At 45.8% G+C, this 288358-nt stretch overlaps 1 protein-coding gene and 1 long non-coding RNA gene across 3 annotated transcripts; one reads left to right on the forward strand and one right to left on the reverse strand.

The window, feature by feature from the left end:
• Positions 1–54327: 54327 nt before the first annotated feature.
• Positions 54328–194940, forward strand: LOC141056776 (putative methyltransferase DDB_G0268948). 2 transcript variants are annotated; one of them, XM_073553239.1, is made up of 8 exons: positions 54328–54567; positions 93882–93942; positions 103059–103215; positions 184728–184891; positions 184986–185199; positions 187686–187786; positions 190388–190525; positions 194567–194940. In XM_073553239.1, exons 3-8 carry the CDS (start codon positions 103105–103107, stop codon positions 194652–194654), a joined length of 816 nt encoding a protein of 271 aa, XP_073409340.1. In that variant the 5' UTR covers positions 54328–54567; positions 93882–93942; positions 103059–103104; the 3' UTR covers positions 194655–194940. The 2 variants fall into 2 exon arrangements, with proteins under 2 accessions (XP_073409340.1, XP_073409339.1); XM_073553238.1 differs by lacking the exon at positions 93882–93942 and having other exon boundaries at positions 54329–54567.
• A 50097-nt stretch (positions 194941–245037) lies between these two features.
• LOC141056743 (uncharacterized) lies at positions 245038–261720 on the reverse strand. Its single transcript, XR_012221920.1, has 3 exons — positions 261632–261720; positions 248574–248723; positions 245038–246364 (listed from the first exon to the last, which is right to left on the reverse strand). It is a non-coding gene; the product is annotated as an uncharacterized lncRNA (long non-coding RNA).
• Between the last annotated feature and the right edge of the window lie 26638 nt (positions 261721–288358).

The following is a 288358-nucleotide window of genomic DNA, read 5'->3' on the forward strand; positions in this document are numbered from 1 at the left end:
TATAGTGGTTTATTTGGATTCTTCCATCAAAGAAAGGTTATTACAGAAAAACAGGTGAATAAAAATAAGTGAAAGAGAGATTGTCCATTGTTCATAGCAAAGCAGCATGTATTCTTCTTCTCTCCGAGATCCTGAATAGCAAATGGCTGCTGTCTCTCAGTTCGGCTTCTCACATCGCCGTCAAGTAATATACCAGCTGTTATGTCATGTCATGTCATGGCCCAACACAGGCGACATCTTCATGTCTGTCTTTCATGATGGTGAGGGAAGAAGACAGCGACCTCTACAGTTAGCCATGAATTATATACGTCTCTTGAAGCACGTGATCTCGGTATATATGGAGTTTGACATTTACCTCAAGGCTAAACTTAAATATGTAGTGAGCTGACATTTACCACTTGCTAAAATAGCACATGCAATGGAAGGCAATGTCCCGTACAGAACATATAAGAATACAACTCCATATATATAAATCCATAACTAATAATATTTAACAGACCTCATTTTCCACAAAATCTCCTCCAAGAAGGAGTGGAGCCTCAAACAGTTAGGAAAGATAAAGCTGAACAAGTTCTTTCCCACATACTGTTTTTTCCCAATAGTGTGTTGCCATGAGGGGCCAATTCGCAGAGGTCCCTCCATCAGTGTAGCATTACCTGGACTGTGCATAATATTTCCTCCAATAGCAAGAGAAGAGAACTGTGCTACAGCCACCCTGAGAGGCCCAAAATTTGCTTATTTCTTAAAGAGAAGACACCTTCTTCATATGCACAATATGCAGTGTAACTGTCACGATTCATTTTTAGATCTGTGGCAGATCTTTCTCAGATTAAAACTTTTTTCCTTTTAGACCATCAGGGGTTAACGTCAGTTTTTCCCCCACTGGCCTGCTGGTGTAATTGCATTGCTGCTGGGTCTGCTGATGTGGGTGGTGACTAGAGTTGAGCGATACCAGCCGATACTTGAAAATATCGGATCGGAATGGATCGGCCGATCTTAAAAAAAAGTATCGGTATCGCCGATTCCGATACCGGGAACCAATGCAAGTCAATGGGGCCAAAATATCGGAATTAAAAAAAAACCTTTCTTTCCTTGTAGGTTAATTCTACATGAAGAAAAACAACTAAGAATAATGTAGAATGTATTGTGGGAGGTGGAGGAGACATTAAAGCCATAGAGGTTTAGCCCAATCAAATGGAATAGCAGGAATTAAACTTTTTTTTTTAAAGATGTTAGGAGTTACAAAGATATTGACTATGTTAGCCTCATTTATATTTTGCCAGACATGTATGTCTTCTTCTTCTACTTCCTTTTTTTACATTCTTCTTCTTCTTCTTCTACTTCCTTTTTTTACATTCTTCTTCTTCTTCTTCTACTTCCTTTTTTTACATTCTTCTTCTTATTCCTTTTTTTACATTCTTCTTCTTCTTCTTCTACTTCCTTTTTTTACATTCTTCTTCTTCTTCTTCTTCTTCTTCTTCTTCTTCTTCTTCTTCTTCTTCTTCTTCTTCTTCCTTTTCTTACATTCTTCATATTCTTCTTATTCAACAATTATTATTCTACATATTCAGCTTCTTCATCTTCTTCCTATTCTTCTTCATCATATTCTTGTTTGTGTCAGGCATTCCTGTAGTTGTTATCTAGAAAAGTTAGAAGTTTACACCTTCCGTTCTGCCTGTCACAAAAGATTTACAACAGGATTTGTCCGCGTTCAGTTTGGCCTGCAGAAGCAGGCCTTTTCCAGGGGCACCACGAGGAGGAACGGACTCACCCCCATACACTGCTTAGTCTTCTTCTGCTTATAAATAAGATAATATCATTTGCTCAGAGTATTAGTCTTATGCTTAATGTTCTTCTGCTTTGTTTTTTTTATGCTTCTTTGTCTTCTCTCTCTTGTTGTTCTGCATCTTGGTGGTTGTCTTCCTGTTCTTTGTCCTCTTGAACCAGCTGACGGTACTGGCACCCGGAGGGGCAGCAGAAGGAACAAGAGCCAATGGCACTACCGAGGACCAGCTGACGGTGCTGGAACCCGGTTACTAAGCAGGAGGTACCTGTGCTACAAAGCACTACCAAGGACCAGCAGACGTTGCCGGAACTCGGATACCGAGATGGAGGCACCTAGGCCAAACGCTCTGACGAGAACCAGCTGACGGTGCTGGAACCCGGAGGGGTAGCATAAGCTGCAAGAGCAAATGGAAATAGCGAGGACCAGCTGACAGTGCTGGCACCCGGAGGGGCAGCAGAAGGAATAAGAGCCAATGGCACAACCGAGGACCAGCTGACGGTGCTGGAACCCGGTTACTAAGCAGGAGGTACCTGTGCTACAAAGCACTACCAAGGACCAGCAGACGTTGCCGGAACTCGGATACCGAGATGGAGGCACCTAGGCCAAAGGCTCTGACGAGAACCAGCTGACGGTGCTGGAACCCGGAGGGGTAGCATAAGCTGCAAGAGCAAATGGAAATAGCGAGGACCAGCTGACAGTGCTGGCACCCGGAGGGGCAGCAGAAGGAATAAGAGCCAATGGCACAACCGAGGACCAGCTGACGGTGCTGGAACCCGGTTACTAAGCAGGAGGTACCTGTGCTACAAAGCACTACCAAGGACCAGCAGACGTTGCTGGAACTCGGATACCGAGATGGAGGCACCTAGGCCAAAGGCTCTGATGAGAACCAGCTGACGGTGCTGGAACCCGGAGGGGTATCAGAAGTTACCCCTGAAAAGCAAAGTTGGCATGCCGCAAGCTGGCCGCAGTTACCGAATCACACAGTCCTACAGGGGGTGCTTGTCCTACTGGCACTATGGAACAAACCTTTCTTACCAGAACCCGCAGTCCACATAGGAAGCACCTAAACTGCTGGCACCCTAGCCTCGGCTAACCCAACCGCAACACGACATGGCAACTTGGGGTGGCAAACTGACATTGACACTTCCCGGAAACAGCAGGCAGGGCTGGAACCAAGCTGGGCAGGAGGGAGTACCCGTGCCAAAGTCAGTTATGAGCAGCAACTGGCGATGTTGGAGCCCAGGACAAGCACTTAGCAGGCTGAGGCCTGATGTGCTGTCAATTGGGAGGCAGCAGGACAGATTGCCATCAAAACAGCAGGGGAACAGCTGACGTTACTGAACCCCACAAACACAGGAGCTAGTGTTTTACTCTGTGAAGACGGCACTTCCGAGCAACAACTGGCTGTGTTGAAGCCCAGGGACAAGCACGGAGCAGGCTTAGGCTGCATTGAAGAAATTTTAAGATCGGTTGTAGACTACTAATTTGAACCAAGCTCCACTTAGGCCTGTGGATTCACTGATTTTCGTATTTCCCCTGTCCTCCAACCCCGCCAGTTACAGCTCCGAAGTGGCGTCTGCACAATCCACACTTGTTCCTGTGTTACAGGTGTTCAGTCCGGTCAGTTAATCCCCTGATGTGTGTCCGGCAATGTCGCCTGCTCTGTCCACATTCCGATAATGGGAATGTGGACAGAGCAGGCGACATTGCCGGACACACATCAGGGGATTAACTGATCGGACTGAACACCTGTAACACAGGAACAAGTGTGGATTGTGCAGACGCCACTTCGGAGCTGTAACTGGCAGGGTTGGAGGACAGGGGAAATACGAGAGACAGTGGAGCCACAGGCCTAATTGGAGCACGGTTAAAAATCAGTAGTGGTACGACTGTGTAGGCAGCAGGAGACTTTGCCATCCACACAGCAGGGGATCAGCTGACATTACTGAACCCCACTGAGACACGGGAGCAAGTATCTCTTTCCGTGTGGACGGCACATCCGAACTACAACTGGCTGTGTTGAAGCCCAGGAAATAGGAGGGTGTAGGCAGAGGCCTACTGTATTTTGAATGAGTTTACAGCAGGAGAGACTGCCATCCACAAAGCAGGGGATCAGCTGACGTTACTGAACCCCACTGAGACACGGGAGCAAGTATCTCTTTCCGTGTGGACGGCACTTCCGAACTACAACTGGCTGTGTTGAAGCCCAGGAAATAGGAGGGTGTAGGCAGAGGCCTACTGTATTTTGAATGAGTTTACAGCAGGAGAGACTGCCATCCACACAGCAGGGGATCAGCTGACGTTACTGAACCCCACTGAGACACGGTAGCAAGTATCTCTTTCCGTGTGGACGGCACTTCCGAACTACAACTGGCTGTGTTGAAGCCCAGGAAATAGGAGGGTGTAGGCAGAGGCCTACTGTCTTTGTAATGCGGAGACAGCAGGAGAGACTGCCATCTCCACAGCAGGGGAACAGCTGGCAGTGCTGAACCCCACTAACACTTGAACGAATGTGTTTGGCTCTGTGGAGACGACACTTCTGAACACCAACTGACGCTGTTGGAGCCCAGGATTAGGCGAGGAGCAGGCTGGGGCCTACTGGATTTTGGCAGGTGAAGGCAGCAGGAGACTTGCCATCTCCACAGCAGGGGAACAGCTGGCAGTGCTGAACCCCACTAACACTTGAACGAATGTGTTTGGTTCTGTGGAGACGACACTTCTGAACACCAACTGACGCTGTTGGAGCCCAGGATTAGGCGAGGAGCAGGCTGGGGCCTACTGGATTTTGGCAGGTGAATGCAGCAGGAGACTTGCCATCTCCACAGCAGGGGAACAGCTGGCAGTGCTGAACCCCACTAACACTTGAACGAACGTGTTTGGCTCTGTGGAGACGACACTTCTGAACACCAACTGACGCTGTTGGAGCCCAGGATTAGGCGAGGAGCAGGCTGGGGCCTACTGGATTTTGGCAGGTGAAGGCAGCAGGAGACTTGCCATCTCCACAGCAGGGGAACAGCTGGCAGTGCTGAACCCCACTAACACTTGAACGAATGTGTTTGGCTCTGTGGAGACGACACTTCTGAACACCAACTGACGCTGTTGGAGCCCAGGATTAGGCGAGGAGCAGGCTGGGGCCTACTGGATTTTGGCAGGTGAAGGCAGCAGGAGACTTGCCATCTCCACAGCAGGGGAACAGCTGGCAGTGCTGAACCCCACTAACACTTGAACGAACGTGTTTGTCTCTGTGGAGACGACACTTCTGAACACCAACTGACGCTGTTGGAGCCCAGGATTAGGCGAGGAGCAGGCTGGGGCCTACTGGATTTTGGCAGGTGAAGGCAGCAGGAGACTTGCCATCTCCACAGCAGGGGAACAGCTGGCAGTGCTGAACCCCACTAACACTTGAACGAATGTGTTTGGCTCTGTGGAGACGACACTTCTGAACACCAACTGACGCTGTTGGAGCCCAGGATTAGGCGAGGAGCAGGCTGGGGCCTACTGGATTTTGGCAGGTGAAGGCAGCAGGAGACTTGCCATCTCCACAGCAGGGGAACAGCTGGCAGTGCTGAACCCCACTAACACTTGAACGAATGTGTTTGGTTCTGTGGAGACGACACTTCTGAACACCAACTGACGCTGTTGGAGCCCAGGATTAGGCGAGGAGCAGGCTGGGGCCTACTGGATTTTGGCAGGTGAAGGCAGCAGGAGACTTGCCATCTCCACAGCAGGGGAACAGCTGGCAGTGCTGAACCCCACTAACACTTGAACGAATGTGTTTGGCTCTGTGGAGACGACACTTCTGAACACCAACTGACGCTGTTGGAGCCCAGGATTAGGCGAGGAGCAGGCTGGGGCCTACTGGATTTTGGCAGGTGAATGCAGCAGGAGACTTGCCATCTCCACAGCAGGGGAACAGCTGGCAGTGCTGAACCCCACTAACACTTGAACGAATGTGTTTGGCTCTGTGGAGACGACACTTCTGAACACCAACTGACGCTGTTGGAGCCCAGGATTAGGCGAGGAGCAGGCTGGGGCCTACTGGATTTGGGCAGGTGAAGGCAGCAGGAGACTTGCCATCTCCACAGCAGGGGAACAGCTGGCAGTGCTGAACCCCACTAACACTTGAACGAATGTGTTTGGCTCTGTGGAGACGACACTTCTGAACACCAACTGACGCTGTTGGTGCCCAGGATTACGCATGCCGCATGCAGAGGCCAATGGGCAGCGGTTTTTATGGAGGTTGTGGACTACTACTGATTCTAACCATGCTCCACTTAGGCCTCTGGCTCCACTGTCTCTACTATTTACCCTGGCCTCCAACCCCGCCAGCTACATCTCTGAAGTGGCGTCAGCACAATCTACACTTGTTCCTGTGTTACTGGTGCTCAGTCCCATCAGTTGATCCCCTGATGTTTGTCCGGCAAGTTCGCCAGCTCTGTCCTCATTCCCACTACTGGTTATGGGAATGTGGACAGAGCAGGAGACCTTGCCGGACACACATCAGGGGATAAACTGATGGGACTGAGCCACAGGAACACAGGAACAAGTGTAGATTGTGCTGACGCCACTTCAGAGATGTAGATGGCGGGGTTGGAGGTCAGGGGAAATAGTAGAGACAGTGGAGCCAGAGACCTAAGTTGGGCACGGTTAAAAATCAGTAGTGGTTTGAATGTTGATGGAGCTGGTGACTCTGCCGTCCACACAGCAGGGGATCAGCTGGCATTACTGAACCCCAGTAACACAGGAGCTAGTGTGTTTCTCTGTGCAGACGACACATCTGAGCGACAACTGGCTGTGTTGAAGCACAGGGATTATAGTTCAGGTGGTAGAAAAATGAACACACCAGCAGACCTGGATACAGTTGCCAACCACTAATTTAGTCTGTAAGAGGAATGGCAAAGTCTTTGGAGATCCAGGCCTTGTTCATTTTCAGAAAAGTCAGCCGGTCAACATTATCGGAAGATAGTCGCGTGCGACGGTCTGTTAGTACACCACCTGCGGCACTAAAGACACGTTCCGATAATACACTGGCAGCAGGGCAAGCCAGCACCTCCAATGCATACTGGCTAAGCTCTGGCCATGTATCCAGCTTAGAGACCCAAAACTTGAAGGGGGAAGAGCCATCTGGGAGTACAGCGACAGGGCAAGACATGTAGTCTGACACCATCTGACGGAAGCGTTGCCTCCTGCTGACTCGAGGCGTCGCTGATGGTGTAGACAATTGTGGTGGACACACAAAACTTTGCCACATTTGGGCCATAGTGGTCTTGCCTTGTGCTGCGGCACTGCCTCTGCTCCCTCTTTGTGCAGAGTTTCCTCCACTGCCTCGACGCACAGAGCTGCTTTGTAAAGCACTTGCAACAATGCTGTCGGGTGGAATGGAAAACATTATGGACTGCACCAGTGACTCTTCGTACTCCCGCATTTTACGCTCCCGGTTCAACGTTGGTATGAGCCTTTGTACGCTGTCCCGGTAGCGAGGATCTAGGAGGGTGTACACCCAATAATCAGCCGAGACGAGAATGTGGGCGATGCGGCGGTCGTTTCTCAGGCACTGCAGCATGAAATCAACCATGTGCTGCAGACTCCCAACTGCCAAAGAACCGCTGTCCCCTGTTTGAGGCGTGACCTCGACCTGCTCTGCATCACCCCACCCTCGCTGTACATACTGAGTAGAGGTTTGTGTACCTCCCTCCTCTGGAGAGATGTCTTCCTCCTCCATCGACTCCTCCTCATCCTCCTCACAAAGTGTCCCCTGCCTAGGCCTTTGTGAGGAAACACGTAGCGCAGACTGTCCAGAAGCAGATGGCATTTGGGACTCCTCATCCTCCACCTCTTCTGAAACCTCATCCCTTAGTGCTTGCAGTGTTTGTTGAAGCAGGCAGATAAGGGGGACAGTCATGCTGACTAGTGCATCATCTGCACTCGCCATCCGCGTGGATTCATCGAAGGCACGCAAAACGAGGCAGATGTCCTTCATAGAGGCCCACTCAATGGTGCTGAAGTGTGAACGGCGCACAGTGCGACTTGTTTGCGCCTGATGCAGCTGGTACTCCATGACTGCTGCCTGCTGCTCACACAACCGCTCCAACATATGTAACGTTGAATTCCACCGGGTGGGTAGGTCACATATGATGCGATGTTCTGGAAGGCCAAATCGTCGCTGCAGAGCAGCGAGGCGCGATCTTGCCGTGCTGGAACGTCGCAAGTGAGCGCACTCTATGCGGACCTTGTGCAACAGTGCATCAAGATCCGGATAGTCCCTCAGAAAGCTCTGCACGACCAAGTTAAGAACATGTGCCAGACATGGGATGTGTGTGAGGTTGCCTAGGCCAAGAGCTGCCACCAGATTTCGGCCATTGTCACACACTACCAAGCCCGGCTGGAGATTCGCTGGCCCAAACCACACATCGCTCTCCAGCTTGATAGCATTCCAGAGCTCCTGCGCTGTGTGGCTTCGATTCCCCAAAGAAATTAATTTGAGTACAGCCTGTTGACGTTTGGCCACGGCTGTGCTCATATCGGTCGTAACAGGCTCCTGCTCTGCTGTTTCTGAGGAACTTGAGTAGGAGGAGGAGTCTATGTGTACAGACTGGAGTCCTGCAATCCGTGGCGTTGGAAGAACACGTACAGCGCCACTCTCCAGATCCGTACCCGGCTCCACAACATTGACCCAGTGGGCAGTGAGGGAAAGGTATCGTCCCTGTCCATGGTTACTGGTCCACGCATCGGTGGTCAGGTGGACCTTGCTACTAACGGCGTTTAGTAGCGCATGTTTTATTTTGCCCTCAACATGTTTCTGCAGGGCAGGGACGGCTCGCCTGCTGAAATAAAAGCGGCTGGGCACGTTGTATTGGGGGACTGCCAATGCCATTAAGTCCCGGAAGGTGTCAGTGTCCACCAGCCTGAATGACAGCATTTCAACTGCCAGAAGTTTGGCAATGCCAGCATTCAGAGACTGTGCTCGGGGATGGTTTGCCGAGTAAGGGCGCCTTTTATCCCATGCCTGTGCTACCGATGGCTGTGATGGATGGGAACGTGCTGTTATGGGTGGAATCTGACAGGGTCTCCGGACAACAGTGGCAGAGGTTCTTCCTTGGCGATCCTGTGAGGAAGCCGAACCAGCAGTGTGTGAGCTGGAGGAAGAGGGCCCAACACGAACTGAAGAGGTGGTAGGTGGTGCTGTACGTTGGCCTACGTCTTGAGGGTGTCTATGCAACTCCAACTCGTGCTTGGTGCGCACATGTTTCCACATATTTGTGGTATTGAGGTTGCTGACATTTCTCCCTCTTTTGACTCTCTGATGACACAGCTTGCATTTGACAAAGCAAATGTCATCTGCAACTGTGTCAAAAAAGGACCACGCACTGCAACTCTTGTGAGCGCCCGGTTTGCCTTTGGAAGGAGGAATGCTCCTAACGGGTGCCGAAGTGGAGGGTACAGGCAACCAAGTCTTCCCCCTCCCTCTGCCTCCTGTTTTGGCCGGTAGGGGAATCTCTTCCTCCGAGCTGCTCCCACCACCTTCCTGTTGCTCACGCCATGATGGGTCAAGGACCTCATCATCTTCCCTCCCCTCTTCAAACAGCTGCTTCTCCGGGGTTGTCTCGCCAGCACCGTACGCACCAGAAAGTGGCAACTGAGTCTCGTCATCATCTGATGCGTACTGAGGTGTGCTGACCATAGGCACTGGCCCACTCGCCTCTTCAGATTCAGAGGGACAAAGAAGTTGCGCATCACTGCATACTCCCTCTTCTTCACATTCAGGAATGCTGCTTGGCTGGCCCCCTCTTTCCAAGCCAACAGATTCCGAGAACAGAAGTAGAGATTGTGATGGCTCCTGTCCATGTCTCTCTGACTGCCTGGGCACTTTGGCAGGTGGTGAAGAGACAGATGGTTGCTCTTCGGTGCTCTGACCCTGAGAGGATGCGGAAGTAATTGAAGTCGATGCGTTAGCTGCCATCCATCCGACAACGGCTTCAATTTGTTCCTCCCGCAGCAGTGGGGTACGTTGAGGTCCTACAAAGCTGCGCATAAAGGACTGTTGCCTGCTAAAACTGGGGGATGCTGATCCACTGGTGCCCGCAGCAGGCCCAGAATCCCCACGTCCTCTACCTGTAGAATCCCCACGTCCTCTCCCTGCAGAATCCCCACGTCCTCTCCCTGCTGAAACTCCACGCCCACGCCCACGCCCCCGCGCCTTACTCCCTGCCTTCTTCATCTTGCAAGACTGCTTAAGATAGGCAAAAAAGGACAAAGGGGGGCCTTAGTGTGCTTATTCCTGGACAGCTGGTTACAGGTACAAGAAACACTAATTTTATGAAGTGTGTGTGTGTGGACTAGACTTTAATAGGAGCTGATGTGGCCTACACAAGTTCAAAATGTAGTGTTTGGTGAACTTTTTATGTGGTTTCTTTGTTTGAAACAAACTCAAAGTATGAGAACAAAGAATTGAAACTGATAGTATCACCAACTTTTTGGAGCTATTACAATGCAGGCAGGTAACCTACAATGCAAAAGATGAGGCTCCAAAAAAATTGGGTAATACTAATCTGGCTGCGCCGGCAGGGCACAAGCCAGAAAAAAAGGCTCCTCTATCTACTCCTATATAGTGTTTGCAACCAACCAATGTTGATGGATACGGATGGATGCACACTAATAGGAGAAGAAAAAATGAGCTGCACTCAGAGACAAATATGTGTGAGGCAGTGACGCACGTTGAGCGTCCTACAACCAGACGTAGCTGCAGGACACTCTACTCAGCGTGAGCTGCACTCACACACAGTCAGAGACCTCTCAGACAGCCGTCAACAGTGCAGCTAAGTGGGCACTGGCACTGACAGGCTGCAGAAAGGCTCCGCTGTGTACTCCTATATAGTGTTTGCAACCACCGTAGATGGAGACGGATGGATGCACACTAATAGAAGAAAAAATGAGCTGCACTCAAATAAAAATATGTGTGAGGCAGTGACGCACGCTGAGCGTCCTACAGCCAGACGTAGCTGCAGGACACACTACTCAGCATGAGCTGCACTCACACACAGTCAGAGACCTCTCAGACAGCCGTGAACAGTGCAGCAAAGTGGACACTAGCACTGAAAGGCTGCAGAAAGGCTCCGCTGTCTACTACTAGTGTTTGCAACCAACGTATATGGATACGGATGGAAGCACACTAGATTGAAATTATTTAAAAAATGCAGCTCAAAAAATAAAAGATGTATGAGGCAGCAGTGATCACACTGGGTGGCCTACAGCCTGACGTGGCTGCAGGACCCACTCCACAGCGTGAGCTGCACTCACACAGCCCTTGCAGACAGCTGTGAAAACAGCGCTGCTAGGGAAAAGCAAGCTACAGTGGTGGTTTATGTAGCCTGGATAAAGCACAATATTGTTTTTAGAATCGCTATTTCTAACTGTCCCTCACAGTCTTCTACAGCAGCCTGTCCCTAACTGAATTCACAGCAGAGTGACCAGAAATGGCGGCTGCGGTGGCTTTTATAGTGCATCATGACATCATTTCGGCAGCCAATCACAGCCATGCCAATAGTTAACATGCCTACATGCCTAACAGGATGTGCCCACACTTCGGAGGATTCCCATTGGCTTAATCAAAGCAAGCAGGCTCATAGCATGATGGGAACTTCCTATTCCGATTCCGATCCCGGAATCCGATATGAAAAAAGTATCGGAATTAAGTATCGGAATTCCGATACCGCTGATATCGGCCGATACCCGATACTTGCGGTATCGGAATGCTCAACACTAGTGGTGACCACTCCCACCATCCTTCAAGAGGTCACCTGATGCATCAGCTGACTGTCAGTGTTAGGATTCTACAGTGACCAAACTGGAGGAAGGAGCTCGCTGGGTGTAGTTGTGCTTTGCTGAGTTCGCTGATCTGGTGTGTTTATCCTGCTGTGTGGTGCTTTGCAGCAAAAAGCTAAGTGTTGCATTTTTTGTTACATTGTCCCTTTTTGTGTCTGTCTTTCCATTCCTTTTATTGTGTTGGTACCACTGTTCTCTCCTGCCAGTTTCCTACTTAGGGATAAGAGCACTGCAAGTGAGGGATTAGGTATCCTGCTCGGCGATGGGGTGAAAGAACCCCTATACAGATGATAGTGAGATAAGGGAAAATCCTCAGGTGAGTGCAGGAGGTGTCCATTTCCCTGTTCCCTATCGGCAGGGCCCACCATTGTTATAGTTTCCTGGTGTTCCCTGGTGTGTTGTGCCATCTGTTGACTGACTATTCGTGCGGTCATGTCACACTGGGTCAGTCACTCCTGACATTAACACCGACCGCACATTTTTTTCTGATGAGCCATGGCTCAGATGCAGGTCTTTGCCCATCTGCTCCAGACTCTCACCGATGAGCTCAAGGTGTTGCGTGGTGAGGTGGTGCAGCAGCTGCAGCAGTTGATGGGGTACTGGGCCTCGGCTCAGAGGCAGGCTCAATCAGAACCCAAGATATCTCTCCCTGATAGGTTTTCGGAGGGAGAGATGCATTTTTTGTTTTTCAGGAAGCCTGCAAGTTATACTTCAGGCTCCGCCCTTGTTCATCAGGGAGTGGGTTATAACAGGTTGGAATGATTGTATCCCTTCTTAAGGGTGATCTCCAATCCTGGGCCTTCTCTCCACTGACCGATTCACCATCTCTATGGTTGGTGGACGAGTTTTTCACGGCTCTGGCGCTGGTGTAAGGAGATCCTGATGGTGTCTCCCTGGTGGAATCCTGACTCCATAAAATCAAGCAGGAGGGCTAGCCGGCTGAGGAGTACTGCTCAGAGTTCAGGAGATGGGCCACTGACACACAGTGGAATGACCTTGCCCTTAGGAGCCATTTTATTCAGGGTCTGTCCCCAAGGTTGCAGGATTCTCTTGTGCAGAACTTTGTCCCCAGGTCATTGGAGGTCACCATGTCCCTTAATATCAGGGTGGATAGACGCCTGAGGGGGCGCATATACCAAATGTGCCCAATGCAGTCCTTGCTATGTAGGAGGACACACCTGAGCGGGCGGACGAACCCATGCAGGTGGGAGGAGTAGGTTCGCAAATGGAATTGCCTGCGGTTCACCGTGGTGTGGGGGCATGTTTTTTCTGTGGGCAGACTGGTCAACTTGTCGGCGTCTGCCCAGCTCATGCCAGAGTAGTACCATCTAAGAAGTCACGTCTCCCTGATCGTGTGGAGAGAGGCGACCAGGGAGTGTACATTTCCTCCATTTTTTTCCCCTCAGTGTACCTTTTCTGCTGGAGTGGTGGTTGGCGGGGTAACTGAGAGTATTCCGATGCTTGTGAACAGTGGAGCAGGTGTCAATCTTGTGGATGATCACTTTGTCCAGACCCATGGCCTGAGGTGTAGGATGGCTAAGCATCCAGACAACTGACTCGGTTCCACTCAGCCAGAGGAGGGTGACCCAAGTCATTGATGACATATACCTGCATATAGGAACACATGATGAATAGTCCCTGTTGTGCTATGTCTTGGGGGAATGCCAACACCCATCGTTTTAGGCCTCCCTTGGTGGAAAAGACAAAACCCGGTCATAGATTGATAGTTAAGGGAAGTAGTCAGCTGGGATCAGTCGAGTGAGGGCTGCTGCCTGGAGGCTACTGTCTCTGCCGTCTTTCTACAACCATCCTCTTCTTCTCCGGTGGGGGTGTAATAACGTGCAGGGGGAATATATGTCACCATGGAGCAGGCAGACCAACAGTAAGAGGGGAGGTTTATTTACAGGGAGTAGAGATGAGCGACTTTGCCTTTTTTCAGGTCGAGTCGGTTTTCATGAAACCCGACTTTCTCAAAAGTCGAGTCAAACGAAATCGGCCGATTATCGTGAAAAGTCGAAGGCCGACTGAAACACGAAACCCAATGCAAGTCAATGGGGAACCAAGGTCGGCAGGGAGTGGCGGACAGGAAACACACCTACAGTGCCCATTTTAATGCCAAAAACATCAATTCTTATTACTTAAGCTTGTCAACCTTAATTTACTTTATAATAATAGTTAGGCATTGAAAATTGGGGGTTATTTGGCTAAAGTTGTGGGGGGTAGGACTGGCTCCAGATTTTTGTGGGCCCTGGGCCAAAGAGTGTCACTGGGCTCTTTTAACACATGCCACAATTCATGATCCTCTGATACGGCAGAGAAATAGCGGTATAGTACAATGAAAAATACTTCACTTCTTACATCTCATGACTTATATCCATTTTAAATTCTCCAATAGCTACAAAACCGGACAATATATTACTCCATACAGTATTATGGCCACCGCATAGTGCGCTATACAGAGTAATGAGTTCCATATATTTCTCCATACAAAATCATTGGTCCCATATAATGTTTGAAACAGTATATGATGAGCTCCACATAATGCTACAGTTTATGTTGGTCCCCATGGATGAAGCTCCACTGTGTTATGGGCCCAAATAATGCTCCATATATAATGGGCCCCATTTCTAATGCTCCAGTGCATAATGGGCCCTGTAAATGCTGCTCCAGTGACTGATGTCACCTTTGGAATGCTCCAGTGTATGGTGGGCCTCATATATCATTCTCCAGAGTATAGTGCTCCCCAAAAATAGCTGTCCCAACATTGAAAACAATTAAATAAGTCTCCTCGCTAGGGAATCCCTGTACTAGTCTGGACTCCTCATCGTCCCCATCTTCCATCTCACTGCACTTGGACTGTTTAGGCAGAGGGCAAACAGACATGATGTCATCGCGCTCTCTGACCAGAATGTCACTGCCAGGAAACGCAGAAGACGTCACGGCGGTGGAGCAGGGAGAGGTAAGTATTTCAACTTTGCAAGTGCTGTGATCCTGAGCAAGCAGGGGGGGCCCACTCATTGGCGACGGCACTGGCACAGGGCCCCTCATAGTACGGCGGTGTGTCTGACGGCGGGTGGGCCCTCCCACCTGCAGAGACACTTTTGCGTACTATGGGGGCCCTGTGCCAGTGCCGTCGCCCATGAGTATGCCCCCCACCTGCTCAAGGAACCTGCACTTTCATCTGCACCTTCCTCTTTGTCACCGTGTAAGGTGGTATAGTATGCGGGAAGGGGAACCTGAGTTTCATCAGGGTCAGATTCTGGCTGCGTAGAGTGCGAGGGGAATGTAGTGGTCTGGGTCAATGTACCAGCAGAATCATCTAGCAGTGGCTGGGTAACAGTGCACTTGTGGCGCCCCCAGGAGTACGGTCGCCACAGTGGCATTACCTTCCTCCTAGGGAGTGTGATGTCATGCTTGGGAGCAATGAATAATCTCTCTAGCAGTTAAACCAACACAACACAGTTCCCACTCCAGGCCAGCAGGGAGACCTCTGAACCTGACTGCTGAGGAGCTGCTCTCTGTGGTCGGGAGGAGGTAAGTTAGGGCAGTCTGTGAAGGGAAGGGGAAGTGTGTGGATGTGAGAAGGGGAGCTGGAGGATGAGCAGAGTTAAGGCTCACTCCTAGCTGGAGCGCATGGTCAGGATTCCGTCTCCGAGTTTGTAGGGACACTGACTGTCCTGCAGCAGAAACCGGAGGAAGTAGCAGCTGTAAATGCTCTGTTCCCAACTAAGGCTCGGAGGCCCCAGCAGCGACGTGTGTGAGCCAGAAGGAAAAGGCTATGGCTGCCTCCCATATGAGAAAGTTCCAAAAGAGAGTCAACAGGGGGAACTTCAGTGAACTCAGAACTGCGAGTACCTCAGATAAGCGCTAGAACGGAGGCCACACTACCTATCTGCAGAGAGAGAATTCCAAATTTGCTTCCAGGCTGACCAACTCCTTCTCCATCTGTACTCTGGGTCCTGGGCGGCACTTACCAAGTACAGGTAAAGGAACTGCACGACTGTGTCTGTCATCTTTCTCCTGCGCCTGGCACACGGCTCTGCTACATCCTGCACTGCACACCATCTACCAACTCTTTCATCTGCCCTGCGACTACGGCCCTAACTGTGCAGGGCTTCTACATCTTAGCTTCACCACAATGTCTGTCCCAGAGAAGCGACACTGCAGCGCGGGTCAATCTGATCAGAAACCACAGGTGGCGTCACGTATCATTCACTTATAAACGTTATTCACCCTTTTGCATGGACGCCCAGGGCCACGGAACGGGTCATCACCACCAGCGTGACACATCCTTCTGAGACACCGGCCCGGTACCAATTAACCCCACTGCCCTGGCTGGCCACCCACACTCCATGTCAGATTCATCTTGGACTGGGGAATTCACGATTTGACTTGATAACCCAGGCATGGTATGTGAAAAGAGCTCCATGGAGTAATCGGTAGTGTGGCCTGCCACATACTTCACTTTTGGTAGGGGTGAAGGACACAAGGAAAGGTGTTGTTCCTGACCAGAAGCCTCCACTGACGACTCAGTGCATTTATTTTTTGAAACTTCAGAAGAGGAGGCGAGAGAGCTGGAGGCTGTGTCAGCAATGAAAGCCAAAACTTGTTCCTGAAGCTCCGGCTTTAAAAGTGGTTTACCTACTCCCAGAAAAGAGAGCCTTCGAGGCCTTGTGGAGCCAGACGATGACGCAGGCTCAACACCTCCTGCCTTAGGTGCTATTGTGCTTTTGCCACTACCAACAGATGCAACACCACCACCATCGGGACCAGCTGGCAACCTCCGCCCACTTCCATGGCGTCTTCCACCATACTTCCTCATTTTTGTGAAAATGTACCCAAAATAACACCAACTATATGGTACTGTAAAACAAGGTAGAAGGTGTATCTACTATTGGTGAGAATTTGAATCTCACTATAGATTTGAGGACGCAGAACTATTGTCTCAGGCCCAGTAGAGATTACACCTCAATGTAACAGCCTGAAATTGGATGGTGTATGACAAGGTGGAGGGTGTCTATAGGATTGGTGAGAATTTGAATCTCACTATAGATTTGAGGACGCTGAACTATTGTCTCAGGCCCAGTAGAGATTACACCTCATTGTAACAGGCTGAAATTGGATGGTGTATGACAAGGTGGAGGGTGTCTACAGGATTGGTGAGAATTTGAATCTCACTATAGATTTGAGGATACTGAACTATTGTCTCAGGCCCAGGAGAGATTACACCTCAATGTAACAGCCTGAAATTGGATGGTGTATGACAAGGTGGAGGGTGTCTATAGGATTGGTGAGAATTTGAATCTCACTATAGATTTGAGGACGCTGAACTATTGTCTCAGGCCCAGTAGAGATTACACCTCATTGTAACAGGCTGAAATTGGATGGTGTATGACAAGGTGGAGGGTGTCTACAGGATTGGTGAGAATTTGAATCTCACTATAGATTTGAGGATACTGAACTATTGTCTCAGGCCCAGGAGAGATTACACCTCAATGTAACAGGCTGAAATTGGATGGTGTATGACAATGTGGAGGGTGTCTATAGGATTGGTGAGATTTTGAATCTCGCTATAGATTTGAGGACGCAGAACTATTGTCTCAGGCCCAGGAGAGATTACACCTCATTGTAACAGACTGAAATTGGATGGTGTATGACAAGGTGGAGGGTGTCTACAGGATTGGTGAGAATTTGAATCTCACTGTAGATTTGAGGACGCAGAACTATTGTCTCAGGCCCAGGAGAGATTACACCTCAATGTAACAGGCTGAAATTGGATAGTGTATGACAAGGTGGAGGGTGTCTATAGGATTCGTGAGAATTTGGATCTCACTAGAGATTTGAGGATGCTGAACTATTGTCTCAGGCCCAGTAGAGATTACACCTCAATGTAACAGGCTGAAATTAGATGGTGTATGACAAGGTGGAGGGCGTCTATAGGATTGGTGAGAATTTGGATCTCACTAGAGATTTGAGGATGCTGACAATGATGCTCTCAGTCCAAGTATGGACGCAGGCAGCCTAATAAGCAGGACTGCTGCACACACAAAAGGGTGGAAAAATGAACGCTTGGTAACTGTGCAGAAAAGAGGAAGAACAGTATTTTTGCTTTTAAAAACGCAGTTTGCACAGCAGTGTGCAAACAGCAATGCAGCTATCAGGGAGTCTTATAAGGCAGCCTAATAACCAACAGAGCTGATGCACAAAAATAGAGCCTCCCCTGTCACTGCACACAGTGTTGTGTTGTACAGTGGAAATCGCTAACAGCAGGAGCAGTTTTTTGGTTCTTCTTCCCTGCCTAATGCTCTCCCTTATTCTGAATCAGCAGCAGCAACCTCTCCCTAATGCTAATATCGGCAGAAGTAAGATGGCGGTCGGTGTTCACACCCTTTTGTAGCCCCTGTGATGCCACACAAAGCCAGCCAATCACTTGCATGCCCTTCTCAAAGATGGTGGTGACCGATGCCTATGTCATCGCGTTTCCCACAGTGTGCGCCCTCCATCATTGGCTGAAAAAGGGCGCTGGAAGCATCATTTGAAATGCGACTTTGGCGCTCTGGTTGCCGACCTCGTGGCCGACCTCACGCTATGGTCAGGTTTCGTTTCATGAAACCCAACTTCAGCGAAAGTCGCCGACTTTTGAATATGACCGACCCGTTTCGCTCAACTCTAACAGGGAGTAATACTGGTAAACATACATAAGAGAGAAAAGGCTGTAAAAGGTTATATCAGAAACTGGAGAAATAACAGAGGTGCAAAACAACAGAAAGTTATTCTCTTATGGGAAAGAAGCTTATCAGTTCCTGGAGGTCTTCATTGCAGAGATCACTCTTTTCCCACGTAGGCACCGAGGCACAAGCGGTGCTTGATGTCCTCTGTCTCTGGGGTCTTAGGTATAATCCAACTGGCATATGAGGGTTAACGTGGGAGCCCAAGGGGTATGCGGATGGCGGTATCCCCTGTACTCAAGGTCCTTCCCTCTGCTGTGGCAGCGGCATTCTCTCACCAGGGGACGGTACATCCCTTGGTCACAGGGACGCATCTCAGGGTAAGGCAGGGTCTCACTGCAGGGGAGCATCTTGTCAAGGCACGCGGTCTGTCGGTGTGACAAAGTCTCTACCAGGAGGGGAGCAACCAGCCCTCCAAGCGGTGCAATGACAGGCTTGTCGTACTCAGTCTCGTGCTCAGTGCTCACCGCCTGTGTCTGCGGTCCCTCAGTGTTCAGTCGCTGCACCTGTCTCCTCTCCTCTCCTGTGTCAGTGTCCTCTCTGTTCCCGTCCCTGAGCTGCTCTGCTGAAAGTGCACGCAATTCTCCAGCTCTCAGTCCTGCCCTCTTCCTTTTCCAGGTTCTAGTACAGTTCCCTAAAGCATCCCCCGGGGAATCTAATGCCCTGCTCGATGGTTCCAGGCACGGAGCTCGGAAGGCAACCCCCCCAGCTCCTTTGGTGCCTCACACCCTTACATTCCCACCCTCTGTGAGCTCGCCATTCCACGGGCGAGAGTTTCTGGAGTTTTTGCTGACAGTCGTCCAGACCTCGTACGATTTGCTGCCAGATGAATTCGTCCTGATTGTAGCATCTGGGAGGCACACCTGCCGTTGATCGTTCAGAACGTCTCAAATCAGTGGAGGTTGTGGAATCAGCCACCGAAAAAGTGGAAGTTGGAGCCTCTTCAGTTACTTCTGTCGTTTCAGGCACCAGCCCAGTTTCCGGGTCTCCCTGAAGGAGTAGAGAGTCTCCGTCTTCTTCGTCCTCAGGAACGAACACGGGATCAGCCACTGGGGGTGCCGGGACAGATGCCACCACTGGAGGATCTTGAGACAAACAGGGATGCAGCATATTACGATGTAATGTACGAGTGGGGAGTTCTTCACCTGTTTCAGGCTGAACTTCGTAGACAGGTCCCCACCTACCAAGCCGTCGCTTCACCCTATATGGGCTCTTCTCCCACCGACACTCCAATTTGCTGTTAGGGCGCTTCTCTCTGACTAAGACTCGATCCCCTGGTCGTAGGGCTGTCCCTTTCTGGGGAGGGACCTGTGGGTGTTCCATCCCTCGGAGCTGGTTCTGTACCAACCTTTGAATGGTCCGTAGCCGGCGACGATGTTCTTGAACCCAGGAGTACACCCCCCGTCCACGGGTAGTCCTCCTCAGGCTCTAATGCCAATTCAGTCAGTCCCTTCCCAGGTCAGCCGAAGAACAGTGAATAGGGCGTGAACCCTGTGGTACTGTGTTGATGGTTATTGCATGCCCACACAATTTCGGGGATGGACTCAGTCCAGCGTCCTTTCTGATCTTCAAGTGTCCTCAGCATCTGGATCAGGGTGCGGTTGAATCTCTCACAAGCTCCGTTCCCCTGTGGATGGTAAGGGGTGGTACTTCTGGGGTTTCACCTTCAAACCAAATTTTTGTAGCCGACTCAGAACTTGCTCCAGTCTCCGGAGATGTTCTTCAACGGTGGGAGCAAAGATGATTATATCGTCTGTTATGATGAGTCACCGAAGGAGGAAAAAACAAAATACTAGCTAAGTCCAGAAAAACCAGAGAGGTTGGCAGCTATCGGATTGCAGACACCTGAACCTATCCACAACCACTAGCAGTAGCCGTGGGGGGTTCCTACGGTGCCCTAGACCCCTCGATCACAGCTGGAGAACTACATAGCCTAAAGACAGAAAGGGGAAAAACTAAACTGCCCCAGAGCAGACCCCAAAGCAATAGGCAGCCCCCAACATATAATGACGGTGAAGCAAGATGAAAACACTAACACAGATAGAAAGATAGGTTGAGCAAATGATGGGGCCCAAGCTAACTAAAATAGGACAGGATAGGAAAGCTGCTGTCTGCCATCCGCAAAAACCCTATCCAAAATGTGCCAACCGACTGGTAGGAAAAACAGGCCCTGAAGTCGCTAGGCTTCAAAAGACTAAATCAGCACTCAGGTATATTCTGAAGACAGAGCAAAAGATCAACAGATCAGAGACATAAATGGAATTCAGCTCACCCCTGGCCAGGGATGGCAGAACTCCCAAAAAACAAGGCAAAACAAAAACAAAACTGAAGTGTACAAAGCAGAGCAGAAAAACTTAGCTTTGAGATGCAGGAATGAGACTGGTCTCCAAGAATCCAGCAGGATCACCAGCAAGGCAGAAGGGCGTCAGCTGCCTTATGTCCAGTCCTCAATTCCAGCCACCCAGTCATCATCTAGCTGCCCAGGTGTTTGGTAATCAGCCTCACTACCTTCCTTCACCAGAGGAGGGAGTTCAGCAGACCTCATCGGTGAAGGGAAAAATGAACTCACAACAATTGTCCAGGTAAATCAGGGTGGCTTCGAAGTTCAGGTCCCCCAGACACCACTCCATGAGACGCTGAAATGTTCCCGGGGCGTTGGCCAGCCCGAAGGGCATGCGGTCGAACGCAAATAGTCCCATCGGTAGAATGAAGGCCGGCTTGGCTCAGTCTTGTTCAGACATGGGTACTTGCCAGTACCCGCTGGCCAGGTCCAGTGTGGAAAAATATTGGGCATTTCCCAGTGCTGACAGGGACTCCTCTATCCGTGGTAGTGGATATGAATCTCGCACTGTGCAAGTGTTGAGTTGGTGGTAATCCACACAGAAACGTAGAGTTCCATCTTTTTTCCTGCATCAAGATGATAGGGGCAGCCCACGGGCTCTGGCGCTCAAGTATCACTCCCTTCTTCAGCATCTGTGACAGCATTCCCTTAACCTAGTGTTGAGCGATACCTTCCGATATCGGGAAATATCTGATCGGATTGGATCGGACCGATACCCCAAAAATATCGGGTATCGCCGATTCCGATACCGGAAACCCATGCAAGTCAATGGGGCACAGATATCGGAATGAAAATAAACCCTTTCTTTCCTTGCACATCCAGTTCGGGAGGGGGGAAGAGTGTGGGTGGTACGTGGGCGGAGACGCTGCGTGTGTGTGTGTGCGGGCGGGGTCTGTACGGGCCTCTCGGGGGTCTGTGCGGGCTGCCGGGGGTCTGTGCGGGCCTGCCGGTGGTCTGTGCGGGCCTGCCGGGGGTCTGTGCGGGCTGCCGGGGGGTCTGTGCGGGCCTGCCGGGGGTCTGTGCGGGCCTGCCGGGGGTTGTGTGTGTGTGCAGTCATCGTCCGATGGGACTACAAGTCCCATCGGGCTATGCCTGCTACAATGACAGTGATTGACACATTAGCCAATGATGGGACAGTAGTAGTCCCATCATCCGGCTAATGTGTTGAATGTAAAAAAAACAAAAATAAAACATACATACTACATACATAGTACATATATACAACATTCATACAACATACATACATACTACATACATACTTCATATATACTACATTCATACATCATACATACATACATACTACATATATACTACATTCATACAACATACATACACACATACTACATATATTCTACATTCATACAACATACATACATACTACATAATACATACATACTACATATATACTACATTCATACAACATACATACATACAAACATACTACATACATACTACATATATATTACATTCATACAACATACATGCTACATACTACATACATACTTCATATATACTACATTCATACAACATACATACATACTACATACTGTACATACTACATATATACTACATTCATACAACATGCATACATAGTACATACTACATACATACAACGTACATAAAACATGCTACAGACAAACAACACACATACTACATTCATACTACATACATACTACATACAATATATTCATATATTCATACAATACATACATATAGACATACAGTACATATAACATAGAGTACATACTCACCATCACTTGTCACTTTGATCTCCGAAGCCAGTGTCATCTGTAAAAAATATTAAAATAACAAACAACCAATATACTCCCTGATCCGCAGAAATCCACGAGTGTCCCACGACGATCTCCCATGGAGAACAGCAGCATCAGCTGATGCGAGTGCTCTCTAGGGGCCCCAGGAATACAATGACGGGAGGTAGGTATCCTTCCGCACTGTATTCCTCTGCCACTGTAAAAAAATAGTCCCTAGTCTCACTTTTGGCATTGCTGTGTGAGAAAGTTCTCACGCAGCTTTTGCAATAAAGTGAGACCAGTGAACTATAGTAACCTCTCAGTGATGCAGTGCAGGAGATCGTCGTGGGACACTCGTGGATTTCTGCGGATCAGGGAGTTTATTGGTTGTTTGTTATTTTAATATTTTTTACAGTGAGATGACACTGGCTTCAGGGATCAAAGTGACAAGTGATGTTGAGTATGTACTGTTATATGTACTGTATGTCTATATGTATGTATTGTATGAATGTATTGTATGTAGTATGTATGTAGTATGTATGCTGTATGTATGTAGCATGTTGAATGTATGTTGTATGTGTGTAGTAAGTATGTAGTATGTATGTATGTATGTATGTTGTATGAATGTAGTATATATGTAGTATGTACAGTATGTAGTATGTATGTATGTTGTATGAATGTAGTATATATGTAGTACTTATGTAGTATGTATGTAGGTTGTATGAATGTAGTATATATGTATTATGTATGTATTATGTAGTATGTATGTATGTTGTATGTATGTAGTGTGTAGTATGTATGTTGTATGAATGAAGCATATATGTAGTATGTATGTATTATGTAGTATGTATGTATGTTGAATGAATGTTTTATATATGTAGTATGTATGTAGTATGTAGTATGTATGTTGTATGAATGTAGTATACAGTATATGTAGTATGTATGTAGTATGCATGTATGTATGTTGTATGAATGTAGTGTATATGTAGTATGTATGTATTATGTAGTATGTATGTATGCTGTATGAATGTAGTATATATGTAGTATGTATGTAGTATGTATGTATGTTGTATGAATGTCGTATATATGAAGTATGTATGTAGTATGTATGAATGTTGTATATATGTAGTATGTATGTAGTTTGTATGTAGTATGTATGTTTTTTTTTTTTTTTACATTCAACACATTAGCCGGATGATGGGACTACAACTGTCCCATCATTGGCTAATGTGTCAGTCACTGTCATTGTAGCAGGCATAGCCCGATGGGACTTATAGTCCCATCGGACGATGCCTGCACACACACACAACCCCCGGCAGGCCCGCACAGACCCCCGGCAGCCCGCACAGACCCCCGGCAGACCCGCACAGACCGCGCATCATGATGACATCATTTCAGCAGCCAATCACAGCCATGCCATTAATTAACATGGCTAACACAACTGGCTCATTGCATTATGGGAACTTCCGATTCCGGTATTCGATATTATAAAAATATCGGAACTCGGTATCGGAACTCCGATATAGCGAATATCGGCCGATACCCGATATTTGCACTATCGGAATGCTCAACACTACTCCTGATACATTTGTGGGGGTATCTGGCAATATCTCTCCCGTATCGGTGCCGTGTCCCCAGTGGGTATCTCATGGGTAATGGCTGTCGTGCGCCCAAAATCATCGTCATCCTTTGCGAACACCTCCTGGTACTTCCCCAGCAAGGCCTACACCTGGGGAACCTGATGAGAGGGCATTTCTGAGAGTTCTGCCTGCATTTGCTCTAGTATTCGTTGGCCTTCTTGTAACACCCGGTGATCTGGGGCGATTTGCGCTTTCACCATCACCAACCAGGGGTCTTCCGATTTGGCAGTCAACTGCACTGTTTCGGAGGGCACCAGCTCATCTGGTACGCCTAGAATGTGGGCCAATTCTGCTCTGGGAGCCAGTGTCACATCAGTCTCTCCCAAGTTCACACAGCGCTCGAGGACGGTGCCGTTTCGCACAGTGGCGAGGGTCCATGCGACTAGTATCCCTGATGGCAATTGGTCGGCTGGGCTAGGTTCCACCTGCACCTCCGCTACTTCTAGTGGGACTCCTGCTTGCACCGGCAGGGGAAGTACGGTCTGTCCAGGGGGTAGCACTCGGTTCACAGAAGCAGGGATGATGACTTTGCCTAGTTCTTTTCCGCCATTGCAGATTTCCCGGACCCGTGCTGCCCAGATCAGATGTTGAAAGACCTTCTTCTGTGGGGTCTGGTCATTCCACTGTCATAAGAATTGACCTGGGGTCTCGTTGAGTAGTAGGCTTCCGAGGTCTTTAAGCACGTTCATGTCGAGGGTTACAGTATGATCCCGAGAGGCTTCTCTATCTACCAATACTACTCCTTTTCTCCCCACATCTTTTCTACATACTTCTATGTTAACAATTCCGAAAAGAGGGAAGAATAGGAAGCATTTAAGGAAACCAGGATGGATGAACACAGAACTTAAGCACATGCTAAAAAGGAAGAAAAAAATGTTTATAAAATGGAAAGAGGGAGACATATCTAAAGAAGAATATAATGCTGTCTGCAGAACCTGCAGGGCACAAATCAGATTATCTAAAGCTGAAAATGAACTGAGGCTTGCAAGAGATGTCAAAAGCAATAATAAAGGATTTTGGGGATATGTCAAAAGTAAAAGAAAAGTCAAAGATGCTATAGGATTTTTACAGGATGAAAATGATGAAATGGTAAGACAGGATGTTGAGAAGGCTGAACTTTTAAATTCCTATTTTGCATCTGTTTTCTCTCAGAAAGGAAATGCAACATCAACTGTTATTCACTGTCCTATTAAGGGAATAGAAGAATCCAGGATATCTATAAACAGAAAGATAGTGAGGAAACACTTAGCTAACCTAAATGAATTCAAGTCTCCAGGTCCAGATGAATTACACCCCAGAGTACTGAAGGAGATAGCAGAAGAAATTTTTGAACCCCTCTCCATAATCTTTGAAAATTCTTGGAGAACAGGAGAAGTGCCAGAAGACTGGAGAAGAGCAAATGTTGTTCCTATCTTCAAAAAGGGGAAGAAGGTGGACCCAGGCAACTATAGGCCGGTGAGTCTGACTTCTATACCAGGAAAGATCTTTGAACAAATTATTAAACAACATGTATGTCAATACCTGGATAAGAATGAAGTGATTAAACAGAGTCAGCATGGGTTTCTAACTAATAAGTCATGTCAGACTAACTTAATTTCCTTCTATGACGGTATCACTGATTGGGTGGATCAAGGAAATGCTGTAGATATAGTATATCTTGACTTCAGCAAAGCATTTGACAAAGTCTCTCATACAATCCTTATTGAAAAAATGACTAAGTATGGAATGGACAAGGTAACTGTTAGGTGGATTCATAACTGGCTTAGTGATCGGACCCAAAGAGTGGTCGTAAATGGCTGCACATCCAGTTGGAAGAATGTCTCAAGTGGGGTACCACAGGGCTCTGTCCTGGGCCCTGTATTGTTCAACATCTTTATCAACGATTTAGATGAAGGAATTGAGGGTAAACTGATTAAATTTGCTGATGACACAAAGCTAGGAGGGATAGCTAATACTAGAGAAGAGAGAGAGAGGATTCAAAAAGATTTAAATAAACTGGAGAAGTGGGCAGCAACTAACAGAATGGTTTTTAACAGGGAGAAATGCAAAGTACTACATCTGGGCAATAAAAATGAAAAAAGCATATATAGAATGGGAGGAATAGGGCTAAGTGACAGCACATGTGAAAAAGACTTGGGTATACTAATAGATCACAGACTGAATATGAGTCAACAGTGTGATGCAGCAGCAAAAAAGGCAAATGCAATTCTAGGATGTATTAACAGAAGCATACAGTCTAGATCACGTGAAGTCATTATTTCCCTCTACTCCTCTTTGGTCAGACCTCATCTGGAATATTGTGTCCAGTTTTGGGCACCACATTTTAAAAAAGACATCAACAAACTGGAGCAAGTTCAGAAAAGAGCGACCAGAATGGTGACCGGTCTGCAAACCCTGTCTTATGAGGAAAGGTTGCAGGATTTGGGAATGTTTAGTTTGCAAAAGAGAAGACTGAGAGGAGACTTAATAGCTGTCTACAAATATCTAAAGGGCTGTCACATTGTAGAAGGATCAACTTTATTCTCATTTGCACAAGGAAAGACTAGAAGCAATGGGATGAAACTGAATGGGAAGAGACACAGATTAGATATTAGAAAAAACTTTTTGACAGTTAGAGTGATCAATGAGTGGAACAGGCTGCCACGAGAAGTGGTGAGTTCTCCTTCAATGGAAGTCTTCAAACAGAGGCTGGACAGACATCTGACTGGGATGATTTAGCGAATCCTGCTTTGAGCAGGGGGTTGGACCAGATGGCCCAGGAGGTCCCTTCCAACTCTACGATTCTATGATTCTATGTTCAGCCACACCACGCCTGCGACCGGGATGGGTAGGTGATTGGCTGCCATAAGTTTAATGACTGGGCCCCACTCAGGCCGCAGCGCCTCTGTGAAGTGTCTACAAAAAAATTTTTTGGGCATGGTGGTAACTTGTGAACCAGTGTCTACCAGGCATCACACAGCTCTCCCGTTGATTTCGGCCCAGACCAAGGGGCACATGGAATCAAGGCTGATGGGACTATTTTCACTCCTCCTCTGTTCTTCTCGCTCCGGGCGGTGTCCCTCGCGCTCGGAGCCCCCTAGTTTAACGCGAGCCACGGAGATGGTCGGCTCCGCTGGGGACACCACCGGGCAATAAGACCAGGCCCTCCACGAGTATAGCATGTGAGAGGGCGTCTTCTCGGGGTAGCTGTAGCTTCTCTTCAGGGAACAGCTCCTCTTCCCTGCATCCGTGGTTCGGGCCCCTCTGCCTGGGTTCTCCTGGAAGTTGCCATTTCTTCTCGGAACTTACTGATCTCCATCCTCAGGTCTTCCACCCATCGGGGGACTTTGTCTTCAGTGCTAGTTGCCTCCCCGTTCCGCACCTTTCCCACCGAGCCTGTCACATCCTGCTCTTGCTCGCGCGTGCGAGCCTCACTACCTACTTCAGAAAAGGTCATGCCTGGCTTCACCCGCAGGCGCTCTCGCATAGCCTGCTTCATCATTCCATCACATAACCCCGTCACCATCTGGTCTCTGAGCACCACGTCTACTGACCCTACACCTACCCTGTCCTTTCTTTTGATAGCAGTGTGAAGCTCTTGTAGGGCATTCATAAACTCGGTCACGGTCTCCCCCTCTCTTTGCACCCGATGGAACAGTTGCATCCGTAGTTCCCCTACGTCAATGGGGTCCCCATGTGTCTCCTCTAGGATACGTAACACTTTCTGCAAAGTATTTCTTTCTGGGGGGGGGTCTATGCATGACAGAGTCCCGTGCCTCCCCCTCTAGGGCCATCAAGGCTATTTCTGCCTTTATTGCTGGTGCCAAGGGGGGCATCCGCAGTAACCCCTGAATTCTTTCTATCCAGTTCCATAACATCACATTGTTCCCCGTAAACCTCGGCAGATTATTCAACAAGGCTCCCAAGGAGATGCTAGTCTTGGGGCCTTCCCTGACTGCTTGGCCCGCTCTGTCCGTGTCTTCGTGTGACTACGCCAAGTGTAATAACGTGCAGGAGGAATATATGTCACCATGGAGCAGGCAGACCAACAGTAAAAGGGGAGGTTTTTTTTACAGGGAGTAATACTGGTAAACATACAATATAACAGAGAAATGGCTGTAAAAGGTTATATCAGAAACTGGAGAAATAACAGAGGTGCAAAACAGCAGAAAGTTATTCTCTTATGGGGAAGAAGCTTATCAGTTCCTGGAGGTCTTGATTGCAGAGATCACTCTTCTCCCACGTAGGCACCGAGGCAGAAGCGGTGCTTGATTTCCTCTGTCTCTGGGGTCCTAGGTATAGTCCAACTGGCGTATGGAGGGGTCAACATGGAAGCCCAAGGGGTATGCAGATGGCGGTATCCCCATGTACTCAAGGTCCTTCCCTCTGCTGCGGCAGCGGCGTTCTCTCACCAGGGTCAGGGGCTCTGCCTGGGACAGTCTCTCTTTGCAGGTCAGTGTCATGTTACGGTACATCCCTTGGTCACAAGGAAGCGTCTCAGGGTAAGGCAGGGTCTCACTGCAGGGGAGTGTTTTGTCAAGGCACGCGGTCTGTTGGTGTGACAAAGTCTCTACTAGAGTTGAGCGAAACGGGTCGAAAAAATTCAAAAGTCGCCGACTTTTGGCAAAGTCGGGTTTCATGAAACGAAACCCGACCCTAGGATGAGGTCGGCCACGAGGTCGGCGACTTACGCGCCAAAGTCGCGTTTCAAAAGTTTGTTTTGCGCTCTTTTTCAGCCAATCAGGATCCACGGACACTGTGGGCAACGTGATGACATAGGCACGGGTCACCACCATCTTTCAGAAGGGCATGCAAGTGATTGGCTTGCTTTGGGGGGCGTCACAGGGGGTATAAAAGGGCATGCACGCCGACCGCCATGTTACTCATGCTGATCTCAGAATAGGGAGAGCTGCTGCTGCTGCTGATTTTGTAGGGAGAGCGTTAGGCAGGGAAGAAGACACCAAAAACTGCTTCTGCTGCTAGCGATTTTGCCTGTACAACACACCAGTCACTGTGCAGTGCAAGGGGAGGCTATATAGTGGTGTATCAGTGGTGTTGGTTGTTGGGCTGCCTTCTAAGGCTTCCTGACATTCCTGCATTGCTGTTTACCCACTGCTCCGCAAACTGCTTTTTTAAAAGCAATCCCAATTTTTTTTTTTTGTCCTGCTGAGAAGAAAAAAAAACTGCTTCTGCTGCTAGCGATTTGGCCTGCACAACACACCAGTCACTGTGCAGGGCAAGGGGAGGCTATATTGTGGTGTATCATTGGTGTTGGTTGTTGGGCTGCCTTTTAAGGCTTCCTGACAGGCTGGCATTGCTGTTTACCCACTGCTCTGCAAACTGCTTTTTTAAAAGCAATCCAATCTCCCTTATCCTCTAGTCACTTTTGTCACAGCTGTGCCATCGAGCCTGTGACATAGCGCTCAGATATCATTGGGCCTCACACAATCCAAAAGTGTCCAGTGTCCACAAGTGTCTGCAGAAATTCAAAATCTCCCTTATCCTCTAGTCACTTTGGTCACAGCTGTGCCATCAAGCCTGTCACATAGCGCTCAGATATCATTGGGCCTCACACAATCCAAAAGTGTCCAGTGTCCACAAGTGTCTGCAGAAATTCAAAATCTTCCTTATCCTCTCGTCACTTTGGTCACAGCTGTGCCATCGAGCCTGTCACATAGCGCTCAGATATTCATTGGGCCTCACACAATCCAAAAGTGTCCAGTGTCCACAAGTGTGTGCAGAAATTCAAAATCTCCTTTATCCTCTAGTCACTTTGGTCACAGCTGTGCCATCGAGCCTGTCACATAGCGCTCAGATATTCATTGGGCCTCACACAATCCAAAAGTGTCCAGTGTCCAGTGTCCACAAGTGTCTGCAGAAATTCAAAATCTCCCTTATCCTCTAGTCACTTTGGTCACAGCTGTGCCATCGAGCCTGTCACATAGCGCTCAGATATCATTGGGCCTCACACAATCCAAAAGTGTCCAGTGTCCACAAGTGTCTGCAGAAATTCAAAATCTCCCTTATCCTCTCGTCACTTTGGTCACAGCTGTGCCATCGAGCCTGTCACATAGCGCTCAGATATTCATTGGGCCTCACACAATCCAAAAGTGTCCAGTGTCCACAAGTGTGTGCAGAAATTCAAAATCTCCTTTATCCTCTAGTCACTTTGGTCACAGCTGTGCCATCGAGCCTGTCACATAGCGCTCAGATATTCATTGGGCCTCACGCAATCCAAAAGTGTCCAGTGTCCACAAGTGTCTGCAGAAATTCAAAATCTCCCTTATCCTCTAGTCACTTTGGTCACAGCTGTGACATCGAGCCTGTCACATAGCGCTCAGATATCAGTGGGCCTCACACAATCCAAAAGTGTCCAGTGTCCACAAGTGTCTGCAGAAATTCAAAATCTCCCTTATCCTCTCGTCACTTTGGTCACAGCTGTGCCATCGAGCATGTCACATAGCGCTCAGATATTCATTGAGCCTCACACAATCCAAAAGTGTCCAGTGTCCACAAGTGTGTGCAGAAATTCAAAATCTCCTTTATCCTCTAGTCACTTTGGTCACAGCTGTGCCATCGAGCCTGTCACATAGCACTCAGATATCAGTGGGCCTCACACAATCCAAAAGTGTCCAGTGTCCACAAGTGTCTGCAGAAATTCAAAATCTCCCTTATCCTCTAGTCACTTTGGTCACAGCTGTGCCATCGAGCCTGTCACATAGCGCTCAGATATCATTGGGCCTCACACAATCCAAAAGTGTCCAGTGTCCACAAGTGTGTGCAGAAATTCAAAATCTCCTTTATCCTCTAGTCACTTTGGTCACAGCTGTGCCATCGAGCCTGTCACATAGCGCTCAGATATTCATTGGGCCTCACACAATCCAAAAGTGTCCAGTGTCCACAAGTGTCTGCAGAAATTCAAAATCTCCCTTATCCTCTAGTCACTTTGGTCACAGCTGTGCCATCGAGCCTGTCACATAGCGCTCAGATATTCATTGGGCCTCACACAATCCAAAAGTGTCCAGTGTCCACAAGTGTGTGCAGAAATTAAAAATCTCCCCTGTCCTATAGACACCTTGTACCTTGTTTTACATTACTATATAGTTTGTTGGATTTTGTCTACATTTCTACCAAAAATGAGGAAGGCTGGTGGAAGAGGCCGTGGAATTGGGCAGGGGTTGGCAGCTGGTAATGATGGTGTTGGTGGTGGATCTGATGGTAGTGGCAAGAGCAAAATAGGACCGAATGCAGGAGGTGTTGAACCTGCGTCATCGTCTGGCTCCATAAGGCTTCGAAAGCTTAGTTTTCTAGGAGTTGGCAAACCGCTTTTAAAGCCAGAGCATCAGGAAAAAGTTTTGTCTTACATTGCTGACTCAGCCTCCAGCTCTATCGCCTCCTCTTCTGAAGTTGTAAAAAGTAAAAGCACCGAGTCGTCATTGGAGGCTCATGTTCATGAACCACACCTTTCCTTGTGTCCTTCACCCCAACCAAGATTGAAGGATGACGCAGGCCATACTACTGATTACTCCATGGAGCTGTTTTCACATACCATGCCTGGATTATCAAGTGAAATGGTGAATTACCCAGGCCAAGATGAATCTGACCTGGAGTGCACTGATGCACAGCCGCTGATGGATGATTCTGCTGGTACATTCACTCAGAGCACTACATTGTCCTCGCAGTGTACAGAGCCAGATTCTGACCCTGATGAGACTCAGGTGCCCCTTCCCGCACACTATACCACCATACACGGTGACACAGAGGAAGGTGCACATGACATAGAAGAGGAGGTGATGGATGACCCAGTTGTTGACCCAGATTGGCATCCATTGGGGGAAGAGGGTGCTGCTTCCAATAGCTCAGATGAGGAGCATCCACAGCAGACATCGACATCGTAACAGCTGTTATCTGGCAGGCCCGGAGCACTCCAAAGACAGGTTCCAAACATCAAAATAGTTGCTGGACAGCTTGTCCAGAGGGTCAAAACATCACAGCGTGCTAGGCCGCAAAATGTCTGCCAAAGTAGGAAGAGTGCAGTGTGGCACTTTTTTGAACAAAATCCTCATGATCAGGCCAAGGTTATCTGTAAGAAGTGCGCAAAGACCTTTAGCCGAGGGAAAAATCTGAAAAATTTGAATACCAGTTGCATGCTTAGACATTTAACCAGCATGCACTTGCAAGCGTGGACACAACACCAAACCTCAGGTGACACATGTGCAACTGATCACAACGAAAGTAGTCAGCAACGCTACATTGTTTCCCCCACTGTAAGCCCACCGGTTAGCACAGCAGCAAATGTTGAGGTGTCGTTGCAAGGCCACAGCAGTCAGGGAATCCCACTGTTATATCAATGAAAGACTGATTCTAGGCCATCAGAAAGAACAACAACTCCATCACCATCATCAACCCTCTCTCAGTCCGCCCTGTCCACCACTACTTCCACCATATGCAGCTCTCAAGTCCAGGTCACCCTCCCAGATACTATGAGTAGGTCAAGAAAGTACTCAGTCTCTCATCCGCGTACACTGGGTTTGAACGCCCACATTGCCAAACTAATCTCGTTTGAGATGATGCCCTTTCGGTTGGTGGAAAGCACAGCTTTCCGCGAACTCATGGCCTATGCAGTACCACGCTATGACCTACCCAGTCGCCACTTCTTCTCTCGCAAAGCCATCCCAGCCCTCCACCATCATGTGAAAGACCGCATTGTCCATGCACTCAAGCAGTCAGTGAGCGGAAAGGTGCACCTCACAACTGATGCATGGTCCAGTCGGCATGGCCAGGGCCGTTACGTGTCCATCACTGCGCACTGGGTTAATGTGGTGGATGCAGGGTCCACAGGGGACAGCGGTGGTGGGACAGTGCTGCCTAGCTCACGGTATAGGAAACAGTTGCCTGTAGGCGGTCGACCCTCCTCCTCCTCCTCCAGAAGCGAAAGCTCGTCCACAGAGCGCAGTCGTACGAGCACTCCATCTGCAGCTGCCACTGTTGCACACGATGTGTCCCCCTATCGAGCAGCTAGTGGAAAGCGTCAGCAGGCTGTGTTGCAGATGATGTGTTTGGGCAACAGACACACCGCCGAGGTGCTGGCCGAGTACTTGAAGCGACAAACTGAGTCATGGCTGGGCAGTGTACATCTTGAGGCAGGCAAGGTAGTTAGTGATAACGGCCGTAATTTTGTGGCAGCCATAGCCCTTTCAAAACTCAGCCACATAACTTGCTTGGCTCACACCTTGAACCTGGTGGTGCAGTGCTTCCTCAAAAATTATCCGGAGTTAACAGCCCTGCTCCAGAAGGTGCGAAGACTGTGCGCGCACATCCGCCGGTCGCCTGTACACTCCGTTCGTATGCAGAAGCTGCAGCGATTGCTCCACCTTCCCAACCACCGCCTCATTATCGACATTGCAACAAGGTGGAACTCCACCCTGCACATGGTGGAGCGGCTGTGCGAGCAGAGGCAGGCCATAATGCATTTGTGGGAGGATACACGGCCAGGCACTTTGAGAGCAGACATGGAGTTGACAGGTGTGCAGTGGTCGAAGCTGAAAGACCTCTGTAAAGTCCTTCAGTGTTTTGAGGAATGCACACGGCTGGTAAGCGCAGACGACGCCATCCTAAGCATGAGCATCCCACTTATGCGTCTGCTCATGCAAACTTTGACGCACCTTAAGGAGCAGGCGTCTGCAGACAATGTTGATGAGGAGGAAGAGGAGGAGGGAATCCTTGATGACATTCAGCCATTGTCTGCTCAGGGACCTCTCCTGGACGAGGTGGAGGAAGAAGAGGAGGAGGAGGATGATGATGGGGATGATTACTTAGGGGAGGAGGATGCATCTCGTGGGGCAAGTGAAAATGTTGGCGTGGCAAGGTCTGGTACAGGGTTTGTGCGTGACTGGAGGGATGTGGATTTGCCAGAAAGTGCTCCTCCACCCAGCACTCGCAGTGCATCATTGACACCGGGAACATTGGCCCACATGTCAGATTATGCCTTGCAGATCCTAAAAAGGGATCCCCGCATTGCCAAAATGATGAACGATGACGACTACTGGTTGGCCAGCATCCTGGATTCACGCTATAAAGGCAAATTACAAAACATCATGCCACAGGAGAACCTTGACCTAATATTGGCTAATAAACAAGCAACTCTGGTAAATCGGTTGCTTGAGGCATTCCCAGCACACAGCAGCGGTGATGGTTCTCACACGAGCCGTACGGGCCGGGGGCAGCTTGGCAGAGGTGTTCGTGGTGCACACAGCAGAAGTGGCGTTGGAGACAGGGGTTTCATGACAATGTTGTGGACTGATTTTTCAAATACCGCTCACACAACTGGTAATACTGCATCGATGGAAAGTGACAGGAGACAGCAGTTGTCAACTATGGTAACAAACTACTTTTCCTCCCATATCGATGTTCTCCCACACAGGTCATTCCCCTTTGACTATTGGGCCGCTAAACTGGACACCTGGCCTGAATTGGCCCAATATGCCTTACAGGAGCTCGCTTGCCCAGCTGCAAGTGTGCTATCGGAAAGAGTCTTCAGTGCAGCTGGATCAATCCTGACAGAAAAAAGGACCCGTCTGTCAGCCCAAAATGTGGATGATCTAACCTTCATTAAAATGAACCATGCATGGGTTTCCAAGGATTTTGTCCCACCTTCCCCTGATGACACATAGGATGACAGAAAAATGGCCTGCTTTGGTCCACCTCTTCCTGGGACTTCACCTATTTCGCCTTTTGCATCAGCTGAATGTCCAACATCAACATATGCCACTTTCTAAAACTCCCTAACTGTGCTGCCTCCCCCCCCATGGCCGGGGTCACCACCTAGCGCACGACACCGTGCGAGTGCCGTTGCCCTGGACAGGTGGTTAGGCCGACTCTTGGGCGCGGGCACTGGCACAGGGTCCCTCATAGTGCAATCAAGTGTCTCTGACGGTGGTGGTGCACACCCGCCGTCAGACACACCGCTGTACTATGAGGGGCCCAGTGCCAGTACCGACGCCCACGAGTGGGCCCCCCTTGCTTGGGCAGGGCCCCAGCATTTGCAATCTTTACCTCTCCCTGCTCATCCGCTGTGTAATCTGGGCCGTCAAATCCATACTGTGCCTGACACCGTCTGAGTCTGCCTCCTGATGTATAGACATATATTTTGAATGTGTATGCTATCCATACATGTTATCCGGGGATACAGTACCCTTTCTAACCTTTGTGCAATCACGTGCAATCCATACTGGGCCTAACACCGTCTGAGCCTGCCTCCTGCTGTATAGACATATATTTTGAATGTGTACGCTATCCATACATGTTATCCGGGGATACGGTACCCTTTCTAACCTTTGTGCAATCACGTGCAATCCATACTGGGCCTAACACCGTCTGAGCCTGCCTCCTGCTGTATAGACATATATTTTGAATGTGTACGCTATCCATACATGTTATCCGGGGATACGGTACCCTTTCTAACCTTTGTGCAATCACGTGCAATCCATACTGGGCCTAACACCGTCTGAGCCTGCCTCCTGCTGTATAGACATATATTTTGAATGTGTACGCTATCCATACATGTTATCCGGGGATACGGTACCCTTTCTAACCTTTGTGCAATCACGTGCAATCCATACTGGGCCTAACACCGTCTGAGCCTGCCTCCTGATGTATAGACATATATTTTGAATGTGTACGCTATCCATACATGTTATCCGGGGATACGGTACCCTTTCTAACCTTTGTGCAATCACGTGCAATCCATACTGGGCCTAACACCATCTGAGCCTGCCTCCTGCTGTATAGACATATATTTTGAATGTGTACGCTATCCATACATGTTATCCGGGGATACGGTACCCTTTCTAACCTTTGTGCAATCACATGCAATCCATACTGGGCCTAACACCGTCTGAGCCTGCCTCCTGCTGTATAGACATATATTTTGAATGTGTACCTGGACAGGTGGGTAGGCCGACTCTTGGGCGTGGGCACTGGCACAGGGTCCCTCATAGTGCAATCAAGTGTCTCTGACGGTGGTGGTGCACACCTGCCGTCAGACACACCGCTGTACTATGAGGGGCCCAGTGCCAGTACCGACGCCCACGAGTGGGCCCCCCTTGCTTGGGCAGGGCCCCAGCATTTGCAATCTTTACCTCTCCCTGCTCCTCCGCTGTGTAATCTGGGCCGTCAAATCCATACTGTGCCTGACACCGTCTGAGCCTGCCTCCTGATGTGTAGACATATATTTTGAATGTGTACGCTATCCATACATGTTATCCGGGTATACGGTACCCTTTCTAACCTTTGTGCAATCACATGCAATCCATACTGGGCCTAACACCGTCTGAGCCTGCCTCCTGCTGTATAGACACATATTTTGAATGTGTACGCTATCCATACATGTTATCTGGGGATACGGTACCCTTTCTCACCTTTGTGCAATCACGTGTAATCCATACTGGGCGTGAGAACGGCTGGCGAGCTGTTAAGCAAGCTACAGCACCTGTGGTTTGCACACGTAAGTTTTTTATTTTTTCAGGAATGACGGTTAGGCCTAATTCCGGAACTGCGGTTGACCTGCACTTACTGGGAAATCATCGTTCGCGGGTAATAATTGTAATCACAGATCCCCATCACTAACGTTGTTCAGCAGGTTATCTGCACCTGTAAGCGACAAACGCTGGCCTTTTCAGTGTAGCGCACATGCAGCCACGGACATGTAAGGGCATGACACACCAGTTATTGGCCAATCTCATGTGCCAGAGCCTCACGTGTCCCTCTAGTAAGCCGGACTCGGACCGCGGGGCATGACGGAGTCTTGTTCGTTAATGGAATTAAGCTTGCAATGTGTGCATCTGTTCTGTAGCTGGCATGGTTGAGGTTGCCCGTGTTGAGTCAAATTACGCAGTAGGCTCCACTCCTGGTGGTGCCCTTCTGGACATTCCTTTAAGGTTCAGCTTTGCAACCATACTGCCCACGTAAAACAAACACTTTGCCTTCATGAACGCTGTTTGGAGGGTCATGACTTGTGGGAATAACGCCGCCCAATCAGTTAACCTGCTAGAGAGATCCTTCGTTGCTCCCAAGCATGACATCACACTCCCTAGGAGGAAGGTAATGCCACTGTGGCGACCGTACTCCTGGGGGCGACACAAGTGCACTGATGCCCAGCCACTGCTCGATGAATCTGCTGGTACATTGACCCAGACCACTACATTCCCCTCGCACGCTACCCGGCCTGAATCTGACCCTGATGAAACTCAGGTTACCCTTCCCATATACAGTTCCATCTTACACGGTGACAAAGAGGAAGCTGCAGATGAAAGTGCAGGTTCGGCCCACCCGCCATCAGACACACCACCGTACTATCAGGGGCCCTGTGCCAGTGCCGTCGCCAACGAGTGGGCCCCCCCTGCTTGCTCAGGATCACAGCACTTGCAAGGTTGAAATACTGTGCAGTGAGATGGAAGATGGGGACGACGAGGAGTCCAGACTAGTACAGGGATTCCCTAGCGAGGAGACTTATTTGATTGTTTTCAATGTTGGGACAGCAATTTTTGGGGAGCACTATACTCTGGAGAATGATAGATGGGGCCCACCATACACTGGAACATTCCAAAGGTGGACATCAGACACTGGAGCAGCATTTACAGGGCCCATTATACACTAGAGCATTAGAATTGGGGCCCATTATGTTTGGAGCATTATTTGGGCCCATAAGACAGTGGAGCTTCATCCATGGGGACCAACATATACTGTAGCATTATGTGGAGCTCATCATATACTGTTTCAAACATTATATGGGACCAATGATTCTGTATGGAGAAATAGATGGGCCTTGTCATGAGATGTAAAAAGTGAAGTATTTTTCATTGTACTATACCGCTATTTCTCTGCCGTATCGGAGCATGATGAGTTGTGGTATGTGTTAAAGGGGCGCTCTTTCGCCCAGGGCACATGAAAACCTGGAGCCAGCCCTACCCCCCACAACTTTAGCCAAATAACCCCCATTTTTCAGTGCGTAACTTGTATTATGAAGTTAATTAAGGTTGACAAGCTTAAGTAAGAAGAATTGATGCTTTTGGCATTCAAATGGGCACTGTAGGTGTGTTTCCTGTCCTCCTCTCACTGCCGACTTTTACTCCCCATTGACTTACATTGGGTTTCGTGTTTTGGGACGACCCCGACTTTTCCCTATAATCGGACAATCTTGCTCGACCCGACTTTTGGAAAAGTCGGGTTTCACGAAACGAAACTCGACCCTAAAAAACCAAAAGTCGCTCAACTCTAGTCTCTACCAGGAGGGGATTGACCAGCCCTCCAAGCGGTGCAGTGATGGGCTTCTCGTACTAAGTCTCATGCTCAGTGCTCACCTCCTGTGTCTGCGGTCCCTCAGTGTTCAGTCGCTGCACCAGTCTCCTCTCCTCTCCTGTGTCAGCGTCCTCTCTGTTCCCGTCCCTGTGCTGCTCTGCTGAAAGCGTGCGCAATTCTTCCGCTCTCAGTCCTGCCCTCTTCCTGTTCCTGGTTCTAGTACAGTTTCCTAAAGCATCCCCCGGGGAACCTAATGCCCTGCTTGATGGTTCCGGGCATGGAGCTAGGAAGGCAACTCCCCCTCGGCTCCTTCGGTGCTTCACCCCCTTACAGGGGCAACAGAGGAGCTTCTAGGAAGTGGGGGCAAATCTCAACCCTCACCACAAGCTAACCCTGAGTTTTGAAGTCCTCTTAGGAGCGGTCAGGGGATGGTGGTGGTTCCCTCTGAGCTTTGTGGGGGTGTGAGTGTGGTCACCCAGGGTGATGCCTCTGTTGTCGGTTCCTCGAAGAGTTCACCATCTTATGGCAGACGAAAGCATGACAATAAAATTCAGGTCCGGACCTGTGTGTGGATGAGTATGTGTAGGAGTCCAACAAAAACATCCGGTGGAAGTGTGCTACTGGGGCCTGGAGTTCTCGAGTGATCGGGCCGTATCGGATGTCGGCCATTCTCGGCCCAGGGACTTTCCAGCTGGAGTTACCCCCAGTAATGCAAGTTCACAACTCATTCCCCAGGTCAGCGCTCTGGAGATTTGTGGCACCTCCGGAGTCTACGTTGTTGTCACTTCCATCAGTCTTGCTATAAACTTAAGAGTCAGGTGACTGCCAAGGTGAATTCTGGTGGATCGAGGCATCCTCACCGTAGGTTGTTTTCTGGTGAGGTTCGGTGTTGAGGGTCGAGAGGCCCCTCATTGAAAGGGGGGTACTGCCACAATCCATTTTTGGATCTGTGGCAGATCTGGCTTCTCAGATTTAAACTTTTTTCCTTTTAGGCCATCAGGGGTTAATGTCAGCTTTTTTCCGCCGCTGGCCTACTGGTGTATTTGCATTGCTGCTGGGTCTGCTGATGTGGGTGGTGACCACTCCCACCATCCTTCAAGAGGTCACCTGATGCATCAGCTGAATGTCGGTGTTAGAGGATTCTACAGTGACCAAACTGGAGGAAGGAGCTCGCTGGGTGCAGTTGTGCTTTGCTGAGTTCGTTGATCTGGTGTCTTTATCCTGCTGTGTGGTGCTTTGCAGCAGAAAGGTAAGCGTTGAATTTTTCGTTATGTTGTCCCTTTAGGTGTCTGTCTCTCCATTCCTTTTATTGTATTAGTGGAGTGGTGGTACCAGTGCTCTTACCTGCCAGTTCCCTACTTAGGGATAAAAGCAGGGAAAGTGAGGGATTAGGTATACCGCTCGGCGATGAGGTGAAAGAACCCATATAGGGCTGATAGTGAGATCAGGGCACATCCTCAGGTGAGTGCAGGAGGTGTCCATTTCCCCGTTCCCTATCGTCAGGGCCCACCATTGTTTTAGTTTCCCTTGTGTTCCCTGGTGTGTTGTGCTGTCCGTTGACCGACTATTCATGGGGTCGTGCCTAGAGTTGAGTGAAACGGGTCAGTCAATTTAATAAGTCGCCGACTTTCGCTGAAGTCGGGTTTCATGAAATGAAACCCCAACAATAGCGTGAGGTCGGCCATGAGGTCGGCGACCAGAGCGCCAAAGTCGCGTTTCAAATGATGCTTCCAGCGCCCTTTTTCAGCCAATGATGGAGGACGCACACTGTGGGCAACGCGATGACATGAGCAGCGGTAACCACCATCTTTGAGAAGGGCATGCAAGTGATTGGCTTGCTTTGTGTGGCGTCACATGGGCTATAAAAGGGCGTGCATGCCAACCGCCATCTTACTTCTGCCGATATTAGCATTAGGGAGAGGTTGCAGCTGCTGATTCTGAATAAGGGAGAGCGTTAGGCAGGGAAGAAGAACAAAAAAACTGCTGCTGTTAGCGATTTCCACTGTATAGCACAACAGTTTGTGTGCAGTGACAGGGGAGGCTATATTTTTTGTGCATCAGCTCTGTCGGTTATTAGGCTGCCTTATAAGGCTCCCTGATAGCTGCATTGCTGTTTGCACACTGCTGTGCAAACTGCTTTTTTAAAAGCAAAAATACTTTTCTTCCTCTTTTCTGCAGTGACCAAACGTTCATTTTTCAACACTTTGTGTGCAGCAGTCCAGCTTATTAGGCTTCCTGCTGCTATACTTGGACTGAGAGCATCATTGTCAGCCTCCTAAAATCTCTAGGGAGCTTCCAATTCTCCCCAATACTATATACACACCTTGTGCATGGTCATACACCTGCCTATTTTAGCCTGTTAAATTGAGGTGTAATCTATAGTGGGCCTAATATAATAGTTCAGCCTCCTAAAATCTCTAGGGAGCTTCCAATTCTCCCCAATACTATATACACACCTTGTGCATGGTCATACACCAGCCAATTTCAGCCTGTCAACTTGAGGTGTAATCTATAGTGGGCCTGAGATAATAGTTCAGCCTCCTAAAATCGCTAGGGAGCTTCCAATTCTCCCCAATACCATATACACACCTTGTACTTTGTCATAAACCAGCCAATTTCAGCCTGTTAAATTGAGGTGTAATCTATAGTGGGCCTGAGATAATAGTTCAGCCTCCTAAAATCTCTAGGGAGCTTCCAATTCTCCCCAATACTATACACACACCTTGTGCATGTGTGGTGCCCCTGAGGCTCAGTCGCCACAGAGGTACTGCACCTCCTCCTGAGGTGTGGTACCCCACCATCCAGGTAAGTTGGAGGCTCCTGACCACGCTCCAACACCTGCATCCCACACAACACAGTAGTTCAGCAAAGCCACATTGCGGCTCCCTGCTTGGAGTGTAGCAGAGCACCTTTGGTGGCTCCCTGCTTGGAACACGAAACGTGCTGGGAGGTGGGTGGAGTTAGAATACATAAAAGAGCGGGAAAGTTTAGGATTGAGGTCAGTCAGTCAGTCAGTCAGTCAGTAGGAGAGTCACTCAGAGAGGAGTGAGGAAAAAAGATCCCTGAGAGAGGGATGGAGGAGGGAGGTGCTGCAGCATACCTCAGTGACCTGGGTCTGCTGGCACGGGAAAGGAAAGAAGGAGAAAGACATTGAACCGAAACCTGATCTTCCATAAGAAGGAGAGACTAGTACGGAACGAAGGAGTAAAAGGGAACAGAGGACATGGGTTAGGAGAGAACCCTGCCTAGAAGTTCTAAGTGCAAGGCCGGGGCCCGGTCCCCGAGGTTTTATAGATACTAATGGTCCTACAGTAGACACCGGTGGAGTAGTGGGCTGTAAATGCACTACTCCCATCTAAGACTTGGGGGCACAACAGAAACATTGATAGTGAGCTGGGACTCAGGAGTAAGGAGTCCCCGAAGCAGGCTACAGGTGTCTGACGTACAAGTAGAGTTCTTGGGAACATCTGTCGGGAGGCACTCCAGTGTAACTCAGTACTAGGAGTACTTCACACTTGAAGGTGCTACAAGAGGAGACGTTCAGAAAGGAACATGTTGGAGGAGTGTTGGAAGGGAGCATTCAATCTGACCTGGAGGTTGACTGAGTACCCGACCTGGAGGACACGGCACGGAGGCAGGCACCTGTATGTGTACTACAGACTGTGAGTAAAGCTTTGGAACTACAAGCTCTGGTGTCCTCCATTCATTCTTGAACCAATGTACCCAGCACCACTACATCTGTGTACCAGCTTCTACACCGCTTGTGCCTCTCCTCTCCCCCTACATCTACACTGCCCCTGGGCTACAGCTCCACCTGTGGGGAGCTTCACCATCTTGGCTGCAACACACCACCAGCCCCAGAGGATCTGCATGCAGTGTCGGCTCAACATCTCTCTTGCCAGACACCACAGGTGGCTGTTATGAATGGGTCACCGAGGAGGAACAGCAAAATGCTAAGTCCCAGAAAACCAGAGAGGTTGGTCACTATGCAGATTGCAGATCCCTGATCTTAACCACACAACTAACAGTAGCAGTGGAGCGTTCCTACGTTGTTCCTAGACGCCTCATCACCGCCGGAGGACTACATAAACCTAAAGCAAGAAAAGGGAAAACTAACTGCCCCAGAGCAGACCTCAAAGGAAAAGACAGCCCCCACACATGTATTGATGGTGAAGCAAGATGAAAACACATACACAGGCAGGAAATTATGCTGAGCAAACTATGGGGCCCGACTAACTAGAAAGGACAGGAAAGGAAAGCCATTGTCTGCAATCTGACAAAAAACCCTACCAAAAATAATGTCCAACACATCTGATAGCAAAATTAACCCTGAAGTCACTAGACTTCTCCCACTATATCAGCACTCTGAAATATTTTGAAACAGAGCCAAAAGAGGCCAATCTAATAAGGGACAAAAAGTCAAATTGGCAAATACAGATAAATAGGAGTGGAAGTTCAGCATAGCCCCAGCAGGGGCAAGCTGACCACACAAGAAACTGAATTGACCAACTAGCACAAGTGTGAACATTAGCAAAAAACAAACTTAACTTAAGAAGACTGGAAGAGAGCTGAAGTCCAAGACCTGAGAAGCAGACTGAAACTCCAGCAGCAGGATAGGGCGTCGGCTGTCTTATATCCAATCTGATACTTCAGAGATCCAATCGTTATCCTTCTCATCAGGTGACAGATCACTACCACTTAAACCAACCTCACTACCTCCTGTCACCACCAGAGGGAGAACGGAAGGAGAACTCTTAACTGAAGGAGCAGAAAATGAGCTCATAACAGGTGGCGTCACGAACTATTCCATTAACTACATTCCACTATTCAATCTCCCCTAATACTTGGGTGCCCAGGGCCACGGACCGGGTCACTGCTGCTGTGACACATCCCGCTGACACCGGCCCGGTACAGAGTGCCCCACGGCCCTGGGAGGGCGACCCAAATGGTCATACACCTGCCTATTTCAGCCTGTTAAATTGAGGTGTAATCTATAGTGGACCTGAGATAATAGTTCAGCCTCCTAAAATCTCTAGGGAGCTTCCAATTCTCCCTAATACTGTATACACATCTTGTGCATGGTCATACACCTGCCAATTTCAGCCTGTGAAATTGAGGTGTAATCTATAGTGGGCCTGAGATAATTGTTCAGCCTCCTAAAAGCTCCAGGGAGATTCAAATTCTCCACAATACTATATACACCTTGTACCTTGTTTTACAGTACTATATAGCTGGTGGTATTTTGGGTACATTTTTCAAAAAATTAGGAAGTATGGTGGAAGAAGCCGTGGAAGTGGGCGGGGGTTGCCAGCTGGTACTGATGGTGGTGGGGGTGGGGGTGCATCTGTTGGTAGTGGCAAAAGCACAATAGCACCTAAGGCAGGAGGTGTTGAGCCTGCGTCATCGTCTTGCTCCACAAGGCCTTGAAGGCTCCCTTTTCTGGGAGTAGGTAAACCACTTTTAAAGCTGGAGCTTCAGGAACAAGTTTTGGCTTACATTGCTGACACCGCATCCAGCTATCTCGCCTCCTCTTCTGAAGTTTCAAAAAATAAAAGCACTGAGTCGTCAGTGGAGGCTCCTGGTCAGGAACAACACCTTTCCTTGTGTCCTTCACCCCTACCAAAAGTGAAGGATGCGGCAGTCCACACTACAGATTACTCCATGGAGCTCTTTTCACATACCATGCCTGGGTTATCAAGTCAAATCGTGAATTCCCCAGTCCAAGATGAATCTGACATGGAGTGCACTGATGCACAGCCACTGCTAGATTTATCTGCTGGTACATTCACTCAGAGCACTACATTATCCTTGCAGTGTACTGAGCCAGAATCTGACCATGATGAAACTCAGGTGCCCCTTCCCGCATACTATACCACCTTACACGGTGACACAGAGGAAGGTGCACATGAAATTGAAGAGGAGGTGATGGATGACCAAGTTGTTGACCCAGATTGGCATCCATTGGGGGGAAGAGGGTGCCGCTGCCAATAGCTCAGAAGAGGAGGAGGAGGATCCGCAGCAGGCATTGACATCGCAACAGCTGTTATCTGGCAGGCCGTAGCAGTCCAAAAACGGTTTACAAAAACCCAAAGAGTTGCAGGACAGCTTGGCCAGATGGTCAAATTAGCACAGCGTGCAAGGTCTCAAAATATCTTCCATAGTAGGAAGAGTGCAGTGTGGCACTTTTTTGAACAAAATCCTAATGATCAGGTAAAGGTTATCTGTAAGAAGTGCGCAAAGACCTTTAGCCGAGGGAAAAATCTGAGAAATTTGAATACCAGTTGCATGCTTAGACATTTAACCACCATGCACTTGCAAGCGTTGAGGGACTACCAAACCTCACGTACTACATGTGCACCTGCTCCGAATGAAGGTAGTCAGCAACGCTACATCGCTTCCCCCACTGTAAGCCCACTGATTAGCTCACCACCAGCAGCAAATGTTGAGGTGTCGTCGCAAGGCCAAAGCAGTCAGGGAATCACAATGTTATTGCTACAAAAGACTGAATCTAGGCCACCAGCAAGACCACCAACACCATCACCAACCCTCTCTCAGTCCGCCATGTCCACCGCAAGTTCCACCATATGCAGCTCTCAAGTCCAGCTCACCCTACCAGAGACTCTCAGTAGGACAAGAAAGTACTCATCCTCTCATCCGCGTACACAGTGTTTGAATGACCACATTGCCAAACTAATCTCGTTAGAGTTGATGCCCTAACGGTTGGTTGAAAGCGAAGCTTTCTGCGAGCTCATGGCCTACGCAGTACCACACTATGACCTACCCAGTCAGCACTTCTTTTCTTGAAAAGCCATCCCAGCCATCCACCTGCATGTGAAAGACCGCATTGTCCATGCACTCAAGCAATCAGTGAGTGGAAAGGTGCACCTCACAACAGATGCATGGTCCAGTAGGTATGGCCAGGGCCGTTACGTGTCCATCACTGCGCACTGGGTTAATGTGGTGGATGCAGGGTCCACAGGGGATAGCAGCAGGGGGACAGTGCTGCCTAGCCGACGATATAGGAAACAGTTGGCTGTAGGCGTTCGACCCTCCTCCTCCTCCAGAAGTGAAAGCTCGTCCACAGAGCGCAGTCGCACGAGCACTCCATCCGCAGCTGCTAGTGTTGCACACGAGGTGTCCCACTATCGAACAGCTAGTGGTAAGTGTCAGCAGGCTGTGTTGAAGATGATGTGTTTGGGGGACAACAGACACACCGCGGAGGTACTGGCTGACAAACTGAGTCATGGCTGGGCAGTCTACATCTTGAGGCAGGCAAGGTAGTTAGTGATAATGGCCGGAATTTTGTGGCAGCCATAGCCCTTTCAAAACTCAGACACATACCCTGCCTGGCTCACACCTTGAACCTGGTGGTGCAGTGCTTCCTCAATAATTATCCGGAGTTAACAGCCTTGCTCCATAAGGTGCGAAGACTGTGCTCGCACATCCGCCGGTCGCCCGTACACTCCAGTCGTATGCAGAAGCTGCAGCGATTGCTCCACCTTCCCAAGCACCGCCTAATTATCGACGTTGCAACAAGGTGGAACTTCACCCTGCACATGGTTGAGAGGCTGTGCGAACAGAGGCAGGCTGTAATGCATTTGTGGGAGGATACACAGGCAGGCAGTTTGAGGGCAGACATGGAGTTGTCTGGTGTGCAGTGGTCGAAGCTGAAAGACCTCTGTAAAGTCTTTCAGTGTTTTGAGGAATGCACATGGCTGGTAAGCACAGACGACGCCATCATAAGCATGAGCATCCCACTTATGCGTCTGCTCATGCAAACTTTGACGCACATTAAGGAGCAGTCGTCTGCAGCCGAGGAGGAAGAGGAAGAGGGAAGCCTTGATGACAGTCAGCCTTTGTCTGCTCAGGGAACTCTCCTGGACGAGCTGGAGGAAGAAGAGGAAGAGGAGGAGGAGGAGGATGATGGGGATGATTATTTAGGGGAGGAGGATGCTTCTCAGGGGGCAAGAGAAAATGTTTGCGTGGCAAGGTCAGGTACAGGGTTTGTGCGTGACTGGAGGGATGTGGATTTGCCAGAAAGTGCTCCTCCACCCAGCACTGGCAGTGCATCATTGACACCTGGAACCACATGTGTGATTATGCCTTGCAGATCCTAAAAAGAGACCCCCGCATTGCCAAAATGATGAACGATGACAACTACTGGTTGGCCAGCATCCTGGATCCACGCTATAAAGGCAAATTCCAAAACATCATGCCACAGGAGAACCTAGAGCTAATATTTGCTAACAAACAAGCAACTCTGGTAAACCGTTTGTTTGAGGCATTCCCAGCACACAGCGGCGGTGATGGTTCTCCCACGAGCCGAAGGGGGCAACATGGAAGAGGTGTTCGTGGTGCACACAGCCGAAGTGGCATTGGACACAGGTGTTTCATGACCATGTTGTGGACTGATTTTTCAAGTACCGCTCACACGACTGGTAATACTGCATCGATTGAAAGTGACAGGAGACAGCAGTTGTGAACTATGGTTACAAACTACTTCTCCCATATCGATGTTCTCCCTCACAGGTCATTCCCCTTTGACTATTGGTCCTGTAAACTGGACACCTGGCCTGAATTGGCACAATATGCCTTACAGGAGCTCGCTTGCCCTGCTGCTAGTGTGCTATCCGAAAGAGTCTTCAGTGCTGCTGGATCAATCCTGACAGAAAAAATGACCCGTCTGTCGACCCAATATGTTGATGATCTAACCTTCATTAAAATGAACCATGCATGGGTTTCAAAGGATTTTGTCCCACCTTCCCCTGCTGACATGTAGGTTGCCAGTAAAATGGCTCGCTTTTATCCTACTCTTCCTCGGACTTCTCCAATTCCTCCATTTGCAGCTGCTGAATGTCAAACATCAACATATGCCATTTTTTCAACCTCCCTAACTGGGCTGCCTCCCCCCCCCCAGGGCCGGGGTCACCACTTGACGCACGCACCCATGCGAGTGCCGTTGCCCTGGACAGGTGGGTGGGCCCACTCTTTGGGCGACGGCACTGGCACAGGGTCCCTCATAGTACAATCAAGTGTCTCTGGCGGCAGGGGTGCACACCCGCTGTCAGACACACTGGCATACTATTAGGGGCCCTGTGCCAGTACCGCCGCCCACGAGTGAGCCCCCCCTGCTTGCTCAGGGCCCCAGCACTTGCAATACTTACCTCTCCCTGCTCCTCCGCTGTGTGGTCTGGCCTGTTAAATCCTTCACTGGGACTGCCACTACAAATTTTGTAAACTGATAGATGATGGTTAAGACGTAGCTATGCCCTGTCCTGCTGGGCTCTATCTTCAGATGATCAATGGCTTCCATTTGTTATGGACGTTGACTCACAATGAGATGCAGTGGTGGTTTATCATCAGCTTTCACGGTTTTCCTACTCACAGATGTGTGACATTCCTGCCCACATTTTTAAATGTGTCCTCTCATGCCAGTCCAATAGAATCGCCTACGGCCTGTGGCTTCTGTCTTTTGCACTCCAAAGTTACCTGACAGATCATGATAGGCAGTGAGGACAATGACTACATCTCTCCCTGTGATCACAATTTGATGGAGATGAGTAACGGTGATGGGATCAATGGTACTGCGATACAGCAAACCTTTCTTCACAAAGAACTGTTTTCGCTGTCTCCACAGACAAAATAATTGAGGGTCAGCATCGCCTCTAAGAATTCTCCCGGGAGTTTTTCCCGTGATTAGTAATTCCAAAACTTCTGCAATCACTCGACTTTCCGTCTGTACTTGTATCCATCTCGTTTCCTCTTGCGGAGAGTCTGGACTGTCTTACTGAAAGTGAAATATATATGAAGATTGAAAAATACCCCAACAGTGTATACTGGTATACGCTTCGAATACATTACCCTTTTTCTACTTTTTAGATTCTTGTCTAATCCATACTGAGGCTGTGAGTGTCTTTGTCAGACTCCGGAAATATACATGGAGATTTTTAATGTTTAAACTATGCTATATATACACCTAGTATCCAGTGGTACTGTACCCTTTCTCAACTTTCTACTATCTTGTCGAATCCATACTAGGCCTGAGACCGTCTGAGTCTGCCTCGTGTTATAGAGACATAGATTTTTAATGTGTAAACTATGCTACATATATACCTGTTATCCGTTGATACTGTACCCTTTCTCAATTTTCTACAATCTTGTCGAATCTATACTGGGCCTGAGACCGTCTGAGTCTGCCTCCTGATATATAGACATAGATTTTTAATGTGTAAACTATGCTACATATATACCTGTTATCCGGTGATACTATACCCTTTCTCAACTTTCTACAATCTTGTCAAATCCATACTGGGCCTGAGACCATCTGAGTCTGCCTCCTGTTTGGAGATGAGCGGTGTTTGAGTCGACCTGTTCAAATTAGAGCTGTTTTGGGCGGTGTTCAAGCCATTCGTCGAACTCGAACACTTTGCTTACAATTCGGCTGTTCGAGATTCCGTTCGAGAACGGTTCATTCACCAAAAGCGTAACTTTATTTTCACATTAATAATGGTTTTAAATGTTAATAGACAGTTTCATGGCATCGTAGCGGTGTCTGATAGCCAGCGGTGTAGTGCACATGTCATGAGCTACACCATGTGTGTTTCTAACAATGTTGTCCAGAAAATCCTTTTGGGCCTTGTAGCACTCTCTGCTACTCAGCAGAGGAGCCCACCCGTGAACCTAGCTATGCCGCCTGTTTATGAAAGAACCAGTTTTTGACTGCATTTAGCCCAGTTAATAAATTGGGCCTAGTAACTGTGTCTGCTACTCAGCAGAGGACCCCACCTGTGAACCAACCTGTGCCGCCTGTTTATGTAAGAACCATTTTTTAACTCCATTTAGCCCAGTCAATACTTTGGGCCTAGTACCTGTGTCTACTGCTCAGCAGAGGAGCCCACCCGTGAACCTAGCTATGCCGCCTGTTTATGTAAGCACTGTCTGCTACTCAGCAGAGTTGCCCACCCGTGAACCAAGCTATGCCGCCTGTTTATGTAAGAACTGCGTGCTACTCAGCAGAGGAGCCCAGCTGTTAAGCAAGCTACAGCACCTGTGGTTTGGACAATTAATTTTTTCACATTCTTTCTGGAATGGCGGTTAGGCCTAATTCCGGAATTCCGGTTGACCTGCACTTACTGGGAAATCCTCGTTCGCGGGGAAGAATTGGAATCCCAGATCACCAACACTAACAGGGTTCAGTGGGTTATCCGCACCTGTAAGCGACACACGCTGGTCCTTTCAGTGTAGCACTCATGCAGCCCCGGACATGTAAGGGCATGACAGACCTGTTATTGCTCGATCTCGCATGCCAGAGCCTCGCGTGTCCCTCTAGTAAGCTGGACGCAGACCGCGGGGTCATGCCGGAGTCTTGTTCGTTAACGGTATTAAGCTGACAAATCGCTAGCACAGGTAAAAACGGCCATGCACCACCACCCACAGAATTGACAAAGCTTGCAATCTGTCCATCTTTTCCGTAACTGGCATGGTTGAGGTTGCCCATATGGAGTCCATTTAAGCCGCAGCCTCCACTCCTGGTAGTGCCCTTCTGGACATTCCTTTAAGGTTCAGCTTTGCAACCATACTGCCCCCAGAAACCAAACACTTTGCCTTCATGGACACTGTTCGGAGGGTCATGGGAATAACGCCGCCCGATCGGCAGTTGGCATAATTTATGGTGGGAAGTCCAACAGTATATGATCGTCTTCGATTTTAGAATTTTAGATTTTTTTTTTATTTTAGATTTTTAGTCCAGCCTTTCTTGACTTTATAAGGGCACGACATGCCTATATCTGTGTCTCCTCCTCCTCCTTTTACTCCTCCACCTCTTTTCTATATGTAGTTGCCCTTTTCCATATGTTATTTTTGTCTTCTGAGCATTGTGTCTGCTTTGGTACACCTTTTAAGGTGTTTTGTAGTTGTTTTCTATGTGTTTGTGTTTGCCTGCCATTGTTTTCAATGGGGCTCGACGGTGTTCGTCGAACGTTCGATGAACTTTCGACGAACTTGCCTCCTGTTTGACGAACCGAACTCTAGCGGGGTGGCTCAACACTACTCCTGATATATAGACGTACATTTGTAATGTTTAAACTATGCTATATATACCTGGTATCTGGTGATACTGTACTCTTTCAGCCAGGAAGTCCTCCTCCACCCACCACTCTAAGTGTATCATTGCCACCTGGAACATTGGCCCACATGTGTGATTATTTTTTGCGGATCTTCTTGTTATATTGTGGTGTGATCCATCCTGAGCGTGTGAGAGTCTGTGGGTTACTCCTGCAATTTATATGTAGATTTAAAAATTACCCCAACACTGTATACAGCTCTACGCTTGTGATACAGTACCCATTTACTGCTTTTTATATTCTGGTCTAATCCAAACTGACCAAGTGAGAGTCTGTTTCTGACTGTGGAAATAAATACTGAGATTGACAATGACCCCTACACTGTGTACAGCTGAACGCTTCAGATCCATTACCGTTTTACGGCTTTTTATATTGTGTTGTACTCCATACTGAGCCTGAGAGAGTCAGTGTCTGCCTCCTGAAATATATTCGGAGATTTAGAATGTTTAAACTATACCATATATAACTGTTATCTGATGATACTGTACCCCTTCTCTACTTTTTATATTCTTGTCTAATCCATACTGAGCCTGTGAGGGTCTGTGTGACTCATGAAATATATAGGGAGATTGACAATTATCCTTTAACTGTATAGGGCTGTACGCTTCTGATACAGTACCATATATATGATGTTATTTTGGGTACATTTTCTCCAAAATTTGGAAGTATGGTGGAAGAGGCTGCGGGCGTGGGCGTGGGGGGGCCAGCTGGTACTGATGGTGGTGGTGCATCTGCTGGTAGTGGCAAAAGCACAATAGCAGCTAAGGCAGGAGGTGTTGAGCCTGCGTCATGGTCTTGCTCCGGAACGCCTGGGAGGCTACCTTTTCTGGGTGTAGGTTAACCGCTTTTAAAGCCGGAGCATCAGGAACTGGTTTTGGCTTACATTGCCGAAACAGACTCCAGCAAATATGCCCTCCTCTTCTGAAGTTTCAAAAAATGCAAGCAATGAGTCGTCAAGTGCTGGCTCCTGGTCAGGAAGAGCCCCTTTCATTGTGTCCTTCACCCCCACCAAAAGTGAATGATGCAGCAGGCCACACTTCACATTAGTCCATGTAGCTCTTTCTATCATTCCATGCCTGGGTTATCAAGTCAAATCGTGAATTCCCCAGTCCAAGATGAATCTGACATCGAGTGTGGGTGGCCAGCCAGGGCAGTGGGGTTAATCGGTACCAAGCCGGTGTCTCAGAGGGATGTGTCACGGTGGTGGTGACCCAGTCCATGGGCATGGGCGTCCATGCAAAGGGGTGAATAACGTTTAAAGGTGAATGATACGTGATGCCACCTGTGGTTTCTGATCAGATTGACCAGCGCTGCAGTGTCGCTTCTCTGGGACAGATGTTGTGGTGCAGCTAAGATGTAGAAGCCCTGCACAGGTAGGGCCGTAGTCACAGGGCAGATGAAAGAGTTGGTAGATGGTGTGCAGTGCAGGATGTAGCAGAGCCATGCACCAGGCGCAGGAGAAAGATGACAGACACAGTTGTGCAGTTCCTTTACCTGTACTTGGTAAGTGCCGTACAGGACCCAGAGTACAGATGGAGAAGGAGTTGGTCAGCCTGGAAGCAAATTAGGAATTCTGTCTCTGCAGATAGGTAGTGTGGCCTCCGTTCTAGCGCTTATCTGAGGTACTCGCAGTACTGAGTTCACTGAAGTTCCCCCTGTTGACTCTCATTTGAAACTTTCTCATATGGCAGGCAGCCGTAGCCTTTTCCTTCTGGCTCACACAAGTCGCTGCTGGGGCCTCCGAGCCTTAGTTAGGAACAGAGCATTTACAGCTGCTACTTCTTCCGGTTTCTGCTGCAGGACCGTCAGTGTCCCTACAAACTCGGAGACCGGAATCCGGACCATGCGCTCCAGTTAGGAGTGAGCCTTAACTCTGCTCATCCTCCAGCTCCCCTTCTCACATCCACACACTTCCCCTTCCCTTCACAGACTGCCCTAACTTCCCTCCTCCCGACCACAGAGAGCAGCTCCTCAACAGTCAGGTTCAGAGGTCTCCCTGCTGGCCTGGGGTGGGAACTGTGTTGTGTGTTGGTTTAACTGCTAGAGATATCCTTCGTTGCTCCCAATCATAACATCACACTCCCTAGGAGGAAGGTAATGCCACTGTGGCCACCGTACTCCTGGGGGCGCCACAAGTGCACTGATGCCCAGCCACTGCTAGATGATTCTGCTGGTACATTGACCCAGACCACTACATTCCCCTCGCACTCTACACAGGCAGAATCTGACCCTGATGAAACTCAGGTTCCCCTTCCCGCATACTATACCACCTTACACGGTGACAAAGAGGAAGATGCAGATGAAAGTGCAGATTGCTTGAGCAGGTGGGGGGGCATACTCATGGGCGACGGCACTGGCACAGGGCCCCTCATAGTACGCAAAAGTGTCTCTGCCGGTGGGAGGGCCCACCCGCCGTTAGACACACCGCCGTACTTTGAGGGGCCCTGTGCCAGTGCCGTCGCCAACGAGTGGGCCCCCCTGCTTGCTCAGGATCACAGCACTTGCAAAGTTGAAATACTTACCTCTCCCTGCTCCACCGCCGTCACGTCTTCCGCCTTTCTTGACAGTGACATTCTGATCAGAGAGCGCGATGACATCACGTCTGTACGCCCTCTGCCTAAACAGTCCAAGTGCAGAGAGATGGAAGATGGGGACGACGAGGAGTCCAGACAAGTACAGGGATTCCCAGGCGAGGAGATATATTTAATTGTTTTAAAGGTTGGGAGCAATTTTTGGGGAGCACTATACTCTGGAGAATGATATATTTGGCCCACCATACACTGGAGCATTCCAAAGGTGGACATCAGACACTGGAGCAGCATTTACAGGGCCCATTTTACACTGGAGCATTAGAAATGGGGCCCATTATATATGGAGCATTATTTTGGCCCATAAGACAGTGGAGCTTCATCCATGGGGACCAACATATGCTGTAGCATTATGTGGAGCTCATCATTGACTGTATGGAACCAATGATTCTGTATGGAGAAATATATGGGCCTCATTACTCTGTATAGCGCAATATGCGGTGGCCATAATACTGTATGGAGTAATATACTGTCCATTTTTGGAGGTATTGGAGAATTTAAAATGGATATCAGTCATGTGATGTAAGAAGTGAAGTATTTTTCATTGTACTATACCGCTATTTCTCTGCCGTATCAGAGAATCATGAATTGTGGCATGTGTTAAAGGAGACCATTGACGCTCTTTGGCCCTGGGGCCACGAAAATCTGGAGCCAGCCCTACCCCCCCCACAACTTTAGCCAAATAATCCCCGGTTTTCAATGCCTAACTATTATTATAAAGTAAATTAAGGTTGACAAGCTTAAGTAATAAGAATTGATGTTTTTGGCATTGAAATGGGCACTGTAGGTGTGTTTCCTGTCCTCCACTCACTGCCGACTTTTCTTCCCCATTGACTTGCATTGGGTTTCGTGTTTCAGTCGGCCTTCGACTTTTCACGATAATCGGCCGATTTCGTTCGACCCGACTTTTGCGAAAGTTGGGTTTCATGAAACCCGACTCGACCAGAAAAAAGGCAAAGTCGCTCATCTCTAGTCGTGCCACAATAGGTCAGCCACTCAGTGGCAGCAACTTTTACTGTAAATTATTATCACTTTGACCTTAAGTAAGAGAGATTGTACATAGTGATCTCCATCAGTAAGTTGTTGCATTTACAAGTTCACACGTGTGTCTAGCTGCTTGAGATTGCACAAACTTCATGGGCACTCCAACATCTGCACACAGACATCACATCTACAAAAGAGCATCGAGGGAGGGTCTTATACCATCTCCTTAAGTACCATCTTCTGCTATTGACAATTTTTGAGCACACGAGAGAAGTGTTTAGGGGTTCAGCAGCCCACTTCAGCTACCGTGACATTAAAATCAGCTGCCTGTGGAACTACATGTCCTTGCTGGCCCTTTTGCAACATCTAGTGCCTCACCCTTGGCACACCACAATCTGTCTTTCACACCTTGTTATCTGAGCTCAGACTCCCATTGAATCAAGTACTGAATTTTGTGACAGAAGCTGTAAGAGATTATTTTTATCTAATCCTGCTTGCAAAAAGAAGTAACAGCCAGTCTTCTCCAAGGTGAGTACAACTGAGGTTCTATGGCATCAGTGTATGCTACTATGGTTTATATCTGAGGACTGCAAGCTTTAGACAAAAAAGACAATATATCTATCAGAAAGATCATTTACATTGCTTTGTTCTTTGTGTTAGTGAGGTTGCAATTGCAGCTATTAAGCAGAACAATCTACAGAAAAGTTCACATAATACTATTAATATGGCTGCAAAATCTAATGGAAGACAAAATGAAAAGTAAGCCAGCTCACCAGCCACCTGCGCAGATGCTCGGAACCGCGTGCAGACAAACGTGGAAACGAACAAGGCAAGGAAAAATTGATTCCAGCTGCGTATAAAATCCTTTTCTTCTTTATTGAATGTATTAAAATGCACAAATAGCTTGTGCGCTCTCCACAGGTGTCATAACAGAGAGAGGCTATGCGTTTCGACCTTGTCGGTCTTTAACCAAGCCATACTAGTACATATACAGCTTATCTCTATATAGAAAACTGTAACCAATCACAACACAATAGTATATCACATGACAGATAAGCAGGTCCTATACAAAATTTAAAAGCATTAACCATGATATTTAAGGTACAAAACAAACTGAAAAATGAATGAATAAAAAAATAGGAAAATAAACAAAAAAAAATATAAAAAAATTAAATTAAAAAGTGATGAATGAATGAATAAGAAAAAAACCCAAAAAACCATGGTAAATTAACAATAATGTAGCATTAAATCATTTCTTTTGTTGAGACCACCAAGGATTCTAGTGTTTAAGCGGTAGATCCAATAAGCTTCTCTGGTAAAGAGACGCCGTCTGGCATCCCCTCCCCGAAAAGGTATGGTGACACGTTCTATTCCCTGTACCCGAAAATGCGCTGTATTGCGAGCATGCTGTGATATAAAATGGTAAGAGGCTGCCGATACCTTACGATCTGTAATGTTGGTATTATTAATATCACTAAGATGTTCTCTAATTCATGTTTTTAGTGTCCTAGAAGTACAACCTATATATGATAAATTGAAAGCTTTGCAGTCTATTTTGTATACAACATTGGTCGAATTGCAATTAATATAATTTTTTATTTAAAAATTGACCGTGTTGTCCGTATTTGAGAAATATCCCACCCATGTGACTCATTGTATCAGGAATTGGTTCTACAAACGAACATTCATTGCTTCAACCTTTAGTTCAAAGAACTCCAGGGTATATTAGAAATTCCAAACAGATCCTAGAAAAATATTCAGGATTGAGAGTCCTCAGTAGTTGATACCTTTTAATGGCTAACTGAAAAGATGGTAACACATTGCAAGCTTTCGAGACTACTCAGGTCTCTTCATCAGGCTAGACTAATACAAAATCTGAAGTCACATATTTATGCACAATACAGCCTAGAAAAAATGCAATAGATAAGACAAGTGACGTGAAGCAGAACTATCAATATGGGAGAGGGAGAAACATAAATATAAACATTGGACCAGTTCATAGTTATATGAACATAGTTCATACAGTACATAGTACATAGTTCATATGTTCCAACCCCATGGATAGAGACAAACACCTTGGTCGCCTCAAAAAGACCTTTTTGAATCAGGGTTACCATCCAAGAACAATTGAAAACCAAATTACAAGAGCCACCAGATTGTCAAGGAATCACCTGCTACATTACAAAGCTAAAGAAGAAAATAACCGAGTGCCTCTAGTAGTCACCTACAACCCAAATCTGGAGGTGCTAAGGGGAGCTGCACGGAAATTACAACCTTTACTACAAAAAGATGCCCGATTAAAATCCATTTTTCCAGACCCCCCACTGCTGTGTTTTAGGCAGCCCCCAAATTTAAGAAGCATCATTGTCAGAAGCTCCCTGTCCTCTCCAACAGCTGCAGGAACCTTTCCTTGCAACCAGAAAAAAAGTAAAACCTGTCCATTTATAATGACCACGGACAAGATAAAGATCCCCAACTCACATCAGGACTACAAGATCCCAGGTACTTTCACCTGCATTACATCTAATGTGGTGTACTTAATTATTTGTACTAAATGTCCAACTGGGGGTCTGTATGTGGGGGAGACAGGGCAAAAGCTTAGAACAAGGATGAATGCTCATCGTCACACAATAAGAGAAAAAAGAATGGATCTACCTGTGGCAAAACATTTCTGTATCCCTGATCACAGCAGCGTGGATATGAAATTACTGGTATTGAAAGGTAACTTCAATTCTCAGAGAGAAAGACGAGTTTGGGAGTACAAATTTATGACGAACTTTGACACTCTCAGTGCTGGAATGAATGTGTCGCATGGATTTATGTCTTTTTACATCAATTAAGGAATTTCCTTTTAAAACCGTGTGGGGACATCACAACACATTAGGAGACCCCAATCAGAGGACCATAAAACATCCAGACTCCTTATCTATGAACTGGTCCAATGTTTATATTTATGTTTCTCCCTCTCCCATATTGATAGTTCTGCTTCACGTCACTTGTCTTATCTATTGCATTTTTTCTAGGCTTTATTGTGCATAAATATGTGACTTCAGATTTTGTATTAGTCTAGCCTGATGAAGAGACCTGAGTAGTCTCGAAAGCTTGCAATGTGTTACCATCTTTTCAGTTAGCCATTAAAAGGTATCAACTACTGAGGACTCTCAATCCTGAATATTTTTCTATCTACTGGCTAACACGGTACAAAGATATACATCTTTCCCAAACAAATCCTAGAAATTTTTTCTGAAAAAACTTGGTCGTCATCCTACACCTGGCTGTGCTGTGATGTAATATCTTTATACACATGCATTTCCCATGATTTGGCGATACAAGCGCTGCATTTTCACCTTCACAAATTTAGTAACTATTCTGGTGACCTGAAAAACTATATTTTAACCCCTCGAGCCCCAAGGGTGGTTTGCACGTTCATGACCGGGCCAATTTTTACAATTCTGACCACTGTCCCTTTATGAGGTTATAACTCTGAAACGCTTCCATGGATCCCGGTGATTCTGACATTGTTTTCTCGTGACATATTGTACTTCATGATAGTGGTAAAATTTCATTCATACATCTTGCGTTTATTTGTGAAAAAAATGGAAATTTGGCGAAAATTTTGAAAATTTCTCAATTTTCCAAATTTGAATTTTTATGCCCTTAAATTACAGAGATACGGCACACAAAAAACTTAATAAATAACATTTCCCACATGTTTACTTTACATCAGCATAATTTTGGAACCAAAATTTTTTTTTGTTAGGAAGTTATAAGGGTTAAAAATTGACCAGCGATTTCTCATTTTTGCAACACCATTTTATTTTTACGGACCACATCACATTTGAAGCCACTTTGAGGGGTCTATATGATAGAAAATACCCAAAAGTGACACCATTCTAAAAACTGCACCCCTTAAGGTGCTCAAAACCACATTCAAGAAGTTTATTAACCCTTTAGGTGCGTCACAGGAATTTTTTGAACATTTAAAAAAAATGAACATTTAATTTTTTTCACAAAAAAAATAATTCAGGCTCAATTTTTTTTATTTTACCAAGGGTAACAGGAGAAATTGGACTGCAAAAGTTATTGTGCAATTTGTCCTGAGTACGCTGATACCTGATATGTGGGGGGGAACCACTGTTTCAGCGCATGGCAGAGCTCAGAAGGGAAGGAGCGCCGTTGGACTTTTTCAATGCAAAATTGGCTGGAATTCAGATCGGACGCCATGTCGTGTTTGAAGAGCCCCTGATGTACCTAAACAGTGGAAACCCCCCACAAGTGACCCCATTTTGGAAACTAGACCCCCCCAAGGAACTTATCTAGATATGTGGTGAGAATTTTGAACCCACAAGGGCTTCACAGAAGTTTATAACGTACAGCGGTACAATTAACAAATCATATTTTTTCCACAAAAATGATCTTTTCACCCTCAATTCTTATTTTTCCAAGGGTAACAGGGCGCTAAAAGATATTGTGCAATTTGTCCTGAGTGCGCTGATACCCCACATGTGGGGGTAAACCACTATTTGGGCGCATGGCAGAGCTCAGAAGGGAAGCAGCGCCATTTGACGTTTTTGGCTGGAATTGAGATCGGACACCATGTCGCGTTTGGAAAGCCCTTGATGTACCAAAACAGTAGAAACCACCCACAAATGACACCACTTTGGAAACTAGACCCCCCCAAGGAACTTATCTAGATGTGTGGTGAACACTTTGAACCCCCCAGTGCTTCACAGAAGTTTATAACGCCCGGGCGTGAAAATAAAAAAATCGTATTTTTTCCACAAACATGATTTTTACGCACCAATTTTTTTATGTTCCCAATGGTACAAGGAGAAATTGGACCCCAAAAGTTGCTGTCCAATTTGTCCTGAGTACGCTGATACCTTATGTGTGGGAGAAAACTACTGTATGGGCACATGTCGGGGCTCGGAAGGGAAGTAGTGACGTTTTGGACTGCAGACTTTGATGGAATGGTCTGCGGGTGTCATGTTGCTTTTCGAGAGCCCCTGATGTACCTAAACAGTGGAAACCCCCCACAAGTGACCACATTTTGGAAACTAGACCCCTTAAGGAACTTATCTAGATGTGTGGTGAGCACTTTGAACCCCCAGTGCTTCACATAAGTTTATAACGACCGGGCGTGAAAATAAAAATATCGTATTTTTTCAACAAACATCATCTTTTAGTCCCAATTTTTTTTTTTATTTTCCCAAGGGTAGCAGGAGAAATTGGACCCCAAAAGTTGTTGTCCAATTTGTCCTGAGTACGCTGATACCTTATATGTGGGATAAAACTACTGTATGGGCACACGTCGGGGCTCGGAAGGGAAGTAGTGACGTTTTGGAATGCAGACTTTGATGGAATGGTCTGCAGGTGTCATGTTGCCTTTGGAGAGCCCCTAATGTACCAAACCAGAGGAAATCCCCCACAAATGACCCCATTTTGGAAACTAGACCCCCCCCACAGAACTTACCTAGATGTGTGGTGAGCACTTTGAACCCCCAAGGGCTTCACAGAAGTTTATAATGCCCAGGCATGAAAATAAAAAAATCGTATTTTTTCCACGAACATGATCAATTAGTCTCCATTTTTTTATTCTCCCAAGGGTAACAGGAGAAATTGGACCCCAAAAGTTGTTGTCCAATTTGTCCTGAGTACCCTGATACCTCATATGTGGGAGAAAACTACTGTATGGGCACACGTCGGGGCTCGGAAGGGAAGTAGTGACGTTTTGGAATGCAGGCTTTGATGGATTCGTCTGTGGGTGTCATGTGCGTTTGGAGAGCCCCTGATGTACCTAAACTATTGAAACTCCCAACAAGTGACCCCATTTTGGAAAATAGACCCCCCACGGAACTTATCTAGATGTGTGGTGAGCACTTTGAACCCCCAAGTGCTTCACAGAAGTTTATAACGCCTGGGCGTGAAAATAAAAAAATCATTTTTTTCCACAAAAATGATATTTTTGCCCCCATTTCTTTATTTTCCTAAGGGTAACAGGAGAAATTGGACCCCAAAAGTTGTTTTGCAATTTGTCCTGGGTATGCTGATATCCTATATGTGGGGGTAAAACACTGTTTGGGCGCATGGCAGAGCTTGGAAGGGAAGGAGCACCATTTGACTTTTTCAACGCAGAATTGGCTGGAATTGAGATCAGACGCCATGTTGCATTTGGAGAGCCCCTGATGTGTCCAAACAGTGGAAACCCCCCAATTATAACTCCAACCCTAACCCCAACACACCCCTAACCCTAATCTCAGCTCTAACCCTAGCCCTAACCCTAGCCCTAATGGGAAAATGGAAATAAATACATTTTTTTATTTTATTATTTTTCCCTATCTAAGGGGGTGATAACAGGGAGTTTGATTTACTATTTATGGCAGTTTTTATGTTTGACGGCTGTCACACGCTAAAAGACGCTTTTTATTGTAAAAATAGTTTTTGCATCACCACATATTGAGAGCTATAATTTTTCCATATTTTGACCCACCGAGTCAAGTGAGGTCTTATTTTTTGCAGGACGAGTTGACATTTTTATTGGTACCATTTTCGGGCACGTGACATTTTTTGATCGCTTTTTATTCCGATTTTTGGGACGCAGAATGAACAAAAACCAGCGTTTCATGAATTTCTTTTGGGGGGTGCGTTTACACCGTTTCGCGTGCGGTAAAATTGATAAAGCCGTTTTATTCTTCGGGTCAGTACGGTTACAGCAATACTCATTTAGGTCGTTTTTTTATGTTTTGTCGGTTTTATGCAATGAAAACTATTTTATATAAAAAATAATTATTTTTGCATCGCTTTATTCTGCGAGCTATAACTTTTTTATTTTTTTGCGGATGACACTATATGGCAGCTCGTTTTTTGCGGGACAAGCTGACGTTTTCAGCAGTACCATGGATATTTATATGCGTCTTTTTGATCGCGCGTTATTCCACTTTTTGTTCGGTGGTATGATAAAAAATCATTATTTTTTGCTTAGTTTTTTATTTTTATTTTTTACGGGGTTCGCTAAAGGGGTTAACTAATGGGACAGTTTTATAAGGCGGGTCGTTACGGAAGCGGCGATACCAAATATGTGTACTTTTATTGTTTTTTTTTATTTTCAAAAAATTAATTTATTGGGGAATATTTTTTTTTTTTACTAATTTATTTAGCGATTTTTTTTTAAATTATTTTTACACTTTTTTTAACTTTATTACATTGTCCCAGGTGAGACAACACTGTCCTGTGACAGATCGCTGATCTGTCACATTACAGATCACTGTGACAGATCAGCGATCTGTCACAGGCACGGCTGCAGACTTCCTCATGCCTGCGCTTTGCAGGCAGTGAGGAAGTCAGCTCCCTACAGGCCCCCCGAAGGTCCCCGTCGCCATCTTGGATCCGGGGGCCTGTAGGGAAAGAGGCGCCGCTGATCGCTATGATGTGCTATCCCGTCCCTGGGAATTAGGTCCCAGTTCACATGGATGGGATAGTGCGTCATAAGGGATTAAGGGGTTAAATGTGGTGCGTTTTTTGTTGACACACAATTTTTTTGCATTCAATGGTGAATTTTTTTGCAGAGAACGGGTGTGGCAATGGGGGCCAAATATTCACCTTCCCTTGCCAACCTAGTGATGTCCTTTTGGGAATCAGAATATATATTTTCTTCTAATAATCCTTTCTGCCATCAGATGAACTGGTATGGCAGATATATTGATGATACTCTTATAGTGTGGGATGGAGATATATCTGCCATACCAGGTTTCATTAACTATTTAAATTCCAACAATTACAATATTAAATTCACGCATAAATATGATTCTGAGAAAATTTCATTTCTTGATCTGGAATTAACTGGCACAAATAATCAAAATATATTTTCAAAAACCTTTCATAAACCACTGAGTGGTAATACTTTATTGCATGCCACCAGTAGTCACAGCAGACACAAAATTAAATCTATTCCGGTGGGAGAACTCACCAGAGTGAAACGTAATTGTAATATGGATGGGGATCTAAAGAAGGAATTTGATTTTGTTACAGAAAAATTAAAAAATCGCAAATATCCATGCTGGGCAATAAAAAGAGCACAAAGGATTGTGCAACAAAAAAATCGCACTGATCTAATCAAATCATCAACCAAAAAACAAGATGAAACTTTTAGAAACAAACCATATATCTGTTTTCAATATAGTCCTCAGTTCACACAGATCAGAAAAATTGTAGATAAATATCTCCCAATTCTATTTGAAGATGACAAATTAGCCTGTATTTTAACCCCTGGTATTAATGTGGTATCAAGAAGGGCTCCTACATTGGGGAACAACTTATCTCCAAGTTTATTTTTTCTGGATAAAAAATCCCCAAAAAATTGGTTGAACTGCACTGGATTTTTTAAATGCGGGTCTAATAATTGTAAGACGTGCAAATACGCATTTATTTCAAAAAAATTCTCAAATACGGACAACACGGTCGACTCTCCACTCTACTCTCAAGATCACATCTCACTACCTGTGCACTTGACCCAATCCCATCCCACTTCATCCCAAACCTCACCGCAGTCTTCATCCCAACCCTAACCCATCTCTTTAACCTATCACTAACAACTGGTGTTTTCCTCTTAAGCTTTAAACATGCCTCAATCACACCTATCCTCAAAAAGCCCTCTCTTGACCTATCCTCTGTATCTAGCTATTGCCCTATATCACTTCTCCCCTATGCCTCAAAACTACTGGAACAACACGTCCATCTTGAACTATCCTCTCACCTCTCTTCTTGCTCCCTCCTTGACCACTTGCAATCCGGCTTCTGGCCACTCCACTCCACTGAAACTGCCCTAAGGTCACCAATGACCTACTTGCCGCCAAGGCCAAGCGACACTACTCTGTCCTCCTCCTCCTGGACCTGTCCTCTGCCTTTGACACAGTGGACCATTCCATATTACTACAGACCCTCTCATCTCTTGGTATCACAGACTTGGCCCTATCTTGGATTGCGTCATACCTAGCAGACCGGACATTCAGTGTCTCCCATTCGCACACCACCTCCTCACCACGCCACCTATCTGTCAGAGTCCCGCAAGGTTCAGTCCTAGGGCCCCTGCTCTTCTCTGTTTACACCTTTGGCCTCGGACAGCTCATAGAATCTCATGGCTTTCAGTATCATCTTTATGCTGATGACACACAGATCTACATCTCTGGACCAGATATCACCTCCCTACTAAACAGAATCCCTCATTGTCTGTCTGCTATTTCATCCTTCTTCTCTGCTAGATTTCTAAAACTTAATATGAACAAAACAGAATTAATCATCTTTTGCCCAACTCACGTGACCCCCGCAGTGGACCTATCCATTAAAGTAAACGGCTGCCCACTCTCTCCAGTCCCACAAGCTCGCTGCCTCGGGGTTATCCTTGACACTGACCTCTCTTTCAAATCACATATCCAAGCCCTTTCCGCTTCCTGCTGACTTCAACTCAAAAATATTTCACGGATCCGTACATTCCTCAACCAAGAATCTGCAAAAACCCTAGTCCATGCCCTCATCATCTCCCGCCTTGACTACTGCAACCTCCTGCTCTGTGGCCTCCCCTCTAACACTCTCGCACCCCTCCAATCTATTCTTAACTCTTCTGCCCGACTAATCCACCTGTCTCCCCACGATTCCCCGGCCTCTCCCCTCTGTCAATCCCTGCACTGGCTCCCTATTACCCAAGACTCCAGTTCAAAACCCTAACCATGACATACAAAGCCATCCACAACCTGAGTCCTCCGTACATCTGTGACCTAGTCTCCCGGTACTTACCTGCACGAAACCTCCGATCCTCACAAGATCTCCTTCTGTACTCCCCTCTTATCTCCTCTTCCCACAATCGCATACAAGATTTCTCCCGCGCATCCCCTCTACTCTGGAACTCTACCACAACATATCAGACTCTCGCCTACCACGGAAACCTTCAAAAAGAACTTGAAGACGTACCTCTTCCAACAAGCCTACAACTTGCAGTAACCACCGATCCACCAAACCGCTGCACGACCAGCTCTACCCTCGCCTACTGTATCCTCACCCATCCCGTTGTAGATTGTGAGCCCTCGCGGGCAGGGTCCTCTCTCATCCTGTACCAGTCGTGACTTGCATTGTTTAAGATTACTGTACTTGTATGTATTATGTATACCCCTCCTCACATGTAAAGCGCCATGGAATAAATGGCGCTATAATAATAAATAATAATAATAATTTTAAAATAAAAAATTATATTAATTGCAATTCGACCAATGTTGTATACAAAATAGACTGCAAAGCTTGCAATTTATCATATATAGGTTGCACTTCTAGGACACTAAAATCACGAATTAGAGAACATCTTAGTGATATTAATAATACCAACAATACAGATCGTAAGGTATCAGCAGCTTCTAACCATTTCATATCACAGCATGCTCACAATACAGCGCATTTTCGGGTACAGGGAATAGAACGTGTCACTATACCTTTTCGGGGAGGGGATGCCAGATGGCGTCTCCTTACAAGAGAAGCTTATTGGATCTACCGCTTAAACACTAGAATCCCTGGTGGTCTCAACAAAAGAAATGATTTAATGCTACATTATTGTTAATTTACCATGGTTTTTTTTCTCTTTCATTCATTTTTTAATTTAATTATTTTATATTTTTTTTGTTTTGTTTATTTTACTATTTTTTTATTCATTCATTTTTCAGTTTGTTTTGTACCCTAAATATCATGGTTAATGCTTTTAAATTTTGTATAGGACCTGCTTATCTGTCATGTGATATACTATTGTGTTGTGATTGGTTACAATTTTCTATATAGACATAAGCTGTATATGTACTAGTATGGCTTGGTTAAAGACCGACAAGGACGAAACGCATAGCCTCTCTCTGTTATGGCACCTGTGGAGAGCGCACAAGCTATTTGTTCATTTTAATCCGTTTTTTCAATAAAGAAGAAAAGGATTTTATACGCAGCTGGAACCAATTTTTCCTTGCCTTGCAAAATCTAATGTCCACGCCAAATTTGCGATACAAGCGCCAGTGGCTGCTTAGCTTCCATGACCTAATTTATGATGAGCTTACAGTGTTGGTGACCAGCAGAAACACAGTGCTCCTCCTGTTCCTCCTTGCACAAAGGCTGAGGTAGTGGTCGTGCTGCAGAGCTGTTGCCCTCCTACGGCCCCCTCCATGTCTCCTGGTGTACTGGCCTGTCTCCTGGTAGCGCCTCCAGCTTCTGGACATTATGCTGACAGACATAGCAAACCTTCTTGCCACAGCTCGCATTGATGTGCCATCCTGGATGAGCTGCACTACCTGAGCCACTTGTGTGGGTTGTAGAGTCCGTCTCATGCTACCACGAGTGTGAAAGCACAACCAACATTCAAAAGTGAGTAAAACATCAGCCATAAAGCATTGGTACTGAAATGTGGTCTGTGATCCCCACATGCAGAAACACTCCTTTATTGAGGGTGTCTTGATAATTGCCAATAATTTCCATCTGTTGTCTATTCCATTTGCACAACAGCATGTGAATGTCATTCAGTGTTGCTTCCTAAGTGAACAGTTTGATTTCACAGAAGTTTGATTTACTTGGAGTTATATTCTGTTGTTTAAGTGTTCCCTCTATTTTTTTGAACAGTGTATGTATATATATATATATATATATATATACATATATCTATATATACAGTATATATATTTATATTGCAGAGAGAAATAGATAGAAGAATAGCCAGTAATTCATTTGCCGGCTTCTGTAAAATCACTGCAGGAGCCAACAGAACGGGAGAGATTGATTACATACAGTAAATCCATATAGAATGGGTAAATATATAGATTTCAGTGACAAATACAATTAGTATAGTGTGTGTGCAAAATACTGGACATGTATTTAATTAATAAAAGATTATCTTATGGAAAAAAATGGCGTGGGGTCCCCCTATAATTAATAGCCAGCAATTGCTATGCAGACAGCTGAGGGCTAATGTTAATAGCCTAGAAAAGTGCCATGGATACTGCCCCCCTTGGGTAAAAATATCAGCTCTCAGCCTCCCCAGAAAAGGTGCATCTCTAAGATATGCCAATTCTGGCACTTAGCCTTGTTCTTCCCACTGCCCTGTAGGGGTGGCATAAGGGGTAATAGTTGGGGGTCAATGTCACTTTTCAGGTGAAATCAAGCCCCGGGGTTAGTAATGGAGAAGCGTCAATAAGACGCCCCTATTACTAACCCCATAGTCAAATTGTAAAGAAAACACAGACACCCAGTAAAAAATCCTTTAGTTGAAATAAAGACACAGACTCCTTTATTATTCTTAATTAAACCATACTTACAACTGTCACGGTCACGTGTGTTTGGACGCAGCGAGTACCGCAAGGCGAACCCATATGACACACGTGACCCTGGATACAGCGCCTCCAGTGGGGCGAATTTAAATAATAAGACATGCAGCTGGATACACCGCCTCCAACTGGTGAATTTAGGGATTACATGTAAATCTGGAAACCCCGCCTCCAGTAAGGCGAATTTAAATAATAAAGGGGAAACCTGGGTAACATTAACAATGGAGGGCCCTGCGATAGGGAAACGGGGAAGTGGAGACCTCCTGCACTCCCGTGAGTCAGAGTCTCTACACTCCTAACGTTCCCTATGCCGGTTCCGCACTGGGCCACGCACAGGAACCTTAAAACCCTGACTCACCCTGCACCTAAACCCTCACTAGGGAATTGGTCGGTGCGGAAACTAATCCCACCACTGCACTAAACACACATAAGGGAAAATGACAATACAGGGGGACACCACTTAGCTTTTTGTTCTGTTGCTTGTGCTCCCCGCAACAGAGCCCCACCACCTGCGTGCATCTTCTCCTCCAACAGGATCCATCACCATAACTGGATCCATCACCATAGTGCAGCCTTGGAGCAGAGTCCACCACCAGTTGCAGCTGCCCAGTAAACAGAGTCCCAAAGATGAGTCCAGCTTCTGCCAAAAAGTCCAGCATGCTTGAGTCCAACTTTTCTGCCAATAAGTCAAGCATGCTTGAGTCCAGCTTTCAGCAACCAAGTCCAGCATGCTGAGTACAACTCTCACCATAGTCGCCACTCCACCAAGCCATGCAAGCACTTCCTGCTGACACCATAAACTGCGACTCCACCATGCCATGCCAGCCCTTCTTGCAGACCCCATCGTTGGACTCCACCAATCCATGCCAGCACTCCTTGCAGACTCCATAGCTGCCACTCGTCCCCTCTGGCTGGGCTGCTCAGGACTCTTGTTCAGCTCCATCTTTCACCCAGGCTTACTTGTGAATGACTAACTGAAGACCTATCACCAACAGTGATCAAACACACCTGACACCCTTTTATAGAGCATAACACCTGCATAAATCATGTGCACTTCAACTAAAGAAACTAAAGTGCGATACCGCTCACCACCACTGGGGCAACTTAGACCAAATGACACCACAGTGCAATAATTCTAATGGCCACCGGGGGCAATCAACTCACTTTGGCACACAGCCAAAGGAAACAAAAGTTCACTTTGTCCATTTACTCTGTCAGATCCACCCTGGATCGTGACAACAACCACACCTAATCCATGCGAAGCTTTCGCTCTCCTGTAATAAAAATAAAATTAAAAAGTAACAATATACCATAACTATCCATCGTTGTGTCCCACGCCATAATCCATATCTGGGGGATATACATTTTTTAACCTGGACGTTGCTAAGATGCGACTGTCCCGGCTGAAAAACCACTGCTGAATGAGGAGATGCTGCCAGCGCAGCCTCAGTGAATAGCGGTGACATCACTGAGTCTGCGCTTCCTCACAGTCTGAACTGCGATGACCTCTGGACCGTAGGAAAATGCCAGTAAAGAGGGCATTGCAGATCATGCTCAGTGTATTCACAGCTGATGACCGTCAGCATATATATATATATATATATATATATATGTGTGTATGTGTGTTTTCAAGAATATTTTGTTTTAAAATGATGTGTAAAGGATAGAGAACTGCTGTATGTAAAAGCTCATGTTAAAATCGCATTGCATACGGAATACATATGCATGTCATACGGATGTTCCATTTAAAAATCGCACAAAAATCGCATGACACTTACATGGCACTTGCATGGCACTCGCCTGTTTTTTTTCTCGCATATGGGTATGAGCCCTAAAAAGGACTGTTGATTAAGCTGGATGTGTGTATTCTATTATGGCATACCTGTCCCACATTAACTTATAAACACCCAAATCCAAGCTCGGACCGGCCCATAGAGTAACAGGGGAATCCCCCAGTGGGCCCCTGTGCAGATCTGGGCTCCCAACCTCACTATATGGGCAGCATGTATCATAATTCAATTAATTCAATCTGTGCAGAAAAAATCTGCATCTCATCATTCTTTAACCAAACTACCAATTTTATTGTTATATAGAGATATAGGTAAATTTGTGAATGAGGGTAGTGTAATATTTGTATGCAGGTGAAAAGTGGGCCCCAAGTCACTGCTACTGGTGGGCCCTTAGCACCCCAGCCCACCACTGCCCAAATCTGACCCTATCTCGGCAGCAACTCTCCCTACACTGCCTGAGAGATGACTGCGGAGATGACTGACGAGCAGGGCGGTGGCAGGTCTCATATGTACCTGATGATGCTGTGCGGCCAGCCAATCACTGTAATACCACAACCAAGGTGACTGCAGCATTAAAGTGTGTGGCAGACAATCCCTGCATATGATGTTTTCATTGCGTCTTATTGCAATATTGCGGTTGCCAAAAAACACCCGTAATTCTGGCATTTTTTTCATTTTTTTCTCATTACGCGTTTTCTGATGTTAATAGCCTGGAATGATCCAAGGGTATTAACCCCTTCCCAGGCTATAAACATCGGCCCCCAGTCACCGGCTTTCCATGTTCTAATTTTGAAAATTGCGCGGGCGCCCACGCAATTTTTTTCCCCTTTTTTAAAAATTAAACAGATATTGCGTTTAATGCAGATTTTGTGTGTGTGTCTCTTTATTTAACTCTTTATGTACCATTTTATTATGTTTATTAATAAACATCAGCCTTGGTATTATATATCTATCTATCTATAGATATATCTATCTATATCTTCAAAGATGAAAGCAGCACACCATAGTAAAGTAAATTCAAGTGCAGTTTAATTGCCCATCTGGTGACGTTTCGGTCCCAAGGATATGGACCTTTTTCAAGCCATATCTTTGGGACTGAAATGTCGCCAGATGGGCAATTAAACTGCACTTGAATTTACTTTACTATGGTATGCTGCTTTCATCTTTGAAGATATATTTGTAAGATTTGGTACATACCTGGAAAGCCTGCACCCACTGATTGTTTTCTGTGCTGCTTTTTCACGTTTTTCTCTTTTTCTATAGATATACTGTATCTGTAGATAGATAGATGGATAGATAGATATATCTATGGATAGATTTATCTATCTGTCTATCTATAGATATATCTATAAATAGATAAAGTGGGGAAACATATTTAGTCAGCCACCAATTGTGCAAGTTCTCCCACTTAAAAAGATGAGAGAGGCCTGTAATTGACATCATAGGTAGACCACAACTATAAGAGTCAAAATGAGAAAACAAATCCAGAAAATCACCTCCTCTGATGGGGCAAGATTTATTTTGAAAATTATGGTGGAAAATAAGTATTTGGTCACATAAAAACATGCAAGATTTCCAGCTCTCACAGACCTGTAACTTCTTCTTTAAGAGGCTCCTCTGTCCTCCGCTCATTACCTGTAGTAATGGCACCTGTTTGAACTTGTTAAGAGTATAAAAGACACCTGTCCTCAACCTCAAACAGTCACACTCCAAACTCCACTATGATGAAGACCAAAGAGCTGTTGAAGGACACCAGGAACAAAAGATGAGAGAGGCCTGTAATTGACATCATGGGTAGACCACAACTATGAGAGTCAAAATGAGAAAACAAATCCAGAAAATCACCTTGTCTGATTTAGCAAGATTTAATTGGCAAATTATGGTGGAAATTAAGTACCGTATATACTCGAATATAAGCTGAGATTTTCAGCCCATTTTTTTGGGCTGAAAGTCCACCTCTCGGCTTATATTCAAGTCATATACACCAGGGGGTCGGAGGGGAGGGGGAGTGGGGGTGTCAGGTCATAGTTACCCCTCCTGGTGCGGTCTCTGCAGTCTCCCTGCTTGTCTCCCTTCCTTCCTTCAGCGGTCACATGGTACCGTTCATTAAACTCATAAATATGCGCATATTTATGAGTTTAATGAGCGGTACCACGTGACCGCTGAAGGCAGGAAGGGAGACAGTGGGAGAACGGAGCTGCAGAGACTGCGCCAGGACGGGTAAAGTATAGGCTATATACACCTGTCCCTGCTCCATCGCTGCTTGCTGCTGTTTGATGTGTCCTCTATCAGTGACATTCAGACAGCAGAGGGTGTGGTGATGTGGTTAGTGCACTCCGTGCCCTCTGCTGCCTGAACGTCACTGACAGATGACATGGCAGATAGCGGTGAGCAGCGATGGACGCAGGACAGGTGAATGTCTCAGGTACCGGGTTCTGAGCCAGCAGCGACACCGGCACCTGGCCCTCAGCGACGGAGAGGTCCAGGTGCCGGGTTCTGAGCAGGAGAGGTGAGTATGGCATTTTTTTTTTGCAGCAGCAGCATATGGGGGCATAATATGTGGGGCAGCATATGGGGCATATTCTATGGAGCAGCATATGGGGGCATAATCTATGGAGCAGCTTATGGAGGCATAATCTATGGAGCAGCATAAAGGGGGCATAATCTATGGAGCAGCATATGGGGGCATAATATATGGGGGCAATATATGGGGCATGATATATGGAGCATCTTATGGGGGCATAATATATGGGGGCAGCATATGGGGGCATTATATATGAAGCATCTTATGGGGGCAGCATATGGGGGCATAATATATGGAGCAGCATATGGGGGCATAATCCATGGAGCAGCATATGGGAGCAGCATACGGGGCATAATCTATGGAGCAGCATATGGGGGCATAATCCATGGAGCAACATATGGGGGCATAATCAATGGATCATCTTATGGGGGCAGCATATGGGGGCATAATCTATGGAGCATCTTATGGGGCCATTATTAACCTTTGTGCAGCATTATATGGGGTGTATTTTGTATGGAGCATCTTATGGTGCCCATCATGAACTGTATGGAGCATTATATGGGGCTCCTGATTCAATATGGCTATTCAAAAACATTTATCCTACTGATGTCTACATTAATTTTACTTTTCTTGGTATCTATTTTTATTTTTGAAATTTACCAGTAGTTCCTGCATTTTCCACCCTAGGCTTATACTCGAGTCAATAAGTTTTCCCAGTTTTTTGTGGCAAAATTAGGGGGGGGATCGGCTTATACTCGGGTCGGCTTATACTCGAGTATATACGGTATTTGGTCATTAACAAAAGTTCATCTCAATATTTTGTTATATATCCTTTATTGGCAATGACAGAGGTCAAACGTTTTCTGTAAGTCTTCACAAAGTTTGCACACACTGTTGGTGGTATGTTGACCCATTCCTCCATGTAGATCTCCCCTAGAGCAGTGATGTTCTGGGCCTGTCACCAGGCAACACAGACTTTCAAATCCTAAAGTTTTCTATGGGTGGAGATCTGAAGACTGGCTAGGCCACTCAAGGACCTTCATATGCTTCTTACGAAGCCACACTGTTACAACCGGTCCCAATTGTGGCCCTGCACCCGGGTCTGGTCCCTCACCTGCACCTGCTCTCCACGCTGCCCCTGTACCTTGGTGAGGTCATTGTCTGGATCCTTGTGCTCTGTCTGTCCCTCAGCGTCCTGCTGTTGCTTCTCTCTCGCCCACTTCCTGGCACGCTGCCAGCAAGTCTTCAGTGAGAATGCTTAGGATGCGTGCTTCCCTCTGGTCTCTTAAAGGGACAGCGCGCATTTTTTAAAATAGCAATTGACCAATAGCAGCGCACTGATTACTATTTCTGGCCTCTCCTCCATAGGGAGAGTGCCGGAGCAACGAGTATCTACTCTTGCTACATCCGGCTCAGTCCCTGTTCAGTCTGTGCTGTGTTAGCAATCCATTTGCACTTGCTCATACTGTTAGTTCCGTAGAGCATCTGTGACCAGTGTTCAACTATCTCAGATGACATCAGTATCCATAGATTCAAGTGCCATCCTGTTCCGCCACTCGCCATCCAAACCTGAGGACTACGTCAAGGTTACTTCCTATAATCTACCCAGAACCTGACCTTCCTCACCAGTGCCAGCTTCACCTCTCATACCCAGTGTCTGCTGGTCAGCTCCATCAGATCTGTTATATCAGTTATGCGTTTGTCCTGCTGGCACAGCTGCCATGTGTCCAGGGTCTAACTGGAGGTAGCACCTGTGTCCTCCAGGTATTCCACTCTGGTCCTGTTTGAGGGATCTTACTTTGGATACCTAGGGCTCACTAGTCATGCACCCTTCGGAGCCCCCCGGACCGTGGTCCCGAGGTTCCACTCTAAAAATAAAAACGAACGTGAACTTCACCATCTGTGCCTCCGCTTCCATTTGTTACACACTCCTTCATTGCCCTGGAGGTGTGCTTGTGATCATTATCATGCTGAAAGACCCATCCACGTTTCACGTTTGCACTCAAAATCTCATGATCCATGGCGCCATTCATTCTTTCATGTACACAGATCAGTCGTCCTAGTCCCTTTCCAGAGAAACAGCCCCAAAGCATGATATTGCCGCCCCAATGCTTCACAGTAGGTATGGTTTTCTTTGGATGCAACTCAGCATTCTGTCTCCTCCATACACGACGAGTTTTGTTTCTACCAAACAGCTATGCACAGCTAATTTAATTTTGCTTAATGCACATATAGCGTGGTTTGCACAAATCATCTTGTGCACTCTGCAGAATCATTTGAGTTGCTTTTTTAGTACATTTACTATAAGGGCGTCTGCACACATGATTCAATTACGTGTAACTATGCAGCATAGGAACATTTCATTCATGTTCCTTTTCAATTAGGTATGGCAATACATTTATATTATTTCTATGCTATCGGTTATGATTTTTCATACAGTGCACTTTGCATAAGATTATTGCAGTAATAATTTCATAATCGTTACATTTGTGTATCATAAATTACTATTGCCTTCTGTCATATATAATCTAAAAAATTTCAAAAAAATTTTTTTTGCATATATGTAATGCATTATTTTTATGTGTGCATTTTTCATCTACATTCATGATACTTACGGTATCTAGTACTGGATTTTTGAATGCTCCTTTTTTGTGTTCCATTGCTTGGAGAATTACTATTTTTTATATATGTTCCTAATAAAGGTGTTTTACTTAAAAAATTATTTTTGGCAACATTTCGGCTCTTTCCTTGGTCACAATCTGAGGTTGTGTGTTTCAATATCTAAGTTTGGTGTTTTTTGCTGTACTCCGTTCTATGAGATTGTGGTAATTAATGTACTGGCTTAAGCAGAGGGACACGTCTGGCACTGCAGGATATGAGTCCCTGGCAGCATAGTATGTTACCTCTGGTAATCTTTGGTATGGCAGTCCCAGCACTATGAAGATGATTCACTAGGTCCCACCCGTTTGATTCTGGGATTTTTGCTCACCGTTCTTGTGATCATTTTGACCCCACGGGATGAGATCTTGCATGGAGTCCCAGATTGAGGGAGATTATCAGTGGTCTTGTATGGCTACCATTTTCTTATTATTACTCACACAGTTGATTTCATCACACCAAGCTGCTTGCCTATTGCAGATTCAGTCTTCCCAGCCTGGTGCAGGGTTATAATTATGTTTCTGGTGTCTTTCGAAAGCTCTTTGGTCTTCACCGTCGTGGAGTTTGGAGTGTGACTGTTTGAGGTTGAGGACAGGTGTCTTTTATACTGATAACAAGTTCAAACAAGTGCCATTACTACAGGTAATGAGTGGAGGACAGAGAAGCCTCTTAAAGAAGAAGTTACAGGTCTGTGAGAGCCAGAAATCTTCCATGTTTTTAAGTGACCAAATACTTATTTTCCACCATAATTTGCAAAATAAATCTTGCCACATCAGACAAGTTGATTTTCTGGATTTTCGTTCTCATTTTGACTCTCATAGTTGTGGTCTACCTATGATGTCCATTACAGGCCTCTATCATCTTTTTAACCCCTTTCTGACATCAGACGTACTATCCTGTCCATGGGACCCGGGCCCCTATGCCCATGGGCGGGATAGTACGTCTACCGCGATCAGCGGCGCCCACGTGGTGAGCGCCGCTAATCGCGGCCGGGTGTCAGCTGATTATCACAACTGACACCCAGCACAATGTGTCAGGGGCGGTCACGGACCGCCCCCGACACGTTAACCCCTTGCACACCGCGATCAAACACGATCGCGGTGTACCGGGGGGTTAAAGGGAAGCGCTGCTGCGGGGGGCTCCTTTCCTGCAGGCCCCCGAATCCAAGATGGCGATGGGGGCCTTCGGGGGCCTGCAGGAAGCTGGCTTCCTCAGTGCCTGCAAAGCGCAGGCATGAGGAAGCCTTCAGCACTGCCTGTGACAGATCGCTGATCTGTCACAGTGACCTGTGATGTGACAGATCAGCGATCTGTCACAGGACAGTGATGTCCCACCTGGGACTATTTAATAAAGTTAAAAAAATATAAAAAAAAGTGTTAAAATAATTAAAAAAAAAAATCGCCAAATAAATTAGAAAAAAAAAAATATTCCCTCAAATAAATCCATTTTTTGGAAATAAAAAAAAAAAAACACAATAAAAGTACACATATTGGGTATCGCCGCGTCCGTAACGACCCGCCCTATAAAACTGTCCCATTAGTTAACCCCTTTAGTGAACCCCTTAAAAAATAAAAAACGAAGCAAAAAATAATGATTTATTATCATACCGCCAAACAAAAAGTGTAATAACGCGCGATCAAAAAGACACATATAAATATCCATGGTACCGCTGAAAACGTCATCTTGTCCCGCAAAAAACGAGCCATCAAACAGCATCATCAGCGAAAAAATAAAAAAGTTATAGCTCGCTGAATAAAGCGATGCAAAAATAATTATTTTTTATATAAAATAGTTTTCATTGCAGAAAACCGACAACACATAAAAAAGACCTAAATGAGGTATCGCTGTAACCATACTGACCCGAAGAATAAAACCGATTTATCAATTTTACCGCACGCGGAACGGTGTAAACGCACTCCCCCAAAAGAAATTCATGAAACGCTGGTTTTTGTTCATTCTGCGTCCCAAAAATCGGAATAAAAAGCGATCAAAAAATGTCACGTGCCAGAAAAAGGTACCAATAAAAACGTCAACTCGTCCCGCAAAAAATAAGACCTCACGTGACTCGGTGGGTCAAAATACCGAAAAATTATAGCTCTCAATATGTGGTGATGCAAAAACTATTTTTACAATAAAAAGCGTCTTTTAGCGTGCGACAGCTGCCAAACATAAAAACCGCCATAAATAGTAAATCAAACCCCCCGTTATCACCCCCTTAGTTAGGGAAAAATAATACAATAAAAAAAAAGTGTATTTATTTCCGCTAGGGCTAGGGCTGAGATTAGGGTTAGGGGTGTGTTGGGGTTCGGGTTGGAGTTAGAATTGGGGGTTTCCACTGTTTGGGCACATCAGGGGCTCTCCAAATGCAACATTGCGTCTGATCTCAATTCCAGCCAATTCTGAGATGAAAAAGTCAAATGGTGCTCCTTCCCTTCCAAGCTCTGCCATGCGCCCAAACAGTGTTTTACCCCCACATGTAGGGTATCAGCCTACTCAGGACAAATTGCAAAACAATTTTTGGGGTCCAATTTCTCCTGTTACCCTGAGGAAAATAAAAAATTGGGGGCAAAAATATCATTTTTGTGGAAAAAAATGATTTTTTTATTTTCACGTCCGAGCGTTATAAACTTCTGTGAAGCACTTGGGGGTTCAAAGTGCTCACCACACATCTAGATAAGTTCCGTGGGGGGTCTAGTGTCCAAAATGGGGTCACTTGTGGGGAGTTTCAATAGTTTAGGTACATTAGGAGCTCTCGAAAGGCAACATGACACCCGCAGACCATTCCATCAATGTCTGCATTCCAAAACGTCACTACTTCCCTTCCGAGCCCTGACGTGTGTCCATACAGTAGTTTTCTCCCACATATGGGGTGTCAGCGTACTCAGGACAAATTGGACAACAACTTTTGGGGTTCAATTTCTCCTGTTACCCTTGGGAAAATAAAAAAATTGGGGACTAATTGATCATGTTAGTGGAAAAAATACGATTTTATTTTTTTGCCCTGGCATTATAAACTTCTGTGAAGCCCTTGGGGGTTCAAAGTGCTCACCTCACATCTAGATAAGTTCCTTAGGGGGTCTAGTTTTCAAAATGGGGTCATTTGTGGGGGGTTTCCACTGTTTAGGTACATCAGGGGTTTTCCAGTCGCGACATGGTGTCCGATCTCAATTCCAGCCAAAAACGTCAAATGGCGCTGCTTCCCTTCCGACCACTGCCATGCGCCCAAATAGTGGTTTACCCCCACATGTGGGGTATCAGCGCACTCAGGACAAATTGCACTATAACTTTTAGGGTCCTGTTACCCTTGGGAAAATAAAAATTGGGGTGAAAAGATCATTTTTGTGGAAAAAAAGCCGGATTACTTACCGGTAATGCTCTTTTAATGAGTCCACGACAGCACCCACTTGGAGAGAGGGATCCGCCCATAGGAACAGGAAACCTACAGAGATAAAAGAGTTAGAATTATTAGGCCATTATACTATCCAATATTCTAGTTTTATTAACTTTACAACTAAGAAGGTGTATATACATAATGTTAACATCTAGGGAGGGTTAGTGAACGAGTGCTGTCGTGGACTCATTAAAAGAGCATTACCGGTAAGTAATCCGGCTTTTTACTCTTCGCCACGACAGCACCCACTTGGAGAGACTTTCAGAGACCTTCACCTGGGAGGGACCACCGTGCCGAGGACCGCTCTACCAAAGGCTAGGTCGGATGAGCATGATAAATCAAGCCTATAGTGATTATAAAAGGTAGAGGGTGTAGACCAGGTTGCCGCCTTACATATAGACTCGATTGCGACGTCTCCCCTTTCTGCCCAGGAGGAAGCCATGGCCCTGGCGGAATGTGCTCTGATACCATCCGGAGGATCTTCATTGCTCTCGGAGTATGCCAGCCCAATTGCGTCTCTGATCCACCGAGACAAAGTACCCCTTGTGACTTCATGTCCCTTCTTTTGGCCCTGGAAGGAAATAAACAGAGCCCTACTCTTCCTCCAGCTACTAGACCTTTCGATGTATTGTAATACCGCTCTTTTAACGTCTAGTGTATGGAACTTTTGTTCCTCTGGAGTAGAAGGGTTACTAAAAAATGAAGGGAGGTGGATCTCTTGTGATCTATGAAACTTCCCTGCTACCTTTGGTAAGTATGAGGGGTCTGGTTTTAATATTAACTGATCCTGAAATGTCAACAGAAAGGGGGGTTCTATTGAAAGGGCTTGTATGTCGCTAACTCTTCTGGCTGAGGTTAGTGCAACTAGTAGTACTGTTTTGAAGGATAGGTGTTTAAGGGATGTTGAATCTAAAGGTTCAAAGGGAGGACGTGTTAGAGCCTCCAGAACTAAATTTAAGTCTCACGGAGGAACTCTAGGTATGTGCACCGGCTCACTCCGTTCACAGGCCGAGATGAATCTGCTTACCCACCTATTGCCTGCTAAGTTATAACTATAGAGGGCCCCTAGCGCCGACACCTGTACTTTTAGTGTGTTAACAGCTAAACCTAATTCCTTCCCTTTCTGTAGGAATTCTAATACAGGGAAGATGTATATCTTTGTACCGTGTTAGCCAGTAGATAGAAAAATATTCAGGATTGAGAGTCCTCAGTAGTTGATACCTTTTAATGGCTAACTGAAAAGATGGTAACACATTGCAAGCTTTCGAGACTACTCAGGTCTCTTCATCAGGCTAGACTAATACAAAATCTGAAGAGTCACATATTTATGCACAATACAGCCTAGAAAAAATGCAATAGATAAGACAAGTGACGTGAAGCAGAACTATCAATATGGGAGAGGGAGAAACATAAATATAAACATTGGACCAGTTCATAGATAAGGAGTCCGGATGTTTTATGGTCCTCTGATTGGGGTCTAGTTCTGTGTTGTGATGCCCCCACACGGTTTTAAAAGGAAATTCCTTTTCCTTTACAAATTTATGACGAACTTTGACACTCTCAGTGCTGGAATGAATGTGTCGCATGGATTTATGTCTTTTTACATCAATTAAGGAATTTCCTTTTAAAACCGTGTGGGGGCATCACAACACAGAACTAGACCCCAATCAGAGGACCATAAAACATCCGGACTCCTTATCTATGAACTGGTCCAATGTTTATATTTATGTTTCTCCCTCTCCCATATTGATAGTTCTGCTTCACGTCACTTGTCTTATCTATTGCATTTTTTCTAGGCTGTATTGTGCATAAATATGTGACTCTTCAGATTTTGTATTAGTCTAGCCTGATGAAGAGACCTGAGTAGTCTCGAAAGCTTGCAATGTGTTACCATCTTTTCAGTTAGCCATTAAAAGGTATCAACTACTGAGGACTCTCAATCCTGTAGGAATTCTAGGATTTCTGTAATCGGAATTTCTCTGAAATCCGGCTCTGCGTGGAACTCTAGGAATTTTCTCCATACTCTGGTGTAAATTTTTGTCGTTGTCACTTTCCGACTTTGTAGGAGTGTATTGACTAATCCTTCCGAGAAACCTCTTGATCTCAACATTTCCCTTTCAAGTTCCAAGCCGTCAAGTGGAGATTGTCCACTTGAGGATGGAAGAATGGCCCCTGTGAGAGGAGCCTGGGGGTTGAGGGAAGCACCCACGGGTCTGTCACTGACATTGCTTGCAGGCAAGAAAACCAAGGCCTCCTGGGCCAGAATGGTGCTACTAAGATTATTCGTGCTTCCTCTGCTCTGATTTTTCTGATCACCTGCGGTAGAAGTATGATTGGGGGAAACGCATATGCCAGTTTGAATTGCCACGGGGCCTGGAGGGCATCCAGGATTTCTGGATTGTCTGTCATATTTAGAGAGGCGAATCTTCGCACCTGTCTGTTCTCTCTGGTGGCGAAGAGATCTATCTGGGGACGACCCCATAGTGTCACGATGCATGTGAATATCTCCCGGCTTAGACACCACTCTCCTTGTCGCAGTGTATGGCGACTTAGAAAATCTGCCTCCCAATTGTCTCTTCCCCTTATATGGAGGGCTGAGAGAGACAAAAATTGTTTTTCTGCTAGGGATAAAATCCTTCTTGCGGAAGACATTAAGGTGACTGACCGAGTTCCGCCTTGTCTGTTCAGATATGCGACTACTGTGGTGTTGTCCGAAAGGATTCTCACGTTTTCCCCTTGTAGCTGCGGAAGAAAATGACAAAAAGCATGATAGACTGCTTTTAGTTCCTTTAAATTTGACGAATCCTGATCTTCGCCTATATTCCATAGGCCTTGGGCAAAACTATTTCCCATATGGGCTCCCCATCCTGTGGGGCTAGCGTCCGTGATAATTATGCGGGAGGGTGTTATAACCCAAGGTACTCCTCCCGCCAAGTTATCATCCCTTAGCCACCATGTAAGGGAGGTTAGGACCTCCTGGGATAGCGTAATTTTCTTTGTCAGATTACCCCGATCCCGGGATTCCTCTAAGAGAATTTGGTGTTGTAGTTCCCTCGTGTGGAACTGGGCCCAGCGAACTGCGGGGATGCAGGCAGTAAGGGATCCCAGGAGGGACATTGCTTCCCTTAAAGATATGTGTGGCCGATCTATTGCTATCCTCACTTTCTTTTTAATTGCTGAAATTTTTACCTGAGACAGAAGACATTTTTGGTGTATGGAGTCTAGCTCGAGACCTAGGAAGGACTGAACAGATTGCGGCTCGATTCTGGACTTCTTGAAGTTTATTATCCACCCTAGGGCCTGTAGGGACAAGATTGTATCAGTAACCCGTTCATTACACTGCCGAGTTGAATTCCCTACTATCAAAAAATCATCCAGATAGGGTATTATTAGTGTGTCCTTCTGGCGTAAAAAGGCCATCACTTCCAGCATCACCTTTGTAAATACTCGTGGTGCGATGGAAATGCCGAATGGCATGGCTGTGAACTGGAAATGCTGTATGGTGCCATCGAGGAGGACCGCCACTCTGAGGTATCTCTGATATCTGCAATGAATGGGAATGTGATAATAAGCATCCTTTAGATCCAAGCCTGCCATCATACAATTAGGGAAGAGGAGCTTAATCGTGGATCTTATGGATTCCATCTTAAATTTATGATTTATTATAAAGGAATTTAATTTCTTCAAGTTGATTATCGTTCGGAATGACCCGTCTGGTTTAGGTATCAGAAAGAGAGGGGAGTAAAATCCTCTCCCTTCTTGCCTTTTAGGTACATGGACCAAAACTTTTTTGTCCAGAAGGCTCCGAATCTCGGCCTCCAGGGCCTGCTGTTGAATTGGCGAGCTGAAGGATGTTATGATTAACGAATTATGGGGTATTTGACGAAATTCTATATTTAACCCTTCTTTAATAATGCCCAGGACCCAAGGGCTAAGTGTAATTTTCTCCCATTCTCGAGAAAAATTTTTTAGCCTTCCTCCTACTGGAGGGACAGGCTCCTCAGTTCCTGTCTCTGCGGAAGGAGGATCCCCTAAACATGGCACCTTTGCCCTTTCCTTCCTTTGTGGGCCAGCGGTTTTGATTTTCTGCTGGTCTTCCTCGGCCAAACGGTCTTCTCCTAAACGCCCTCCTATAATATGGGAGAGGAGGGTTAGGGAATCCTTTTTTCCTTTCTTTTGCCTTCATAAGGATTTCATCTAAGGCTTTCCCAAATAAGAACTCACCCTCGCAAGGAATGGAACAAAGCTTTGCTTTGGACTGGGTATCCCCTCTCCAGCTTTTTAGCCATAGGCTACGTCTAGCGTTATTAGCCAACCCTGCTGTTCTGGCTGCCAAACGTAAGGAATCAGCCGAAGCATCAGCTATATATGCCGCTGCACCGTGGATTAGAGGTATGGCGGCCCGTAGCTTGTCTCTGGAGATCTTCTGGTCTATTTGCTGGTCTAGTTGGTCGATCCAGACCAGCATAGAACGAGCTGTGCAAGTACTAGCTATTGCCGGTTTGAACGTGCCGGTAGCTGCCTCCCATGTCCTCTTTAATGAGGCGTCCGCTTTACGGTCCAGGGGGTCCTTTAGCACGCCCGAGTCCTCCACTGGTAAGATTGTTTGCTTTGAGGCGGAGGCCACTGCCGCGTCTACCCTCGGGACTTTAACCCATGTCGACAAGTCTTCGTCGTTAAAGGGGTACCTTCTATTTGAGGTTGAGGGGAGATACCCTCTCTGGTCCTGTCTCTCCCACTCCTTCTTGACCAGAGCTTTTATTGCTGGAATAACCGGAAAAACTTTCCTCTTTCTGTCTGTTAGACCTGCAAACATAATTTCCTGAGCCGTTTGCGGCTCTTTTGTATCTGTGCAACCCATTGTATTCCTCACAGATTTAACTAAATTATCCATATGATCTAATGGGAAACAGCAACGGCCCTCCGCCTCTGAGGAGGATGCCGATGTAGATGCAATAGAATTATCCGAGGCTATTTCGCCCTCATCGGTGTCTACGGCGTCTGCTGGCCTAGATGTTTCGATATTAGTAGGCCTGCTAGACTGATTTAGGGCCTGTAGTTCTTCTCTAATTATAGCCCTTATGTCTACTGCTGATGTTGACGCCTGCTTTGCCGTTTCGTTTATGCATCCTTTGCACAGTCTTTTTGTGTACGAGTCCGGTAGCGGACGTGTACACAGGGCACATTCTTTATTTTTTGATTTTTCCTTCCTCTTAGTCTGAGATAGAGACATCATGACGGAGGAGAGGGGGAGAGAGAGAGAGACATTTTATCAGCTTGATAGGCAGAGCGTCGTCCACTCACCCAGAGAAGCTGTAGGTACCGACTCAGGAGGCTGAGAAGGAGGCTTGTTGGCATGGCTTCTGTGGCTACGATCCGAGGACCCTCGCCTTGCGTGGTCCTTGGCTGCTGCTGCGTCGCCCGCCTGGGGATGCGTGTCCTGCCTTGGTGAAGACATGATTTCACGCCATATTTCCATCCCCCAGGCCTTTTATAAGCCCCTTCATCCTGGTACCTCCCCCTCCAGGTGCGCCCATCTGCGGCTCCTCGCTACAGCGCCGAGACTAGCCATCCGCGCTGTAGATTGAATTACTCCCTCTTTTTTTTTTTTTTTTTTTCACTCTGGAGGGGGCGGGGAGCGCCTCTGCTTGCAGCGCCTCCCAGCCGCGCATGCGCTCTGAGCCGAGGAACCTCCGGTAACCCGGAAGTTCCTCCTTACCACTTCCTGCCGCGCTGCCTGTGCGTCCTCCTGGACGCTGAAGCCGTTTAGGAACGCCGGAGGCCCGTTTTCTCCAGTTCCTGCGCCCCCACATGGACCGGAATGGATCCTCCCTCCCGGTGTCATGTTGTCCACAGAAGAACCGCGGTCAGCGCCACCCGGTACCGGGGTTTCTGCCCATCATCCATACCAGCCGAGGAGGGAGCCGGATTCCAGCACTCCCCCGTCGCTGCTTCTGGACCGGAACCCCTGCCATTCTCACAGACACTGCACAGGCGGTTCCTTGGCCCAGGTAAGACTGTAGCGTATCCTGCGGTTCCCCATCGGAACAGGAAACCAACTGAGGGGGAGAGGTGGACCGCCCTCTTTTATCTCTGTAGGTTTCCTGTTCCTATGGGCGGATCCCTCTCTCCAAGTGGGTGCTGTCGTGGCGAAGAGTAAAATATGATTTTTTAATTGTACCGCTGTACGTTATAAACTTCTGTAAAGCCCTTGTGGGTTCAAAGTTCTCACCACATATCTAGATAAGTTTCTTGGGGGGTCTAGTTTCCAAAATGGTGTCACTTGTAGGGGGTTTCCACTATTTAGGTACATCAGGGACTCTCCAAACGTGACATGGCGTCCGATCTGAATTCCAGTCAATTCTGCATTGAAAAAGTCAAACGGCGCTCCTTCCATTCTGAGCTCTGCCATGCGCCGAAACAGTCGTTCCCCCCCACATATCAGGTATCAGCGTACTGAGGACAAATTGCACAATAACTTTTGCAATCCAATTTCTCCTGTTACCCTTGGTAAAATAAAAAAAATTGAACCTGAAGTATTTTTTTTGTGAAAAAAATCTAGATGTTCATTTTTTTTTAAATATTCAAAAAAATTCCTGTGACGCGCCTAAAGGGTTAATAAACTTCTTGAATGTGGTTTTGAGCACCTTAAGGGGTGCAGTTTTTAGAATGGTGTCACTTTTGGGTATTTTCTATCATATAGACCCCTCAAAGTGGCTTCAAATGTGATGCGGTCCTAAAAATAAAATGGTGTTGTAAAAATGAGAAATCGCTGGTCAACTTTTAACCCTTATAACTTCCTAACAAAAAAAAATTTTGGTTCCAAAATTGTGCTGATGTTAAGTAAACATGTGGGAAATGTTAGTTATCAAGTTTTTTGTGTGCCATATCTCTGTGATTTAAGGGCATAAAAATTCAAAGTTGGAAAATTGCTAAATTTTCAAAATTTTTGCCAAATTTCCATTTTTTTCACAAATAAACGCAAGTTATTTGAATGAAATTTTACCACTAACATGAAGTACAATATGTCACAAGAAAACAATGTCAGAATCACCAGGATCCATGGAAGCATTCCAGAGTTATGACCTCATAAAGGTACAGTGGTCAGAATTGTAAAAATTGGCCCGGTCATGAACGTGCAAACCACCCTTGGGGGTGAAGGGGTTAAGTAGGAGACCTTGCACAAGTGGTGGCTGACTAAATACTTTTTTTCCCACTGAATATCTATAAATAGATATATCTATAGATAGATATAGTCCTCAAGATGAAAGCAGCACACCAAGAAAATTCCAGGCAAAGTGCTATTTATTAGCCCATCTGGCTAGTTGCCCATACAGTGACGTTTCGGTCCTGGGAGTTGTGGACCTTTCTCAAGCAGTGTAATAGTGCAAATTGAATGCTATTTAAAGCTCACCAATCATACAGGTATTTCCAAACAATTAGATAATATACATTGTGCAATACATAGTTTTACAGAACATGAATGACCATTACAAAGTGCAATTACAGTGCAATGTGCAAAAGTGCCTTAATTGTTAGAAAGATATTGATCTCCACTTAAAATCCATTAATATCCAATAATTTCAGATCAGCGGCAGCTGTGTTATTATATAAATGCAAAACAGAAGCCGCGGAGACACCATCACGTGTTTCTCAACGCAAGCAATGACCAGCCAGGTCTTTGTCCGGGAAGGAACAACCACGGGAAGGGCAGTCTCCAATGAAGGAAACCACCTATGCCAAAACATGGTATCCATCCACATACAGCTGTTTCGGGGTATTGCCCCTCATCAGTGTGGAGTAGAAAACTGGCTGGTAGGAGCAATGCCTAGTAAAAAGACTATGAAGAGGAGGATGAATGAACTCATGGAGATCAACATCCGACACTGCGGAGACACCATCACGTGTTTCTCAACGCAGTGATTCTAGAGCACTGCCCCCATCCCTTATGGGAAATATGCAAAACATGCAAAACAGAAGCCGCGGAGACACCATCACGTGTTTCTCAATGCAAGCAATGACCAGCCAGGTCTTTGTCCGGGAAGGAACAACCACGGGAAGGGCAGTCTCCAATGAAGGAAACCACCTATGCCAAAACATGGTATCCATCCACATACAGCTGTTTCGGGGTATTGCCCCTCATCAGTGTGGAGTAGGAAACTGGCTGGTAGGAGCAATGCCTAGTAAAAAGACTATGAAGAGGAGGATGAATGAACTCATGGAGATCAACATCCGACACTGCGGAGACACCATCACGTGTTTCTCAACGCAGTGATTCTAGAGCACTGCCCCCATCCCTTATGGGAAATATGCAAAACATGCAAAACAGAAGCCGCGGAGACACCATCACGTGTTTCTCAACGCAAGCAATGACCAGCCAGGTCTTTGTCCGGGAAGGAACAACCACGGGAAGGGCAGTCTCCAATGAAGGAAACCACCTATGCCAAAACATGGTATCCATCCACATACAGCTGTTTCGGGGTATTGCCCCTCATCAGTGTGGAGTAGGAAACTGGCTGGTAGGAGCAGTTTCCTACTCCACACTGATGAGGGGCAATACCCCGAAACAGCTGTATGTGGATGGATACCATGTTTTGGCATAGGTGGTTTCCTTCATTGGAGACTGCCCTTCCCGTGGTTGTTCCTTCCTGGACAAAGACCTGGCTGGTCATTGCTTGCGTTGAGAAACACGTGATGGTGTCTCCGCGGCTTCTGTTTTGCATGTTTTGCATATTTCCCATAAGGGATGGGGGCAGTGCTCTAGAATCACTGCGTTGAGAAACACGTGATGGTGTCTCCGCAGTGTCGGATGTTGATCTCCATGAGTTCATTCATCCTCCTCTTCATAGTCTTTTTACTAGGCATTGCTCCTACCAGCCAGTTTCCTACTCCACACTGATGAGGGGCAATACCCCGAAACAGCTGTATGTGGATGGATACCATGTTTTGGCATAGGTGGTTTCCTTCATTGGAGACTGCCCTTCCCGTGGTTGTTCCTTCCCGGACAAAGACCTGGCTGGTCATTGCTTGCATTGAGAAACACGTGATGGTGTCTCCGCGGCTTCTGTTTTGCATGTTTTGCATATTTCCCATAAGGGATGGGGGCAGTGCTCTAGAATCACTGCGTTGAGAAACACGTGATGGTGTCTCCGCAGTGTCGGATGTTGATCTCCATGAGTTCATTCATCCTCCTCTTCATAGTCTTATTATATAAATGAACATGACTCACCCCATAGAAATCATTGCAATCGCGCCCTATACCGGCGTCTCACACTGCGCAATGCGCAGGACCGGAAGTCCAGCATGTAAACATCAGCTCAGTACCGCTCATGCGCACTAGCACATTGTCGGTGCCGGCGCCATCTTTAATGAGGGAAAACCTACAGTGCAAGTCTATATGCATCTTTTAATGAATAAGACAAAACTATGGGATAGAGATGTATTTACATCAAGCAAATATTCATGCAACTGGAGGTAACAAATAACTCCTTATCTTGCGCAACTGTGCACATGAACAAAGTAAAAAAAAGGTAAATAATTAATTATTTACCATTTTTTGTACTTTTTTTTTTACTTTGTTCATGTGCACAGTTGCCCAAGATAAGATAAGGAGTTATTTGTTACCTCCAGTTGCATGAATACTTCTTTGATGTAATTACATCTCTATCCCATAGTTTTGTCTTTACGTGATCCTGTTGTTGGCAGTTACCTTTTTTGCATCTATACATCTCTGTTTTGGACTATTATGATCTTTATGAGTACTAATTTTATGATGTATCAAATAAAATGTCTGTTTTAATAAAATGTCTTTTTTACCATTGTTAAAGCTTCCCTCTGTTTTTGGTTGATTACAATATATAGGAAGTTATTTAGGCTATATTGTATGGTATTTTAATCTATAAGGACTAGCGTCATTTGCCATAATTCAGATATATAAGCGCTCCAACCTTAAATAGCGCGGCAAATAAAGCAAATAAATACATAAAAAATCATAAATAAAAGAAAAATGTGAATGCAATGCCATATTTATAGCAAAAGGGACTCAACGGTAAACGGATTCATCCAAGTAGGTAATAGGGACACCTCCCATTAGCTGGGATAGGTAACCTTCACCCAATGGAGGAAGGAAAGTGGTGAACCTTGCTAAAGCCCCCACACTCCACCTCTCCCAAAGAAATGGACATTTTGATCCGATAAACCACTGGTTCAAATCCCAATACAGGCACGTTCACCACAAAAGAAAAAGTAAATGATAATATTAAAAAAATATTTTATCTAAACAGAAAATTTTAAACCAGATTTTGCGCATATAACATGGTTTTTATTGAAAAATACATGTAATTTTGTTTTCACTCAATAGTGGAGTCATGCGTTCCTATATCAGTCTGCTGCCGCATGATCTGAAAAAAAGAACAAAAAATAAAAATTAAAAATCAAATAAATACCTTAAAAATACAACCCAAAATCATAAAAGAGAGACACTAGCACCTAGAAGAATCTTTTACATTATTATAGAGTGATCTGTAGCTTGTAATCAACATTTAAACCAAAAGTTTTTAACGTGTTTAATGTTTTAATCCATTGTAGCTCCCTAATCTCCCCCTCGTCTGGTGGAGTATAGTCTATCCCTCTAAACGTCAGATCCTTTTCCACAAGTTTAAAATCCGAAAAATGTTTGGATACCGGTAGATCTTGTCTCTTTTTTCTAATGCTATGTCTATGCTGATTTAATCTCACTTTCAGATCACAAGTGGTTTCACCCACATAGTACAAATTACATGGACATTTTAGAAGATAAATGACAAATTCCGAAGAACACGTCAAAAAATGATTTTCATTTCCCTATTAGTATGCGGATGTTGAAAGGAACTGCCTTTTCCATATATGTGCAGTTCACACAATTGGGACAAGGGAATGAACCCAACCTAACTTTATCCGTCAATGTAGTCTGAGAATTTTTCGTTTTTGAACCAATATCTGAATGTACTACTATATCTTTGATATTTCTGGCCCGTTTATAGGAAATTAACGGTGGAGACCCGAATTCTCTAACCTCTGGATGACATTTACCCAGCGTAGACCAATGTTTCCTTATAATAGAGACAATATGGTCACTGTCTTCACAATACGTGGTAACAAATGGAATCCTATATTTTACATCCCTAGTTCGCTTATTCTGAGACAAAAGATCATTACGTGCTATCCCTTTAACCCTCATTTTAACATACTCCATTAGTTTCATAGTTTCCCATTTAGTCAATTACTCAGTGTGAAGGCAGTTTCACACGTCAGTATCTCCGGTACGTGTAGTGACAGTTTTCTCACGTACCGGAGACACTGACACACGTAGACACATTCAAATGAATGGGTCTATGCAGATGTCAGTGTGTTTTCACGGACCGTGTGTCCGTGTGCAAAACAAGCTGACATGTCCGTTTTTGTGCAACAGCACGGATCACACGGACCCATAGAAGTCAATGGGTCCATGTAAACACGTACCGCACACGGATGCTGTCCGTGTGCGATCCGTGTGTGTTTTTAAAAGTCAAAGGGCAGCACACGGACAGCACACGGATGGCATACGTATGCACACGGACACACGGACAGCTCCGGTACCGGTTTTTCCGGTACCGGAATTATCTGGACGTGTGAAACTGCCCTGAGGAGGATTGTGAGTGAGTCTGGTGTTATGGATGAATCTTTAGATAATATGATCATCAAATTTAGACAGAGAAAGTATCCTATGAAACTAGATAGATACACCCAAACAGAGGCTTTCCCCCCACATATAAGGTATTGGCGTACTCAAGAGAAATTGCATGATGAATTTTGGCGTCCACTTCTGTTACCCTTGTGAAAATAAAAAATGGGTCTAAAGTAAAATTTGTGAAAAAAAGTTAAATAAAAAAAAACAACTTTCCTTCTACATTGCTTCAGTTCCCTTGAAGCACCTGAAGAGTTAAACTTCTTGAATGTGATTTTGAGCACCTTGAGCGGTGCAGTTTTTTTAATGGTGTCAGTTTTTAGTATTTTCTGTCATATAGACCCCTTAAAATCACTTCAAATGTGATGTGGTCTCTAAAAAAAAGGGTTTTGTAATTTTTTTGGGAAAAATTAGAAATCGCTGGTCAAGTTTTAAAAATTCAAACTTCCTAACAAAAAAAAGTTTCAAAAACTGTTCTGATGTAAAGTATGCATGTTGAAAATGTTATTATTAACTATGTCCTGTGTTATAATTCTCTGGTTTAAAGGGATAGAAATTTAAAATTGCAAGATTTTCAAAATTTTTGCCAAATTTCCAATATTTTCACAAATAAACACAAGTCATATAGAAAAAATTTTAACACTATCATGAAGTACCATATGTCACGAGAAAACAGTCGCAGAATCGCTAGGATCACTAGAAGCGTTCTGAGTTATTACCTCATAATGTGACACTGATCAGAATTGAAAAAATAGGCCTGGTCAGGAAGATGAAAACAGGCTTCAGGATGAAGGGGTAAAACTCATTTTTTTACATTTACTGTATTCAAAAGTCCCACTAGAGGACATGAATCTGCAATTGTCTGATTGCTTGTTCTATACATAGCAGTACATCAGCATGTAGGTGCTTGCTATGTAAAGAGAAATTAAAGGCCTGGTGGTCAGCAAACCAGGATTGCCAGCCCAAGCACTGTGATCCCCAGGAATCTGTTCAGCGCTGGAGAAAAGGAAATCACATAGGAAACACTGGGGTTAATGTCAATGATTTTAGATAAATTGGATAACCATGATGGTCAACATCAGTGAAAGTTGTGGTCTCCCTAGGCACTACAAAGGCTTTTGACTGTCATGAATTGTCTTATCTATCTCTATAAATAAAAGTGAACGTATGTATGTATGTATGTATGTGTGTGTATCACCAACCAATCACGAAGCATCTTTCATTTTACCAGAGCTGTTCAAAAGAAGCTGAGCTGTGATTGGTTGCTATGAGCAACAGTTTTCCTTGCAACCAATCACTAAGCATCTCTCATTTCACCAGAGCTGGTTAAAAGTAGCTGAGCTGTGATTGGTTGCTATGAGCAAGTTTTCCCACTTGACAACACCTCAGCAGACACTGACATGGTGGGAGAAATCTAGCATCCCTGGGAACATAAGCTCCCAGCCATTGTCTGCCCCCCTGCAAGGAGCAGAGAGCACATGACAGAAATGAATCCCCCCTCCCTGCCCATATCCCCATCACACATACTCCATCCCGTAGTCACATCTTCCCTCTTAAAGGGATCATTGGTATGGAAGTCAGAGCAAATCCATCCAGGGCTTTGGTTTTGACCCCAGGCCTCTCTTAAAGGGATCTCTGGTATGGAAGGTAAGACTGTTCCACTCAGCTCTGTGGTTCTGACCCCAGGATCTCTTAAAGGGAGCATTGGTATGGAAGTTAGGGCAAAGCCACTCTGCGCTTTGGTATTGACCCAAGGCCCCTCTTAAAGGGATCTCCGTTATGGAAGTCAGGGCAAATCCATCCAGCACTTTGGTTCTGACCCCAGGCTCTCTTAAAGGGATCTCCTGTATGGAAGCCAGGGCAAATCCCTCAATGCTCTGATTCTGACCCCAGGGTTCTATTAAAGGGATCATTGGTATGCAAGTCACGGCAAATCCACTCAGCGCTCTGGTTCAGATCCCATTCTCTTAAAGGGATCCCCAGTATGGTAGTGAGGTCAAATCCACTCTGCGCTTTGGTACTGACCCCAGGCCTCTCTTAAAGGGATCTTTGGTATGGAAGTTAGGGTAAATCCCTCAGCTCTCTAATTCTCACCCCAGGCTTCTATTAAAGGGATCATTGGTATGGAAGTCAGGACAAATCCACTCAGCGCTCTGGTTCTGACCCCAGGCCTCTCTTAAAGGGATCCCCGATATGGAAGTTAGGACTGTTCCTCTCAGCACTCTGGTTCTGACCCCAGGCTGACGGGATGATGTGGGATATTAGGGGTAGTAGTCCAGTGGCTCTGGCTGATGGAATGATGTGGGATATTAGTGGTAGTAGTCCGGTAGCTCTGGCTGACGGGATGATGTGGGATATTAGTGGTAGTAGTCCGGTAGCTCTGGCTGACGGGATGATGTGGGATATTAGTGGTAGTAGTCCGGTAGCTCTGGCTGACGGGATGATGTGGGATATTAGGGGGAGTAGTCCGGTGGCTCTGGCTGACGGGATGATGTGGGATATAAGGGGTAGTAGTCCGGTGGCTTTGACAGGATGATGTGGGATATTAGGGGTAGTAGTCCAGTAGCTCTGGCTGACGGGATGATGTGGGATATAAGGGGTAGTAGTCCGGTGGCTCTGGCTGATGGGATGATGTGGGATATTAGGGGTAGTAGTCCGGTGGCTCTGGATGACAGGATGATGTGGGATATTATAGTGAATGTGGCTATGCGGAGTGGGCGGGGCTCTACACTCTTTATATAGATGTAATCATTATAATTTGTTATAACTAACCGTAGATAGTTACTATGCCCGGGCAGTGCCAGGCTCTTCAGCTAGCAGTTAATATTGAAAAATTTGTCTCTTGGCCTAATTTCCACAAATATCTTAAAGGGGTGGTCGTAAACTAACATTGATTTAATCCTAAATCTCTATCAATTTAAAATAATAATCTCATTTTTTCCATTATAGATTAATTAAAATTGCCCTACCAATTACTCTCTACTCTTTCTAAGCTTTCTAAACTTTTTGTAACTGTTTGGCCTATCCCGCCGGACCTGAACATCCAGGTGTCTGCCCATCTCTATGTGAGCAGGTAGGAAGATGCAATAGCGGGTTGGAGGCAGAGCAAGCGTTAACGTGGGGTTTAATTTAACAGGTATACTCCTCACAGGGAGAAAACAGATAAAGCAGTATAAAGGAACACAGGGGACATAACTCAGGGGAAGCAGGTGTGAAGCATAGGGTAGGAAGTTCAAGGATAGCAAACTTATCAGTCTGATGACTTCAGAATGTGGTTATTTCAGGATGTGGACATTGGCACCAAAGCAGTGGCACATAAGGGGTCAGGTATGGTCCTGGAAAAGATGGCATCCTGGATCTTGGCGGCGGTGATTCCTCGTGGTCCAGTGTAGTCCTGGAAAAGATGACGTCTTGGCTCATGGCAGCAATGTTAATTCCTTGTGGTCCAGTGGGTGATCGGTGTGTCAGGAAATGATGAGCCAGACAGAGCAAAGTCTTTCCACTTGTCAGCGTACAGGGACAACGAGCACCTCAAATCAGGTACAAAGGGATACCCCTCACAGCAGGTGTCCCGATTCTCCCGTCGGTGCGTGCGCAGGCTTATGTCTTGACTGGTCGTCCTGTCACTCACGGTCAGGGATGTCAGCAGGGACCAGGTACATCGTTGTCTGCAGTGTCTGTTAACAGCTTTTAGCCTCTGCTGGTTTTTATCTGCTCTGGCAGTTGGCCCCTCCGCAGAAGTCCTGACCCTGCCCTCCTGCGTGATGCACGTTCCCACAGCAACTAACTGATTTGCCGCACGCTGTGGCCCTTTAATCTTAGCCATGCCCCCTAAGCCTAGGTGCAGAGGTCGGTCCGAGGCTTTAAGCTTTCCCCCGTGAAACCTGGGTGACAGCCCTGACAGTTTCGGATCCATCACGGAGTAGGTAGGCCTGGTCCGAGTCTTCTCCTTACATCTACATAGTAACATAGTAACATAGTTATTAAGGTTGAAGGGCGACTTTAAGTCCATCTAGTTCAACCCATATCCTGTCCTAACCTGCCCTAACATGTTGATCCAGAGGAAGGCAAAAAAAACCCATGTGGCAAACAGTAAGCTTCACATTGGGGAAAAAAAAATCCTTCCCGACTCCACATACGGCAATCAGACTAGCTCCCTGGATCAAAGCATTATTAAGGAAACTAGTGTATATACCCTCTAATATTATACTTTTCAAGAAAGGCATCCAGTCCCTTCTTAAATTTTAGTAGGGAATCACTCATTACAACATCATATGGCAGAGAGTTCCATAGTCTCACTGCTCTTACAGTAAAGAATCCGCATCTGTGAGTATGCTTAAACCTTCTTTCCTCCAGACGTAGAGGTTGCCCCCTTGTCCCTGTCACAGGTCTAAGAGTAAAAAGATCATTAGAAAGGTCTTTGTACTGTCCCCGCATATATTTATACATTGTAATAAGATCACCCCTAAGCCTTCGATTCTCCAAACTAAATAACCCCAAGTGTAATAACCTGTCTTGGTATTGCAGACCCCCTAGTTCCCTAATAACCTTGGTCGCTCTTCTCTGCACCCGCTCCAGTTCCGCTATGTCTTTCTTATACACCGGAGACCAGAACTGTACATAGTATTCTAAGTGTGGTCGCACTAGTGACTTATATAGAGGTAAAATTATGTTCTCCTCATGAGCATCTATACCTCTTTTAATGCATCCCATTATTTTATTTGCCTTTGCAGCAGCTGCCTGACACTGGCCAATAAATGTGAGTTTGTCGTCCACCCATACACCCAGGTCCTTTTCAGTGACAGTTTTGCTTAGTGTTTTACAATTAAGCACATAATTATACATCTTATTCGTTCTACCCAAGTGCACGACCTTACATTTATCCCCATTAAAGCTCATTTGCCATTTATCAGCCCAAGCTTCTAATTTACATAAATCCTCCTGTAATATAAAATTGTCCTCCTCTGTATTGATTACCCTGCAGAGTTTAGTGTCATCTGCAAATATTGAAATTCTACTCTCTATGCCCCCTACAAGGTCATTAATAAATATGTTAAAAAGAAGCGGGCCCAAAACTGACCCCTGTGGTACCGTGACCCAGTCCGAGTGTGCTCCATTAATAACCACCCTTTGTTTCCTATCCCTGAGCCAGCTCTTAACCCACCTACACATATTTTCCCCTATCCCCATTGTTCTCATTTTATGTATCAACAGTTTTTGTGGCACCGTATCAAAAGCTTTTGAAAAGTCCATGTACACCACGTCCACTGCATTCCCTTGGTCCAGTCCGGAACTTACCTCTTCATAAAAGCTTATCAGATTAGTCTGACAGGAACGGTCCCTTGTAAACCCATGTTGATACCCTTATCAAAATGCTAAATTTTGGGCTAATAAACATTTTTGTGGAAAAAAAATTTTTTTTATTTTTTTTATTTTCAAGGCTCAACATTATAAACTTCTGTGAAGCACCTGGGGGTTCAAGGCTCTCACCATACATCTAGGTAAGTTCCCTGAGGTGTCTAGTTTACAAAATGGTGTTTCCACTGTTTAGACACATTAGGGGCTCTCCAACCTCAACATAGCGTTCGCTAATTCTGCCAGCAAATTTTACCTTCAAAAAGTCAAATGGCGCTCATTCCCTTCCAAGCCCTTCCATGCACGCAAACAGTGGTTTTCCCCCATATATGGGGTATGGGTGTGCTCAGGAGAAATTGCGCAATACATTTTATAGTCTCTTGTGAAAGTCAAAAAATTTGGTCTAAAAATGAAACTTTGTGAAAAAAAAGGTAAAAGGTTATTTTTTCTTTCCACATTCCATAAATTCCTGAAGGGAATTCCACTTGAAGGGTTAACAAACTTCTTGAATGTGATTTTGAGCAACTTGGGGGATGCAGTTTTTAGAATGATGTCACTTTTGGGTATATTCTGTCATATAGGCCCCTTAAAGTCACTTCAAATGTAACGTGCCCCTAAAAAAAAGGGTTTTTGAAAATTTTGATGAAAAAATTAGAAATTGTTGTTCAACTTTTAATCCTTAACTTCCTAGCAAAAAATTATGTTTCAAAAATTGTGCTGATGCAAAGTAGCCATGTGGAAAATGTTATTTATTAACTATTTTATGTGCTATAACTCTGATTTAAAGGCATAAAAATTAAACATTTGAAAATTGCTAATTTTTAAAATGTTCTCTCAACTTCTGATTTTTTCACAAATAAATGTAAGTCATTCCAAAGAAATGTTACCACTATCATGAAGTACAATATGTCATGAGAAAACAATCTCAGAATCAGTGGGATCTATTGAAGCATCCCAGTGTCATTACTTCATAAAATGACAATGGTCAAAATTGAAAAAATTAGCCTGGTCAGGAAGGTGAAAACAGGTTTTGAGGTGAAAGGGTTAAGCATCTCTGCCACAGTGTGCTGTTTGTCTCCTAGACAAATTAGCTTCAGCCAAGCCTGTTACCATTTCGCTGAGGCAGTACTGCAGAGCTTCCAGCTAATGAGGACAACGTATTCTAAAATAGCACATCGGAGATGGAGTATGATGAGGAGCAGGGGGGGCTGCAGGAAATGGTGTAGGAGGTGGAGCAAACCCTGATAGAAGTAGGAGCAGCAATCTTTGACATCGGTAGAACATCTGCCGCGCCATGGTGGGATTCGGCGCTGGCCTCCACAGTGTTCGCACAGTGTGCCATCAGGGAAATGTAGCATCCCTGGCCACAAGCTCTTGTGCACATGTCGGTCATTAAGTGGACAATCAAATTATCCACGTTGGTAAGGGCATGGGTGATGTTTCGGGACACGCTGTGATACAAGAGAAATAGTTGACCTAGTATTGAGGAACCAAATTTCTACACTTGTACAAGGCCAAATTTTCTTTTTACTTGAAAGAGATGAACTTTCACACAAACCAAGTTCTAGAGTAGACATGAGAATAAACAGTTTTGGAACAATCAAATTTTTTCACTGGTAGAAGGACAATTCTTTGTTTTATTAGAAAGATGAAATTTCACACAAAGTTCTACAGTATATGTGAAAATACTTAATTTTTGAACCTCCAAATTTCTACACCTGTACCAGGCCAATTTTGTATTCTTATTTCAAACCAATGAACATAGTTGGATTTGCGTCCAAACTTGACCTTAAACTGGACCTCGGATCCTAACCCAATACAAATCAAAGGGCACATGAACTTCTGTATACTGTAGATTCAATAGATAAGCAATATAATACTGAAAAAAAATTTTGAACAATTTTTGTGAGAAATATATACCACTGAAATCATAAGAACATGCAGAACTCTATGGATAAGCAATATAACACCTATACATTTTCAATTTTTGGAGGGTTAGATACCAGAAAAATGCACCCAAGAAGACATAATACCTTATACATGAGCAATATAATACCACTAAATTTTTTAACAAGTTTTTTGAGGGTTATATACCAGTGAAACGTACCCAGGAACACATAATGGTGTATAGGTGAGCAACATAATACTGATAACATTTGCAACAATTTTTGGGAAGCTTATATACCACTGAAATCTACCAAAGAAAATGTAAAACTCTATGGATGAGCAAGATAATGCCGATAATATAATACTGAAAAAACTTTGAACAATGTTTTGGAGGGTTAGATACCACTGAAATGCACACAATAAAAGGTAATACCCTATGGATGAGCAATATAATACCAATACTGTCATGGTCACGTGTGTCGGGACACAGATGTTACCTCAAGGCGGACCCATAACACACGTGACCCTGGATACAGCGCCTCCAGTGGCGAATTTAAATAATACGTGCAGATGGATACACCGCCTCCACCTGGCGAATTTAGGTATTACACGTTAATATAAATTCTGGAAACCCCATAACACACGTGACCCTGGATACAGCGCCTCCAGTGGCAAATTTAAAGAATAAGGGGGAACCTGGATAACATTAACTATGGTGGGCCCTGCGATAGGGAATGGGGACGTGGAGACCTCCTAAGCTCCCCTGAGCCAGTGTCCCTGCACTCCTTACGTTCCCTATACAGGCTCCGCACCTGTCGCCGCACGCGAACCTTAAACCCTTGCTCGCCCTGACCCTAAACCCTCACTAGGGAATTGGTCGGTGCGGAGACTAATCCCACCACTGCACTAACAACACACATGAGGAAAGAAGACAATACAGGGGAAACACCACTTAGCTTTAGGCTCTGTGCTTATGCTCCTGCAACAGAGCCCCACCACCTGCGTGCGTCTTCTCCTCCACCCGGATCCATCACCATCCTGGATCCTACACCATAGTGCAGCCTTGGAGCAGAGTCCATCTCCAGTTGCAGCAGTCCAATAACAAAGTCCCAAGGATGAGTCAGCCTCTGCCAAAATTCTAAGCATGCTTGAGTCCAGCTCTCGGCCACCAAGTCGAGCATGCCGAGTTCAACTCTCTCCATAGTCGCCACTCCACAAAGCCATGCACGCACTTCCCGCCGACACCATAAACTGCGACTCCTCCATGCCATGCCAGCAATTCCTGCAGACACCATTAGCTGCCACTCGTCTCCTCTGGCTGACTGCGCAGGACTCCTCTTCAGCTCCATGTTCACCCAGGCTTCACAAAATCAAAATGAATCAATCAATATCACCAGCAGTGATTGCACACCCTGAGACTCACTTATAGAGCCCCACACCTGATTCATAATTACGTGCACATTAAACCTAAAGTGCGATACCACTAACCACCACCGGGGACAGTCAAGTCACTTGGCACTTGCCAAAGTAAAAAAAAGTTCACCCTGTGCAATTTAAAACTGTCAGATCAAATTCAGATCATGACAAATACATTTTTAACAAGTTTTTTGAGGGTTATATAACACCGAAATGTGCCCAAGAACACGTAATGCTGTACAGGTGAGCAATATAATACTGATAAAATTGTAACAATGGTTAATGGAGTTGTCCATATAATAATTTTTGCTAATTTTAATTAAACCCTTTATAGGGATAATTCTTAATCTTTAATAGTTATTAGCCACAGTTGGACAACTCCATTAACCATTGGTAAATAACGAACTGTGCCTGCCAACCATGGTATTCACTTTATCAACTAAGGCTATAGATGTCATGATCACGTGTGTCAGGACGCAGATGATGTCGCAAGGCGAACCCATAACACACGTGACCATGACATTATCACCAGCCCTTACTTTTTTTTCTGGTGAGCTTCGGCCATGTGGAGACCTGTGGTAATTGCTGCCGGGCCTCACTGATGTGAGTGGGGAGCGGCAAGGTGTTTAGAGCCGCTGCAGCAGCAGTTATCACGGTCTGGGGCCTCTGCTCAGGTAACCAGGAAATCAAAAATGGCGGCTGCGGTCTGGCAAAAGCCCCTAGAGTCGCTGCTGGGGAGCGGGACTTGCTCATGCACGGGGAGGTACCCAGGTAGGCGGGAGGAATGGTGCCCCACGGAGCTGCCTGGTATTCCCCGAGGTGAAGGGGTACATCCCTGTGGTGAGCAGACTAGGTGTGTAGTCACTGCTGGGGAGCGGGACTTGCTCTTACAGGGGACGCACCCAGGCAGGTGGGAGGAATGGTGCCCCACGGAGCTGCCTGGTATTCCCCGAGGTGAAAGGGTACGTCCCTGTAGTGAGCAGATTGGTGAATAGTCCGCGGGGCTCATGCCAAATCTTCGATGCCGCCCCTCCTGGTCGTGTGGAGGCGACCAGCGAGTATATATATTTTCCTCCATATTCCTGCGGCTATGGTACTAAAACCCCCTAGAGTCGCTGCTGGGGAGCAGGACTGGTTCATGCAGGCGGGCGCACCCAGGCAGGTGGGAGGAATAGTGCCCCACGGAGCTGCCTGGTATTCCCCGAGGTGAAGGGGTACGCCCCTGTGGTGAGCTGACTGGTGTGATAGTCCGCGGGGTTTTACGCCAAATCTTCATACCATCGAAGAAGCCGCCCTCCTGGTCGTGTGGAGGTGACCAGCGAGAGTATATTTCCTCCATTTCCCGGTCCCATTCTCCTCCTGGTGTGTGCAGCGGGTGTGCTGCGGGGGAGTAGGGACAAATCTCTGCCCTCGCCATTGACCAACCCTAGGAGGCGCAGGCCTCATGGTGAAAGGGTTGGAGGGTGGTGTCCCTTGGGGAATAGTGGGGGTGTGAGTGTGGTGACACAGGGGGACGCCTCTGTTGTCAAGTCCAGAGTGAGTTCACCAAGAAATGACAAATGAATGTGTGCAATAAACGTTCAGGTCCGGACCTGTGTGTGAACGAGCATGTATGGGTGCCACCAAAAAACATCTTGTGGAAATGTGTTATGGAGTCTGATCAGCTCTGAGCAAACCTACACATACATTAACTCGTTCCTCAGGTCGGCGCTGTGGAGATGAGTGGTGCCTCCAAAAGGAACATATATTGCCAATATCAGCGGTGTTTGTCATAAACCTGAAGTGTCAGGGAATGGTGGGGTGAACTCAGGGTCTGGGCGTCCCCGCTGTAGGTGTTTCCCTAATGAGGGGTGGTCTTGATGGTCCAGAGGCCCCTCATTAAGGAGGGGGTACTGTCATGATCCAGTGTTGGATCTGGCGGTATTAAAAGCACAAAGTGAACTTTTTTTACTTTGGTTGAGTTCAAAGGTGTTTTGACTGTCCCCGGTGGTGGTTAGCGGTATCGCACCATAGGTTTAGGTTAATGTTCACTTAATTAGGGATCAGGTGTGACTCCCTATAAAGGTGTGCTTAGGGGGTTCACTCACGGCTGGTGATATTTCCTTCTGAGTTGTTGGAGAGCCTGGTGGAAGGATGGAGCGGGATAGGAGTCCTGCGCAGTCAGCCAGAGAGGATGAGTGCCAGCTAATGGTGTCTGCAGGAAGGACTGGCATGGCTTGGTGGAGTCGCAGTTTGTGGTGTCGGCGGGAAGTGCGGGCATGGCTTGGAGGAGTGGCGACTTGGAAGAGAGTTGCACTCAGCATGCTCTACTTGGTTGCTGAGAACTGGACTCGAGCATGCTTGGAGTCTTGGCAGAGGCTGGACTCATCTTGGGACTCTGTGTACTGGACTGCTGCAAGTGGTGATGGACTCTGCTCCCAGGCTGCACGATGGTGACGGATCCAGTTATGTGATGGATCAGGGTGGAGGAGAAGATGCACACTGGTGGTGGGCTCTGTTGCTAGTTGCACACGCAACAGAGCAAAGATAAGTGGTGATTCCCCTGTATTGTCTCTTTCCTCATGTGTGTTGTTAGTGCAGTGGTGGGATTAGTCTCCACACCGACCTATTCCCTAGTGAGGGTTTAGGCTCAGGGCGAGCAAGGGCATTAAGGTACGCGTACGGCGACAGGTGCGGAGCCTGTTTAGGGAATGTGAGGAGTGTAGGGACACTGGCTCAGGGGAGTGCAGGAGGTTTCCATTTTCCCATTCCCTATCGCAGGGCCCACCATTGTTAAAGTTACCCAGGTTCCCCCCTTATTATTTAAATGCGCCTTACTGGAGGCGGTGTTTCCAGATATATGTATGCATGGCGTGTAATACCTAAATCCGCCAGGTGGAGGCGGCGTATCCACCTGCACGCTTTATTATTTAAATTCGCCCCACTGGAGGCGGTGTATCCAGGGTCACGTGTGTTATGGGTTCGCCTTGCGACATCATCTGCGTCCTGACACACGTGATCATGACAATAGGATAACGAATTTTCATTGCATGGTGTATGATGTTTATATGTGCTTGTTGTTTTGAATATATCCTTTTTTTTATTAAAATTTGCTATTCGTGATTAACAATTCAATTTACCAAGCAGGCAATTGCACAATTGATGGGGACTAGTGTGGATGGTATCTTATAGGAATAATTAATTACCTGTCATGTTCACACTATATAGCACAGAGAAGTTTTTTCCTTTTAATTTTAATCTCATTAGTAATACACTAGCAGGGGTGTTTTTTTGTTTTGTGCAGTTTTTATATATATATATATATATATACTGTATATATACCTTTACATATGTATCCCTTTGCCTAGATGTCCCGTACTGTAGGTGTGAATAGCACAGGTAACAATATCTAAACTCTTGCATCTAGATTTCAAACAAATTTACTCCAGACCACGGATTAATGTATGAGTGATAAATTTAACCCAGCCAAATTTTTTAATGCATTTTTTGAGTTTTAATTACAACCATAGTGTAACCGCGTTAAACTGTATGGATTACTATTTGAATCCAGAAATAAATTTGGAATTTAAATATTTTGAAAGTGTAGTTTATGTACTTCTATACTCATAAAGGCTTTTCATAAAGTGCAAAGCCAGGAAAAAATTATAAGGATGGTCATCCATAGACCCCTGGAAGCCAACAACTGGAAGGCCGCATTCAAACATTTTTCAAGTGTAGTCGCTGTACTTCTACATTCATAAAGGCTTTACACAAAGTACAAAGCCAAGAAAAATTATAAGGACAGTCATCCATAGACTCCTAAAATGCAACAACTTCATGAAACAATCACTGACCTCAGGGAGACCAGTCAAAGAAAACACTGCGGCAGCCGGCAAAGGCGCTCAATCAGTGAAATCCTAGGTGCAATGCTCCCTGGGAAATACAAATATTCAAATAAAGTCCGTGGAGCCTCATTTAAGAATCTCAAACACGGGACTAGCCAGATCTTCCTCCAGGGAAGGACCCAGCCAAGGGGTGGCTCCTTTCGGAAACCACCATTACCACCATATTAAGTGGCCCTTTAAGTCAATATTCAGCTCTTGGTCTACCGATGTTGGTCTACTAGGCATTGCTCCCACCTAGCCAGAATCCTACTCCACACTGATGAGGGGCAACACCCTGAAACAGCTGTCTGTGGATGGATACCTGACCTTGGTATTTCCCTTGTCATATCTGTAAACTCGTAAAGAGCTGCATATTGACTTAAAGGGCCACTTAATATGGTGGTAATGGTGGTTTCTGAGAGGAGCCACCCCTTGGCTGGGTCCTTCCCTGGAGGAAGATCTGGCTAGTCCCGTGTTTGAGACTCTTAAATGAGGCTCCACGGACTTTATTTGCAAAAATGCAACAACTGGCAGGCCCAATCTAAATATTTTAAAAGTGTAATTGCTGTACTCAGATCACATAAGTGTACCTCAGACCACGGAATAGTGTATGAGTGAGAACTGTAATCCAACCAATATTTTAATGCTTTTTGGAGTGTTAGATATCATAGAAATGTACCCCAGACCACAGAATACTGTATGGCTCAGAAACTTAATTATGAAAAATAGTTTAATGCTTTTTTTCAATTTTATACATCACAGAAAAGTACCCCACACCACGGAATAGTTTTTGGAGGGTTATATATAAAAAAAAATTACCAAAGAACACAGAATAGTGTATGGTTAAGAAATTTAACCCAGGAACATTTTTCAACTACTTTTTGAAGTGTTATATAACGCAAAAAAAGAAACACAAAGCACGTGTGGCAACAAATTATACAGCCTTAATCCCTACCTACAGAATGTGTTTAACCACACTCTCTACCTCCCTATACTAAATACAGAAAGCATGTAATGCAAACAGCAAAACAAATGATTAGCCATTAGAAGGGCTGTTAGTATGATGGTCCAGCTTCAGCACCAGTATCGACACTAAAGGACCTCTGAATCCTTATACTGTACAGACACACAGTCCTAGACAACAAATACACAACATCAAAAAGTCACTGTGGGAACTCAATTGATTCCACTACATTATAGTATTGTACTTTAAGAAATAATATTTTCCTTTCTGTGCCCTTATGAATATGTTTTATGCACATGCTGGGGAAAGCCCCAAACCATGCCCACCCCTATTTCTTTTTTCCACAACATTAACTGTGGCAAAAACAGTATTTTTTTACAGTTTTGAAAAATCAAAGCAAAAAGAGCAGCGTAAATGCATTGTGTTGACATACCCTTACACTTTTTCCCCTTGGCAGCTTGCTGCCTTACTAAATTTCTTTTTAGGCCATAGTCACACTACCGTAGAATACGGACTAGTGCTATGCGAGAAAACATCACATAGCACTTGGCCCAGTGTTATCTATGGGGCAGCTCACATCAGCGTATTTTTTCTCAGGCGTATTCGACGTGCGTGTAAAATCACAGCATGCTGCAATTGTACGTGTATATCGTCCGAGACTCGCCAATGCAAGCCTATAGGTGTGAGAAAATCTTGGATGCCACATGGTCCATCCATTTATCTTGCGACAAATACCAACACATTTTCCTCATTTCAGCCCCTTGAGCCATTTAATTCGATTGGGGAAAGTCAGTGAGAAATGTAAAGCCATATGAATGTCATACGGTTGCCATACGGATATATAGGTGTGAGAAAATCACATAATTGCATTGTAAACACATTACACGCGGATGACTATGCGGAGAACACTCATGGGGCTCTCGGCAGGGAGACTCGGACCGATTTTCCATAGGGTAAGTGTGACCCTGGCCTTTAGACAGATTTTCAGTGATATCAACAACACTTTGTGACCCCCTGACCTCTTTTATGAGTTTGGATAGGTTCACAGGATATGAACACCTTTTATTTTTATTGGAAATGGTTGAAAGTTTTCCACTCCCACACTGCAATAATAATTGTATTTATTTAACAGGTTTTTACATCACAAAAGGCGACACCAAAACCAAGCACCGATCATCATGGCAATCAACTTATTCAAGAAGATGGCATTTTCCTTACTATATCAAAAGTATATGATTCCTGTCTCCGATGAAATCACTAATATGGTTTTATCTTACGTAAAAGGAAAAGTAAGTATAAAACTGTGCCGCTAACTATAGACCTGTTTCTAATCTTCCCTTCATCTCTAAACTCCTAGAACGCCTGGTCCACTCCCGTCTTATCCGCTATCTCTCAGAAAACTCTCTTCTTGACCCTCTCCACTCTTTACATTCTACTGAAACTGCCCTCACTAAAGTCTCTAATGATCTACTAACAGCAAAATCAAATGGTCATTACTCCATGCTAATTCTCTTGGATCTCTCTGCAGCATTCGACACTGTGGATCATCAGCTCCTCCTCACTATGCTCCGTTCCATTGGCCTCAAGGACACCGTTCTCTCCTGGTTCTCCTCCTATCTCTCTGACCGCTCCTTTACTGTATCTTTTGCTGGCTCCTCCTCCTCTCACCTTCCCCTTACTGTTGGGGTTCCTCAAGGATCAGTCCTAGACCCCCTCCTCGTCACTTTGTATACTGCCCCTATTGGTCAAACAATCAGTAGATTTGGTTTCCAGTACCATCTCTATGCTGACGACCCCCAATAATACGCTTCGTCTCCTGACATCACGCCAGCCTTTCTAGAAAACATCGGCAATTGTCTAAACGCTGTGTCTAACATCATGTCCTCACTATATCTGAAACTGAACCTGTCAAAGACTGAACTCCTTGTGTTTCCTGCCGCTACTAATGTACCTATACCCGACATTGCCATTTCCATGTGTGGTTCTACTATTACTCCCCAGCAACATGCCCGCTGTCTTGGGGTCATACTTGACTCTGAGCTTTCCTTTGTCCCCCACATCCGATCACTGGCTCGCTCCTGTTATCTGCACCTCAAAAACATTTCTAGAATTCGACCTTTTCTTACTTTTGACTCTGCAAAAACTCTGACTGTTTCTCTTATTCATTCTCGTCTCGACTATTGTAACTCCCTTCTAATCGGTCTCCCTCTTACCAAACTCCCCCCCTCCAATCTGTCTTGAATGCAGCTGCCAGGATCATATTCCTCGCCAATCGTTACACCAATGCCTCTACCTTGTGCCAGTCATTACACTGGCTACCCATCCACTCCAGAATCCAGTACAAACTTATTACCCTCACCCACAAAGCTCTTCATGGCTCAGCACCACCCTACATCTCCTCCCTTGTTTCAGTATACCATCCTTCCCGCGCCCTCCGTTCTGCTGATGACCTGAGGTTAGCATCCTCAATAATCAGAACCTCCCACTCCCATCTTCAAGACTAAACACGTGCTGCGCCAATTATTTGGAATGCACTTCCCAGGTCAATACGATTAGTCCACAATCCCCACAATTTTAAGTGTGCCCTGAAAACGCATTTATTCAGACTGGCCTACCGCCTCAACACATTAACCTAATCTATCCCTATGTGGCACAGCCAAGAGTTTTTTTTACCATAACCAGGTTCCTCGCATCATGTTCCCACATGCCTTATGCATCCATTAGCCCTCCGCATCCTTACTGTTACACACTTAACATTATGGCTGGTCCATACAATCGGCAACTGTTACCACCCACCTTTCGTGTCTCCCCTTTTTTCCTCATAGATTGTAAGCTTGCGAGCAGGGCCCAAATTCCTCTTGGTATCTGTTATGATCTATGTGATTATTGTTATGCTGTAATGTATATTGTCTGTGCAAGTCCCCTCTGAAATGTAAAGTGCTGCGGAATATGTCAGCGCTATAGAAATAAAATTTATTATTATTATTATTATTATTATACTGTAAGAAGGTAAGCTGTTAAGTGAAGTATTCCAATCCTATTTATATGTTATGCAAAAGATAAACCTTTCAGCCCATGTCACATGTCTTCCTTATAATTTACTTGTATTTTCCATAAAATAACAATTATGGGGCATCTTTTCTTTTTGAGTTTTGCATAGTGCATTCCCTTTCCTCTTAAATATATGACTAGAATCTACTGTACCATTCCCCTTGTAAGTAGGATATACCTCTATTAAAGAGGGTTTACAGAAGTAGAAAAATATGGCTTTTCTTATCTAATCTACTGTACTGAGGTTAGCACAACCTCGCCCCCACTATATCAGCACTCAGGTGTGAACTGGTGGCTAGCAACAGGCAAATACAGCAGGGGACTGAGCAAACAAACAAAAGATACAAAAATACAGGGCAGGAGCCAGCAGCCCCAGGGGGAGCCAGCTGACTCCTGATAGCAAGGCAAAATCAGATGCAAAGGATTTAGCAAAAGACACTTAGCTGGAAAATGCAGGATCAGGCAGGAGACAGATATCCTCACTATGCACAGACTGGAGTATCACCGGCAGCCACTGAGAGAAGCTTGCTCGCTTATGTACTCCCAGTCACTACGTCCACTTCTCCAATCATCCTCTCCAGCTGTTGGATTAACATCCTGTTGACCAGCTGCACTACCAGCAGTGTCCACTAGAGGGAGCCCTGCCACAAAAGTCGGATTAAGGGAGTTCACAACAGTGCTGGGCAGAGCAGGGAGCAATTAAGCTCTGAGTAGCTGATAGCTACTCACAGGCGCTTGCGCGATAAGACAATTTCCATTCATTAGGGTAGGAACACCCGGACTCCTCAACGGGTACTCTCCTCCATGTATCTTACACTTCTGAAACCATCTTGAATGGGAGTAGGACCACCCAGACTCCTCAACGGGGGCTCTCCTCCCCTTTTCCATGCTTCCAGAACCATGTTTAGTTCTAGGGGTGAAATGACTGAGTCTGTCATGGATACTACCAGGTCACCGTTTTCTCCCCTCCTTTGTTTCAGGTATCTCCCACCGAGGACCTGACCTGTGGACCGCTGTCTGTTCCAATACCACAAACCGTCATATACCTTCTTTTATATTTTTATCATGGCAGGCATTTTCTACATATTCACATCTTGGACCTTCTTGAACACATTTTTCAGTAAAACAGTTTTAACATTTTTCTGGCAACATTTAAATTATTTAGCATATCCACTAAATATTCCTCAACATTTATAACCTCAAATATTTATTTAAACATTATTAACCTTTATGAAAATATCTGAAAACACAAGAGCGCCCCCCTTCCTTTGCAGCAAGTACCCCCATTACTTCCCTGCTACGTCAGGAGACAGGGTTTCTTACCCCGAGGGATGCGGAACAGTCCCATGCTGCGCAATGGCGCACAGCAGTCCCGGTAGTCCATGAACGTCAACGGTGCTCTGGGTCATCTCCTGATGGACGATTTTCTCTGCCTGCAGAAGGGAATTCCACGGCCGTGGAGCCCCTGGGATGTCTGGCAGCCCCTGGGCCACGAGTGTCCTTAGTACCTGAGACCCAGGAGTTCACCTCCCCTTTATGAGGTTCCATATTCTTTGAGGTATACGATCATGGCCACCACATAGTAGCCGCGGGGACAGTACTCTTTGTAAAAGGATACCCAGTCCCCCATCTGCAGGGCTCTCCCATGCTTGATGGAGGCCACGTTGAGGTAGACTTTGTGGCCAGTCTCTGTCTCTTTAATGAACCCGTAGCCCCGCTCAACGTTGGTATAAACGAGCCGCCCGTGGCTCCGGGGGATAGACATGGCAGTTTCCCCCTTCTCATGGAGGACTTCCCAGATCTCCCTTTCCTTGGACTTTTTCTGGGACGGGGAGACGCTGGGCAGGGAGGCTGGGGGTCGATGGTGCAGATGTCAGCCAGCCCAGCATAGGCCTCGGATCAGTCGGGAGTTGGTGATACTGGGCGAGGGGAGGCCAGAAGGGGAGGTGTTATGAATGAGTCACCGTAGGAGGCAAAAACAGAAATAATAGCTAAGTCCAGAAAACCAGAGAAGTTGGCAGCTATCGGATTGCAGACCCCTGAACCTATCAACAACAACTAGCAGTAGCCGTGGGGGGTTCCTACGGTGCCCTAGACCCCTCGATCACAGCCAGAGAACTACATAGCCTAAAGACAGAAAGGGAAATCTAAACTGCCCCAGAGCAGACCCCAAAGCAATAGGCAGCCCCCAACATATAATGACGGTGAAGCAAGATGAAAAAACACTCACACAGATAGAAAGATAGGCTGAGCAAATGATGGGGCCCAAGCTAACTAAATAGGACAGGAAAGGAAAGCTGCTGTCTGCAATCTGCCAAAAACCCTATCAAAGCAAGGGCCAACAGGCTGATAGGGAAAAAGACTATATCAGCACTCAGGTATTTTCTGAAGACAGAGCAAAAAGGAATTCAACTCACCCCAGGAGGGAATGGCACAAATTCAGAAAAACAAGGCAAAACAAAACACAAATGCAAAAAGCAGTGCAGAAAACTTAGCTTTTGAGGAGCAAGAATCAGACTGGTCTCCTAGAATCCCTCAGAGAGATCACCAGCAAGGCAGAAGCATGTCAGCTGCCTTATATCCAGTCAGCAATTCCCGTCACCCAGTCATCATCATCATACCCAGGTGCTTGGTAATCAGCCTCACTACCTTCCTTCACCAGAAGAGGGAGTTCATCAGACCTCAATGATGAAGGGGAAAATGAACTCACAACAGTACCTGCCCTTTGAGGAGGGGTCACCAAACCCTCATCCACGCCACCAGGGCAATCCGGGTGAGCCCGATGAAAGGCACGCACCAATCTTTTGGCATGAATATCAGAGGCAGAGTCCCAGGAATTATCCTCCTGACCATAACCCTTCCACTTAACCAAATACTGGAGTCCCCGTCTAGCCAGACGGGAATCCAGTATCTTCTCTACCTCATATTCCATGTTACCTTCAACCAATACAGGGTCCGGAGGTGCCACCCCAGGAACTACTGGTTCAACAAACCTCTTCAACAAGGACTTATGAAACACATTATGGATTTTAAATGTGACAGGAAGAGCCAAACGAAAAGAGACTGGATTAATAATCTCCAAAATCTTGTAAGGTCCAATAAATCTAGGATTAAACTTAGGAGAAGCCACCTTCATAGCGATATTTTTTGATGATAACCAAACCATATCACCAACCTTAAACTGGGGACCAATGGTCCTATGTCGGTTGGAAAACCGCTGGGCCTTTTCCTGGGAGAGAGATAACTTATCCACCACTTGGTCCCAGATCTGGTGCATTCTCTCCACCACAGTGTCAACACCTGGGCATGCAGAAGGCTCCACCTGCCCTGAAGAAAATCGAGGATGAAACCCAAAGTTACAAAAAAAAGGTGACATCAAAGTGGCAGAACTAGCTCTATTATTTAAAGCAAATTCGGCCAAGGGCAAAAATGAAACCCAATCATCCTGATCAGCGGAAATAAAACATCTCAAATACGACTCCAAGGTCTGGTTTGTTCTCTCCGTCTGCTCATTGGTCTGAGGGTGAAAAGCAGAGGAGAAGGACAACTGAATTTCCAGCTCAGAACAGAAAGTCCTCCAAAATCTAGACACAAACTGAACTCCTCTGTCAGATACAATGTTCTCAGGAATCCCGTGCAAGCGAACCACCTGTTGCAAAAACAGGGGCACCAACTCAGAGGAAGATGGCAACTTAGGGAGTGGTACAAGATGAACCATCTTAGAGAACCACAAATCACCCAAATAACAGTCATTCTCTGAGAGAAAGGCATATCAGAGATGAAATCCATTGAAATATGGGTCCATGGCCTCCTGGGGACCGGCAAAGGCATCAACAACCCACTAGAGCGAGAACAAGGTTTAGACCAGGAGCAAGTCCCACAGGACTGCACAAAATTCCTGACATCACGAGACAAGGTGGGCCACCAAAAAGACCAACTCACCAGATCTCTAGTACCAAAAATACCTGGATGACCAGCCAATGCAGAGCAATGAACTTCAGACATCACCCTCTTCTTCCACTGGTCAGGAACATACAACTTTCCCCTGGGACAACGCTCAGGTTTGTCCTCCTGGAACTCTTCCAGAGCACGTCTCAAATCGGACAAGATGGCAGAAAGAACTACCCCTTCGCCTAAGATGGTAGCAGGCTTGGTCACCACAGGAGAATCAGCAAAGAAGCTCCTAGAGAGAGCATCAGCCTTGACATTCTTAGTGCCAGGAAGAAAAGAGACCACAAAATCAAAACGTGTAAAAAACAAGGCCCACCTAGCCTGTCTAGGGTTCAAGCGTTTGGCCGACTCCAGGTAAATCAAATTCTTGTGGTCAGTGAGGACCACGACTTGATGTTTAGCTCCCTCCAACCAATGTCTCCACTCCTCAAATGCCCATTTCATGGCTAACAGTTCCCGATTCCCCACATCATAGTTACGTTCAGATGGAGAGAACTTTCGGGAAAAGAAAGCACAGGGATTCATTTTAGATGTTACAGGATCCTTTTGGGACAAAACAGCTCCTGCACCAATCTCAGAAGCGTCCACCTCTACCTGGAACGGGAGTGAGACATCAGGTTGCCGCAAAACTGGGGCAGAAGTGAATCTTCGCTTCAGCTCCTGAAAGGAAGAAACAGCCTCCGGAGACCAATTCAACACATCAGCACCCTTCTTAGTCAGATCAGTCAATGGCTTGGCAATACTAGAAAATTTTGCTATAAATTTCCGATAAAAATTAGCAAAACCCGAAAACTTCTGGAGGGCCTTCAAAGAAGTGGGCTGAACCCAATCATAAATGGCCTGTACCTTGGCCAGGTCCATTTCAATAGTTGACGGAGACAAAATAAATCCCAAAAAAGAAATCCTCTGTACCCCAAAAAGGCATTTCGATCCTTTGACATACAGGGAATTCTCCCTCAAGATCCGGAACACAGTCCGAACATGTTCCACATGAGAATCCCAATCCTTGGAGAAGATCAAAATATTATCCAGATAGATAATCAAAAATGTATCCACAAAGTCTCGGAAAATGTCGTTCATGAAGCACTGGAAGACAGAAGGGGCATTAGTGAGCCCAAAAGGCATCACCAGGTACTCAAAATGTCCCTCCGGAGTATTAAACGCCGTCTTCCATTCATCCCCATGCTTAATGCGGATAAGATTATACGCCCCCTGAGGTCAAGCTTGGTAAACCAGCAAGCACCTTTAACTCTGGAGAATAGATCCGAAATCAGGGGTAACGGATACTGATATTTAATAGTAATTTTGTTGAGGGCACGATAATCAATACAAGGCCTTAATGAACCATCCTTTTTGGCCACGAAAAAAAACCCAGCACCTAAGGGTGAAGAGGATGGCCTAATATGACCTTTCTCCAACGCCTCCTTAATATAGGATCGCATAGCCTCGTGCTCGGGTACAGATAAATTGAAGAGCCGACCCTTGGGAAATTTACACCCCGGGCTCAGTTCAATTGCACAGTCATAACTCCTATGAGGAGGCAAAGACGCAGACTCATTCTCACTAAATACATCATAAAAGTCCGCCAAATAGTCAGGAACATCATGTGACTGAGGAGAGGTGGAAAAAACCGGAGCCTCACTAAGGGCACACCGACAACCCCAACTCACCACAGACACAGATTTCCAATCCAAAACTGGATTATGAATTTGCAACCAGGGAAACCCCAGAACAATGGTATCATACAAATTATGCAACACCAAAAATCTGCAATTTTCTTGATGGTCTGGGGCGACCCGCATTACCACCTGGGTCCAAAACTGAGGTCTATTTTTTGCCAAAGGAGTGGCATCAATCCCTCTCAAAGGGATAGGCGTCCGCAGAGGTGTCATCGGAAATCCACAACGTTTAGCAAAATCCAAGTCCATTAGGCTCAGGGATGCTCCCGAATCCACAAAAGCCTTGGCGGAAAATGTGGACAGGGAGCAGATCAGAGTAATTGCCAGAAGAAACTTAGGTTGAACACCACCCACAGAAAACGTGTGTGCAAAACGTTTCTCTCGTTGACACTTGTCAACCCTTGAAGAAGAAGTGGTTTACACTTTGAAACGCGTAGGGAATTAAATGGTCAAATTTCTTACATTGTGGTGATTTCATTCAAGCAGGTCCTCTTTATTAGTTGTCTTCTCCGACATCCACAGCAATATGACAGCTCCTGCACACTGGCTTGGATACCTGTCACCTCATCCTTCTCATGTCTGCGAGGGCCCTCTAGGTTTTTTCACTGTGGCTGCCGTTAGGCCCACGGCCACTGCGCTTCACCTCGTCGAGTCCATCCATCCGGTACTCCAGGCATCCTCTCGGTGCAGCTGTCCTGTCTGGGCCACCCCCCTGACTGTCTGACTCTCCTTGGGACTCTCCCTCCTTTTATTCCTTCTCTCTGGAATTCCCCTTCTCCGTCCTATAACTCCACCCACCATGACTCTTCGTTTCCTAGCTTCAGCTGCTATTAGGTCCTTTTCTCACCATCCTGTGTCTCCCTCTAGTGGCCAACCTTCAGTACTACACCGCCTCTCACTAATGCTAGCTGTTTCCTCACATATATATACAATTTTTCATCAATCATTGTACATTGCTTTTTTTTATTGTTTTATTTTGAATGGGGTGAAAGGAGATAATTTAAAGTTTTATATTTTTTTATTCTTTTAAGAGCTTTTTTTTACTTTTGGCATGATTCAATAGTCTCCATGGGAGACTAGAAGCTGCCATAACCCGATCGGCTCTGATGCATACAGGTGATGATCAGTTCACGTCTATGTAGTAGAATTACTCACTTGCTATAAGTGCCAACCACTGGGTGGCGCTCAAAGCAAGCCAGCAGTGACAACCATAGAGGTCTCCAGGACACTTCCGGTTGACATGCCAAACCATCGGTGACCCACAATCACGTGGCGTGGGTCACCCGTGGGCAGATTTCCTGCACGATTGCCGGAAGCTCTTGTTAAATGCCTTGTTAAATGCCACTGTCAGCATTTGACAGTGGCATTTAACAGGTTAATAGACACGGGTGGATTGCATTACCACCCACGGCTATTCCGGGAACATGTCAGCTGTTCAAAACAAAGATGTGCTCACCGCCGGAGACCACATCAAAGGAAGGAAGTCTGACGTCGGCGTAAATGAATGCCCGATGTCTGAAAGGGCTTAAAGGGTTTTTTCTCCATAAATTACATTTTAATCAATAGATCTTGAAAAATAAGTTCCACAACTTGATGTGTTATAAGAAAGTTTCTGTGGAGAGATAATCTTAATGTGTCCCTTCTGTATACTGTCTAATGGCTGTGTCTGAGCATGCAAGAACATGGTCTGATCGTACCACAGCTCCTGGCCAAGGGAGGATGCAAAAGAGAGTGTATAGACAGGACAGCATGGGATCACAGTTGCTGCTTTCTGTGAGTTAAAACATTCCCTGCCAGATTAAAAACAATATTTTACCTCACAAAAAAAAATGTTTTACCTCATATTCAAAGAATCAGCTGCAATCCCATGCTTCTGTCTACTCTCTTTTGCTTCTTACCTTGTCCAAGAGCTGTGGTATGTTGTAAGCCCTGCAGTGTGTCCAATCCGCACTTAACATCAACATGTATAGCACTATTGCAGATGGGAGTTTGCGCTTAAAGGGGTTCTCTAATCATTGTCTATCAACTGGATAGTTTGACATTATGAGATCATTGGGGTGCCCGACACCAGCAGATCCACCTATCAGCTGAAAACTGCAGCGGACAGATTTAAGTGATGCATGGGCAGAACACAGCAGCTCTGCACACTGCTTAATAGATTAGTGCTGAGCCCTCTCATATTGAGCCCACAATTAATGTATGGAGTTCTGTACTTAACCTTTAAATGTCTGACATATAGCTGATTTACATCAACCATCAAGCCTTTAACAACATGGATAAATCCAAGATCCACCCACGACTGTTAACCAGTTAAATGCCTCTGTCAATCACTGACAGAAACATTCAACATGCACCGGGCGGAAGCACACCAAAAGTCCCTATAAGGTGGTCAGGGTGGTAGTTGTGGCAACGAGCTGTTCTGCCATATCTCTAGTCAAACTCTGTTCTGTCCGTGCCTTCCTTTTACCTGACATCCAGCCAGACTCTCTGGACAGTCCGTGTCCCATCTGTGCCTTCCACGTCACCAGCTCGCTATCAGTCCCTCGTCCGGTTCCAATTGGAAAAGGTGCCAGGAACGCCATCTCAACTGCTCCTGCCCTGGTCTTAGACCCCAGATTTGTCCTGAGGATGATCCTGCTGAGTTAGTGCCCGACTGCACTATTCTCCAACCTGGGTCCCCTTCCTGCCATAGCAGCTTTATCCCCACAGCCTGCAACTTTCTGCTCCACTGCTTCTCACACGCCCGGCCCTGGGAAAGGGTGCCTGTGCTTCTGACTCTAATCAGGAAGTGTCCTGATTATATTTCCCTGCTCTATGCTGGTCCTCCCATTTAGTTAACTTATCATAAGAAAGAAATTTTTGCGAGTCCCAAAAATAGATAAAATCCTCAAATTGAATAAGGGCTTTTGCCAGAAACGCGTTGAGATGTATCCCCAACCTATATGATCTTTTAAAATATTTTAAATAAATTTGAGGATTTTATCTATTTTTGGGACTCGCCAAAATTTCTTTCTTATGATAAGTTGCAAGTCACGACTATTGGCTGGAGACCCACTACATTGCAAGGCAAACTGAATCATAATATAGGACACGGTGAGGCTATTTTTTTTGTTTGTTTCACCATTTAGTTAACCCGTGTGCTGCCTGTACTCTATCATCACTCTATGCTATCTAAGATCCTATCTTAACCCTAATTTTATGCAGTGCACATTACATACACAATACAGCAACACATAGTACATTTTCATGACAGTACATGACATCACAGTATATAAACATTAACAAACAAGGAGGTGCCACATGTGATCATGAGAACAGTGACCAAGAGAGGAAGCATGTGATGCTCCCTGCCACCTCCTTACATCCCATCCATCTGTGTCATGTAATCAGGGGTCACCAATGGGTTGTCATGACAGCCAGTGGTCTGCAAAAAATCCCAGTGCCTGTCATTGTGAAACTCCTCTGAACGCTGGTTCATGGCCTGCATTCATAGATCATCATTTATGTTATATATTGCAGTGCTGAAGCCCTGCTATGTGTAGCACAGGGAATCAGATGATCACAGCTTTAAGTCTAAGGGGACTATTGAAGTCAGTATAAAAAAGTTTTGAAAAATATTAAAAAATAAACAAACACAAAAGTTCAAATCACTTCTCTTTTGTGCCATTGAAAATAAAACAATTAAAACATATTTGTTATCACTGCACTCAGAAATAACAGCACAAAATATGAAATAAATAAATGAGCAATAAAAATATGAAATATGAAAGCAATAAATGAGCAATTAAATAAATGAGCAAAAATTTTAAAATGCCAGAATTATGCTTTTTTTGGCCGCCGCAACATTGCAATAAAATACAATACAAGGTAATTGAAACAGTCTGAAATGTTATCCATAAAAACGTCAGCACAGGGCGCAAAAATTAAGCCCTCATCCACACACAGATTCCAAAAAATGAAAACGCTATGAGTCTCGGAAAATGGCAAAAAAAAAATTATCTTTTGAAATTTTTGGTATCTGCATACTCGTACTGACTTGGAGAATCATATTGGCAGGTGAGTTTTAGCGTTAGCATTTAGTGAACATTGTGAATAAAAAACGGTTGTGGAAGTGCACTTTTTTTTTCATTTCACTTGGAATTTGTTTTCCATTTTCCAGTACACTATATAGTAAAACCAATGGTGTCATTATAAAGTACAACTCGTCCCACAAAAAACAAGCCCTCACATGGCTATATTGATGAAAAAATAAAAAAAACTTATGGCTCTGGGAAGAAGAGGAGGAGGAAAAAAGCAAAGCGCAAAAATGTCAAAATCGCAAGGTCATGAAGTGGTTAACAAATATCTGATTTAACCCCTTCACCCCGAAGCCTGTTTTCACCTTCCTGACCAGGCCAATTTTTTCAATTTTGACTACGGTCACTTTATGAGGTCATAACTCTGGAACACTTCAAAGGATCCCACTGATTCTGAGAATGTTTTTTCGTGACATATTTTACTTAATGATAGGGGTAACATTTCTATGATATGACTTATGTTTATTTGTGGAAAAAATCAGAAATTTGGCAAAAATTTTGAAAATTTTGGAATTTTCAACGTTTTAATTTTTAGTCACTTAAATCAGAGTGTCATATCACACAAAATAGTTAATTAATAATATTTTTCCACATTTGGTAACAAGTGTACACTGGCGCTTCCTGGTCTGTACGCTATGGATAATAGGGGATTACCTGCTGCTGGTATATACTGGGTCTGTGCTTACCCAGAAATGCAAAGAAAATAAATGAATAAATGGAAAAAATACCTGCGCAAGTGGAGTTGTCCAGAATATGAATCGGACCACAGTCCTGCCTTACTGGTAGCGATGTAGCGAGCACACCGGGATAAACTGTGTGCGGTGGTGGACGTGCCACAGCGGTGTGATTTGGAGATGTGACGCTAAAGAAAAGTCGCCCCAATAGGCGATGTGGTCGGGTAATCTCCAACGCTAACAGCCGCTGGAGATGGAGATGAGTGGTGGCGCGCTCCGGCCGAGAGGCGCCACCAGTATACAGCAGCTGTGGCGTGGAGGGAAGGGGGGGAGGCGGGGAGGCGAGGCTGGGTGACGTCACCGGGGAAGGAAGGGAGCGTGTGCAGGCCAAGCTAGAAGCCAACGCGTTTCTAAGGTCTACGGACCTTCTTCGTCAGGGCTGTCAGACTCTGCTACATCTATCCCTATATATGGCCCAAAAAAAACCACACACCCCCACCCCCTCCCCACCCACCACCTGAAAGGGAAGAGGATTTCAATGTATGTTACACCTGCTACCAACCAAAGTAGGTGGCAAATACATCAAGAGCCCATATATTAAAAGGGTGTAATATAGATTAAAAACAACTTTTATTGAAATAAAAATAAAAACTATTGTAAAACCATATATATAAATTAGGAAATTGGTGAATGTATAAAAGAGTGTACTATCTGTTAGCACAACTAATTCTAAGAGCATATGCCAAATCTATAAAAGATTATTAAAAAACAAAGTATTTGTTGAATTACAAAATCAGATGGATTATATAGGGATAGATGTAGCAGAGTCTGACAGCCCTGACGAAGAAGGTCCGTAGACCTTAGAAACGCGTTGGCTTCTAGTTTGGCCTGCACACGTTCCCTTCCTTCCCCGGTGACGTCACCCAGCCTCGCCTCCCCCCATCCCCTCCACGACACAGCTGCTGTATACTGACGGCGCCTCTCGGCCGGAGCGCGCCACCACTCATCTCCATCTCCAGCGGCTGTTAGCGTTGGAGATTACCCGACCACATCGCCTATTGGGGCGACTTTTCTTTAGCGTCACATCTCCAAATCACACCGCTGTGGCACGTCCACCACCGCACACAGTTTATCCCGGTGTGCTCGCTACATCGCTACCAGTAAGGCAGGACTGTGGTCCGATTCATATTCTGGACAACTCCACTTGCGCAGGTATTTTTTCCATTTATTCATTTTTCCACATTTCTCCTTTACATCAGCACTATTTTTGAAACACAATTTTTTTTGGTTAGGAAGTTATAAAAGTTAAAAGTTGACCAGCGATTTCTCATTTTTACAACAAAATTTACAAAACCATTTTTTAGGGACCATCTCAAATTGTCACCCCTCAAGGTATTCAAAACCACATTCAAGAAGTTTATTAACCCTTCATGTGCTTCCCAGGAGTTAATGGAATGTGGAAGGAAAAATAAAGATTTAACTTTTTTTTCAGAAAAGTTTTCCTTAAGACATAATTTTTTTATTTTCATAAGGGTTACTGGAGAAATTGCACTTGTTGCATTTGTTGTGCAATTTCTCCTGAGCATACCAATACCCCATATATGGGGGAAAACCACTGTTTAAGAACATATCAGTGCTCAGAAGCGAAGAAGCGCCACTTGACTTTTTGAGCATAAAATTTGCAGGAATAATTTGTAGACGCCATGTCGCGTTTGTAGAGCCCTGATGTGCCTAAACAATAGAAACTCCTCATAAGTAACACCATTTTGGAAACTATACCCCTCAGGGAAGTTATTTAGATATGTATTATTGAGCACCTTGAAACCCCAAGTGTTTCACAGAAGTTTATAACATTGAGTTGTAAAAATAAAAAAAATCACATCTTTCCCACAAAAATGATTTTTCGCTAAAAATATTTCATTTTCATAACGTTAACTGGAGAAATTGCACAATACAATTTGTTTTGCAATTTCTTCTGAGCACACCTATACCCCATATGTGGGGTAAAACCACTGTTTGTGTGCATGGTAGGGCTCTGAAGGGAAGGAGCACCATTTGACTTTTTGAATGTAAAATTTGCTGGAATAATTAGTGGATGCCATGTTGCGCTTGGACAGCCCCTGACGTGCCTAAACAGTGGAAGCCCCCTCCCACAATTAACACCATTTTGTAAACTAGACCTCTCACATAACTTATATAGATGTGTACTAAGCAATTTGAACACCCAGATGCTTCACAGAAGTTTATAACGTTGATCTGCAAAATATAAAAAAACTCACATTTTTCCCACAAAAATGTTTTTTTAGCCCAAAATTTTGTATTTGCACAAGAATAAAAGAAAATGAACAACACAATTTGTTGTGCAATTTCTCCTGAGTTCACTGATACTTTCGAGGCACAGTGAAAAGTTGAGAAGTGAAATATTGAGGTGCAGATTTTGCTGCACTAGTTTGAGGGTGCCATGTCACATTGGCAGAGCCAATGAGGTGGCAAAACAGCAGAACCCCCCTAAGTGAACCCATTTTACAAACTAAACCTCTCAATGAATTTATCTAGGGGTGCAGTTATCATATTGACACCACAGATGTGTCACAAAATCTTATACCATTGGGCAGTGAAGAAAAATTAAATAAATTTTTACCACTAAAATTGTGTGCTAGCCCCCAATCTTACATTTTCATGCTGGGAAATGGTAAAAATTGCACCAAAATTTGTCCCACAATTTCTGCTGAATGTAGAAATACCCCATACTGTATGTAGCTGTACAGTACTAGTTAGCCATAAAGAGAGACTCAGGAGGGACAGAGCACTATTTGCCTCCTGGAGCGCAGATTTACCTAGACTAGTTTGCAGTTTGTGGATTCCATATGAAGAGCCCATAGGCGCTGGAAAAGCAGAATCCCCCTTAAAGTGACCCCATTTCGTAAATTATAACCCTTTGGGAATTTATCTATAGATGAAGTGACAATTTTGACTCCATGGGTGTTTTCTGGAAACAAGCAACAGTGGATGTTGCTGAGCGAAAATTGCAAACTGCTATTGTAGTGCCCAGTATGTTGTAGTGGCCAGTACGTTATGCTCAGCTCATTCTTTACTGGGAGTAATGTGATGATGTGGAGTTGGACGGAGCGTATCCGGGGACTGATGCGGATGCATCCCATGACACCGGCCCTGAAGACAGAGATTGCATTAATGGCCCTGGAGGGGGAGGCACCAGATTCTGTTATGGTTAGGTCCCCCGAGAAAGAGATACCCTGGAAAAAGTGCTGCGCATACTTGAGGAGACGCATGGGGATCCCACTGATGTAGGAGAACTGCGCATGCGACTGTTTCACTGGGTGCAAAGAGAGGGGGAGACTATGACACAATTTATGAATGCCCTGCAAAAGCTGCATATTGCTATCAAACGGAAGGACGGCGTAGGTGTAGGGTCAGTTGACGTTGTTCTCCAGGACCAGCTGGTGATGGGTTTGCGTGACGTATTGATGAAACAGTCCCTGCGAGAGCGCATGCGGGTAAAGCCAGAAATAACTTTCTCTGAAATTGGCAGTGAGGCACATGCGCGAGAGCAAGAGCAGGAAGTGTCAGGGCCAGTGGGGAAGGTGCGGAGAGGGAAGGTAACCACTCCCATGGACACTATCCCTCAATGGGTGGAAGACCTGAAGATGGAGATTAGACAGGTCCGTGAAGAAATGGCGGCCTCAAGAAGAACTCGGGCGATAAAGCCCGTCCCTATGGTACGGGACAGAGAAGCTGCCCCCCGACATGAGATTGATACTACCTGGAGGAGAAACTCTCGTACGTGTTATACCTGTGGAGAGCCCGGACACATCGCCAGGTGGTGTCCCCAGCATATCCGACCTTCCTCGTGCCATCCGTTAAACTAGGTGGCTCCGAGCCCAAGGGACGCCGCCCGAAGAGTGAAGATTAGAGGAAGAGTAGCAGAAGTCCCACCAGCCTTTTTTCCACATGCCCCCTGGTCTGGGCAGAAATCAATGGAAAAGCAGTGTGGTGCCTGGTAGACTCTGGCTCACAAGTGACCACCATGCCTGAAGGATATTTCCGCCATCACTTCATGGAGGCACTACGGCCAGAATGGGGCCCAGTGATCAAACTTATGGTGGCTAACCACTTACCCATCCCGGTCGCAGGGGTGGTATGGATGAACATAGAAGTCTGCGGTAAAGATGTAGGAAGCAGGGGCATAGTACTGGTGGATGGAGAAGCAGCTAAGAAACATACCGTGACCCTGGGCATGAATGTGCTTAAAGATATCAGTAGCCTTCAGCTTAACGAGTCCCTGGAGTAGTTTCTCCAGCAATGGAGCGACCAAACCCCTCAGAGGAAGGTCTTTCATTAATTGATACGGACAGCTCAGTCCCGGGAAGAATATGGTGACGGGAAGGAACTTGGCAAAGTCATCGCACCCACCTCCGTTAATCGTGTATTGCCCCCTGGATGACTGTGCTGCCCCTGCCTGTCTGAGCTGGTATTCCTTCTGGAGGGGGTGGAGGTTCAAATTGAAACCAGCGGAGTCGACCAGTTGCCGTCGGGAGTAATGGTCACCCGGACCCTGGCTACCGTGCGGGATGGCACTGTCCTCATACGATGTTTAAATTTGGGGGAAACTGATGTAACTTTACCCCCCAAGAGTGAAGTCGCCCATGTCCTTGGTCTCCCAGACGAGCTGATCCCGACTGAGACAGTACAGCTGACTGCAAGGTCAGAAGATCCGTGGCTAGTGACTGTCAAGGCAGAGGTAGCCCAGGACCACAGATTGCTGCAAGAGGGGAGACGGATACTGGAACACAAGAGGGCAGAGCTCACAGAACTGAACCCTCAGCAGGTGCCCCAGGAGGCAGCCTTGTTGGGAAAAAAACAGGAAGTGTTTGCGAAAAATGAAAATGACTTCGGGCGCACCATGGCCATCACCCATGAGATACCCACCGGGGATGCGGCACCAATCCTGGAGCGGTACCGCCAGATACCTCCACAGATGTACCAAGAGGTAAATGGGATGTTGTCGCAGATGATGAAGAAGGGGGAGATATGTGAGAGTCAAAGCCCGTGGGCTGCCCCCATAATATTGGTGATGAAGAAGGATGGGTCCCTACGTTTCTGTGTGGACTACCGCCGGCTCAACGCTTGCACAGTGTGAGACTTGTATCCACAGCCAAGGATAGAGGAGTCCCTGTCGGCGCTAGAGAATGCCAGGTACTTTTCCAAGTTAGATCAGGCCAGCGGTTACTGGCAAGTACCAATGTCTAAACAAGATCGAACCAAAACAGCTTTAATCCTTCCGATGGGATTGTATGAGTTCGACCGCATGCCCTTCGGCCTAGCCAATGCCCCAGGAACGATTCAATGCCTCATGGAGAGATGTCTGGGAGACCTGAACTTTGAAGCCACTTTGATCTACTTTTACAATATCATCGTCTTTGCCCCCACCTTTGAAGAACATCTGCAGAGGCTGGAGCAGGTTCTGAGTCATCTACAGAGGTACAGGTTGAAAGTGAAGCCCCAGAAGTGTCACCTCTTCCGGACTGAGATTGAATACTTGGGGCACGTTGTTTCAGCTGAGGGAGTGAAGCCTTCTCAGGAGAAGATTTCTGCGGTACAAGAGTGGCCGACCCCAAAAACTGTGAAAGATGTGCGTGCATTCTTGGGACTCACCGGATACTTTCGACGCTTCGTAAAAGACTTTACCTGCCTTGCAAATCCTCTTCTGGAACTATTGAGGGGAGTACCCACGTGTGCCAAAAACAGGAACATACAGTGGGGAAAGAGTCAGGAAGAAGCATTCCTAACCCAGAAGAAGGATTTGACGGAGGCTCCTGTGCTGGCTTATGCTAACTTCTTGCAGTCGTTCATCTTACACACTGATGGCAGTTTACAGGGGCTCGGAGCAGTGCTATCCCAGATGCAGGATGGAAAAAAGCGTGTCATAGCCTACGCCAGTCGGTCTTTACATGACTCAGAGAAAAATCCAGAAAACTACAGTTCATTCAAGCTGGAGCTGTTGGCGCTGGTGTGGGCGATGACTGAGAAGTTTGGAGTACTTATCTGGCTCAGAAGTTCATGTACGTACGGACAGCAATCTGTTGGCTCAACTAGAGACCGCAAAGTTAGGGGCTCTAGAACAACAATGGGTAGCCGGGATGGCCAAGTTCCGATACAGAATCTCCTACAAGAGAAGATCAGAGAATGTTCATGCTGATGCCCTTTCTCAATTGAATTATCACAAACCAGCGCCCAGTCGGGATGAAGAGCTGGAGGCTGTGGAAGTCCTGGATTTTGGAGAGACTGCCAGGATGGTGGCAGCTACGCGGGAAACTTGCCAGGAAGAGGCCCGTGTGAATTTGCTGGAACAGCCCCGTGATGAGTGGGTCTGAATACAGGAGGAGGATCAGGAGATAGCCCATTAAAGATGGTGGGTTGTGTTTAGACAGGGGCCTAGCCAAAGCGAGAGGAGGTCTGCTTCACCTGGGATGCTGCGTCAGTGGGAAAGCCTACGGTTGTGGGATGGTATCTTGTACAGAAAAATGTTCCTCCAATCAGAACTCGGCCTTGCCTGGCAGACAGTTATTCCCTCGTCCCTGGCAGACCAGGTGGCTACAGAAGCGCAAGAAAAAGGAGCACACTTTGGGCCCCAGAAAACCTTCCAGTGGTTGCAGCGCCTGTTTTATCATCCCAATTTGAGGACCATCGTGGAAAGGGTCTGCCAACAATGCCGGAGTTGTGAACTGGTCAAACCACCAGAACAATGGGCCCCCACAGAGACCGTGAAGTCCTGTGGTGCTATGGACCTGCTGACCATAGATTACCTGACATTTGGACCCACGCACCAAGGCTATGAGCACTGTTTAGTGATGATAGACCATTTTGCCAAGTTTGCCATAGTGCCACCTATACTGGACCAGACTGCTGAGTCTGCTGCTCACGCAATCTGCAAAACACTTCATTCAGGTGTACGGGTGCCCCAAATGCATCCATTAATCAGGGGGCCTGCTTCCTCGGAAAGGTGATGGAGGAGCTGCACCAGCTGTACAAGATCAATAAGTCATGGACAACGCCTTATCATCCACAGGGAAACGGAGCTTGTGAGAGATTTAACCGCACCCTGATCCAAATGCTGAGGACTCTGGAAGAGGAACAGAAGGCCCATTGGACTGAGTACGTCCCTGAATTGGTGTGGGTATATAACAATCGGAAACACAGCACCACTGGCTTCAGTGGTTAATGTTGATGTTGAAGACAAGGAAGATATCCAATTTCCCCCAGGGGACCAGGAAACAGGGCTGGTGCCTGAAACTACCAATGTTCTGGGAGTGGCCCAGACTCCCTTTCCTCCCATAGCAGCTGACACCACGACCCCTGCTGAATTGAGACGCTCTGAATGTTCAACGGCCGGTGTACCCCCCCATTCGATACAGTCAGGATGAGTTCATCTGGCAGCAGATTGTTCAGCGATTGGAAGATTGTCAAAAGGAACTTCAGAAATTCTCGCCCATGGAATGGCGAGCGAAAAGAGAGGGGGAATGTAAGGGGGTGAAGCACAAGAAGACTCTTAGGGGGGTTACTTTCTCCGCTCCAGATCTGGAACCACTTGGCCAGACAGCAGGCTTGCTCGGGGGAAGACTTTCTGCCCTGGATGTGCTGGGTCATGTGACTGTTGGGAGAAGAGAGGAACAGGAAGGAGGGCAGCCTGAGAGAACGCGAAGCTCAGAGCAGCGCGTGCAGGGGACAGGGAAGGTTGCAGCTGCACGCAGGAGAGAAGAGAGAACTCCCGTTCAGAGGACAAATCCAGGGGGACTGTACAGAGAGACTGCATCTTGTGAGTACGTGAGACCAGAGCCTGCAGTGACTGGAGAGGTGCGCTCTGACCCTGTGCAGAGACAGTGACCCCCGTGTGTAGCCCCGGCACCTGCGGTGTTGGTGCAGAGACCCTGACTCCTGTTAAGAGACTTTTATAGACACAGAGCCCTTAATTCCTGCGGATAGACTGTTTAGTTTTGGAGCATAGACTCAGAGCAGTCCCCCGAGACCCCTGTTGTGAGTCCTTAGAGACTGCAGAGCCTACAGCAACTAGAGAGATGACATGTGGCGCTGCTGACGGCGCCGACGCGGGAGAAGACGACTGTACAAGCAAGTACTCAGCAGACTGATAAGTTCCAAGAACACCTGTTTCTAACTGTTATTCTTTTTGACTGTTTGATATACTGCTTTAAAACCAGCTTAACCCCCACTGCTTTCTTCCTGCGAGGAGTATCATATCCCTGTAAATAAAACTCTTTAACTTTTGATCTGTCTCGGTTCCATGGTGACATACCAGCACCTGCACGTTTATTGCATTTTCACAGAAATGTGACTGACTTGGAGTTACATTTTGTTGTTTAAGTGTTCTCTTTATTTTTTAGAGCAGTATATATGCACACAGGGATACACCTGGGTGGCTATTTATATGGATACACCGGGATGGGCCAACTTCAAAATGGCCACCATGGTCACCACCCACCTTGAAAAGTTTTCCCCCTCACATATGCCACAAACAGGAAGTTGATATCACCAACCATTTCCATATAATTTAGGTGTATCCATATAAATGGCCAACCCAGGTGTATCCCTGTATATGTGTGTATATATATATATATATATATATATATATATATACAGCTCTGGCAAAAATTAACCCCTTCACCCCCAAGGGTGGTTTGCACGTTCATGATTGGGCCAATTTTTACAATTCTGACCACTGTACCTTTATGAGGTCATAACTCTGGAACGCTTCCATGGATCCCGGTGATTCTGACAGTGTTTTCTCGTGACATATTGTACTTCATGTTAGTGGTAAAATTTCATTCAAATAACTTGCGTTTATTTGTGAAAAAAACAGAAATTTGGCAAAAATTTTGAAAATTTCTCAATTTTCCAACTTTGAATTTTTATGCCCTTAAATCACAGAGATACGGCACGCAAAAAACTTGATAACTAACATTTCCCACATGTTTACTTTACATCATCACAATTTTGGAACCAAAATTTTTTTTTGTTAGGAAGTTATAAGGGTTAAAAGTTGACCAGCGATTTCTCATTTTTACGACACCATTTTATTTTTAGGACCACATCACATTTGAAGCCACTTTGAGGGGTCTATATGATAGAAAATACCCAAAAGTGACACCATTCTAAAAACTGCACCCCTTAAGGTGCTCAAAACCACATTCAAGAAGTTTATTAACCCTTTAGGTGCGTCACAGGAATTTTTTTTAATATTTTAAAAAAAATGAACATCTAACTTTTTTTCACAAAAAAAAACTTCAGGTTCAATTTTTTTTATTTTACCAAGGGTAACAAGAGAAATTGGACTGCAAAAGTTATTGTGCAATTTGTCCTGAGTACGCTGATACCTGATTTGTGGGGGGGAATGACTGTTTCGGCGCATGGCACAGCTCAGAATGGAAGGAGTGCCGATTGACTTTTTCAATGCAAAATTGGCTGGAATTCAGATCTGACACCATGTCACATTTGGAGAGTCCCTGATGTACCTAAACAGTGGAAACCCCCTACAAGTGACCCCATTTTGGAAACTAGACCCCCCAAGAACTTATCTAGATATGTGGTGAGAACTTGGAACCCACAAGGGCTTTACAGAAGTTTATAACGTACAGCGGTACAATTAAAAAAATCATATTTTTTCCACAAAAATGATCTTTTCACCCTCAATTCTTATTTTTCCAAGGGTAACAGAACCCTAAAAGTTATTGTGCAATTTGTCCTGAGTACGCTGATACCCCACATGTGGGGGTAAACCACTATTTGGGAGCATGGCAGAGCTCGGAAGGGAAGCAGCGCCATTTGACGTTTTTGGCTGGAATTGAGATCGGACACCATGTCGCGATTGGAAAACCCCTGATGTACCAAAACAGTGGAAACCCCCCACAAATGACACCATTTTGGAAACTAGACCCCCTAAGGAACTTATCTAGATGTGTGGTGAGCACTTTGAACCCTCCAGTGCTTCACAGAAGTTTATAACGCCCGGGCGTGAAAATAAAAAATTCGTATTTTTTCCACAAACATGATCTTTTAGTCACCATTTTTTTATTTTCCCAAGGGTAACAGGAGAAATTGGACCCCAAAAGTTGTTGTCCAATTTGTCCTGAGTATGCTGATACCCCATATGTGGGAGAAAACTACTGTATGGACACACGTCAGGGCTCGGAAGGGAAGTAGTGACGTTTTGGAATGCAGACATTGATGGAATGGTCTGCGGGTGTCATGTTGCCTTTGGAGAGCCCCTAATGTACCTAAACAGTGGAAACCCCCACAAATGACCACATTTTGAAAACTAGACACCCTAAGGAACTTATCTAGATGTGAGGTGAGCACTTTGAAGCCCCAAGGGCTTCACTGAAGTTCATAATGCCAGGGCATGAAAATAAAAAAATCGTATTTTTTCCACAAACATGATCAATTAGTCCCCAATTTTTTTATTTTCCCAAGGGTAACAGGAGAAATTGAACCCCAAAAGTTGTTTTCCAATTTGTCCTGAGTATGCTGACACCCCATACGTGGGAGAAAACTACTGTATGGACACAGGTCAGGGCTCGGAAGGGAAGTAGTGACGTTTTGGAATGCAGACATTGATGGAATGGTCTGCGGGTGTCATGTTGCCTTTGGAGAGCCCCTAATGTACCTAAACAGTGGAAACCCCACACAGATGACCCCATTTTGGAAACGAGACCCCCTAAGGAACTTATCTAGATGTGTGGTGAGCACTTTGAACCCCCAAGGGCTTCACAGAAGTTTATAATGCCCGGGCATGAAAATAAAAAAATCGTATTTTTTCCACAAACATGATCAATTAGTCCCCAATTTTTTCATTTTCCCAAGGGTAACAGGAGAAATTGGACCCCAAAAGTTGTTGTCCAATTTGTCATGAGTATGCTGACACCCCATATGTGGGAGAAAACTACTGTATGGACACACGTCGGGGCTCAGAAGGGAAGCAGTGACGTTTTGGAATGCAGACTTTGATGGAATGGTCTGCGGGTGTCTTGTGCGTTTGGAGAGCCCCTGATGTACCTAAACTATTGAAACTCCCCACAAGTGACCCCATTTTGGACACTAGACCCCCCACGGAACTTATCTAGATGTGTGGTGAGCACTTTGAACCCCCAAGTGCTTCACAGAAGTTTATAACGCTCGGACGTGAAAATAAAAAAATATTTTTTTCCCACAAAAATGATAATTTTGCCCCCAATTTTTTATTTTCCTCAGGGTAACAGGAGAAATTGGACCCCAAAAATTGTTTTGCAATTTGTCCTGAGTAGGCTGATACCCTACATGTGGGGGTAAAACACTGTTTGGGCGCATGGCAGAGCTTGGAAGGGAAGGAGCACCATTTGACTTTTTCAACTCAGAATTGGCTGGAATTGAGATCAGACGCAATGTTGCATTTGAAGAGCCCCTGATGTGCCCAAACAGTGGAAACCCCCAATTCTAACTCCAACCCGAACCCCAACACACCCCTAACCCTAATCTCAGCCCTAACCCTAACCCTAACCCTAGCCCTAACCCTCATCCTAACCCTAGCCCTAACCCTAGCCCTAAGCCTAACCCTAATGGAAAAATGGAAATAAATACTTTTTTTTATTTTATTATTTTTCCCTAACTGAAGGGGTGATAACGGGGGGTTTGATTTTCTATTTATGGCGGTTTTTATGTTTGGCAGCTGTCACACGCTAAAAGACGCTTTTTATTGTAAAAATAGTTTTTGCATCACCACATATTGAGAGCTATAATTTTTCTGTATTTTGACCCACCGAGTCATGTGAGGTCTTATTTTTTGCCGGACGAGTTGACGTTTTTATTGGAACCATTTTCGGGCACGTGACTTTTTTGATCACTTTTTATTCCGATTTTTGGGACGCAGAATGAACAAAAACCAGCGTTTCATGAATTTCTTTTGTGGGAGTGCGTTTACACCGTTCCGCGTGCGGTAAAATTGATAAAGCGGTTTTATTCTTCGGGTCAGTACGGTTACAGCGATACCTCATTTAGGTCTTTTTTTATGTTTTGTCGGTTTTATGCAATGAAAACTATTTTATATAAAAAATAATTATTTTTGCATCGCTTTATTCTGTGAGCTATAACTTTTTTGTTTGTTTGCTGATGATGCTGTGTGGCAGCTCGTTTTTTGCGGGACAAGATGACGTTTTCAGCGGTACCATGGATATTTATATGCGTCTTTTTGATCACGCGTTATTACACTTTTTGTTTGGCGGTATGATAATAAATCATTATTTTTTGCTTCGTTTTTTATTTTTATTTTTTAAGGGGTTCGCTAAAGGGGTTAACTAATGGGACAGTTTTATAGAGCGGGTCGTTACGGACGCGGCGATACCTAATATGTGTACTTTTATTGTTTTTTTGTTTTTTTATTTCCAAAAAATGGATTTATTTGGGGGGAATATTTTTTTTTTTCTAATTTATTTGGCGATTTTTTAAAAAATTATTTTAACACTTTTTTTTATTTTTTTTTTAACTTTATTAAATAGTCCCAGGTGGGACATCACAGATCACTGTGACAGATCAGCGATCTGTCACAGGCAGTGCCGAAGGCTTCCTCATGCCTGCGCTTTGCAGGCACTGAGGAAGCCAGCTTCCTGCAGGCCCCCGAAGGCCCCGTCGCCATCTTGGATTCGGGGGCCTACAGGAAAGGAGCCCCCCGCAGCAGCGCTGCACATTGCGCTGCCGTGGGGGGCTCAGGGAAGCACGGAGGGTGCCCCCTCCCTGCCGATGCTTCCCTTTAACCCCCGGTACACCGCGATCGTGTTTGATCGCGGTGTGCAAGGGGTTAACGTGTCGTGGGCGGTCCGTGACCGCCCCTGACTCATTGTGCCGGATGTCAGCTGTGATAATCAGCTGACACCCGGCCGCGATCAGCGGCGCTCACCACGTGGGCGCCGCTGATCGCGGTAGACGTACTATCCCGTCCATGGGCATAGGGGCCCGGGTCACATGGACGGGATAGTACGTCTGATGTCAGAAAGGGGTTAAGGGACCACTGAAAAATTTTCAGTTTGTCTGATTTTTCTCTTTATAGGTATATTTTTAAGCAAAATATTCTTTTACGCTATAAACTACTGACATGTCTCCGAATTTCCAAGCAATACATTTTGGATTTTTTTTCTAAAAATGAGAAATGCTCAAAATTAAATAAAAGAACCAGTGCTTTCAGACCTCAACTAATGCAAAGAAAACAATTTCAGAATCATTTAGGAACAACAATGCTAATGTTGTAACTCAGGAAGAGTTCAGAAATCAATATTTTGTGGAATAACCATGATTTTTAATCACAGCTTTCATGCATCTTGGCATGCTTGCCACTAGTCTTTCACACTGCTCCTGGCGCAAAAATTAAAGAAGTTCTGCTTTGTTTGATGGCTTGTGACTATCCATCATCCTCTTGATTACATTCCAGAGGTTTTCAATGGGGTTCAGGTCTGGAGAATGGGCTGCCCATGACAGGGTTTTGATGTAATGGTCTCTTAATTTTTGCCAGAGCATTATATATATATGTATGCATTGTAAGGGATCAGCCCTCAGGTAGACATTGGTGCGCAAATAGGGATCCAATTTGTATATTGGGTTCAATATGTATAGCCGTTTGTATTTAGCTCCAAAAGTTCCCTACAAAGCATGTGGAAAAAGGTGCTTTGGTCAGATGAGTCCAAAATAGCATTTTGCATTTAGCCCCAAAAGGTTTATGTGTTGCTGAAAACTATGCACTTCACCCTGAAAACACTATCCCAACCGTCAAACATGATGGTGACAGCATCATGCTGTGGGGATGCTTTTTTCAACAAAAAAAGTGAAACTAGTTGATGAGAAGTTCATGGGAAGATGCATGGAGCTAAATAAATGGCAATCCTGGAAGAAAATCTTTTAGAGTTTGAAAAAGACATGATACTGGACTGTGACTTAGGTGTAATGTGTTGTTGGACAGTAGTCGTGGGCAAGGTACTCATCTCCTGAGCTCGAGCAAATTACATAAAAGTGAAGGTCCTGGCTTATCCTGGATTGGAGCCTAGGGTAGATAGGCTTCTGTTATCTATGTGAGCATTATTCAAGCTCTTTTAGCTTAACTGTTTTAAATCTTGTTAGATTTTTCTTATTACATGAACCCATTACTTTAAAAAGTCTTTTTCTTATAACTGCTGGGCTGCATCAGGTTTTTTGTGGTTTGTATTTGTATCTACACACGTCATTCCACGTTTTCACCTTCCCCCCTCCCCCTTTTCATTTTCTCATTCCATTTGGGTTGTATTGATGAGGTTTATACTTTACTTCATCGATACATACCCTTTTCCAACCACTGCATTTCAGTGGTATATTTGCAATATATTTTAAAAAAAATCAAATATATGATCATTTTTTTATGATCCTATTCCCAAATATCACCTTTTTTGTCTCTTGACACATCTAATGCTATTGGGTATGAACTGGTCCCTGTTCACATTAGGATTAAATGCGGACAATTGAACTGGGGTGAACTGGTCCCTGCTCCCATTAGGATAAAATGCTGATAATTTTTAAATTGTATTCATTGTAATAAAAATAATATATTTACTAACTATTATAGTAATAAATTAATTCCTTAAATTAAGCAATTCATGATTGTATCTTGTACACCTTTTTTTTTTTTGCTGATTGGCTGGGGTGTGTTTGTTCCCTCGTTTTCCTTAAGTATGTGTGGCGCCCCTGAGGCTTGGTTGCCACAGAGGTACTGCACCTCCTCCTGAGGTGTGGTGCCCCACCATCCAGGTAAGTTGGAGGCTCCTGACCACGCTCCAACACTCGCATCCCACACAACACGGTAGTTCAGCAAAGCCACATTGCAGCTCCCTGCTTGGAGTGTAGCAGAGCACCTTTGGTGCCTCCCTGCTTGGAACACGAAACGTGCTGGGAGGCGGGTGGAGTTTAGAATACATAAAAGAGTGGGAAGGTTTAGGATTACAGGTCAGTCAGTGAGAGGAAGTCACTCAGAGAGGAGTGAGGAAAGAAGAACCCTGAGAGAGGGATGGATGAAGGAGGTGCTGCAGCAGACCTCAGTGACCTGGGTCTGCTGGCACGGGAAAGGAAAGAAGGACACAGACATTGAACTGAAACCTGATCTTCCAGGAGAAGGAGAGATTAGCTTGGCATCACGAACAGGATGACGAGACCCGATGCCATCGGGTTCTGTGTGCCTAAGATTTTTTGGACTTAAAGCTTTTGAGAATGTGCAGAAGACCCAATTTGATAGACTGTGAAATGAATACTAAAAATGGCCAACAGCCTGGAGAAGAAGGGCGTGATCATATGGGTGGTCCTAAGAAAAGAGCGTGGACTGTCCTGGACCTTCCCTGTCTAAACTTCTATGCGACAGCAACTTGGCCCACCCCCCGAGGGGTTCGTATGCTGGCTTGGTATGGAGGAGCTGGAAGAAGACGCCGTACCAAGAAGGAGGAGCGGAAGCCAGTGGCGGGAAAAGAGCTGAGAGAGGAAGAAGAACGCCAGAACGCCGTTATGGAAGAAGAGGGAAGGAGGCCTGTGGAGCGCGTGGAGGTTGGATCTCCCCGGCGCCATGGCTGAAGGCTTGGACCCTGCTTTTAGGCTGAATCGACGGCAGTTGGAGGAGGAGACTGCCTGGCTGACCCAATGTTTGCAGCTGAGGCAGGAGGCCTTGTGGAGGCTGAACTGGCAGCGCACCCGGGAGGGGCCTACACCTGCGGTAACCGCCGCTGCTGCTCCAGAACTTCCCCAGGCAGATTCCACGGAGCCTGCAGCCACCATCACACCACCGGAGCCCCTTCACTGCCGCCATAGGAGGAATTGTATGAGGCCCCGGGAGCCGAAGCGGAGGAAGAGGAGCTCCCGCCCGGACCTGACGTGGCTGCGCAGGTCCCACCAGAGACCCCCGTGGGCCCGGAGCCACCATCCGCTCCACCACGGCCTGCTGCCACCGGCCACCTCCAACTGGCACCGGAGCCGAGACCGCACCACCGGGAGGTGCCAGGTATATACCCCAACCCTCCTAATGGGTTATCCCCTGAATTCACGTTGTCAGAGGCTGGCTTGCGGGAACTTGAAATGGGGCAGCTTGAAGAATCAGTTGGGAACACTAGGCTGTTGGAGATGGGGAGGTGGAAGAGGTCCCTACTGAGAAGGGTACGGCTGGAGCAGGCGCGCACGATCCGGCATCTGCAGGGCTGGGAGGAGTCTGGGTCACTTTGGGATAGTAACATCGAGATCCCTTGGCTGCAAAGCCCCCGCGTAGCTCCCTACCAATGCCAACAGGCCGCAGCCTCCCTGGATGTTAGGCCCTGCACCAGGGTAGCGGAATCACCCACCAATGAGGAACGGCTGATGGGCATTGATATGCATCATGGGTTCCCTTTACCACAGCTACAAGACCCTAGGCGGCAATCACACCAGCTGCCACAACCATGCCCTATGGCAAGCAACCAGCAACAGGTTGAAAACACCCAAAGTTTAACCCCACTGGAGGAAGAATACCTGAGGACTGCCAATGCGTTTCTCTCATCTGGAAGCAGTTCCAGTCCAGAAACCCCAGGAGGGCACAATCACTAGTTAAAACTCTCTTCACTTTAACTCTCGTTACCCAGGAGGGTATTTGCGCAGTTGTGCTTTGTTTCCTATTTATGCACCAGTTTTCTATTTTTTTGGCTATCATGCTTTAGTTCTGTTTTTCCAGTTGCCCAGTTGTATTGGCAGCCTTCACATTTGAACTGTGGATATCATGAGTGTTGAATGGTCCAGAACTGTCATTGTATATGGTTTGCACCTCTTTAGGTGCTCTCTCTTGGTTTTACATAGGACTCTCTTCGTAAAAGAAGACCTACCTCGTTATAGGGACATTTCCAGGCACAATGGCCGGACCAGCGTCTACTTTTGCACTTATTGATAATGCTTAATGTTATTTCCTGAATAGAAACTAGAAAGTATTAGTGTATGATGAAAATCCTGATGACAGATTTTATGGAAGTATCTTGAGAAAAAGACATAGTGAATGTTTACGGAACTTTGAATAAAGATGTTGAGGATGTGACTATAACAGTAGAAAGAGGAAAATGTGAAAGATAGTGAAAAAGAGATGTGTTGCTTGCAAATGTGAATTGATATTGAGTTTGCTTATATAGCACTTTAAATTAGGTAGCATAATTTAAAATTTAGACATTTAATTTGTTTGTAACGTTCAAGAAACTGTGCCTCCTATATTAGGAAGTTTAGTATATGACCTGTTTATTCAGCATTACAAAATTTTCTATGTTCCTGTATTGTTAACTATGTTTGACTTGCAGCCCGCGGACATGCAGTGTTTAACGGGGGGGTATGTGGTGCCCCTGAGGCTCAGTCGCCACACAGGTACTGCACCACCTCCTGAGGTGTGGTGCCCAACCATCCAGGTAAGTTGGAGGCTCCTGACCACGCTCCAACACTCGCATCCCACACAACACGGTAGTTCAGCAAAGCTACATTGCAGCTCCCTGCTTGGAGTGTAGCAGAGCACCTTTGGTGGCTCCCTGCTTGGAACACGAAACGTGCTGGGGGGCGGGTGGAGTTTAGAATACATAAAAGAGCGGGAAGGTTTAGGATTACAGGTCAGTCAGTGAGAGGAAGTCACTCAGAGAGGAGTGAGGAAAGAAGATCCCTGAGAGAGGGATGGAGGAAGGAGGTGCTGCAGCAGACCTCAGTGACCTGGGTCTGCTGGCACAGGAAAGGAAAGAAGGAGACAGACATTGAACTGAAAGCTGATCTTCCAGGAGAAGGAGCGATTAGTACATCACGAAGGAGTAAAGGGAACAGAGGACATGGGTTAGGAGAGAACCCTGCCTAGAAGCCCTAAGCGCAAGGCCGGGGCCCGGTCCCCGAGGTTGTATGGATGCTAATGGTCCTGCAGCAGACACCGGTGGAGTAGTGGGCTGTAAATGCACTACTCCCATCTAAGACTTGGGGGCACAGCAGCAACATTGATAGTGAGCCGGGACTCAGGAGTAAGGAGTCCCCGAAGCAGGCTACAGCTGTCTGCCGTACAAGTAGAGTTCTTGGGAACATCTGTCAGGAGGCACTCCAGTGTAACTCAGTATTAGGAGTACTTCACACTTAAAGGCGCTATAAGAGGAGATGTTCAGAAAGGCACATGTTGGCAGAGCGTTCCATCTGGCCTCGAGGTTGATTGAGTCTCTGACCCGGAGGACACAGCATGGAGGCAGGCACCTGTACGTGTACTACAGACTGTGAGTAAAGCTTTGGAACTGCAAGCCCTGGTGTCCTCCATTGATTCTTGCGCCAACACACCCAGCACCGCGGCATCTGGGTAGCAGCTTCCACACCGCTTGTGCCTCTCCTCTACCCCTACATCTACACTGCCCTGGGGCTACAGCTCCACCTGTGGGGAGCTTCACCATCTTGGCTGTAACACACCACCAGCCCCAGAGGATTGGCACGCAGCGTCGGCTCAACATCTCACTTGCCGAACACCATAGGGGGCGTCACGAACTATTCCATTAATTACATTCCACCATTCAAACTTCCCCTGTTAATTGGGTGCCCAGGGCCACTGACCGGGTCACCGCTGCTGTGACACATCCCGCCGACGCCGGCCCGGTACCGAGTACCCCACGGCCCTGGGAGGGCGACCCATATGCAAGTGTGATATGTGCCCTTGTTTGGTGTTTGTGCTTATTTTCATACTGTGTTTCATGTATATACCATGTCCGACTGTTTTTGGTTTGTGTTTTTTTTTACATATGTGGATGACAGGTATACTTGTATTGTGTCTTCCCTTATTCTTCCCTTATATGTGTTTGCATAACTTTTTGTCTCTGGTGCAGCCCTCTGCCTGATACAGTCTTTTTTCACTGTGCCAATGGAAACATACTTCCATGAGGGATCCCTCTTCTCTTCTTTTGCGTTCCAGGGCACGCTACATGCGTCCCACTGGATGCATGCACCCTGTATATGGTGATGCAGAGACGTCTGCTCACCGTATCTTGGGCTTCATGCCTACTTCCGCCTCCCCCCGCTGACTTCTTGTTCTAGTCCCGCCCACATCGCGGCCAATGCCTTCTCACACCTGTGCCTCCTGTAGCTGATTTTTTAAGGTGTTTATCAGCAGTTTGGTCACACCACCAGCACTTCCCCTGACGAAGCCATACCTGCTACGGCGATACGCGTGGGGCCACCGTTCGGGTCCCCAGGACGGGTCCTGCCGTTCCTTGTGCATGTATGATTTTGGTCTGGTAATCCTTTTGCCTTTTATGCTCTCACCATGAATCATTTATTGTGGCTACTGCTCCCAGGTCTATTGTGACCGCTGCTCTGTGGCTATACTTAGCCCACATGCTATGGTTTGGAATGCATTCATCTCTATATGCTCATTTGTGGGATTGACCACACTATTATTGTGAACCTTTTTTTATAGCGGTCTTTATTATTATATATATGACTTGCAATCTTCTGGTTCCTACTCCTGAAGCAGCCTGGCAGTTCAGCAGCTAGTGCCATTATATATTTTGTTACTTTGATGGATTTTTCGCATTAGCCTTAGCTTAAGCAAACATTGTTCTTTGCATTGCATATTTGCTCATTGCGTCTCCAGCATGATTTTTTGTAGTGTATTATATTATGCAACATGTCTGCACATTGGCAGGTAACCAGTTCTGGGTCCTTGTTTTTAATTGTGTTTTATTATGCACTTTTCTATTGTGTGTACCAATAAAGCTTTGTTTTCACTACTTTGTTTATTAATTGGTGTAGTTTGCATGTTATGGTAGTGCTTTCTTTTCTCTTTTTAGCATATATTTTTACTACCAATTTGCACCTCCCTCCATTTGCTACATCATTAGTGCACCCTTTTTCTTATATATACATTGTAAGGTCCTGGCTTGTGTCATAGGGGAAATACACCCATGCAGACAGCATGTCACTGATGTCGCTGGTTTGCCAGGACCAGATGTTAATGAAAGGAGACCACCATTTAAAATTAAACTTCTTTTTAATTAAGAATAACTTGATATGAACTATATACAGCAGATAGGAGGAATTTATCCTCAAGGACGTTTCTTTACCCGCAAGCGACATGAACACACACCTTCTTTCCTGAAAGCACTATTTTCTTTGCTTACTTCCTCTACTCTTTGCACAGCACACAACACTATATTGGGAGGTTCTGTTTTCCTCTGTGGGGACCGCACGAGTCGACGTGTAATACTACGGTCCCTTTTTTCTCTGTGGGGACCACACAGATCAAGGAGTTACTCTACGACACCTCACAGTTACTCTTAGTTTCCAGTCCACAAGAGTCATAGACATCCTGTAACAACATGTCCTGTGATTTCGCCATAGGAGAGAATGTGTCCCAATATGACAGCTCTTGACTTTCTTTACTATAGACACTTAGTAGCTACAACGGTATACGTGTTCTCTTCCTTGTGCTTTGCTTTACTTTTGCCTGAAGTCTTTACTCTGTACACTCTGGGCTCTTTCTGATTAACTACCAGGAAGTGCTTTCTGATGCTGCTGCATATTCCCTCCCTCTCTGGATTAAACTATGGACTTAACTCTATGTGTCTTACCCTACTCACTGTCTGGTGCTGGGAAGACTTTAACAATGTTATTGCCATCTTGTGGCCATTATACTTATCATCACATAATATTATCTATCACACAGTACACACCACTAGTGTTGAGCGATACCACCCGATATTGAAAAATATCGGATCGGATTGGATCAGCCGATCTAAAAAAAATATCTGGTATCGCCGATTCCGATCCCGGAGGTCCCATTCAAGTCAATGGAACAGAAATATCGGAAGTGAAAAAAACCCTTTCTTTCCTTGTAGGTTAATTCTACATGAAGAAAAACAATAAAGAATAATGTAGAATGTATTGTGGGAGGTGTAGGAGACATTAAAGCCATAGAGCTATAGCCCAATCAAATGGAATAGCAGTAATAATTTTTTTATTTTAAAGACGTTTGGCGTTACAAAGATATTGACTATGCTAACCTCTTTTATATTTTGTCACATATGTATGTTTCACTACTTCCATGCTCTTCACCTTCTTTTTTATATCTCCCACACTTTCTCCTTCATCATCCTCAGCAGCAGCATCTTTTTCATCAACTTCTTCACCTTCTTCACCTTATTCTTCTTCTACACCTTCTTCCTATAATTTTTTTTTATATTCTTCATATTCTTCTTATTCAACTATTATTCTTCTTCATATTCTACTTCTTCATTTTCTTCCTATTCTTCTTCTTCATCATATCCTTATTTGTGACAGGCATTCCTGTAGTTGTTATCTATAAAAGTTTGAAGATTACACCTTCCGTTCTGCCTGTCACAAAAGATTTACAACAGGATTTGTCCGCGTTCAGTTTGGCCTGCAGCAACAGGCATTTTCCAGGGGCACCACAAGGAGGAACGGACTCACCCCCATACACTGCTTAGTCTTCTTCTGCTTATAATTTAGATAATATAATTTGCTCTTGTTTTTAGTCTTATGTTTAATGTTCTTCTGCTTTTGGTTTTTCTGCTTCTTGGTCTCCTGTCTCTTGTTGTTCTGCATCTTGGTGGTTGTCTTCATGGTCTTTGTCCTCTTGGTCATCTTCTTGAGGGTCATCTTTTTGGTCTTCTTCGGTGTGGTCTTCAGGGTCGTCGTCTTCAGGGTCATCGTCAGGGAGATCCAGAGTGAGAATCAAAAAACTATTCCACAAGCTTGAACTTGGAAAAGTAGCAGAAGGTACAAGAAGGCTGAGGAACTGCCGAGAACCAGCTGACGGTACTGGAACCCGGATGGGTAGCAGAAGGAACAATAGCAAATGCAACTAGCAAGGACCAGCTGACGTTGCTGGAACCCGGAGGGGCAGCAGAAGGAACAAGAGCCAATGGCACAACCGTGGACCAGCTGACGGTTCAGCAACAAGGTTACTAAGCAGGAGGTACCTGTGCTACAAAGCACTGGCAAGGACCAGCAGACGATGCTGGAACTCGGATACCAAGAAGGAGGCACCTAGGCCAAAGGCACTGCCGAGAACCAGCTGACGGTGCTGGAACCCGGATGGGTAGCAGAAGCTGCAAGAGCAAATGAAACTAGCGAGGACCAGCTGATGGTGCTGGAACCCGGAGGGGAAGCAGAAGGAACAAGAGCCAATGGCACAACCGTGGACCAGCTGACGGTGCTGGAACACGGTTACTAAGCAGGAGGTACCTGTGCTACAAAGCACTACCAAGGACCAGCAGACGTTGCTGGAACTCGGATACCAATAAGGAGGCACCTAGGCCAAAGGCACTGCCGAGAACCAGCTGATGGTGCTGGAACCCGGATGGGTAGCACAAGGTACCCATGAAAAAGACAAAGTTGCAAGGCCGTGAGCCCGCCACAGTTAACAAAACCCACAGTCCTACAGGGGGTGCTTGTCCTATTGGCACTACGGAACCAGCCTTTAGTACCAGAACCTGCAGCCCACATAGGAAGCACCTAAAGTGCGGGCACCATAGGCTCGGCTACCCCGACAGCAACACGACAGGACAACGTATTGGTGGCAAAGTGACGTTGACAATACCCGGAAAAAGCAGGCGCGCTGAAGCCAGGCTGGGCAGGAGGGGGTACCCGTGCCAAAGACACTTCTGAGCAGCAACTGGCAATGTTGGAGCCCAGGATCAATCACGGAGCAGGCTGAGGCCTACTTGGAGCAAGTTTTAGATCGGTTGTACACTACTACTGATTGTAACCGTGCTCCACTTAGGCCTCTGGCTCTACTGTCTCTAGTATTTCCCCTGGCCTCCAACCCCGCCAGTTGCTGCTCTGAAGTGGCATCTGCACAATCCACACTTGTTCCTGGGTTACAGGGGCTCTGTCACGTCAGTGGATCCCCTGATGTGTGTCCCGCAAGGTCTCCTGCTCTGTCCACTTTCCCACTACTAGTAATGGGAATGTGGACAGAGCAGGAGACCTTGCCGGACACACATCAGGGGATCCACTGACGTGACAGAGCCCCTGTAACCCAGGAACAAGTGTGGATTGTGCAGACACCACTTCAGAGCAGCAGCTGGTGGGGTTGGAGGCCAGGGGAAATACTAGAGACAGTGGAGCCAGAGGCCTAAGTGGAGCATGGTTAAAAATCAGTAGTAGTGTGACTGTGTAGGCAGCAGGAGACTTTGCCATCCACACAGCAGGGGAGCAGCTGGCGTTACTGAACCCCACTGACACTGGAGTGAGTGTTTCTATCTGTGCGGATGGCACATCCAAGCAACAACTGGCTGTGTTGAAGCCCAGGATCAATCACCGAGCTGGCTGAGGCCAACTTGGAGCAAGTAGAAAATAAGATGTCGTGTGATTTGGGAGGCAGCAGGAGACATTGCCGTCTAGACAGCAGGGGAACAGCAGACATTACTGAACCCCACTAACACAGGAGCTAGTGTGTTTTTCTCTGGGAAGACGGCACTTCTGAACACCAACTGGCGTTGTTGGAGCCCAGGATGAAGCTTGGAGCAGGCTGAGGCCTGATGTTTTTGGCATGTGGAGGCAGCAGGAGACATTGCCGTCCACACAGCAGGGGAACAGCTGACATTACTGAACCCCACTAACACAGGAGCTTGTGTGTTTTTCTCTGTGAAGACAGCACTTCTGAACACCATCTGGCGTTGTTGGAGCCCAGGATGAAGCATTGAGCAGGCTGAGGCCTGATGTTTATGGCATGTGGAGGCAGCAGGAGTCATTGCCGTCTACACAGCAGGGGAACAGCTGACATTACTGAACCCCACTAACACAGGAGCTTGTGTGTTTTTCTGTGTGAAGCCGGCACTTCTGAACACCAACTGGCATTGTTGGAGCCCAGGATCAATCAGGCAGCAGGCGGAGGCGAACTTGCAGCAGGTTTTATATAGGTTGTAGACTACTACTGATTGTAACCGTGCTCCACTATGGCCTCTGGCTCCACTGTCTAAAGTATTTCCCCTGGCCTCCAACCCCGCCAGTTACAGCTCTGAAGTGACATCTGCACAATCCACACTTGTTCCTGTCTAACTGGGGCTCTGTCACGTCAGTTGATCCCCTGATGTGTGTCCGGCAAGGTCTCCTGCTCTGTCCTCATTCACAGTACTAGTAATGGGAATGTGGACAGAGCAGGAGACATTGCCGGACACACATCAGGGGATCAACTGACGTGACTGAGCACCAGTAACACAGGAACAAGTGTGGATTGTGCAGATGTCACTTCAGAGCAGCAACTGGCAGGGTTGGAGGCCAGGGGAAAAGTTAGAGACAGTGGAGCCACAGGCCTAAGTGGAGCACAGTTAAAAATCAGTAGTAGTTTGAATGTGGATGGAGCAGGAGACATTGCCGTCTACACAGCAGGGGAACAGCAGACATTACTGAACCCCACTAACACAGGAGCTAGTGTGTTTTTCTCTGTGAAGACGGCACTTCTGAACACCAACTAGCATTGTTGGAGCCCAGGATCAATCATGCAGCAGGTGGAGGCGAACTTGCAGCAGGTTTTATATAGGTTGTAAACTACTACTGATTGTAACCGTGCTCCACTATGGCCTCTGGCTTCACTGTCTCTAGTATTTACCCTGGCCTCCAACCCCGCCAGTTACAGCTCTGAAGTGGCGTCTGCACAATCCACACTTGTTCCTGTGTAACTGGGGCTCTGTCACGTCAGTTGATCCCCTGATGTGTGTCCGGCAAGGTCTCCTGCTCTGTCCTCATTCACAGTACTAGTAATGGGAATGTGGACAGAGCAGGAGACATTGCCGGACACACATCAGGGGATCAACTGACGTGACTGAGCACCAGTAACACAGGAACAAGTGTGGATTGTGCAGATGTCACTTCAGAGCAGCAACTGGCAGGGTTGGAGGCCAGGGGAAAAGTTAGAGACAGTGGAGCCACAGGCCTAAGTGGAGCACAGTTAAAAATCAGTAGTAGTTTGAATGTGGATGGAGCAGGAGACATTGGCGTCTAGACAGCAGGGGAGCAGCTGGCGTTACTGAACCCCACTAACAAAGGAGCTAGTGTTTTTCGCTGTGCAGACGACACTTCTGAGCGACAACTGGCTGTGTTGAAGCCCAGGGATTATAGTTCAGGTGGTAGAAACATGAACACAACAGGAGACCTGGATACTGTTGCCAACCAATTATTTATTCGGGAAGAGGACTGGCAAATTCTGGCGAGATCCAGGCCTTGTTCATTTTCAGAAAAGTAAGCCGGTCAACGTTATCGGAAGATAGACGCGTGCAATGGTCTGTTAGTACACCACCTGCGGCACTAAAGACACGTTTCGATAATACACTGGCAGCAGGGCAAACCAGCACCTCCAATGCATACTGGCTAAGCTCTGGCCATGTATCCAGCTTAGAGACCCAAAACTTGAAGGGGGAAGAGCCATCTGGGAGTACACTGACAGGGCAAGACATGTAGTCTGTCACTATCTGACGGAAACGTTGCCTCCTGCTGACTGGAGCCGTCTGTGATGGTGTAGACAATTGTGGCGGACACACAAAACTTTGCCACATTTGGGCCATAGTGGTCTTGCCTTGTGCTGAGGCGCTGCCTTTGCTTCCTCTTTGTGCTGAGTTTCCACCACTGCCTCGACGCACAGAGCTGCTTTGTAAAGCACTAGCACCACTGCTGTCGGGTGGAATGGAAAACATGATGGACTGCACCAGTGTGTCTTGGTACTCCAGCAGTTTATGCTCCTGGGTCAACGGTGGTATGAGGCTTTGTAAGTTGTCCCGGCAGCGAGGATCTAGGATGGTGTACACCCAATAATCAGTCGTGTTGAGAATGTGGTTGATGCGGCGGTCGTTTCTCAGGCACTGCAGCATGAAATCAACCATGTGCTGCAGACTCCCAATGGCCAAAGAAACGCTGTCCCCTGCTTGATGCGTCATCTCTGCCTGCTCTGCATCACCCCACCCTCGCTGTACATACTGACTAGAGGATTGTGTACCTCCCTCCTCTGGAGAGATGTCTTCCTCCTCCATCGACTCCTCCTCATCCTCCTCACAAAGTGTCCCCTGCCTAGGCCTTTGTGAGGAACCACATAGCGCAGACTGTCCAGAAGCAGATGGCATTTCGGACTCCTCATCCTCCACCTCTTCCAAAACCTCCTCCCTTAGTGCTTGCAGTGTTTTTTGCAGCAGGCAGATAAGGGGGACAGTCATGCTGACTAGTGCATCATCTGCACTCGCCATCTGCGTGGAGTAATCGAAGGCTCGCAAAACGAGACAGATGTCCTTCATAGAGGCCCACTCAGTGGTGCTGAAGTGTGACCGGCGCACAGTGCGACTTGTTTGCGCCTGATGCAGCTGGTACTCCATGACTGCTGCCTGCTGCTCACACAACCGCTCCAACATATGTAACGTTGAATTCCACCTGTTGGGTAGGTCACATATGATGCGATGTTCCAGAAGGCGTAATCGGCGCTGCAGAGCAGCAAGGCACGATCTTGCCATGCTGGAACGCCGCAAGTGAGCGCACTCTATGCGGACCTTGTGCAGCAGTGCATCAAGATCCGAATAGTCCCTCAGAAAGCTCTGCACGACCAAGTTCAGCACATGTGCCAGACATGGGATGTGAGTGAGGTTGCCTAGGCCAAGAGCTGCCACCAGATTTCGGCCATTGTCACACACTACCAAGCCCGGCTGGAGATTCGCTGTCAGAAACCACATGTCGCTCTCCTGCTTGATGGCATTCCAGAGCTCCTGCGCTGTGTGGCTTCTATTCCCCAAAGAAATTAATTTGAGTATGGCCTGTTGACGTTTGGCCAAGGCTGTGCTCATATCGGTCGTAACAGGCTCCTGCTGCGCTGTTTCTGAGGAACTTGAGTAGGAGGAGGAGTCAATGTGTACAGACTGGATTCCTGCAATCCTTGGAGTTGGCAGAACACGTACAGCACCACTCTCCATATCTGTACCCGGCTCCACAACATTCACCCAATGGGCAGTGAGGGAAAGGTATCGTTCCTGTCCATGGTTACTGGTCCACGCATCGGTGGTCAGGTGGACCTTGCTACTGACGGCATTTAGTAGCGCATGTTGTATTTTTCCCTCCACATGTTTTTGCAGGGCAGGGACGGCTCGCCTGCTGAAATAAAAGCGGCTCAGCACGGTGTATTGTGGGACTGCCAATGCCATCAAGTCCTGAAAGGTGTCAGTCTCCACCAGCCTGAATGAGAGCATTTCAAGTGCCAGTAGCTTGGCAATGCCAGCATTCAGAGCCTGTGCTCGGGGATGGTTTGCCGAGTATGGCCGCTTTTTATCTATTGCCCGTGCTACCGATGGCTGTAGAGTGGCCTGGGAGTGTGAAGAGGACTGGGAACGTGGTACTGTGGGTGGAAGTTCACTGGGTCTCCGGACAACATTGCCAGAGGTTCTTCCTTGACGATCCTGTGAGGAAGCCGAACCAGCTGTGTGTGAGCTGGAGGAAGAGGCCCCAACATGAGCTGAAGAGGTGGTTGGTGGTGCTGTACGTTGGCCTACGTCTTCAATGTGTCTGTGTAACTCCACCTCGTGCTTGGTCCGCACATGTTTCCACATATCTGTGGTATTGAGGTTGCTGACATTTTTCCCTCTTTTAACTTTCTGATGACACAGCTTGCCAAAGCAAATGTCATCTGCAACTGTGCCAAAAAAGGACCACGCACTGCAAGTCTTTGGAGCTCTCGTTTTGCCTTTTGAACGAGGAATGCTCCTTCCGGGTGCCGAAGTGGAGGCTACAGGCAACCAAGTCTGCCCCCTCCCTCTCCCTCCTGTTTTGGCCGTTCGGGGAATCTCTTCCTCAGAGCTGCTCCCACCACCTTCCTGTTCCTCACGCCATGATGGGTCAAGGACCTCATCATCTACACTCCCCTCTTCAAACACCTGCTTCTCCTGGGTTGCCTCGCCAGTACCGTACGCACCAGAAAGTGGTAACTGAGTCTCGTCATCATCTGATGCGTACTGAGGTGTGTTGACCATAGGCACTGGACCACCCGCCTCTTCAGATTCCGAGGGACAAAGAAGTTGCGCATCACTGCATACTCCCTCTTCTTCACATTCTCCCTCTTTCCAAGCCAACAGATTCAGAGAACAGAAGTAGAGACTGTGATGGCTCCTGTCCAGGGCTCTCTGACTGCCTAGGCACTTTGGCAGGTGGTTAAGAGACAGATGTGTTGTGAGTTCATTTTCCCCTTCACTACTGAGGCCCGAGGAACTCCCTCTTCTGGTAAAGAAAGGTAGTGAGCCTGATTATCAAACACCTGAGTCTGATGATGATGACTGGCTGAGTGGAGTTACTGACTGGATATAAGGCTGCCGACGCCCTTCTGCCCCGCGGGTGATTTCTCTGTGGAATCCTTGGAGACCAGTCTGAATTCCTGCTCCTCTAAAGCTAAGTTTTCTGCTTGGCTTTTTGCATTTGTGCTTAGACTTTGTTTTGCTTTGTTTTTCTGGATTTCTGCCATTCCCTGCTGGGGTGTGCTGAATTCCTTTAGCTCTGTCTTCTGAAAATACCTGAGTGCTGATTTAGTTTTTGAAGCCTAGCTGCTTCAGGGTCTTTTTCATATCAGCTTGTTGGCTTATGTCTTTGATAGGGTTTTCGCAGATTGCAGACAGCAACCTTCCTTTCCTGTTCTGTTTAGCTAGCTTGGGCCCCATCGTTTGCTCAGCCTATCTTTCTATCTGTGTGAGTGTTTTTTCATCTTGCTTCACCGTCATTATATGTTGGGGGCTGCCTTTTACTTTGGGGTCTGCTCTGGGGCAGTTTAGATTTCCTTTTCTGTCTTTAGGCTATTTAGCGCTCCGGCTGTGATCGAGGGGTCTAGGGCATCGTAGGAACCCCCCACGGCTACTGCTAGTTGTGTTGATAGGTTCAGGGGTGTGCAATCTGATAGTTGCCAACTTCTCTGGTTTTCTGGACGTAGCTTCTATTTTTGTGTCTGCCTCCTACGGTGACTCAATCATAACAGAATCACCCGCCATACCGCAGATCCTAGGGTACTCAATAGCAGGAAAGAATTGTATATAAAAAAAAAAAGTGTGTATATTTTTTCCTCTATATCTCTGAGGCCGTAGGGGGAATTTTTTTTTCTCTCAATGGAGATAAAGCAATTGTCTGATCGTGTGGAGCAGCTCGCTGCGGAAGTGTGGGGAATTTCCGCCTACCTTGCTCATTCACATGCTGCTGAACCAAAGATTCCTACACCTGATGTATTTTTTGGGGATCGGTCTAAATTTTTGAATTTCAAAAATAATTGTAAATTATTTTTTGCCTTGAAGCCTAACTCGTCAGGGAGCTCCGCGCAGCAAGTTAAAATTGTCATCTCTTTGCTGCGTGGTGATCCCCAGGATTGGGCATTTTCTTTGAAACCAGATGATCCTATTCTGACTAATGTGAACGCTTTTTTTCAGGCCTTGGGGTTGTTGTATGACGAACCTAATGCCATTGATCAGGCTGAAAAGACCCTGCTGGCATTGAACCAGGGTCGTGATTCTGCAGAATTGTACTGTCAAAAATTCCGAAAGTGGGCAGTACTTACTACCTGGAATGATAATGCCTTGGCTGCTCTCTTTTGGAAGGGGTTGTCAGAAGCCGTAAAAAATACTATGGTGGGATTTCCTGTTCCCTCTGGTCTTGACGATTCTATGTCATTAGCCATTCAGGTTGATCGGCGTTTGCGCGAACGCAAAGCTGCACGAGAGGTGTTGCCACCTGTTGAACAAATGTCTGAACCTATGCAATGTGATAGAGTTTTTTTCAGAGAGCAGCGTCAGGAGTTCAGAAGGCGTAATAAGTTGTGTTTTTTCTGTGGAGATGCCTCGCATATTATTTCTGTCTGTCCTAAACGAGAGAAACGCTTTGCACACGCGTTTTCTGTTGGTGGTGTTCAACCTAAGTTTCTTCTGGCTATTACTCTGATCTGCTCCCTGTCCACATTTTCCGCCAAGGCTTTTGTGGATTCGGGAGCAGCCCTAAACCTAATTGACTTGGATTTTGCTAAACGTTGTGGATTTCCGATGACACCTCTGCAGACGCCTATCCCTTTGAGGGGGATTGATGCTACTCCTTTGGCTAAAAATAAACCTTAGTTTTGGACCCAGGTGGTAATGCGGGTCGCCCCAGACCATCAAGAAAATTGCAGATTTTTGGTGTTGCATAATCTGCATGATACTATTGTTCTGGGGTTTCCCTGGTTACAAATTCATAATCCAGTTTTGGATTGGAAATCTGTGTCTGTGGTGAGTTGGGGTTGTCGGTGTGCCTTTAGTGAGGCTCCAGTGTTTTCCACCTCTCCTCAGTTGCATGATGTTCCTGATTATTTGGCGGACTTTTATGATGTATTTAGTGAGAATGAGTCTGCGTCTCTGCCTCCTCATAGGAGTTATGACTGTGCAATTCAACTGAGCCCGGGGTGTAAATTTCCCAAGGGTCGGCTATTCAATTTATCTGTACCCGAACACGAGGCTATGCGATCCTATATTAAGGAGGCGTTGGAGATGGGTCATATTAGACCATCCTCGTCACCCTTAGGTGCTGTTTTTTTTTTTGTAGCCAAAAAGGATGGATCATTAAGACCTTGTATTGATTATCGTGCCCTCAACAAAATTACTGTTAAATATCAGTATCCGTTACCCCTGATTTCTGATCTATTCTCCAGAGTTAAAGGTGCTTGCTGGTTTACCTCAGGGGGGCGTATAATCTTATTCGCATTAAGCATGGGGATGAATGGAAGACGGCGTTTAATACTCCGGAGGGACATTTTGAGTACCTGGTGATGCCTTTTGGGCTCACTAATGCCCCTTCTGTCTTCCAGTGCTTCATGAATGATATTTTCCGAGATTTTGTCGATAAATTTTTGATTATCTATGTGGATGATATTTTGATCTTCTCCAAGGATTGGGATTCTCATGTGGAACATATTCGGACTGTGTTCCGGATCTTGAGGGAGAATTCCCTGTATGTCAAAGGATCTAAATGCCTTTTTGGAGTACAGAGGATTTCTTTTTTGGGATTTATTTTGTCCCCGTCAACTATTGAAATGGACCCGGCCAAGGTACAGGCCATTTACGATTGGGTTCAGCCCACTTCTTTGAAGGCCCTCCAGAAGTTTTTGGGTTTTGCTAATTTTTATCAGAAATTTATAGCAAAATTTTCTAGTATTGCCAAGCCATTGACTGATTTGACTAAGAAGGGTGCTGATGTGTTAAATTGGTCTCCGGAGGCTGTTTCTTCCTTTCAGGAGCTGAAGCGAAGATTCACCTCCGCCCCGATTTTGCGGCAACCTGATGTCTCACTTCCGTTCCAGGTAGAGGTGGATGCTTCTGAGATTGTGCAGGAGCTGTTTTGTCCCAAAAGGATCCTGTAACATCTAAAATGAATCCCTGTGCTTTCTTTTCCCGAAAGTTCTCTCCATCTGAATGTAACTATGATGTGGGGAATCGGGAACTGTTGGCCATGAAATGGGCATTTGAGGAGTGGAGACATTGGTTGGAGGGAGCTAAGCATCAAGTCGTGGTCCTCACTGACCACAAGAATTTGATTTACCTAGAGTCGGCTAAGCGCTTGAACCCTAGACAGGCTAGGTGGGCCTTGTTTTTTACCCGTTTTGATTTTGTGGTTTCTTTTCTTCCTGGAACTAAGAATGTCAAGGCAGACGCCCTCTCTAGGAGCTTCTTTGCTGATTCTCCTGTGGTGGCCAAGCCTGCTACCATCTTAGGCAAAGGGGTAGTTCTTTCTGACATCTCGCCCGATTTGAGACGTGCTCTGGAAGAGTTCCAGGAGGACAAACCTGAGCATTGTCCCAGTGGAAAGTTGTATGTTCCTGACCAGTGGAAGAAGAGAGTGATGTCTGAAGTTCATTGCTCTGCTTTGGCTGGTCATCCAGGTATTTTTGGTACTAGAGATCTGGTGAGTCTGTCTTTTTGGTGGCCCTCCTTGTCTCGTGATGTCTGGAATTTTGTGCAGTCCTTTGGGACGTGCTCCCGGTCTAAATCGTGTTCTCGCTCTAGTGGGTTGTTGATGCCTTTGCCTGTCCCCAAGAGGCCATGGACCCATATTTCAATGGATTTCATCTCTGATATGCCTGTCTCTCAAAGGATGACTGTTATTTGGGTGATTTGTGATAGGTTCTCTAAGATGGTTCATCTTGTACCACTCCCTAAGTTGCCGTCTTCCTCTGAGTTGGTGCCCCTGTTTTTACAACAGGTGGTTCGCTTGCACGGGATTCCTGAGAACATTGTATCTGACAGAGGAGTCCAGTTTGTGTCTAGATTTTGGAGAACTTTCTGTTCCAAGCTGGGAATTCAGTTGTCCTTCTCCTCTGCTTTTCACCCTCAGACCAATGGGCAGACAGAGAGAACAAACCAGACCTTGGAGTCGTATTTGAGATGTTTTATTTCTGCTGATCAGGACGATTGGGTTTCATTTTTGCCCTTGGCCGAATTTGCTTTAAATAATAGAGCTAGTTCTGCCACTTTGATGTCACCTTTTTTTTGTAACTTTGGGTTTCATCCTCGATTTTCTTCAGGGCAGGTGGAGCCCTCTGCCTGCCCAGGTGTTGACACTGTGGTGGAGAGAATGCACCAGATCTGGGACCAAGTGGTGGATAAGTTATCTCTCTCCCAGGAAAAGGCCCAGCGGTTTTCCAACCGACATAGGACCATTGGTCTCCAGTTTAAGGTTGGTGATATGGTGTGGTTATCATCAAAAAATATTGCTATGAAGGTGGCTTCTCCTAAGTTTAAGCCTAGATTTATTGGACCTTACAAGATTTTGGAGATTATTAATCCGGTCTCTTTTCGTTTGGCTCTTCCTGTCACATTTAAAATCCATAATGTGTTCCATAAATCTTTGTTGAAGAGGTTTGTTGAACCTGTTGTTCTGGGGGTGGCACCTCCAGACCCTGTATTGGTTGAAGGTAACATGGAATATGAGGTAGAGAAAGTACTGGATTCCCGTCTGGCTAGACGGAGACTCCAGTATTTGGTTAAGTGGAAGGGTTATGGTCAGGAGGATAATTCCTGGGTCTCTGCCTCTGATATTCATGCCAAAAGATTGGTGCGTGCCTTTCATCGGGCTCACCCTGATCGCCCTGGTGGCGTGGTTGAGGGTTCGGTGACCCCTCCTCAAGGGGGAGGTACTGTTGTGAGTTCATTTTCCCCTTCACTACTGAGGCCCGAGGAACTCCCTCTTCTGGTAAAAGAAAGGTAGTGAGCCTGATTATCAAACACCTGAGTCTGATGATGATGACTGGCTGAGTGGAGTTACTGACTGGATATAAGGCTTTCGACGCCCTTCTGCCCTGCGGGTGATTTCTCTGTGGGATCCTTGGAGACCAGTCTGAATTCCTGCTCCTCTAAAGCTAAGTTTTCTGCTTGACTTTTTGCATTTGTGCTTAGACTTTGTTTTGCTTTGTTTTTCTGGATTTCTGCCATTCCCTGCTGGGGTGTGCTGAATTCCTTTAGCTCTGTCTTCTGAAAATACCTGAGTGCTGATTTAGTTTTTGAAGCCTAGCTGCTTCAGGGTCTTTTTCATATCAGCTTGTTGGCTTATGTCTTTGATAGGGTTTTCGCAGATTGCAGACAGCAACCTTCCTTTCCTGTTCTGTTTAGCTAGCTTGGGCCCCATCGTTTGCTCAGCCTATCTTTCTATCTGTGTGAGTGTTTTTTCATCTTGCTTCACCGTCATTATATGTTGGGGGCTGCCTTTTACTTTGGGGTCTGCTCTGGGGCAGTTTAGATTTCCTTTTCTGTCTTTATGCTATTTAGCGCTCCGGCTGTGATCGAGGGGTCTAGGGCATCGTAGGAACCCCCCACGGCTACTGCTAGTTGTGTTGATAGGTTCAGGGGTCTGCAATCTGATAGTTGCCAACTTCTCTGGTTTTCTGGACGTAGCTTCTATTTTTGTGTCTGCTTCCTGCGGTGACTCAATCATAACACAGATGGTTGCTCTTCAGTGCTCTGGCCCTGAGAGGACGTGGAAGTCATTGAAGTCGATGTGTTAGCTGCCATCCATCCAACAACGGCTTCAATTTGTTCCTTCCGCAGCAGTGGAGTACGGCGAGGTCCTAGAAAGCTGCGCATAAAGGACTGTTGGCTGGTGAAACTGGGGGATGCTGACTCACTGGTGCCAGCAGCAGGCACAGAATCCTCACGTCCTCTCCCTGCAGAATCCCCACGTCCTCTCCCTGCAGAATCCCCACGTCCTCTCCCTGCTGAAACTCCATGCCCACGCCCACGTGCCTTACTCCCTGCCTTCTTCATCTTGCTAGACTGATAAAGATAGGCAGAAAAGTACAAAGGGGGGCTTAGTGTGCTTATTCCTGAACAGCTGGTTACAGGTATAAGAAACACTAATTTTATGAAGTGTGTGTGTGGACTACACTTTAATAGGAGCTAATGTGGCCTACACAACTGTCAAATGTAGTGTTTGTTGAACTTTATTTTTTTTATTTTTTTTTAAACTAAAAGGATGTGACCAAAGATTTGAAAGTGATAGTATCACAAACTTTTTGGAGCTATTACAATGCAGGCAGGTAACCTACAATGCAAAAGATGAGGCTCCAAAAAAAATTGGGTAATACTAATCTGGCTGCAGCTGAAGGGCACAAGCCAGAAAAAAAGGCTCCTCTATCTACTCCTATATAGTGTTTGCAACCAACCAATGTAGATGGATACGGATGGATGCACACTAATAGGAGAAAAAAAAAGGAGCTGCAATAAAAGAAAAAATGTGTGAGGCAGTGACGCACGCTGAGCGGTCTACAACCAGACGTAGCTGCAGGACACACTACTCAGCATGAGCTGCACTCACACACAGTCAGAGATCTCTCAGACAGCTGTGAACAGTGCATAGAAGTGGGCACTAGCACTGAAATGCTGCAGAAAGGCTCCGCTGTCTACTCCTATAGTGTTTGCAACCACCGTATATGGATACGGATGGATGCACACTAATAGGAGAATAAAAAATGAGCTGCTATAAAAGAAAAATATGTGTGAGGCAGTGACGCACGCTGAGCGGCCTACAACCAGACGTAGCTGCAGGACACACTACTCAGCGTGAACTGCACTCACACACAGTCAGAGACCTCTCAGACAGCCGTGAACAGTGCAGAGAAGTGGGCACTAGCACTGAAAGGCTGCAGAAAGGCTCCACTGTCTACTACTATTGTTTGCAACCAACGTATATGGATATGGATGGAAGCACACTAGATAGAATTTATGAAAAAAAGCAGCTAGAAAAGAAAAATATGTATGAGGCAGCAGTGAAGCACGCTGGGCGGCCTACAACCAGACGTGGCTGAAGGACCCACTAAACAGTGTGAGCTGCACTCACACAGCCCTTGCAGACAGCTGTGAACACTGCTGCTAGGCAAAAGAAAGCTACAGTGGTGGTTTATGTAGCCTGGGTAAAGCACAATATTTTTTGGAGAATCACTATTTCTAACTGTCCCTCACAGTCTTCAACAGCAGCCTGTCCCTAACTGAATTCACAGCAGAGTGAACAGAAATGGCGGCGGCGGCTTTTATAGTGCATCATGACATCATTTCAACAGCCAATCACAGCTATGCCAATAGTTAACATGCCTACATGCCTATCAGGATTTGCCCACACTTCTGAGGATTCCCATTGGCTGAATCAAATCGAGCGGGCTCATAGCATTATGGGAACTTCCGATTTCCGGTATTCAATATGAAAAAAGTATCGGAACTAAGTATCGGAATTCCGATACAGCGAATATCGGCCGATACCCGATACTTGCGGTATCGGAATGCTCAACACTACACACCACACATAGCACTGAACAACATTAAATTAAGGTTTTTCAAGGAGCGTGGCAACATGCCCATCCCCCTACGTAAGTTCACCTTCCAACAGGACAACTTCCCTAAACATATTGCCAGAGAAACAATGGAATGGTTTAGATTAAAGCATATTCACGTTTTTAATTGGCCCAGTCAAAGTCCATACCTAAATCCCATTGAGAACCTGTGGCTAGACTTTAAAATCGCTGTTCACAGACGCCTCCATCCATCCTCACTGAGCTACAGCTAGTTTGCAAAGAATGGGCAAAAATTTCAGCCTCTAGATGTGTAAAGCTGATAAACACATACCCCAAAAGACTTGCAGCAGTAATTGTAGCGAAAGGGGGTCCTACAAAGCATTGGCTTAGGGGAGCTGATTACAAATGCACGTCACAATTTTCAGATTTAAATTTTTTAAATGTTTAGAAAACCATGTATCATTAACTTTACATTAACTCTACACTTCACAAATACTACTTTGTGTTGTTATATCACATAAAATCTCAATAAAATACATTTAAGTTTAAAAATGTGGAAAAGTTCAAAGGGTATGAATACTTTTTAGGGCACTGTATATATCCTGTACATGGTTGAAAGTAATGACATGAATTGCTGTAATAATTTACACTCAGTTCGCATAGACTTCCTTGAGTTTTGGCCGTGTGAGTACTGTACACCCAGGTTGATGTACCATCGAGAACGATGATGTTTTATGTGTTATTTGGTGTTGGGAGCGGATTATTCAGGATACTCTACAAGTGTGTGACAACAGAGCTTCTTTATTCAGAAACAAACAGGAGCAATATATGATAAGCTTAATAGATCAGGAATAAATCACTTGTGTGTCTCTATCTGTGCAGCATCTACATCAGGCTGCTTCTCTCATATACAGATACATGAAAAACAGGAAATACAGTCACATGCTTTCCCTATGTGAGCCTCTGGGAGTTTTTTTTTAACTTTATAAGCAGCATACATATCTAGCAACTGAACACAGGAATGGAGATGTTGCACCAAACATATTGCACCACCCCCACTCAGCAAATACTTATCCTGTTAGTCCCATTGCGGTTCTGAATTCCACAAACTTGGCTCTTGATAATGGCTTTGTCATACCATCAGCCGTCATCTTGTCAGACTTGCAATAAACAAACTCGAGTCTAAGTCACATAAGTGGTGATGCTTTACATGAATGAACTTAGTCCTTGCACTAATTTTCTCACGGCTTGCAAGTTTAATGCATCCTTGGTTGTCCTCATAGATAACTGTTGATTGAGCTAATGGCTTGCTGAAATCTTCCAAAAGTTGTTTCAACCAAATAATTTCTTGACTTGCATAAGCAGCAGACATATATTCAACTTCTGTCGAAGATAATGCAACTGACAATTGTTTTCTGCTGGAACAAGAAATTGAATTTTCTCCTAACTTGGACACTTAATCACTTGTTGATTTCCGATCACTTGAATCTCCAGCCCAATCTACATCCACATAACCACTGAGAGTGAGATCTCCTGATGCAGATATCTTAAGATTTAGCCATTGAGCTTCTTTAAGATATTGAATAATTTATCTTAATTTCATTCCAGTCTCTTTGGCGTGGATTGCTTACACGTCGGCAGTAGAGTTGAGCGATACCGTCCGATACTTCAAAGTATCGTATCGGATGGTATCGGCCGATCTTTAAAAAAAGTATCGGTATCGCCGATTCCGATACCGGAAGTCCCATTCAAGTCTATGGGACTTCCGGTATCGGAATAAGAAAAACCCTTTCCTGCCCTTGTACAGCCTCTCTGGGGTCTGTACGGGCCTTTCGGGGGGCTGTGCCGGCCTGCCAGGGGGTCTGTGCAGGCTCCGGTGGTCTGTGCCGGCCTGCCGGGGGGCTGTGCCGGCCTGCCGGTGGTCTGTGCAGGCTCCGGTGGGCTGTGCCGGCCTGCCGGGGGGCTGTGCCGGCCTGCCGGGGGGCTGTGCCGGCCTGCCGGGGAGCTGTGCAGGCTCCGGGGGGCTGTGCCGGCCTGCCGGGGGGCTGTGCCGGCCTGCCGGTGGTCTGTGCAGGCTTCGGGGGTCTGTGCAGGCATCGTCCGATGGGACTACAAGTCCCATCGGGCGATGCCTGCTACCATGACAGTGATTGACACATTAGCCAATGATGGGACAGTAGTAGTCCCATCATCCGGCTAATGTGTTAAATGTAAAAAAAAAAATAAAAAAAAAAAATTACATGCTACATACATACAACATGCATACTACATACATGCTACATTCATACTACATACTACATACATGCTACATTCATACTACATATATACTACATGCAACATACATACTACATATATACTACATACATACTACATATATACTAAATGCATGCTACATTCATACTACATAAATACTACATGCAACATACATACTACATATATACTACATACATACTACATATATACTACATGCATGCTACATACATACTGCATGCTACATACATACTACATGCTACATACATACCACATATATACTACATACATACTACATACATACTACATGCATGCTACATGCATGCTACATGCTACATACATAACACATATATACTACATGCATGCTACATACATACTACATGCTACATACATACCACATACATACTACATGCATGCTACATACATACTACATGCATGCTACATACATACTACATGCTACATACTACATATATACTACATGCATGCTACATACATACTACATGATACATACTACATATATACTACATGCATGCTACATACATACTACATGCTACATACATACTACATATATACTACATGCATGCTACATACATACTACACGCTACATACATACTACATACATACTGCATGCTACATACATACTACATACATACTACATGCTACATACATACTACATGCATGCTACATACATACTACATGCATGCTACATACATACTACATGCTACATACTACATATATACTACATGCATGCTACATACATACTACATGCATGCTACATACATACTACATGCTACATACTACATATATACTACATACATACTACATACATACTACATGCTACATACATACCACATATATACTACATACATACTACATACAATACATTCATACAATACATACATAGACATACAGTACATATAACATAGAGTAACATACTTACCAATACTTGTCACATTGTTCCCCGAAGCCATTGTCTTTTCCGGAATAAATATTAACATAACAAACCACAAAAATACTCACCCACGATCCGAAGCAGTCCACGAGTGTGTCCCACGACGATCTTGGGTAGAGAACTGCAGCATCAGCTGATGCTGCCGTTCTCTACGGGCTGCAGGAATCCAATGACGGAAGGTAGGTATCCTTCCGCACTGTATTCCTCCGCCACTTAAAAAAAAAAAAAGTCCCTAGTCTCACTTTATGCCATTGCTGTGTGGGAATTTCCTACGCAGCAATGGCATAAAGTGAGACTAGGGACTTTTTTTTTTTAAGTGGCGGAGGAATACAGTGCGGAAGGATACCTACCTTCCGTCATTGGATTCCTGCAGCCCGTAGAGAACGGCAGCATCATCTGATGCTGCAGTTCTCTACCCAAGATCGTCGTGGGACACACTCGTGGACTGCTTCGGATTGTGGGTGAGTATTTTTGTGGTTTGTTATGTTAATATTTATTCCGGAAAAGACAATGGCTTCGGGGAACAATGTGACAAGTATTGGTAAGTATGTTACTCTATGTTATATGTACTGTATGTCTATGTATGTATTGTATGAATGTATTGTATGTATGTAGTATATATGTGGTATGTATGTAGCATGTAGTATGTATGTAGTATGTATGTAGCATGCATGTAGCATGCAGTATGTATGTAGCATGCATGTAGTATATATGTAGTATGTATGTAGCATGCATGTAGTATATATGTAGTATGTATGTAGTATGTATGTAGTATGTATGTGGTATGTATGTAGCATGTAGTATGTATGTAGCATGCATGTAGTATGTATGTAGCATGCATGTAGTATGTATGTAGTATGTATGTAGTATGTATGTAGTATGTATGTAGTATGTAGCATGTATGTATGTGGTATGTATGTAGCATGTAGTATGTATGTAGTATATATGTAGTATGTATGTGGTATGTATGTGGTATGTATGTAGCATGTAGTATGTATGAAGCATGTATGTAGCATGCATGTAGTATGTATGTAGCATGCATGTAGTATGTATGTAGCATGTATGTAGTATATATGTAGTATGTATGTAGCATGCATGTAGTATGTATGTAGTTTTTTTTTTTTTTTTTTAACATTTAACACATTAGCCGGATGATGGGACTACTACTGTCCCATCATTGGCTAATGTGTCAATCACTGTCATGGTAGCAGGCATCGCCCGATGGGACTTGTAGTCCCATCGGACGATGCTTGCACAGACCCCCGGACATCAGCACAGCCCCCCGGCAGGCCGGTACAGACCCCCACAGGGTGCACAGCCCCCCGGCAGGCCGGCACAGCCCCCCGGCAGGCCGGTACAGACCCCCACAGGGTGCACAGCCCCCCGGCAGGCCGGCACAGCCCCCCGGCAGGCCGGTACAGACCCCCACAGGGTGCACAGACCACCGGCAGGCCGGCACAGCCCCCCGGCAGGCCGGTACAGACCCCGGGCAGTCCACACAGCCCCCCGGCAGGCCGGCAGAGACCCCCGGAAGGCCCGAAATGACGGCGCATCATGATGCGCACACACCGCGCATCATGATGACGTCAGTCTGTCAATCAACTTTGAACTTCCGATTCCGATGCCGAATTCCGATATTGAAAAAATATCGGAAGTCGGTATCGGAATTCCGATACAGCAAGTATCGGCCGATACCCGATACTTGCGGTATCGGAATGCTCAACACTAGTCGGCAGAGAATTCTAACTGTGGCTGTGATATCCGGACTAGTTGTGCTTGCTATGTACAGAAGTGCCCCCACTGCTTGTCTGTAACTCTCATTGCTGGGTAGCAGATCTTCTTCTCTTTCCAACTTTAAGTAGGATGGATCCATTGGTGTTGATGCACCTTTGGCTTCTGACAATCCAAACTGGTTTAGTATTGCGAAAGTTTTTGAACTTTGGTTGAGAAGAAAACTCCCATCCTCCTCTCTCTCTGGATTTGGATTCCCAAATAATATGTCACATTTCCAAGGTTCTTAGTCTCAAAGTGCTGTTTGAGAATTTCACCTAGCTTTGCAATTTCTTTTTCATTTTGATGAGACATGATTACATTGTCTACATATAGGAGAAAATACATCCACTTCTTCGCTACATTTTTCGTATACAAACATGGATTAGCTTGAGGTCTTTTAAATCCTTCATCCATCAAATATTTGTTCATTTTTAAGTTCCAAGCTCTCGCGGACTGCTTAAGTCCATAGAGAGATTTTTGAATTTTACAAACAAGGTGCTCTTCACCCTTTTTAATATATCCCTCGGGTTGGCTCATGTACAACTCTTCTTCAATGTCACCATGTAGGAAGGTTGTTTGATGTCAAAATATCTCACTGTCATCTGTTGAACCGCAGCTACAGACATTAAAGTTCTGAAAGTGGTTTGCTTCGCAACTGGAGATAATGTAGCATCATAATCTTCACCTTACTTTTGCAAGTACCCTTTTGCAGCCAATCTTGCCTTATACCGGTGAACTGTACCTTCTGAGTCATATTTGTTCTTGAAGACCCACTTAGGCCTCTTTCACACATCAGGTTTTCGGCATCAGGCGCGATCCGGCGCTTTTGACTAAAACCGGATCCGGCGAAATGCAATGCCGGATCCGGTTTCCCCCCCATTGACTTGCATTAGAGCCGGATCGAGCCGGATGGCCATGCGTTTCATCCGATTTTCGCCGGATCCGGCAATGTGACGCGATCCGGCGTCTGGAAAAAACGGCTACTGTAACGTTTTTTGTCTCCGGCGAAAAAGCCGGACACGCCGGATCCGGCGTGTCCGGCTTTTTCATACAATGAAAGCCTATGAGCGCCGCAATGCGCCTGATCCGGCGACAGCCGGATCCGGCGGCCGGATCCGGTTTCTTTGGTCTGAGCATGCTCAGTAGCTCTGCCCACAGGACATATATAAAAGCAAGACAATGGGACCCTCAGCCACACCCAACATGCCACCCAAGCCAAGAACCAGGAGCAGGAGAAGGCAGCAGACATCTGCAGCAGCAGCACCATCAGCACCACCCCAAATGGAGCAGCATGCTGAACAACGGGAGGGGAGTCCAGCAGCAGATGAGAGACGGTAATTATCAAATCCCCCATTCCTCCAAACTATTGCTATGGAATATCAAGATATTCATTGGCCCTTTGTTTCTCTTTATTCAACAGCCGCCCAATAGATGCAGCAGCAGCAGCATCAGCAGCAATGGCAGCAGCAGAAACACCACCCACAGCCATGGAGTCTGGCCATGAGGAAGACAGCACATCTTCTGGGAGCCCTCCCTCGCATCGTCAGCGTTTGACGGTAAGTTTTTATTTCCAAAATCCATCATCTCTGTAATATATGTGTATTCATTGCCTTTTATTTCAAAACAGGAATCACAAGATGAAGAGGAGCTCCCAGAAGAAGAAGGAAGGGGTGGACAGACACTTGGAGTGGGTTCACAATTGGTAAGTTTTTTGCATCAAACGCAGAAACACAACATCACACTACACACAACACATAGAAAACAATGTTCTGCAGACCACACACAGCAAACAAATGCCTACATCCAAAGACATAACATTTTTTGTTTTCTTCTCTAGTCTTCCCAATCTGGTGCTCGGCCAAGAGGTCCTCGCAGTGCCTCCCAGGGTCGTCGGCGACAGCAACGCGGCGGTCACCAGCGTGTAAGTATAAATATTTTTGCTTTGTTTTTTTTGCACTTTTTATTTCATTTCTTTTGTGGAGGCTAATTATGTTATTTTTGTCTTTTTCTTTAACAGCCTTCACAGCGTGCTCCCGCTCTGGAATATGGCTGACCGCCGCCATGCTGACCTGATCGTTACCCGACGACTCTGGGAGGAAATCTGTTCGCTCCTTGTGGACCGCTGGGAGGACCTCGAAGCTCGGGCCCAGATTAAAGAGCGTAAGTATATACAGTACCGGTTGCTTGATTTAAACCAGTGTTTCCCGAACTCCAGTCCTCGTGGTCCCCACGGATCATGTGTTCAGGATTTCTATTTACTTTGGAAATCCTGAAAACATGACCACTGGGGACCATGAGGACTGGAGTTTGGGAAACACTGATGTTGTATACTAACCACTTTGTCCTTTCTCGTTTCAGGGGAGAGAATTGTGAAGCCGTGGCGGTCTGTGAGGGATCGTTTCAAGAAGGAGTTCAATAAAGAGATGCGGGCCCTGAGTGGATCTGGAGGACGCAGGAGCAAGTACAAGTACGCACGAGCCCTGTCGTTCCTCCGGAAGACAATGCTCACCAGAAGGTAAATGTTACACACCACATGTGACAAAAAAATGTTTAGATGTAACTTTTTTTTTTCAGCCAGGGCCATACCATGTCACTATTTTAATTGTTTTTTTTTCTCTTTATTCCACAGCACGGTGAGCAGCACTCGGGAGCCTGCACGATTGGACCCTTCTGAGGCGATCCCTGAGGAGACCGGCACCGAGGGACACTTTGACCGCCCCGGTACATCTGCACCTTCCCAGCCTTCCCACACATTCGACCCATCTGTCCCATCCACCAGCACAGGAGCATCGTGGCCGCCTACATTACATGAAGCTGCTGGTGAGGAGATCGCTTTCCCTTTACCCCACCCTTCTGCCCCTGCCACCTCTAGTACACCTGCGGGTACTGGGCGGCAGCGGCAGAGGGGTCAGGAAAAGACTTATGCGCCAGAGTTCTTGCATCTGAATGCATCTTTCCAGAACTGTCTAAAAGTCTTGTCAGAGCAAATCTCCGCAGGCTATCAGCAGATCAACTCCAGCATTCTGGAGGTGAAGACACTTCTGCAAACCATGCATTCAGAAGCAAGATCTTCGCCAAACCACACCTTTTTCAGGTCTGTTGTGGAGCGCATGGAAACGCTCTCTCCTGCCCAGCAGATGCATGTAATGCATTCATGCCACGCTGCTCTCCAGCAAGTTACCTCCCAACCTCCTCCTCCCACCACAGTAGTTCCTCCACCTGCACCCCCTCCAGCCACTTTCCATCCTCCCCCTCCTATTACATCTACACCCCCTCCAGCCACTTTCCATCCTCCCCCTCCTATTACATACCATCCACCTCCCCAGCACCAGCAACCTCCCCAGCACCAGCAACCTCCCCAGCACCAGCAACCTCCCCAGTACCAGCAACCTCCCCAGTACCTGCAAACTCCCCAGTACCAGCAACCTCCCCAGTACCAGCAACCTCCCCAGTACCAGACATCTCCCCACTTCCAGCAACCTGCCCCGTACCAGACATCTCCCCACTTCCAGCAACCTGCCCCGTACCAGACATCTCCCCACTTCCAGCAACCTGCCCCGTACCAAACTCCTTCCCCATACAACTTGCCATCAACATCATCTGCTCCTACAGTCCCTGCCCAACCCTCCACTCCACCACCCACCACCTCTTCTGCTTCCCACATGTCCACCCATTCTGAAGTTTTTTCCACACCTTCACCTCTAACTGTTCCTTCCCCACCACGATCCCAGTCCTCTCTCCACACTCCCAGTGTCGAAGTGTCCCGCAGCCCCTCCAGCAGTATTTCCACCACACACTACACAGATTTATAATGTGTGTATTTAAATAAAAATGACCAGTTTTATGGTTTCAAAGCTTTATTAAACAAGTTTATTAAAATTTTAAAAAAGTTTACTAAAAAAAACATTTTTCAATAAAAGTTAAATTATTTTACACTGGTTGTCTGTCATTTCTTTCTGCGGCGAAAAAGGTTAAATACAGGGTATTTAAAAGGTGAAATGGTATTCAAAACTAGGTATATAACTGTGGGTAAATTTTAGCTTTTTGCCACAGTTGTGTTCCTGGTTGTGTTTGAAGCAAAGTATTTCACCTAAAAAGTTGTGTTTATTGTTGGTGATTTCCTAACAATGTACACAACTTTTGTTAAAAGGTGAAATACTTTGCATAAAACACAACCAGGTACACACCTGTGGCCTAAAGCTAAAAATATAGACCATGACAAGATAGCCAACTTTGGTTGGCAAAGGTATATACTGTTGGTACAGAAGGTACACAAGTTTGGTTAGGGCACAAATCTTTCACACTCTGTCATCCTGCCAGTGTACTCTGCCTTGAGGTGACATAAAGTATAGTGCAAAATTGTCCCTCATTACTGAAACCGTCACAGAACTTCTAGTGGTAATGTCATGGTAATCTTGCAAGGTGGTTTCTTCAGAGGTGTCCTCAATGGAAATGGGTTCCTTGCAGATAACAAAATTGTGGAGTACCACGCACGCTTTGATCACCTCGTCCACAGTTTCTGTCTTGAGGTTGATCGCAGTCAATAGGACCCGCCATTTGGCTGTCAGAATACCAAAGGTACATTCAACCATTCTTCTTGCTCTTGTGAGGCGGTAATTAAAAATGCGTTTTGGTCTTGTCAATCCTCTGCTAGAGTACGGTTTCAAAAGGTGTTCTGACAGCTGGAAGGCTTCATCCCCTACACAGACAAATGGCATAGGTGGACCAGATGTTTGCGGCAGCGGTCTAGGTGGTGGGAACTGGAAGGTGTTTCCATACAGTTTACGCCCCATGGCAGACAGTTTGAAAACTTGAGAGTCATTGGAGCGGCCATAGGCCCCAATATCAACCGCAATAAATTTGTATTCCGCGTCAGCGATGGCCATGAGGACAATTGAAAAATATTTCTTGTAATTGAAATATTCCGATCCCGATCCAGCTGGCTTTACAATGCGGATATGTTTCCCGTCCACAGCGCCCAAGCAGTTGGGAAACTGACATATCTGTTGAAACTTATCAGCAATTTCAATTCACCTCTCTGTTGTGGGCTCTGGTAAAAACTCTTCAGCTAAGGAGTCCCACAGTGCACGGCATGTGTACTTCACAATTCCAGATATGGTGGAAATCCCGAGTCTGTACTGGAAATGCAGTGACGAAAGTGATTCTCCAGTTGCAAGAAATCTGTGGGGAATTAACAAACAATAAATTAATTTTAAATCACAGCATTACATACCAAAACTGACCTAACACTTGGAGATACAAATTACCACCAACAAGATTGCAGTGAAAGTGTGCTCTGATGCGATCACATCCAATAAATGTGGCTTACCTTAAAGTCACCATCAGACGCTCTGCGGGTGAAACAGAGAAGCGGCAATAGGTGTCCGCTTTTCTTATGAGGTGTGCAATGCGCTCCACCAAGTAATCAAAATTCTCCATTTTCATCCTAACATATCCAAAAAATGTATCCGGGTTTCGTCGAAGGTCCATGCAGAGTGTAGAATAGACCCCACGCGTCATTCTCTTGGCTGTGATGGGGTGGATCCACAAACGTCGTCTACGATGCCTGATGCGCTGCTGTCTCGCTCTCTCCTTCTCCAGAACAATCACCCTCAAACGATTCGCCTCCGCTATAAAATCCGCCAAATTCTTCAAAATATTTCCAATGACAACATCCATCTTCGCCAGTAACTTGCTCTTCTCTCCAACCTGCACTTTCTCCTCTACAACCTGTCAAAGAAGGGCTGTAGGAACATGCTATATATACACTCACTGGCCACTTTATTAGGTACACCTGTCCAACTGTGTGTTAAGACTTAATTTCTAATCAGCCAATCACATGGCGGCAACTCAGTGCATTTAGGCATGTAGACATGGTCAAGACAATCTCCTGCAGTTCAAACCGAGCATCAGTATGGGGAAGAAAGGTGATTTGAGTGCCTTTGAACGTGGCAAGATTGTTGGTGCCAGAAGGGCTGGTCTGAGTATTTCAGAAACTGCTGATCTACTGGGATTTTCATGCACAACCATCTCTAGGGTTTACAGAGAATGGTCCGAAAAAGAAAAAAAATCCAGTGAGCGGCAGTTCTGTGGCCGGAAATGCCTTGTTGATGCCAGAGGTCAGAGGAGAATGGGCATACTGGTTCGAGCTGATAGAAAGGCAATAGTGACTCAAATTGCCACCCGTTACAACCAAGGTAGGCAGAAGAGCATCTCTGAACGCACAGTGCGTCGAACTTTGAGGCAGATGGGCTACAGCAGCAGAAGACCACACTGGGTACCACTCCTCTCAGCTAAGAACAGGCATCTGATGGCTACTTTCAGCAGGATAATGCGCCATGTCATAAAGCTCGAATCATCTCAGATTGGTTTCTTGAACATGACAATGAGTTCACTGTACTCAAATGGCCTCCTCAGTCACCAGATCTCAATCCAATAGAGCATCTTTGGGATGTGGTGGAACGGGAGATTCGCATCAGGGATGTGCAGCCGACAAATCTGCGCCAACTGTGTGATGCCATCATGTCAATATGGTCCAAAATCTCTGAGGAATGCTTCCAGCACCTTGTTGAATCTCTGCTACGAAGAATTGAGGCAGTTCTGAAGGCAAAAGGGGGTCCAACCCGTTACTAGCATGGTGTACCTAATAAAGTGGCCAGTGAGTATAGTTTTCCAGTAGCCAATCCCTTTCGGAAGGCCACAAGGGTCAATTTTAAAAACCGGATCCGGCGTAATCCATCGAAAAATGGATAGAAAAACGGATGAACCGGATGAGACGGATCCGGTTTTGTCTGTCAAGAAAAAGACGGATCCGGCAGAAAACCGGATACGTCACATCCGGTTTTACTAAACATTTGCCGGATCCGGCGTTCCGGCACGACGCCGGATCGCGCCTGACGCTGAAAACCTGATGTGTGAAAGTAGCCTTACATCTGATAGCTCTTTTTCCTTGTGGTAGCTCAGTAAGCTCCCGTGTCTGGAGTTGGTGAAGGGACTCCATTTCCTCATTAGCGGAATTTATCCACTTCTGCATCTCGTGAACAGGCAGATTTTGCATCTCTTGTCATGACTGTGGCTCTGGTTCAGGAAGTGTTCTGACCATATAAGAAAGACATCTAGCTGTGATACATTTATTTGGCCTTTCTGATCTCCTGACTGAAGGTTGACTTGGTTCTTATGTGTTCTCCTTGGTGGCTTCAGAGCTTATCCACACTTCATTGTTTTTCTTTTCGGCATCTGGGTTTGGTGATTGAGATTCTTGTTCTTGCTTCTTACGTTGAAAAACTGGTGTAACTTCATGGAATTTGAGCGATACAGAATTTTCATCAATCACTACATCTCTGCTGATTGTTACTGTGTTGGTCTCTGGGTGCAGGATTCTGTATGCCTTTTTGAGTTTCGCTATAGCCCACCAGTACTCCCTGCTTTTCATGTGATTCCCACTTGGAACATTTTTCTTTGGGAACATACACAAACATTTTGTTTCCAAATATCCTGAGGTGCTTCAGGTTACGCTTCTCACAGTTCCATAGCTCATATGGAGTTTTATTTGTGGCTTTACCTGGCCCTCTGTTTTGAAGATAGCAAGCTGTCAAGATTGCTTCTCCCCAATACGTTGTAGGTAGAGTTGAGCGAAACGGGTCGAAAAATTTCAAAAGTCGCCGACTTTTGTCAAAGTCGGGTTTCATGAAACGAAACCCGACCCTAGGATGAGGTCGGCCACGAGGTCGGCGACTTACGCGCCAAAGTCGCGTTTCAAAAGTTTGTTTTGCGCTCTTTTTCAGCCAATCAGGATCCACGGACACTGTGGGCAACGTGATGACATAGGCAGGGGTCACCACCATCTTTCAGAAGGGCATGCAAGTGATTGGCTTGCTTTGGTGGGCGTCACAGGGGGTATAAAAGGGCGTGCACGCCGACCGCCATCTTACTTCTGCCGATCTCAGTATAGGGAGAGGTTGCTGCTGATTCTGTAGGGAGAGCGTTAGGCAGGGAAGAAGACAAAAAAACTGCTTCTGCTGCTAGCGATTTGGCCTGCACAACACACCAGTCACTGTGTGTGCAGTGCAAGGGGAGGCTATATAGTGGTGTATCAGTGGTGTTGGTTGTTGGGCTGCCTTCTAAGGCTTCCTGACATTCCTGCATTGCTGTTTACCCACTGCTCCGCAAACTGCTTTTTTAAAAGCAATCCCAATTTTTTTTTTTTGTCCTGCTGAGAAGAAAAAAAAACTGCTTCTGCTGCTAGCAATTTGGCCTGCACAACACACCAGTCACTGTGTGTGCAGTGCAAGGGGAGGCTATATTGTGGTGTATCAGTGGTGTTGGTTGTTGGGCTGCCTTTTAAGGCTTCCTGACAGGCTGGCATTGCTGTTTACCCACTGCTCCGCAAACTGCTTTTTTAAAAGCAATCCAATCTCCCTTATCCTCTAGTCACTTTTGTCACAGCTGTGCCATCGAGCCTGTGACATAGCGCTCAGATATCAGTGGGCCTCACACAATCCAAAAGTGTCCAGTGTCCAAAAGTGTGTGCAGAGATTCAAAATCTCCCTTATCCTCTAGTCACTTTGGTCACAGCTGTGCCATCGAGCCTGTCACATAGCGCTCAGATATTCATTGGGCCTCACACAATCCAAAAGTGTCCAGTGTCCAAAAGTGTGTGCAGAGATTCAAAATCTCCCTTATCCTCTAGTCACTTTGGTCACAGCTGTGCCATCGAGCCTGTCACATAGCGCTCAGATATTCATTGGGCCTCACACAATCCAAAAGTGTCCAGTGTCCAAAAGTGTGTGCAGAGATTCAAAATCTCCCTTATCCTCTAGTCACTTTTGTCACAGCTTTGCCATCGAGCCTGTCACATAGCGCTCAGATATTCATTGGGCTTCACACAATCCAAAAGTGTCCAGTGTCCAAAAGTGTGTGCAGAGATTCAAAATCTCCCTTATCCTCTAGTCACTTTGGTCACAGCTGTGCCATCGAGCCTGTGACATAGCGCTCAGATATCAGTGGGCCTCACACAATCCCAAAGTGTCCAGTGTCCAAAAGTGTGTGCAGAGATTCAAAATCTCCCTTATCCTCTAGTCACTTTGGTCACAGCTGTGCCATCGAGCCTGTCACATAGCGCACAGATATTCATTGGGCCTCACACAATCCAAAAGTGTCCAGTGTCCAAAAGTGTGTGCAGAGATTCAAAATCTCCCTTATCCTCTAGTCACTTTGGTCACAGCTGTGCCATCGAGCCTGTCACATAGCGCTCAGATATTCATTGGGCCTCACACAATCCAAAAGTGTCCAGTGTCCAAAAGTGTGTGCAGAGATTCAAAATCTCCCTTATCCTCTAGTCACTTTGGTCACAGCTGTGCCATCGAGCCTGTCACATAGCGCTCAGATATCAGTGGGCCTCACACAATCCCAAAGTGTCCAGTGTCCAAAAGTGTGTGCAGAGATTCAAAATCTCCCTTATCCTCTAGTCACTTTGGTCACAGCTGTGCCATCGAGCCTGTCACATAGCGCTCAGATATTCATTGGGCCTCACACAATCCAAAAGTGTCCAGTGTCCAAAAGTGTGTGCAGAGATTCAAAATCTCCCTTATCCTCTAGTCACTTTGGTCACAGCTGTGCCATCGAGCCTGTGACATAGCGCTCAGATATCAGTGGGCCTCACACAATCCAAAAGTGTCCAGTGTCCAAAAGTGTGTGCAGAGATTCAAAATCTCCCTTATCCTCTAGTCACTTTGGTCACAGCTGTGCCATCGAGCCTGTCACATAGCGCTCAGATATTCATTGGGCCTCACACAATCCAAAAGTGTCCAGTGTCCAAAAGTGTGTGCAGAGATTCAAAATCTCCCTTATCCTATAGTCACTTTGGTCACAGCTGTGCCATCGAGCCTGTCACATAGCGCTCAGATATCAGTGGGCCTCACACAATCCCAAAGTGTCCAGTGTCCAAAAGTGTGTGCAGAGATTCAAAATCTCACGTATCCTCTAGTCACTTTGGTCACAGCTGTTCCATCGAGCCTGTCACATAGCGCTCAGATATTCATTGGGCCTCACACAATCCAAAAGTGTCCAGTGTCCAAAAGTGTGTGCAGAGATTCAAAATCTCCCTTATCCTCTAGTCACTTTGGTCACAGCTGTGCCATCGAGCCTGTCACATAGCGCTCAGATATTCATTGGGCCTCACACAATCCAAAAGTGTCCAGTGTCTAAAAGTGTGTGCAGAGATTCAAAATCTCCCTTATCCTCTAGTCACTTTGGTCACAGCTGTGCCATTGAGCCTATGACATAGCGCTCAGATATCAGTGGGCCTCACACAATCCAAAAGTGTCCAGTGTCTAAAAGTGTGTGCAGAGATTCAAAATCTCCCTTATCCTCTAGTCACTTTGGTCACAGCTGTGCCATCGAGCCTGTCACATAGCGCTCAGATATTCATTGGGCCTCACACAATCCAAAAGTGTCCAGTGTCCAAAAGTGTGTGCAGAGATTCAAAATCTCCCTTATCCTCTAGTCACTTTGGTCACAGCTGTGCCATCGAGCCTGTCACATAGCGCTCAGATATTCATTGGGCCTCACACAATCCAAAAGTGTCCAGTGTCCAAAAGTGTGTGCAGAGATTCAAAATCTCCCTTATCCTCTAGTCACTTTGGTCACAGCTGTGCCATCGAGCCTGTCACATAGCGCTCAGATATCAGTGGGCCTCACACAATCCCAAAGTGTCCAGTGTCCAAAAGTGTGTGCAGAGATTCAAAATCTCCCTTATCCTCTAGTCACTTTGGTCACAGCTGTGCCATCGAGCCTGTCACATAGCGCTCAGATATTCATTGGGCCTCACACAATCCAAAAGTGTCCAGTGTCCAAAAGTGTGTGCAGAGATTCAAAATCTCCCTTATCCTCTAGTCACTTTGGTCACAGCTGTGCCATCGAGCCTGTGACATAGCGCTCAGATATCAGTGGGCCTCACACAATCCAAAAGTGTCCAGTGTCCAAAAGTGTGTGCAGAGATTCAAAATCTCCCTTATCCTCTAGTCACTTTGGTCACAGCTGTGCCATCGAGCCTGTCACATAGCGCTCAGATATTCATTGGGCCTCACACAATCCAAAAGTGTCCAGTGTCCAAAAGTGTGTGCAGAGATTCAAAATCTCCCTTATCCTCTAGTCACTTTGGTCACAGCTGTGCCATCGAGCCTGTCACATAGCGCTCAGATATTCATTGGGCCTCACACAATCCAAAAGTGTCCAGTGTCCAAAAGTGTGTGCAGAGATTCAAAATCTCCATTATCCTCTAGTCACTTTGGTCACAGCTGTGCCATCGAGCCTGTCACATAGCGCTCAGATATTCATTGGGCCTCACACAATCCAAAAGTGTCCAGTGTCCAAAAGTGTGTGCAGAAATTCAAAATCTCCCTTATCCTCTAGTCACTTTGGTCACAGCTGTGCCATCGAGCCTGTCACATATCGCTCAGATATCAGTGGGCCTCACACAATCCAAAAGTGTCCAGTGTCAAAAAGTGTGTGCAGAGATTCAAAATCTCCCTTATCCTCTAGTCACTTTGGTCACAGCTGTGCCATCGAGCCTGTCACATAGCGCTCAGATATTCATTGGGCCTCACACAATCCAAAAGTGTCAAGTGTCCAAAAGTGTGTGCAGAGATTCAAAATCTCCCTTATCCTCTAGTCACTTTGGTCACAGCTGTGCCATCGAGCCTGTCACATAGCGCACAGATATTCATTGGGCCTCACACAATCCAATAGTGTCCAGTGTCCAAAAGTGTGTGCAGAGATTCAAAATCTCCCTTATCCTCTAGTCACTTTGGTCACAGCTGTGCCATCGAGCCTAGTCACATAGCGCTCAGATATTCATTGGGCCTCACACAATCCAAAAGTGTCCAGTGTTTAAAAGTGTGTGCAGAGATTCAAAATCTCTCTTATCCTCTAGTCACTTTTGTCACAGCTGTGCCATCGAGCCTGTCACATAGCGCTCAGATATCAGTGGGCCTCACACAATCCAAAAGTGTCCAGTGTCCAAAAGTGTGTGCAGAGATTCAAAATCTCCCTTATCCTCTAGTCACTTTGGTCACAGCTGTGCCATCGAGCCTGTCACATAGCGCTCAGATATTCATTGGGCCTCACACAATCCAAAAGTGTCCAGTGTCCAAAAGTGTGTGCAGAGATTCAAAATCTCCCTTATCCTCTAGTCACTTTGGTCACAGCTGTGCCATCGAGCCTGTCACATAGCGCTCAGATATTCATTGGGCCTCACACAATCCAAAAGTGTCCAGTGTCCAAAAGTGTGTGCAGAGATTCAAAATCTCCCTTATCCTCTAGTCACTTTGGTCACAGCTGTGCCATCGAGCCTGTCACATAGCGCTCAGATATCAGTGGGCTTCACACAATCCCAAAGTGTCCAGTGTCCAAAAGTGTGTGCAGAGATTCAAAATCTCCCTTATCCTCTAGTCACTTTGGTCACAGCTGTGCCATCGAGCCTGTCACATAGCGCTCAGATATTCATTGGGCCTCACACAATCCAAAAGTGTCCAGTGTCCAAAAGTGTGTGCAGAGATTCAAAATCTCCCTTATCCTCTAGTCACTTTGGTCACAGCTGTGCCATCGAGCCTGTCACATAGCGCTCAGATATTCATTGGGCCTCACACAAACCAAAAGTGTCCAGTGTCCAAAAGTGTGTGCAGAGATTCAAAATCTCCCTTATCCTCTAGTCACTTTGGTCACACCTGTGCCATCGAGCCTGTCACATAGCGCTCAGATATTCATTGGGCCTCACACAATCCAAAAGTGTCCAGTGTCTAAAAGTGTGTGCAGAGATTCAAAATCTCCCTTATCCTCTAGTCACTTTGGTCACAGCTGTGCCATCGAGCCTGTGACATAGCGCCCAGATATCAGTGGGCCTCACACAATCCAAAAGTGTCCAGTGTCCAAAAGTGTGTGCAGAGATTCAAAATCTCCCTTATCCTCTAGTCACTTTGGTCACAGCTGTGCCATCGAGCCTGTCACATAGCGCTCAGATATTCATTGGGCCTCACACAATCCAAAAGTGTCCAGTGTCCAAAAGTGTGTGCAGAGATTCAAAATCTCCCTTATCCTCTAGTCACTTTGGTCACAGCTGTGCCATCGAGCCTGTCACATAGCGCTCAGATATTCATTGGGCCTCACACAATCCAAAAGTGTCCAGTGTCCAAAAGTGTGTGCAGAGATTCAAAATCTCCCTTATCCTATAGTCACTTTGGTCACAGCTGTGCCATCGAGCCTGTCACATAGCGCTCAGATATCAGTGGGCCTCACACAATCCCAAAGTGTCCAGTGTCCAAAAGTGTGTGCAGAGATTCAAAATCTCACGTATCCTCTAGTCACTTTGGTCACAGCTGTTCCATCGAGCCTGTCACATAGCGCTCAGATATTCATTGGGCCTCACACAATCCAAAAGTGTCCAGTGTCCAAAAGTGTGTGCAGAGATTCAAAATCTCCCTTATCCTCTAGTCACTTTGGTCACAGCTGTGCCATCGAGCCTGTCACATAGCGCTCAGATATTCATTGGGCCTCACACAATCCAAAAGTGTCCAGTGTCTAAAAGTGTGTGCAGAGATTCAAAATCTCCCTTATCCTCTAGTCACTTTGGTCACAGCTGTGCCATTGAGCCTATGACATAGCGCTCAGATATCAGTGGGCCTCACACAATCCAAAAGTGTCCAGTGTCTAAAAGTGTGTGCAGAGATTCAAAATCTCCCTTATCCTCTAGTCACTTTGGTCACAGCTGTGCCATCGAGCCTGTCACATAGCGCTCAGATATTCATTGGGCCTCACACAATCCAAAAGTGTCCAGAGTCCAAAAGTGTGTGCAGAGATTCAAAATCTCCCTTATCCTCTAGTCACTTTGGTCACAGCTGTGCCATCGAGCCTGTCACATAGCGCTCAGATATTCATTGGGCCTCACACAATCCAAAAGTGTCCAGTGTCCAAAAGTGTGTGCAGAGATTCAAAATCTCCCTTATCCTCTAGTCACTTTGGTCACAGCTGTGCCATCGAGCCTGTGACATAGCGCTCAGATATCAGTGGGCCTCACACAATCCAAAAGTGTCCAGTGTCCAAAAGTGTGTGCAGAGATTCAAAATCTCCCTTATCCTCTAGTCACTTTGGTCACAGCTGTGCCATCGAGCCTGTCACATAGCGCTCAGATATTCATTGGGCATCACACAATCCAAAAGTGTCCAGTGTCCAAAAGTGTGTGCAGAGATTCAAAATCTCCCTTATCCTCTAGTCACTTTGGTCACAGCTGTGCCATCGAGCCTGTCACATAGCGCTCAGATATTCATTGGGCCTCACACAATCCAAAAGTGTCCAGTGTCCAAAAGTGTGTGCAGAGATTCAAAATCTCCCTTATCCTCTAGTCACTTTGGTCACAGCTGTGCCATCGAGCCTGTCACATAGCGCTCAGATATTCATTGGGCCTCACACAATCCAAAAGTGTCCAGTGTCCAAAAGTGTGTGCAGAGATTCAAAATCTACCTTATCCTCTAGTCACTTTGGTCACAGCTGTGCCATCGAGCCTGTCACATAGAGCTCAGATATTCATTGGGCCTCACACAATCCAAAAGTGTCCAGTGTCTAAAAGTGTGTGCAGAGATTCAAAATCTCCCTTATCCTCTAGTCACTTTGGTCACAGCTGTGCCATCGAGCCTATGACATAGCGCTCAGATATCAGTGGGCCTCACACAATCCAAAAGTGTCCAGTGTCCAAAAGTGTGTGCAGAGATTCAAAATCTCCCTTATCCTCTAGTCACTTTGGTCACAGCTGTGCCATCGAGCCTGTCACATAGCGCTCAGATATTCATTGGGCCTCACACAATCCAAAAGTGTCCAGTGTCCAAAAGTGTGTGCAGAGATTCAAAATCTCCCTTATCCTCTAGTCACTTTGGCACTTTGGTCACAGCTGTGCCATCGAGCCTGTCACATAGCGCTCAGATATTCATTGGGCCTCACACAATCCAAAAGTGTCCAGGGTTCAAAAGTGTGTGCAGAGATTCAAAATCTCCCTTATCTTCTAGTCACTTTGGTCACAGCTGTGCCATCGAGCCTGTCACATAGCGCTCAGATATCAGTGGGCCTCACACAATCCAAAAGTGTCCAGTGTCGAAAAGTGTGTGCAGAGATTCAAAATCTCCCTTATCCTCTAGTCACTTTGGTCACAGCTGTGCCATCGAGCCTGTCACATAGCGCTCAGATATTCATTGGGCCTCACACAATCCAAAAGTGTCCAGTGTCCAAAAGTGTGTGCAGAGATTCAAAATCTCCCTTATCCTCTAGTCACTTTGGTCACAGCTGTGCCATCGAGCCTGTGACATAGCGCTCAGAAATCAGTGGGCCTCACACAATCCAAAAATGTCCAGTGTCCAAAAGTGTGTGCAGAGATTCAAAATCTCCCTTATCCTCTAGTCACCTTGGTCACAGCTGTGCCATCGAGCCTGTCACATAGCGCTCAGATATTCATTGGGCCTCACACAATCCAAAAGTGTCCAGTGTCTAAAAGTGTGTGCAGAGATTCAAAATCTCCCTTATTTTCTAGTCACTTTGGTCACAGCTGTGCCATCAAGCCTGTGACATAGCGCTCAGATATCAGTGGGCCTCACACAATCCAAAAGTGTCCAGTGTCCAAAAGTGTGTGCAGAGATTCAAAATCTCCCTTATCCTCTAGTCACTTTGGTCACAGCTGTGCCATCGAGCCTGTCACATAGCGCTCAGATATTCATTGGGCCTCACACAATCCAAAAGAGTCCAGTGACCAAAAGTGTGTGCAGAGATTCAAAATCTCCCTTATCCTCTAGTTACTTTGGTCACAGCTGTGCCATCGAGCCTGTGACATAGTGCTCAGATATCAATGGGACTCACACAATCCAAAAGTGTCCAGTGTCCAAAAGTGTGTGCAGAGATTCAAAATCTCCCTTATCCTCTAGTCACTTTGGTCACAGCTGTGCCATCGAGCTTGTCAGATAGCGCTCAGATATTCATTGGGCCTCACACAATCCAAAAGTGTCCAGTGTCCAAAAGTGTGTGCAGAGATTCAAAATCTCCCTTATCCTCTAGTCACTTTGGTCACAGCTGTGCCATCGAGCCTGTCACATAGCGCTCAGATATTCATTGGGCCTCACACAATCCAAAAGTGTCCAGTGTCTAAAAGTGTGTGCAGAGATTCAAAATCTCCCTTATCCTCTAGTCACTTTGGTCACAGCTGTGCCATCGAGCCTGCGACAGAGCGCTCAGATATCAGTGGGCCTCACACAATCCAAAAGTGTCCAGTGTCCAAAAGTGTGTGCAGAGATTCAAAATCTCCCTTATCCTCTAGTCACTTTGGTCACAGCTTTGCCATCGAGCCTGTCACATAGCGCTCAGATATTCATTGGGCCTCACACAATCCAAAAGTGTCCAGTGTCCAAAAGTGTGTGCAGAGATTCAAAATCTCCCTTATCCTCTTGTCACTTTTGTCACAGCTGTGCCATCGAGCCTGTGACATAGCGCTCAGATATCAGTGGGCCTCACACAATCCAAAAGTGTCCAGTGTCCAAAAGTGTGTGCAGAGATTCAAAATCTCCCTTATCCTCTAGTCACTTTGGTCACAGCTGTGCCATCGAGTCTGTCACATAGCGCTCAGATATTCATTGGGCCTCACACAATCCAAAAGTGTCCAGTGTCCAAAAGTGTGTGCAGAGATTCAAAATCTCCCTTATCCTCTAGTCACTTTGGTCACAGCTGTGCCATCGAGCCTGTCACATAGCGCTCAGATATTCATTGGGCCTCACACAATCCAAAAGTGTCCAGTGTCCAAAAGTGTGTGCAGAGATTCAAAATCTCCCTAATCCTCTAGTCACTTTGGTCACAGCTGTGCCATCGAGCCTGTCACATAGCGCTCAGATATTCATTGGGCCTCTCACAATCCAAAAGTGTCCAGTGTCTAAAAGTGTGTGCAGAGATTCAAAATCTCCCTTATTTTCTAGTCACTTTGGTCACAGCTGTGCCATCAAGCCTGTGACATAGCGCTCAGATATCAGTGGGCCTCACACAATCCAAAAGTGTCCAGTGTCCAAAAGTGTGTGCAGAGATTCAAAATCTCCCTTATCCTCTAGTCACTTTGGTCACAGCTGTGCCATCGAGCCTGTCACATAGCGCTCAGATATTCATTTGGCCTCACACAATCCAAAAGAGTCCAGTGACCAAAAGTGTGTGCAGAGATTCAAAATCTCCCTTATCCTCTAGTCACTTTGGTCACAGCTGTGCCATCGAGCCTGTGACATAGTGCTCAGATATCAATGGGCCTCACACAATCCAAAAGTGTCCAGTGTCCAAAAGTGTGTGCAGAGATTCAAAATCTCCCTTATCCTCTAGTCACTTTGGTCACAGCTGTGCCATCGAGCTTGTCACATAGCGCTCAGATATTCATTGGGCCTCACACAATCCAAAAGTGTCCAGTGTCCAAAAGTGTGTGCAGAGATTCAAAATCTCCCTTATCCTCTAGTCACTTTGGTCACAGCTGTGCCATCGAGCCTGTCACATAGCGCTCAGATATTCATTGGGCCTCACACAATCCAAAAGTGTCCAGTGTCTAAAAGTGTGTGCAGAGATTCAAAATCTCCCTTATCCTCTAGTCACTTTGGTCACAGCTGTGCCATCGAGCCTGTGACAGAGCGCTCAGATATCAGTGGGCCTCACACAATCCAAAAGTGTCCAGTGTCCAAAAGTGTGTGCAGAGATTCAAAATCTCCCTTATCCTCTAGTCACTTTGGTCACAGCTTTGCCATCGAGCCTGTCACATAGCGCTCAGATATTCATTGGGCCTCACACAATCAAAAAGTGTCCAGTGTCCAAAAGTGTGTGCAGAGATTCAAAATCTCCCTTATCCTCTAGTCACTTTTGTCACAGCTGTGCCATCGAGCCTGTGACATAGCGCTCAGATATCAGTGGGCCTCACACAATCCAAAAGTGTCCAGTGTCCAAAAGTGTGTGCAGAGATTCAAAATCTCCCTTATCCTCTAGTCACTTTGGTCACAGCTGTGCCATCGAGCCTGTCACATAGCGCTCAGATATTCATTGGGCCTCACACAATCCAAAAGTGTCCAGTGTCCAAAAGTGTGTGCAGAGATTCAAAATCTCCCTTATCCTCTAGTCACTTTGGTCACAGCTGTGCCATCGAGCCTGTCACATAGCGCTCAGATATTCATTGGGCCTCACACAATCCAAAAGTGTCCAGTGTCCAAAAGTGTGTGCAGAGATTCAAAATCTCCCTTATCCTCTAGTCACTTTGGTCACAGCTGTGCCATCGAGCCTAGTCACATAGCGCTCAGATATTCATTGGGCCTCACACAATCCAAAAGTGTCCAGTGTCCAAAAGTGTGTGCAGAGATTCAAAATCTCCCTTATCCTCTAGTCACTTTGGTCACAGCTGTGCCATCGAGCCTGTGACATAGCGCTCAGATATCAGTGGGCCTCACACAATCCAAAAGTGTCCAGTGTCCACAAGTGTCTGCAGAAATTCAAAATCTCCCCTGTCCTATAGACACCTTGTACCTTGTTTTACATTACTATATAGTTTGTTGGATTTTGTCTACATTTCTACCAAAAATGAGGAAGGCTGGTGGAAGAGGCCGTGGAATTGGGCGGGGGTTGGCAGCTGGTAATGATGGTGTTGGTGGTGGATCTGATGGTAGTGGCAAGTGCAAAATAGGACCGAATGCAGGAGGTGTTGAGCCTGCGTCATCGTCTGGCTACATAAGGCCTCGAACGCTTAGTTTTCTAGGAGTTGGCAAACCGCTTTTAAAGCCAGAGCATCAGGAAAAAGTTTTGTCTTACATTGCTGACTCAGCCTCCAGCTCTATCGCCTCCTCTTCTTCAGTTGTAAAAAGTAAAAGCACTGAGTCGTCATTGGAGGCTCATGTTCATGAACCACACCTTTCCTTGTGTCCTTCACCCCAACCAAGATTGAAGGATGACGCAGGCCATACTACTGATTACTCCATGGAGCTGTTTTCACATACCATGCCTGGATTATCAAGTCAAATGGTGAATTACCCAGGCCAAGATGAATCTGACATGGAGTGCACTGATGCCCAGCCGCTGATGGATGATTCTGCTGGTACATTCACTCAGAGCACTACATTGTCCTCGCAGTGTACAGAGCCAGATTCTGACCCTGATGAGACTCAGGTGCCCCTTCCCACACACTATACCACCATACACGGTGACACAGAGGAAGGTGCACATGACATAGAAGAGGAGGTGATGGATGACCCAGTTGTTGACCCAGATTGGCATCCATTGGGGGAAGAGGGTGCTGCTTCCAATAGCTCAGATGAGGAGCATCCACAGCAGACATCGACATCGCAACAGCTGTTATCTGGCAGGCCCGGAGCACTCCAAAGACAGGTTCCAAACATCAAAAGAGTTGCTGGACAGCTTGTCCAGAGGATCAAAAGATCACAGCGTGCTAGGCCGCAAAATGTCTGCCAAAGTAGGAAGAGTGCAGTGTGGCACATTTTTGTACAAAATCCTCATGTTCAGGCCAAGGTTATCTGTAAGAAGTGCGCAAAGACCTTTAGCCGAGGGAAAAATCTGAAAAATTTGAATACCAATTGCATGCTTAGACATTTAACCAGCATGCACTTGCAAGCGTGGACACAACACCAAACCTCAAGTGCCACATGTGCAACTGATCACAACGAAGGTAGTCAGCAACGCTACATTGTTTCCCCCACTGTAAGCCCACCGGTTAGCACAGCAGCAAATGTTGAGGTGTCGTTGCAAGGCCACAGCAGTCAGGGAATCCCACTGTTATATCAACGAAAGACTGATTCTAGGCCATCAGAAAGAACACCAACTCCATCACCATCATCAACCCTCTCTCAGTCCGCCCTGTCCACCGCTATTTCCACCATATGCAGCTCTCAAGTCCAGCTCACCCTCCCAGACACTATGAGTAGGTCAAGAAAGTACTCAGTCTCTCATCCGCGTACACTGGGTTTGAACGCCCACATTGCCAAACTAATCTCGTTTGAGATGATGCCCTTTCGGTTGGTGGAAAGCACAGCTTTCCGCGAACTCATGGCCTATGCAGTACCACGCTATGACCTACCCAATCGCCACTTCTTCTCTCGCAAAGCCATCCCAGCCCTCCACCATCATGTGAAAGACCGCATTGTCCATGCACTCAAGCAGTCAGTGAGCGGAAAGGTGCACCTCACAACTGATGCATGGTCCAGTCGACATGGCCAGGGCCGTTACGTGTCCATCACTGCGCACTGGGTTAATGTGGTGAATGCAGGGTCCACAGGGGACAGCGGTGGTGGGACAGTGCTGCCTAGCCCACGGTATAGGAAACAGTTGCCTGTAGGCGTTCGACCCTCCTCCTCCTCCAGAAGCGAAAGCTCGTCCACAGAGCGCAGTCGTACGAGCACTCCATCTGCAGCTGCCACTGTTGCACACGATGTGTCCCCCTATCGAGCAGCTAGTGGAAAGCGTCAGCAGGCTGTGTTGCAGATGATGTGTTTGGGCAACAGACACACCGCCGAGGTGCTGGCCGAGTACTTGAAGCGACAAACTGAGTCATGGCTGGGCAGTGTACATCTTGAGGCAGGCAAGGTAGTTAGTGATAACGGCCGTAATTTTGTGGCAGCCATAGTCCTTTCAAAACTCAGCCACATACCTTGCTTGGCTCACACCTTGAACCTGGTGGTGCAGTGCTTCCTCAAAAATTATCCGGAGTTAACAGCCCTGCTCCAGAAGGTGCGAAGACTGTGCGCGCACATCCGCCGGTCGCCTGTACACTCCGTTCATATGCAGAAGCTGCAGCGATTGCTCCACCTTCCCAACCACCGCCTCATTATCGACATTGCAACAAGGCGGAACTCCACCCTGCACATGGTGGAGCGGCTGTGCGAGCAGAGGCAGGCCATAATGCATTTGTGGGAGGATACACGGCCAGGCACTTTGAGAGCAGACATGGAGTTGACAGGTGTGCAGTGGTCGAAGCTGAAAGACCTCTGTAAAGTCCTTCAGTGTTTTGAGGAATGCACACGGCTGGTAAGCGCAGACGACGCCATCCTAAGCATGAGCATCCCACTTATGCGTCTGCTCATGCAAACTTTGACGCACCTTAAGGAGCAGGCGTCTGCAGCCAATGTTGATGAGGAGGAAGAGGAGGAGGGAATCCTTGATGACATTCAGCCATTGTCTGCTCAGGGACCTCTCCTGGACGAGGTGGAGGAAGAAGAGGAGGAGGAGGATGATGATGGGGATGATTACTTAGGGGAGGAGGATGCATCTCGTGGGGCAAGTGAAAATGTTGGCGTGGCAAGGTCTGGTACAGGGTTTGTGCGTGACTGGAGGGATGTGGATTTGCCAGAAAGTGCTCCTCCACCCAGCACTCGCAGTGAATCATTGACACCGGGTACATTGGCCCACATGTCAGATTATGCCTTGCAGATCCTAAAAAGGGACCCCCGCATTGCCAAAATGATGAACGATGACGACTACTGGTTGGCCAGCATCCTGGATCCACGCTATAAAGGCAAATTACAAAACATCATGCCACAGGAGAACCTTGACCTAATATTGGCTAATAAACAAGCAACTCTGGTAAATCGGTTGCTTGAGGCTTTCCCAGCACACAGCAGCGGTGATGGTTCTCACACGAGCCGTACGGGCCGGGGGCAGCTTGGCAGAGGTGTTCGTGGTGCACACAGCAGAAGTGGCGTTGGAGACAGGGGTTTCATGACAATGTTGTGGACTGATTTTTCAAATACCGCTCACACAACTGGTAATACTGCATCGATGGAAAGTGACAGGAGACAGCAGTTGTCAACTATGGTTACAAACTACTTTTCCTCCCATATCGATGTTCTCCCACACAGGTCATTCCCCTTTGACTATTGGGCCGCTAAACTGGACACCTGGCCTGAATTGGCCCAATATGCCTTACAGGAGCTTGCTTGCCCAGCTGCAAGTGTGCTATCGGAAAGAGTCTTCAGTGCAGCTGGATCAATCCTGACAGAAAAAAGGACCCGTCTGTCAACCCAAAATGTGGATGATCTAACCTTCATTAAAATGAACCATGCATGGGTTTCCAAGGATTTTGTCCCACCTTCCCCTGATGACACATAGGGTGACAGAAAAATGGCTTGCTTTGGTCCACCTCTTCCTGGGACTTCACCTATTTCGCCTTTTGCATCAGCTGAATGTCCAACATCAACATATGCCACTTTCTAAAACTCCCTAACTGTGCTGCCTCCCCCCCCATGGCCGGGGTCACCACCTAGCGCACGACACCGTGCGAGTGCCGTTGCCCTGGACAGGTGGGTAGGCCGACTCTTGGGCGCGGGCACTGGCACAGGGTCCCTCATAGTGCAATCAAGTGTCTCTGACGGTGGTGGTGCACACCCGCCGTCAGACACACCGCTGTACTATGAGGGGCCCAGTGCCAGTACCGACGCCCACGAGTGGGACCCCCTTGCTTGGGCAGGGCCCCAGCATTTGCAATCTTTACCTCTCCCTGCTCCTCCGCTGTGTAATCTGGGCCGTCAAATCCATACTGTGCCTGACACCGTCTGAGCCTGCCTCCTGATGTATAGACATATATTTTGAATGTGTACGCTATCCATACATGTTATCCGGGGACACGGTACCCTTTCTAACCTTTGTGCAATCACGTGCAATCCATACTGGGCCTAACACCGTCTGAGCCTGCCTCCTGAGACATATATTTTGAATGTGTACGCTATCCATACATGTTATCCGGGGATACGGTACCCTTTCTAACCTTTGTGCAATCACGTGCAATCCATACTGGGCCTAACACCGTCTGAGCCTGCCTCCTGAGACATATATTTTGAATGTGTACGCTATCCATACATGTTATCCGGGGAAACGGTACCCTTTCTAACCTTTGTGCAATCACGTGCAATCCATACTGGGCCTAACACCGTCTGAGCCTGCCTCCTGATGTATAGACATATATTTTGAATGTGTACGCTATCCATACATGTTATCCGGGGATACGGTACCCTTTCTAACCTTTGTGCAATCACGTGCAATCCATACTGGGCCTAACACCGTCTGAGCCTGCCTCCTGAGACATATATTTTGAATGTGTACGCTATCCATACATGTTATCCGGGGATACGGTACCCTTTCTAACCTTTGTGCAATCACGTGCAATCCATACTGGGCCTAACACCGTCTGAGCCTGCCTCCTGAGACATATATTTTGAATGTGTACGCTATCCATACATGTTATCCGGGGAAACGGTACCCTTTCTAACCTTTGTGCAATCACGTGCAATCCATACTGGGCCTAACACCGTCTGAGCCTGCCTCCTGAGACATATATTTTGAATGTGTACGCTATCCATACATGTTATCCGGGGAAACGGTACCCTTTCTAACCTTTGTGCAATCACGTGCAATCCATACTGGGCCTAACACCGTCTGAGCCTGCCTCCTGAGACATATATTTTGAATGTGTACGCTATCCATACATGTTATCCGGGGAAACGGTACCCTTTCTAACCTTTGTGCAATCACGTGCAATCCATACTGGGCCTAACACCGTCTGAGCCTGCCTCCTGATGTATAGACATATATTTTGAATGTGTACGCTATCCATACATGTTATCTGGGGATACGGTACCCTTTCTAACCTTTGTGCAATCAGGTGCAATCCATACTGGGCCTAACACCGTCTGAGCCTGCCTCCTGATGTATAGACATATATTTTGAATGTGTACGCTATCCATACATGTTATCCGGGGATACGGTACCCTTTCTAACCTTTGTGCAATCACGTGCAATCCATACTGGGCCTAACACCGTCTGAGCCTGCCTCCTGAGACATATATTTTGAATGTGTACGCTATCCATACATGTTATCCGGGGATACGGTACCCTTTCTAACATTTGTGCAATCACGTGCAATCCATACTGGGCCTATCACCGTCTGAGCCTGCCTCCTGAGACATATATTTTGAATGTGTACGCTATTCATACATGTTATCCGGGGAAACGGTACCCTTTCTAACCTTTGTGCAATCACGTGCAATCCATACTGGGCCTAACACCGTCTGAGCCTGCCTCCTGAGACATATATTTTGAATGTGTATGCTATCCATACATGTTATCCGGGGAAACGGTACCCTTTCTAACCTTTGTGCAATCACGCGCAATCCATACTGGGCCTAACACCGTCTGAGCCTGCCTCCTGATGTATAGACATATATTTTGAATGTGTACGCTATCCATACATGTTATCTGGGGATACGGTACCCTTTCTCACCTTTGTGCAATCACGTGTAATCCATACTGGGCGTGAGAACGGCTGGCGAGCTGTTAAGCAAGCTACAGCACCTGTGGTTTGCACACGTAAGTTTTTCATTTTTTCAGGAATGACGGTTAGGCCTAATTCCGGAACTGCGGTTGACCTGCACTTACTGGGAAATCATTGTTCGCGGGTAATAATTGTAATCAGTGATCCCCATCACTAACGTTGTTCAGCGGGTTATCTGCACCTGTAAGCGACAAACGCTGGCCTTTTCAGTGTAGCGCACATGCAGCCACGGACATGTAAGGGCATGACACACCACTTATTGGCCAATCTCATGTGCCAGAGCCTCACGTGTCCCTCTAGTAAGGCGGACTCGGACCGCGGGGCATGACGGAGTCTCGTTCGTTAACGGAATTAAGCTTGCAATGTGTGCATCTGTTCTGTAGCTGGCATGGTTGAGGTTTCCCAGGTGGAGTCGAATTTAACCGTAGGCTCCACTCCTGGTGGTGCCCTTCTGGACATTCCTTTAAGGTTCAGCTTTGCAACCATACTGCCCACGTAAAACAAACACTTTGCCTTCATGAACGCTGTTTGGAGGGTCATGACTCGTGGGAATAACGCCGCCCAATCAGTTAACCTGCTAGAGAGATCCTTCGTTGCTCCCAAGCATGACATCACACTCCCTAGGAAGAAGGTAATGCCACTGTGGCGACCGTACTCCTGGGGGCGACACAAGTGCACTGATGCCCAGCCACTGCTCGATGAATCTGCTGGTACATTGACCCAGACCACTACATTCCCCTCGCACGCTACACGACCTGAATCTGACCATGATGAAACTCAGGTTACCCTTTCCATAAACAGTTCCATCTTACACGGTGACAAAGAGGAAGCTGCAGATGAAAGTGCAGGTTCGGCCCACCCGCCATCAGACACACCACCGTACTATCAGGGGCCCTGTGCCAGTGCCGTCGCCAACGAGTGGGCCCCCCCTGCTTGCCCAGGATCACAGCACTTGCAAAGTTGAAATACTGTGCAGTGAGATGGAAGATGGGGACGACGAGGAGTCCAGACAAGTACAGGGATTCCCTAGCGAGGAGACTTATTTGATTGTTTTCAATGTTGGGACAGCAATTTTTGGGGAGCACTATACTCTGGAGAATGATAGATGGGGCCCACCATACACTGGAACATTCCAAAGGTGGACATCAGACACTGGAGCAGCATTTACAGGGCCCATTATACACTAGAGCATTAGAAATGGGGCCCATTATGTTTGGAGCATTATTTGGGCCCATAAGACAGTGGAGCTTCATCCATGGGGACCAACATATACTGTAGCATTATGTGGAGCTCATCATATACTGTTTCAAACATTATATGGGACCAATGATTCTGTATGGAGAAATAGATGGGCCTCGTCATGAGATGTAAAAAGTGAGGTATTTTTCATTGTACTATACCGCTATTTCTCTGCCGTATCGGAGCATGATGAGTTGTGGTATGTGTTAAAGGGGCGCTCTTTCGCCCAGGGCACATGAAAACCTGCAGCCAGCCCTCCCCCCCCACAACTTTAGCCAAATAACCCCCATTTTTCAGTGCGTAACTTGTATTATGAAGTTAATTAAGGTTGACAAGCTTAAGTAAGAAGAACTGATGCTTTTGGCATTCAAATGGGCACTGTAGGTGTGTTTCCTGTCCTCCTCTCACTGCCGACTTTTATTCCCCATTGACTTACATTGGGTTTCGTGTTTCGGGATGACCCCGACTTTTCCCTATAATCGGACGATCTTGCTCGACCCGACTTTTGGAAAAGTCGGGTTTCACGAAACGAAACGCGACCCTAAAAAAACAAAAGTCGCTCAACTCTAGTTGTAGGTAGATTCACATCAAACAACATACTTCTTCTACTTTCACAGAGAGTACGGTTCTTTCTCTCTGCAATGTCATTTTGTTCTCGGTTGTATGGAATGATAGTCTGGAAAATGATTCCATTCTTTTTCAAAATGGTTTGCACCTTACCACTTGTATGTTCTGTCCCATTATCTGCAATCAGGGCTTTTGGCATTCTTCCAAATTTGTTAAACACTACAGCAAGACATTCTTCAAGTTTCTGTGGAACTTCATCCTTACTGTGAAGCAGGTAGGCGACTGTACATCTGGAGTAGTCATTAATAAAGGTGAGAAAATATATCTTCTTGCTAGGAGTTTTAACACTCATTTGGACTGCATACATCTGTATGTATCAGATCCAGTGGCTGTGCAGATCTAGTGGTGCTTATTTTAGAAAAGGATTTTCTGGACATTTTCACTTTAAGACAGCTAGTGCACTTCTTCATTTGACTACACTGGTTAATTTCAATACCATTTGCAAGTTGAGCAAGCTTCCTTACTGCTTCTGTGTCTCTGTGCCCAAGACGTCTGTGCCATACATTTATTCAGCAACAAACAGGAACAATATATGATAAGCTTAATAGAGCAGGAATAAATCATTTGTGTGTCTCTAGCTGTGCAGCATCTACAGCAGGCTGCTTCTCTCATGCACAGACACAGGAAAAACAGAAAATACAGTCACATGCTCTTCCTGTGTGAGGCTCTGGGAGTTTTTTTTTAACTTTATAAACAGCATACAAATCTAGCAACTGAACACTCATGGACAGGAATAGAGTTGTTGCACCAAACATATTCCAACATTTGGTCCCTCCTTTGACAGTGCCATCTCACTATCATAAATAGCTCCATTTCCAGTAGGTTTTCTGAGGAAAGGCACAAAGCAACAGTTTTGCAACAGGGTTAAAATGAAGCCTGTGTGGATAAAATCAACTATACATGCAGTACGAGCTGTAATATACCCATGTACATGAGTCCATACATTTTTCTCACCCTGCAGAGACATTATATTGCTAAGGGAAAAATATCCCCAGATATTACCGTATATACTGGTGTATAAGCCAAGATTTTCAGCACATTTTTTGTGCTGAAAATGCCCCCTCGGCTTATACATGAGTCATTGTGCAGAAACCAGCGGGAGAGGGTGAGAGGCGGCAGGAGCCGGTGGCTGGTACATCATACTCACCCTCCTGTGCCATCGCTGAACGTCCTTGCATCCTTTGTTGTCCCAGGCTGGCAGCTTCTTCATGTGTTGAGTGGTCAGAGTGTACCACTCATTAAGGTAATGAATATGGATGTATCTCCACTCCCATAGGCGTGGCATGCATATTCCTTACCTTACTGAGCAGTACCATGTGACCGCTCAACACAGGAAGAAGCTGCTAGCCCTGGGGCAACAGAGGATGCAGGGACGTTCAGCGATGGCACAAGACGGTGAGTATGACGGAGGAGGACAGGGGGGAGCAAGGAGGAGGATGGGGGAAGCACGGCAGGGATGGAGGAAGCACGGGGGAGGACAGGGGAGCATGGAGCACAATGGGGGCACGGAGGAGCACAGAGGAGGATGGGGGAGCACTGAGGAGGACGGGGGAGCACGGAGCAGGATGGGGGAGCATGGAGGAGCACAGAGGAGGACGGGGAGAGCACTATGGAGGATGGGGGAGCACTGAGGATGGGGGAGCACTGAGGAGGACAGGGAAGCACAAAGGAGCATGGAGGCGCACAGAGGAGGATGGGGGGAGCACTGAGGAGGACGGGGGAGCACGGAGGAGCATGGAGCAGGATGGGAGGAGTACAGAGGAGGAAGGAGGGAGCACTGAGGACGGAGGAGGACAGGGAGCTGAGCCATACATGGAAGGATGGGACAGGGGAGCCGAAACTTGCATACTGGGAGGGGGAGAGACAAACTGAGCAGTACAGGGATGAGGGGACAATGCACACCCAACTTATACTTGAGTCAATAAGCTTACCCAGTTTGCCGTGGCAAAATTAGGGGCCACGGCTTATACTTGGTTCGGCATATACTCGATTATATACGGTACTTAAAACCCTTCACGCACAAAATCAATATATGTCTAAACTCTTTAGCTTGTCTACGCTAATACACATAAGCTGGATACAGTTCTGACAAATACTTTCCTTTGTGGATCCTAATGGTTAAATTATTGATGCTCATGTGTAAATAAGCAATTCCGAAGGAATGCATACTTGCATTGCTGCAATGTATTTTAAGTGTATGTAAATGGACCAAATTACTAAATTACTAAATGATTGTACCTACAACTTACATATATCAGTATAATAATGCACGTGGAAAGCATTCTAGCTTTACAAAATTTACTCTACCTTTTTTATAAAGACAAGTGGACGCCCCCTTGAAATGGCGCTGGATGTTGGCTGTGGGACTGGACGTTACACCTTACCTCTAGCTCCTTACTTCAAGAAGGTCATGGGACTAGATATCAGTGAATCCCAAGTAAATGTGGCTAAAAAACTGACCATGGCAAAAAATGTGTCGTACATGTGAGTACTAAACTGGATTTCCTAATTCTGCTGGTGTAATGAATGGATTAGATGGTATAAATGACACTGACAATCGTTTGTCCTTTGTCTGTAGGGTAGCTCCAGCTGAGAAGTTACCTCTGAAGGATGCTTCTGTGGACCTGGTACATGCTGGACTTGCTGCACATTTTTTCACGAATGAAAAGTTTGTCGATGAGACAGTTCGAGTATTGAAGATGAGAGGATGCTTTGCTGCACACGGTTTTGAACCATCTGGTGTGCTTGAATACAAAAATTTGTCAGATGACCTGAATGTAGTGATGTCAGAGGTGAGTAAATGATTACATAACGTAGGTAGCATCTGTGACATTTGATGGAGCAGCTCAGAGGAGAAAAGACTACTAAGACTACTACTAAGCGTAGTAAAATTGAATTTATATAAATTAAAAAGGTTGAGTTGTAAATGAAACTTGCTCACCTGATATGGTTGTGCAATTTGAGGCTCAACTCCCACTTTGATTTGGATTTGTTTGCAATAGACTGCAGCCAACCTGGTAGAGCAGGGGTAACTGCTTCCAGGAGTTTCCCACAGTGTCAAGACCAGGTAGGTAGCATCTATATTCATTTCTCATTGTTCAGTAGAACTGAATTCTAATTGAATATTGGCAAAATGTGGATTTTTGGGTGGTTAATTCTCTTCCGCACAGATTCAACTAAATGATTGGCACTGGCTGCCATATTGCTAAACTGCAAATGGGCATAAAAAATAAAAAAAATCACTTATACTCACTTTACTGCTCACCTTTATAGGTAATCTGTCAACTTCCAGATGCTCCCTTAACCACCAGCAGTTTTATCTGTATATGTAGACTCACTGCCTAACAGTCCCTGTGTTACATTACATACATATATATAGATCTTTAGAAAAAGTATTTCTACAATCTATTTATGATTTGTAAATATGGGCTTTGACTAGTTGAGAGGGCATTAGTGTCCACAGACTAGTTGGCCCACTAGACATGATATTACATCCCTGTGTTGTGTGATAACAACTTAAAAGTGCCAGCGACGTCACAGGAAAAATATTATCCATTGGATTCCGGTCAGATGCTCCTCATACAGGCAAACCACTTCTCAAACTTTGCACTGATGAGGGGCAGTATCCTGAAATACAGTGTCTGCAAATTGAGATTCAAATTTTGGCTTTTACCTGAAGTCACGTGAGAAGGCTCATTGGAGAATTAATATTGACTTTTAGGATTGCTACTTCCTATAGGTGGCACTAGAGTTCTCGGCCATTTCCTCTCTGAAGAGACAATTTGCATATTTCCTAGAGTATCATTGTGGCTTAAAAGTCTCCTCACCTTGGCATGCCTGACATGTCACTCTACGCATGGAGAAACGTTACTCCTTGGATTCCGATGTATGTAATATAACACAGCTGCTGGTGGTTCTGGGGGCATGGGACACCTGACAGGTTGCCTTTAAAGCTTGTCACATCCACTGCCAAGCAATGACTTCCCAGGCCACATCACATTACGCCTGGACTTTTGGTTTGAAGAGGTCTGGGATGGTTCTTTGAATGCGCACAGAAGGGCATGGGGCACATCATGGCAACCTGATCTTATGAGCGCTTACCCAGAAAGGTCCTCAGCCTGGCTTGAAGAGGTCCATGGATTCAGCACGAGCGAGAAGGTTAATAAGTTGTGAAGAGCAGAGGGGCCAGTAAAGTGAGTGTAAGATTTTTTCTTTTAGATCTTATGTTTATTATCCTATATTTATTATGGGGTCTGGAGACATCCCAGGGCATAATACGGGACATTCAATAACTTTTCTGCAAATCAAATTTCCTGTAAAAATTTGTGCAAACAGGCAAATTCAAAGTTTGCCTGATCTGTTCTTAGTGGCATTATTAGAGTCCGATGGGCCCTAGTGCAAAATTTGGACCTGGGCCATGCCCCGCATGTTGATCACTTGTATGGGCCATTGTAACATTCTAAATGTTATAAGGACATACGTGTTATAACCTCTTTCCTATTATGTGGTAATGCCCCTCATCCTGCACTAATGTTCACCATTTTGGGCCCATCCTGGTATATATGTCTCCCATCCTGGTATATATAGTATATGAGGCCTTCATGGTAAGATGTCAGTCATCCTTGTATATATATGTGTCTGTCCTCAGACGCGCATCCAGTTGAAATATGTTCTGGCGGGCCGCCCTATCATACGGCCATAGTTGCACCATCTGCAACTGCGATTGTTATGTCCATGCCTGCTCATCTCTACTAGTGTCCAATTCCTTCTCTAAAATACTGTCCAACAATCTCTGATGATGTGATCTTTATGCTAAAAGTAGTTCCATAAAATTTTAATTTTCCTCTCTGTCTCTCCCTCCCTCTCTTTATTTCTCTCTCCCCCTCTCTCTCTCTACCTTTCCTATGAAATAGACTTAAAGGTTTATTGCCATCTTCATAGCTTGGTGTTTGTAAAAGCAAGCACTTTTGCAATTTAATGCTTATTGAAATTTTCAGCCATTCTTTGGGTATTAACAATATTTTTATGTACAGCTCATTTACCAACCATAGCTGCTGTCTACATTGTATGAGCGGTGCTGAAGCTAATTAATAAACAGACAATCCCTGCATATGGTGCGGCTGTCTAACAGCAGCGAAACATGCAGCCGCCGGGACTCAAACATATTACTCGAGTACGCCCGAGATACTCCTATAACACCTGAGCATGCTCGTTCACCACTAATTGTGGCCAATCCGACCATGTTAAAAACATTATCAGTATTTTATGTTTTTTGCAGGTGTGGGATACATTGGTACAGCATTCTGAAAGAAGTACACATGAAATGATTGCTCGGTACCAAAATTTATTTGAGGCTGTTACACTAAAAGACAAGGAACAGTACGTATTTTTGTTTAATGTCCACTCGTCCATTCATGCACAAAGGTTTTATAAAGTAAACAGCAAAATAGCTTTAGAAATTTAGGAAAATTACACGTGAGATATTTTCCTAAATTTCTAAAGCCATTTTTCTGGTCACGCTTCACGTATTTCACATTGACATGCTTTAACATGATTGAGTGCAACCATTTTCCTATTTTGAGATGTTAGTTATTTTTGGTATGCCTCTGTTCAGACTAGTTCTTGGTGTTTCAGTCAGTTTTTTTTGTTATTCAAAGGTTTTATAAGCTTGTTTTTTAGATATACGGGTAGAATTATTTTTATGTTTGTATTAAAATTCAAGTCACAATGTTCAGCAAACTTTTTACATATTTGGACTTTCCATAGACAAACTGAATACATTGTAACAGTAGCCACATTATTATTATGCCTCAAGATTAGAGATGAGCGAATTTGATTCGGTCCCTGTTTATTCGGCACGCTATAGCGCTTACCCAGTAAGCTGCAGAGGGATACATGGAGTGCTCCGACTGATCAGCTGTTTGGCTCCGCAGCTGCGTGTGTCGTGGCTTTGTCATAGTCACAACACATGCTTGGTGAGCCCAACACACAGATTCTCCATGCATGTGTTGTGACTGTGACACAGCCACATGCAGCTGCGGAGCTGAACAGCAGATCAGCCGGCACGCTCCAGGTATCCGGGTTCCCTCTGCAGCTTATTTGGTAAGCACTATAGCTTGCCGATTAAGCAGGAACCCAATCAAATTCGCTCATCTCTACTCAAGATCACAAAACATGATGCAATGAAGAAGGATAAAGAGACAGGCTGAAGTCACAGACCTGAACAACAGTTTTCTCTCTGCAGATTTTCCTAGAACTTATGTGTTTTAGATGGATTTTTCTGCAGATTTTCTACATATCTCACTGTTTACATTGCATAAGTTAAAAAAAATTGAATTGTCTAAAGTAATTTTTTTTTTACTACTTATGGATTTCAAGAGTTGTACTTTAAATAGTAGAATATTTTAGACCACAATCAACAACTAAACTCTAATTTAATATAAATAAAATACTAGTTTCTTGACAATTCAATTATTCATCCTATTTAAAGGGAACCTGTCAGCAGAATTGTGCTGAGTAACCTACAGTGTCAAGTTGGCGCTGTTATACTGATTAGGCCGGAGTCACACTAGCGTATGGCATCCAATGCGAGATGACCCTAATGGGAGCGTGAGCCGAGTGCTATACAACTGTGCTCCGATTCTCTCACACAGCTGCGTGATTTCTCCATCCCTTCCGCTACCGGCGTCTGCGTATATCGCACAACACTCGAATGATATCCAAGTACTGTGGGTTGTGTCACTCGCATCTATAAACTTATATGGGTATGAGTGAGCCGAGACTCGCTGCCAATTGCAGCATGCAACGATTGTTCTCGCATGCCAATTCGGCATGAAAAAATAATCACAGATCTGAGTTGCCCCATACAGTAACATTGGGCCGAGTGCTACGCAATGTTTTATCGAATAGCACTCGGCTGAACTGTACGGTAGTGTACCTCTGGCCTTAAAATGATACCTGGGTTAATGAAATCTGTCTTGTGGTTCTTGTTTAATCTGTAGTTGTAGTTTTCAGTTAATGACATTCTCGTGCTTCAGGGCTGAATGGTGGGGACCAGGTTTTTTTGTGGTGCTCTGCTTACATATGCATCTGTATGGCTTATGACAGATAACGGATCCCTCACATACAGTATATCTTATTGTTTGGAAAAAAAATTACATTCATCAAGCAGGCGGCGGTGCCTGTGCTATAGCATGATCAGATCTATAATATCCATATATTCATTTTATTTAGTGATACAAATTTCTTGAAAAAAAAAACAAAAACTTCCTCAACATGGTGCCAGTAACATTTATCGGATTTCCGATAGATGCTATTGTACAGGTGCAGCTGGCGCAATCTTGGTGGGGACAATTTTTTTTTTTTATGTAGCAAAATGGCGCCGATGGTGGCACCTGCGCAGCAGCATCTATTGCGCTCCGAATTATGCTACTACACAGGCGAGGCCGGCGCCATTTTGAGGGAGAATTTTTTTTTTTTTCTCAAGAAAATTTTTTAGCATTAAATAAAATGAATATAGATAGATCCGATCATGATACAGCGCATGTATAGCCGCCGGTGTCTGCATGATGAATGTAACTTTTTTTTTCCAGAAAGAAAAAGATATACCTTATGTAAAATAGGGGGCAGGTCACTGTGTTTCTGCAAAGTGTTCACCCATTCAAAAGAAAGAGGGGGAATTAAATGTGTAAACGAGAAGAAAAGCACATACGGTATGTAAAGAAGCATTTTAACTCCCAATACATGTATTTTTGGTGCAGAATGTTCCGCTGCTAATATTAAATGCGTTCTCATAAATGAGGTCAAAATGCTCAGAGTATTAACTGAATGGAGCAAAGAGCTGAGAGCAAAGACTTGTCACTGACTGCCTAAACACACTTTGTCATTAATTTTGTTATTTTACCATGGTGATTACACATATTTAACTTTGTGTCCTTTGCCCAATAAAATGTCTCACAAACACCTATTCTTCTCTTCCAGTATCACAGACATACCGATCAAGATTCAGATGTCTATTCCAGAAATTATAGGATTTATGCAGTCAGTTGTCGGATTTCAGCAATTCAAAGAAAAAGATGTGAAAAGAGCAGAGCAATTTGTATCACTTACTGAAAAAAGGTGCAATAGAAATCAATTAATTGTACTAAAGAAGAAACACATGGAATAGCACAAATGTTCCTTATAACACAGTTTTCAGGGACTAGAAATATTAAACGTATAATGTGTACTATAAAACTACGGAGGTCCATGAAAACAAGTATTCTGAATTTACGCTAAATTCTTTTGACTAAATTCTAGAGCCGTACTGATAACGGAGAATTACACAGGGAGTCCCTAAAGCCTGGACACATAGGCAAAAATGCATATTTTCAAGAAATTTAATTTATTAACCACATTATATTCCATTGGAATATAAAATAACTTCTTCAATATGAATTCCATCATTTGCGATGCAAAGGATGATGCGCATTGCAAAATTCACGTGAACGCAACGTAATAAATCCACATTGCCGTCAATTTTAGCACTTTCATCCTAGTTAATGAGAATCCTATGTGTCCAGGTTTTAGGGACACCCTTTATTTAAAGCGGCTGTCTGGGACTGATATAAGATTAAACATTAATGTGAGATCGGTAGGGGGCTGTCAAGAGGCATTTAGACAGGAAGATTATTGTGAACAAGCATTGATAAAAACGCCTGATTATCTTACCGTGTAAACAGGCTGCAGATCATCCAATGAGCAATCAAAACAATTGTTCATCAGGGGAAGTTATCACAAAAGATAATAATTTTGGTGGTGCATGGTCCTGTGTAAAGAGAACACGTGCTGCAGAGAACCATGGCAACCAACAAAACCCAATAAATATAATTAAGGCAAAAACTCAAAATTCAATTCATACACCACAAGACATGAGTCTAAATTGCCAAATGTACAAATTTTATTAAATGCAATAGCATAATATACATTACTCAATAAAGAACATAGATAAAATAAGGACACTGCTATCCAAATAGGGAGCCTATATTGTACAATTGCCCAAAACAGTATATACTAGTAGAATAAGTGCATGAAGACATCATACATATGCTAAACAAAGGTTACATCCATAAAAATGCATCTGAACTGAAAAGAACTTTCCACAGTGGAAACAGGCATAACCAATTAACAAGTTCATATGGATTCTAGGTATACATTTTGTATTACTCAGCTATTACTAAGTACCTCGACCATATAGCATTACAGTATGAACCCAAGCAAAGTTTAGTAAATAAATGGATGTTTCCAAAAAAAGCACTTACATAGTTAAAGTGTGTGGCACTGGCTTCCCTGTCGCCCCAACGTGCGTTTCGCTTCTTCGTCAGGAGGCGTGTCTAAGGGCTTGTTGGATGGGCGTTATATACTGTGGACAGCCAATCACATAGAAACAACCGTCCTCGTCACTAAGTCGCGATGTAGCGCATCCCAACTACGTGTCTCCACTTCCTGCCCCATGGCGCATGTGCTGCTGACATCACCTTCCTTAAACAAAGAGACTACCAGTTCGCCGACTTGGAGTAGGAGCGGCGATGCGTCACTATAGCAACCGCGCAAGCGCACTCCTCTCCTAGTGTCTGCTTACCGGACAGTCGGAGCTGACAAAGCCAGACATGCGCACTGGGCAACAGTGGTTAGATTGTCATATACAAGGAACTATATAATGGATCAATTAAGCTATGTGTGAAAAATATAAAGTGACTTGGTGTATAGCTTATAATAATGAAATTACAACTAGAATATATAACCATTATTTGTGAAAATAACAAAATAGTATATTATTATAATTATTAATATCGATTATAGTGATATTCGATTATAATACATAATAGAGTGAAAAACACCCTGAGAAAGTGCATACATATACTTAAAAATTATACACATGAAAAAACGTGACATTAAAGCAGACGTCTTACTAAATACAAAAATTAATTAAAAAAATTTTTTGCAAAATTTCTTGTGCATTTCATGAAGTCCCTTGTAATACAATCCATGTTGTTTATGTCTCGCGTTCCTAAGGGATAACCTAGTGAAAAAATATCCGTCCATTTATAATAGAACCTAGACAGCAAAATGGAAAAACATGAAAATTAAAATCAAATAAAATAATATATAATAACCAGCCCTCTAAAACCCAGAAAATATATTATAGAAAAGAACTAAACCCAAAACTCTCATTTAACCCAAAGGGGGTAATAGAATGCAATCTATATATCCACCTACTTTCGACCTGGGATAAACTTTTGAATAAATCACCCCCCCAGGACCAAGGGTCACCTGATCAATCGCTTTGTCCACAAGCTTACTTGAATCCGAATTATGATGATCTTTAAAATGTTTCTCAAGAGTCTTCAACGTATCCGTGGGATCTGAGTTCTTTGCCTTTTCGATATCACGTACATGTTCCCGTACACAAATTTTTAATTCTCGAGTAGTTATTCCTACATAAATCAATCCACAAGGACATTGAGCGTGATATATGACCCCTGTAGATGAACAAGTGAGGCGATGCAAAATTTTAAAAATGCGGGACCCATCAAAATTGGAAAAGTCTTTACATTTCACTAGATTTCTGCAAGCTTTACAAAGCCCACAAGGAAAAAAGCCCTTTATGGACTGACTAGCCGAATTAGTTCTAGAACGCTCATAGTGACTTCTCACAAGTAAGTCACGCAAATTTTTTGATCTTTTGGTAGTAACTAATGGGGACGGGGGAATAAAGTTTTTAATAATGGGATCCATTTTAAAAACGTCCCAATGTTTCTGAAAGATCCCTTTCAAATCCTCCCATTGATTGTTAAATGGAGTGATCAATCTAACCGGTAGGTTAACATTTTTATCCTTACTAGAGGACTTATATAACAATTCATTCCTTGTTACCCCACTTGCTCTCTGGTAACCTCGCCGAATGGTTCTATGGCTATATCCACGTTCACGAAATCTAGAATATAAATCCCTAGCCTGATATTCAAATGTTTCTTTGGTCGAGCAGATTCTTTTAATTCTAAGATGCTGACCAATCGGGATACTGCTGAACCATGGCAGTCTATGTACACTGAGCGATCTCTCCAGATCAGTGATCATTGTTTACTTTTGTCTGCCTGTGTAAACATTCAAACAATCAGTGGTCGTATCGTGCCGCCGGTAAGGGCCCCGTTACACGCTTCAATGTTCCAGCGATCCCACCAATGATCCGACATGGATGGGATCACTGGGACATAGTTAGCTGATCGCTGGTGAGCTGTCACATAGGCAGACTCCCCAGCGATCAGGACCTGCAAGCACGCAGGTATCCAGGGTAAACAGCAGGTATCTAAGCGCTGCGCGGCGCTTAGTTACCCGCTGTTTACCCTGGATACCAGCTCCCAGCGTCTGCTATATGGCGCTGGGAGCTCGCTGATCGTTGGTCTCTCGCGGTCACATGCAGCGATGTGTGCTGCCCAGTGGGAGACCAACAATAGATTTATGGCCCAGACCATTAGGCAACGATTAATGATCAACCAACTGATTGTTGCTACGTGTTACACGCAACAATGTCATTTTGACATCGCTGCAACATCACCAAACTGGTGACGTTGCAATGATATCGTTCACAATATCGTTGTATGTAACGGGGCCTTAAGTCCATGTAAGCGGACCTTCAGTGATGCATCTCGGGGGATACTACTGCTCTATACATGGTTTACTAGCCGCTGCTGAGAACTGCAGTTTTACCCCATTTATCTTTATGTCAGTGTTCGAAAACTCTTTAATCACAGCAGTTACTTTGCTGAATTCTAACAGATTTTCAGCATTTTCTTTCAAAGAATGCAATAGTGTGTCAGGGTATACTTCTGGGGTCTTCATCAGGTATTATAGAGTCAGGCTCCTAGTACCAGGAAAAGTCTATTTATTGTTCTCACACATATGGCCCCATTAAAGCCACAGCATTCTACAACCATAATCACAGTCCCCATTGGGGCTCACAATGTAAATTCTCTATCAGTATGTCTCTAGAGTAGTGGGGTAGTGCTTTTTGTAGCAATTTACAGCGTATTACAGTATGAAGTTTATTAAGAACACATACGTCTTATAAAGCATTTACCACCTTTCTATAATGTTGTTAAATTTATCTTATTGTTACAGATTCCGAGAGATCCTTAGAGGAGAGGCTGATTCTGCCCGAATGAACATGCACCTCAAATATTACTGTGTCTTTGCTTGCAAGCATTAACGTGGAGACCTGTTAGATCCAAATATTCAGAGTAGTGTGTTGGGTGGATTTTTTTTTTTTTTTAAATTTAAAATCATGCTAAATCTCTAACGTTAATCTGTAAATTAAACAAGAATACCAATTCCAAAATATTAATGTACCCATATAGTTAACGACTCACAACAATGTGCAAAACGAGGAGAAACAGAGTCAAAATAAGCTAAAAATGTAAAAAAAATTATTACTATTACAAAAAATTCCAAAAAAATACATAAACAATATTGGATTTGTATGGGTACAGTGTGACTTGATCCATAGGTGAAAAAAGAGGCCAGAGAATTGGTCAGGAAATAGTGGCAATATGCGAACATCTAAATAGTTTTATCCAATTTAAAAAATTCACACGAGATATCTATATCAACTGATACTCTTAAATTCAGTTACTACTCTGTGAGAAATGGTAATAGGAAGACAATCCAATAGAGGAGCAGTGCTGTGATGTTTGTCATGAAGTATTGATGAATAGTTGCTCATCTCAATATATATGAGAGAAGTGAGTAGAATCAATAACAAGAATAATTACCCATTGTGTTCGTAAGTCCTGCCAATACTGCGGTCACATTCCTCAACGCGTGTTTTGCGCTAATATCACTTACTCAGGGGGCGTGGCTTGAGAGTGGCAGCTGTCCAATATAAATATCGCACTGTTCCGGTCACATTACCAGTCAGCAACCTATCGATTGTTTTGTTTGTGGGCATGCGCATGCGCCCGTCCTGGACCCCAAACTCCTCCCATCCGCTCCCTCGCCCGCGTCATGGTCATGTGAGGTGGTCGGCTCCAGGCCGCACATCAGGCAGACACAGACGTGACAACGAAAGGGATGCAATAAGCGGGAATCCGAGATGCGGCGCATGCGTACCCGGCATGTGAGATGAAAGGAAGTGAAGTGATGTGTTAGCAGCAAGTGTTCTGAAAAAGTGAAATTGCCTTATTCAATTTACCAACATATTATAAATGTGACAATGTGATAAAATATATTCTTGCGTAACGTGCAGAAGTGTCATGTACTATTTAGCGAAGGATATGATATCCTAATGTGCTTGGTTATATTGTGGACATCGCATAATCACTATAATTGACATGCGGTGTCCTTATATATGTGAAAGACATAAAAATGCGCTAATAACATTAAACGCCTTGGATTATCCTGCAGAGAATGCAAAAAATACAACACACAATAAAGGAAAACAGGAGGAAAAATTGGCGTGCATGTAAATGAGTCATATTACCTTTATGGCATACAGCAGAGAAATATTGAAGAGCTTTATATATGAATAGTACTTATGTACATGTATATATATACTGGAATAAAAGCACACCGATATTACATGCAGCAAAATAGATTCCAACTACATAAGAAGTAGATCAAGAAAAACAAAACATATTAATAACATAATAAATGGACTAAAATGTAAATTAAAATAATCTGATAGGTTATAGATGGAACAGAAAAGGAAAATGTCTTTCAAAAAACCAGGAACAGAATCCCATGGTTGTATTAGGGATTCTATAGAAAAGAGGACAATCCCAGTGCTTCGTTAAGGCCATTAGATGTCACTGTGCCCAGGATTGTAATCCACGTGCATTCATTTTTGGCAAAGAGGTGTTGCCCAGCTTATTTCATCCCCTGGAGCTGGCCGCCTCACATGACCATGACGCAGGTGAGGAAGGGGATGGGAGGAGTTCGGTGTTCAGGATGGGCACGTGGCCATGCGTGCCTAAAACACAATTGATAGGTTGCTGACCGGTCATGTGACCGGAATAGCACAATATTTATATCGGACAGCTGCCACACTCAAGCTAAGCCCACTGAGGAAGCGATATTAGCGTGAAATGTGCATTGGGGAAGGTGACCGCTGTCTTGGCAGGACTTACAAGCACAATAGGTAATTACTAGTGATGAGTGAATATACTCGTTACTCGGGTTTTCCCGAGCACGCTTGGTTGACCTCCGAGTATTTGGAAGTGCTCGGATATTTAGTTTCTGTCGCCATAGCTGCATGATTTGCGGCTGCTGCACAAGCTGAATACATGTGAGGAATGCCTGTTTGTTAGGAAATTCCCACACGTATTCAGGCTGTCTACAAGTCGTAAATCATGCAGCTGCTTCTACAAAAACTAAATCTCCGAGCACGCCAAAATACTCGGCGGACACCCAAGCATGCTCAGGAAAACCCGAGCAAAGAGTATACTCGCTCATCACTAGCAATTACTCTTGTTATTGATTGTACTTTCATATGTATTGCGTTGAGCATATATTCATTGATACTTCATAACAGACATCACATTACTGCTCCTCTATTGGATTGTCTTCCTATAACCATTTCAAATAGAGTAGAACCTGAATTTAAGAGTATCAATTTTTTTAATTGAATAAAACTGTTTTGTGTTCGCATATTGCCACTATTTCCTGACCAATTCTCTGGCCTCTCTTTTTTCACCTATAGATCGTCACACTGTACCCATACAAATCCAATATTGTAATATTAATAAAATAATTACATTTTTAGTATACTGTTTGACTTTAATCTGTAAATGTAATGTCATTAAGAAGATTACATTCACAAACTGCTTACCCATGTAAAGTCTCAGTCTTACATAAAATCTCTTTGCAAATCACCAAAACTTACAAGCTAAAGGATGACTTTTGAACACCCTCCTGCAACATTTAGTTTTAGTATCCCTGTCGTTGTTTGAGCTATGGTAAATTTTAGGTTGATATGTTAAGCATTTTTAAAAAAAATACATAATCTGTATATTTCAAACTCAATATTTGCATGACACTATATAAGGGGGCTGCATTATACCCTATGAGAGGGCTACATTATATTCTATGGGGGGCTGCTTTATATTTTAATAGGAGGGCTGCATTATATTCTATGGGGAGGGCTACATTATACCCTAATAAGGGGCTGCATTATACTCTATGAGCGAGCTGCATTATACTCTATGAGGGGGCTACATTATATTCTATGGGGGGCTGCATTATACCCTATGAGGGGGCTACATTATACTTTAATAGGGGGGCTACATTATATTCTATGAGGGGGGCTGCATTATATTCTATGGGGAGGGTTACATTATACCCAATTTGGGGGCTGTATTATACCCTATGAGGGGGCTGCACTATACTCTATGAGGGGGCTACATTATATTCTATGGGGGGGCTGCATTATACTCTGAGGGGGATGCATTATATTATATGAGGGGGCTACATTATATTCAATGAGGGGGCTACCATAACCTCTGCTATATCATTAAGACATGTAATTCCTTATATTATACCGTTCTCTCCTGGTTCTCCTCCTATCTCTCTGACCGCTCCTTTACTGAAACTTTTGCTGGCTTCTCCTCCTCTCATCTTCCCCTTACTGTTGGGATTCCTCAAGGATTGGTTCTAGGCCCCCTCCTTTTCTCTTTGTACACTGCCCCTGTTGGTCAAGCAATCAGTAGATTTGGGTTCCAGTCCATCTCTATGCCGATGACACCCAATTATACACTTCTTCTCCTGATATCATGCCTGCCTTGTTGGAAAACACCATTGATTGTCTTACCACTGTCTCTTACAACATGTCCTCCCTCTATCTAAAACTGAACCTGTCAAAAACTGAACTCATGTTTCCTCCCTCTACTAACCTACCTATGCCCACCATTGCCATTTATGTGTGTGGTTCCACCATTACTCCCCAGCAACATGCCCGCTGTCTTGGGGTCATACTTGATTCTGAGCTTTAATTCACCCCCCCACATCTGATCACTGTCTCGCTCTTGTTATCTGCACCTCAAAAACATTTCTAGAATTCGACCCTTTCTTACTTTCGACTCTGCAAAAACTCTTACTGTTTCTTTTATTCATTCTCGTCTGGATCTGGACTATTGTAACTCTCTACTAATTGGTCTCCCTCTTACCAAACTCTCCCCTCTCCAATCTGTCCTGAATGCTGCAGCTAGGATCATATTCCTCACCAATCGTTATACCAATGCTTCTACCTTGTGCCAGTCCTTACACTGGTTACCCATCCACACCAGAATTCAGTATATACTTATTACCCTCACCCACAAAGCACTCCATGGCTCAGCACCACCGTATATCTCCTCCCTCGTCTCAGCCTACTACCCTACCTGTGCCCTCCGTTCTGCTAATGACCTGAGGTTAACATCCTCAATAATCAGAACCTCCCACTCCCGTCTCCGAGACTTTTCACGTGCTGCGCTAATTCTTTGGAATGCACTACCCAGGATAATATGATTAATCCCCACAGTTTTAAGTGTGCCCTAAAAATGCTTTTGTTCAGACTGGCCTATCGCCTCAATGCATTAACTTAAATATCCCTGTGTGGCTCATTCAATTTTCTACCATAACCAGGTTCCTCGCATCATGTTCTCACTTGCTTTATGCATTTAATAGCCCTCTGTGTCTGTACGGTTACTTATTTAGACAGTTAACTGGTTCATGCAGCAACAGGAACACCCAATTCTTACACTATGGCTGGTCCAAACAATAAAAGCAATTGTTACTATCCACATTTTGTGTTTCCCCTTTTCCCTTATAGATTGTAAGTTTGCGAGCAGGGCCCTCATTCCTCTTGGTATCTGTTTTGATCTACCGTATGTGTTTATTGTTATGCTGTAATGTCTATTGTCTGCACAAGTCCCTTCTATAATGTAAAGTGCTGAGGAAAATGTTGGCGCTATAGAAATAAAATTATTATTATTATACCGTGAAATTAGCACATTTTACCACACAATTGGTGGTCTTGTATTTATTTCTATGTAGCTACATAGCCTCAAAAATTTCTCTGGTGGGCCCAAGGTGCTCAAATCCGACGCTGTATATGGGTTAAACCCCTTATGATATCACAACATAATTAACATATATTACCGTAACATTGAAGAAGATAAAGATAGAATAATCGACATAGAAAATGGAAAAAGGGTCCAAGACAAATATCACATACTACATTTTAGGTTGCTAAATATATAGCGAACGTAGGGATGATATTAGAATATATTGCATTACATAGAATGTGACCAGTAAGGAAAATCTGTTACATCATGGTCGCGTTTTGTGTCTGAATAAAAAACAGAGAGGAATTGTTCAGAGGTAATTTATAGATGTTACAATAAACACCAAAGGAAAGATCACTTTCTCTAGGTATGTCTAAAGGTCCCGTTACACACAACGATATTGTGAATGATATCGTTGCAATGTCACCAGTTTGGTGACGTTGCAGCGATGTTGAAACGTCATCGTTGCGCGTGACGTGCAGCAACGATCAGTTGGCTGATCATTAATTGTTGCCTAATGGTCTGGGCCATAAATCTATCGTTGGTCTCCCGCTGGGCAGCATACATCGCTGCGTGTGACAGTGAGAGACCAACGATAAGCGACGCTGGGAGCTGGTATCCAGGGTGAACAGAGGGTAACTAAGAGCCGTGCGGCTCTTAGATACCCGCTGTTTACCCTGGATACCAGCGTGCTCTCTGGTCCTGATCGCTGGTGAGTCTGTCTATGTGACAGCTCACCAGCGATCAGCTAACTATCTCCCAGCGATTCCATCCGCATCGGATCGTTGGTGGGATCGCTGGGACATTGAAGCGTGTAACGGGGCCCTAAGAGTATACAAAAAGTATCATTAACTAAATCAAGCGATCTAATGAGCATTTACAATCAAGTCTCAAATTACGAAGCAGTGTAATAGGGAATATATGAAAAATAAATAAATAAAAGAAAGACAATTCAAAATAAAAAACCTTATCACAGTATATAACTTCACCATTCACAAAAATTAGTCTTCGGCTAAACTGCATACATCAGGGGTGGGGAACATATGGCCCGTGGGCCGTATACGGCCCGCCATATAATTTGATCAGGCCCGCAGCTGCTCCAGAGCCGCGATCGGGTACCTTGTTGCAGGAGCCAGAGGAGCAGAGGAGCACTCTTGCTCTACTTCCTAGCCCCGCCCGCTGGATACTGCTCACTGATACGTGCACGCACAGATGGGGACTGAGCACACCCCGCTGGACCCCAGCGGCCCCGCGCACTGATACTAATGAAGAGGATGAGTAACCGCGCACCAGAGTGTGAGCTGCGCTGGACTGGTCTGCGGCCTGCCTCCCCAACCTGCCTTCGTCATCACCCCAGCCTGCCATCTTCATCACCCCAGTCACCGGTGCGGTGGTGACCGTGTCCTGCTGTGTGTGCGGGGCCTGGGTGCCATTCAGGAGTCACTGTGTTCAACAGCAGGTCAGTATGTGCTGTCTAATGGGGACCTGTGCTGCTTAATGGGGACATGTGCTGCCTAATGGGGACATGTGCTGCCTAATGGGGACCTGTGCTGCCTATTGGGGAGATGTGCTGCCTAATGGGGACCTGTGCTGCCTTTTGGGGAGATGTGCTGCCTAATGGGGACCTGTGCTGCCTAATGAGGACATTTGCCTGCCTATTGGGGACCTGTGCTGCCTAATGGGGACCTGTGCTGCCTAATGGGGACATGTGCTGCCTATTGGGGACCTGTGATGCCTAATGGGGACATTTGCCTGCCTATTGGGGACCTATGCTGCCTAATGGGGACATGTGCTGCATATTGAGGACCTGTGCTGCCTAATGGGGACATTTGCCTGTCTATTGGGGACCTATGCTGCCTAATGGGGACCTGTGCTGCCTATTGGGGACCTGTGCTGCCTATTGGGGACCTGTGCTGCCTAATGGAGACATTTGCCTGCCTATTGGGGACCTATGCTGCCTAATGGGGACATGTGCTGCCTAATGGGGACATGTGCTGCCTAATGGGGACATGTGCTGCCTATTGGGGACCTGTGCTGCCTAATGGGGTCATTTGCCTGCCTATTGGGGACCTATGCTGCCTAATGGGGGCCTGTGCTGCCTAATGGGGACATTTACCTGCCTATTGGGGACATTTTCCTGCCTATTGGGGACAGTTACCTGCCTGTTGGGGGACCTGTGCTGCCTATTGGGGACCTCAGAGATTTAGTTTTCGTCGCCTCCGCTGCATGGTTTATGGCTGCTGGACAGCCTGAATACATGTGAGGAATGCCTGTTTGTTAAGGAATCCCCACATGTTTTCAGGCTGACCAGCAGCTGCAAATCATGCAAATGCGTTGACAGAAACTAAATCTCCGAGCACGCCAAAATACTCAGAGGACACCCGAGCATGCTCGGAAAAATCCGAGCAATGAGTATACTCGCTCATCATTATTAATAATTTTATCCGGCCCCCGAACGCTATTATAAAACTCCAAATGGCCCTCGGCAGAAAAAAGGTTCCCCACCCCTGGCATACATGATGGAACTGTGCTATAACAGTTTTGCAATACTATGGTTTAAAATACAGTTTACAATGTAACAAAAATACCACGATCAAATCTGGAAAATATGTCATGGTTTGTTAAATCTTGCCCAGACAAGCGATCAAGTCCCGATAGCAGTGTGAACAATACGAAGGGGTCTGCCACAAAAAAAGAGTCGGTTCTGTATCTGGAAAGCAAGAGTTTCATTAATGAGCTTATTTTGAATGAAAGGAGGAGTTACCAGTATGAGACATTGAGACATGTAATGTCTGACAGTCTGTTCTCCTATTTTCACTGGAGAGCGGTATGTGATTATAACTAAAAGGGCAGCAGAAGTGTATTTTGTCTCTATACAGACATACTGTATTTGCAGCTTTAGTTGTCCACTAATATAGTACTTCAGCTTCGATTTCACAGGCAGCCAGTTTTGAGGAAACGGCAGTACTGCAGAGCCGACTGCACAGTGAGAAAGCTACTGTGCTGTATGTAATGAGTCAATGTTCAATTCTGCTATACTGTTTTAGTTGTACTCTGGCACATTGTTGGAAAAAGAGTTAACAATTCTTACGAAAGAATGTACGGGGCATTGCACAAGTAAAAGAGATGATACAGAAACTTGCTCAATGCACTTTACAGGAACTTGTCTTGTCGCAACAACTACACAGTTGTTTCTTTAAGGGACTGGGCTTGCAGCTGTAACCTCAAGAAAGTTATGCATGTCTCATTTAGATCCTTTGCAAAAACAGCATATAAGGACATATAAGAACTGCTTATATTGTGTCTGGCAGACTTCCCCTTGAAGTAGCCATTGTTTGTGTTGTCAATAAACGACCTCATGCTTAATTCAGATGATTCGGGTCCCGATTTGGTTGAACAAACTTCTGTAACACTATAATCCTTCATGTCGGAATGCAACAAACTCACATCTGATGCAGAAGTGGGCAGAAACCATGCACAGTGAATTTCAGGACTTCTGAAGGTAAAGACCTCTGGCTGAATTGCCATTAAACAGAGGCCGGTCCACCTGGCCAGACGTAAACTAAAGGCTTGATAGTTTTAGTCAGGTTCAGACTGGCCTATAGAGTAACAGGGGAATCCCCCGGTGGGCCCCTGTGCAGATCTGGGCTCTCAACCCCACTATATGGGCAGCACTTATCATAATTCAATTAATTCAATCTATACAGAAAAAATCTGCATCTCATCATTCTTTAACCAAACTACCAATTTTATTGTTATATAGAGATATAGGTAAATTTGTGAATGAGGGTAGTGTAATATTTGTATGCAGGTGAAAAGTGGGCCCCCAAGTCAATGCTACTGGTGGGCCCTTAGCACCCCAGTCCATCACTGGTTTTAGTCCTTGGAGAATGGACTGTTCATTTGAATTAAAGGGGTATTCCCATCTCCAAGATCCTATTCCAATTTGTAGTAGGTGTAATAATATTAATAACAATATTACTAGCAAATAGCTCCAATCAAAAATTTAGTATAGTTTTTTATTCGCTATGAATCTTTCGTCATGTGCAGTCATTGCAAGTAGAGTTGAGCGACTTTGGTCGGATCGGGTTTCATGAAACAAAATTTGTTTCAGATGAAACTGGTCCGACTAGGGCAAAAATGCAAGTCAATGGGAAATAAAAGTCGGCATTGAGTGGATGACATTCATCCACTCAATGCCGACTTTTATTCCCCATTGACTTGCATTGGGGTCGGGTTTTGGACGAAACTCCGACTTTTTTTGCTCTAGTCGGACCAGTTTCATCTGATACAAATTTTGTTTCATGAAACCCGATCCGACCAAAGTCGCTCAACTCTAGTCATAACCAAAAGTCCTTAAGTCCTAAAGTCCTGCAAAGCCTGCACATAAGGAAAGAGGTATAGTGAATCTAAAAAACGATACTACATTTCTAATTGGATGGATTTGCTAATATTATTATTATTATTATTACACTTACTACATATTGGGATAGAATCTTGGAGATGGGAATATCCCTTTAAGGTAAGATAAAACATTTGTGTAGGATATCTACAGTTGTGTGAAAAAGTGCTTGCCCCTTCCTGATTTCCTATTCTTTTGCATGTTTGTCACACTTAAATGTTTCAGATCACCAAACAAATTGAAAAATTAGACAAAGATAAAACAAGTAAACACAAAATGCCGTTTTAAATGAAGATCTTTATTATTACATAAAGAAGAAATCCAAACCTACAGGGTCCTGTGGGGAAAAATTGATTGCCCCTAAACCTAATAACTGGTTTGTCTACTCTTAGCAGCAACAACTGCAACCAAGCATTTGCGATAACTGGCCATGACTCTTACATTGCTCTGGAGGAATTATCCACTAATCTGTGCAGAATTGTTGTAATTCAGCCCCATTGGAGGGTTTCCGAGCATGAACTGCCTTTTTAAGGACATGCCACAGCACCTCAATTGCGTTAAGGTCAGGACTTTGACTAGCCCACTTCAAAGTCTTAATTTTTGTTTTTCAGGAGGTGGACTTGCTATTGTATTTCAGATCATTGTCCTGCTTCATAACCTAAATATGCTTCAGTTTGAGGTTACGAACAGACAGCCAGACATTCTCCTTCAGGATTTTTTGGTAGGCAGCAGATTTCATGGTTTCATTTACCACAGCAAGTCTTCCAGGTCCGGAAGCAGCAAAACAGTCCCAGACAATTACACTACCCCCACCAAATTTTACTGTTGGTATGATGTTTTTTTCTCAAATTCTATGATACTTCTGCACCAGATGTAATTGGACATACACCTTTAATAAAGTTCAACTTTTGTCTCCTCAGTCCACAGAGTATTCTCCCAAAAATCTTGAGGATCATCAATATGTTTTCTGGCAAAACTGAGATAAACCTTTATGTTCTTCTTTCTTAGCAGTTGTTTTTCATCTTGGATCTCAGCCATGCTGGCCATTTCTGCCCAGTCTCTTTTTTTATGCTGAAGTCATGAACACTGACCTTAATCAGGCAAGTGAGGCCTGCAGCTCTTTGGATGTTGTTGTAGGGTATTTTTGACCTCTTGGATAAGTCATCGCTGCATTCTTGGGGTAATTTTGGTTGGCTGGTCACTCCTGTGAAGGTTCACCACTGTTCCATGTCATTTGTAGATAATGGCTTTCACTGTGGTTCGCTGGAGTCCCAAAGCTTAAGAAATGGCTTTGTAACCTTTTTGCTGACTAACAGGTCTCAATTACTTTGTTTATCATTTGTTCCAAAAGTTCTTTGGATCGTGGCATGATATCTATCTATTGAGGATCTTTTGATCTACTTCACTTTGTCAAGCAGATCCTATTTAAGTGGTTTCTTGATTGAGAACAGGTGTGCCAGTAATCAGGTCTGTGTGTGGCTAGGGAATTTCTACTCAGATTCACAAAGATGCGATAAACCACAATTCATTTTTTTTTTTTTGGGGGGGGCAATCACATTTTCACACAGAGCCTGTAGATTTGGATTTATTTTTGCATTAGTAATCAAGACCTTCTTTTAAAGACTGCATTTTGTATTTACTTATGTTATCTTTGTCTAATATTTAAATTTGCTTGGTGATCTGAAACATTTAAGTGTGACAAACGTGCAAAAGAATAGGAAATAAGGAAGGGGGCAAACACTTTTTCACACAACTGTATATGGGTTTAACAGAACAAGAATAGTAACAAAGTAAATGTATAAAAATTTTAGATTCTTGAAACTTTTGTCTGTTGAAGTTTAATCCATAGTCTATATGAGAAGTCAACAAGAATATATAACTCAGTGTGCACGATAAAGACTTAAAATGGGAACTAAATTTCGTATTGTAAAGAGATTGTAAAGAAATTGTATTGTAAAAAAATGTTTACATGGAATGTCTGTTTTGTATCACTTCAATATTTTTACGGAGAAATAGCTATCCAAATTGGAGTAATTGAATATTAGAAAAGGTTTGTTCCTCTACTAAAAAAAATAGATTCAGAGTTATAGGGCATTGGCAAATTTTGACTGTAAGAGCACACGCTGTTCCACTACCTGAGGCAACTGGAAAAACCTACAGGCAAATAGAAAGGGATAATATTTACCTACCACCTGGGACTATAGAGAGTCAATTTGTACATGTTAGGAGTTAACATTAGGATGTACTAGATAGATAAAATACTGTAACCCTGTGTTTTGTCATAGTCCTGAATGTTGCAAAAGTAAGAGTTGGGACAGTCTCTTACAAATCCAGTCAGGGTCACTCTGGGTGAACGAAGTACTGTCCTAAGACTTTGTTTTGGTAAGCAGCTCTGTGAGTACAAGGTGCAATTAGCACTAAAGTACAGGGAGAATGTTTTGGTAAGCGGTTCTCTATCTCGTATCTTGAACACAGCGAGCAGAGATATTCGCAAACTTAATGTTCAGTCACCTATGAGGATCTCTGAATAAATTGAGTGAGTATGTGCAAGATTATACGGAATAATGAATAAATCCCTGAATGAATAAAGGATGTCATTAGATTTGAAGACTAACCTTGTGAGACAGTGAGGGGAATCATATGTAAGGGCCATTATGTATCTCCCAGACTGTGCTTAGGAGCATACTTAAACGCTGAAGTGCCTGGTAATCACTGCCACAGCTGTGGTTACCATGCAAAATAAAAGTAAATGTTGACTAGGTCAAGTTATTTGACCAAGTTAGTTTAGTAAAGCCTGTCTTGGACTTTTATTATTGAACAGTTCTGTAGGATGGTAGTGATACGGATTTCTCCCTTCAGTCCGGCTCTTACAAGTGGCCCATGGCAATGATTTTCACAATTTTTTTGATTTTCCTGCACTTAAGGTTTGGGTGTGTCTAAAACAGTCCAGGGCCAGCAATGTGGGAAACCATGATAGCACCTGACAACCTTAGGGGGGGGCGAGTGCCAGGGGCACTAGGCTTTTATTACGTGTTCCTGGCTGCGATCCGGAGTTGAAAAATGTTCATTATGAGTGCAGTATTTGGACACTAAAGGTCAATGAGTTTAACTTGCCTGGGTCTCTGCCTCAGTAAATTCTTTGGTGGAAGCGCCGCTACCTTACATGTGGTGGAAAATGAGAGCAACGTGAATTGCAACATGCCCCCAGAATACTGAATCCATGGACTGTGGGTTTATCCAATGGGTATCTTTGTATGTCCAGACTGCCTGCACTGCGGACATAGACACCAAACAAAGTGAATCACTTTTGTGCCAGATATGCATTAATGGGTACCAGAAAGAGGCTCCCTTGGACACAGGGAGCCTGGTGACACTGACAGTGACACTGATAGCTGATTGAGAGACTGGGACATGCCCGGTACTTCATGAAGCTCGATCAAACCAAGGGTTACTGGCAGATGCCTCTGACAGAGTTGGCCAAGCAAAAGACTGTCTTCATTACCCCAGAGGATCTCTATCACTATGGCATCTTAACTTTTGGGTTACATGTGTGAAAGGCCACATTTCAGAGGCTGATGGGCATAGTGTTAAAGCCCCACCGGAGTTATGCATCTGCATACTTAGATATCATGATTTATATTAGCGACGGGCATATCCACTTGTCCCAAGTGCAAGTGGGTCACCCTCCCAGGGCTGTGGGGTACTTGGTAGCCGGGCCCGATGAGCTTCAATGGGAGATGTCACGGCAGCTGAGATCCGGCCCGTGGCCCTGGGCGCCAATTGTAAAAAGGGGAATGTTCAGTGTGCTTATGATGAGTGATTTGTGACGCCACCTGTGGTGTTCGGCAATAGAGGTGTAAGCCGACACTGCAGACAAATCCTCTGGGACAGATGGTGTGGTGCAGCAGTGATGTTATAGCCCTCCACAGGCAGGGCTGTAGTCCCAGGGCTGTGTAGGTGAAGTGACACTTAGATGGTGTAGTGTCAGGCGCAAGGGATGTAGCAGTGCTGGGCAGGTTGGCACAGGAATAAGTGGAGGACACCAGGGCATGTAGTTCCAAAGCTTTACTCACAGTCTGCAGGTACAGGTGCCCGCATCCATGCCGTGTCCTCCGGGTCAGGAGCTCAGCTGTTGTGAGTTCATTTTTCCCTTCACCACTGAGGTCTGATGAACTCCCTCCTCTGGTGAAGGAAGGTAGTGAGGCTGATTACCCAACACCTGGGCAGCTAGATGATGACTGGGTGGCTGGAATTGAGGACTGAATATAAGGCAGCCGACGCCCTTCTGCCTTGCTGGTGATCCTACTGGATTCTTGGAGACCAGTCTGATTCCTGCGTCTCAAAGCTACATTTTTCTGCTCTGCTTTGTACACTTCAGTTTTGTTTTTGTTTTGCCTTGTTTTTTGGGAGTTCTGCCATCCCCGGCCGGGGGGTGAGTTGAATTCCATTTTTGTCTCTGATCTATTGATCTTTTGCTCTGTCTTCAGAATATACCTGAGTGCTGATATAGTCTTTTGAAGCCTAGCGACTTCAGGGCCTGTTTTTCCTATCAGTCGGTTGGCACATTTTGGATAGGGTTTTTGTGGATGGCAGACAGCAGCTTTCCTATCCTGTCCTATTTAGTTAGCTTGGGCCCCATCATTTGCTCAACCTATCTTTCTATCTGAGTTAGTGTTTTCATCTTGCTTCACCGTCATTATATGTTGGCGGCTGCCTATTGCTTTGGGGTCTGCTCTGGGGCAGTTTAGCTTTTCCCCTTTCTGTCTTTAGGCTATATAGTTCTCCGGCTGTGATCGAGGGGTCTAGGGCACCGTAGGAACCCCCCACGGCTACTGCTAGTTGTTGTGGATAGGCTCAGGGGTCTGCAATCTGATAGCTGCCAACCTCTCTGTTTTTTTCTGGACTTAGCTAGTATTTTTTTTTTTCCTCCTTCGGTGACTCATCATAACACTCAGCCAACTTCCAGGCAAGATGAAGTACTCCCTTCCAACACTCTGCCAACATATGTGCCTTTTCTGAATGTCTCCTCTTATAGCGCCTTTGAGTGAAGTACTCCTAGTACTGAGTTACACTGGAGTTCCTCCTGTCAGATGTTCCTATGAACGCTACTTGTTCGGCAGACAGCTGTAGCCTGCTTCGGGGACTCCTTGCTACTAAGTCCTGGCTCACTAATATGTTGCTGTTGTGCCCCCAAGTCTTGTGTGGGAATAAAGTGGTCACTACTTCTATTCCTCTGGTGTCTGCTGCAGGACCATTAGTATCCGTACAACCTCGGGGACCGGACCCCGGCCTTGCGCTTAGAACTTGAAAAGGGTTCTCCTCTAACCCTGGTCCTTGTTCTCTTTTTTTCCTCACGTTCCGTACTAATCCTTCTTCCCAATGGAGAATCAAGCTTCCTTTCTCTGTCTCTTTCCTGTGCCAGCAGACCCAGATCACTGTGGCCTGCTGCAGCACTTCCTTCTTCCATCCCTCTCCCGGGGATCTTCTCTGTCTAACACTCTGTCCTTCTACATCCTCACTCACTGACTGAATGAAAGACTGACTCAACTCTTCCTGCTCTTTTGTGTGAACTCACTCCACCCGCCTCCCAGCATGTTTCGTGTTCCAAGCAGGGAGCCACCAATGGGTGCTTTGCTATACTCCAAGCAGGGAGCCACCGAAGGTGCTTTGCTACACTACTTTGTGGTGTGGGCTTGCAGGTGTTGGAGCGTGGTCAGGTGTCTCCACCTTACCTGGATAGTGGGGTACCACACCTCAGGAGGAGGTGCATTACCTCTGCGGCGACTGAACCCTCAGGGGCGCCACACAAGTGGTAGTGAATTCACTCAGAGTCGTGGGCTTGATGGCAAACCCCCAATATTGTAAATATGTCTTGAGGTAGCCCGGTATTTGGGGTACATGATTGGCTGTGGGATTATCAATCCCCAAATAAATAAATTCAAAACTGGCTGCGGCCTCTTACTACGAGACAGGTGAGAGCATTCCTCAGTATCAATGGATATCGTAGATGGTTTATACCTAATTTTTCTGGTAGATCGGCACTAGAGTTGAGCGACTTTTTGGTTTTTTAGGGTCGAGTTTCGTTTCGTGAAACCCGACTTTTCCAAAAGTCGGGTCGAGCAAGATCGTCCGATTATAGGGAAAAGTCGGGGTCGTCCCGAAACACGAAACCCAATGTAAGTCAATGGGGAATAAAAGTCGGCAGTGAGAGGAGGACAGGAAACACACCTACAGTGCCCATTTGAATGCCAAAAGCATCAATTCTTCTTACTTAAGCTTGTCAACCTTAATTAACTTCATAATACAAGCTACACACTGAAAAATGGGGGTTATTTGGCTAAAGTTGTGGGGGGGAGGGCTGGCTGCAGGTTTTCATGTGCCCTGGGCGAAAGAGCGCCCCTTTAACACATACCACAACTCATCATGCTCCGATAATGTAAAATACTTCACTTTTTACATCTTATGACGAGGCCCATCTATTTCTCCATACAGAATCATTGGTCCCATATAATGTTTGAAACAGTATATGATGAGCTCCACATAATGCTACAGTATATGTTGGTCCCCATGGATGAAGCTCCACTGTCTTATGGGCCCAAATAATGCTCCAAACATAATGGGCCCCATTTCTAATGCTCTAGTGTATAATGGGCCCTGTAAATGCTGCTCCAGTGTCTGATGTCCACCTTTGGAATGTTCCAGTGTATGGTGGGCCCCATCTATCATTCTCCAGAGTATAGTGCTCCCCAAAAATTGCTGTCCCAACATTGAAAACAATCAACTAAGTCTCCTCGCTAGGGAATCCCTGTACTTGTCTGGACTCCTCGTCGTCCCCATCTTCCATCTCACTGCACAGTATTTCAACTTTGCAAGTGCTGTGATCCTGAGCAATCAGGGGGGGCCCACTCGTTGGTGACGGCACTGGCACAGGGCCCCTGATAGTACGGTGGTGTGTCTGATGGCTGGTGGGCCGAACCTGCACTTTCATCTGCAGCTTCCTCTTTGTCACCGTGTAAGATGGAACTGTATATGGGAAGGGTAACCTGAGTTTCATCAGGGTCAGATTCAGGTCGTGTAGCGTGCGAGGGGAATGTAGTGGTCTGGGTCAATGTACCAGCAGATTCATCGAGCAGTGGCTGGGCATCAGTGCACTTGTGTCGCCCCCAGGAGTACGGTCGCCACAGTGGAATTACCTTCTTCCTAGGGAGTGTGATGTCATGCTTGGGAGCAACGAACGATCTTTCTAGCAGGTTAACTGATTGGGCGGCGTTATTCCCACGAGTCATGACCCTCCAAACAGCGTTCATGAAGGCAAAGTGTTTGTTTTACGTGGGCAGTATGGTTGCAAAGCTGAACCTTAAAGGAATGTCCAGAAGGGCACCACCAGGAGTGGAGCCTACGGTTAAATTCGACTCCACCTGGGAAACCTCAACCATGCCAGCTACAGAACAGATGCACACATTGCAAGCTTAATTCCGTTAACGAACGAGACTCCGTCATGCCCCGCGGTCCGAGTCCGGCTTACTAGAGGGACACGTGAGGCTCTGGCACATGAGATTGGCCAATAACTGGTGTGTCATGCCCTTACATGTCCGTGGCTGCATGTGCGCTACACTGAAAAGGCCAGCGTTTGTCGCTTACAGGTGCAGATAACACGCTGAACAACGTTAGTGATGGGGATCACTGAGTGATTACAATTATTACCCGCGAACAATGATTTCCCAGTAAGTGCAGGTCAACTGCAGTTCCAGAATTAGGCCTAACTGTCATTCCTGAAAAAATGAAAAACTTACGTGTGCAAACCACAGGTGCTGTAGCTTGCTTAACAGCTCGCCAGCCGTTCTCACGCCCAGTATGGATTACACGTGATTGCACAAAGGTGAGAAAGGGTACCGTATCCCCAGATAACATGTATGGATAGCGTACACATTCAAAATATATGTCTATACATCAGGAGGCAGGCTCAGACGGTGTTAGGCCCAGTATGGATTGCACGTGATTGCACAAAGGTTAGAAAGGGTACCGTATCCCCGGATAACATGTATGGATAGCGTACACATTCAAAATATATGTCTATACATCACGAGGCAGGCTCAGACGGTGTTAGGCCCAGTATGGATTGCACGTGATTGCACAAAGGTTAGAAAGGGTACCGTATCCCCAGATAAAATGTATGGATAGCGTACACATTCAAAATATATGTCTATACATCAGGAGGCAGGCTCAGACGGTGTTAGGCCCAGTATGGATTGCACGTGATTGCACAAAGGTTAGAAAGGGTACCGTATCCCCAGATAACATGTATGGATAGCGTACACATTCAAAATATATGTCTATACATCAGGAGGCAAGCTCAGACGGTGTTAAGCCCAGTATGGATTGCACGTGATTGCACAAAGGTTAGAAAGGGTACTGTATCCCCAGATAACATGTATGGATAGCGTACACATTCAAAATATATGTCTATACATCAGGAGGCAGGCTCAGATGGTGTTAGGCCCAGTATGGATTGCACGTGATTGCACAAAGGTTAGAAAGGGTACTGTATCCCCAGATAACATGTATGGATAGCGTACACATTCAAAATATATGTCTATACATCAGGAGGCAGGCTCAGACGGTGTTAGGCCCAGTATGGATTGCACGTGATTGCACAAAGGTTAGAAAGGGTACCGTATCCCCAGATAACATGTATGGATAGCGTACACATTCAAAATATATGTCTATACATCAGGAGGCAGGCTCAGACGGTGTTAGGCCCAGTATGGATTGCACGTGATTGCACAAAGGTTAGAAAGGGTACCGTATCCCCGGATAACATGTATGGATAGCGTACACATTCAAAATATATGTCTATACATCAGGAGGCAGGCTCAGATGGTGTTAGGCCCAGTATGGATTGCACGTGATTGCACAAAGGTTAGAAAGGGTACCGTATCCCCAGATAACATGTATGGATAGCGTACACATTCAAAATATATGTCTATACATCAGGAGGCAGGCTCAGACGGTGTTAGGCCCAGTATGGATTGCACGTGATTGCACAAAGGTTAGAAAGGGTACCGTATCCCCGGATAACATGTATGGATAGCGTACACATTCAAAATATATGTCTATACATCACGAGGCAGGCTCAGACGGTGTTAGGCCCAGTATGGATTGCACGTGATTGCACAAAGGTTAGAAAGGGTACCGTATCCCCAGATAACATGTATGGATAGCGTACACATTCAAAATATATGTCTATACATCAGGAGGCAGGCTCAGGCGGTGTTAGGCCCAGTATGGATTGCACGTGATTGCACAAAGGTTAGAAAGGGTACCGTATCCCCGGATAACATGTATGGATAGCGTACACATTCAAAATATATGTCTATACATCAGGAGGCAGGCTCAGACGGTGTTAGGCCCAGTATGGATTGCACGTGATTGCACAAAGGTTAGAAAGGGTACCGTATCCCCAGATAACATGTATGGATAGCGTACACATTCAAAATATATGTCTATACATCAGGAGGCAGGCTCAGACGGTGTTAGACCCAGTATGGATTGCATGTGATTGCACAAAGGTTAGAAAGGGTACCGTATCCCCAGATAACATGTATGGATAGCGTACACATTCAAAATATATGTCTATACATCAGGAGGCAGGCTCAGACGGTGTTAGGCCCAGTATGGATTGCACGTGATTGCACAAAGGTTAGAAAGGGTACCGTATCCCCGGATAACATGTATGGATAGCGTACACATTCAAAATATACACTCACTGGCCACTTTATTAGGTACACCATGCTAGTAACGGGTTGGACCCCCTTTTGCCTTCAGAACTGCCTCAATTCTTCGTGGCAGAGATTCAACAAGGTGCTGGAAGCATTCCTCAGAGATTTTGGACCATATTGACATGATGGCATCACACAGTTGGCGCAGATTTGTCGGCTGCACATCCCTGATGCGAATCTCCCGTTCCACCACATCCCAAAGATGCTCTATTGGATTGAGATCTGGTGACTGAGGAGGCCATTTGAGTACAGTGAACTCATTGTCATGTTCATGAAACCAATCTGAGATGATTCGAGCTTTATGACATGGCGCATTATCCTGCTGAAAGTAGCCATCAGATGTTGGGTACATTGTGGTCATAAAGGGATGGACATGGTCAGCAACAATACTCAGGTAGGCTGTGGCGTTGCAACGATGCTCAATTGGTACCAAGGGGCCCAAAGAGTGCCAAGAAAAAATTCCCCACACCATGACACCACCACCACCAGCCTGAACCGTTGATACAAGGCAGGATGGATCCATGCTTTCATGTTGTTTACGCCAAATTCTGACCCTACCATCCGAATGTCGCAGCAGAAATCGAGACTCATCAGACCAGGCAACGTTTTTCCAATCTTCTACTGTCCAATTTCGATGAGCTTGTGCAAATTGTAGCCTCAGTTTCCTGTTCTTAGCTGAGAGGAGTGGTACCCGGTGTGGTCTTCTGCTGCTGTAGCCCATCTGCCTCAAAGTTCGACGCACTGTGCGTTCAAAGATGCTCTTCTGCTTACCTTGGTTGTAACGGGTGGCAATTTGAGTCACTGTTGCCTTTCTATCAGCTAGAACCAGTCTGCCCATTCTCCTCTGACCTCTGGCATCAACAAGCCATTTCCGGCCACAGAACTGCCGCTCACTGGATTTTTTTTCTTTTTCGGACCATTCTCTGTAAACCCTAGAGATGGTTGTGCGTGAAAATCCCAGTAGATCAGCAGTTTCTGAAATACTCAGACCAGCCCTTCTGGCACCAACAATCATGCCACGTTCAAAGGCACTCAAATCACCTTTCTTCCCCATACTGATGCTCGGTTTGAACTGCAGGAGATTGTCTTGACCATGTCTACATGCCTAAATGCACTGAGTTGCCGCCATGTGATTGGCAGATTAGAAATTAAGTCTTAACACACAGTTGGACAGGTGTACCTAATAAAGTGGCCAGTGAGTGTATGTCTATACATCAGGAGGCAGGCTCAGACGGTGTTAGGCCCAGTATGGATTGCACGTGATTGCACAAAGGTTAGAAAGGGTACCGTATCCCCGGATAACATCTATGGATAGCGTACACATTCAAAATTTATGTTTATACATCAGGAGGCAGGCTCAGACGGTGTTAGGCCCAGTATGGATTGCACGTGATTGCACAAAGGTTAGAAAGGGTACCGTATCCCCGGATAACATGTATGGATAGCGTACACATTCAAAATATATGTCTATACATCAGGAGGCAGGCTCAGACAGTGATAGGCCCAGTATGGATTGCACGTGATTGCACAAAGGTTAGAAAGGGTACCGTATCCCCGGATAACATGTATGGATAGCGTACACATTCAAAATATATGTCTATACATCAGGAGGCAGGCTCAGACAGTGTTAGGCCCAGTATGGATTGCATGTGATTGCACAAAGGTTAGAAAGGGTACCGTATCCCCAGATAACTTGTATGGATAGCGTACACATTCAAAATATATGTCTATACATCAGGAGGCAGGCTCAGACGGTGTTAGGCCCAGTATGGATTGCACGTGATTGCACAAAGGTTAGAAAGGGTACCGTATCCCCAGATAACATGTATGGATAGCGTACACATTCAAAATATATGTCTATACATCAGGAGGCAGGCTCAGACGGTGTTAGGCCCAGTATGGATTGCACGTGATTGCACAAAGGTTAGAAAGGGTACCGTATCCCCGGATAACATGTATGGATAGCGTACACATTCAAAATATATGTCTATACATCAGGAGGCAGGCTCAGACGGTGTCAGGCACAGTATGGATTTGACGGCCCAGACTACGCAGCGGAGGAGCAGGGAGAGGTAAAGATTGCAAATGCTGGGGCCCTGCCCAAGCAAGGGAGGCCCACTCATGGGCGTCGGTACTGGCACTGGGCCCCTCATAGTACGGCGGTGTGTCTGACGGCGGGTGTGCACCACCACCGTCAGAGACACTTGATTGCACTATGAAGGACCCTGTGCCAGTGCCCGCGCCCAAGAGTCGGCCTACCCACCTGTCCAGGGCAACGGCACTCGCACGGTGTCGTGCGCTAGGTGGTGACCCCGGCCATGGGGGGGGATGCAGCACAGTTAGGGAGTTTTAGAAAGTGGCATATGTTGATGTTGGACATTCAGCTGATGCAAAAGGTGAAATAGGTCAAGTCCCAGGAAGAGGTGGACCAAAGCAAGCCATTTTTCTGTCACCCTATGTGTCATCAGGGGAAGGTGGGACAAAATCCTTGGAAACCCATGCGTGGTTCATTTTAATGAAGGTTAGATCATCCACATTTTGGGTTGACAGATGGGTCCTTTTTTCTGTCAGGATTGATCCAGCTGCACTGAAGACTCTTTCCGATAGCACACTTGCAGCTGGGCAAGCGAGCTCCTGTAAGGCATATTGTGCCAATTCAGGCCAAGTGTCCAGTTTAGCGGCCCAATAGTCAAAGGGGAATGACCTGTGTGGGAGAACATCGATATGGGAGGAAAAGTAGTTTGTAACCATAGTTGACAACTGCTGTCTCCTGTCACTTTCCATCGATGCAGTATTACCAGTTGTGTGAGTGGTACTTGAAACATCAGTCCACAACATTGTCATGAAACCCCTTTCTCCAACGCCACTTCTGCTGTGTGCACCACGAACACCTCTGCCAAGCTGCCCCCGGCCCGTACGGCTCGTGTGAGAACCATCACCGCTGCTGTGTGCTGGGAATGCCTCAAGCAACCGATTTACCAAAGTTGCTTGTTTATTAGCCAATATTAGGTCAAGGTTCTCCTGTGGCATGATGTTTTGTAATTTGCCTTTATAGCGTGGATCCAGGATGCTGGCCAACCAGTAGTCGTCATCGTTCATCATTTTGGCAATGCGGGGGTCCCTTTTTAGGATCTGCAAGGCATAATCTGACATGTGGGCCAATGTTCCCGGTGTCAATGATGCACTGCGAGTGCTGGTTGGAGGAGCACTTTCTGGCAAATCCACATCCCTCCAGTCACGCACAAACCCTGTACCAGACCTTGCCACGCCAACATTTTCACTTGCCCCACGAGATGCATCCTCCTCCCCTAAGTAATCATCCCCATCATCCTCCTCCTCCTCTTCTTCCTCCACCTCGTCCAGGAGAGGTCCCTGAGCAGACAATGGCTGAATGTCATCAAGGATTCCCTCCTCCTCTTCCTCCTCATCAACATTGGCTGCAGAAGCCTGCTCCTTAAGGTGCGTCAAAGTTTGCATGAGCAGACGCATAAGTGGGATGCTCATGCTTAGGATGGCGTCGTCTGCACTTACCAGCCGTGTGCATTCCTCAAAACACTGAAGGACTTTACAGAGGTCTTTCAGCTTCGACCACTGCACACCGGTCAACTCCATGTCTGCTCTCAAAGTGCCTGGCCGTGTATCCTCCCACAAATGCATTATGGCCTGCCTCTGCTCGCACAGCCGCTCCACCATGTGCAGGGTGGAGTTCCACCTTGTTACAATGTCGATAATGAGGCGGTAGTTGGGAAGGTGGAGCAATCGCTGCAGCTTCTGCATACGAACGGAGTGTACAGGCGACCGGCGGATGTGCGCGCACAGTCTTCGCACCTTCTGGAGCAGGGCTGTTAACTCCGGATAATTTTTGAGGAAGCACTGCACCACCAGGTTCAAGGTGTGAGCCAAGCAAGGTATGTGGCTGAGTTTTGAAAGGGCTATGGCTGCCACAAAATTACTGCCGTTATCACTAACTACCTTGCCTGCCTCAAGATGTACACTGCCCAGCCATGACTCAGTTTGTCGCTGAAAGTACTCGGCCAGCACCTCGGCGGTGTGTCTGTCGCCCAAACACATCATCTACAACACTGCCTGCTGACGCTTTCCACTAGCTGCTCGATAGGGGGACACCTCGTGTGCAACAGTGGCAGCTGCAGATGGAGTGCTCGTACGACTGCACTCTGTGGACGAGCTTTCGATTCTGGAGGAGGAGGGTCGAATGCCTACAGCCAACTGTTTCCTATACCGTGGGCTAGGCAGCACTGTCCCACCACCGCTGTCCCCTGTGGACCCTGCATCCACCACATTAACCCAGTGCGCAGTGATGGACACGTAACGGCCCTGGCCATGCCGACTGGACCATGCATCAGTTGTGAGGTGCACCTTTCCGCTCACTGACTGCTTGAGTGCATGGACAATGCGGTCTTTCACATGATGGTGGAGGGCTGGGATGGCTTTGCGAGAGAAGAAGTGGCGACTGGGTAGGTCATAGCGTGGTACTGCATAGGCCATGAGTTCGCGGAAAGCTGCGCTTTCCACCAACCGAAAGGGCATCATCTCAAACGAGATTAGTTTGGCAATGTGGGCGTTCAAACCCAGTGTACGCGAATGAGAGACTGAGTACTTTCTTGACCTACTCATAGTGTCTGGGAGGGTGAGCTGGACTTGAGAGCTGCATATGGTGGAAGTAGCGGTGGACAGGGCGGACTGAGAGAGGGTTGATGATGGTGATGGAGTTGGTGTTCTTTCTGATGGCCTAGAATCAGTCTTTCGTTGATATAACAGTGGGATTCCCTGACTGCTGTGGCCTTGCAACGACACCTCAACATTTGCTGCTGTGCTAACCGGTGGGCTTACAGTGGGGGAAACAATGTAGCGTTGCTGACTACCTTCGTTGTGATCAGTTGCACATGTGGCACTTGAGGTTTGGTGTTGTGTCCACGCTTGCAAGTGCATGCTGGTTAAATGTCTAAGCATGCAACTGGTATTCAAATTTTTCAGATTTTTCCCTCGGCTAAAGGTCTTTGCGCACTTCTTACAGATAACCTTGTTCTGATCATGAGGATTTTGGTCAAAAAAGTGCCACACTGCACTCTTCCTACTTTGGCAGACATTTTGCGGCCTAGCACACTGTGATCTTTTGACCCTCTGGACAAGCTGTCCAGCAACTCTTTTGATGTTTGGAACCTGTCTTTGGAGTGCTCCGGGCCTGCCAGATAACAGCTGTTGCGATGTCGATGTCTGCTGTGGATGCTCCTCATCTGAGCTATTGGAAGCAGCACCCTCTTCCCCCAATGGATGCCAATCTGGGTCAACAACTGGGTCATCCATCACCTCCTCTTCTATGTCATGTGCACCTTCCTCTGTGTCACCGTGTATGGTGGTATAGTGTGCGGGAAGGGGCACCTGAGTCTCAACAGGGTCAGAATCTGGCTCTGTACACTGCGAGGACAATGTAGTGCTCTGAGTGAATGTACCAGCAGAATCATCCATCAGCGGCTGTGCATCAGTGCACTCCATGTCAGATTCATCTTGGCCTGGGTAATTCACCATTTGACTTGATAATCCAGGCATGGTATGTGAAAACAGCTCCATGGAGTAATCAGTAGTATGGCCTGCGTCATCCTTCAATCTTGGTTGGGGTGAAGGACACAAGGAAAGGTGTGGTTCATGAACATGAGCCTCCAATGACGACTCAGTGCTTTTACTTTTTACAACTGAAGAAGAGGAGGCGATAGAGCTGGAGGCTGAGTCAGCAATGTAAGACAAAACTTTTTCCTGATGCTCTGGCTTTAAAAGCGGTTTGCCAACTCCTAGAAAACTAAGCGTTCGAGGCCTTATGTAGCCAGACGATGACGCAGGCTCAACACCTCCTGCATTCGGTCCTATTTTGCTCTTGCCACTACCATCAGATCCACCACCAACACCATCATTACCAGCTGCCAACCCCCGCCCAATTCCACGGCCTCTTCCACCAGCCTTCCTCATTTTTGGTAGAAATGTAGACAAAATCCAACAAACTATATAGTAATGTAAAACAAGGTACAAGGTGTCTATAGGACAGGGGAGATTTTGAATTTCTGCAGACACTTGTGGACACTGGACACTTTTGGATTGTGTGAGGCCCACTGATATCTGAGCGCTATGTCACAGGCTCGATGGCACAGCTGTGACAAAAGTGACTAGAGGATAAGGGAGATTTTGAATTTCAGCAGTCACTTGTGGATACTGGACACTTTTGGATTGTGTGAGGCCCAATGAATATCTGAGCGCTATGTGACAGGCTCGATGGCACAGCTGTGACAAAAGTGACGAGAGGATAAGGGAGATTTTGAATTTCTGCAGACACTTGTGGACACTGGACACTTATGGATTGTGTGAGGCCCACTGAATATCACAGCACTATGTCACAGGCAGAAATTGGCTAGTGTATCACAAACTACAAGGTGTATGTAGAATTGGGCAGAATAGGAATCTCCCTAAAGTGCAGGTCTGTAAGAACGGAACATGTCCTCGTTTTATTCTCACAGAGTGACACACTGATAGCTTCACTGTGGCTGTGATAACAGCCGTTACACGGTACTGTGTGAGGAGCGTACACCGCTGTATGGTGTGAAAAAATGCACGCTCAGTACCTCAGCAGGACAAAAAAAAAAAAATTGGGATTGCTTTTAAAAAAGCAGTTTGCGGAGCAGTGGGTAAACAGCAATGCAGGAATGTCAGGAAGCCTTAGAAGGCAGCCCAACAACCAACACCACTGATACACCACTATATAGCCTCCCCTTGCACTGCACACACAGTGACTGATGTGTTGTACAGGCAAAATTGCTAGCAGCAGAAGCAGTTTTTTTTTCTTCTCAGCAGGACAAAAAAAAAAATTGGGATTGCTTTTAAAAAAGCAGTTTGCGGAGCAGTGGGTAAACAGCAATGCAGGAATGTCAGGAAGCCTTAGAAGGCAGCCCAACAACCAACACCACTGATACACCACTATATAGCCTCCCCTTGCACTGCACACACAGTGACTGGTGTGTTGTACAGGCACAATCGCTAGCAGCAGAAGCAGTTTTTGGTGTCTTCTTCCCTGCCTAACGCTCTCCCTACAAAATCAGCAGCAGCAGCAGCTCTCCCTATTCTGAGATCAGCATGAGTAACATGGCGGTCGGCGTGCACGCCCTTTTATACCCCCTGTGACGCCCATCAAAGCAAGCCAATCACTTGCATGCCCTTCTGAAAGATGGTGGTGACCCGTGCCTATGTCATCACGTTGCCCACAGTGTCCGTGGATCCTGATTGGCTGAAAAAGAGCGCAAAACAAACTTTTGAAATGCGACTTTGGCGCGTAAGTCGCCGACCTCGTGGCCGACCTCATCCTAGGGTCGGGTTTCGTTTCATGAAACCCGACTTTGCCAAAAGTCGGCGACTTTTGAAATTTTTCGACCCGTTTCGCTCAACTCTAATCGGCACCACTAATTGACCTCTTAAAGGAACGAAAGTCAATCATGGTCCAGTGGAAACCTCAGGCAGAAGATGCCTTCCAGTCCATGAAGTTGACGCTGTGCGGAGAACGTGTCCTTATCAGTCTTAAATTTGGAACAGATTTATTGTGCAAACAGATGCCTCTGATGTAGGACTACGAGCAGTTTTGTCGCAACAGGTGAAAGGAGAAGAACATCTTGTCACAGTCATGATCACGTGTGTCAGGACGCAGATGATACCGCAAGGCGGACCCATAACACACGTGACCCTGGATACACCGCCTCCAGTGGGGCGCATTTAAATAATAAAACGTGCAGGTGGATACGCCGCCTCCACCTGGCGAATTTAGGTATTACACGTTATACATACAATAATCAAATAATAAAGGGGGAACCTGGGAAACTTTAACAATGGTGGGCCCTGCGATAGGGAATGGGGACATGGAGACCTCCTAAGCTCCCCTGAGCCAGTGTCCCTGCACTCCTTACATTCCCTAAACAGGCTCCGCACCTGTCGCCGCACGCGTACCTTAACGCCCTTGCTCACCCTGACCCTAAACCCTCACTAGGGAATGGGTCGGTGCGGAGAATAATCCCACCACTGCACTAATAACACACATGAGGAAAGAGACAATACAGGGGAAACACCACTTAGCTTTGCTCTGTTGCATGCGCTCCTAGCAACAGAGCCCTCCACCTGAGTGCATCTTCTCCTCCACCTGGATCCATCACCATAACAGGATCCTTCACCTTAGTGCAGCCTTGGAGCAGAGTCCAACACCAGTTGCAGCTGCTTAGTACCAGAGTCCCAAGGAAGTGTTCAGCTTCTGCCATGAAGTCAAGCATGCTTGAGTCCAGCTCAGCGGCCAAGTCCCACATGGTGAGTGCCACTCTCCACAGTAGCCACTCCACCAGACCATGCAGACACTTCCCGCTGACTCCATCACTGCGACCCCACCACGCCATGCGAGCCCTTCGTCCAGACACCATAGCTGCAACACATCCCCCCTGGCTAAGCTGCGCAGGACTCCTCACCAGCTCCATCCTTCCTCCAGGCCCTCCAAACCAGAGTGAAACACAAACTCACAATATCACAGGCAGTGATTACACACCCCTAGCACACCTTTATAGGGTGTCACACCTGATCCCTAATTAAGTGCACAAAAACCTAAAGTGCGATACCGCTAACCACCACCGGGGACAGTCAAGACACCTTGGAACTTTCCAAAGTAAAAAAAGTTCACCCAGTGCAATTTAAAACTGTCAGATCATGACAGTCACCTACTTAAGCAGGAAAGTTACTCCAGCAGAGAAATATCATAGTGTAGCGAAGGAGTGCTTGGCCATTAAGTGGGCCTTGGAGTCCCTACGGTATTATTTACTGGTCTGGATGGCAAATGCTAAGGAAAGGAATGCTCAGGTCACCAGAGGGTCTATGTCCTTGCAGTATATTTTAGTTTTTCAGTGAAACATTGAGCTGGGAAGTCGCAAGTGCCTGTTGTTGGCACCCTGTATTGTAACAGGTGTTCAACCCCACAAGTTTGAACAGAGGAGGGATAGGGGAATCATATGTGAGGGCCATTATGTATGTAACAAAAATTAGTGCAGGATGTGCCATTAATGAGGAGAGCCTGTCAGCTGAAATCAAGTGGAACCAAAGTGTACTGGAAGATTTGCAGGGGGGAAGGATCTTGTGTGCTGGACCAGATCAGGTGACCCTCTGTAAGGACTTCCCTCATAAAAAAGCCCTGCGCGTCAAACCACAAGGAGATTTGGTGCCAGGGAAGAGAGAAGGCCAGACGTGCTCCAGAGACACCGGTGAGACCAACGTGATGTCATGATCCATGCTGGATCATGTCAGATAAGAGCACTGGTAACCTTTTTTTTTCTCTCTAAGCTTTGTGCTTAGAGATAGTTTTTCCCCGGTGGCCAGTATGGTCATTGCACTGGTGTTTTTAGAGATCGTTTTGCCCTCGGTGGTGGTTAGTGTAATTGCACGGGAATCACTAACAGGTGTGTTTATTCAATAAAGGTGTATCAGTTGTGCTCACTGACGTTGGTGATATTATTGTTGGTCTTTTCCAACCAGCCTGGGTGAAGGATGGAGCTGGAGGAGAGTCCAGGACAGCTCAGAGTCCTGGAGTGGCAGCTATGGTGTCAGCGAGGAGTTCGTGTAAAGCATGGTGGAGTGGCAGCTATGGTGTCAGTGAAGAATTCTTGCAAGGCTTGCTGGAGTGGCAGCTATGGTGTAGAGCTGCACTCAGTTTGCTGGACTCTGTTACGGGAAAGTTGCACTCAGGTGCTAGACTCGGTTGCTGGACAGTTGCACTCAGGTGCTGGACTCTGTAGCTGGACAGCTGCACTCAGGTGCTGGACTCTTTTGCTCCAAGGTGGCACTCAGTGCTGGATGCTGTTGCTGTAAAGCTGCACCCAGGTGTTGGACACAGTGGGAGGAAGATGCACTCAGGTGTTGGACTCTGTTGCCAGGAGCAAGTGCATCAGAGCAAAGCTAAGTGTTTCCCTGTTTGTCACTTTTCCTCATGTTGGTGTTAGTACAGCGGTGGGGCCAGTGCCTGCACCACCCAGCTCCCTAGTAAGGAATAGGTGTAGGGTGTGCTAGGGTGACAGGTATCCGATCGGCGACAGGTGAGGAGCCTGTATAGGGAACGTTAGGAGTGTTAGGGACTCTGACTCAGGGGAGTGCAGGAGGTCTCCACGTCCCCCATTCCCCATCGCAGGGCCCTCCATTGTAAATATTTCCCTATCTCTTGTGTCTTGTTGTATTAGTTACCGGCCTGCGGGCCGCATCACACTGGACAATTACACGTGCCGTGTCCTGTTGTATTAGTTACCGGCCTGCTGGCCGTGTCATACAGGACGGGGCACGTGACTTTATCACCAACCATTTTTTTTTTCTGGTGAGCCTCGGGCCATGTTCAGACCTGTGAGCATTTGCTGCTGGGCCTCACAGAGGTGAGTGGGGAGCTGCATGGTGTGTAAGCAGTTCCAGCAGCAGTAATCAGGGTCTGTTGCCTTCCCTCTGACTCAACCGGAAAATCAAATAGTGACACGTGATAGGCCTCAATGGTGTTAGGCGTTGGGTTTCTGTAGCTGCACAGCAGAGCCTTGCATTTGACAGTCTCCATTTCTCTCCAGCCGCAGAGGAGGCTGCTCAGCAGTCTCGTCGATCCAGGCACTCTGCTCAGACCAGCTCTGTAGGTTTGGTTGCTGCTGCCACCTCTGGTCCAGCTATAGCAACGCATGCTGGTCAGCAGCGAGCTACTCCAGGGACTAAGTCCTCCTTTCGGTCCACTGAGCATGCTCTTGGGACGATCTCTCATTGGAAATCGGAGGTCACATGCTCAGGTCCTTCTCCAGCTGGGACAGGAAGGTCCCGGAAGGACGCTGCTATGAAAGCCGCATGGTGCACGGTCATGCGCTAGTATTGACTCTAATACTCATGGTGTTTATGATGATGGATGCATGCATCTGGTGACTGACTCATTGGAGACCCCTACCCTTGGTTGTGTTTATCATTAGGGATTCGGAGTTAAATTCAGTGCCAAAAGGTCGCTGTGCTCTCGCCACTGTGCGCCAAGTCACAGCACACTTAACGCCATATTTTGCCCTTCAGCACAAGGCAACTCAGTACAGTACCGCAGTAAGTAGCTGCAACTGCCAGTGCGGTGCCATGCGCAAGTCATGCGCTTTCCGTGCCCTAGTCAAGGAGGTTAGTGGCGTCCATCAGAGCGGTGCAGTCTACACTGAGTGCACATTTCCTCCAGCTATTGTCCTGCTGGCACCGCAGCTGTGGTGCTGAGCACTAGCATGTCTAGAGGGAGTCTAACCCAGTGTCTCAGGGGCAGAGTCCTGTGACTATACGCTAGCGCTCACACTGCCGAGCTCTGTGAGTACAAACAGGCTGTGGCATTTATTATTTGGTGGTTGTGCGGCTCTGTGAGGTAACAGAGTCCGCCTTTGTACACACTGGGTTTGTTTAACCCCGTGTGTCCCTTTTTTATACCGCCATATCACGTCCGCCATTACCGAGCAGCAGTTAACACCTCTGCACGGTGGATCCCAGGCTGCAAACGCACCTAAATACCATCTTCATTATTTGGTGCGTTCCGCCAGCCCCTAACATTATACTAGTGCCAGGGTCTGGCTAGTAATGGCGGACGAACAGCGCCTGCTGCAGTACATCCGGCAGCTGCAGGGCAGGTTGGCGGCTCTCCAGCCTTCAGCCTCAGCTGCGTATGTTCCTGCAGTCACTGTTCAGGCAGCCACGGAGGCTGTCTCCTGTGTGACCACTGCCATCCCTGCCCCGACTTTGTCCCGCCTCCAGCTGGCCGAGAAGTTCTCGGGCGATAGTGCTTCTTGTAGAGGTTTTGTGAGCTGGTGCTCTATACAGCTGGAGCTGCTGGCAGCACGATTCCCCTCCGAGCGGGCTAAGGTGGGATTTATTATTTCCCTCCTGTTGGGCAGGGCTTTGGAGTGGGCCACACCACTGTGGGAGCGTGGTGATCATGTGGTGCAGAGTGCCTCGCAGTTCTTGGTCACTCTGAAGCAGGTTTTCCTGGGACCGCAAGTCACCCTTGACACAGCACTCCAGCTGCTGGCATTGTCACAGGGCTCATACATGGTCAGCCACTTTGCCATGCAGTTCTGGACGCTGGCCTCGGAGTTAGAGTGGCCAGATAAGGTCCCCAGTCCGGCATTCTGGAGAGGTTTGGCTGACCATGTGAAGAACGCTCTGGCCACCAGGGAGATTCCCGCTACACTGGAGGAGCTTATCACCGTCTCCACCCGTATAGACCTTCGCTTTGCCGAGCGAAGGTTGGAGCGGTCCCAGTGTAGGCAGAGTTTTAGGCTGGCACCCAGTTTTGCTAAACCTCTGGAACCTCCCGATCGGGCATCCAAGCATCAGGGGGCTTCCTGTGAGGGATCCAGGCCCCGGTCTGCTTGAGCCCCTGTGATCTGTCATGGTTGCCGGCAGTCTGGACATCTTGCCAACCGGTGCCCACAGCAGCTGGGAAAACGCTCGTGCCTAGTGGCCGTAGGGGGCGGCTCACTAGAATCCGCTGCGTTTTTGTCCAAGTTGTCCTTTAAGGGGACACTTGAGTTTGGTTCTTCCACTCTGGCAGTGGAGGTTTGAGTGGATTCTGGAGCAGAGGGCAATTTTATGTCATCTGCCTTCGTTCAATGGCACGCAATACCACTGGTTACCGTCAGAGTAGTGAACGGCGCGACTCTGCCCTCACAGATTACCCATCAAACTGCTCCAGTGATACTCTCGGTGTCTCCATCAGGAGACGATATCCCTCCTCGTCATGCCCGAGCGTATCGACCAGGTCCTTCCAGGGGTCCCCTGGTTGCGGTATCACTCTCCCCATATAGAGTGGTCCTCGGGGAGAATTCTTGGCTGGAGTAAGTCATGTGAGGGTAGATGTCTGAGGGAGTGCGTTCAGGTTGCCCCCACCGAGGTCCCCACAGATCTTTCCTCGCTCCCCAAACACTATCGACAGTATGCAGACGTGTTCTCCAAAAAGGCGGCGGAGACCCTTCCACCGCATCCCCCCTATAACTGTCCTATTGACCTCTTGCCAGGTGCTGAACCTCCCCGGGGTCGAGTCTACCCCTTATCTCTCGCAGAGACAGAGTCCATGGCTCAATACATCAGGGAGAATCTGGCAAGAGGATTCATTAGGAAGTCAGTGTCACCAGCGGGGGCGGGATTCTTCTCTGTCCAGAAGAAGAATGTAGAACTGCGTCCCTGCATCGATTACAGGGGTCTTAACGCTATTACAGTTAAGAACAAGTATCCTCTGCCCCAGATATCGGAACTGTTCGATAGACTATGGGGAGCGAGAGTGTTTACTAAACTTGATCTGCGGGGGGCTTACAACCTGATTCGCATCCATGAAGGGGATGAATGGTAGACGGCCTTTAACACCAGGGACGGGAACTATGAATACCTGGTGATGCCCTTCGGGCTCTGTAATGCCGTCTTCCAAGACTTTGTGAACGACATCTTCCGGGGTATGCTCACCTCCTCAGTTTAGTCTATCTGGATGATATCCTCATCTACTCTCCAGATTTTGTTTCCCACCGGAGAGATGTTTGCAAAGTTTTCGACCTCCTACGGGCGAACTCCCTCTATGCCAAGTTGGAGAAGTGTGTGTTTGAGCAGGAGTTCTTGCCTTTCCTGGGCTATATCATCTCTGCCCAGGGATTGCCATGGATCCTGCCAAACTACAGGCGGTGATGGATTGGCAGGAGCCCCATTCGCTCAAAGCGGTATAGTGCTTTATGGTGTTCATAAGTTATTATCGTCAATTCATTCCCCACTTCTCAACTTTGGTAGCCCCCTTGGTTGCCCTCACCAAGAAGGGTGCAAATCCCAAGGTGTGGTCAGAACCTGTCTCCAAGGCCTTCTCCTCCATTAAGACCCATTTCGCTAGCGCTCCCATTCTACATCGCCCCAATTTAGATAAACCCTTCATTCTGGAGGTGGATGCCTCTTCCGTCTTTGCTGGAGCGGTCCTGTTCCAGAAGGACTCGCAAGGTCAGAAGCACCCATGCTTCTTCTTCTCTAAGACCTTCACACCGGCGGAGAGGAGTTATTTCATCGGGGACAGGGAGTTGCTAGCGATGAAGTTGGCCTTCTCAGATTGGAGACACCTCCTGGAGGGGGCTTGCCACCCATTCCAGGTGTTCACTGACCACATGAACCTGGTGTATTTGCAGATGGCCCAGCGGCTAAATTCTCACCAGGCCAGATGGTCCTTGTTCTTCTCCCGGTTCCATTTCACCCTCCATTTCCTATACGGTGAGAAGAACGTCAGGGCCAATGCTCACTCCTGCTCCGTGGTGTAATCGGAGGAGGAGGAGCCTTGGCTGATCATCCCATCCGAGAGCCTGAGGACTGTGGCTCCGGTCGCGCTTGAGTCAGTACCTCCAGGCAAGACATTTGTCCCTGCCCGTTTGCGACCGGAGGTCCTCTCTTGGGTGCATTCGTCCAGGGTGGGTGGACATTTCGGGACAAAACAGACTTCTGAGCTTCTGGCGAGGACGTACTAGTGGCCGCATATGGCCCGTGACATCAGGGACTATATTCAGGCGTGCGTCTCTTGTCCCCAGAATAGGTCCTCTCGGCAGCGGCCCGCTGGGCTACTTTACCCTCTGCCGGTAGCGGACAGGCCCTGGGAGATGGTCGGTATGGACTTTGTGGTGGGACTGCCCAAGTCCAGTGGCAGCACGGTCATTTGGGTTGTCACCGACCACTTCTCCAAGATGGTGCACCTGGTACCTCTCTCCCTGTTACCTTCTGCACAGGGCCTGGCAGCTTTGTTTATTAAGCACGTTTTCCACCTGCACGGCATGCCAGATAAGTGTCAGTGACCGGGGTCCTCAGATTGCATTTCGGTTCTTGAGAGAGCTCTGTATCCTGCTCAGCATTGAGCTAAATCTCTCTTCGGCCTATCATCCCGAGACGAACGGGCTGGTAGAGAGAGCCAACCAGACTCTGGTCACATATCTACGACATTTTGTCTTGGCCAGGCAGGATGACTGGGCATCCTTGCTGCCGTGGGCGGAGTTCGCTTTGAACAATGCTGTGGCTGACTCCACCTGTCAGACCCCTTTCCTCCTTAATTATGGCCAGCATCCGCGCGTCCCTGTGCCCATGCCCGTGTCATCCACCAACTCTAGGGTGGCAGACTGGGCGGTGGAGGCACGTGACATTTGGGATCGCACTCAGGATGCTATCCGGACCTCCAAGGAGAGAATGAGGATCTCTGCTGATGCACACTGGCGCCCTGCTCGGACCTTTGCCCCTGGCGACTTAGTGTGGCTCTCCGCTCGAAACATCAGGTTGCGGGTTGAGTCCGCTAAGTTCGCACCTCGCTACATTGGCTCCTTCAAGGTCCTTGAGCAGATCAACCCTGTGGTCTACCGTCTGGCCCTTCCACCACACTTGGCTATCACTGACACCTTCCACGTGTCCCTCCTTAAGCCTGTGCACATGTCCCGGTTCTCCGAGTCATCTGCCGGGACATCAGACCTGTCCTCGGACGTGTTTGAAGTTAATGCCATCGTGGGATACAGGGTGGTGCGTGGTAAAAAGTTTTATTTGGTGGACTGGAAGGGTCATGGTTCAGAGGCTCGGACCTGGGAGCCAGTGGAGAACATCCACGCTCTGCTTTTCATTGTGGCTTTTGAGCGTAGCGAGGCTCAGAGAGGAGGGGGCCCTAGGAAGGGGGGTAATGTTAGGTGTCGGGTTTCTGTAGCTGCACAGCAGAGATCCCGAGCCTTGCACTTGGCAGTCTCCCATTCCTCTCCGGCCGCAGAGGAGACTGCTCAGCAGACTTGTCGATCCAGGTGCACTGCTCATACCAGCTCTGTAGGTTTGGATGCTGCTGTCACCTCTGGTCCAGCTATAGCAATGCATGCTGGTCAGCAGCGAGCTACTCCAGGGACTAAGTCCTCCTTTCGGTCCACTGAGCATGCTCTTGGGACGATCTCTCATTGGAGATCGGAGGTCACATGTTCAGGTCATTCTCCAGCTCGGATTGGACCATCAGGAAGGTCAGGAAGGTCTCGGAAAGATGCTGCTATAAAAGCCGCATGGCCTTGCGCTAGTATAGACTCTAATACTCATGGTGTGTATGATGATGGATGCATGTATCTGGTGAGTGACTCATTGGAAACCCCTACCCTTGGTTGTGCTTGTCATTAGGGATTCGGAGTTAGAGTCAGTGCCAAAAGGTGGCTGTGCTCACACCACTGTGCTCCAAGTCACAGCACTCTTCTTAGCCCCATATTGTGCCCTTCAGCACAAGGCAACTCAGTAGAGTACCGCAGTAAGTAGCTGCAACTGCCAGTGCGGTGCCGTGCGCAAGTCATGCGCTTTCCGTGCCCTAGTCAGGGAGGTTAGTGGCATCCACCAGAGCAGTGCAGTCTACACTGAGTGCACGTTTCCTCCAGCTATTGTCCTGCTGGCACAACAGCCATGGTGCCAAGCACTAGCATGTCTAGAGGGACCCTAACCCAGTGTCTCAGGGGCAGGGCCCTGTTACTATACGCTAGCGCTCACACTGCCGAGCTCTGTGAGTACAAACAGGCTACGGCATTTATTATTTGGCAGTTGTGTGGCTCTGTGAGGTAACAGAGTCCGCCTTTGTACCCACTGGGTGAGGTTAACCCTGTGTGTCCCTTTATTATACCGCCATATCACGTCCGCCATTACCGAGCAGCAGTTAACACCTCTGCACAGTCTACCACGGGCTGCGAACGCACCTAAATACCTTCTTTATTATTTGGTGCGCTCCGCCAGCCCCTAACAAACAGGGAGTCTGTGCTACCTGGGTGTGGATCACCTCCTGGCAAGGTCCAGATCCACTGGAAGATATTCCCGAGTACAGCTTATGCTGGTCTGAGCTGTAATCTGTGCCCTGTGCTGATCAAGCCTCCAAGATCCTACTACACCTGTCAGGAAGGGGTGGGAAAAACCACTAAAATGCGACTACAGATCCAGTGTAAAAATAGAATATCTTTATTAAGACAAGTATACAGTACAGGACAAAGACAGTGTGGAATGGTGCATAAAAACAACCCACGCAGTGTGAACTGCAAAACAGACCCAACTCAGGAACTCATCATATTATATTCCAAAATAGAACAAATATATATATAGGAAATGCATCTGTGGTCACCTAAATACCTTCATGCGTCATATAAATCCCCATAAGTTATATATATCAATAATCAGGCCCACCTTAACAGCATGTCACAGCATCAGTATGAGCCCATGAATCACTATAACACAAATACCAAGGGAGCGCTATACAAGAGAAGATACCTCCTTCTATTAGGCCGCGATCAAGACGGTTTCCTCTTTTATCCAATTGTAGTTCCATCGATTTATTCGTGAAAGTGGTATCGAATGAATTATCTGGTATTCCCCGATTTATTCGTAGTGACAATTTGAATCAGGAGGAACGAGCAAGGTTAAAACACCTGCGTGGTCTCTCTGATGTGGTAATCAAGCCGGCGGACAAGGGGGGCAACATTATTATATGGCCGAAAATGATGTATGAGAAAGAAGCATTTTGCCAGTTAACAAATGACACCTGTTACAAAAAACTTACGTTTAACCCCTTGTCCGCCTTTGATTCCCAACTCAGAGAGATCATATCGGGGGCTATCAGGGCAGATATTATTACCAAGGAATTGGGATCTGCTTTGGTTGTCCATGAGCCGACAATATCCACTTTCTACTTGCTGCCAAAAATTCATAAAGATATACAATGTCCACCGGGAAGGCCGATAGTCTCAGGTCGGGGTAACTATTTAGAACATGTAGGCCGTTGGATCGATTCAATACTACAACCTCTTGTGGAAGAATTACCATCTTTTCTTAAAGACACAAATCAGTTATTACGAAGAGTAGATGGACTTTCCTTAGATAAAGATGTTGTACTAGTAACGGCTGACGTCGAGTCACTGTATACTAGTATACGACATGCCGATGGTCTGAGAGCTGTTGAATTTTTTCTTAATACTTCCAGTATGTCAATGGGTTTACAACGCTTTGTACTGGAGATGCTCGAATTTGCACTCACGCACAATTTTTTCGTCTTTAAGGGGTCCTTCTTCCTGCAGACCCAGGGGACAGCCATGGGGGCGGCCTATGCGCCCTCCTATGCTAATCTGTTCCTGGGTCTGTGGGAGAGGGATCTCTTTCAGTCAGATCTACACGCATCTATGGACCGCGTCCTTCTATGGACGAGGTGCATAGATGACGTGTTCTTGATCTGGCAGCGTCCTAGCCATCTGCTGGGACAATTTTTCCAACAGCTTAATGACGACATGCTGAACATCAAGCTGACCTTTGCGTACAATGAGAATAAAATTGAATTCTTGGATGTTCTACTCAGGAGGGATGATCATGATTTGATTCAGACCAACATCTTTAGAAAACCGACCTCCACGAATTCGCTGTTGCATGCCTCCTCCTCACATCCCGGCCATATGATTAGATCAGTTCCGACAGGACAATTCTTGCGCCTAAGGCGTATTTGTTCGACAGATGTCGACTATGAAATACAGGCCAAGGACTTAAAACAGCGTTTTCGGGAGAGGGGTTATAGTCATAGATCAATTAAAAAAGCATACAATCGTGCAAAGTACAGTACACGTAATTCCCTTTTATATAAGACCGATGTCTCTCCATCTAAAGAAGATCGATTGAGATTTGTAACCACCTTTCACTCTCAATCAGATAGGGTCAGGAAGATATTGGAAAGGTCCTGGCCTATCTTATTAGCTGATCCAATAATGGCCAAAATGTTACCTAAAAAACCCAGCATCGCATATCGTAGGGCAAAGAATCTGCGGGGACATTTAATTAGGAGCCATTACGAGACCAATCCACCATTGACATTTTTGAGCGGTGGTACTCCACGAATAGGGTGTTTCACCTGTGGACAATGTGTGGCTTGTACCAATATCGATCGTAGTGATACATTTATGGACTCATCTGGTACCAAGGTATTCAAAATCAAAAAGAGAATCACTTGCTTATCAAAATATGTGATATACTACGCCACCTGTCCGTGCTCCCTGATCTATGTGGGATTGACCACACGTCAACTGAAAGTTAGGGTCAGGGAGCACGTGTTGGGTATACAGGCTGCGGCGAATGAAAATGATGTTTCAATGCTTAAGACCATACCTAAGCACTTTAAGTTACATCACCAGTGTGATAGCAAGTTATTGAGAGTCAAAGGGATTGATAGTTTGAACTTCGGTATTCGGGGAGGTAGGCTTTCATTACGTCTAGCCCAGTGTGAGGCAAGATGGATATGGACCTTAAATACGGTCCATCCGAATGGGTTAAATGAATGCCTTAATTTTGCGTCTTTTCTATGATCACCCGCTGGCTGTACCATTCTGTGCATTTAGCCATCCACGTTAGTGTGATTGTTTTTATCTGGCTGTCATTAATTTTTATTTTATTTTATATTTCTTATTCTTAGGCCTTTAGTTTATCATGCTGTGTTACATCGGGAGCCGGATCCGTGGACCTTTTACATCCTGATCTACGAGGGCCATATACCAACATGTTATATCTACAATCCATTATATATGTTTATCCCTGTTGTACAAGTATTGTCTTATGATAACCAATGAACCACTAGAGGCAATTCATGGGATTGACTAAGCAGTTTTTTGCAGGGACATTTGTATTTATCTCCTTTATATGTGGGATAAATATTTACTGTATTATTGTCATCTAATGGAAGGGAAATGGGATGGATCTATGAACCTGCTTGCTCCATAATATATTATATGCTTTATTCGTTTGTGGCTGGCACAGTTTATACTATTTATGGTATATTTATCCTTAAAGTGATAGTATAGCAATTTGTACACAGGCAAACATTATTTAGTATTGATAACATGTGTATTGGTGTGCCTTATATGATATATATGGTTAATGTGGCTTAAACTATATATATATCGTTATTGATATGTCTATTAGAGTACATATGTGCATAGGGCCACTCTATATATGGTATGTGTGACTAATGTGCTAAAGTATATGTATGCTGCTACTGATATATTTACTAGAATACATATAAACGGCCATGTATTATATCTTATATGCCCCTTAGTATTTTTAAACTGATTCATTGATTCTGATTATCTCTATTTCCTGTCCAAACATTATGTCCCTTATATGATTAGAAATATTCCCTGTGCTAATTGTTATGGATTCTAGTTTGACCCACATGATCTGTCCTGACCAGCACGCATGCGTGTCATGGTCTGGGGCTGTGACGCGGCCTCTGGCGTCTGTGATCGGTGCGTTGCCATGGTGTCGTTGTATACCGTGGCGCGCACTGAGAGACGCTGGCGCCGCCTCACATCCCTGGTCGTCATGACTGCGGATGCGTCACTTCCGGTCGGACTTCCGGTCCACGGTCTTTTTAAACCTCCCGATCTCTCTGTTTATCACGCCCCCTGACGAAGGACGAGCATCCGAAACGCGCGTGGGGCAGACGCACGGACCCCCCCAGGACTCTCCGACCTACCGACTTATTTTGGTGAGATTCAACCGCTCCCGGTTTTTATTTTTGAATGAGTGGGAATTGAGCTAAGTACTATCTGGACTGGGACTATGGCCAGAGCTATATGACATTCATCTCGGTATGGTGGGATTGTGCAGGAACCTATACCCCATATATATTTGGACCTTCTCTTGTATAGCGCTCCCTTGGTATTTGTGTTATAGTGATTCATGGGCTCATACTGATGCTGTGACATGCTGTTAAGGTGGGCCTGATTATTGATATATATAACTTATGGGGATTTATATGACGCATGAAGGTATTTAGGTGACCACAGATGCATTTCCTATATATATATTTGTTCTATTTTGGAATATAATATGATGAGTTCCTGAGTTGGGTCTGTTTTGCAGTTCACACTGCGTGGGTTGTTTTTATGCACCATTCCACACTGTCTTTGTCCTGTACTGTATACTTGTCTTAATAAAGATATTCTATTTTTACACTGGATCTGTAGTCGCATTTTAGTGTTTTTTCCACCCCTTCTTATATTGCTTTGGCGATGGATCTGAATTTAGGTCCTATTTAACAAACGGAGACATCTAGGTGTGATATACATTATGCCAGGAGTATGTTCTCTTAGTTTGTTTTTGTTTATGAGTTTTTCTCTTGATTTACACCTGTCAGGAGCTGAGGTATGGTCCTCTCTGCCCCGAGCCTGAGAGGCTTCCACCGATGGTCAAGCCGAGAAGAGCCATGTGGCAACTGCGGCAGGAGAGGAATGCTTGCGAGAGAGGAGGAACAGTGCGATTGAGCAGGGCCATTACTTCCAGCTATCACCTACGGTACCAGGGTCAGATGGGAACAGGATTACAGGTTGGGAGGAGTCGGTTGTTGCATGGGAGGATCAATGGGCTTTAATATACTAAGTCAGGAAGAGACTTGCAGCCTAGTGGGAAAACCAGGTGACTCCCACTCAGGGCTGGATTTAAGAGGTGGGTGGCCCGGGGCCCATTTTTGTGGGAGGCCCATTTTTCAAGGTGTTGCAATATGTGATGCAAAAACACAAAATGAAACGAATGCAAGTTTATTTACAAAAATCATTTACGCAGAGTAATTCAGGTAAAATCATTCATTTTTTACAATCCAGGCATTTTCCTTGATTTTCGTGCTGCAAAATCACTAATGATGTCACTAAAGTCCAATTCACACAATATATCTGACTCGATGCTCATGATAGCCAAATTTACAAGTCATTCCTGCTTCATGGATGTCCTTAATCGGTTTTCAACTAATTTGAGTTTTGAGAAGGAACGCTCACCACTGCAGTTTGTTACCATCAAAGTTAGATATATCCTTAGAGCTATCTCAATATTTGAGAACGTGTCCTGCACACATTTTTCCATGATAAACTTGTACATGAAAATTTCAGTGCTGATATCTTTTGGATCCTCATCTGTGAATAAATTGGCAAATGTTACAAACTGACACAGTTCATCGATAAATGTAATGTCCAAGACATCTGAATAAGACCTGACGAGTTGCTCTGCTGTGGCCTTAAGCTCATCTGAAGACAGTTCTTTCAGATTGCTAGAAAAGCTAAATTTGCTTGATATATCTTTATGTGCTTGAAGACGTCGGTCAAGAGAAGCGATAAACTGATCAATGATAGGCAAGAAAGTTTCTGTTCTGTATTTTTCAGAGGGGCTGAGTTGTACTTCTTCCGTATGGCCATAATCCAATGGATAGAGACACACGTTTTGGCGCCTGTGTCGAGTTATCGCCTGAACATACTGAGATGAACCAGACAGCTCTTCGCCTTGCTTCTCATAAATTTTGAAGGAGTTTTGATGCGACATAGTTTTTTAAGCTGGTCAGTGACGCCACAGCAGTGTTTAGTTCGAGTTTTGTGTGTTGTAGATTTTTACTAGTAGCATTTGTTCTTTGCAGGATATCATTCCAGAGGGTGGTGTTAATACCAATTTCAAGCTGATTCATTCATCTTAACAGTCCTTCTGCTTCACACCATACACAGCTTTTTTCTTCAAAGTCATCAGCAATCTGTTTAAGTACATCTTTAATCTGCTGATAGTAATGCTTAAGGGCCTTAGTAGCTTCAGCTCTGTAGGACCAACGCGTTGTGACACATTTGAGAGTCAGTGCTGTTGCTGAGTCAATATTTTTCAAAGCCTGAGTCAGTACCTGATGCTGATGCATTGAAACTGTGAAGAAGAGGAACAGCTTTTCAAGGAAGTCAAAAAAAATGTACAGCACTCAAGCAGCTTTCTACAGCATTTTTAGCAACCAGATTTAAAGAGTGTGCCGTACAAGGAATCCAGGATGCAAGATTGTTCTCTCTCACTTTGGCTTGCAGGCCATTGTATTTGCCACTCATTGCAGATGCATTGTCATAACTTTGACCGTGGCAATTTCCAAGGTCTAGGTCATGTCTCTTCAAAAATTCCAACAAGGCATTGAACATGTCTTGAGCGCCATGGCCTTTGTTTGCCATGAATGTTACAAAGCATTCCACAGGGCCATCTTTCTCCATATACCTCAATACAAGGGTTAGTTGGTCAACATGAGCTGCATCGGGTGTGGAGTCCAAAGAGATGGAGTAGTATTTTAATTTGTAAACTCGAGAAATAATTTCTCTGAGGACTTGTTCACCCATTACATTGATAATTTCTTCCATAATTGTAGATGACAGGTAGTTTGTATGACCCTTGCCACGATTGATATGTTGTGCAAGAAAGTCGTCGTACTGGGCGATGAGTTCAAGAATGCCCAGAAAGTTTCCATTTCTAGGTGATCCAACCAATTCGCTACCTCCTCTAAATGCTAAGCCATGCTCGGCAATAAACTGAATAACATTTACTACTCGTTTCAATACTGACCTCCAATAAGGCTCCTGAGCCTCGACCTGTTGTGTTAGCTCCATATCAATTCGCCCAATCGCTTTTAACCTCATATTGAAAGCAATTATAGAGTTCAGATGATCTGCTGACTGCACATGACTTTTTATACTTTACATTCTTATGAATGTTTCCAATCACAGAATCCATTAGACGAAAGCTGAGAAGACTCAGATGCTGTAATAAAGCACATCATCAATCTGCACGTGAAGCAGTAGATGCATCCTTTAGAGGGAGAGAAGCATAACCAAGTCCTCATTATAACTTCTCCATTATGACGATGGAAAAGCCCAAGTGTGCACATTCTTGGAATATTGCGGTCCTTTCTAGGTTACTGAATCGAGTGTGCAATGAACAAACTTTCATCACAGTGCTGGATTGTTGATACACCCCTTTTCAGCCAGTAATCTTGCATCCGTTCCGAAATAAGGGATGACCAAAGTCCAATGTCATTGCCACCTGGTGGGCCCTCAACTTCACCTTCTTCATAAGATGTGCCACTATCAGTCTCCTTTTCTTTGTGTTCTTCAGTTGTACACGTTACTACTTCATCCTTTTCTTTGCCGCCAGGATCAACAACCATTTCCATTGAAGCATTGTCAAGTTGATCAGATTTTACAAGGTCATTACTCCTTTCTGACACTTGCCTTGAATGAATAGTGAAGAACTCGTCCAATTTTCTTGTCTTTGCTATCTCTTCTGTTGATTTCATTGTTGCTTCTTTTGCCTTACGTCTTTTAGAAGCCCCAGACTCCCAAATTCTTGTGCGATATCTGTGCCTATCTCCTTCACGATTGTCCATGATGGTAATCTAAAAGTAACAAAATTACCTTGTCATCCCTTGAAGTCCTGAAAGGGAATTAAAGATTAAAATATGTACATATGTATGTAAGTATAATGTAGAAATTTGGGCTGTCTATATCAAAGACTGCTGCTGGGCTCTATGTGTCAGAGGCTGCTGCTGGGCTGTAAATGTATATGAGGCTTCTGCTGGGCTGTATATATGAGGGACTGCTGCTGGGCTGTATATATTAGAAGCTGCTGCTGGGCTGTATATATATGAGGGGCTGCTGCCGGGCTGTATATATCAGAGGTTGTTTACCTGTATATATCAGAGGCTGTTGCTGTGCTGGCTGTATATAGAATAGAGGGTGAGGGGCTGTATAAAGTGTATACACAGCACTATACTGTAAACAGATCCACACTATATACATACAGTATACACAGCCACACTGTAATGCAGGATATAGTGTGGACCTGTATATAAAGTATGGTACTGTGTAGGACAGGAGCTGCAAGAAAGATACACAGACAGACAGAGATCATACTCACCCACCGTGACACTGTGAAGACTGAACCACTTCACCTCTGGATCTTCAGTGACTAAGGATCCATTCCAGAGTGAAGTCCTGCCGCTCTCTGCTGTGGAGAATCCTCTTCTCGTGCCGACAATGTTGCTCCGCCTCCTTCTTCGAAGGTAGCTGAACAAACTCTCATCTGATCTAATCCGAGAGAGTGATCATACTGTAAAGCTGAATAGGTAGCACCTAGAAGCTTCTGTTGGGATTGGAGAAGGCTGCCACAAGCCATAAGCTAAGCATTAGGTAAAGGGTACTAAGGCTGTGTGCACACGCTGCGGATTAGGTGCGGATTCATCCGAGCAGATTTTGTAAAATCCGCAGGTGAAACCGCAGGTCAAAAGACCTGCGGTTTTACATGCGGATTGCTCTGCAGTTTTGCCCTGCGGTTTTTCATCTCCTCAATGGAGGAGATGGCAAACCGCAGGAGAATCCGCAGAAAGAATTGACATGTCAATTCTTTCTGCGGATTGAAAACCGCAGATAATCCGCACGGAAAATTCCGCACCGTCTGCATTGCGGTTTTTGATTCCCATAGGGAATCATGGTACTGTACACGGCAGCAGAAACTGCTGCGGGTCCGCAGCGGCCAAAACCGCTGCGGAACCGCGGCAAAATCCACACCGTGTGCACACAGCCTTAGGAAGTTTGGCTAGCCAGGTCAATGGATGCTGATGCAGGTCAGGTGCCATGACTCTGCCGCTCTGCGCCAGTCACTGAGATGTAGGACCGTAGCCAGGTCTCTACACTCAATAATTTCTCTTTTGTTAAATGTTGCTTACCATTAGCAACGGTTCACAGGGAGACGTGTATTTTACATGTTTTGAGATATTTATCCCTATATTGGTGGGAGGCCCCCGCTTGGTGGGTGGCCCAGGGCCCGGGCCCCTTGGCCCCCCCCTAAATCCTGGCCTGCCCCCACTAGGGTCAGAGCTTTCAGTGAGAACTCACATGGTGATTCCCAAGACTGGGAGCACCACTAACGTTAAGTAGTGAGAGACTTTCTTGCTTGTTCATAACCAGTTGTGATCCCCTATATTGTTTCATTGCATATCTGCTAACCTTAATTGTTTAAAAGTTATTGTATAAAAATACTAATATATCAACCCCTGACTGTTTCTGCCTTTTGATCTCTGTTTGTTGCCATTAGACACCTGCATTACATGCATCCCCCAGAGGGTGCTTAGAAGCATACTGAACCGCTGGTGCACATTGTAATTACAGTCAAAGCTTTTATTTTTTAAGAGATCTGTAGGATGGTAGTGGGATGGATCTCTCCCTCCAGTCTGGGTCTAGCAAGTGGCACAGGGCCACGGTTTTCATTTAAACCTGCAGTTAAGGTTTGTTTTTTCAGTTAGTGTTTGGTTTTCACATGCAGAAGATCTGAATGTGTTGTGGATGTATGCCTAGCTGTGTGAAGCTAACATAGGCCAGAGTCAATAACATGAGCAACCATGAAAGCAACAACAACCTCATGGGGTGCAAGTGCCAGAGGCACTGGGCTTTTGTTATGTGTTCCCGGCTGTGATCCGGAGGTGAGCAATGTTCATGTGTGCAATATTTGGACAATAAAGCACATTTTGTTTAACTTGCCTGAGTCACTGTCTCACTGAATTCACTGGCGGAAGAACCACTACCTTACACGTTTAAGAACACAGACCCTGGCCCCTAAGTTCAAAAACACCTCTACCCTATCATCATTGTTATTTTAGTCTTGTCTGTCTAATGTCTGAGCTTTAAATGAACAAATCAGAACCTTATGAGAACAATCTTCCGTGGGTAGGATTTAGTCTGTTACTACTGTAGCACTTCTCTTGCTATTTTGTTTGTTGCTAATGCATAAAACCGTTGTGAGAAGGACATCTTCCATTTAGATTTTGATAGATTGCGTAATAAGTACATAGTGCAGATTAAAAATGGGAAATAAAGTAGGTAAATCTTTGGGATGGGAATGTTTTATTTGTTGTGGGAAACAGAAAGTTGCATTAGGAGATGTTAAAAATATGCATAAGTTTGACCAGGAACGTATTGATAAATGGAAAAATAAATTTTGATTTAATGTTAAATTGTAGTGTGAGGCATGTAAGAAATTTGTTAATGACGTTGAGAAATGTAGTGACAAAGACAGGAGAATATTTGGACTTGACTTCCAAACTGTGGTTAGCCAAGGCAGCAAGGCGAAAGTAAGGTAAAATCAAGAAAAAGACTGAAATATTATGTTGCGTTCTATCAGCGTTTTTTAATGCGTTTTTAATGCAAATTTTCAGCTGTGTTGCACAGCACTAGCAAAGTTTTTCAGAAATCTCATGCTTGTTTTTTTTTTGTCCTCAGTATTTTGTGCAATACCTTGGTTTTGTAAAATGCACCATGTCACTACTTTCAGCGGTTTATCATCATTTTTCACACACTGAATGCAATTGCTGGCGTAAAACGCTGAAAAAACACAGACATCAGTTTTTGCTGCTTTTTTTGTGAAAAAAGCAAGTACAGCAGTATGTGAAACCAACTTATTTTTGTGATTTTTTTTTCCAAGTTTAAACCATAATGTCTTGATGTTCATGGCAGTTGAGAATGGCAGTTTAGGAATAGTACAATTTAATAGACTAAATGGGGTTTTACACATAGCGATATCGCTAGCGATATCGCTATGTGTGATACTTACCTCCAACCGGCTCCCCCGCTGTCCATCGCTGATCGCGCGAGAATGTCCAGCTCCTTTTCTCGCCGTCCGCTTCCTGCTGGGCTTCCTGGATCGCTGTGTGTGAAAGGTGAGTATCGTGCGCTTCATCGCTGCTGCATCGCTGTGAGGTCTGCCTGTGTGACAGCTCACTAGTGATCATTTAGTGATGCACCAGCGATCCTGACCGGGTCGGATCGCTGGTGCATCGCTGCATGTAAAGGGGCCTTTAGTACAGTTTAATTACATTAGTGATGTGTGCAAAATAAACATTGGCTGACAAAGGGATAAAATTGAACAATGACTATGGCCAACCAAAGTGTGAAAAGAAACAATGTCCTATAAACTCCATGCTCTGTCAGTGCCTCAGGTAAATTATTCCAATCCTGACCAATTCATCTCCTCACCATTAAAGATAATAATAATAATAATAATAATAATAATTTTTATTTATATAGCGCCAACATATTCCGCAGCACTTTACAATTAAGCGGGGACATGTACAGACAATAAATTCAATACAAGTTAAGACAATTCAAACAGTGACATTAGGAGTGAGGTCCCTGCTCGCAAGCTTACAATCTACAAGGAAATGGGGGGACACAGTAGGTGAAAAAAAGATGAACGAATATTTCAATGTTCGATTCAGATTACGTTGGCCGAATTTGCAAATTCGCCGATTTATTCAGCGAATATTCATTGAACATTACCGAATGCCATTATAGTCAATGGGAGGCAAAAACAAACACATGCACAACACCTTAGAATGGCCCCAAATGTTGCCAAAACACATCAAATGAGGGGCAAACACCAGGAAAGTGGCCTCAATTCACCCACAGCGCAAATTGCAGCATGGAACTGTAGCAATCAGCCAGGCATGAGGTATCGGGGTCTGGGACAGCATTTACAGCTTTCCAATGAACGTCACAGTAAGACGAGGTGGGTAAGGGATAGGTGTAGGGTCTCTTTGCTGGGAGCCCTGATACCACATGAAACAACTTTACCTCCTTTCATGCAGAGCCACACTCAGGTGACACAAATATAAGTTTTCTAGACTACCATTGTCAGAAAAATTTAAATATAGTAACATGGGTAGTTGAGTGCAAGGAAGTGGAGGCCTGACGTTCTCGGAGGCCTACTGCTAAAGGCAACACACATGAAGAGACCTAACCAGGAGTGTTCACATTTCCAAAAATTATTGGCAGACACAAAAGTTGCATCAATTTCACCAATGTTGAAATAGTAGAATAGGGACCAACATGTCTTTCACAACACGCAAACCAGCAGATGGACACTCAACAAGGAGTGTTCACATTTAAAGAATTGAGCGCCTTACTCCACAGAAGTGGAATCAATTTTACCACACTTGAAATAGTAAATAGGGAACGACAGGTCTTTCACTACACCAAAACCAGCAGATGGACACTCAACAAGGAGTGTTCACATTTAAAGAATTGAGCGCCTTACTCCACAGAAGTGGAATCAATTTTACCACACTTGAAATAGTAAATAGGGAACGACCGGTCTTTCACTACACCAAAACCAGCAGATGGACACTCAACAAGGAGTGTCCATATTTCCAAAAATTTTTGGCAGACACCACCAAAGTGGCATCAGTTTCATCACAGTAGAAATAGTAGAATAGGGACCAACAGGTCTTTCACTACACCCAAACCAGCAGATGGACACTCAACAAGGAGTGTCCATATTTCCAAAAATTTTTGTGCAGACACCACCAAAGTGGCATCAATTTCAACATGGTAGTAATAGTAGAATAGGGACCTACAGGTCTTTCACAACACCCAAACCAGCAGAGGGACACCCAACTTGGAGTTTTCAAATTTTTAAAATGAGGGCCTGACATCACCGAAGTGGAATAACTTTTACGAGAATAGAAATAGTATAATAATTGGGACCAACATGTCTTCCACTACAGCTAACACAGCAGATGTAGACCAACCATGACTGTTCACATTTCCACAAATTTGTTTTAACATCAGCAGCAGCCACAGTAGCAACACTAAAGATATCACAGAGTGCAGTTACGTGACATTAATGCATCACACTAAAAAATGCAATATCACCTAGTCTGTACAGTCTGTGATTGGGATGCAAAAGTCCTTGGATATCCTTGACTTGTTCACTTAATGAAAGTTAGCCGGTCAACACTTTCAGGGGACAGCCGTATGCGCTTATCCATCAGGACACCACCAGCAGCGATGAAAACACATTCTGAGAGAACGCTGGCTGGCTGCCGGGTACGATAAAACCTCCAAGGCATGTGAGGCAAGCTCAGGCCACTCATCCATTTTGGAAGACCAAAATGTGAAAGGGTCCAAACCCTCCCTGATGGTATTGATATTTAGTTCTAGATACTCCTGCATCATTCTTTCCATTCGTTCACCACGCGTAAGACTTGGACTCTGTTTTGCCTGTGCACGAGTTGGTCTAAAAAAAGTGTCAAAGGACTCACAGAAATTGCTTCTTCCACATCCACCGCTGCTGCTATTGCTAATGTTTGGACATTGATGAATTGATGGGCCGGAGGTTGGAAGTCTACATTTGCGATGCGAACTGTGTGCTTCACTGCTGCCTTGGGGAAAAGTTCTCTTAAGGTTGTATAAAAGTGTGTTTCGATACTCCAGTATTCGCGGGTCCCTTTCTAGGGCAGGAATCATCTGGCAAAATTTTGTTATATAACGTGAATCTAATAAAGTGGCAACCCAGTAGTCAGCATTATTCCTGATCATATCTATACAGGGATCATGTTGCAGATAGTGCAGGAAGAAGGCACTCATATGTTGGTCTCTACCATGAGGTCCGAGACCATGCTGTGTTGGTGGCTGTGTAAAAATGAAGCTCATTTCCTCCATACCCTCCCGCCAACCCTGAACAACAGAGAGGGGAGGATTATCCTCTTCATCCGACAGTTGCTCTCCCATCACCTCTTCCTCCTCCATTTGGTCTTCAGATCTTGCACCTTTGATAACAGTTTGCTTGTTCTCATCATCACCAGCCCCCCTCGATCGCAGTACTCAACCCTCCCTTGCCACCTGCCTGTGTGACGACAGTCCTAAACTTCGAGACAATGTTATCCCTTCCGCAGCCTCCTCTGCTTCCTCCTCTTCTTCTGGGACCACCATCTCCTCTCGCAGGCTATTCAAAGTCTGCTCCAACATATAAATGACCGGAATAGTGATGCTGATGATGGCATCATCAGCGCTAACCATCTTAGTAGCCATTTTGAAACTTTGCAGAAGGGTTCAGAGGTCCTTAATCTTTGCCCACTCTGTAAACATGATATGCACCACCTCCATACTGTACTGGCCCAGGCTATATGACATGACATACAGCATCAGGGCTCATTGCTGCTGCCACAGTCGCTGCAACATGTGCTGAGTAGAATTCCATTGTGTCAGAACATCACATATCAACCTGTTAATTGGCATGGACAAAGACCTCTGTATCAATGCAGTATGATGAGCAGAGGGATGCGAATGGCGAAAATGAGCACGAAGCTTATGTGCTTTCTGAAGCAGGTCACCAAGGCCAGGAAAGTGGCTGACAAAATGCTACACTACCAGGTTGTGGATGTGAGCCATGCAAGGCATGTGTGTGAGCTTGCCTCGCCGTAGGGCCGCCACCAGGTTCGCAAAGTTATCAGACATGGCCTTCCCTGGTTGCAGGTTCAGTGGAGACAGCCATTGATCAAACTCAGCCGGGAAAGCTGTCCACAACTCTTCAGCTGCGATCTCCAAGGCATATTAATTTTAAGACTGCCTGATTTTGGTGCTTCCTGGCTGCGCAGTACAGAGGTGTATAAAAACCAAGAGAAACGGAGTACTCGAATCCAGAGTTGTGTATAAAAATATCAAATTTTATTAACACCAAAAATACAGGGAAAAAAGCGTACAATAATCATAGCATAATTGCATATAAAATATGACACCAAAAACCAAGAAAAGGGATATGTGGGGGTCACACATTGAGCACCATCACGTTAAGCCCACCCATATAAATAAGCCCTAAAATTAGTACATACAGAGTGACACTGCCTATATGGGAGAACATATAATGGTTAAAGCCATAGTGGATATCAAAAAATGGCAGGGGCAAACTGCACATAGCGGAAAGAAAAATGGGTGGTCATGGTCCAAGAGCCACCAGCAGTGCCATGGTAATAAACAGTACAATAGCAATGGGAATATTTGCCTAAGAAAGCTCAAGTGCCCCAGGTTGTGAAAAAATATCCGTATAGGAGTCACAATTAGGGCGCCACCGCACTAAGCCCACCTACAGTGGGTGAGCCCTTACAAAGTGCGGGCAAAAAACTGCTGCCTATGTATAAAAATAAGTATATCATAACCGAAATAAATATCACATGGCAGGAGTAAGTAGAGCATAACAAATAAGCAGTCACGGTCCCAAAAACGCTAACAATGCCATGGTCACAAGGAGTGGTCTGGCGTTAAGGACACTTACCTAATGGTGCTCAAGTGCCCCAGGCTGTGAAAACATCTCCGACTCGCGTTTCGCGCTTGCAGATAGCGCTTTCTCAAGGAGATATAGCCATTACTGGCACAGGACCTTTTGTATCCCTAGTAACGGTCACATGTCCGCTCATGTGACTTGAATGAGCCAATCACTAATGGCCACAACGGCGCATGCGTCGTGACATCAACCAAGCCTCCAACATGGAGACCAGCGTCCAGCAATAGGCGTACGCACCGGGACCAGAGTCCACAGCGCCCACACCACATGCATGTTGGGCGCAGCCCCCATGGGGAGGTGTATGGAGGACACATACCGCATGCGCACGGCCACAGGATACTAACAGGAGCGGACTGTGATCCATAGAAAAATGTATATGTGACCAAATCAATTCAAAAAGCAACATGAATATAAATATGGCACCAAATACCTATATCCTTAAAAGACATGAACAACCCATTAATTCTTTATCCTTCCACAGTATCTTCCATCTTCATTAATCATCATTTTAATCAAATAAATAAAAATAAAAGAAAAAAGAAAAAAGAAAAAAGAAAAAAACACAAATAAAGAGGAATATATATGAGATACAAGAAAAAATGGAGAGTCCGGATATGATGTCCAATCAGCATGTAGCCGATGGTAACTTTAAGGTTGGAGTCATAAGAAGAAGACGATGATGAGTCCATGTATCCAGAACAGCGAACAACAACAAAAACTAAAATGTAAGGAAAAAACATAAAATGATTAAAAACAGATAAAACACAGACATGAGGAGTGAACAACAGTGGTGGGCGTGGCCCAATTAAAGATTAACAATTACAGAAAAGAGGCAAAGCTCAGAGACTCATTGAGGCCTTTCGGGGCTGTGGTGTCTAACATCACAATCCACTTGGTTTCTTTTTGCGCCAAGATTTTTTTATAGTTACCAGCTCTAATCCCTAGATGAACTCGATCTATCCCCCTTACCATAAATGTCTGTGGGTCACAGTCGTGCACCAATTTAAAATGGCGAGGGATCGTCTTTAGAGTAGAAAAATCGGTCACTGTCTTGGCCGCCAGAATGTCACGCACATGTTCACGTATCCTTACACGAAGTTCTCTAGAAGTTAACCCGACGTATATAAGGGAACATCCACAGATAGCATAATACACCACATTGGTGCTACCACAAGATATACGTTCGGTAATTCGAAAATCTCTTGTCCCATCAGAATTATGGAACGTAGTGCACCGCGAGACATTCCGGCAGGCAAGACAGTGGCCGCACGGGAACGAGCCAGATATAGGGCCCTTAGTACCAAATGTATTGGTTAAGGCAGGAACATAATGACTCCTAACAAGGAGGTCCTTTAAATTCTTGGACCTTCTTGGGGTCATCAAAGGATATTCTCCAATCGCCTGATTCAATGAGGGTTCAGATCTCAAAATTGCCCAGTGTTTGGTGAGAACATCTCGCATATGATCCCACTCATGGTTGTGAACTGAAATAAACCGGAGAGAACCCGGATATCGGGGAACACCCTTACTACATGAACCCTCTCTGCCAGTCAGTGTACGGGGATACAAAAGATCCCTTCGTGCTACGCTCCTTGCCCGGTCATAGCCCCTCCCTATACATCTGTTACTGTACCCACGATCCTGGAAACGAGTTCTCAGGTCGCGGGCCTGTTTTTCAAATTTGGCTTCAGTCGAGCAGATCCGCCTCATCCGTAGGAACTGCCCGACCGGGACGGCCCTAATGGTGGAAAAATTGTGTGCGGAAGTGGCATGCAGCAAGGCGTTTACTGAAGTGGGTTTTCTATATACGTCAGTCTGAATATGACGCCCTTCATCCACCTCTAAAGATACATCCAAAAAGTCAATAGACCTTGGATCGTATTTATAGGTGAGTTTGATGTTAAAATTATTCACATTCAGCCATGCCATAAAATCCCCGAGCTGCTGCGCCGTCCCATCCCCAAAAAATAACACATCATCAATATAGCGGTGCCAGCACAGTACACGGGAAGCGGCCGGTGCTCCTCCGACGCCAAAAATGAATCTTTCCCATGAACCAAGGTAAAGATTAGCGTACGAAGGCGCACAGGCCGCGCCCATGGCCGTGCCGCACCGCTGAAGATAAAAATGATCTTTGAAAACAAAAAAATTGTGAGTCAAGACGAAGCGCAGCAGCTCCAGGATCAGCTCGCACAATAGGCCGTCCAGGTCGGACATCCCCAAAAAGAGGCGGACCGCATCAACACCCAAAGTATGGTCAATACAGGTGTACAGGGATTCAACGTCAGCCGTGACAAGGAGAGTATGAGTATCCACAAGAACGCCATCGACCCGCCTAAGGACGTCCGTCGTGTCCTTGACATAGGAGGGTAACAATTCTACCAAAGGTTTTAAATAGTAGTCCAAAAATTTACATACTGGGTCACACAGACTCTCTATGCCAGACACGATCGGGCGTCCAGGGGGATCGAGGGCGTTCTTGTGGATCTTAGGCAGGAGATAGAAGGTTGGTGTCCTAGGGTGTTTAACCATCAACCCCTCAAAAACTGTCTTAGTAATAATATTCTGGTCCAGAGCTCGAACCAGAATACACTGAAGTGAGAGTGAGAAGGAAGCCGTAGGGTTATACGACAATTTCTCGTATGTATGAGGATCTCTTAATTGTCTAAACACCTCACGCTCATATAGATCTACAGGCCATACCACGATGTTCCCACCCTTGTCAGCGGGTTTGAACAGTACCCCCGGGATGGACTGTAGTTCCATAATAGCACGTCGTTGCTTACAGGTTAAATTATCATGCCTCCGCCGTGAGGATAGCTTTTTAAAATCCTCAGTTACTAATTTAGTAAAGATATCAATGGCGGGACATAATGACAGGGGTGGGAACCTCGTCGATCTTGGTAATATGGCTGGAGGAAACTTACCCCGAGTTGGTGGCTCTTGTTCCCTAAGGAGGTCCTCAAGAGCGTGGAGTGCCTCCCTCTCACTCTCACTCATGATCTCTCTGCGCTCGTTCTTGTGATGTAATTTTTGCAGTAATAATTTCCGTGAAAAGAGGTGTAAATCTTTTAATGCTAGAAAAAAATTGAAAGAATTAGTTGGGGAAAAGGTTAAGCCCTTACTTAAAACGTCAAGATGTGACTGAGTGAGATCATATGATGAGAGGTTAATCACCTGAAGGCTATTGGTACGACCCTCATTAATACGCCCCGTATCGCTTTTATTTTTGGCCGATTGGCGAGTCACTACACGCCTTAAGGTGAAATCGCGTGTTAGATTCCCACTGGAATTAGAGGTCTGTGGTACGGAATCTTCCTCCGTAGAAACATTAGATCTAGTTGATGCTGACCTTGACCTTGAACGTGATGAATTCCTATATGGATAGCGAGAACGTTCAGCCGGGTTTCGCCATCTATATATTTTAGAAGTCGTTTTATCCTGGATGTCTCTTTTTAATTTCTTAGTTTTTTGAGTCTGGATATCCGACACCCATTTCTGGAGATCGATATCCAGTTCATCATTAAACTTCTTTAGCCTGTCACTGGTAAGGTCCTTTTGTAATTGCACTTGCAAAGTTTCAATCTCACTCTCAAGGGAGCTCAGCATTTTTAGATCATATTCTCTCAATAGGTCCAAAAAACCCCTTGAGCATGTATTGACCAGACCCTCCCATTTATCCTTAAACTCATTATCTTGAATAGGGAAGGATGGGAAAACTTGAATGCGGAGCCCCCTCGGAATCAGATTTCTTTGGATATATTTTTCTAGGAATTCACAATTCCACCACACTCGCGTATGTTTCCTCAAGAGGTCCCTGAACCTTGCCATGGCCTCCTGCACATTAATGCCACATCCACCACTGTCCACACTGTCACCCTCCTGGAAGGCGTCATTGAGCTGCGCACGCCAGGTGTGGTCGCGCGCACGGAAATCCATAGTAGGGCTGAAGATTTCTGTTAACAACACAGAGAATACAATTAATACAACAGGATAGCCCAATACTTTATACAAAACAAATGGCAATGGCCTCAGGTAAGGGCCTGCCATAATCATAGATGGTTCTACTCCATAGATATCTATAAAAACCAAGAGAAACGGAGTACTCGAATCCAGAGTTGTGTATAAAAATATCAAATTTTATTAACACCAAAAATACAGGGAAAAAAGCGTACAATAATCATAGCATAATTGCATATAAAAAATGACACCAAAAACCAAGAAAAGGGATATGTGGGGGTCACACATTGAGCACCATCACGTTAAGCCCACCCATATAAATAAGCCCTAAAATTAGTACATACAGAGTGACACTGCCTATATGGGAGAACATATAATGGTTAAAGCCATAGTGGATATCAAAAAATGGCAGGGGCAAACTGCACATAGCGGAAAGAAAAATGGGTGGTCATGGTCCAAGAGCCACCAGCAGTGCCATGGTAATAAACAGTACAATAGCAATGGGAATATTTGCCTAAGAAAGCTCAAGTGCCCCAGGTTGTGAAAAAATATCCATATAGGAGTCACAATTAGGGCGCCACCGCACTAAGCCCACCTACAGTGGGTGAGCCCTTACAAAGTGCGGGCAAAAAACTGCTGCCTATGTATAAAAATAAGTATATCATAACCGAAATAAATATCACATGGCAGGAGTAAGTAGAGCATAACAAATAAGCAGTCACGGTCCCAAAAACGCTAACAATGCCATGGTCACAAGGAGTGGTCTGGCGTTAAGGACACTTACCTAATGGTGCTGAAGTGCCCCAGGCTGTGAAAACATCTCCGACGCGCGTTTCGCGCTTGCAGATAGCGCTTTCTCAAGGAGATATAGCCATTACTGGCACAGGACCTTTTGTATCCCTAGTAACGGTCACATGTCCGCTCATGTGACTTGAATGAGCCAATCACTAATGGCCACAACGGCGCATGCGTCGTGACATCAACCAAGCCTCCAACATGGAGACCAGCATCCAGCAATAGGCGTACGCACCGGGACCAGAGTCCACAGCGCCCACACCACATGCATGTTGGGCGCAGCCCCCATGGGGAGGTGTATGGAGGACACATACCGCATGCGCACGGCCACAGGATACTAACAGGAGCGGACTGTGATCCATAGAAAAATGTATATGTGACCAAATCAATTCAAAAAGCAACATGAATATAAATATGGCACCAAATACCTATATCCTTAAAAGACATGAACAACCCATTAATTCTTTATCCTTCCACAGTATCTTCCATCTTCATTAATCATCATTTTAATCAAATAAATAAAAATAAAAGAAAAAAGAAAAAAGAAAAGAAGAAATGGCTTTAACCATTATATGTTCTCCCATATAGGCAGTGTCACTCTGTATGTACTAATTTTAGGGCTTATTTATATGGGTGGGCTTAACGTGATGGTGCTCAATGTGTGACCCCCACATATCCCTTTTCTTGGTTTTTGGTGTCATATTTTATATGCAATTATGCTATGATTATTGTACGCTTTTCTCCCTGTATTTTTGGTGTTAATAAAATTTGATATTTTTATACACAACTCTGGATTCGAGTACTCCGTTTCTCTTGGTTTTTATAGATATCTATGGAGTAGAACCATCTATGATTATGGCAGGCCCTTACCTGAGGCCATTGCCATTTGTTTTGTATAAAGTATTGGGCTATCCTGTTGTATTAGCAGTATAGAGGTGGCAGGGGTTCGCTATTAACTGTTGGAACGTGTGTCTCATTAAGGCAGAGGTTGAGGGTGCAGGTGGAGGCACTAGAGGAGATAGAGGAGGTAGAAGCAGTGGAGGAAGTGTTTAATGTAGAGGTTTCTGCAAAGGAATATGTGGATTTCATCCGCGCTGCTCAAATGATGAAATTCCAGAAGGTTGATAAAGTTTGACAGTGGTTTATTCTACGCGTTTCAAGGTTTTTTGCAACCTCTTCTTTAGGTGGTATTTCCTGAAGAAGAGGTTGCAAAAAACCTTGAAACGCATAGAATAAACCACTGTCAAACTTTATGAACCTTCTGGAATTTCATCATTTGGGCAGCGCGGAGGAAATCCACATATTCCTTTGCAGAGCTCTGTTTCAGATTGTCGGTGACCAACTTGTGGATCTGCAGCAGCCCTTATCTATACATGCTTTGAATACCTACTACCATGTGAGCAGTTTTTTTCAAACCGCTTGCTTTATTTGTGGGATAAGACCCTATATTGCGCTTGTGTCTCCCTCTTTCCTCACAATACTAATGTAGAGGTTTGGCCTGCAAGCCTTGGGGATTCCAACACTTGTGGAGCATTGTCTGTCCCCACAGCCACCAGAATCACCCAGTGCCCAGTCAGCGAGATGTAACGCCCTTGGCCATGCTTACTCGTCCAAGTGTCTGTGGTGAAATGCACCCTGGCAGAGATAGATTTTGTCAAGGAACGGGTGATGTTGTCTGCTACATGCTGGTGTAGCGCAGGCACAGCTTTCTTTGAAACATAATGGCGACTGGGTCATTGGTACTGGGGGACTGCGATGGCCATCGGCTTTTGGAAACCATCAGTATTCACCAGGCAGAAAGGCAACATTTCTGTGGCTAACAAATTTAAGATGGTGGAGTTCAACCGCTTAGCTTCATCATCAGTAGCAGGAAACAATCTTTTCTGTGACCACAACTGTGGAACCATGGGCTGGCTGCAGTGATGTGAGAGGGTTGAGTATGGTGAACCAGACAAATTGATGGACTGTGAGAGAGGTGCAGGCGGAGATGTTAGTGTGGATTGAGAAAATTCTGGAGTGATCGTTCTCTGTGATTGGTCAAAAACAACAGGCATGTCTGCTTCCATTACAGCTGAAGGCATCCTCTCAGTCAGTGTGACTCGATTGGGTAAAGAATTTGAGGTTCTACGTTCAAAGACCTGCACCTCAATAGTTGGCACGGTATCAGAGGAGGAGGAAGAAGCAGCAGTAGCAATTAATTGGGTGGCTAATGGTGGTTGATGTCCCCTGGTCTGCATTTTTGCGCAGTGGGATTACCACAATAAAGCATGTTGATGGTGCATGTGAAGGTTCATACATGTAGTAGTCAAATTATTGCTGTTTTTACCTCAACTTTTGCAACGCTGGCAGATTGCGTGAGTTGGCTCATCCTCTGCAGTATCAAAAAAGACCCAGGCTAGGCAACCCTTGTCACCCCTGAGAGCTGCAGACCCACGGACACTGCTGTTCAGAGGCACAGTTGTGGCTGAGGATGCATAGCTCATCATGGCTGCATCACTACATGTCTGTGATGGACGGCGCAACGTAACATCCTAGTCTTCCTCCTCTGATTACCTACTCAGCTGTGTACCTCTATGTTCACACCAACCGGGATCTAACACCTCATCATCATCCTCTGTGTTATCACATTCCTGGCTATTGGAGTCACTCTCCTTCTCTTCTTGCCCTGACAGCACAGTACAGTCCAAGTGAACCACAGATATTTGAGTCTCATCAGGATCATCTCACCCCCAGGGGTTAACATCTGATGATGAGGGTCACGATGCTGTTGGGACCATACTTCTTCCTGCCCCGGATCCAAGCTAAAAAAATTTTTGGACATCGGTGCAGATTTCCTCATCTTGAATCTGCAAAGCTTTTGAGTACATTTCTGATGAACATGGCTTAGAATATGTGAACAGCTCTTCTGAATCACCCATCTGTGGTTCTGTAAAGTCAGTTGAAAGTTTGGATAGTTGGAACATGGAAAGGAGAAAGAGGAATTTGGGTGATACATCTGTGCACTGTACTGGGTGTGATGTTGAGGTGGAGGAAGAGGAGGAGAGGCCACTTGAAGCTGCACTTGCCATGCACTGGAGTACAAGCTCTTTCTGGGCATCATCAACAAGGTGTACCACTGTGTGGCTGCCAAAGACAGGTAGTGGTGTAGCCTGTCCAGTAACATAAGTTGTCAGTTGTCTTTGCATAGGACGTGACGTTGCTTCACTAGTTCTTTCACCAACATTACCACCTACCCCACATACACCTTGAACACCAAGTCTAATTCCCCTTCCACCACAGCTTCGTTATTTCCCAGCCATGTTGTTCACATAGTGTGGTATGAGCACAGCATTAAGACCCAAAAATAAGATTTTAAACTCTGCACCACCTCTGCAAACAGCTGATATTCAGCAACAGCAAATTCAAAGTTGCAATACGGCGTGCTGTATCATGTTAGTCACAGAAAAACATTTTTTTTTGACCAAGGATCAGGACTCTATAACACAATAGGTGCTGCAAAAATCTCTTTCAAGTCAGGTCCCTTACCATGTGACATTAATAACAGAAGAATTTGTTTGTGGCCTATGTATCAGGCCTCTATAACACACTAGATGCTACAACTGTTTTTAAACTCAGGTCCCTTACTGTATGATGTTAACATACCTCACAACTTGTTAAGAAGGGAAAGACGGACAAAGGTTGTGGAGTGCACTGCATGGCGGGGCAAATTTTAGGCCGTGCCCCCTGGCCACACCCATTTCTCAACTAGTCACACCCATATCCATGCCCCAATCGCACCCATTTAGCATTGCTGATCACACTGACTGGTACTGAGGGCACAGTGACTGGTACTATGGGCACACTGACTGGTACTGAGGAAAAGAAAGAACAGAGAGAGAGAAAAAAGAAAACAGAGAGAAAGAAAGGAGAGAGAGAAAAAAAAGAACAGAGAGAGAAAGAAAGAACAGAGAGAGAAAGAATGAACAGAGAGAAAGAAATAAAGAACAGAGAGAGAAAGAAAGAACAATCAGAGAGAGAAAGAAAGAACAGAGAGAAAGAAAGAAAGAAGAAAGAAAAGAGAGAAAAAGAAAGAACAGAAATAGAGAAAGAAAGAACAGAGAGAGAGAAAGGAAGAGGGTAAATAAGTAAAGAACAGAGAGAGAAAGAAAGCGGGGAAAGAAATAACAGAGAGCAAGAAAGAGAGAAAGAAAGAACAGAGAGAGAGATTGAAAGAGGAAAAAAGAAAGAAATAACAGAGAGCGAGAAAGAAAGAACAAACAGAGAGAGAGAAAAAAGAAAGAACAGAGAGAGAAAGAGAGAAAAGAGAGAGAAAGGAAGAACAGAGATAGAGAAAGAAAGGGGAAAGAAAGAAGAGAAATAGAAAGAAAGAGGGGAAAGAAAGAAGAGAGATAGAAAGAAAGAGGGGAAAGAAAGAAGAGAGATAGAAAGAAAGAGGGAAAGAAAGAACAGAGAGAGAGAAAGAAAGAGGGGAAAGAACAGAGAGAGAGAAAGAAAGAGGGGAAAGAAAGAAAGAACAGAGAGAGAAAGAATGTAAGAGGGGAAAGAAAGAACAAAGAGAGAGAAAGAAAGAGGGGAAAGAAAGAAAGAACAGAGAGAGAAACAAAAGGGGAAAGAAAGAACAGGGAACAAAAGAAAGAACAGAGAGATAAAGAAAAAGGGGAAAGAAAGAACAGAGAGAGAAAGAAAGAACAATGAGAAAGAAAGAACACAGAGAGAGAAAGAAAGATTAGATAGAGAAAGAAAGTTTAGAGAGAAAGAAAGAACTGAGATAGTGAGAAAGGAAGAACAGAGAGAGAAAGAAAGAGGGGAAAGAACGAACAGAGAGCAAAAGAAAGAACAGAGAGAGTGAAATAAAGAGGGGAAAGAACACAGAAAGAATGAAAGAGGGAAAAGAAAGAACAAAGAGATAAAGAAAGAGGGGAAAGAAAGAAAGAACAGAGAGAGAAAGAAAGAGCAATGAGAAAGAAGGAACACACACACAGAGAAAGAAAGATTAGATAGAGAAAGAAAGATTAGAGAGAGAAAAAAAGAACTGAGATAGTGAGAAAGGAAGAACAGAGAGAGAGAAAGAAAGAGGGGAGAGAAAGAACAGAGAGCAAAAGAAAGAACAGAGAGAGAGAAATAAAGAGGGAAAGAACACAGAGAGAAAGAATGAAAGAGGGAAAAGAAAGAACAAAGAGAGATAAAGAAAGAGGGGAAGAAAGAAAGAACAGAGAGAGAGAAAGAAAGAGGGGAAACAAAGAAAGAACAGAGAGGGAGAGAAAAAGAGGGGAAAGAAAGAAAGAAAGAAAGAAAGAAAGGGAATAGAGAAACAAAGATTAGAGAGAGAAAGAAAGAACAGAGAGAGAGAAAGAAAGAAAGATTAGAGGGAAAGAAAGAACAGAGAGGGAGAAAGAAACAGAGAGAGAAAATATTCTATAAAGATACTATAGCAGCCCAGCTCCCTTTGTAATGCCCACCTGAGCCTCCTGATGCAGGACATATCATGAGCCACGATTCCAAGGCGATCCCGCTGTCCGTGCTGTCGTAGGAGGACACGGTGATGGATCTGAAGCATTCCCTGAAGTGCCTCCATGGTTCCGTCACAATCTCCTCCCAAAATTACCTCATTTCCTGTCAGTTTCAGCACATCACTTCCGGTGGAATGTTGCTGGTGGAACATCACGAGCGAGTTTTAAACTGCTCCTCCAGGTTCTGCCGTGTACTTCTGTGTCCTCTGGAAAAGTAAGCTCTTGGCCAGGACAGTGGGGCAGACTCTCAAAATCAGGACTGCCCACTCGATCTGGGACGGTTGGGAGGTATGAATGCTCCCCACCATACACCTTGTAAACGCATGGCTCCGCACACCTCATACACACACGGTTCCGCTTTGTATGCCTTGTAAACACACGGCTCTACTCTGTACACTTCGCACACACACGGCTCCACTCAGTACACACAAGGCTCCACTCCATAAACCTCGTACACATGGCTCAACTCCATACACTTTGTGCACGCAGGTCTCCGCTTCATACACCCTGCACACACACGGCTCTGTACACTTCATAAACACAGGGCTACTTTCCGTACACCTCGTACACACATGGCTCCGCTCCATACACCTTGTACACATGCGGCTCTGCTCTGCACATGCCATACATATGCACGCGGCTCTGCTCCGTACGCCTCATACACACACGACTCCGCTCCTTACACCTCGTACACATACGGCTCTGCTCCGTACACCTTGTACACACGTGGCTCCGCTCTGCACACCTCGTATACACGCGGCTCCACTCCGTACACCTCGTACACATATGGCTCCGCTCCGTACACCTCGTACACACACTGCTCCGCTCCGTACACCTCATACACACACAGCTCTGCTACATCCACCCTGTAAACCCCTCCTGACCCAACACATTAACTTCCCCTCATCCAGCACCATGACAACCAGCACAGCAGAGTCCTGCAGACACTGAGAGGGGCTGCAGTGGGTCTCTCTGGAAGGGCGAGGAATGGATGGGGTCAGTGCATGGGGGACGTAGCGGCTTATCAGTGCAGTGCGGGAAAAGGAAACTCCCAGTCAGGACAGCGGGGCAGGCTGTAAAAATCGTGACTGCCCCGCTGGATCCGGGATGGTTGGGAGACATGTGTTATTAACAGAAGAAATTTTTTTTGTGGCCTATGTAGCAGGCCTCTGTAACACACTAGATGCTGCAATCTGTTTTTAAACTCAGGTCCCTTACTGTATGACGTTAATAACAGAAGAATTTTTTTGTAGCCTATGTACCAGGCCTCTATAACACACTAGATGCTACAAAAATATTTTTCAAGTCACGTCCCTTACTGTATAACGTTACTAACAGAAGAATTTGTTTTTGGCCTCTGGATCAGGCCTGTACAGCTTTATTTCAACCCAAGCAAATGACAAAGTTTGGGGTGTGCTATACTTGGACTGATGGACTTTAAAGGTACATGTCTATTTGTTCTTCTGTTGCCTTGCATTATGATTTGTCTTAGTGTGAATTTACACCTTCCCCTCCCCCCTTTCCTTATTTTACACATCATTTGCTTTATATTGCACATATCATTGTTTTTTTTACCACCACTATGGATTTTTGAAGACTTTTTATATGGGATTTTTTATATATGACCAATCTTAATTTCTTTGTACATACTTACTGTTAGATAGGGGAGCACAATTGTATTAATCTCAAATAGGATTTGTAAATTAATGTGATGGATACTTATGTAATCAATGTGCCCTCTCCCAAATAAATGGATGGCAGACCATCCGGTAATAGATAAAAAGAACCAGCTGAAGATGGTGAGAGATAAACCTGATAGGGATTGTACATTCGATAAAGGAAAAGTGAAGAGAATAAAATTGCTTTCATAAAATAGCCTTTATTGTACAGATTGGCACAACAATATATAAAAAAAAATACAATATTAGTGCATAAGGCACTTTTTGCATATTTTGCACTCTCTTGCATACTTTTTATGGTTCATTTTGCACTCTTTTGCATATTCTGCACCATCTCCCAGGGCCTGTCCGCAACCGGCAGGGGATAGAGTAACCCAGTGGGTCGCTGCCGAGAGGACCGATTCTGGGCACAAGAGACGCACGCCTGAATATAGTCCCTGATGTCACGAGCCATATGTGGCCACCAGTACGCCCTTGCCAGGAGATCAGAGGTTCATTTGGTCTCAAAATGTCCCCCCACCCTGGACGAATGAGCCCAAGAAAGGACCTCCGGTCACAGATGAGCAGGGACAAAAGTCTTGCCCGGAGGTACCGACTCGAGAGCAACTGGAGCCACGGTCCTCAGACTCTCAGATGGAACTATCAGCCGAGGCTCCTTCTCCTCTGATGACACCACGGAGCGAGAAAGAGCATTGGCCCGGATGTTCTTCTCCCCGGAGAGAAAATGCAGGGTGAAATGGAATCGGGAGAAGAACAAGGACCATCTGGCCTGGCGAGAATTCAGTCGCTGGGCAGTCTGTAGATAGACCAAATTTTTGTGGTCAGTGAACACCTGGAAAGGATGGTGAGCCCCCTCCTGGAGGTGTCTCCACTCTGAGAAGGCCAGCTTCATTGCTAGCAACTCCCTGTCCCCGATGGAATAATTCCTCTCCGCCGGTGTGAAGGTCTTAGAGAAGAAGAAGCATGGTTGCTTCCGACCTTGCGAGTCCTTCTGGAACAGGACCGCTCCAGGACCGACGGAAGAGGCATCCATCTCCAGAATGAAGGGCTTATCTACATCGGGGCGATGTAGAATGGGAGAGCTAGCGAAGTGAGATTTAATAGCGGCGAAGGCCTTGGAGACAGTTTCCGACCACAGTTTGGAGTTTGTACCCTTCTTGGTGAGGGCTACCAAGGGTGCTACCAAAGTTGAGAAATGGGGGATGAATTGGTGATAGTAATTTATGAACCCCATAAAGCGCTGCACCGCTTTGAAAAGAATGGGGCTCCTGCCAATCCATCATCGCCTGTAGTTTGGCAGGATCCATGGCCAACCCCTGGGCCGAGATGATATAGCCCAGGAAAGGCAAGGACTCCTGCTCAAACACACATTTCTCCAACTTGGCGTAAAGGAAGTTTGCCCGCAGGAGATCGAAAACTTTGCTAACATCTCTCCGGTGGGAGTCAATATCTGGAGAGTAAATGAGTATATCGTCCAGACAGACTACTACTGAGGTGGTAAGCATATCCCGGAAGATATCGTTCACAAAGTCTTGGAAGACGGCTGGCGCATTACATAGCCCGAAGGGCATCACCAAGTATTCATAGTGCCCATCTCTGGTGTTAAATGTCGTCTTCCATTCGTCCCCCTCACGGATGCGAATCAGGTTATAGGCTCCTCGCAGATCAAGCTTAGTAAACACTCTCGCTCCCCGTAGCCTATCAAACAGTTCCGATATCAGGGGTAGAGGATACTTGTTCTTAACGGTTATGGCGTTAAGACCCCTGTAATCGATGCATGGACGTAATTCTCCATTCTTCTTTTGGACAAAGAAGAATCCTGCTCCTGCCGGAGACACCGACTTCCTAATGAATCCTCTTGCCAGATTCTCCCTGATATACTAAGACATGGCTTCTGTCTCTGGGAGAGATAGGGGGTAGACTCGACCCTGGAGAGGCTCAGCACCGGGCAAGAGGTCAATAGAACAGTCGTAAGGGCGATGCGGCGGAAGGGTCTCCACCACCTTCTTGGAGAAAAAGTCTGCATACTGCTGGTAAGGCTTGGGAAGCGAGGAGAGATCTGCGGGAACCTCAGAGGTACCAACCTGTATGCAGTCCCTCAAACACCTACCCTTGCAGGACTTGCTCCAACCGAGGATTTTTCCCGAGGATCACTCTATATGAGGAGAGTGAGCTCGTAACCAGGGAACTCCTAGGAGGACCTGGTCGATACCTTTGGGCATGACCAGAAGAGACAGCGTCTCCTGATGGGAAGGAGACAGTGACAGTCTCAGTGGAGCCATCTGGTGGGTGATTTGGGACGGAAGTGACGCACCATTCACCACTCTGATAGTGACTGGCTGAGGTAGCAGGACCAGGGGGATTGCATGTTGTAGGGCGAAGGCAGATGACATAAAATTGCCCTCCGCTACAGAGTCCACACAAACCTCCACCACCAGAGTGGAAGAATTAAATTCTAACGCCCCTTTAAACAGGAGCTTGGAGGAGAAAGTCGCTGTGTCTAGTAGACCCCCTCCGATCACCACTTGACGGGAGCGTTTCCCGGGAGCTGTGGGCACTGGTTAGCTAGGTGCCCAGACTGCCGACAACGGAAGCAAACTGAAGGTACCCGCGCGGACCGGGCCCTAGACCCCGTGCGAGACACCTCCATGGCCTCTGGAGGCTCAGGCGGCTGACTGAGGGGTTCCAGCGGCCTAACAAAGTTTGGAGCCAATCTATATTGTTGGCGGGACTTGGAGCGCTCCAGCCCTCGCTCAGTGAAGCGAATATTAATCTGGGTGGAGACCATAATGAGCTCCTCCAAGGTGGTGGGCACCTCCCTGGTGGCCAGGGCGTCTTTGACATGATCAGCCAGGACTCTCCAGAAAATGGGTATGAGAACCTTATCCAGCCACTCAAGCCCTGAGGCCAGAGTTCTGAAGAGGATGGCATACTGACTGACCAGAGACGAACCCTGGGTAAGGGCCAGCAACTGCAGTGCGGTGTCATGCGTGACCCGAGGCCCCAGGAACACCTGCTTCAAAGTGACCAGAAAATGGGTGACACTCTGTACCAGGGGATCCCCACGCTCCCACAGCGGGGTGGACCACTCCAAGGCCCTGCCTGACAGAAGGGAGATGATAAATCCCACCTTGGCCCGCTCAGAGGGAAATCGTGTGGCCAGCAACTCCAGGTGAATGGTGCACTGACTCACGAAACCCCTGCATGAAGCACTATCACCCGCAAACTTTTCGGGCAGCGGGAGGCGAGACAAGGTCGGGGCAGGACTAGCCGTGGAGACACAGGCGACAGCCTCTGTAGCTGCTTGAACAGCGACCGAAGTAAAATCCGAAGCTGAGGTGGAACGCTCTAGCGCTGCCAACCTACCCTCCAGCTGCTGGATGTATCTGTGCAGTCATTGTTCGTCCACCATTATTAGCCAGACCCTGGTGCTAGGATAATGTTAGGGCTGGCGGAACGCACGAAATTATGAAATATTTGTAGCTGCGTTCGCAGCCCGGGGGCCACCGTGCAGAGGTGGTACACTGCTGCTAAGTAATAGTGGAAGAATTAAGCGGTGTGAAACCAGTCACATGTGGGTTACGTCACCCAATGTGAACAGGGGCGAACTCTGTTAATGCACAGAGCCGCACAACCGCTGAACGTAGATGCCAGAGCCTATTAAGCTCACAGAGCCCAGCCAAAAGAGCGCACAGTGTACTGCCACAGAACTCTACCCCAAGGACACGGGGTTAGAGTTCTTCTAGGCCCACTGAACGCGCGGCGTCGCTGCTGCGAACGCCGCTATAGACGCTGGCTATGGAGCACGTGCACTGAGGCGTGCCTAGTCCCTGATGAGGACTGATGCCTGACTCAACCTCTGTCCTACCTACACCTAAGCCTGGGTGCTAGCAGGCTATGCTGCACAACACATGCGTACCAAGGGTAGGGGTTTCTTAATGAGTCATTCACCAGAGACATTCATGCGTGCATACATCACTCACTCAACCTAGTCTGTAAATACAGCCTTATCCTAGCACATGGCCGAGCGGCCAAGCGAACCTTTTATAGCCGCGAGCATCCGGGACCTTCCTGGCTTCTCGGATGGGCCAATCTGAACAGGAGTAGGACCTGAGCACGTGGCCTTCAATCTCCAATGGGAGATCACTCCACGGGCATGCTCAGTGGCCCAACATGGGGACTTAGTCCCTGGAGAATCTTGCTGCTGAGCAGCATGTATTGTCATAGCTGCGCCAGAGGTGGCAGCAGCAAGCAAACCCACGGAGCTGGTCTGGGCAGAGTGCTCGGACTGATGAGTTTGCTGAGCAACCTCCTCTGTGGCTGGAGAGGAATGGGAGAATGCTGGAAGTAAGGCTTGGGATTCTTGCTGTGCAGTGACAGAAATCTGACACCTAGCATTAACTGGAGCAGTGGGCAGTTCAGAAAAGAGTGACCAGAATGGTGACCGGTCTGCAAACCCTGTCTTATGAGGAACGGTTGCAGGATTTGGGAATGTTTAGCTTGCAAAAGAGAAGACTGAGAGGAGACTTAATAACTCTCTACAAATATCTCAGAGGCTGTCACATTGTAGAAGGATCATCTTTATTCTCATTTGCACTAGGAAAGACTAGAAGCAATGGGATGAAATTGAATGGGAGGAGACACAGATTAGGTATTAGAAAAAACTTTTTGACAGAGTGATCAATGAGTGGAACAGGCTGCCACGAGAGGTGGTGAGTTCTCCTTCAGTAGAAGTCTTCATACAGAGGCTGGACAGACATCTGTCTGGGATGATTTAGCGAATCCTGCTTTGAGCAGGGGTTTGGACGAGATGGCCCAGGAGGTCCCTTCCAACTCTATGATTCTATGATCCCACTTGAGGAGGCGGTGGCATGGCTGAGACGCTGGCAGGCAGGCACGGCAGAGACACGAGCAGACAGGTACGGCTGAGACACTGGCAGGCGGGCACGGCTGAGACACTTACAGGTGGGCATGGCTGAGACTCAGAACAAGCAGGCACGGCTTGAGACACAGGGCAGGCACGGCTGAGACAGGGCAGGCAGGCACGGCTGAGACACGGCAAGCAGGCATGGCGGAGAAAGGGCAGGCATGCACGGCTGAGACACAGGGCAGGCAGGCACGGCTGAGACACAGGGCAAGGAGACATGGCTGAGGCATGGGGCAGGCAGGTATGGTGTATAAAGGAACAGGTAGAGACCTGTTCACACAGCGGGTGCTAGTATTGGTAAAGACAGGAAAGAGAGGAGTTTGACAGAACAGGTTTGGACCCGTTAACACAGAAGGAGCAGGTACGGGTCCTGACAGGACAGAGTGGAGTATGACGGAACAGGTTTGGACCTGTTCACACAGGAGGAGAACCGCAAGGCTGCAGAGAAGAGTTGTAGAGCAGCGAGAGGTTCTGCAGCAGCAGAACCAGAACCAAGCAGAACCGCAAGGGTACAGAGCACAAGCAGAGCCAAATGATTACAGTTCAGTCAGAGTCGCAAGAGAGCGGAGAACGAGCAGAGCCGCAAGACTACAAAGAAGAGTAGCAGAGCAGCAAGAGGTTCTGCAGCAGCAGAACCAGAACCAAGCAGAACCGCAAGAGTACGGAGCAAAAGCAGAGCCTAAAGAGTACAGAGCAGGCAGAGTTGCAAGAGAATGGAGCACGAGCAGAGCCGCAAGACTGCGGAGAAGAGTAGCAGAGCAGCAAGAGGTTCTGCAGCAGCAACCAAGCAGACAGGGAGGACACAAGGAAAGACACAGCAGGGAAAGCAGTCAAAGATAAGGAGACAGACACTCGACTCCACTCCATGTGTGTGCGAGGTGTACGGAGTGGAGCCGTGTGTGTACAAGGTGTACGGAGCGGAGCCACGTGTGTACGAGGTGTATGGAGTGGAGCCGTGTGTGTACGGAGGGGAGCCACCAGGTGTGTACGACGTGGATGGAGCTGAACCGCATGTGTACGAGGTGTACGGAGCATAGCCACGTGTGTACGAGGTGTGCGGAGTGGAGCAGTGTGTGTACGAGGTGTACGCAGCGGAGCCACATGTGTAAGAGGTGTACGGAGCGGAGCCGCATGTGTACGAGGTGTATGGAGCGGAGCCACGTGTGTATGAGGTGTACGGAGCGGAGCCATGTGTGCACTAGGTGTACGGAGCGGAGCTGTGTATGTACGAGGAGAATGGAGCGGAGCTGTGTTTGTACGAGGTGTACGGAGTGGAGCCGTGTGTGTACGAAGTGTACGTAGCGGAGCCGTGTGTGTACGAGGTTTACAGAACTGAGCCGTGGGTGCAAAGTGTACGGAACTGAGCAGTGTGCGCAAAGTGTACGGAGCTGAGCCATGTGTTTACGGAGCTGAGCAGAGCTATGTGTGTGCGGGATGTACAGAGCAGAGCCTCGTGTGTACGAGGTTTATGGAGTGGAGCCATATGTGTAAAAGGCGTACAGAGTGTGTCTGTGTGTGTACAAGGTGTACGGAGCGGAGCCACATGTGTACAAGGTTTATGGAGTGGAGCCATGTGTGTGCGCGAGGTGTACGGAGTAGAGCCACATGTGTACGAGGTGTACGGAGTGGAGCCGCATGTATACGAGGTGTACGGAGCGGAGCCGTGTGTGTACGATGTGTACGGAGCGAAGCCATGTGTACGAGGTGGACGGAGTGGAGCCACGTGTGTACGAGGTGTATGGAGTGGAGCTGTGTCTGTACAAGGTGTACGGAGCGGAGCCACGTGTGTACGAGGTGTATGGAGTGGAGATGTGTGTACAAGGTGTACGGAACGGAGCCACGTGTGTACGGAGCAGAGCCACATGTGTACGAGATGTACGGAGTGGAGCCGTGAGTGTACGAGGTGTATGGAGTGGAGCCGCATGTGTACGAGGTGTACAGAGCGGAGCCGCGTGTGTACGAGGTGTACGGAGCGGAGGCATGTGTACGAGGTGTATGGAGCGGAGCCACGTGTGTATGAGGCATACGGAGCGGAGCCACATGTGTACAGAGCAGAGCCACATGTGTACGAGGTGTACGGAGTGGAGCCGTGTGTATATGAGGTGCACGGAGCGGAGCTGCGTGTGTACGAGGTGTACGTTGGGGAGCCACCAGGTGTGTATGAGGTGGATGGAGTGGAGCAGCGTGTACGATGTGTACGGAGCAGAGCCACGTGTGTATGAGGTGAATGGAGTGGAGCCGAGTGTGTACGGAGCAGAGCCACTTGTGTACGAGGTGTACGGAGCGGAGCCATGTGTGTACTAGGTGTACGGAGTGGAGCCGTGTATGTATGAGGTGCATGGAGTGGAGCTGTGTATGTACGAGGTGTATGGAGCGGAGCCATGTGTGTACGAGGTGTACGGAACTGAGCCGTGTGTGCAAAGTGTACGGAGCTGAGCCGTGTGTGCAAAGTGTATGGAGCTGAGCCGTGTGTTTACGGAGCTGAGCAGAGCTGTGTGTGTACGGGATGTGCGGAGCCTCGTGTGTACGAGGTTTATGGAGTGGAGCCATGTGTGTACAAGGTGTACAGAGTGTGACCATGTGTATACAAGGTGTATGGAGCAGAGCCGCATGTGTATGAGGTTTATGGAGTGGAGCCAAGTGTGTGCGCAAGGTGTATGGAGCGGAGCCATCTATGTACGAGGCATACAAAGCGGAACCGTGTGTGTATGAGGTGTGCGGAGCTATGCATGTACAATGTGTATGTTGGGGAGCATTCATACCTCCCAACCCATCCAGCAGCACAGTCCCAATTTTGAGTCTGCCCCACTGCCCCGGCCGGGAGCTTACTTTTCCCACGGACACAGGAGTACATGGCAGAGCCCCGAGAAGCACTCGTTCCACCGAAAGTGACGTGCTGGAAGCTGACCGGAAATTAGGTAATTTCGGGAGGAGATTGTGACGGAACCATGGAGGCAATTCAGGGAATGCTTCAGATGCATCACAGTGTCCTCCGACAGCGCGGACAGCGTGATCGCCTTGGAATCGGGGATGTTGGCCATGTGAGCGGATCATAATATGTCCTGCATCAGGAGGCTCAGGTGGTCACTACAATGGGAGCCGGGCTGCTATAGTTTCTTTATAGAATCTTTCCTTCTCTCTCTTCTTTCTTTCTTTCTTTCTTTCTCCTCTTCCTTTCTCTCTCTGTTCTTTCTTTCGCTCTGTTCTCTTTCTTTCTTTCCCCTCTATCTTTCTCTAATCTTTCTTTCTTTTTCTCTCTCTTCTTTCTTTCTCTCTCTGTTCTTTCTTTCCTCTCTTTCTCTCTCTGTTCTTTCTTTCTCTGTTCTTTCTTTCTTTCCTCTCTTTATTTCTCTCTCTGTTCTTTCTTTCTCTCTCTGTACTTTATATCTTTCCCCTCTCTATTTCTTTGTTCTTTATTTCTTTCCCCTCTTTCTTTCTCTCTCCCTCTCTGTTCTTTCTTTCCCCTCTTTTTTCTCTCTCTCTGTTCTTTTTTTCTGTCCACTTTTTCTTTCTCTCTCTGTTCCTTTTCTTTCTTCTTTCTTTCTCTTTGTTCTTTCTTTGTTCTTTCTTTCTCTCTCCTTCTCTGTTTTTTCTTTCCCCTCTTTCATTTTTCTCTCTGTTCTTTTTTTCTGTCCACTCTCTCTCAATGTTCTTTTTCTTTCTTTCTTCTTTCTTTCTCTCTGTTCTTTCTTTCCCCTCATTCTTTCTCTCTCTCTGTTCTTTTTTTCTGTCCCCTCTATCTTTTTCTCTGTTCTTTCTTTCCTTCTCGCTCTATTTCTTTCTTTCTTTCTTTCTTTCTCCTCTTTCTTTCTTTTTCTTTCTTTCTTTCTTTCTTTCTGTTCTTTGTCTCTGTTCTTTCTTTTCCATCTTTCTTTCTCCCTATCTCTATATATATTCTTTCTTTCTCCTCTTTTTTCTTTTTCTTTTTCTCTGTTATTTCTTTCTCTCTCTGTTCTTTTTTTCCCTCTTTCATTCTCTCTCTGTTCTTTTTTTCTGTCCCCTCTTTCTTTCTCTCTGTTCTTTCTTTCCGTTTCTTTCTTTCCCCTCTTTCTTTCTTTATTTCTCTCTTTCTTTTTTCTCTCTCTCTGTTCTTTTTTTCCCCTCTTTCTTTAATCTTTCTTCCTCTTTCTAATCTTTTTCATTCTCTCTCTTTTCTTTCTCTCTCTCTGTTCTTCCTTTCTTTCTCTCTGTTCTTTCTTTCTCTGTTCCCTTTCTTTCCCCTCGTTCTTTCTCTCTGTTCTTTCTTTCCCCTCTTTATTTCTCTCTGTTCTTTCTTTCCCTCTTTCTTTCTTTCTTTCTTTCTCTGTTCTCTTTCTTTCTCTCTTTCTCTCTCCCTCTCTTTTCTTTCCCCGTTCTTTTTTCTCTCTCTGTTCTTTTTTCTGTCCCCTTTCTTTCTCTCTGTTCTTTCTTTCTCTCTGTTTCTTTTTTCCCCTCTTTCTTTCTCTCTCTGTTCTTTCTTTCTTTCCCCACTTTCTTTCTCTCTGTTCTTGCTTTCCTTCTCTCTCTGTTTCTTTCTCCTCTTTTTTCTTTTTCTTTCTTTCTCTTTCTTTCTTTCTCTCTCTGTTCTTTCTTTCCCATCTTTCTTTCTCCCTATCTCTCTGTTCTTTCTTTCTATGCCCTCTTTCTTTCTCTCTGTTCTTTCTTTCTCTCTGTTCTTTCTTTCCCCTCTTTCTTTCTCTCTCCCGCTCTGTTCTTTCTTTCCCCTATTTCTTTTTTTCTTTCTCTCTCTGTTTTTTTTCTGTCCCCTCTTTCTCTCTGTTATTTCTTTCTCTTTCTCTGTTTCTTTCTTTCCTCTCTTTCTTTTTTCTCTCTCTCTGTTCTTTCTTTTCCCTCTTTCTTTCTCTTTCTCTCTGTTTTTTCTTTCTCCTCTTTCTTTCTCTCTCTAATCTTTTTCATTCTCTCTCTGTTCTTTCTTTCTCTCTCTATCTGTTCTTCCTTTCTTTCTCTCTGTTCTTTTCTTTCTTTCTTTCTTTCTCTGTTCTCTTTCTTTCCCCTCTTTCTTTCTCTCTATCTCTTTTCTCTTTCTTTTTCTCTTTCTTTCTCTCTCCCTCTCTGTTCTTTCTTTCCCCTCTTTCTTTTTTCTCTCTCTGTTCTTTTTTCTGTCCCCTCTTTCTCTCTGTTCTTTCTTTCTCTGTTTCTTTTTTTCTTTCCCCTCTTTCTTTCTCTCTCTCTGTTTTTTCTTTTCCTGCTTTCTTTCTTTTTCTTTCTCTCTGTTCTTTCTTTCCCCTCTTTCTTTTTTTCTCTCTCTGTTCTTTTTTCTGTCCCCTCTTTCTTTCTCTCTGTTCTCTTTCTTTCTCTCTGTTTCCTTCTTTCCCTTCTTTCTCTTTCTTTCTTTCCTTTTTTCTTTTTCTTTCTTTCTTTCTTTCTCTGTTCTTTCTTTCCCCTCTTTCTTTCTCTTTATCTTTGTTCTTTCTTTTGCTCTGTTCTTTCTCTTTCTTTCCCCGCTTTCTTTCTCTCTCTAATCTTTCTCTCTCTCTATTCTTTCTTTCTCTCTCTGTTCTTTCTTTCTGTCCCCTCTTTCTTTCCCATCTTTCTTTCTCTTTCTTTCTCTCTCTGTTCTTTTTTCTTTCTCCTCTTTCTTTCTCTCTGTTCTCTTTCTTTCTCTCTGTTTCCTTCTTTCCCTTCTTTCTTTCTCTTTCTTTCTTTCCTTTTTTCTTTTTCTTTCTTTCTTTCTTTCTTTCTCTGTTCTTTCTTTCCCCTCTTTCTTTCTCTTTATCTTTGTTCTTTCTTTTGCTCTGTTCTTTCTCTTTCTTTCCCCTCTTTCTTTCTCTCTCTAATCTTTCTCTCTCTCTATTCTTTCTTTCTCTCTCTGTTTTTTTTTTCTGTCCCCTCTTTCTTTCCCATCTTTCTTTCTCTTTCTTTCTTTCTTTCTTTCTCTCTCTGTTCTTTCTTTCTCTCTCTGTTTTCTTTTTTTCTCTCTCTGTTCTTTCTGTTCCTCAGTACCAGTCAATGCACCAACAGTACCAGCCACTGTACCCATAATGCCAGCCACTGTGCACATAATGCCAGCCACTGTGCCCTCAGTACCAGTCAGTGTAATCAACAGTGCTAAATGGGTGCAGTTAGGGTGTGGACATGTGTGTGACTAGTTGTGAAATGGGTGTGGTTGGGCATGGCCTAAAATTTTCTGTGGAGCGGTGCTCACGCACTGCAGCATTTGTCCCTTCAAAAGTTAGGTATGATTATACACATAATAAAAGATACACTGGGGCATATACATCACATGGGAGACATGTGGTCTGCATATGCAGTGCGCGTTAGGGCAGGGGAACTCAGTACCGGCCGGTCAGTTTTTCAGGGGAGGTCATGGCAGCCGTGACCCAGTCCATGGTGCTGGGATTGCAATAAAATTATTTTGGGGAATAATTATAGGGGATTAATTTGTGATGCCACACGTGGTGTTCGGCAATAAGTGGATGGCCAACGCTGCCTAAGGAGACTGCTGGGGCCATTGGTGATGCAGCAGAATTGTTACAGCTCTCCACAGGTAGAGAAAGGCCCCAGGGTAGTTTTAGTTCTTATAAGGGATAGTGACTTTGGGGTGCAGTACTGAGGGAATAATGAATAACTGCAGACACATGAACTGTAGTTTCCTTTACCTTTACTTGGTTTGTAATGCAGACCAGAGCACTGCTAATAGATGGAAATGATGGAGTTCTGGACATCCTGGAAGCAATCTAGGGTCCCCCCCAAGCCATATGGAGTTGGAGGCCTCCTTGCTGCGCTGTTCTCTGAGGTCAGTGCTGCTTAAAGCTATGCTCGAGCCTCTGTTCCTTGTGGTCTCTGTACTTATGGCAGGCAGCTTTAGCCTATTACAGGTGTCGGTCCTTTATGGCGGCTCCAGTCTCTGATATGCTGTTGTGCCCCGAGTGTCTGGATTTAGCTGCTGGGACTGTTGTACCCGTGCAGCCACAGACTTTGGTGTCCGGTCCTAGTGCTCTGTTCTGGGGTGAGCTTTGTCACAGCTCCACTCCCCAGCTTTTCCTAACCTTCTCTCTTCCTCTATAAATCTTCTATGATTCCGACTGCAGCTCTCGGCTGGGGACGAGCTCTTCACTCTTTCAGTCCCCACCTCTCACTGCCTAACCCCGCCTCCAGGTCAGAACTAATAGGGAAGCTCCCCTAAAACCGGGTTTTGAGCTCCCCTCCTAGTCTGGAGCCAGGAAAAGTGTTGAATGCTGATGTTACCTGACCAGGGAACTCCTCCTTGCTTCCAGGCATGACATCACCCCCTGTGAGGGAGGCAATGCCACAGTGGCAACCAGACTCCTGGGATGCAACACATATTATTATGCATCAGGCCAGACTGGAACAGCCAGAGGGCCGGATGTGGCCTGCAGCCCACACCTTGCCCAGGTCAGCTATAGATCATATGGGAGATTCTAGGGCTGCAGCCTATACATCACATGGGAAACAGTGTGGTTGCTGTCTTCAGTGGGATTAACGTGCAGAGTGTCCCAACTCCACTCACAAAGTACGACTTGACATTGGCACTGGCCAGCGTTAGGATGTAATCCTTAGGTCATGTTCACACATTCAGTATTTGCTCAGTATTTTATATTAGCATTTGTAAGCCAAAATCAGGAGTGGAACAATAACAGGAAAAGTACAAATGAAACACATCACTACGTCTGCATTTTTCACCCACTAAAGATTTTGGCTTACAAATACTGATGTGAAATACTGATCAAATACTGAACTTGTGAACGTGGCCTTAATTTCAAGCACCACAGCATTTCGTAGTGAACTCTGCATATAAAATATTAGGCTATTGGAATTTTAGTGCTATAAGTGTGCAATGTGTTCTTGAGCTCTATATAAGTGAGCTTAGTTCTGCTTCCCTCCATTTACAGTCACACTATGCTTGATTGAACAGAGTAATAATCAGTAGAGCATCTCAGCATGATTTCTGCAAAACTGTTTTTCCACATATACAGAAACAGCCTGCGAGTTTCCCAGCTAATGAATATACCTTCAGGCTGTGTGCACACGTCCGGAATTCATGCGGATTTTATGCGTTTTTGCCGCGAAAATGCTGCGAAAACTCTGCAATAACGCATAAAATAAGCAACCCATTGAGTTCAATGGCATTCCGCACATGCTGTGCTAATGCAGCGTATTTTTCCATGGTGGAATCGCATCGCTGAAAAATATGCAGCAGGCTCATTCTTTGTGCGGAATCGCAGGAATTCCGCACACATAGGAATGCATTGTTCCGCTTACTTTCCGCATGTGGCTATGCCCACCATGCGCAAAGTAAGCGGAAAATGTGCGGATGGTACCCACGGCCTGGAGGAGAGGAGATTCTCCTCCAGGCTCTGGGTACCATATCCCAGTTAAAAAAAGAATTAAAATAAAAAATCGTGATATTCTCACCTTCCTGCGTCCCCCGCAGCGTTCCCAGGCTTCAAGCGATGTTCCCGCCAACTCCCGTTCCCAGCGATGCCTTGCGACAATGACCTTTGATGACGTAGCGGTCTCGCGAGACTGCTACATCATCAAAGGTTATTGTTGCAAGGCATCGCTGGGAACGCGACTCGCCAGGACCATCGCTGAGGCCTGAGGACGCTGCTTGGGACGCCGGAAGGTGAGAATATCACGATTTTTTATTTTTTTTATTATTTTAAACTTTATATCTTTTTACTACTGATGCTGCATAGGCAGCCTCAATAGTAAAAAGTTGGTCACACTTGTCAAACACTATGTTAGAGAAGTGTGAGCAACCTGTCAATCAGTTTTCCAAATGATGCTACATATCGCTTGGAAAACACTAGTATTCTGCAAGCTAATTACGCTTGCAAAATGCTAGTTTTTTGCGGGAAATTACGCATGCAGATTTCTCGCGTATTTCTCGAGGCAGGGAGTTGCAGAATTGCCACAGAAATTTCCACGGCAATTCCGCAACGTGTGCACATGGCCTCAATATAGTGCCCTAACCAAAAAGCTTTCCATATCCAAGCAAGAGAATGTCCACTTACCCATCTAGTTTGTCCTAGCTGGGGAACGCCCTATAATGAAGTGACCCAGTAATAGTGCAGAGCTCTCAAACGTCCCAGATTCACCAGTACCACATCACAGCTTCCCTCCCTACTTCTATAATTACTTACCTCTTCAAAGCTCCTCGGGGGTGGGGCTGCTGTTTGTTCAGTGCACAAATTAAGTTGTATTCCACAATGACAGAAGAAAATGATGGATGGCACTCACCAATACGGTTTCAACTTGCTTTATTGAACGATGTGCGGCTCAGGCATGGGAGACATGTGCAAGGTACGGACTACAGCTGTTTGCACTTCAGCGGACCCGTTGAAGCAGCTGTAGTCTGTACCTTGCACATGTTTTCAGTGAAAAGTTGAAAGCTTTTTGGTGAGTGCCAACCATCATTTTCTTCAGTCATTGTCTGCATGTTTTTTCCATAAGGATTGAGCACCTGCATCAGTGTTTTTGGAGTCTGGATGGCATTCATGATTTAGTGTGGTTAGCCTCATATGATCATTTTGAGGTAAAGGCGGAGTGCCAAACACTTTTCTGTTGTGAACTCATTTTCTGGTTTACCTCTGGCTTCTGGTGAGGGTGGTGGAGCTGGATGTGTTGACAGAGGAGTCATGAGTTCTCCATCTGGGCTCCCTCTAGTGGTAACAGTAGGTAATGAAGCTGACCTAAATGGCAGAGACCTGCCACCTGAGGAGGAGGACTATAAGTGGACATCAGGATTTAAGACAGCCGACTCCCTAATTTTGTGCTGGTGATTTTTTCCTGCCCTGAGGTTCTGGTTTCCAGTTCTGTTCCTGCCTTCTCAAGCTCTGTGTGCTCTGCTATTTTTTCACATGAGATTTGGTCTGTTTACTCAGTTTTTATGGTAAGCCAACCCCTGCTGGGGCTGTGCTGAATTTCCATTCTTATGTCTCTGTTTATGCCAGTTTGCGTTTTTTCCCTGATCAGATTGGTCTCTTTTTGCTCTGTCTTCAGAATATACCAGAGTGCTGATATAGGGAATTGTGTTATGATGAGTCACCGAAGGAGGAAAAAACAAAATACCAGCTAAGTCCAGAAAAACCAGAGAGGTTGGCAGCTATCGAATTGCAGACCCCTGAACCTATCCACAACAACTAGCAGTAGCCGTGGGGGGTTCCTACGGTGCCCTAGACCCCTCGATCACAGCCGGAGAACTATATAGCCTAAAGACAGAAAGGGGAAAAACTAAATTGCCCCAGAGCAGACCCCAAAGCAATAGGCAGCCCCCAACATATAATGACGGTGAAGCAAGATGAAAACACTAACACAGATAGAAAGATAGGTTGAGCAAATGATGGGGCCCAAGCTAACTACATAGGACAGGATAGGAAAGCTGCTGTCTGCCATCCGCAAAAACCCCTATCAAAATGAGCCAACCGACTGATAGGAAAAACAGGCCCTGAAGACGCTAGGCTTCAAAAGACTATATCAGCACTCAGGTATATTCTGAAGACAGAGCAAAAGATCAACAGATCAGAGACAAAAATGGAATTCAGCTCACCCCCGGCCGGGGATGGCAGAACTCCCAAAAAACAAGGCAAAACAAAAACCAAACTGAAGTGTACAAAGCAGAGCAGAAAAACTTAACTTTGAGATGCAGGAATCAGACTGGTCTCCAAGAATCCAGCAGGAAAATCACCAGCCAGGAAGAAGGGCGTCAGCTGCTTTATATCCAGTCCTCAATTCCAGCCACCCAGTCATCATCTAGCTGCCCATGTGTTTGGTAATCAGCCTCACTACCTTCCTTCACCAGAGGAGGGAGTTCATCAGACCTCAATGGTGAAGGGAAAAATGAACTCACAACAGTACCTCCCCCTTGAGGAGGGGTCACCGAACCCTCATCCATGCCACCAGGGCGATCCGGGTGAGCCCGATGAAAGGCACGCACCAATCTTTCGGCATGAATATCAGAGGCAGAGACCCAGGAATTATCCTCCTGACCATAACCCTTCCACTTAACCAAATACTGGAGTCTCCGTCTAGCCAGACGGGAATCCAGTATCTTCTCTACCTCATATTCCATGTTACCTTCAACCAATATAGGGTCAGGAGGTACCACCACAGGAACTACAGGTTCAACAAACCTCTTCAACAAGGACTTATGAAACACATTATGAATTTTAAATGTGACAGGAAGAGCCAACCGAAAAGAGACCGGATTAATAATCTCCAAAATCTTGTAAGGTCCAATAAATCTAGGCTTAAACTTAGGAGAAGCCACCTTCATAGCGATATTTTTTGATGACAACCAAACCATATCACCCACCTTAAACTGGGGACCAACGGTCCTACGCCGGTTGGAAAACCGCTGGGCCTTTTCCTGGGAGAGAGACAACTTATCCACTACTTGGTCCCAGATCTGGTGCATTCTCTCCACCACAGTGTCAACACCTGGGCAGGCAGAAGGCTCCACCTGCCCTGAAGAAAATCGAGGGTGAAAACCAAAGTTACAAAAAAAAGGTGACATCAAAGTGGCAGAACTAGCTCTATTATTTAAAGCAAATTTGGCCAAGGGCAAAAATGAAACCCAATCATCCTGATCGGCAGAAATAAAACATCTCAAATACGACTCCAAAGTCTGGTTTGTTCTCTCCGTCTGCCCATTGGTCTGAGGGTGAAACGCAGAGGAGAAGGAAAACTGAATTCCCAGCTTGGAACAGAAAGTCCTCCAAAATCTAGACGCAAACTGAACTCCTCTGTCAGATACAATGTTCTCAGGAATCCCGTGCAAGCGAACCACCTGTTGCAAAAACAAGGGCACCAACTCAGAGGAAGATGGCAACTTAGGGAGTGGTACAAGATGGACCATCTTAGAGAATCTATCACAAATCACCCAAATAACAGTCATTCTCTGAGAGACAGGCATATCAGAGATAAAATCCATTGAAATATGGGTCCATGGCCTCCTGGGCACCGGCAAAGGCATCAACAAGCCACTAGAGCGAGAACAAGGTTTAGACCGGGAGCAAGTCCCACAGGACTGCACAAAATTCCTGACATCATGAGACAAGGTGGGCCACCAAAAAGACCGACTCACCAGATCTCTAGTACCAAAAATACCTGGATGACCAGCCAATGCAGAGCAATGAACTTCAGACATCACTCTCTTCCTCCACTGGTCAGGAACATACAACTTTCCACTGGGACAACGCTCAGGTTTGTCCTCCTGAAACTCTTCCAGAGCACGTCTCAAATCGGGCGAGATGGCAGAAAGAACTACCCCCTCGCCTAAGATGGTAGCAGGCTTAGTCACAACAGGAGAATCAGCAAGGAAACTCCTAGAGAGGGCGTCTGCCTGGACATTCTTAGTGCCCGGAAGAAAAGAGACCACAAAATCAAAACGTGTGAAAAACAAGGCCCACCTAGCCTGTCTAGGATTCAAGCGCTTGGCCGACTCCATGTAAATCAAATTCTTGTGGTCAGTAAGGACCACGAATTGGTGTTTGGCTCCCTCCAACCAATGTCTCCACACCTCAAATGCCCATTTCATGGCCAACAGTTCCCGATTCCCCACATCATAGTTACGTTCGGATGGGGAGAACTTTCGGGAAAAGAAAGCACAAGGATTCATTTTAGATGTTACAGGATCTTTTTGGGACAACACTGGTCCTGCACCAATCTCAGAAGCGTCCACCTCCGCCTGAAACGGGAGTGAGACATCAGGTTGCCGCAAAACCGGAGCAGAAGTGAATCTTCGCTTCAGCTCCTGAAAGGAAGAAACAGCCTCTGGAGACCAATTCAGCACATCAGCACCCTTCCTAGTCAAATCCGTCAATGGCTTGGCAATACCAGAAAAATTAGCTATAAATTTCCAATAAAAATTAGCAAAACCCAAAAACTTCTGGAGGGCCTTCAAAGAAGTGGGCTGAACCCAATCATAAATGGCCTGTACCTTGGCCGGGTCCATTTCAATAGTTGACGGAGACAAAATAAATCCCAAAAATGAAATCCTCTGTACCCCAAAAAGGCATTTCGATCCCTTGACATACAGGGAATTCTCCCTCAAAATCCGGAACACAGTCTGAACATATTCCACATGAGAGTCCCAATTCTTGGAGAAGATCAAAATATCATCCAGATAGATAATCAAAAATTTATCCACAAAGTCTCGGAATATATTGTTCATGAAGCACTGGAAGACAGAAGGGGTATTAGTGAGCCCAAAAGGCATCACCAGGTACTCAAAATGTCCCTCAGGAGTATTAAACGCCGTCTTCCATTCATCCCCATGCTTAATGCGAATAAGATTATATGCCCCCCTGAGGTCAAGCTTGGTAAACGAGCAAGCACCTTTAACTCTGGAGAATAGATCAGAAATCAGGGGTAACGGATACTGATATTTAACAGTAATTTTGTTGAGGGCACGATAGTCAATACAAGGCCTTAATGAACCATCCTTTTTAGCCACGAAAAAAACCCCAGCACCTAAGGGTGAAGAGGATGGTCTAATATGACCCTTCTCCAATGCCTCCTTAAGATAGGATCGCATAGCCTCGTGCTCGGGTACAGATAAATTGAAAAGCCGACCCTTGGGGAATTAACACCCCGGGTTCAGCTCAATTGCACAGTCATAACTCCTATGAGGAGGCAAAGACGCAGACTCATTCTCACTAAATACATCATAAAAGTCAGCCAAATAGTCAGGAACATCATGCGACTGGGGAGAGGTGGAGAAAACAGGAGCATCACTAAGGGCACACCGACAATCCCAACTCATCACAGACAAAGATTTCCAATCCAGAACTGGATTATGAATTTGCAACCAGGGAAACCCCAGAACAATGGTATCATGCAAATTATGCAACACCAAAAATCTGCAATTTTCTTGATGGTCTGGGGCGACCCGCATTACCACCTGGGTCCAAAACTGAGGTTTATTCTTCGCCAAAGGAGTAGCATCAATACCCCTCAAAGGGATAGGCGTCCGCAGAGGTGTCATAGGAAATCCACAACGTTTAGCAAAGTCCAAGTCCATCAGGTTCAGAGCTGCTCCTGAATCCACAAAAGCCTTGGCGGAAAATGTGGACAGGGAGCAGATCAGAGTAATTGCCAGAAGAAACTTGGGTTGAACACCACCCACAGAAAACGTGTGTGCACAATGTTTCTCTCGTTTAGGGCAGACAGAAATAATATGCGAGGCATCTCCACAAAGAAAACATAGCTTATTACGCCTTCTGAACTTCTGACGTTGCGCCCTAGACAAAACTCTATCACATTGCATAGGTTCAGACATTTGTTCAACAGGTGGCAACATCTTTCATGTAGTTTTGCGTTCACGTAAACGCCAATCCACCTGAATGGCTAATGACATAGAATCGTCAAGACCAGAGGGAACAGGAAATCCCACCATAGTATCTTTTACAGTTTCTGACAAACCCTTCCGAAAGAGGGCTGCCAAGGCACCATCATTCCAGGTAGTAAGGACCGCCCACTTTCGGAATTTTTGACAGTACAACTCTGCCGAATCCCGACCCTGGCTTAATGCCAACAGGGTCTTTTCAGCCTGATCAATAGCGTTAGGTTCATCATACAACAACCCCAAGGCTTGGAAAAATGCATTCACATTATTCAGAATAGGATCATCAGGTTTCAAAGAAAACGCCCAATCCTGGGGATCGCCGCGCAGCAAAGAGATGACAATTTTAACCTGCTGCGCGGAGTTCCCCGACGAGTTAGGCTTCAAGGCAAAAAATAATTTACAATTATTCTTGAAATTCAAGAATTTAGACCGATCCCCCAAAAATACATCAGGAGTATGAATCTTTGGTTCAGCAGCATGTGAATGAGCAAGATAGGCGGAAATTCCCCGCACTTCAGCAGCGAGCTGCTCCACACGATCAGAAAATTGCTTCATCTCCATTGAGAGAAAAATTCCCCCTACGGCCTCAGAGATATAGAGGAAAAAATATGCACACACAAAAAAAAAAATTCTGACACCTTTTTTTTTTTTTTCTTTTCCTTACAATTCTCTCCTGCTATTGAGTACCCTAGATCTGCGGTATGGCTGGTGATTCTGTTATGATGAGTCACCGAAGGAGGAAAAAACAAAATACTAGCTAGGTCCAGAAAAACCAGAGAGGTTGGCAGCTATCAGATTGCAGACCCCTGAACCTATCCACAACAACTAGCAGTAGCCGTGGGGGGTTCCTACGGTGCCCTAGGCCCCTCGATCACAGCCGGAGAACTATATAGCCTAAAGACAGAAAGGGGAAAAACTAAACTGCCCCAGAGCAGACCCCAAAGCAATAGGCAGCCCCCAACATATAATGACGGTGAAGCAAGATGAAAACACTAACACAGATAGAAAAATAGGTTGAGCAAATGATGGGGCCCAAGCTAACTACATAGGACAGAATAGGAAAGCTGCTGTCTGCCATCCGCAAAAACCCCTATCAAAATGAGCCAACCGACTGATAGGAAAAACAGGCCCTGAAGACGCTAGGCTTCAAAAGACTATATCAGCACTCAGGTATATTCTGAAGACAGAGCAAAAGATCAACAGATCAGAGACAAAAATGGAATTCAGCTCACCCCCGGCCGGGGATGGCAGAACTCCCAAAAAACAAGGCAAAACAAAAACCAAACTGAAGTGTACAAAGCAGAGCAGAAAAACTTAGCTTTGAGATGCAGGAATCAGACTGGTCTCCAAGAATCCAGCAGGAAAATCACCAGCCAGGAAGAAGGGCGTCGGCAGCCTTATATCCAGTCCTCAATTCCAGCCACCCAGTCATCATCTAGCTGCCCATGTGTTTGGTAATCAGCCTCACTACCTTCCTTCACCAGAGGTCCATCAGACCTCAATGGTGAAGGGAAAAATGAACTCACAACAGAATTGAAGTCTAGTGTCTTCAGGGTTTTTGTTATCAGAAAGTGTTGGACATTTTTTGGCAGGGTTTTGTGCGTGATTGCAGACAGCATCTTTCCTTTCCTGTCCTTTCTAGTTAGTGAGGGCCCCATCGTTTGCTCAGCCTATTTTTCTATCTGTGTTTGTGTTTTCATCTTGTCTCACCGACAATACATGCTTGGGGGCTCTCTATTGCTTTGGGATCTGCTCTGGGGCAGTTTAGATTTCCCCTTTTCTTGCTTTAGGTTTATTTAGTTCTCCAGCTGTGATGAGGCATCTAGGATCATCATAGGTACGCTCCACGGCTACTGCTAGTTGTGTGGATAGGATCAGGGGTCTGCAATCCACTTAGTTACCAATCTCTCTGGTTTTCTGTGGCTTAGCTTGTTTTTGTTTTTCCTCCTCGGTGACTCATTCATAACACTTTTCTGCTGTTGGCTTATTAAATTGTATTATTCACCTCTTCTTTCTCCTGTGATCAAACTCACATCTAGTGGCTTCTTTGTGTTCACAGGCTGCAGCTCTACCACTGAGCTATAGCCCACTATGCTGTAGACAAGAGAATTTAGTTATCTTGACCTCTATTGCCAACAGTGAATCTAGAAGCAGCTTACACAAGTCCATAGAGATACATTGTGTATAAAATAATGTATTTTTATTGTGCCTGTATGCTGAGGTGAAGAACAAGATTTTTTGATCCTATAAAAGTAGTTAAAATAATAAGCAATTACATTTTTTTTTCTCTAAGAGTCACCCCAAGTCTCAAAATCACAACCTTAACATTACAGATACCGTATATACTCGAATATAAGTCGAGATTTTCAGCCCAAAAAATTGGGCTGAAAGTCCCCCTCTCGTCTTATATTCGAGTCATATACAAAGGGGGTCAGAGGGGGAGGGGGGGCGGGGGTGTCAGGTCATACTTACCCGTCCTGACGCTGTCTCTTGAGCCCCCAGCTTCTCCCCGTGCTCTCTCTTCCTGCCTTCAGCGGTCACGTGGTGCCGCTCATTAAAACTCATGAATATGCGCATATTAATGAGCGGCACCACGTGACCGCTGAATGCAGGAAGAGAGAGCGCGGAGAAGCTGGGGACTCAAGCGACAGCGTCAGGACGGGTAAGTATAGCGATACTCACCTGTCCTGCGTCCATGGCTGCTTGCTGCTGTCTGTCATCGGTCAGTGACTTCAGACAGCAGAGGGCGCGGTGACGTGCGCGCCGCGCCCCCTGCAGTCTGAACGTCACTGACTGATGACGTACAGATAGCGGTGAGCAGCCATGGACGCAGGACAGGTGAGAATCTGACACCCAGCGACGGAGAGGTGAGTATGTCATTTTTTTTATTTTTACATGCAGCAGCATGGGGGCAGCATATGAGGGAACAATCTATGGAGCTATTTATGCGGGCAGCATATGGGGGAACAATCTAAGGAGCTATTTATGGGGGCAGCATATGGGGGAACAACCTATGGAGCTATTTATGGGGGCAGCATATGGGGGAACAACCTATGGAGCTATTTATGGGGGCAGCATATGGGGGAACAACCTATGGAGCTATTTATGGGGGCAGCATATGAGGGAACAATCTATGGAGCTATTTATGGGGGCAGCATATGGGGGAACAATCTATGGAGCTATTTATGGGGGCAGCATATGGGGGAACAATCTATGGAGCTATTTATGGGGGCAGCATATAAGGGAACAATCTATGGAGCTATTTATGGGGGCAGCATATGGGGAACAATCTTTGGAGCTATTTATGGGGGCAGCATATGGGGGAACAATCTATGGAGCTATTTATGGGGGCAGCATAGGGGGGAACAATCTATGGAGCTATTTATGGGGGCAGCATATAAGGGAACAATCTATGGAGCTATTTATGGGGGCAGCATATGGGGGAACAATCTATGGAGCTTCTTCTGAGGACACCATATGGGGGAATAATCTATGGAGCATTTCCCACCCTAGACTTATACTCGAGTCAATAAGTTCTCCCAGTTTTTTGTGGCAAAATTAGGGGGGTCGACTTATACTCGGATCGACTTATACTCGAGTATATACGGTACTTTAAGCTACTAATCCCCAGCCCTGATGAGACTTTGGTGTACATTCATCCACTCAATGCCGACTTTTATTCCCCATTGACTTGCATTGGGGTCGGGTTTCGGACGAAACTCTGACTTTTTTTGCCCTAGTCGGACCAGTTTCATTCAACTCAAATTTTGTTTCATGAAACCCGATCCGACCAAAGTTGCTCAACTCTAGTAACAACCCACACAACACAGCAATCAGATTATTTAGGGGGATCAGTAAATTATGTAAAAAATTGGCATAATTGACATTTTTCTCTATTAAACCCATAGAAAATTTAATAAAACTGTAATGCTGAGGCAGTGTTCACACGTAGTGCTGCATTTTTTGCAGGTTTCTGCATCACACAACACAATAACAATCTTCTGTGATTATTGAGTGCTTGCTGCATTTCTTTTATGCTTTTTCCCACTTATTTGATGCAATTTTGGGGCAGATTGTGAAGCAGAATTTTTAACGCTTTTTTAATAGTACAGTAAAGCTTTGATTCTGTGCTTAAAAATGCAATGGCGTTTTTTTTTTGTTAATATGTGTTTGTTTGTTTTTTTTCAGAAGACGCTTATAGAGAGAAAAATGCTAATAGAGGATGGAAATGTCATATATATATTCGTATATTGCGGGCTTATGTACCTGTCCTGCGCCAGGAGACGTCTCATGCAGGACAGATGTCTATATGGTATAGGTGTTTAGACTGGTTTATTTTATACATACCTATATAGTGACACCTGCTGGCTGTTCAATATACTGCACTTTTTTTGCACTTTTATTGGGATTTTTTTGCTGGTTAATTTCTATTTTTATTCTTCATTTTATAAGTACTTGCACGATTATTATCTGATATTTTTCACATTATTACATCTATTGCACTAATATTATTAATAGTATTATTATCTTGTCACTATATATTTTTTATAAATATACACTGCACATGTGTGTTTGTTCCAGCATGCTTTCCATTATGGGTGTGATTCTATATACTGGTTAGTACTGCCCCCCTTTGTTTGTACTAGATATTAAATTGTATATATACATTGATGCTTTGCAATAATACTTTTTATATAAATCCTGTTTTTTATTGCACAATTAATTAAAGATATATTTTTATGGGACATATGGTCATTGTTTTCTTGTGTGGTATGCTATGTGTAGTATTTATGACTGTCCTTCAGAAGTATTACATAGTCTGTGGTGAGTTTTAGTTAAATATATACCATTTGGTTTATAACGATAAGGCTGGAGTCACACTAACCTGCGCAAAATACGGTCCGTAGTTTACATGCGTAATACGGATGAATGACCCCTAAATAGTGCTCCGTAGGTCATCCGTATGCCAGGTGCGGTAGCGTATTTTGCGCATGTCAGCATCCGTATGCAATCCGTATGGCGAGATTTTCTCGCAGCCTTGCAAAATGGACATTTAACGGTTTTGAGGCCTACTAACTATTTAAAACATTAGCCTGCACTGTATTTATTGGCTCAGGAACAGGTGGCAGCCTCCATTCTGTCCATTTGTGACCTTGCCTTCACTAGGTGTGTTGCTGTGGTATGTTCAGCATGTCAGACAGTCTGACTTTCAACACAACTGAGCAGGTTCTCTTCAACTGGCTTTTGTCACGCCGCTTTGGCCAACCATACCCAGTGATAGTGGATCCGCGGAGGAGGAGACGCATGTGGGTACATCCACTTTTGAGGCAGCGACTCACAAGAGGTCATTTTCACCACCTCTATTATTCTCTGTGGGAGCATCCTGTCAAATTCTACCAATACTGTCGCATGAGCCTTGCAACATTTGCTAGACTGTTGGAGACAGTGCGACCTGGGATTATCTTGGGATAACCTTTCAGGATCCAAGGATGCGCAAAGCTATATCTGCAGAGGAGCGACTTGTACTCACAATACGGTATGTACTACACAACCACATTCTCTATGTTCATGATGTGTTGGGCAAAGTTTGAATTTTTGCCTTCATGGAGTAAGTTTTAGGCCCTCATCTTAGTCCACATATGTTTCATGCAAAGAGAAGAGGTCGCACTCATCGAGATTAAAGTTTCACTGATTTATTGATATATCATGAACATGTCAAATCGGGGGAGTGACATAAGGAGTGCAAGGAAGGCTGACAATGGCCGTTTCGCGCTGCTTGAGCGCTTCAACGGGTCAAAACGGCCGTTGTCAGCCTTCCTTGCACTCCTTATGTCACTCCCCCGACTTGACATGTTCATGATATGTCAATAAATCAGTGAAACTTTAATCTCGATGAGTGCGACCTCTTCTCTTTGCATGGATTCCCAGGATTGACTGTTTCCAGGTCTGGCACCCGAGATTCCCAGCTGCTGGACATCTGCATGCCGCACATCATTTGAAGTCACACGGTAACAGCGGTGCCGTCCGCTTTTTATCTTGAGTTTTGCCACATATGTTTCAACTTACAGACATGAATGTTGGGTGGAATATGGACTGAATATCACTTACTCATTGTGCAAAGCAAGATGTGTGTGTTCTGGCATAGTCAGGTCAATATGTATTGAAATATGGACAAGACTATATCAAGTCATCATGCCCGAGGTCAGGATGGAAGACTGGTTGAGGATATCAAGGGACTTGGAGGAAGAATGCCAGTCTCCAAATGGTATTGGGGCCCTTGATGGCAAACATATCCGGGGGCGTAATCCGCCGAACTCTGGCTCCCAATTCTTCCATTATAAACAATACTTTTCTGTCGTATTGTTGGCTCTGGCCGACCCTAAATACAACTTTATAATTGTTGACATTGGGGCCTATGGAAGGACGGGAGACTCTAGAGTCTTCAATACTTCCATTATGGCTCGGCGGCTACGCACCAACCATTTTGATCTACAACCACCACGCCAGCTACCAGGCTCCACTCAAGAATCTGTCCCTTCTGTTCTTGTGGCAGATGATGCCTTTCAGTTAACGCGCAATGTCATGAGGCCATATCCCCGGCGCAACCTTCACCACAGGCGCAGGATATGTAACTTGCGCCTATCACGTGCTTGGCGACTGGTGGAGTGTTCCTTTGGCATTCTTTGTGCCAAATGGCGGCTACTCCTGTCTGCCATTCAGCTGAGTGAACAAAATGTTAATGAAGTAGTGAAAGCCTGTGTGGTACTTCATAACTTCACCAGGATACATGATTGTTCCTCCTCTGCTGGTGTTGTGCGTAGGCCGGACAATGTGTGTAGGGTGAGACCACCTGTCAACCATCAACGTAGACCGATCTCTGGCCTCAATGTGCATGATCATTTCACTAATTACTTTATGGCACCTCAGGGGGAACCTTCTTGGCAAGAGCATGCTGGATCTATGTTGGCAATGTTGGTTTGATGTGTGTCAAAATATATATATTTCTACCCCTTCTGAATCTCTGACTGTTGCTTTGATTTGGTACGCGTATTTTGATATGGGTTTGGACAATTAAGACAGAGATGTAAAGTGTAGTTGGCCAATTTTTACTTTTGCCTTTTTTGTGGCTTTTTTAAGTTTGAAAGGCAAACATATTCTTGCCCTATGAAAAACTTGGGCAATGGCCCAAATTGGGCTTTTGGCATATTTCAACATTGTTGTTCAAACAAAATTACTAACATATCCTACAACATACATAGTGCAATAACAACATTGCAAGTGTACACATTTGGAATCCAAAGTAAAAAAGAGGAGTTATCCATCATCAAAATGAGCTACACAAGATAATACTAACATTTATTATGAATGTTTTCAAATCATATTAATAAGCCACCATGACAGGCAAGGCTACCTTACGGGTTTCTGACACATATTACATGTCTGTAATAAACATAATATTTCACCGCACTATACAGGGAAAGTCAAAGGATCAAAATAGAAGACTGACTTGATAATACATAGAGAGAGCGTGATGGTCTTGAGGCTGTTTGCCTTGATTTTGGAATATAGTTAGCTGGCCTAAATTGGACTAAGAGAATATGGACAGCACGCCTTTTCTATGCATTTTCAAGTGAGTACTCTATTTTGATCCTTTGACTTTGCCAGTATAGCCCCGTGAAATATTGCATTTTTTACAGACATGTAATATGTATCAGAAACACATAAGGTAGCCTTGCCTGTCATGGTGTCTTAATCATATGATTTGAAAACCGTCATAAGAAATGTTATTATTATCTGTTTTAGCTCATGTTGCTGCTGGATAAAACCTCTTTTGACTTTGCCTTGGGATTTTAACCACCAGTTCAAACACACTGGACATCTCCTCCCATCAAAACAATTAACAACAGTCATATACAGTATGGGTTTACTAAGTCCATATTTTAAGCCACTTATAAATTGTGGAATGTTGGGGAAGGAGAAGGCGGAGGAGCAGCCTGTGGTTGCTGCTGACTACTTTGAGCAACATCGCCCTGTGTGGGTGCATACTGTTGCCCATGCTGTTGGTAGTGACCTTCCTCCTGTGATTGTTGGGGGTAGTGGCCATAGTAATACTGCTGAGGGGCATCTTGTTGGGGTGGGTAGGCCCGTGTCTCATACCCACCAATATAGCCATGTCGTCCCCAACCAGGTTGGGACCAGCCTCCAACACTGGGTGGGACTAAGTGGCCATATTGGTGGGGTTGGCTAGAGCCAGAAATCTGTTGCTGGTGTTGGGGAGGTTGGGTAGGGGGAGGAAGGGGGTGAGGTGTAGGCCCACGTATTAGAGGATGTTCGGACCCTGCTTGAGCAAGCATCTGTGTGGATGGTCTCATGCACATTAGATTTCTGGGGGAATGCTGCCACCTCTCCAGATATTTGAATAGCTCATATGGGGTATTGGGGGGGGTGCTTGCATCAAGCAGGATCTGAAAACATCCCCTAATATGGAGCCTGACCTCAAGGGTAAGGGCACAGAGATAAAGGGTCAGGCTACGTGAGTAGGCCTCCTCCCCATCATCTGTAGCTACTCGAGATAAGTAATTTAGCACCCCTGTGTCCACATTGGTCCTGCTCTCTTGAACAGTGACCTGGCGCCTTCTTCGGGCTCGCCGGGATGTAACAGCAGCCTGTGGGGATCCCCTGATATGGCCAGTTGGGCTGCTGCTCAAGTTGCCCGGCTCTTCCAGGATGGGTGATGGGGCAGCAGCAGACCATCCTGGTGGTGTTGTGTGTTGGGCAGCCAATGGGTTCTCCTGTGATGACTCATCTTCTGCCATGCTTCTTGTAGGGGGAGAAGATGGGGCCAGCCACCTCATCCCCTACAGGATCAATTATGGGCTCTGCCTCTGAGGCCGTTCCTCTATCTGTAAGGTTGGATTGAGTTCTGTTATGAAATAGAACAGAGGCAAAAATACATTAATATTTTTGGCCCTGTAAAGTATTTGTGTAATGTGGTGTGAGGTATCTACTTACGGTCTCAGATCCAGAATTGGGGAGAGGAAGGAGAGCCGGTCGTAATAGATATATTTTCTTTTTATGTATCCCGCATCCCCACTCCTGGACCGCTGCTGGCGTTCCCGGCGGTATTGGTCCCGGATGCTTCGCCAGCGTTTCATCACATCTTCCACTGCAATGTGACAGGAAATATTGTCAAACTCACATATTTGATAGGTCACATTTGCTACCAGTAGTCTAGGCATGGGGCCTTCTGGGGCGTGCTTTCTACCCATGGTGGCATATCTAATTGGGCAGATACACAGGGTCTCTTTAGCTACACTTAATAATTGGTTTGTCTAGGAGGATGAGAAACTTGTGGCCTAAACCCAAATTATGGCTGTGTGAATCCACGTGTCACATCCAAATCTAACGGCCTCATGAGGCAAAAAGGACATGCACAGGAAGGGGGGTGCTGATTCTATATTCCTTTTTTGTTGTGCGCTAAGGTTACTCATGTTTTCCCTTGTACTTACGAATTTTATGCTGCTCCTCACGTGGTCGGTCACCAAAGTCATGGTACATCTGGCGACAGATGCGCCTCCATGACGCCTCCTTTCTTGCCCAGTTTGAATAATTGGCATCGCGTTGTTCCCAGATTACGGGATGCTCCTGCACCACGACTATTAACATCTCCACATTTATGTAAGTGGACGCCATGCTGCTGCTGTACTCCGTGGAGGCGTACTTCCGGGATGTCTGGAGCGGTTTTTGAGCTCATTTGCATGTCTAGGCTTCCTGATGATGGATTGGCCCATTTCCTGTCACCAGCCTAAGTGAAAAACTACTCTTCCACTGCATCCTCCTTGTGTGTTGTGTTCACATGTAGCATAAATGCTACATATTTTCTGCTGCTCTTTTTTGCATAAAAATTCTGCTGTGTTTAACTGTCCAAAAAAAGTGGATGTGATTTCATGAAAACTGCGCCCACTATTAGAATTCAACAAACAGTATTTTACTCTATTTAAAAGTTAGTATTTATCTATATGCTTGTCTCTGCACCTGCTTTTTACAGGTGTTCTTCCTTTCCCTTTTTTTTCCTTACCTTTCCTATTCCTTTTCTTCCTCTCCTACCTTTTCAATGTTTCACATATAAAGTATCGTTTATGTGTGTCATAACCCCTTTCCTTCCCTTGCCTATCCTGTAAATACCAATCTTTTTAATTTTCCTTATATCTCTTTAATTTTAATTTTTTCCCATTTTACATAATGAACCATATTTTTTCTTACTCAATCTCATCCTTAACCCTTTCTACCCTTTATTTTTCCTATATCTGTCATCCCTTTAAATTTAGCTTTTTTTCTTTTATTTTGATATTGTTTGCGTCTATATTACTGTGCAAGATCCATAGAAAAATGGAGGCAGCACATTGTTCAAGTCCAGGATTTAAAGTTGCTAAATTTTAATAGCCCAAAATTTAGCAACTTTAAATCCTGGACTTGAACAGTGTGCAGCCTCCATTTTTCTATGGATCTTGCATATAATGTTTAGTTCATGCCTGGGAGGGTTTTGCACCCTTATTGAACTTTTTTCTTTGTGCTGCTTTTTTCTTTTTTTCTTTTGGCATATTACTGTGCATTTATAATATGTCCCCCACCTTTTCTTTACCCCATTTATGTAAAGAATCCTATTTAAAAACTACTTTAACAGAAAAGGCACCCGCTGTGCACCTAAGGTCGCTGCTGAACTGTGCGGTTTTGGTGCTTTTTTTTCAGCTAGATGCTTCTATGTGTAGCCTAAAAAAAACTTGTAAAAAACTGCAGCTACTTTATTAAGTGCAGAAGCAAATCTTTTCTGTACGATAAAAAACACATTAAAAACTCGACTTCACATCTGCTCCAAAACTGTATCAAATAAGGGGAGAAGATTGTCATTGTGTACTTTGGCGCGGACACCTGCAGAAATAAAAAAACACAGTATTTCTGCAACATGTGAACATGGCCTTACAGGCACAATAAAGCCAGATGTCATATAGTGCAGGGTTCCCAAACTCCAGTCCTCAAAGCCCACCAACAGATCATGTTTTCAGGATTTCCTTTGTATTGCACAGGTGAAGCTATTATCACCTGAGCAATACTAAGGAAATCCTCAAAACATGATCTGTTGGTGGGCCTTGAGGACTGGAGTTGGGGAACCCTGGTATAGTGAAGCTACATAAAGATGAGAATGTTCTGGCTGCTCCGACTTTGAATGAAGGAACAAAAAATAATCCACAGGTCCCAACTAGAGATGAGCAGGATGCACAAATGACGTTTCACTGGCTCTGGCTAATCAAAAGCCACTGTTGTGAACTCATTTTCTGGTCTACCTCTGGTTTCTGGTGAGGGAGCTGGTTGTGCTGACAGAGGAGTTGTGAGTTCTCTTTCTGGGCTCCCTCTGGTGGTGACAGGAGGTAGTGAAGCTGATCTAATTAACAGAAACCTGCCACCTGATGATGAGGAAGAGGATTGGTCATCTGGAGTCTCAGACTGGATTTAAGACAGCCGAATCCCTATT

Source organism: Dendrobates tinctorius, unplaced genomic scaffold, assembly GCF_039654945.1.
Source record: "Dendrobates tinctorius isolate UK_male_01 unplaced genomic scaffold, ASM3965494v1 ptg000199l, whole genome shotgun sequence".
In the NCBI taxonomy this organism is placed as follows: domain Eukaryota; kingdom Metazoa; phylum Chordata; class Amphibia; order Anura; family Dendrobatidae; genus Dendrobates; species Dendrobates tinctorius.

Bases quoted from the DNA above. Each gene is read 5' to 3' on its own strand.
- LOC141056776 (XM_073553239.1), top strand. From the start codon at position 103,105: ATGGCAATCAACTTATTCAAGAAGATGGCATTTTCCTTACTATATCAA. The intron at 185,200-187,685 runs GTGAGTAAATGA...TGTTTTTTGCAG, and splicing joins TGAATGTAGTGATGTCAGAG to GTGTGGGATACATTGGTACA. The intron at 187,787-190,387 runs GTACGTATTTTT...CTTCTCTTCCAG, and splicing joins ACACTAAAAGACAAGGAACA to TATCACAGACATACCGATCA.